This window comes from Macaca mulatta, chromosome 16, assembly GCF_049350105.2.
Source record: "Macaca mulatta isolate MMU2019108-1 chromosome 16, T2T-MMU8v2.0, whole genome shotgun sequence".
NCBI classification, from domain to species: domain Eukaryota; kingdom Metazoa; phylum Chordata; class Mammalia; order Primates; family Cercopithecidae; genus Macaca; species Macaca mulatta.
Genome location: NC_133421.1, coordinates 62,944,438 through 63,163,416, shown reverse-complemented (window position 1 = coordinate 63,163,416; position 218,979 = coordinate 62,944,438). Strand labels below are relative to the sequence as shown.

The 218,979-nt window shown below is 51.2% G+C and overlaps 9 protein-coding genes, 5 long non-coding RNA genes, 2 other non-coding genes and 4 pseudogenes across 69 annotated transcripts; 13 read left to right on the top strand and 7 right to left on the bottom strand.

Moving 5' to 3' along the window:
• Positions 1 to 13,849: 13,849 nt before the first annotated feature.
• LOC100427644 (small ribosomal subunit protein uS10 pseudogene) lies at positions 13,850 to 14,208 on the bottom strand (annotated as a pseudogene).
• A 1,593-nt stretch (positions 14,209 to 15,801) lies between these two features.
• RPL23 (ribosomal protein L23) lies at positions 15,802 to 19,419 on the top strand. The gene is given in 5 exon segments (NM_001266209.1): positions 15,802 to 15,844; positions 16,439 to 16,522; positions 16,820 to 16,948; positions 19,027 to 19,140; positions 19,283 to 19,419. Coding segments are annotated over 5 exon segments (423 nt in total). The 5' UTR covers positions 15,802 to 15,831; the 3' UTR covers positions 19,366 to 19,419.
• On the top strand, positions 16,554 to 16,688 carry LOC114673304 (small nucleolar RNA SNORA21). The gene has a single exon (XR_003724023.1). It is a non-coding gene; the product is annotated as a small nucleolar RNA SNORA21 (small nucleolar RNA).
• Positions 19,420 to 27,989: 8,570 nt separating the features above from the next.
• On the top strand, positions 27,990 to 35,084 carry SPMAP1 (sperm microtubule associated protein 1). Its single transcript, NM_001193729.1, has 3 exons — positions 27,990 to 28,196; positions 32,741 to 32,840; positions 34,927 to 35,084. The coding sequence occupies exons 1-3, from the start codon at positions 27,990 to 27,992 to the stop codon at positions 35,082 to 35,084; spliced, it is 465 nt and encodes a 154-aa protein (NP_001180658.1).
• Positions 35,085 to 41,159: 6,075 nt separating this feature from the next.
• On the top strand, positions 41,160 to 75,051 carry CWC25 (CWC25 spliceosome associated protein homolog). Its single transcript, XM_028836432.2, has 10 exons — positions 41,160 to 41,345; positions 45,570 to 45,742; positions 59,942 to 60,178; positions 62,600 to 62,669; positions 65,395 to 65,522; positions 66,220 to 66,283; positions 68,248 to 68,459; positions 68,832 to 68,930; positions 73,320 to 73,481; positions 74,000 to 75,051. Exons 1-10 carry the CDS (start codon positions 41,328 to 41,330, stop codon positions 74,112 to 74,114), a joined length of 1,278 nt encoding a protein of 425 aa, XP_028692265.1. The 5' UTR covers positions 41,160 to 41,327; the 3' UTR covers positions 74,115 to 75,051.
• A 1,232-nt stretch (positions 75,052 to 76,283) lies between these two features.
• PIP4K2B (phosphatidylinositol-5-phosphate 4-kinase type 2 beta) lies at positions 76,284 to 120,161 on the top strand. 38 transcript variants are annotated; one of them, XR_013406683.1, is made up of 15 exons: positions 76,661 to 76,955; positions 91,815 to 91,912; positions 94,373 to 94,469; positions 98,999 to 99,151; positions 100,064 to 100,210; positions 101,226 to 101,264; positions 101,794 to 101,907; positions 108,947 to 109,058; positions 109,688 to 109,791; positions 110,452 to 111,975; positions 112,520 to 112,634; positions 116,060 to 116,155; positions 117,789 to 117,904; positions 118,010 to 118,084; positions 119,368 to 120,161. XR_013406683.1 is itself a non-coding variant. In XM_077971507.1 (11 exons), the coding sequence occupies exons 3-11, from the start codon at positions 91,848 to 91,850 to the stop codon at positions 110,530 to 110,532; spliced, it is 1,059 nt and encodes a 352-aa protein (XP_077827633.1). In that variant the 5' UTR covers positions 76,284 to 76,446; positions 88,743 to 88,859; positions 91,815 to 91,847; the 3' UTR covers positions 110,533 to 114,511. The 38 variants fall into 38 exon arrangements, 6 of the variants coding, with proteins under 6 accessions (XP_077827633.1, XP_077827632.1, XP_014974989.1 ...); XR_013406688.1 differs by lacking the exon at positions 117,789 to 117,904 and adding an exon at positions 88,743 to 88,859 and having other exon boundaries at positions 76,720 to 76,955; positions 108,947 to 109,205; XR_013406682.1 differs by having other exon boundaries at positions 117,789 to 118,084.
• On the bottom strand, positions 115,944 to 128,061 carry PSMB3 (proteasome 20S subunit beta 3). 3 transcript variants are annotated; one of them, NM_001257817.1, is given in 6 exon segments: positions 115,963 to 116,053; positions 117,615 to 117,709; positions 119,556 to 119,733; positions 124,200 to 124,307; positions 127,479 to 127,663; positions 127,984 to 128,061. In NM_001257817.1, coding segments are annotated over 6 exon segments (618 nt in total). In that variant the 5' UTR covers positions 127,987 to 128,061; the 3' UTR covers positions 115,963 to 116,004.
• LOC114673271 (U6 spliceosomal RNA) lies at positions 124,862 to 124,957 on the top strand (annotated as a pseudogene).
• Positions 128,062 to 128,947: 886 nt separating the features above from the next.
• TRNAN-GUU (transfer RNA asparagine (anticodon GUU)) lies at positions 128,948 to 129,021 on the top strand. Its single transcript has one exon. It is a non-coding gene; the product is annotated as a tRNA-Asn (tRNA).
• Positions 129,022 to 129,331: 310 nt separating this feature from the next.
• On the bottom strand, positions 129,332 to 131,255 carry LOC106994032 (uncharacterized; annotated as a pseudogene). Its single transcript, XR_001440428.3, has one exon. The product of XR_001440428.3 is annotated as an uncharacterized LOC106994032 (transcript).
• PCGF2 (polycomb group ring finger 2) lies at positions 130,959 to 146,489 on the top strand. 8 transcript variants are annotated; one of them, XM_077968539.1, is made up of 12 exons: positions 130,988 to 132,078; positions 132,446 to 132,558; positions 139,963 to 140,114; positions 140,720 to 140,816; positions 141,152 to 141,207; positions 141,291 to 141,341; positions 141,548 to 141,656; positions 141,812 to 141,866; positions 141,959 to 142,054; positions 144,239 to 144,319; positions 144,796 to 144,904; positions 145,105 to 146,489. In XM_077968539.1, the coding sequence occupies exons 1-12, from the start codon at positions 132,061 to 132,063 to the stop codon at positions 145,299 to 145,301; spliced, it is 1,134 nt and encodes a 377-aa protein (XP_077824665.1). In that variant the 5' UTR covers positions 130,988 to 132,060; the 3' UTR covers positions 145,302 to 146,489.
• On the top strand, positions 135,219 to 137,677 carry LOC144335659 (uncharacterized). Its single transcript, XR_013406707.1, has 4 exons — positions 135,219 to 135,690; positions 135,821 to 136,128; positions 136,521 to 137,373; positions 137,523 to 137,677. It is a non-coding gene; the product is annotated as an uncharacterized LOC144335659 (long non-coding RNA).
• LOC144335655 (uncharacterized) lies at positions 141,357 to 145,605 on the bottom strand. Its single transcript, XR_013406703.1, has 2 exons — positions 145,477 to 145,605; positions 141,357 to 141,836 (listed from the first exon to the last, which is right to left on the bottom strand). It is a non-coding gene; the product is annotated as an uncharacterized LOC144335655 (long non-coding RNA).
• Positions 146,490 to 146,697: 208 nt separating the features above from the next.
• On the bottom strand, positions 146,698 to 150,247 carry CISD3 (CDGSH iron sulfur domain 3). Its single transcript, XM_015119508.3, has 4 exons — positions 149,990 to 150,247; positions 149,610 to 149,645; positions 148,947 to 149,066; positions 146,698 to 147,116 (listed from the first exon to the last, which is right to left on the bottom strand). Exons 1-4 carry the CDS (start codon positions 150,035 to 150,037, stop codon positions 146,937 to 146,939), a joined length of 384 nt encoding a protein of 127 aa, XP_014974994.2. The 5' UTR covers positions 150,038 to 150,247; the 3' UTR covers positions 146,698 to 146,936.
• Positions 148,471 to 148,589, top strand: LOC114673242 (5S ribosomal RNA; annotated as a pseudogene).
• A 2,611-nt stretch (positions 150,248 to 152,858) lies between the features above and the next one.
• On the bottom strand, positions 152,859 to 175,353 carry MLLT6 (MLLT6, PHD finger containing). 7 transcript variants are annotated; one of them, XM_015119470.3, is made up of 21 exons: positions 174,781 to 175,353; positions 173,494 to 173,573; positions 172,983 to 173,037; positions 172,651 to 172,760; positions 171,243 to 171,346; positions 170,942 to 171,035; positions 168,565 to 168,741; positions 168,162 to 168,221; positions 167,791 to 167,889; positions 164,762 to 164,978; positions 163,630 to 164,244; positions 163,002 to 163,183; positions 162,662 to 162,770; positions 161,093 to 161,159; positions 160,781 to 160,926; positions 160,105 to 160,302; positions 159,927 to 160,015; positions 158,451 to 158,800; positions 157,906 to 157,996; positions 155,401 to 155,757; positions 153,194 to 154,821 (listed from the first exon to the last, which is right to left on the bottom strand). In XM_015119470.3, exons 1-21 carry the CDS (start codon positions 174,887 to 174,889, stop codon positions 154,780 to 154,782), a joined length of 3,351 nt encoding a protein of 1,116 aa, XP_014974956.1. In that variant the 5' UTR covers positions 174,890 to 175,353; the 3' UTR covers positions 153,194 to 154,779.
• On the top strand, positions 164,865 to 166,455 carry LOC144335653 (uncharacterized). Its single transcript, XR_013406701.1, has 2 exons — positions 164,865 to 165,000; positions 165,322 to 166,455. It is a non-coding gene; the product is annotated as an uncharacterized LOC144335653 (long non-coding RNA).
• LOC144335660 (uncharacterized) lies at positions 174,337 to 205,642 on the top strand. The gene is made up of 3 exons (XR_013406708.1): positions 174,337 to 174,469; positions 196,512 to 196,655; positions 204,448 to 205,642. It is a non-coding gene; the product is annotated as an uncharacterized LOC144335660 (long non-coding RNA).
• LOC144335677 (uncharacterized) lies at positions 175,779 to 179,392 on the bottom strand. Its single transcript, XR_013406726.1, has 2 exons — positions 178,758 to 179,392; positions 175,779 to 177,883 (listed from the first exon to the last, which is right to left on the bottom strand). It is a non-coding gene; the product is annotated as an uncharacterized LOC144335677 (long non-coding RNA).
• A 1,857-nt stretch (positions 205,643 to 207,499) lies between the features above and the next one.
• Positions 207,500 to 208,918, top strand: EPOP (elongin BC and polycomb repressive complex 2 associated protein). Its single transcript, NM_001193705.1, is given in 1 exon segment — positions 207,500 to 208,918. A coding segment is annotated over 1 exon segment (1,140 nt). The 3' UTR covers positions 208,640 to 208,918.
• The last annotated feature ends 10,061 nt before the right edge of the window (positions 208,919 to 218,979 follow it).

Genomic DNA, 218,979 nt, shown 5'->3' with positions numbered 1-218,979 from the left:
AGCACTTTGGGAGGCCGAGGTGGATGGATCACCTGAGGTCAGGAGTTCCAGACCAGTTTGGCCAACATGGTGAAACCACATCTCTACTAAAAATACAAAAAATTAGCCGGTCGTGTTTGCGGGTGCCTGTAATCCTAACTATTCTGGAGGCTGAGGCAGGAGAATTGCTTGAACCCAGGAGGCAGAGGTTGCAGTGAGCCAAGATCACACCACTGCACTCCAGCGTGGGCAACAGGAGCAAAACTTCGTCTTGGAAAAAAAAAGAAAAGAAAAGAGAAAAATCCCACTGAAAAAGGGGCAATTCAGGGGAAAAAAAGAGTTTTTTTTTTTTTTTTTTTTGAGACGGAGTCTCGCTCTGTCGCCCAGCCCAGGCTGGAGTGCAGTGGCGCGATCTCGGCTCACTGCAAGCTCCGCCTCCCGGGTTCACGCCATTCTCCTGCCTCAGCCTCCCGAGTAGCTGGGACTACAGGCGCCCACAACCACGCCCGGCTAATTTTTTGTATTTTTAGTAGAGACGGGGTTTCACCGTGGTCTCGATCTCCTGACCTTGTGATCCGCCTGCCTCAGCCTCCCAAAGTGCTGGGATTACAGGCGTGAGCCACCGCGCCCGGCCAAGAGTTTATTTTTAAAATTCTTAAAAGAAAGTAACAAAGTACAGCCCCCTGTCCTCACAGGCATGATGTCCCAGTATTGGGGTGAACATGTTTCATTTAAGGAGACTAATTAATATTTAAGAGTATGCATTTGGTGGCCGGGCACAGTGGCTGACGCCTGTAATCTCAGCACTTTGGGAGGCCAAGGCAGGCAGATCACGAGGTCAGGAGATCGAGACCATCCTGGCTAACACAGTGAAACCCCTTCTCTACTACAAATACAAAAAATTAGCCTGGCGTGGTGGCAGGTGCCTGTAGTCCCAGCTACTCGGGAGGCTGAGGCAGGAGAATGGTGTGAATCCGGGGGGCAGAGCTTGCAGTGAGTGGAGATTGTGCCACTGCACTCCAGTCTGGGCAACAGAGCGAGACTCCGTCTCAAAAAAAAAAAAAAAAAGAGTATGTGTTTGGGGATACAGCTAATTCTGGAGTTTAGGGAAGAGGCCAGGGCTAGAAATATAATTCTGGGAGTTCTCAGTTTATAGATGATAATTGATGAAGGATGTAGTTAATCTCAGACATATGCTGGATTCAGTTCACACTGGCTTGCAAGAAACAATGGTTAAATTTTCCAGAATTTTTTTTTTTTTTTTTTTTTGAGATGGAGTCTCTCTGTCAGGCTGGAGTGCAGTGGCACGATCTCAGCTCACTGCAACCTCCACCTCCTGGGTTCAAGCGATTCTCCTGCCTCAACCTCCCAAGTAGCTGGGACTACAGGCGCCTGTCACCACGCCCATCTAATTTTTTTTTTTTTTTTAGTAGACACTGGGGTTTCACTATGTTGGCCAGGCTGGTCTGGAACTACTGACCTCGTGATCGGCCCGTCTCGGCCTCCCATAGTGCTGGGATTACGGGCGTGAGCCACCGCGCCCAGCCCAGAATTATTTAAGCCAGTTGACTTTCTTTAGGTAGCTGGAAATGGTCAAGTGGGTGTATTTGCAACAGTCACCCCGGCAAACGCTACACACATCAGGTCTCCCCCAAAGTCGGTTGCTAGCCATTCACCAGCACACCACTACATCTGACTGATTCTGTTTTCTCCAAAAAGGAAGAGGCGCTGGGCACTGTGGCTCACGCCTGTAATCCCAGCACTTTTGGAGGCTGAGGCAGGCGGATCACGAGGCCAAGAAATCAAGATCAACCTGGCTAACACGGTGAAACCCCGTCTCTACTAAAAATACAAAAAATTAGCTGGGCGTGGTGGCGGGTGCCTGCAGTCCCAGCTACCCAGGAGGTTGAGGCAGAAGAATTACGTGAACCCGGGAGGCGGAGCTTGCAGTCAGCCCAGATCACGCCACTGCACTCCAGCCTGGGCAACAGAGCGAGACACCCTCTCAAAAAAAAAAAAAAAAAAAAGGAAGAAGCAAGCTCTTCATCTGACAGCAAGAGGAGAAAGAAGGTGTGGAAGGTTTAAGATGGGAGAGAGTGGCCGGGCGCGGTGGCTCAAGCCTGTAATCCCAGCACTTTGGGAGGCCGAGGCGGGTGGATCACGAGGTCAGGAGATCGAGACTATCCTGGCTAACATGGTGAAACCCCGTCTCTACTAAAAATACAAAAAACTAGCCGGGCGTGGTGGCGGGCGCCTGTAGTTCCAGCTACTTGGGAGGCTGAGGCGGGAGAATGGCGTGAACCCGGGAGGCGGAGCTTGCAGTGAGCCGAGATCACCACTGCACTCCAGCCTGGGAGACACAGCGAGACTCCGTCTCAAAAAAAAAAAAAAAAAAAAAAAAAAAAAAAAAAAAGATGGGACAGAGTGTGTAAAATAGTCATTTTGGAGCATGAGAAAGCAGACATATTTGGGCAATAGTGAAGGAATGCCAGAGAGAAAGCATGTTTTACATTGGTGGAGTGGCGCAAACTTGTGCACCTTTTTTCTTCGGCACCATTCAGCTGCTTGCGTGCAGGTTTGGTGGAATCCCATCGGTGAGTTTAATTAGGTTGTAGTTTGGTGATTACGACCAGGGCTTATCATGAACCAGGCACTGTGCCGACTACTTTGGAGAAAGCAAAAAAAGAATGCAATGTGATCCCTACCCTCAAAAAATGCACAATCTTGGCCGGGTGTGGTGGCTCACGCCTGTACTCCCAGCACTTTGGGAGGCGGAGGCGGGCGGATCTCGAGGTCAGGAGTTTGAGACCAGCCTGACCAACATGGTGACACCCCCTTCTCTACTAAAAATACAAAAATTAGCCTGGCGTGGCGGCGCACGGCTATAATCACAGCTACTGGCTAAGGCAGGAGAATTGCTTGAACTTGGGATGTAGGGGTTGCAGTGAGCCAAGATCACGCCACTGCACTCCAGCCTGGGCGACAGAGTGAGACTCCGTCTCGAAAAATAAATAAATAAATAAATATTAAAATAAAAGAATTCCCAGATGCCAGAGGTAAAAAAAGGCTGTAGTGGAAAAAAAAAAAAAAAAAAGGCTGTAATGATGGAAAAGAGGGATCCCACTGCACATCCGTACAAGACCCTCAAGCCAGAATCAGAGAGGACTTAGACTTCTCTTTTCTCTCCCACCACTTTATTTGGGTCCAGATCGCTTTATCATAGACACCAAACTATTGTGAATCACTGGAGGCAATGTCTCGTCAGTAAACTCTACTTTTAAGGTGTAATCTTCTTATTTCCAATAGAGGGGGTATAGCTCAGGGGCAGAGCATTTGACTGCAGATCAAGAGGTCCCCGGTTCAAATCCGGGTGCCCCCTCGCAGCTAGCATTTTAAGACAGCAGCAGGCAAGCAAGATAAAACTATTTGAACATTCTGTGGTGGAAACTGGGAAAATAATAAACTGGATATTACCGCAGTATCTCCTTCATAGACTTCACGTTCTGCAACATATATCAACATACAAACAGGTAACATATGAGAATGTGGTATCTGTAACCTTGGAGTGTTCTCTGAATCCCTGGTAGTTGAAGTGTGATATGGGGAACCCTAGGTTCCCTTAAGGCCCTTTCTGTGGGGAAGGAAGGATTTTTTTTTTTTTGAGATAGTCTCACTCTGTCGCCCAGGCTGGAATGCAATGGCCTGATCTCAGCTCACTACAACCTCTGCCTCCCAGATTCAAGCGATTCTCCTGCCTCAGCCTCCCGAGTAGCTGGGATTACAGGCATGCGGCACCTCGCTCGGCTAATTTTTGTATTTTTTGTAGAAACAGGGTTTCTCCATGTTGGTCAGGCCGATCTCGAACCCCTGACCTCAGGTGATCCACCTGTCTCGGCCTCCCAAAGTGCTGAGATTACAGGCGTGAGCCACCGCGCCCAGCCAGAATGAATATTTTCTTGGTAATATTAATGAGACCCTTTCTGTGCAGAGGAAATAATTATTTATTTATTTATTTATTTATTTATTTATTTATTTATTTTGAGACAGAGTCTTGCTCTGTTGCCCAGGCTGGAGTGCAATGGTGCAATCTTGGCTCACTGCAAGCTCTACCTCCTGGGTTCACGCCATTCTCCTGCCTCAGCCTCTCGAGTAGATGGGACTACAGGCGCCCGCCACCACACCCGGCTAATTTTTTGTATTTTTAGTAGAGACGCGGTTTCACCGTGTTAGCCAGGATGGTCTCAATCTCCCGACCTCGTGATCCACTTGCCTCGGCTTCCCAAAGTGCTGGGATTACAGACTTGAGCCACCGCGACCGGCCACAAGAATTATTTTAATAATTATGATATTATTTTTGTCTTACTCTTGCTCTTTCATGAGAATACAGTGGAGCTTTCCAGAGATTAAATGTGTGAAATCACAACAGATTAGTGTAAAAACATGAAAAACCAGTTATTTCATCAAGCCAGGTATTAAAGGGATTTCAAAAAAAAAAAAAAAAAAGTAAAGCAAAGCCACCCTTCTCACTAAATTATTTTTGTTTGGAAAAATATAGTTTATTTATTTATTTATTTATTTATTTTATTTTATTTTATTTTATTTTTCGAGACAGGGCCTCTGTTGCCCAGGCTGGAGTGCAGTGGTGCAATCATGGCTCACTGTAGTCTCAACCTCTTAGGCTGAAGTGATCCTCCTGCCTCAGCCTCCTGTGTAGTTAGGACCACAGGCACACGCCACTACACTTGGCTAATTTGTTGATATTTTGTAGAAATAGGGTCTCACTTTGTTGTCCAGGCTGATCTCAAACTCCTGAGGACAAGTGATCCTTCCACTGGGAATACAGGCCTGAGCCACTAAACTTGACCTATTCCTCATTCTTTTTTTTTTTTTTTTTTTTTTTTTGAGACGGAGTCTCGCTCTGTCGCCCAGGCTGGAATGCAGTGGCCGGATCTCAGCTCACTGCAAGCTCTGCCTCCTGGGTCTACGCCATTCTCCTGCCTCAGCCTCCCGAGTAGCTGGGACTACAAGCGCCCGCCACCTTGCCCGGCTAGTTTTTTGTATTTTTTAGTAGAGACGGGGTTTCACCGGGTTAGCCAGGATGGTCTCGATCTGCTGACTTCGTGATCCGCCCGTCTCGGCCTCCCAAAGTGCTGGGATTACAGGCTTGAGCCACCGCGCCCGGCCAACCTATTCCTCATTCTAAAATGTTATTTCCTTTAGCAAAAAATGGGTTTATTGTTATCTTACATGAAGTAATAAACGTGTAAACATCTCTTAACTTTAATTTATAACATGGTAAAATCTCATCAGATATAACCTATATAAACAAAAACTCCTTGAGGTATTTAATAATTAAGAGTGTAAAGGAGGCCGGGCAAGGGGGCTCACGCCTGTAATCCCAGCACTTTGGGAGGCCAAGGTGGGCTGATCACCTGAGGTCGGGAGTTTGAGACCAGCCTGACCAACATGGAGAAACCTCATCTCTAACAAAAATACAAAATTAGCCGAGCGAGGTGCCGCATGTCTGTAATCCCAGCTACTTGGGAGGCTGAGGCAGGAGAAGAGCTTGAACCCGGGAGGCGGAGGTTGCATTGAGCTGAGATCACACCATTGCACTCCAGCCTGGGCAACAAGAACAAAACTCCGTCTCAAAAAAAAAAAAAAAAAGGGCCGGGCACAGTGGCTTACACCTGTAATCCCAGCACTTTGGGAGGCCGAGGCGGGTGGATCACCTGAGGTCAGGAGATTGAGACCATCCTGGCCAACATGGTGAAACCTCGTCTGTACTAACAATATAAAAAAAATTAGCCAGGCGTGGTAGTGGGCACCTGTAATCCCAGCTACTCAGGAGGCTGAGGCACGAGAATTGCTTGAACCCAGGAGATGGAGGTTGCAGTGAGCCAACATGGTCCCACTGCACTCCAGCCTGGTGACAGAATGAGACTCTGTCTCAAAAAAAAAAAAAAAAAAAAAAAAAGAATGTAAAGGGGTCTGAAATGAAAATATTTGAGAACCACGGTTCCTAGTAAAGAAGTGGCAGCCGGGCGCGGTGGCTCACACCTGTAATCCCAGCACTTTGGGAGGCCGAGGCGGGCGGATCACAAGGTCAGGAGATCGAGACCTTCCTGGCTAACACGGTGAAACCCTGTCTCTAACTAAAAATACAAAAACATAGCCAGGCGTGGTGGCAGGCGCCTGTAGTTCCAGCTACTCAGGAAGCTGAGGCAGGAGAATGGTGTGAGCCCAGGAAGTGGAGCTTGCAGTGAACCGAGATCAGTGCCACTGCACTCCAGCCTGGGTGACGAGTTAGACTCCATCTCAAAAAAAAAAAAAAAAAAAAAAGAGGTGGCTCAGGGTGGCCCGGTGCGGTGTCTCACGCCTGTGATCACAGCACTTTGGGAGGCCGAGGCGGGTGGATCACAAGGTCAGGAGATCGAGACCATCCTGGCCAACATGGTGCAACCCCGTCTCTACCAAAAATACAAAAATTAGCTGGGCATGGTGGCTCGTGCCTGTAATCCCAGGTACGCAACAGCCTGAGGCAGGAGAACCGCTTGAACCAGGGAGTTGGAGTTTGCAGTGAGCCGAGATGGTGCCACTGTGCTCCAACCTGACGACAGAGCAAGATGCCATCTCAAAAAAAAAAAAAAGAAGGCCGGGCGCGGTGGCTCAAGCCTGTAATCCCAGCACTTTGGGAGGCCGAGGTGGGCGGATCACAAGGTCAGGAGATCGAGACCACAGTGAAACCCCGTCTCTACTAAAAATACAAAAAATTAGCCGGGCGCGGTGGCGGGCGCCTGTAGTCCTAGCTACTCAGGAGGCTGAGGCAGGAGAATGGCGTGAACCCAGGAGGCGGAGCTCGCAGTGAGCCGAGATCGCGCCACTGCACTCCAGCCTGGGCAACAGCGTGAGACTCCGTCTCAAAAAAAAAAAAAAAAAAAAAAGAAGTGGCTCAGGGAATAAACTGCTGGGGTTGTGAAATGGCTCAGAGAAGAAATATCTGAGCACAGTTTTAAAAACAGGTTGGACAGGCACGGTGGCTCACACCTGTAATCCCAGCACTTTGGGAGGCTGAGGCAGATGGATCACTTGAGTCAGGAGTTCGAGACTAGCCTGACCAACATGATGAAATTCCCATCTCGGCCGGGCGCGGTGGCTCAAGCCTGTAATCCCAGCACTTTGGGAGGCCGAGATGGGCGGATCACGAGGTCAGGAGATCGAGACCATCCTGGCTAACCCGGTGAAACCCCGTCTCTAGTAAAAAATACAAAAAAAATAGCCGGGCGAGGTGGCGGGTGCCTGTAGTCCCAGCTACTCGGGAGGCTGAGGCAGGAGAATGGCGTAAACCCGGGAGGCGGAGCTTGCAGTGAGCCGAGATCAGGCCACTGCACTCCAGTCTCGGCGACAGAGCAAGACTCCGTCTCAAAAAAAAAAAAAAAAAAGAAATCCCCATCTCTACTAAAAATACAAAAAAAAAAAAAAAATTAGCTGGCCACAGTGGTGTACATCTGTAATCCCAGCTACTTGGGAGGCTGAAGCAGGAGAATCACTTTGAACCCTGGAGGCGGAGGTTGCAGTGTTGCAGTGAGCCGACATGGTGCCATTACACTCTGGCCTGAGCAACAAGAGCGAAACTCTGTCTCAAAGTAAATAAATAAATAACACATAATGGCTAAGGCAGGTGAGTGCATAAATACAAGAAAGTGTGAATCTCCCGCCGGGCGCGGTGGCTCACGCCTGTAATCCCAGCACTTTGGGAGGCCGAGACGGGCGGATCACGAGGTCAGGAGATCGAGACCATCCTGGCTAACACGGTGAAACCCCGTCTCTACTAAAAAATACAAAAAACTAGCCGGGCGAGGTGGCAGGCGCCTATAGTCCCAGCTACTCGGGAGGCTGAGGCAGGAGAATGGCGTGAACCCGGGAGGCGGAGCTTGCAGTGAGCTGAGATCCGGCCACCGCACTCCAGCCTGGGTGACAGAGCGAGACTCCGTCTCAAAAAAAAAAAAAAAAGAAAGTGTGAATCTAAGCCATATGTCCAGAAATCCTAAGTGGTTTGGTGTTTCTGGTGTGTGAAATATAAGAGGCAAGGTGGCAGAAGATGGAGCCAGGGAAGAGGTAGGCCATATCAAGTGACTTTGATGCTGTGCTAAACAACTTGGACTTTATTCTGTAAGTACTAGAGGGTCAGCACATGTTTTTTGTTTGTTAGTTTGTTTTTTGTTTTGTTTTGTTTTATTTTTGAGACGGAGTCTCACTCTATGCCCAGGCTGGAGTGCAGTGGGACAAGCTCAGCTCACTGCAACCTCTGCCTCCTGGGTTCAAGCAATTTTCCTGCTCAGCCTCCTGAATAGCTGGGATCACAGGTGCGTGCCATCACCCCTGGATAATTTTTGTATTTTTATTAGAGACAGTTTCACCATGTTGACCAGGCTGGTCTTGAACTCCTGACCTCAGGTAATCTGCCTGCCTCAGTCTCCCAAAGTGCTGGGATTACAGGCATGAGCCACCATGCCTGCCCGGCACATGATTTTAAGCAGTGGGAAATTATGGCCTGACCATATAGAGGCTGATGCAATAGCTTTGAACCAAAGGCAGAACTTAGAAGGCATGGGCAGAAAAATTTAGGAAACAGAGTCAAGTTGATGGACCTGGCCGGGCGCGGTGGCTCAAGCCTGTAATCCCAGCACTTTGGGAGGCCGAGACGGGCGGATCACAAGGTCAGGAGATCGAGACCATCCTGGCTAACCCGGTGAAACCCCGTCTCTACTAAAAAAAAAAAAAATACAAAAAACTAGCCGGGCAAGGTGGCGGGCGCCTATAGTCCCAGCTACTCGGGAGGCTGAGGCAGGAGAATGGCGTAAACCCGGGAGGCGGAGCTTGCAGTGAGCTGAGATCCGGCCACTGCACTCCAGCCTGGGCGACAGAGCAAGACTCCATCTCAAAAAAAAAAAAAAAGTTGATGGACCTTGGTGACTGGATCTAGGATCCTGGGAGAAGAGAATGAATTGTGTCCCATTTTCTTGTTGAGACAGTGGTGGTAGTTCCAACCAAGAACACTGTTCCTCCTATAACCATAGCCTTCTCCATCTTGGTTGACAGCAATGATATCTTCCAATTGCTCAGGCCTGAAGCCTTGGAGACATTTTGATTTCTATCTTTCATACCTCACATTTTATTGTCGCTACCTCCGAAACACATCCAGAATCTGACCACACATCACCTCAGCTCCTACCATTCTAGTGCAAACCACCATCATTTCTCCCATGGTTACTGCAATAGCTTCCTAATGGCTCTTCTTACTTCCATCCCTGTGTTCTCTCCCACAGTCTAGTCTCAACAACTCAACCACAGTGATCCTTCTGACACATTAGTCAAATCATGTCCTTCCTCTGCTTAAAATCAAACAATGGTTCCTTATTTCACTCAGCCAATGCCAAAGTCCACAGTGGTTTCATTCCATTACTTCCTTTTTTTGAAACAGAGCTCTTGCTCTGTCACCTAGGCTGGAGTGCAATGGTATGATCTTGGCTCACTGCAACCTCCACCTCCCAGGTTCACACGATTCTCCCACCTCAACCCACTGAGTAGCTGGGATTACAGGCACCTGCCGTCATGCATGCTAATTTTTGTATTTTTGTAGAGACAGGGTTTCACCATGTTGGCCAGGCTGGTCTTGAACTCCTGACCTCAGGTGATCACCCGCCTTGGCCTCCCAAAGTGCTGGGATTACAGGTGTGAGGCACCTTTCTATTACTTCTGACTGCATTTCTTACTACTTTGCTCTTCACTCGTCCTGTCCAATCACATCTGGCTTCCTTGCTGGTATTCATTCGGTTCAGGCACACCCCTGCCTTAGGGTTTCTTATTGGAAAATGACACAAAGTTTCCCTCTGTAGCCTAGGTTGGAGTGCAGTGTGGTAATCACGGCTCACTGCAGTCCTCAACTCCTGGGTTTAAGCGATTCTCCTGCCTCAGATTCACATGCTACCAGCTTATGTTATTTTATTTTATTTTGAGACAGAGTCTCACTCTGTTGCCCAGGCTGGAGTGCAGTGGCGCCATCTGGGCTCACTGCAACCTCTGCCTCCCGGGTTCAAATGGGATTCTCCTGCCTCAGATTCCTGGGTACTTGGGATTACAAGTACCCACCACCATGCCCAGCTAATTTTTGTATTTTTAATAGAGATGGAGTTTCACCATGATGGGCAGGCTGGTCTCAAACTTCTGACCTCAGATGATCTGTCTGCCTCAGTCTCCCAAATTGCTGGGATTATAGGCATGAGCCGCTGTGCCCAGTGCCACCAGCTAATTTTTAAATGTTTTGTAGAGATGGACTCTCCCTGTGTTGCTCAGGTGGGTCTCAGACTCCTGGACTCAAGGGATCCTCCTGCTTCAACCTCCCAAAGTGTTGGGATTACAGATGTGAGCCACTATGCCTGGTTTCATGTCAATATCTTTAATGAGGCCTACACTGACCATCCTCTCTCTCTCTTTCTCTCTCTCTCTCTCTCTCTCTGTCTTTCTGTGTGTGTATTTATTTATTTATTTATTTATTTATTTATTTATTTATTTTGAGATGGAGTTTCACTCTTTATTGCCTAGGCTGGAGTGCAATGGCATGATCTTGGCCCACCACAAACCCTTCTCCCCGGCTTCAAGCCATTCTCCTGCCTCAGCCTCCCAAGTAGCTGGGATTATAGGAATGTGCCACCATGCCCAGCTAATTTTTGTATTTTTAGTAGAGATAGGGTTTTGCCATGTTGACCAGGCTGGTCTCGATCTCCTGACCTCAGTTTATCCGCCCGCCTTGGCCTCCCGAAGTGCTGGGATTACAGGCATGAGCCACAGCGGCCGGCTGTATTTGTTGTATATAGAAAAATGGGGTCTCTCTGTGTTGTCCAGACTGGAGTGCAGTGGCTATTCACAGGTGTGATCAGGCCAGGCACAGTGGCTCATGCCTGTAATCCCAGCACTTTGGGAGGCTGTGATGGGAGGGTCCCTTGAGTTCGAGAGGTTGAGGCTGAAATCAGCCAGTCTGAAGTCTGGGCAACAGAGTGAGACCCTATCTAAAAAATAAAAATAGGCCGGGCGCGGTGGCTCACGCCTGTAATCCCAGCACTTTGGGAGGCCGAGGCGGGCGGATCACAAGGTCAGGAGATCGAGACCATGGTGAAACCCCGTCTCTACTAAAAATACAAAAAAAATGAGCCGGGCGCAGTGGCGGGCGCCTGTAGTCCCAGCTACTCGGGAAGCTGGGGCAGGAGAATGGCGTGAACCCAGGAGGCGGAGCTTGCAGTGAGCCAGGATCGCGCCACTGCACTCCAGCTTGGGCGACAGAGCAAGACTCCGTCTCAAAAAAAATAAATAAATAACAAATAAAAAATAAAAATAAAAAAGGTGTGATCCTAGCTCTCTGAAGCCTCCAACTCATGGCCTCAAGTGTTCCTCCTCCACTGAAGCCTCCAACTCCTTCTCTCTCTCTCCTTCTTTCTTTTTTTCTTTTCTTTCTTTCTTTTTTTTTTTTTTTTTAGTGATGGGGTCTCACTTTTTCACCCAGGCTGGAGTGCAGTGGTGGGATCTTGGCTCACTGCAACCTCTGCCTTCCAGGCTCAAGAGATCCTCCCACCTCAGCCTCCAGAACAGCTGGGGCTATAGGCATGTGCCACCAAGGCCGGCTAATTTTGGTTGGTTTGTTTTTGTTTTTTGGAGACAGAGTCTTGCTCTGTCGCCCAGGCTGGAGTGTAGAGGCGCAATGCCGGCTCACTGTAACCTCCACCTCCTGGGTTCCAATGATTCTCGTGCCTCAGCCTCCCGAGTAGCTGGGGACCGCAGGCATGGACCACACCTGGCTAATTTTTTTTTTTTTTTTTTTTTGAGACGGAGTCTTGCTCTGTAGCCCGGGCTGGAGTGCAGTGGCCGGATCTCAGCTCACTGCAAGCTCCGCCTCCCAGGTTCACGCCATTCTCCTGCCTCAGCCTCCCGAGTAGCTGGGACTACAGGTGTCCGCCACCTCGCCCAGCTAGTTTTTTGTATTTTTTAGTAGAGACGAGGTTTCACCGTGTTAGGCAGGATGGTCTCGATCTCCTGACCTCGTGATCCACCCATCTCGGCCTCCCAAAGTGCTGGGATTACAGGCTTGAGCCACCGCACCCGGCCACCTGGCTAATTTTTTGTATTTTTAGTAGAGACAGAGTTTTGCCATGTTGCTTGGGCTGGGTCTTCAGCTCCTGAGCTCAGGCACTCTACCAGCCTCGGCCTCCCAAAGTGCTAGAATTACAGGCATGAGCCACCGTGCCTGGCTAATTTCTGTATTTTTAGTAGAGACAGAGTTTTGCTATTTCGGGCAAGCTGGTCTCGAACTCCTGACCTCAAGTAATACAACCACCTTGGCCTCCCAAAGTGGTGATGGAATTACAGGCGTGAGACACTGCCCCTGGCCCTATTTTTGTTTATCTATTTTTTTGAGACAGAGTTTCAAACTTTCCTGTTGCCCAGGCTGGAGTGCAATGGTGCAGTCTCGGCTCACCACAACCTCTGCCTCCCGGGTTTCAAGAGATTGTCCTGCCTCAGACTCCTGACTAGCTGGAATTACAGGCATGTGCTACCACACCAGGCTAATTTTATATTTTTAGTAGAGATGGGGTTTCTCCAATTTGGTCAGGCTGGTCTCAAACTCCCGACCTCAGGTGATCCGACCGCCTTGGCCTCCCAAAGTTCTGGGATTACAGGCGTGAGCCACTGTGCCCGGTCTTATTTATATATTTTTTGAGATGGACCCTGGCTGTATACCCCAGGCTGGAGTGCAGTAGCAGGACTTCGGCTCACTGCAACCTCCACCTCTTTGGTTCAAACGATTCTCCTGCCTCGGCCTCCTGAGTAGCTGGGATTACAGGCACCTGCCACCACGGCCGGCTAATGTTTGTTTGTTTGCTTGTTTTGCTTTGTTTTGTTTTGTTTTGTTTTTTTGAGACGGAGTCTCACTCTGTCGCCTAGGCTGGAGTGCAGTGGTGAGATCTCGGCTCATTGCAAGCTCCGCCTCCCGGGTTCACGCCATTCTCCTGCCTCAGCCTCCCGAGTAGCTGAGACTAGAGGCGCCCGCCACTACGCCCGTCTAATTTTTTGTATTTTCTGTGGAGAGGGCGGTTCACTGTGATAGCCAGGATGGTCTCGATCTTCTGACCTCATGATCCGCCCGCCTCCGCCTCCCAAAGTGCTGGGATTACAGGCGTAAGCCACTACGCCCGGCTAATGTTTGTATTTTTGTAGAAACCAGGTTTAGCCATTTTGGCCATGTTGGTCTTGAACTCCTGACCTCAGGTGATCTGCCTGCCTTGGCCTCCCAAAGTGTCGGGATAACAGGCGTCAGCCAGCGCGCCTGGCCAATTACCAGCTGATTTATTTATTTATTTTTATTTTTTATTTTTTATTTTTTGAGACGGAGTCTCGCTCTGTCGCCCAGGCTGGAGTGCGGTGGCCGGATCTCAACTCACTGCAAGCTCCGCCTCCCGGGTTTACGCCATTCTCCTGCCTCAGCCTCCCGAGTAGCTGGGGCTACAGGCCCCTGCCACCTCGCCTGGCTAGTTTTTTGTATTTTTTAGTAGAGACGGGGTTTCACCGGGTTAGCCAGGATGGTCTCGATCTCCTGACCTCGTGATCCGCCCGTCTTGGCCTCCCAAAGTGCTGGGATTACAGGCTTGAGCCACCGCGCCCAGCCACTAGCTGATTTATATATATATACCGGCCGTGGAGGTTGCGGTAAGCCAAGACCGCGCCACTGCACTCCAGCCTGGGCAACAAGAGCGAAACTCTGTCTCAAAAGAAAAAAGAAAACAAAAAACCTGGTAGTCAATTTACTAAAATAGTTGACTTAAGCATCTGCAGTGGCGACTTCCACCTCAACTCCTGGCTCAATACTGATGGAAGTAACCTGCTTAACAATCTCAGAAGGACTGTGCAAGTCAAAGAGTCGCTTGCGGATTCTCACGTGGAAACGATCCCATGTCTTAGAACCTTCACCACAAAGAGTTTTTCTTGTAGTGATTCTCAAAGTCTTGGCAGACATTCGAACTGGTCCTTTCACTTTGAGATTCTTTTCCTTTGCTCCTCTGATCAAGTCAGCACACACCTACTCCAGGGATTTTATGGTGCAGCTCGTTAAAGTGACTCGAATTCGTGAACTGCCGCCTCCGCCTCCATGGGTGTTTTTCCGGTATCCTTAAAATCCATGGCTACTGCGCGGCTTCCTGACCCACTGGTTCCTGGGCGAGAGCTAACAGCGGTGAGCCGGGAGCAGGAGCGTAAGGATTGGCGATCCGCAACACCTACGACGGCGTCTTTCTCAAAGAGCTATTTATATATATATTTTTTGAGACGGAGTCTAGCTCTGTCGCCCAGGTTGGAGTGCAGTAGAGCGATCTCGGCTCCCTGCCACCTCCGCCCCCCGGGTTCCAGCGATTCTCCTGCCTCAGCCTCCCGAGTAGCTGTAGCTGGGATTACAGGCGCGTGCCACCACGCCCAGATAATTTTTGTATTTTTAGTAGAGACGGGGTTTCACTGTGTTGGCCAGGCTTGTCTCAATCTCCTGACCTCGTGATCCACCCGCCTCGGCCTCCCAAAGTGCTGGGATTACAAGCGTGAGCCACCAGGCCCGGCCACTATTTGTATTTTACACTTGATCTTGGCCAAAAGGCCAAGAAGCGATACTATTTATATTTTTATAATACTTATCCCCATCTAACATACTACATACTGCAATTATTTATTATATCTTTTGTTTAGTGTCTAATATCCTCCTCCACCTGCACCCCAGCAGAATGTAAGCTCCATAAGGACAACAATATTGATCCATTTTGTTGTCTGATGTAATCCGCTGTACGCCCTGGACAGAACCTGCTACAAAGTAGGAGCTCAGTAAGTATTTGAATGAATGCATCGTGGCACGGGAAGAACCCAGAAGAAAGGGGCGGCTGAAGCTGTGAAAGGAGCAAGTGGCCTGGCGCGGGGGCTCACGCCTGCAATCCCAGCACTTTGAGAGGCCAAGGCGGGCAGATCACTTGAGGTTAGAAATTCGAGACCAGCCTGGCCAACATGGCGAAACCCCATCTCTACTAAAAATACAAAAATTAGCCCAGCGTTGTGGTGGGCGCCTGTGGTCTCAGCTACTCTGAGGCTGAGACAGAGAACTGCTTGAACCCGGGAGACGGAGGTTGCAGCGAGCTGAGAGCGCGCCACTATACTCCAGCCTGGGCAAGAGCGAGACTCCGTCTCAAAAAAAAGAAAAAAAAAACAAAAAACAACTGTGTGTGTGTGTGTGGGGGGGGGGGCGGGTCAATAAACAGAGCAATACTGTATATGTAAAATACAGAATAGTATGGTACCAAGAACACATAGATGGAATGATCTGTAGCACTTCTCAATTGTATTACATTCAACGAAACCGTTTGGAGCTGGTTCTCCCCCCTCCCCCACTGTCTTTGTTTCTTTGGGAACCCCCACACGGCACAAACCGTGTTTTAATTCCTATTCTCTAGTGTGCAGATAAGTGCCTGGCACGTATTAAGTTGTCAAAAGAGGTCGTGAGCAAGTTAACAAATCACTGCTTCCATGTCCCTAACTACTCTTAAGCTCCTGGAGAAGAGATTTCCTATCTCTTGCGCTTCTACTTCAACGCCCACTTCAGAGAGGGCTCAAAGTAACGTCGTGAACTTAATACGCAATAAGGCAGCGCCCAGAGGCGGAAGAGGCAGAGTTTTTAGCTCCGGCCACGTGACGAAGGTGGGCGGGGCGTCAAAGTTCATATCCCAGCGTCCTTTGAATCAACTTCCTTTTTTCTTTTTTCCGGCGTTCAAGATGTCGAAGCGAGGTGAGGTTTTGCTTCTGGAGGATCCTCCACCATCTGTCGTGCAGTGGCTGGCGGATTCGTCAGGAGCGGTGGCCCTAGGCAGCTGGGGCGCTTTGCTCTCCTTCAGGCCGGAGAGGGAGAGCCAGGCCATCGCAAGAGCACTGCCAGGGCCCTCGAAAGTGGCAGTGGGGTGCTGGAGAGTTGACATAGCAGGATCCCGACATGAATATAGTCTGGATCCCGCGAGATCGCTCTGCGAATAGGGCTATCGTATTGGGGTTGAAGTTAGACTGGATTAGGCCCTGGTTTGCGCGACCTCTGCGGTCTTATGCTTTGCAGGAGCAATTGCGTTTTGCGAAAGTTGGAACAAGGGCTGAGTCGTCTAGGTTCCTTAATTTCGATGTCAGAGTGGTAATAGTGAGAAATAGGCTACTTTCCGTGAGAATCGGGTGGCACACGGGGAGGGCATAAGTAAAATCCGAGCGAGCTAATCTATAGCATACCATCTGTCAAAGTATGTGCGGTGAATTACAGTTTAAGAGTATGAGGGGGAACTGCGAACCATGTCTAGATAGTGATCTCTTTATCCTGTTTACCTTCCCTTTATATCCACAGGACGTGGTGGGTCCTCTGGTGCGAAATTCCGGATTTCGTTGGGTCTTCCGGTAGGAGCTGTGATCAATTGTGCTGACAACACAGGTGAGGTCTTTGACTGCAGGTTGCTATACTCCCCCTTTTAAAAGCACTCAATGGGCCTGTGCCTAATGACCTATTGAGCCGTCAAGAAAGGGGAGAGTGAAAACATCGCTTTTGGGTGAAGTGGCAACATGTTGTGTTGTTTGCTTCAATCGGTGGTGTGACAAGGCGTTCTTGAGGACTAACTGCTTGGGCAGTCAGTGGAGGGAGGGACTTTGGAAGTGTTTGGGAAATGTAATACTGATGGAACGGCCTGATGGGCCCTCAACATTTTTCATTTTTATTTACATTGATTTGTAGGAGCCAAAAACCTGTATATCATCTCCGTGAAGGGGATCAAGGGACGGCTGAACAGACTTCCCGCTGCTGGTGTGGGTGACATGGTGATGGCCACAGTCAAGAAAGGCAAACCAGAGCTCAGAAAAAAGGGTGAGTAAACACTGAGCCCACCTTAACACTGATAAGTAGTGGGGGGACTCTTTCCTTTATTGGAAAATGGATCAGTTTTCAAGGCCTCAAGGTTGTTTTCCATTGAGAGGCAATGTGAGATAAGTATCTTAAGTTTTTGTTCATATTATGTTGGAGGGGGGACCATCATCTTGTCATTTCCATACTTTAGATTTATTTATTTATTTATTTTTTGAGATGGGTCTCCCTCTGTCGCTCAGCCCACACTGGAGAGTGCAATGGCACGATCTTGGCTGACTGCAACCTCTGCCTCCTGGGTTCTCAAAAAAAAAAAAAAAAATTAGAAAATGAAAACGAGAAGCTGCTCATTATTTTATTTTTATTTATTTATTTTTGAGATGTAATCTCACTCTGTTGCCCAGGCTGCAGTGCAGTGGCACATATCTTTCTGTTCACTGCAACCTCCACTTCCCAGGCTCAAGTGATTGCCCTGCCTCAGCCTGCCGAGGAGCTGGGATCATAGGTGTGCGCCACCACACCCAGCTAATTGCTCATTACTTAATCTCAGGCTACCCCCTCATAAGTTTTCCTGTCAGCTGTATGATTTAAAGGGGGAGGCCTCAAAATACTTGCAGTTTGTGTCCTGTCCGGCTTTAGAACTTCTGGTATTTGATGCATTTTAACTTCAGCTCTTGCAGTTTTTTCCTGTGCCTGCCTAGTCTGTCTCTACCCTGGGATGTCTTGCTCTTCTAAAGAGTTCATGGCCATCCCTTGAGTTACAAATATGATGTTGATTTGTTAGCCATGTGTTACAGTTACTCCTATTCCTGTATCCACCCCACGATGCTCTCCAGTAGATTTTTAACCTTTGGGTTAGAAATCTTTTTTTGTTTACCATTAATAGCCACTTGAGGGCTTGGTAGCACTGTGCTTGTGATTCAGCAATTGCATGGGCTTTTTCCTCTTCTCAGAACACTTCCTGGGTCTGATTGGTGGCCCAGGGAGCTGTTAGAGAAGAGCAGAGCAAATGGCCATCACTTTGTAGATGAGATGGCAGGAGAGTGGATTGTTGGTCTCAGTCAGTGGTGGGACAGACCAGAGCTCAGAACACTTCAGTTTTAAAACGAGCTGTGAGTATCCAATTCTGTTAATGTCTTTTTTGGTCCTTGTTTCTGCTAAATGAATACATCCCCTCCCCTTGGAACTTAATAAATAACAAGCACAGAAATGTGCAAAAGGGCCAGGTCTATTTGTCTACTTGATGAATTTGTGAGCATTTAATGGTTTATAAGTAGAGGAGGGTCAGTAAGTATTGGCTGCCTCATGTGTGTCCCATTGCTAACTTGGTTAGACTTATCTATTTTTTGTATAGTCTTCCTGTCATTATAAAAATTCTGTGTAAGGACCCCACGCTAGTATCAGTGAAGATTTGAATCCAGGTGTGTCTGACTCTACAATAGTTCTTCACAAGCATTATATTTTACTGTGTAGTGATACTTGATTTTGAAAGTTGGGAAAAGCATCTTTTTCACTTTAGTACAGATGGGTGTAAAAGTTACTTATGACACTGGAAAGTAAAACATTAAAAGTAAAACATAAAGCCTGGTGTTTGGGCCCTGGAATTCCAACTGTTTTCCAGTATAAATCTGAATAGCTTGGTCTCTGCTCATTGCCAGGACTGGGAGCAGTTGGGGGTCCCAGGTCCCATTTCTACATCCCAAGTCAGTGATACTGGGATCTTAATAACCCACCTGTGAGGTGAAGTTGGAAAAGGCATAGGCAAGGATAATTGTCCTCCTGAGAGTTTTACACTTGCGAGAAAATACTGGCAGCTTTGATTTTAAGATGTGAATAGATGGTTGTGGTTCATGCCTATACTCCCAGCACTTTGGGAGTAAAAAAAAAAAATCTGGGCATGGTGGTGAGCACCTGTAGTCCAAGATACTGGAGAGGCTGAGGTGGGAGGATCACCTTAAAGATTGATTGATATTTATACTATCTCAAACACTGACAGTACATTCTGTCTAGCTGGCAACTGCTTTTGTGGTGGCGTTGCGACTTGACAGGTTAATGACTGCTGTCTTTTTCTCTTCTCTCAGTACATCCAGCAGTGGTCATTCGACAACGAAAGTCATACCGTAGAAAAGATGGCGTGTTTCTTTATTTTGAAGATAATGCAGGGGTCATAGTGAACAATAAAGGCGAGATGAAAGGTAGGAACTCAGTCTGGCTTGTTCCTTAGGTCTCTGAGGTTGGGTGGATTGTCTAGAAGTACAGGCCAAGGATCCTCTGTGTTTGATGATGTCTTAACCTGTCCCCCACATGTTTTTTGTTTTGTTTTGTTTTTTAATGCAGGTTCCGCCATTACAGGACCAGTAGCAAAGGAGTGTGCAGACTTGTGGCCCCGGATTGCATCCAATGCTGGCAGCATTGCATGATTCTCCAGTATATTTGTAAAAAATAAAAATTTTAAACCCATTAAAAAGTGTTTGCAGTGCTTGCCTCCCTGTTCACTTCTACGCCTTTTTTTTTTTTTCCCCAGAGTCTCACTCTGTCACCGAGGCTGGAGTGCAGTGGTGAGATCTTGGCTCGCTGCAACCTCCACTTCCAGGGTTCAAGTAATTCTCCTGCCTCAGCCTCCCAAGTAGCTGGGATTACAGGCACCTGCCATCATGCCTGGCTAATTTTTGTATTTTTGGTGGAGATGCGGTTTCACCATGTTAGCCAAACTGGACTCAAACTCCTGATCTCAAGTGATCTGCCCATCCCGGCCTCTACAATCTTTTTGACATGACCTGACCCCTGACCGTTGCTTTTGTGAAATGGAAACACTGCGCTTTTTTTTTTTTTTTTTAAACAATCCTTGCTTTTTTGTGAGTTTGCAGACTTTTGGCATTTTCCAATTGCTGTATTTAATTTTGGCTTCAAAAAGTATTCGGGTTTTGAGTCCCAAAAATAATAGTAGATACCGCTTGATGACTGGCTATACAAGATAGCTTCTCCTGCAGTGAGAAAGGCATTGAAATGACGACGCTGTGGCTCGCGCCTGTAATCCCAACACTTTGGGAGGCCAAAGCAGGCAGATCATGAGGTCATGTATTCGAGACCAGGTTGACCAACATGGTGAAAACTTCTCTACTAAAAATACAAAAGTTAGCTGGGCATTGTGCACACCTGTAATCTCAGCTACTGAGAGAATTGCTGGAACCTGAGAGGTGGAGATTGCAGCGAGTGGAGATCATGCCATTGCACTCTAGCCTGGGTGACAGGGCAAGATTCTGTTCCCCACCCCCCACAAAAAAAAAGGCATTGAAGTTAAGATGGACTGTATAGTTAGATCCTGGACACACAGGGATTTTGAGGATTGATGTTAATGGGAGCCTGTATATGTACATTTTAGCAGTTAACAGGTTTGGAGTAAATTTGTAAAACAACAGTAATTGCCATGTAGGTTTACTGTCATAGTGGAAGATGATTAAGTTGATGGTACGTACAGGTATTTTGTTATGAAAATGTTGTGACAAACAGGATGATTGTGTAATTTATGTTCCAAGCTCTAGTTTGAGAATGGAAGAATGATAAAATTTTGCCAACTGAACAGGCATAAAGCCCTGTTAATAAAGGCACTTGGTCTTAAGGTTAGCATTTGTTTCTAAACTCTGTAAGAGTTGATTTAGGTGATACCCAGTGTCTGGGAAAAATGGATACTCGTTTAGAACAATAATTTGGGGGGAAGTGGACTAACTAGGGTTTTTAGATTGAGGTTTGTGTTCATATATCTGTATCTGCAAATACTCAGCCATAAATGTCTCTGCCTGTAAGTTAGGTATAATACAAGCTCCATTTGGTATCAAAAAGAACTACCCTTAATGTCTTATGACTAGTTTATGGAAGGTACCAGACCTAGAGAGGAGTTGTTCTAACCTGGAGCTTTTGAAAATGTTTCCAGTTCATACCCTAGACCAATTATGTCAGACTGCAGAATAGGACTCAGACACCAGAATTGTGAAGCTCCCAGGAGATTTCAAGGTACACCCAAGATTGAGAACCAGTACCCTGTCTAGACTGAACCAGTCTTGGTTTTAGAAGAATTAAATCTTGGCTGGGCGCGGTAGTTCACGCCTATAATCCCAGCACTTTGGGAGGCTGAGGTGGGTGGATCATCTGAGGTCAGGAGATCGAGACCAGCCTGTCCAACATGTTGAAACCCCATCTCTACTAAATACAAAATTAGCCAGGCGTAGTGGTGCATGCTGTAATCCCAGCTACTTGGGAGGCTGAGGCAGGAGAATCGCTTGAACCCTGGAGGTGGAGGTTGCAGTGAGCCGAGATCCTGCAATTGCACTCCAGCCTGGGCAACAAAGAGCGAAACTCTGTCTTGGGGGAAAGGAAAAAAAAGTATTAAATCTCTAGTTTGAGAAAGTTAGACCATAACATCCCTGAGTATGGTCAATTTCAAGTCAGCTTTAGTGTGACAAGCCCCTAGGCCCACTTTTTATATTTTTATATATTATGGCAATATATGATCCTTATGTATTACCCTTAATCACTGCTATTTTTGAATTTTATCTTTTCTGAGACAGTTTTGCTCTGTCACCAAGGCTGGAGTGCAGTGACACCATCGAAGCTCACTATAACCTTGAACTGCTGGACTCGGAATCCTCCTGCTGTGGCCTTCAAAGGGCTGCAATTACAAGTGTGAGCCACTGCATCCCACCTCATATTTTATGCTTTGGAGATTTTTTTTTTTTTTTTTTTTGAGACGGAGTCTCGCTCTGTTGCCCAGGCTGGAGTGCAGTGGCCGGATCTCTGCTCACTGCAAGCTCCACCTCCCGGGTTTACGCCATTCTCCTGCCTCAGCCTCCTGAGTAGCTGGGACTACAGGCACCCGCCACCTCACCCGGCTAGTTTTTTTGTATTTTTTAGTAGAGACGGGGTTTCACTGTGTTAGCCAGGATGGTCTCGATCTCCTGACCTCGTGATCCACCCGTCTCGGCCTCCCAAAGTGCTGGGATTACAGGCTTGAGCTACCGCGCCCAGCCTGGAGATTTTTTTTGACTTGGATTAAAAGCTTGATATTTACATTTCACTAAATGTTTTCCTTTGTCAGCTGGGCATGGTGGCTCACACCTGTAATCCCAGCACTTTGGAAGGCCGAGATGGGCTGATCACCTGAGATGAGGAGTTCAAGACCAGCCTGGCCAATATGGTGAAATCTCATCTCTACTAAAAATAAAAAATTAGCTGGGCGTGGTGACACATGCCTGTAGTCCCAGTTACTCGGCAGGCTGGGGCAGGAGAATTGCTTGAACCCAAGAGGCAGAGGTTGCAGTGGCGGAGGTTGCAGTGAGCCAGCCAGACTCTGTCTCGCTCCTGGGATCCAAGAGACTCCTGGGTTCTTATTGCCCAAGCTAGAGTGCAGTGGTGCAATCTCAGCTCCCTGCAACCTCCGCCTCCTGGGTCCTAGCGATTCTCCTGCCTCAGCCTCCCAAGTACCTGTGACTACAGGTGCCCACCACCACACTCGGCTAATTTTTGTATCTTTTTTTTAGTGGTTTTTTTTGTTGTTTTTTTTTTTTGAGACGGAGTCTCACTCTGTCGCTGAGATCTCCACTCACTGCAAGCTCCGCCTCTCGGGTTCACGCCCTTCTCCTGCCTCAGCCTCCCAAGTAGCTGGGACTACAGGCGCCTGCCACCGTGCCCGGCTAATTTTTGTATTTTTAGTAGAGACGGGGTTTCACCGTGTTAGCCAGGATGGTCTCGATCTCCTGACCTTGTGATCCGCCCATCTCGGCCTCCCAAAGTGCTGGGATTACAGGCGTGAGCCACCGTGCCCAGACTTTTTTTTAGTGTTTTTTATTTTGAGACCGAGTTTTGCTCTTGTGCCCAGGCTGGAGTGCAGTGGGGCAATCTCAGCTCACTGCAACCTCCGCCTCCTGGGTCCTAGCGATTCTCCTGCCTCAGCCTCCCAAGTAGGTGGAATTACAGGCATGCAACACCACGCCTGGCTAATTGTGTATTTTTAGTAGAGACGGGGTTTCTCCATGTTGATCAGGCTGGTCTCCAACTCCCAACCTCAGGTGTTCCGCCCCGCTCGGCCTTCCAAAGTGCTGGGATTACAGATGTGAGCCATTGCGCCCAGCCAGATTTATATATACTTTTCCTTTGTCATCATTTACCTGCAAGTTCTTTCTAGGTAAAAGTTTTAATAGAATGGATTCAAGATATCAGATCTGATTTATAGGAGCTTGGAACTTGAACAGTAAAACATATACTTTCATAATAAAAAGAGTAGTAAATATAAAAAATAGTAAATTCACTACAAGACCTAGTGGAGCATGCCCATTATCCCAGCTACTCTGGAGGCTGAGATGAGCAATCAAGTCTAGCTACAGGCACACAAAAAATTGGCTGAGTGTGGTGGTGTGCACCTTTAGTCTCAGCTACTCTGGAGGCTGAGGTGGGAGGATCACTTGAGACCAGGAGGTCAAGGCTGCAGTGAGCAATGATCAGACCACTGCACTCCAGCCTGGGCAAGACTGTCTCTATGAAAAAAACAAAACAAGCTGGGCCCAGTGGCTCACACCTGTTACCCCAGCACTTTGGGAGGCCAAGGCGGGCAGATCACGAGGTCAGGAGATCAAGACCATCCTGGCTAACACGGTAAAACCCCATCTCTACTAAAAATACATAAAAAAATTTAGCCGGGCTTGGTGGCAGGCGCCTGTAGTCCCAGCTGCTTGGGAGGCTGAGGCAGGAGAATGGCGTGAATCCAGGAGGGGACCTTGCAGTGAGCCAAGATTGCGCCACTGCACTCCAGCCTGGACGACAGAGCGAGATACTGTCTCAAAAAAAAAAAAAAACACAAAAAACACTCCATCTCGGCCGGGCGCAGAAGCTCACGCCTGTAGTCCCAACAATTTGAGAGGCCAAGGCAGGTGGATCACCTGAGGTCAGGAGTTCCATATCAGCCTGGCCAACATGGTGAAACACCTATCTCTACTAAAAATACAAAAATTAGCTGGGTGTGGTGATGGGTGCCTGTACTCCCAGCTACTCTGGGGGCTGAGGCAGGAGAATCGCTTGAACCTAGGAGGCGGTGGCTGCAGTGAGCCTAGATGGCTCCACTGCACTGCAGCCTGGGCGACAGAGTGAGACTCTGTCTCAGAAATAGATAAAATAATAAAATATATAATTTATATAATTAGCTAGATCCATTGCTGTATGTGGAAACTAAAGGAAAATGAAAAAGAAAATTAGCTGGAGGAAAAATATGGTAATATATCCCCCCACTGTTTTGTTACTTTAAAGGACAGATAAGGCCAGTCCTGGTGGCTCATGGCTGTAATCCTCCCAGCTTGGGAGGCCAAAGTGGGCTGATAACTTGAGCTCAGGAGTTCAAGACCAGTTTGGCCAACATAGCAAAACCCTGTCTCTATAAAAAATATAAAAATTAGCCAGGCCTGGTGGCATGTGCTTGTAATCCCAGCTAATTGGAGGCTGAGGCAGAAGAATCGCTTGAGCCCAGGAGGCAGAGGTTGCAGTGAGTCAAGATCACAACACTGCATGCCAGCCTGGGAAATTGGAGTGAAACCATGTCTTGAGGGGAAAAAAAGAAGCATAAATAATAGCGGATGAAAATAATTGGGATGGGGCCAGGCATGGTGGCTCACCCCTGTAATCTCAGCACTTTGGGAGGCCAAGGCGGGAGGATCACTAGAGGTCAGGATTTTGAGACCAGCCTGGCCAACATGGTGAAACCCTGTTTCTACTAAAAATACAAAAATTACTCACGCCTGTAATCCCAGCACTTTTGGAGACCAAGGCAGGCAAATCACATGAGGTCAGGAGTTCAAGACCAGCCTGGTGAAACCCTGTCTCTAGAAAAAATATAAAAATTAGCTGGGCATGGTGGTGCGCACCTGTAAACCCAGAAGACAGAGGTTGCAGTGAGCCAAGATCACGCCACTGCACTCCAGCCTGGGCAACAGAGCAAGACTCCATCTTAAAATAATAATAAAAAATAATAATAATAATACAAAAATTAATGGCCCGGCGCGGTGGCTCATGCTTGTAATCCCAGCACTTTGGGAGGCTGAGGCAGGCGGATCACCTGAGGTTGGGAGTTCAAGACCAGCCTGACCAACATGGAGAAAGCCCGTCTCTACTAAAAATACAAAATTAGCCAGGCGTGGTGGCACATGCCTGTAATCCCAGCTACTAGGGAGGCTGAGGCAGGAGAATCGCTTGAACCTGGGAGGCGGAAGTTGCAGTGAGCCGAGATGGCACCATTGCACTCCAGCCTGGGCAAGAAGAGTGAAACTCCATCTCAAAAAAATTATATATATATATACAAAAATTAGCTAGGTGGTGGGGCGTGATGGCTCACGCCAGCAATCCCAGCACTTTGGGAGGCGAAGGTGGTGAATCACCTGAGGTCAGGAGTTCAAGACCAGTCTGGCCAATATGGTGAAACCCCAGCTCTACTGAAAATACAAAAATTAGCCAGGTGTGGTGACGTGCGCTTGTAATCCCAGCTACTTAGGAAGCTGAGGCAGGAGAATTGCTGGAACCCAGGAGGCTGCAGTGTGCTGAGATCCCGCCACTGCACTCCAGACTGGGCAACAGAGCGAGACTCCATCTCAAAAAAAAAAAAAAATTAGGCCGGGCGCGGTGGCTCACGCCTGTAATCCCAGCACTTTGGGAGGCCGAGGCGGGCGGATCACAAGGTCAGGAGATCGAGACCACGGTGAAACCCCGTCTCTACTAAAAATACAAAAAAAAAAATTAGCCGGGCGCGGTTGTGGGCGCCTGTAGTCCCAGCTACTCGGGAGGCTGAGGCAGGAGAATGGCGTGAACCCGGGAGGCGGAGCTTGCAATGAGCCGAGATCGCGCCACTGCACTCCAGCCTGGGCGACAGAGCGAGACTCCGTCTCAAAAAAAAAAAAAAAAAAAAAAAAAAAAAAAAAATTAGTCTAGGGTGGTGGCACGGGCATGTAATCTCAGCTATTCAGGAGGCTGACATAGGATAATTGATTGAACCCGGGAGGCAGGGGTTGCAGTGAGCTGAGATCGTGCCACTGCACTCCAGTCTAGGTGACATCTCAAAAAAATATATATATGAAATATATATTTTAATATATAAAATATAATATTTATAAAATATTTTATATTTATTTATTTATTTTTTTATTTTTTTTGAGGCGGAGTCTCGCTCTGTCGCCCAGGCTGGAGTGCTGTGGCCGGATCTCAGCTCACTGCAAGCTCCGCCTCCCGGGTTCCCGCCATTCTCCTGCCTCAGCCTCCCGAGTAGCTGGGACTACAGGCGCCCGCCACCTCGCCCAGCTAGTTTTTTGTATTTTATAGTAGAGACGGGGTTTCACCGTGTTAGCCAGGATGGTCTCGATCTCCTGACCTCGTGATTCGCCTGTCTCGGCCTCCCAAAGTGCTGGGATTACAGGCTTGAGCCACCGCGCCCGGCCAATATTTTATATTTATATTTAAATATATAAACATAAAATAGACCAGGCACAGTGGCCCATGCCTGTAAGCCCAGCACTTTGGGAGGCTGAGGTGAGCTAATAATTTGAGGTCAGGAGTTCGAGACCAGCTTGGCCAACATGGTGAAATCCCATTTCTACTAAAAATACCAAAATTAGCCGGGCTTAGTGGCGGGCGCCTGTAATCTCAGCTACTCAGGAGGCTGAGGCAGAGAATTACTTGAACCCGGGAGGCACAGGTTGCAGTGAGCCAGATTGAGCCACTGCACTCCAACCTGGGCGACAGAGTGAGACTTTGTCTTCAAAATAAATAAATAAAAAGAATAAGTAAATAAATAATGTTAATTCGGGTAGGGCAGGAGAATTGTTAACTGGACTGACTGGAAGTCAGCTAACTGGATTTGGGGAATCTGGTTTTTTTTGTTTTTTTTTTTTTTTTTTTTTTGAGACGGAGTCTCGCTCTGTCGCCAGGCTGGAGTGCAGTGGCGCCATCTCAGCTCACCCCAAGCTCCGCCTCCCGGGTTCACGCCATTCTCCTGCCTCAGCCTCCTGAGTAGCTGGAACTACAGGCGTCCGCCACCACGCCCAGCTAATTTTGTGTAGTTTTAGTAGAGACAGGGTTTCACCGTGTTAGCCAGGATGGTCTCGATCTCCTGACCTCGTGATCTGCCCACCTCGGCCTCCCAAAGTGCTGGGACTACAGGCGTGAGCCGCCGCACCCGGCCTTTTTTTTTTTTTTTTTTTTTTCGGTCTTTTGAGACAGGGTCTCCTCTCATCCAGGCTGGAGTGTGGCACAATCATGGCTCACCGCAGCCTCCACCTCCATGGCTCAGCCTGCAGTGCAGCTGGGTCCACAGGTGTAAGTATTCATTTATTCAGTAGAGATGGGGTTTCGCTGTATTGCCCACGCTGGTCTTAAATTCCTGGGCTCAAGTGATCCGCCCCGCCTCGTTCTCCCAAAATGCTGGGGTTCCTGGCGTGAGCCAACGCTCCCGGCCTAGGGAACCTTTCTTTTTTCTTTTTTTTTGAGACGGAGTCTCGCTCTGTCGCCCGGGCTGGAGTGCAATGGCCGGATCTCAGCTCACTGCAAGCTCCGCCTCGGCCTAGGGAACCTTTCTAAGCTTCAACCTCTAGCTCTGTAAAATGAGAATTGGAAGTAGGTGCGATCTGAACTTTCTGATCAATTCCAGGTACAAGCTTTTCAACAAAACTGAGCTGAGGAAATAGCATGTAATACCGTGGGAAAAGAGAATACTCACCTTAAAGGAAAACTGGGGGAACGGGGCCTAATTGCACACAAACTGCCCACAATCAGTTATCCAGTCTCCTCCGCTTCACTTTCCAACTCCTCTTGCATAGTCAGTCTCTGGTCAACTTCCTCTAGGACCAAGCAAGCAAACTTCCCCCACTGCCTTAAGGACCCACCGGTCAACCCAGGGTGAGTGGAGACAATAGGGTTTGTGTCACAGGGGTCCTTGACATCACGTAACAATGCACAGGGGTGTCCCCACCTAGGGTCCTCATTCCCTCCAGAAAGGCCCTCCAAGGCTACAGTGGTTGGGATGGCATACCTGAGCGAGTGTCGCCTGCGACTGGAGAAAGGCTTTATCTTGGACGGGGTGGCTGTGAGCACCACTGCCCGCGCTTATGGGCGCTCTAGGCCCAAGCTGTGGTCGGCGATTCCGCCCTACAATGCGCAGCAGGACTACCACGCCCGCAGCTACTTCCAGAGCCACGTGGTTCCGCCCGTTTTGCGGAAAACTGATCAGGTATAGGAGCTTCCTGGAAGACCCCACACTCCTCCCTAAATCTTCACTCCAGCGTCCTCACCACAAAGAAGACTCCGCCACTTTCACCTCCTCAGTTTACTTTCTTTTCTTTTTTAAATTTTTATTTATTATTATTATTATTATTTTGAGACGCAGTCTCACTCTGTCGCCCAGGCTGGAGTGTAGTGAGTGGCACCATCTTGGCTCACGGCAACCTCTGCCTCCTGGGTTTAAGCGATTCTCCTACGTCGGGAGTAGCTGGGATTACAGGCACACCACGAAGCCAGACTAATTTTGGTATTTTTGCTAGAGACGGGTTTTCGCCATGTTACCCAGACTGGGATTACACGTTTGAGCCTGTAATTACAGAGTTTCACTCTTGCCCAGGCTGGAGTGCGGTGGTGCGGTCACGGCTCACTGCAGCTTCCACCTCCCAGGGTCAAGCGATCCTCCCACCTCAGCCTCGTGATTAGCCGGGACTACAGGCGCGCGCCACCCCGCCCCGCAAATTTTTTTTTTTTTTTTTTTTTTTTTTTTTTTTTTTTTTTTTTTTGTAGAGAGGGGGTCTCGCCGTGTTACCCAGACTGGTCTTGAACTCCTGGGTTCACGCTATCCTCCCGCCACCGCCTCCCAGTTTTCTTAATGAAGCCGGAGGACTGCAGGAGAGGGAGGACAGGTGTTGAGCGCAAGCTTCCTGAGCTCACAGAATGGCCTTCCAGCCCTGAATTTGAGAATAGACTCATTCCGGGTTTCTGCAAGGCAAGGGGATAGGGCTCAAAGCCAGCTTCTCCCAAACCAGTCGGTCTCTTTGTCCTTTGTGACGTTACAGACCCGCCCTCTAGGGTGACCTCACACCGCAAATTCTCTAAATACGCGAAAATCCGTGTGACCTCAGTGAGCAAGACAAAGGGAATTGATTTGACTTCCAGGGCGAGACGCCTTCCTCCTGTGACATCATAGTGGCAGGGCATGGGGCTTGGTCTCCTGGTTCTTTGGGCGGAAGGGAGGGACACCTCTCAAACCTCTGCGGACCTCAGTTCCTCCCCCTGGCCTTTTCCGTCTAGGTGTAGGCCCTTTCCCAGCAGAGTACTCCTCCGCTAACCTCCCCCAGAACAAAGATTCCGAGACTATTTGCTGATGGTTCAATATTCCCACCCAACATTTCGCTTCCAGTATTTGTGTTTCTACACATCAGTGGTGTGGAGAAGAAAAAGGAGGACTCATGGGGTTATTCTGTGAACAAATCTTGGGGTTTGTGTGTGTGTGTGTGTAGTCCCAAATGTTTGTTTGCATAGGTCTGTGCAGTGCATGTATATGGACACACATGAGTCACACGTGTTGACTCATGTAATTTTTATTTTATTTATTTATTTTTTGAGACGGAGTCTCCCTCTGCCTCCCAGGTTCACGTCATTCTCCCGCCTCAGCCTCCTGTGTAGCTGGGACTACAGGCGCCCGCCACCATGTCCGGCTGATTTTTTGTATTTTTCGTAGAGACCGGGTTTCACCGGGTTAGCCAGGATGGTCTCCATCTCCTGACCTCATGATCCACTCGCCTCGGCCTCCCAAAGTGCTGGGATTTCAGGCGTGAACCACCGCGCCCGGCCCAATTTTTCTTTCTTTCTTTCTTTCTTTTTTTTTTTTTTTTTTGAGACAGGGTCTTGTTCTGTCACCCTGGCTGGAGTGCAGTGGCATAATTTTGGCTTACTGCAACCTCCGCCTTCCGTGTTCAAGCGATCCGTCTACTTCAGCCTCTCGAGTAGCTGGGACTAACAGAGACCGGGTTTCACCATGTTGCCCAGGCTGGTCTTGAACTGCTGAGCTCAAGTGATCTGCCCATCTCAGCCTCCCAAAGTGCTGGGACTACAGGCATGAGCCACCACACTGGCATCAACTGGTAATTTTACGACAGAAGGAACCAGAGTCTGGGGAGGGGAAAAGGAAGAACCTGAGTATTTAAAACCTTGAAAATGATAAGGTATACATATTTTGAAAAAGCTTTCTTTCTTTTTTTTTTTTTTTTTTTTAGACAGAGTCTCACTCTGTCATCCAGGCTGGAGTGGAGTGGCCTGATCTTGGCTCACTGCAATCTTCGCCTCCTAGGTTCAAGCGATTCTCCTGCCTCAGCCTCCCAAGTAGCTGGGATTATAAGCGCCCGCCACCACACCCAGCTGATTTTTTGTATTTTTAGTAGAGACGGGGTTTCACTATGTTGGCCAGGCTGGTCTCGAACTCCTGACCGCAACTGATCCACCTGCCTCAGCCTCCCAAAGTGCTGGGATTACAGGCGTGAGCCACCGCAGCCAGCCGTGGAAAAGCTTTCCAATTTTCTTTTTCGAGACAAAGTGCCACTCTGTCACCCAGGCTGGAAGTGCAGTGGCACAGCTCACTGCAGCCTCGAACTGCTGGGCTTAAGAAATACTCCAGGCCGGGCGCGGTGGCTCACACCTGTAATCCCAGCACTTTGGGAGGCCGAGGCGGGCGGATCACAAGGTCAGGAGATCGAGACCACGGTGAAACCCCGTCTCTACTAAAAATACAAAAAATTAGCCGGGCGCGGTTGTGGGCTCCTGTAGTCCCAGCTACTCGGGAGGCTGAGGCAGGAGAATGGCGTGAACCCGGGAGGCGGAGCTTGCAGTGAGCCGAGATCGCGCCACTGCACTCCAGCCTGGGCGACAGAGCGAGACTCCGTCTCAAAAAAAAAAAAAAAAATACTCCAGTCTCAGCCTTCTGAGTAGGTGGGACTATAGGCGTGTGCCACCATGCCCAGCAGCTAATCTTTTAATTTTTTTTCTTTTTTGAGGCAGAGTCTCACCCTGTCGCCCAGGTTGGAGTGCAGTGGTGTGATCTCGGCTCACTGCAACCTCAGCCTCCCGGGTTCAAGTGATTCTCCTGCCCCAGCCTCCCAAGTAGCTGGGATTACAGGCACCTGCCACGACGCCCAGCTGATTTTTTATAGTTTTAGTAGAGATGGGGTTTCACCATGTTGGCCAGGCTGGTCTCGAACTCCTGACCTTGTGATCTGCCCATCTTGGCCTCCTAAAGTGCTGGGATTACAGGTGTGAGCCACCATACCCAGCCGCAATCTTTTAGTTTTTTTGTTGAGACGGGTCTGGCCATGTTACCTAGGCTGGTCTCAAACTTCTGGGTTCAAGTAATCCTCTTGCCTCAGCCTCCTAAAGTGCTGGGATTATAGGCACAAGCCACTGTGCCCAGCCTTTTTTGTTTGTTTGTTTGTTTTTGAGAGGGAGTCTCACTCTATCTCCCAGGCTGGAGTACAGTGGCACGATCTCAGCTCACTGCAACATCTGTCTCCCGGGTTCAAGTGATTCTCCTGCCTCAGCCTCCTGAGTAGCTGGGATTACAGGCACGCGCCACTACACCTGGCTAATTTTTGTATTTGTAGTAGGGGTTTCGCCATGTTGGCCAGGCTGGTCTCCAACTTTTGACCTCAGGTGATCCTCCTGCCTTGGCTTCCCACAGTGCTGGGACTACAGGTGTTAGCCACCGCTCCCAACCAACCTGTTTAATTTTTAAAAGTATTATTGTCAAAACCACCATTTGTGGTAGGTATTATTTTCATTTAAATAAAGATAACATTTATACAACTTCACTATGCCAGGCCCTTTATCTGACCAAAACCACTTAAGTCTCACAGCAGGCCGGTGCGGTGACTCACTCCTGTAATCCCAGCACTCTGGGAGGCTGAGGCGGGTGGATCACCTGAGTTAAAGAGTTTGAGACCAGCCTGGCCAATTAGCTGGCATGGTGGCACATGTCTGTAATCCTAGCTACTCAGGAGGCTGAGGCAGGAGAATTGTTTGAACCCAGGAGGCGGAGGTTGCAGTGAGCCAAGGTGGCAACACTGCACTCCAGCCTGGGCAACAGAGTGAGACCATGTCTCAAAAAACAAACCTCACAGCAATACTCCTTTTACTGATGGGGAAATTGAGGCCCAGAAAAGCTGTGTAATTGGCCCAAGTTCACAAAGCCTGTTAATGATTAAGCTGGAGTTAGAACCCAGCCTGTCTGGCAGCAGAGACTGAGCCTTCAGCTGTCAAGTTCAACTGCCCTGAGAGGCAATAGGTTCTTCTTCTTTTTTTCTTTTTTTGAGACAGAGTTTGGCTCTTGTTGCCCAGGCTGGAGTGCAACGGCAAGATCTCGGCTCACTGCAACTTCTGCCTCCGGGGTTCAAGCAATTCTACGGTCTCAGCCTCCTGAGCAGCTGGGATTACAGACGCCTGCTACCATGCCCAGCTGATTTTTTGTATTTTTAGTAGAGATGGGGTTTCGCCATGTTGGCAAGGCTAGTCTTGAACTCCTGGCCTCAGGTAATCCACCCACCTTGGCCTTCCAAAGTGCTGGGATTACAGGCCTGAGCCACTGCGCCTGGCCTGGTTCTTAAATATATTTAGTCTGTCTGCCCCAGTTACCTAAGGCTCTGACCTCTTCCCTCTCCCCACAGCAAACCCCAGGGCAGATTGCACCGTGCCCCCCTCAGCATTGTGGCTGACAGTCTTCTGTATTCTCTTCCCCACTTTCAGGATCATGGCGGTACAGGAAGGGATGGCTGGATTGTAGACTATATCCACATCTTCGGGCAAGGACAGAGATACCTCAACAGGAGAAATTGGGCAGGGACAGGCAAGTGCTGCCTCCATTTCCAGCCTCATCATGGTTCCTGGGCCATAGCGAGGCCTGGTTGAGGGGAAGAGGCTAAGGGACTGCATCCTTCCAGGTTTTCTTCACATACACGAACATATGGTGCCACAGTGCTCCCTAATATTAGTTAATAAGCCCCAGTACTGTATGTCAGGCCCCATTTTTTCTTTTTTTTTTTTTGAGATATGGTCTCAGTCTGTCACCCAAACTGGATTGCATGAAATGCAGTAGCACGGATGGGTGTGGTGGCTCATGCCTGTAATCCCAGCACTTTGGGAGGCCGAGGCGGGTGGATCACTTGAGGTCAGGAGTTCCAAACCAGCCTGGCCAACCTGGTTAAACCCTGTCTCTACTAAAAATACAAAAAGACAATTAGCCGGGCGTGGTGGCTCGCGCCTGGAATCCCAGCTACTTGGGAGGCTAAGGCAGGAGAATTGCTTGAACCCAGGAGGCGGAGGTTGCAGTGAGCCAAGATCATGCCACTGCACTCCAGCCTGGGCGACACAGCGAGACTCCATTTAAAAAAAAAAGAAATGCAGTAGCACAATTACTACTGACTGCAGTCTTGACCTCCTGGGCTTGAGCAATCCTCCCACCTCAGCCTCCTGAGCAGCTGCGCCCACAGGTGTGCACCACCACACTCAGTTAATTTTTTATTTTTTGTAGAGATAGAGTCTCCCTATGTGGCCCAGGCTGGTCTTGAACTCCTAGGCTCAAGTGATCCTCTGGCCTCAGCCTTCTAAAGTGCTGGCATTACAGACATGAGCCATTTGTTAGGCACTTTTCACCGTCACACTAACCCCACAGCACAGGTAGGGAAACAAGTTTCTTTAGTTAAAGTAATTTGGCAAGAGGGCTGAGCTGGAATTAATATTCTGCTCTTCCTGGGCCTGGTACAGTGGCTCATGATCATGCCTGTAATCCCAGCACTTAGGGAGGCTGAGGCAGGCAGATCACGAGGTCAAGAGTTCAAGACCAGCCTGGCCAACATAGTGAAACCCCGTCTCTATTAAAAATACAAAAAATTAGCCAGGCATGTTGGCGGGCACCTATAATCCCAGCTACTCAAGAGGCTGACGCAGGATAATCTCTTGAATGCAGGAGGCAGAGGTTGCAGTGATCCAAGATTGCATCATTGCACTCCAGCCTAGGCGACAATGCAAGACTCCATCTCAAAAACAAATGAACAAAAAGATTCCGCTCTTCCCAACTCTGAAGCCCCTGTTCCCCTCACTGCTGCATCCTGCTCATTTTCCAGGCCCAAGTTAACAACAATGGGAAAGAGTTGAGAGATATTTTTCTTTTTTTTGAGACCGAGTTTTGCTCTGTTGCCCAGGCTGGAGTGCAGTGGCACGATCTTGGCTCACTGCAAGCTCTGCCTCTTGGGTTCACACCATTCTCCTGCCTCAGCCTCCCAGGTAGCTGGGACTACAGGCGCCTGCCACCACGCCTGGCTAATTTTTTGTATTTTTAGTACAGATGGGTTTTCACCATGTTAGCCAGGATGGTCTCGAGCTCCTGACCTCAGGATCCACCCGCCTCGGCCTCCTAAAGTGCTGGGATTACAGGCATGAGCCACCGCGCCCGGCCGGGATATTTTTCTAACAGGGTAAACCCTCCTCCCAGCCCAGCTCCACCATCGTGGGTCACTTCTCTAGTCACATGATACTTTGTGCCATTTGGCCCAATTGATCTTGATCTCATCCATTTTTTCCACATGGGTCAGAGGCAAGGGTGAGAGTTTTCTCATTTCTTGTGGGAGAAAAGCAAGCTTTGCCAATCCCAGAATTTCTGGCCCTTCCTGTCCCAGCACAAACCATTTACAGTTTTCCTGCAATTATTCCTGGTGTGGGGTTTGATTTCTAGGAAGCCTTCTGTCCCTCAGCCTCACCAGCCCTTGGCTTTTCAGCCCAGAGGCTCAGGGAATTTGAGGATTGCATGTTCAGCTGTGGGCATGGGGAATGCAAGTGACTATGCCTGGTTGGCATCCCATACCACACCCAGGGGAATGGGGAAGCCAAGAGGTGGGCTGAATGCAGGCTCAGGCCTCTCTCTCCTTGCCCCCAAGGGCATTCTCTCCAGCAGGTGACTGGGCACGACCACTACAATGCTGATCTGAAACCAATCTATGGGTTCAATGGAAGGTTTGGCTACCGCCGGAACACTCCAGCCCTCCGTCGGAGCACGTCCGTCTTTGGAGAGGTCACCCACTTCCCTCTGTTCTAACAGCATCTTTTCCCTTCCTAGCCATCGACCTGAATTTCTAAGACAAATGTTTAGATGAACTCTTAATGTTATTTTACGTTAAAAAATTTAATTTGTGTCTCCACGTGTGCTGTTTCTTCCCTGAGATTAGAGGAATGAGCCAGTTCTGCCCTTGGCTTCTCTTCCCCCTGGAGAGGAGGTGAGAGGAGAAAGGGCTTCTCAGGCCTACACCCTTGCACTCCATACCAACGAGTGCCAGGTTTGAAAGGAGGGGCTTCAGTTCTCCCCTACCAGTGGGACAAGAAGGAGCCACACTACTCAACCTCAATAAAGCACTTCCCCAGCTGTCAGCAGAGCCCCAGGTCAGAGCTGGCTATTGTTTCCATCAAGAACAGAGCAAAGGCTAAGCTCCTTGGCTTACGCCTGTAATGCCAGCACTCTGGGAGGCCAAGATGGGAGGATTGCTTGAGCTCAGGCAAGTGGATCACTTGAGACCAGCCTGGGCAACATGATGAAACAGTGTCTTTACTAAACATATACGTGTGTGTGTGTGTGTGTATGTTTATCTACATATATGTGTATAGATATGCATATATAGAGAGAGAGAGAGAGAGAAGGAGAGAGAGAGACTCATTCTGTTAGCCCAGGCTGGAGTGCAGTGGTGTGATCTCAGCTCACTGCAACCTCTGCCTCCAGGGATTCAAGCAATTCTCCTGACTCAGCCTCCCTAGTAGCTAGAATTACAAGTGCCTGCCACCACTCCCAGCTAGTTATTTCATATTTAGTGGGGGCGCGGTTTCACAGTTTTGGTCAGGCTAGTCTCGAACTCCTGACCTCACCTCGGCCTCCCTGAGTGCTGGGATTACAGGCGTGAGCCACCCTCCTGGCCCAGGATGTCATTTTTCAAGTGTTCCCTTTCAATTTATTGGTGGCCAATGGAAAAGCCAAACCAGATGATGGATAATTAAGAAGGTGGGGCTTTAGAACACAAAACTTGCCAGAACTCATGTGGGTGGAACTTGATTGTATTGAGTCACTATAAGTGGACAGGGAAGGAACCTGTAATGAACAGAGGGGGTATGGCTCAGGGGTAGAGCATTTGACTGCAGATCAAGAGGTCCCCGGCCCGAATCCGGGTGCCCCCTTCCGTGATGTTTTCTCACTACCATTCCACTTAACAGCAAATACCGTCAGCCACAGTATCACCAGAAAAGATGAAGGAACTTTCAACTTGATCTTGTGCTAAAACTGTTCCTCCCACATTCCAGCTCACCTTTAGGACAAAAAGCCTCTCTAGGATCTCATTTGTTTTCAATTAAGATCAAGTCCCTGAGGCCGGGCGCGGTGGCTCAAGCCTGTAATCCGTCTTGGGAGGCCGAGACGGGCGGATCACGAGGTCAGGAGATCGAGACCATCCTGGCTAACACGGTGAAACCCCGTCTCTACTAAAAAAAAATACAAAAAACTAGCCGGGCGAGGTGGCGGGCGCCTGTAGTCCCAGCTACTCGGGAGGCTGAGGCAGGAGAATGGCGTAAACCCGGGAGGCGGAGCTTGCAGTGAGCCGAGATCGCGCCACTGCACTCCAGCCTGGGTGACAGAGCCAGACACCGTCTCAAAAAAAAAAAAAAAAAAAAAAAAAAGATCAAGTCCCTGAGGAGATTCTAAATCTATGAGTGAGTCTGAGAGCTGTGAACACAATTTGCTAATTGGATGGGTGTCGGAGTATAGATGGAAATGTATGTATTTTTGAAAACTTAGTACATGCCAAGCTGCCTCGAATTAAAACATGAAAGAAGGGCCAGGGCCTGGCGCGGTGGCTCACGCCTATAATCCCAGCGCTTTGGGAAGCTGAGGCGGGCAAATCACAGGTCAGGAGTTTGAGAGCAGCCTGGCCAACATGGTGAAACCTCCATCTCTACTAAAAATACAAAAAATTAGCTGGGTGTGGTGGTGCGCACCTGTAATCCCAGCTACTTGGGAGGCTGAGGCAGGAGAATCGCTTGAACCTGGGAGGCTGTGGTTGCAGTTAGCCGAGACCGCACCACAGCACTCCAGCCTGAGCAACAGAGCGAGACTCCGTCTAAAAAAAAAAGTTCGAGACAGCCTAACCAATATGGTGAAACCCTGTCTCTACTAAAGATACAAAAAATTAGCCGGGCGTGGTGGCGCACGCCTGTAATCCCAGCTACTTGAGAGGCTGAGGCAGGAGGATTGCTTGAACCTGGGAGGCGAGGTTGCAGTGAGCTGAGATCGTGCCGTTTCACTCCAGCCTGGGCGACCGAGCCAGACTCCATCTCAAAAAATAAAAAAAATAAAAGAAAAAGAGAGAGAAAGAAAGAAAAGAAGGAAGGCCAGGCGCAGTGGCTCACGCCTGTAATCCAAGCACTTTGGGAGGCAGAGGCGGGCGGATTACGAGGTCAGGAGATCGAGACCATCCTGGCTAACATGGTGAAACCCCATCTTTACTAAAAATACAAAAAAATTAGCCAAGTGTGGTGGCGGGCACCTGTAGTCCCAGCTACTCGGGAGGTTGAGGCAGGAGAATGGCGTGAACACAGGAGGTGGAGCTTGCAGTGAGCCGAGATTGCGCCACTGCACTCGAGCCTGGGCGACAGAGCAAGACTCCGTCTCAAAAAAAAAGAAAAGAAGGAAAAAAGGAAGGAAGGAAAGCAAGAAAGAAAGAGCAAGAAAAGAAGGAAAGAAGGAAGGAAAGAGAGGGAAAAGGAGAGAAAGAAGGAAGGACAGAAAAAGAAAAGAAGGAAAGGAGGAAGGAAAGAAAGAAGGAAGAAAGAAAGAAGGGAGGAAAGAAAGAAGGAGGGAAGAAAGAAAGAAGAAGGAAAGGAGGAAGGAAAGAAGAGATAAAGCAGGAAAAAAGAAGGAAGGAAAGAAAAGAAAAAGAGAGAAGGAAACAAAGAAGGAAGGAAAGAAAGACAAAGAAAGACAAGGAAGGAAGGAAAGACACAGAGTAAAGGAGGCTGGGCGCTGTGGCTCACACCTGTAATACCAGCACTTTTGGAGGCCGAGGCGGGCGGATCATGAGGTCAGGAGATGGAGACCCTCCTGGCTAACACGGTGAAACCCTACCTCTACTAAAAATACAAAAAAATTAGCCAGGCGTGGTGGCGGGCGCTTGTAGTCCCAGCTACTAGGGAGGCTGAGGCAGGAGAATGGGGTGAACCCGGGAGCTGGAGCTTGCAGTGAGCCGAGATTGTGCCACTGCACTCCAGCCTGGGCGACAGAGCGAGACTCCGTCTGGAAAAAAAAAAAAAAAAAGAAAGAGAAAAGGAAAGCGGAGGTTGCAGTGAGCCAAGCTCACGCCATTGTACTCCCAGTGAGGCTGTGTCTCAAAAAAAAAAAAAAAAAAGAGAGAGAAGGAAGGAAGGAAGGAAGGAAGAGAAGGTAGGAAAAAGAAAAGAAGGAAGGAAGGAAAGAAAGAAAGAGGAAGGAAGGAAGGAAGGGAGGGAAGGAGGGAGGGAGGGAGGGAAGAAAGGGCTGACTGCGGTGGCTCACACATGTAATCCCAGCACTTTGAGAGGACAAGGCGGGTGGATCACCTGAGGTCAGGAGCTGGAGACCAGCTTGGCCAACATGGTGAAACCTGTCTCTACTAAAAATACGAAAATTAGCCGGGCATGGTGGCATGCACCTGTAATTCCGGCTACTTGGGAGGCTGAGGCACCAGAATCGCTTGAATCTGGGAGGCGGAGGTTGTGTTAGCCGAGATTGCACCACTGAACTCCAGCCTGGGCAAAAAGAGTGAGACTCTCTCTCTTAAAAAAAAAAAAAAGAAAGAAAGAAAAAGAATTGCTTATTGCTTAAATGTAAGGGGCACATGTCACATTCTGGGTGGTGTACTTCAGCTTTACACTTTACATCTTTTTTTTTTTTTTGAGAGAGAAGGTCTCACTCTGTCACCCAGGCTGCAGTGTAGTAGCACGATCACGGCGCACTGCAGCCTGAAACTCATGGATTCAAGCAATCCTCCTGCCTCAGCCTCCCCAGCAACTGGGACTACAGGCATGTGCCACTACGCCTGGGTAATGTTGTTGTTGTTGTTGTTTTTTTTTTTTTTTTTTTTTTGCCATGGAGTCTCGCTCTGTCGCCCAGGCTGGAGTGCAGTGGCCGGATCTCAGTTCACTGCAAGCTCCACCTCCCGGGTTTTACGCCATTCTCCTGCCTCAGCCTCCCCAGTAGCTGGGACTACAGGCACTCGCCACCTTGCCTGGCTAGTTTTTTGTATTTTTTAGTAGAGACGGGGTTTCACCGGGTTAGCCAGGATGGTCTTGATCTCCTGACCCTGTGATCCGCCCATCTCAGCCTCCCAAAGTGCTGGGATTACAGGCTTGAGCCACCGCGCCCGGCATGTTTTTGTTTTTTTAAACATAAGTAGAGAGGAGGGCTTGCTATATTGCTCAGGCTGGTCTCCAACTCTTGGGCTCAAGTGATTCTCCCACCTTAGCCCCTGAAAGTGCTGGGACTACAAGTGTGAGCACCATGCCCAGCTTTACATCTTGCGTCTGTCTGTCCCAAGTGTGGAATGGGTACTGCAGACATTTGCAATTTAACTGGAGATAGACAAAAACACCGAATCACAGAGTGAAAAAATTATTCCCTTTCCTATCCTCAGTAACTTAAGAAAAAAGTCGTTTAAAATTTTTTTTTTAAAGAGATGGAGTCGGCCGGGCGCGGTGGCTCAAGCCTGTAATCCCAGCACTTTGGGAGGCCAAGACGGGCGGATCACGAGGTCAGGAGATCGAGAGACGATCCCGGCTAACACGGTGAAACCCCGTCTCTACTAAAAAATACAAAAAAAACTAGCCGGGCGAGGTGGCGGGCGCCTGTAGTCCCAGCTACTCGGGAGGCTGAGGCAGGAGAACGGCGTAAACCCGGGAGGCGGAGCTTGCAGTGAGCTGAGATCCGGCCACTGCACTCCAGCCTGGGTGACAGAGCAAGACTCCGTCTCAAAAAAAAAAAAAAAAAAAAAGAGATGGAGTCTCACTCTGTCACCCAGGCTGAACTACAGTGGCACAATCACGGCTCACTGTAGCTTCCATCTCCTGGACTCAAGTGATCCTCCTGCCTCAACCTTCCAAGTAGCTGGGATTATAGGTCTGTGCCACCATGCCCAGCACTATACACTATTTGAATAAAAAAGAGGGAGATTGGCCAGGCGCGGTAGCTCACGCCTGTAATCCTAGCACTTTGTATTTAGAAGATTTTAGAAATGTTAGAGAGCTGGCACCAAATAAGAATTCCTCCTGTCAGGCACGGTGGCGGCTCCAGCCTGTAATCCCAGCTCCTCTGGAGCCTGAAGTGGGAGCATCACTTGACTCCAGGAATCAAGATCAGCTTAACCGATATATTTAGACCCTGACCAACATAGAGACCCATTTCAAGAAAAATAAAATGTATCTAGTGTTTAATAATGTCATATTTAGGCTGGGTGCGGTGGCTCACGCCTGTAATCCCAGCACTTTTGGAGGCCAAGGCGGGCGGATCATGAGGTCAGGAGATTGAGACCATCTTGGCCGACATGGTGAAACCCCATCTCTACAAAAAAAACATAAAAAATTAGCGCATGTGGTGGCGCGTGCCTGTAATCCCAGCTACTTGGGAGGCTGAGCCAGGGGAATCGCTTGAATCTGGGAGGTAGAGGTTGCAGTGAGCTGAGATCGTGCCTGACATAAGGGGATTTGCTGTGAGTCAAGGTCTGAGGAAAGCGCCAGTTCGCAAAGCCATTTTGGAAAACTGGAGTGTGGGGGTGTGTGCAGGGTGAGGGGAGGAGGCGTACTCTGGTCCACGCTACGTCTAGCAGCGAGTTATGTGGAGCTTTTGAGCCGGATGCCCTGGTGCGCTGCCATGGCAACACAGCCGCGTGCAGAGGCCCACGGCAACCCATCACTGAACAGAGCTGTGGCGTTTCAACGGAGAGTTTGGGACATCAGACAAAGTGGCAACCAGAAGCAGCCAAAATGAGACCTCGACGGCAGAGGTCTCCACAGCGAAGCCTGGAACTCTGCGAAATCTGCACGCGACGCCACAGTCACACAGCGCGACAGAGCCCTGTACGTCATCGTTCCGCGACGCCGACGCGGTGAGATGACGCCCTCCCGGAAGTGGCCTGTAGGTCGGTATGTGAAACTGGCAGTCGACGGCTCCTGGGACAAGAGCCTGCGAGGTAGCCCCTGGACTATTTTTCTACGTATTCTCTTGATCCTGCCGAAGTCTTCCAGATCCGCGTAGTGAGGAATCGTCTCCACCATCATGGGGGGCGGAGACCTGGTGAGTGGAGGGAGGCCTGGGCGGGGGAGGACTGAGGCCGGGACGGAAATTGGCAGGGGGTGGGGGGTAGGGGTAGAGGAAGGAGTGGATAACCATAGCAACTCAGCTTTGCTTTCGCGGGGAGGGGGCCGTTGCCCTGAAGAGGGGATGGATCTTTAGGGCAATGGAGGGATGGGACTGAGGTTTGGGAAAGTCCGAGGTGTGTCGCGAACTGTGACAGGTGGTGTTTGTGTGTTTGTTGACTGCAGCCCTGCCGGCTGTAAATTCTGGGAATACCAGGGAGGGGGCGGATGGAGCCAAGGCTAGGAAAGGAGGTAGATATTGAGGACGTGTCACTACGCTTTGTTTTGTATATCTTGTCTTGCCACACAGCTGTCTTCCTTGGGTGGGAGTTCAGAGTCATGTCCTGGACTGAAGTAGGGGTGGTTTGTGCCCCATTCACCCTACCCTTAGCCATGCCCTGGGGTCCTTTTTTTTTAAAAAACGGAGTTTCTTGTTGCCCAGGCTGGAGTGCAGTGGCGCGATCTCGGCTCACTGCAACCTTCCCCTCTTGGATTCAAGCGAGTCTCCTGCCTCAGCGTCCCGAGTAGCTGGGATTACAGGCATGCTCCGCCACACCGGGCTAATTTTGTATTTTTAGTGGAGACAGGGTTTCTCCATGTTGGTCAGGCTGGTCTCGATCTCCTGACCTCTAGTGATCCACCCACCTTGGCCTCCCAAAGTGCTGGGGTTACAGGCGTGAGCCACTGTGCTGGGCCCTGGGGTCCTTTTTAAGCCTGAAGGGATCTTCCTGTCTATCTTTCTGACTTCCACAACTCCTTCAATGCTGGGTTCTGATGTGTAGTGGCTGAGCTTGCTTTTTAAATTCATACCACTTAATACAAGTTATATGGCAATGTCTCTTACACTGAAACGTTCATTTGTAAAGGGCTAAGGCCCCAAATAGGGTAAATGTACCTACAAGAGCATGGTGCAAGGTTGGGAAAATGCCAGCCTCCTGAAAGTGGAACTAATTGAACCAGCAAGTAGATCAGCTTAGCGGCCTGCCCAGTAAACCTGTTAGTTTGTCATGTGTTCTCAATCACAGTGAGTGCCAGGACTCCATCCAGTTTGATCCAATTTAGTGTATTCTTCAGGTAACTGCATTTAAGGACAGGAAAGCTCTAATCTAGGGTTTCTCGACGTTAGCCCTCTTGACAGTTTGGCCTAGATAATTCTTTGGGGGGGTGTGGTAGTGGTGGTAGTTGGGCTCTCCTGTGCATTGTAGAATGTTTAGCAGCATCCCTGGCCTCTAGCCACTCGACTGGAGTCTGTCCACTAACACCTGCCTCCACCAGTTTTGACAGCCAAAAATGACTCTAGAAGTTTTTGTCCTTGAGAAGCAAAATAATCTATACTTGAGGCAGGGAGGACAAGATGGGAAGGGTTAGAGGGAGAAAGAGGCAGGGAGTGAGGGAGGAAGGACGGAAGGATGGATGGATGGTCGGACCAACTGACGGACCGATACACAACCGACCAACTCAATGACCTGACAAAGGGGAGAGGCAGGACAAGGAGGGGAAGAGAAAAGGAAGAAAAGGGAACTCTCATCGACTGAACATTTTCCACATGCCAAGTACCTTGTGGACATGATCTTATTTTCTTAACTGGTCTCCTGGTCTCAATCCTGGCCCTCTCCAGTCGATTCTTTTTTTTTTTAAGATGGAGTCTTGGCCAGGTGCGGTGGCTCATGCCTATAATCCCAGCACTTTGGGAGGCTGAGGCGGGTGGGTCACGAGGTCAGGAGTTCAAGACCAGCCTGGCCAAGATGGTGAAACCCCGTCTCTACTAAAAATACAAAAATTAGCTGGGAGTGGTGGCGGGTGCCTGTAATCCGAGCTACTTGGGAGGCTGAGGCAGGAGAATCGCTTGAACCCAGGAGGTGGAGGTTGTAGTGAGCCGAGATTGTACCACTGCACCTCTAGCCTGGGTGACAGAGTAAGACTCCGTTTAAAAAAAAAAAAAAAGTTAAAAAAAAGATGGAGTCACACTGGGCGCGGTGGCTCACGGCTGTAATCCCAGCACTTTAGGAGGCCTAGGTGGGCGGATCCTGAGGTCAGGAAATCAAGACCATCCTGGCCAACATGGTGAAACCCCATCTCTAGTAAAAATACAAAAATTGGCCGGGCAGGGTGTCTCACGCCCATAATCCCAGCACTTTGGGAGGCCGAGGCAAGTGGATTACGAGGTCACGAGATTGAGACCATCCTGGCTAACACGGTGAAACCTGTCTCTACTAAAAACACACAAAAAATTAGCCGGTCATGGTGGCGTATGCCTGTAGTCCCAGCTACTCAGGAGGCTGAGGTAGGAGAATGGCGTGAACCTGGGAGTTGGAGCTTGCAGTGAGCTGAGAGTGTGCCTCTGCACTCTAGCCTAGGTGACAGAGCGAGACTCCATCTAAAAAAAAAAAAAAAAAAAAAATTGGCCAGACATGCGGTGCATGCCTGTAATCCCTTTACATGGCTTATAAGGCCCTTATTCTGCTCCTTTTGCTCCTTTCTCACTTGGCTTCTTCTTGTGTCCCTGCCCCATCAGCTTGCCACATCTCCAGCCACACTGAATTATTCCTGCTATGTTCTTTCTCACCACTGGGACTGCATTTGTCTGTACTGTTCCTCTCTGGAAATCTGCCCCCCTCATCTCCCTTTCACATGTCACCAGGCTAGTTTATAATTGTCCTTAGATATTACTTACTCTGGGAAACTTTTCATTATTGGGAAAGTGCACCAAAGCAGTATCTGATGGGGAGGAGAGAGAGAAGTGTTCTTTGAGGGTGAATGGGGAGATCAGAATCAAGGAGAGATTCCTGGGAAGGAAAGTTGGAAGAGATTCTGGGTGGGTTGTAAACCATGCAAGTTTAGGGCAGGTGAAGTAGACCAAGGTAAGGTAGGTTGAGTTCCTAAGAATGAATGTCCATGCCAGGCATGGTAGCTCACGCCTGTAATCTCAGCACTTTGGGAGGCTGAAGCAGGCAGATCACCTGAGGTCGACAGTTTGAGACCAGCCTGACCCACATGGAGAAACCCTATCTCTACTAAAAATACAAAATTAGCCGAGCATGGTGGCTCATGCCTGTAATCAGCTACTCAGGAGGCTGAGGCAGATAATCACTTGAACCCAGGAGGCAGAGGTTGCCATGACCTGAGATCCTGCCATTGTACTCTAGCCTAGGCAATAAGAGCGAAACTCTGTCTCAAGAAAAAAAAAAAAGACTGGGCACGGTGGCTCACTCCTGTAATCCCAGCAGTTTGGGAGGCCAAGGCAGGCAGATCATGAGGTCAGGCGTTTTGAGACCAGCCTAGCCAATATGGTGAAATCCCATCTCTACTAAAAAATACAAAAATTACTCAGGCATGGTGGCATACCTATAGTCCCAGCTACTCGGGAGGCTGAGGCAAGAGAATCACTGGAACCCGGGAGGTGGAGGGTGTAGTCAGCCGAGATCACTGCACTCCAGCCTGGGTGACAGAGCAAGACTAAAAGAATGAATATCCAGTGTCAGAAGTGCATGAGTTCTGTTCTCTTTCAAAATATGTGCCTTCCTGCTCATTACTGCATTCCTCCTGTCTTGTCATCACCAGCTCCAATTTAGGTATGGCTAGTGGAAGGATGACTTGTATGCTTTTAAGGTTAAAACTGTCTGAAGGGAACTCAGGAAAGACCTGTTCTATCCTGAAGCTTTCTTGTTGTTGTTGTTCTTGTTGTTTTGAGACAGAGTCTTGCTCTGTCGCCTAGGCTGTAGTACAGCGGCGCAATCTCGGCCCACTGCAACCTCCGCCTCCTGGTTCAGTGATTCTCCTGCCTCAGCCTCCTGAATAGCTGGGACTACATGCACACGTGCCACCACGCCCAGCTAATTTTTGTATTTCCAGTAGAGACGTTTCATCATTTTGGCCAGGCTGGTCTAAAACTCCTGATCTCAAGTGATCTGCCCGCCTCCGCTTCCCAAAGTGCTGGGATTACAGGTGTGAGCCACTGCGCCCGACCTGTCCTGAAGCTTTATACACTTGAACAACCTCCCCTTCCCCTCTAGATGTGTGAGAGATTATTGGAAGAAAACCTTGTCATTGTTGAAGACATCTTGCCTGCCTTGGGTATGGAAGGGTGGGTGAGGCAGGGCTAGTTACACCCGCCACTCAGTCACCCCTGGAGTTATTCTCACCTTCTTTTTATTTATCACAGAATCTGAAGAAGAGCTGGCACCCGCAGACCCTCCGGAATGTGGAGAAAGTGTGGAAGGCCGAGCAGAAGCATGAGGCTGAGCGGAAGAAGATTGAGGAGCTTCAGCGGGAGCTGCGAGAAGAGAGGGCCCGGGAAGAGATGCAGCGTTATGCCGAGGATGTTGGGGCCGTCAAGTAAGTGAGGAGCTGGGGGTGTCCTAGTGTGTAGGGAATTGCAGAGCTGTCCTGAGACGCATCATCCAGTTGTATAATAGCTGAGTGCTTAAGGGCATGGGTTTTAAAGCCGGACTAACCTGGATTCTAAGGTTGGCTTTGCATGTAGTAGCCGTGGAACTGTGATCAAATTTGAGAGACTTGGTTACTTCAGTAGGACCAGGGAGTGATAATACCCAACGCCTTCTTTTTTTTTTTTTTTTTTTTTTTTTTGAGACGGAGTCTCACTCTACTGCCCAGGCTGGAGTGCAGTGGCCGGATCTCAGCTCACTGCAAGCTCCGCCTCCCGGGTTCACGCCATTCTCCTGCCTCAGCCTCCCGAGTAGTTGGGACTACAGGCGCCTGCCACCGCGCCCGGCTAGTTTTTTGTATTTTTTTAGTAGAGACGGGGTTTCACCGTGTTAGCCAGGATGGTCTCGATCTCCTGACCTCGTGATCTGCCCGTCTCGGCCTCCCAAAGTGCTGGGATTACAGGCTTGAGCCACCGCGCCCGGCCCCAACGCCTTCTTAAGGTTTGTTGGGAGTCAAATGAGGTAACACGTAAGGACTTGCTGTAAGCTGAGCTCACGGTAGATGGCCGATAACAGTGATGAGGGATGGTTGCTCTACCCTGCTGCTCAGTATGTGTTGAGGCCGCAGTCCTGCCTTTGTTAATGTAGTTCAGGCTTGCTTGGGGGTGGCGGGACAGGGGGCAGGGAGTGAGGTCCCATGAGAGAAGGTGGATGGTATGCTTGTCAGTGAAAGCCGAGTGATTATGGCCAATCCCACTAGATTTTACCCTGCTTCAATTTCCTGTTGTATAATATAGGGTAGGAGTAGCAGATAATAACTACCCCATCCATCTCATAAAAGGAGATGGGAGTAAATATGTTTGAGAAAATAAAAAGCATACATTATGCAGTGTATTAAATCAGAATAAAATAAAATAACAGATAGACTAAAATTGAAGACCAGGTGTGGTGGTTCATGCCCATGATCACTGCATTTTGGGAGGCTGAGAAATCACTTGAGCCCAGGAGTTTGAGACCAGTCTGGGTAATGTAGTGAGACTCCATCTCTGTTTAAAAATATATAGGCTGGGTGTGGCAGCTTATGCCTATAATCCCAGCACTTTGGGAGACTGAGGCATGCTGATCACTTGAGGCCAGGAGTTCCAGACCAGTCTGTAGTAGGAACCCATCTCTACAAAAAAGTAGAAAATAGCCAGGTGCGGTGGCTCACACCTGTCATCCCAGCACTTTGGGAGGCCGAGGCGGGCAGATCACTTGAGGTCAGGAGTTTGAGACCAGCCTGACCACCAACATGGTGAAACCCTGTCTCTATTAAAATAAAAAAATTAGCTGGGTGTGGTGGTGCACACCTGTAATCCCAGCTACTCAGGAGGCTGAGGCAGGAGAATTGCTCGAACCTAGGAGGCAAAAGTTTCAGTGAGCCGAGATCATGCTACTGCACTCCAGCCTAGGCGATAGAGTGAGAGTGCATCTCAAAAAAATGAACAAACAAAAAAAATACAAGCTGGGTGCAGTGGCTCACGCCTGTAATCCTAGCACTTTGGGAGGCCGAGGTGGGCGGATCACCTGAGGTCAGGAGTTGGAGACCAGCCTGGCCAACACGGTGAAACTCCATCTCTACTAAAAAAAAAAAAAAAAAATTACCTGGGTGTGGTAGCATGCATCTGTAGTCCTAGCTACTCAGGAAGCTAAGGCAAGAGAATCGCTGGAACCTGGAAGGTGTAGGTTGCAGGTTGCAGAGAGCTGAGATTGCGCCAGTGCACTCCAGCCTGGCGACAGAGCGAGACTCCGTCTCAAAAAAAAAAAAAAAAAGGCCGGGCGCGGTGGCTCAAGCCTGTAATCCCAGCACTTTGGGAGGCCGAGATGGGCGGATCACGAGGTCAGGAGATCGAGACCATCCTGGCTAACACGGTGAAACCCCATCTCTACTAAGAAATACAAAAAATAGCCGGGCGAGGTGGCAGCACCTGTAGTCCCAGCTACTCGGGAGGCTGAGGCCAGAGAATGGCGTGAACCCGGGAGGCGGAGCTTGCAGTGAGCTGAGATCCCGCCACTGCACTCCAGCGTGGGCTACAGAGCGAGACTCCGTCTCAAAAAAAAAAAAAAAAACAAAAAAAACAAACCAAGAACAAACAAACAAAAAAAAACCCAAAACTTAGCCAGGCATGGTGGCACATGCCTGTAATCCCAGCTACTTGGGAGGCTGAGGCAGGAGAATCACTTGAACTCGGGAGTTGGAAGTTGCAGTGAGCTGAGATCACGCCACTGCACTCCAGCCTGGGTGACAGAGTAAGACTTCGTCTCAATAAAAAAAAAAAAAATAAAAAATAGAAAATAAAAGAAAGAGAGAGAAGGGAGGGAGGGAGGAAGGAAGGAAGGAAGGAAGGAAAAGTTAGCTGGGCATGGTAGCATGTGCCTGTAGTCCCAGCTACTTGGGAGGCTGAAGTAGGAGGATTGCTTGAGCCCAGGAGTTCGAAGCTACAGTGAGTTATGATTTTGCCACTGACTTTGGCCTGGGTAACAGAGTGAGACTCTGCGTCTAAGTAAATAAATAAATAAATAAATAAATAAGTAAAAATTGATTTTAGACTGAATACCCATTAGTCATATGCTGAGGTACTATCCAAAGGTAAAAATTGTTTTGAAATTTTTATTCACCAAAGCATTACACATCATGTGCTCAGTTTATCAGAAATTTGGGCTTTTGTGGAGTCTGATTAATGAGGTCAGAGTATAGATGCACAAGTGGGCCGGGCGCGGTGGCTCAAGCCTGTAATCCCAGCACTTTGGGAGGCCGAGACGGGCGGATCACGAGGTCAGGAGTTCGAGACCATCCTGGCTAACACGGTGAAACCCCGTCTCTCTTTTTTTTTTTTTTTTTTTTTTGAGACGGAGTCTCGCTGTGTCGCCCAGGCTGGAGTGCAGTGGCCGGATCTCGGCTCACTGCAAGCTCTGCCTCCCGGGTTTTTTTTTTTTTTTTTTTTTTTTTTTTTTTTTTTTGAGGCGGAGTCTCGCTCTGTCGCCCAGGCTGGAGTGCAGTGGCGCGATCTCGGCTCACTGCAAGCTCCGCCTCCCGGGTTCCCGCCATTCTCCTGCCTCAGCCTCCCGAGTAGCTGGGACTACAGGCGCCGCCACCACGCCCGGCTAATTTTTTTGTATTTTTAGTGGAGACGGGGTTTCATTGTGTTAGCCAGGATGGTCTCGATCTCCTGACCTCGTGATCCGCCCGTCTCGGCCTCCCAAAGTGCTGGGATTACAGGCTTGAGCCACCGCGCCCGGCCACGCCTCCCGGGTTTTTATGCCATTCTCCTGCCTCAGCCTCCCGAGCAGCCAGGACTACAGGCGCCCGCCACCTCGCCCGGCTAGTTTTTTTTTTTTGTATTTTTTTAGTAGAGACGGGGTTTCACTGTGTTAGCCAGGATGGTCTCGAACTCCTGACCTCGTGATCCACCCGTCTCGGCCTCCCAAAGTGCTGGGATTACAGGCTTGAGCCACCGCGCCCGGCTGAAACCCCGTCTCTACTAAAAAATACAAAAAACTAGCCGGGCGAGGTGGCGGGCGCCTGTAGTCCCGGCTACTCGGGAGGCTGAGGCAGGAGAATGGCGTAAAAACCCGGGAGGCAGAGCTTGCAGTGAGCTGAGATCCGGCCACTGCACTCCAGCCTGGGCGACACAGCGAGACTCCGTCTCAAAAAAAAAAAAAAAAAAAAAAAAAAAAAAGATGCACAAGTGTAGAGAAAGGAGTCAGCATTGTTGCAGACTCATGCCTGCTTGTGTGTTGTGAATGGGGAATGATTTTGTATGCTTTGTTTTGTTTTGTTTTGTTTTGCCCTACCACATGTCCTACAATATTGTAAAACACTAAGATCAGCATTTGGTTCCCTCCGCCCCCCCCTCTTTTTGGTCTTTACTGCTGATGTATTTAGATGACTTGAGTATTCATCTGTTTGTTTGTATAGTTCTTTACATGGTGTCATGCTTTTAATTTATCCTATAAAATGCCACTAAAAAACTCTTTACTATTTAACAGTTCATTTCTGTGGTTCGGATCATGTTTTCTGTTTGTAATGAATCTCTCTTAGAACAAAGAAGACCTTTAATAGACATATTATTAGGGCTCACCAAGTCACGCTTTGCAACAGTGTTTCTTTAGTATTTACTGATAATATTGGAAAATTGCATTTCCCAGACACCAGTCTATGCTGGTGTTTTCAACCCTTGCACTTTAGAAGGAGCTTGGAAGGGCCGGGAACGGTGTCTCACACCTGTAATCCCAGCACTTTGGGAGGCCGAGGTGGGCGGATCACCCGAAGTCGGGAGTTTGAGACCAGCCTTACCAACATGGTGAAACCCCGTCTCTACTAAAAAAAATACAGAATTAGCCCGGAGTGGTGGTGCACACCTGTAGTCCCAGCTACTCAGGAGGCTAAGGCAGGAGAATCGCTTGAACCCGGAAAGCAGAGTTTGCGGTGAGCTGAGATTGCACCACTGCACTCCAGTCTGGGCAGTAAGAACAAGACTCCATCACACACACACACCAAAAAAAAAAAGAAAAAAAAGAAAGTTAGATGGGAGCAAGTCGCACCCGAGCAAATTTCCTCTGAAGAGAAGGGAGTGTGGGAGGCAAAGGCATATATGTGTTTTATTTATTTATTTATTATTTATTATTGTTATTATTTTATTTTATTTATTTTGAGATGACGTCTTGCTTTGTATCCCAAGCTAAAGTGCAGTGGTGCGCGATCTCGGCTCACTGCAACCTCTGCCTCCCGAGTTCAAGCAATTCTTCTGCCTCAGCCTCCCGAGTAGCTGGGATTACAGGCATGCACCACTATGCCTGGCTAATTTTTGTATTTTTAATAGAGACAGGGTTTCACCATGTTGGCCAGGCTGGTCTCGAACTCCTGACCTTGTGATCCTCCTGCCTCGGCCTCCCAAAGTGCTAGGATTATAGGCATGAGCCACCGCGCCTGGCCTTATTATTAATTAATTAATTAATTTATTGAGACAGGGTCTTGGTCTGTCACCCTGGCTGGAGTGCAGTGGCACTATCACAGCTCACTACAGCCTTGACCTCCTGGGCTCAAGCCATCCTCCCACCTCAGCCTCACCTGGCCTTTTTTAGTTTTTTAAGACAGAGTCCAGCTGGGCATGGTGATTTATGCCTGTAATCCCAGCACTTGGGAGGCAAGGCCGGTGGATTGCTTGAGGTCAGGAGTTCAAGACCAACTTGGCCAACATGGTGAAACCCTGTCTCTACTAAAAATACAAAAACTTAGCCAAGTGTGGTGGTGTGTGTTTGTAGTCCCAGCTACTTGGGAGGCTGAGGCGGGAGAATCGCTTGAACCTGGGACGTGGAGGTTGCAGTGAGCCGAGGTTGTGCCACTGCACTCCAGCCTGGGTGACGGAGCAAGACTCTGTCTCAAAAAAAAAAAGAAAGAAAGACGAGATCTGGCTCTGTCGCCCAGGCTGGAGTACAGTTGTGTGATCTTGGCTCACTGCAACCTCCACCTCCTGGTCTGAAGTCATCCTCCCACCTCAGCCTCCCAAGTAGCTGGGACCACAGGCACACACCACCATACCTGGCTAATTTTTGTATTTTTTGTAGAGACAGGGTTTTACCATGTTATCGAGGCTGGTCTTGAACTCCTGAGCTCAAACCATCTCCCATCTTGGCCTCCCAAAGTGCTGGGATTATAGGCGTGAGCCACCATGTAGACAGAGGGTCTCACTATGTTGCCCAGACTGGTCTTGACCTCCTGAGCTCAAGTGATCCTCCTGCCTGGGCCTTCCAAAGTGCTGAGATTACAGACGTGAGTCACCACACCCAGCTAATATACGGGTGTTTTATTTGTTTGTTTTGTTTGTTTTTTGAGATGGGGTCTCCCTCTGTCACCCAGGCTGGAGTCCAGTGGCACGATCTCGACTTACTGCAACCTCTGTCTCCCAGGTTCAAGCGATTCTTCTGCCTCAGGCTCCTGAGTAGCAGCTGGGATTACATCTGTGCGCCACCACACCCGGCTAATTTTTTTTTCTTTTTCTTTTTCTTTTTTTTGAGACGGAGTCTCGCTCTGTCACCCAGGCTGGAGTGCAGTGGTGTGATCTCGGCTCACTGCAAGCTCCGCCTCCTGGGTTCATGCCATTCTCCCGCCTCAGCCTCCTGAGTAACTGGGACTACAGGCGCCTGCCACCATGGCCGGCTAATTTTTTGTATTTTTAGTAGAGACTGGGTTTCACCGTGTTAGCCAGGATGGTTTCGGTCTCCTGACCTCGTGATCCGCCCACCTCGGCCTCCCAAAGTGCTGGGATTACAGGCGTGAGCCACCGAGCCCAGCCATGCCCGGCTAATTTTTGTATTTTTAGTAGAGACAGGGTTTCACTATATTGGCCAAGCTGGTCTTGAACTCCTGATCTTGTGATCTGCCCGCCTTGGCCTCCCAAAGTGCTGGGATTACAGACGTGAGCTGCCATGCCCAGCCAATATACACGTTTTAAAAGCTCCCTGGGTGATTCTTATGTTCAGCTTCAATTGAGAACTTGTTCTATATCCTTAATGACAGCAACAACAAAGATGCATAGATCATTTTGCTTTTAGAAGCTTTGCCTCCACTATGTCCTCATTTAAAAACTCAGTAATGATGAGAGATAGCAGTTACTAGCTCCACTTTATTTGTGTATGTATTTATTTTTTGAGATATTTATTTTTTGAGAGTTGTACTCTGTCACCCAGGCTGGAGTACAGTGATGTGATCATGGCTCACTGCACCCTTGACCCGAGCTCAAGGGATCCTCCCACCTTAGCCTCCTGAGTAGCTGGGACTACCGGTGTGTACCACCACACCTGGCTAATTTTTTATTTTTTTGTAGAGATGAGGTCTTTTTATTTTGCCCAGGCTGGTCTCAATCTCCTGGACTCAAATGATCCTCCTGCTTTGGCCTCTCAAACTGCTGAGATTATAGGTGTAGACATGAGCCACTGTACCCACCCTATTTTTTATTTCTTTTGAGATGGGGTCTTGCTTTGTTGCCCAGGCTAGTGTGTAGTGGTACAATCATAGTTCACTACAGGCTTAACCCTTGGGCTTAAGTGATCCTCTTGCCTCAGCCTCCAGAGTAGCTGGGACTACACGCATTTTTTGTAGAGGTGGAGTCTTGCTATGTTGCCAACACTATAGCTCCATTTTAGAGATGAGGATACAGAAGTGCACAGAAGGAACTAGCCCAGAGTTATCCAGAGGCCAAATCCTGTGGCTCTGGATCTCAGCTATGCGATGTGTTCTCTCATGAGAGGGCGTGAGTGGGCCTGATATTAGTTGAGTCCTTTTAAAACTAGATGGAGGCGGCCGGGCGCGGTGGCTCAAGCCTGTAATCCCAGCACTTTGGGAGGCCGAGGCGGGCGGATCACAAGGTCAGGAGATCGAGACCACAGTGAAACCCCGTCTCTACTAAAAATACAAAAAATTAGCCGGGCGCGGTGGCGGGCGCCTGTAGTCCCAGCTACTCAAGAGGCTGAGGCAGGAGAATGGCGGGAACCCGCGAGGCGGAGCTTGCAGTGAGCCGAGATCGCGCCACTGCACTCCAGCCTGGGCAACAGCATGAGACTCCGTCTGAAAAAAAAAAAAAAAAAAAAAAAACTAGATAGAGGCTAGGGGCAGTGGCTCACGCCTTTAATCCCAGCATTTTGGGAGGCTGAGGTGGGTGGATCACTTGAGGTCTGGAGTTTGAGACCAGCCTGGCCAACATGGCGAAACCCCATCTTTACTGAAAATAATGAAAATTATTGCTGGGTGCGGTGGCTCACGCCTGTAATCCCAGCACTTTGGAAGGCCGAGGTGGGCGGATCACAAGGTCAGGAGTTTGAGACCAGCCTGACCAACATGGTGAAACCCTGTCTCAACTAAAAATACAAAAATTAGCCGGGCTTGATGGTGCACAGCTGTAATTCCAGCTACTCAGGAGGCTGAGGCAGGAGAATCGCTTGAACCTGTGAGGTGGAGGTTGCAGTGAGCTGAGATCATGCCATTGCACTCTAGCCTGGGCAACAGAAAAAAACAAACAAAAAAAGAGTAGATAGGGCCTGGCGCGGTGGCTCACACCTGTAATCCCAGCACTTTGGGAGGCCGAGACGGGCGGATCACAAGGTCAGGAGATCGAGACCATCCTGGCTAACACGGTGAAACCCCGTCTCTACTAAAAGTACAAAAAAAACTAGCCGGGCGAGGTGGCGGGCGCCTGTAGTCCCAGCTACTCGGGAGGCTGAGGTTGGAGAATGGCGTAAACCCAGGAGGCGGAGCTTGTAGTGAGCCGAGTTCGCGCCACTGCACCCCAGCCTGGGTGACAGAGCAAAGACTCCGTCTCAAAAAAAAAAAAAAAAAAAAAAAAGAAACCCTGTCTCTACTAAAAAATACGAAAAACTAGCTGTGCAAGGTGGCGGGTGCCTGTAGTCCCAGCTACTCGGGAGGCTGAGGCAGGAGAATTGTGTAAACCCGGGAGGCGGAGCTTACAGTGAACTGCGGAGCTTGCAGTGAACTGAGATCCGGCCACTGCACTCCAGGCTGGGCGACAGAGCAAGACTCCATCTCAAAAAAAAAAAAAAAAAAAAGAGTAGATAGATCCATACAGTTACTATTTTTCTTTTTTTTTGAGATGAAGTCTCCCTCTGTTGCCCAGGCTGGAGTGCAGTGGTGCGATCTGGGCTCACTACAATCTCCGCCTCCCGTGTTCACACCATTCTCCTGCCTCAGCCTCCCAAGTAGCTGGGACTACAGGCGCCCGCCACCACGCCTGGCTAGTTTTTTGTATTTTTTTTTTTTTTTTTTTTTTTTTTTTTTTGAGACGGAGTCTCACGCTGTTGCCCAGGCTGGAGTGCAGTGGCCCGATCTCGGCTCACTGCAAGCTCCGCCTCCTGGGTTCACGCCATTCTCCTGCCTCAGCCTCCTGAGTAGCTAGGACTACAGGCGCCCGCCACCGCGCCCGGCTAATTTTTTGTATTTTTAGTAGAGACGGGGTTTCACTGTGGTCTCGATCTCCTGACCTTGTGATCCGCCCGCCTCGGCCTCCCAAAGTGCTGGGATTACAGGCTTGAGCCACCGCGCCCGGCCGTTTTTTATATTTTTAGTAGAGATGGTGTTTCACCGTGTTAGCCAGGATGGTCTCGCTCTCCTGACCTCGTGATCCACCCGCCTCGGCCTCCCAAAGTACTGGGATTACAGGTGTGAGCCACCGCGCCCGGCCACAGTTACCATTTTATAGCAGTTTCCATCTTCATTCTTTTTTTTTTTGAAATGGAGTCTGGCTGTATCACCCAGGCTGGAGTGCAGAGGTGTGATCTTGGCTCACTGTAACCTCTCCCTCCTGGGTTCAAGCGATTCTCCTGCCTCAGCCTACTGACTAGCTGGGATTACAGGCGTGCACCACCATATTGGGCTAATTTTCATATTTTTGTAGAGACAGTTTTGCCTTTTGGCCAGGCTGGTCTCGAATTCCTGACCTCAAGCCTGCCTTGGCCTCCCAAAGTGTAGGGATTACAGGCGTGAGCCACCGCGCCTGGCCCCATCTTCATTGTTCCCGTCCATTTGTATTTGATCCTGTTGTGTTTCCCCTGGAAATCTGTTGCTCCTTTGACCACAGGTTCCTGGTCCTCCTGACTTTATACACGATTCCTTCTTTTTCCTTAATTTTTTTTTTTTTTGAAACAGTCTTACTCTGTCGTCCAGGCTAGAATGGAATGGCACGATCTCGGTTCACTGCAACCTCCAGCTCCCCGGCTCAAGCGATTCTCCTGCCTCAGCATCCCAAGTAGTTGGGACTATAGGCATGTGCCCACCACCACCGGCTAAATTTTGTATTTTTAGTAGAGACGAGGTTTCACGATACTGGCCAGGCTGTTCTCGAATTCTTGACCTTGGGTGATCTGCCTGCCTTGGCCTCCCAAAGTGCTATGATTACAGGCGTGAGCCATGGCACCTGGCTGGTTTTATTTTTGTTATTTATTTTATTTTGTTCTTTTTTTTTTTAAGACACAGGGTCTCACTCTGTCACCCAGGCTGGAATACAGTGGTGCGATCATGGCTCACTGCAGCCTTGAACTCCTGGGCTCAAAAATCCTCCTGCCTCAGCCTCCCAAGTAGCTGGGACTACATTGAAAAAATAAAAAATCAGGGAGGCATGGTGGTGCATCCCTGTAGTCCAACAATCTCCATTTTTGGAGACAACAGTGGTGCGATCTCGGCTCACTGTAACCTCTGCCTCCTGGGTTTAAGCAATCCTCCTGCCTCAGCCTCCTGAGTAGCTGGGACTACAGGTGCGCGCCACCAGGCCCAGCTAATTTTTGTATTTTTAGTAGGGACAAGGTTTCATCATGTTGGCCTGGATGGCCTCAATCTCTTGACCTCGTGGTCTGCCCGTCTTGGCCTCCCAAAGTGCTGGGATTATAGGTGTGAGTCACCGTGCCCGGCCTAATTTTTTTGTATTTTTAGTAGAGATGGCATTTCACCATGTTGGCCAGGTTGGTCTCAAACTCCTGACCTGAAGTGATCTGCCCACTTAGGCCTCCCAAAGTGCTGGGATTGGCCGGGCGCGGTGGCTCAAGCCTGTAATCCCAGCACTTTGGGAGGCCGAGACGGGCGGATCACAAGGTCAGGAGATCGAGACCATCCTGGCTAACACGGTGAAACTCTGTCTCTACTAAAAAATAGAAAAAAACTAGCCGGGCGAGGTGGCGGGCGCCTGTAGTCCCAGCTACTGGGGAGGCTGAGGCAGGAGAATGGCGGGAACCCGGGAGGCGGAGCTTGCAGTGAGCTGAGATCCGGCCACTGCACTCCAGCCTGGGCGACAGAGCGAGACTCCGTCTCAAAAAAAAACAAAACAACAAAAAAAACAAAGTGCTGGGATTACAGATGTGAGCCGCTGTGCCTGGCCCCATGATCAATTCTGTTTTTTTTTTTTTTTTTTTGAGACCGAGTCTCGTACTGTCACCCGGGTTGGAGTACAATGGTGGGATCTCAGCACACTGCAACCTCTGCTTCTCAGGTTCAAGCGATTCTTCTCCCTCAGCCTCCCGAGTAGCTTGGACTACAGGCATGTACCACCATGCCTGGCTAGTTTTTTGTATTTTTAGTAGAGACAGGATTTCACCGTGTTAGCCAGGCTGATCTCAATCTCCTGACCCCATGATCAGCCTGTCTTGGCCTCCCAAAGTGCTAGAATTACAGGTGTGAGCCACTGTGCCCAGCTGATCAATTCTTAATTATAGACTACAGTGTTTCTCAGACTCATTTTTTTAATATGAAAAAAAAATTCTAAAGCGTCTTGGGGCTGTGTGCGGTTGCTCATGCCTGTAATCCCAGCACTTTGGGAGGCCAAGGCGGGCAGATCATGAGATCAGGAGATCGAGACCAGCCTGGCCAACGTGGTAAAACCCCATCTACTAAAAGTATGAAAAATTAGCCAGTCTTGGTGGCATATGCCTATAGTCCCAGCTACTCAGGAGGCTGAGGCAGGAGAATCACTTGAACCCGGGAGGCAGAGGTTGCAGTGAGCCAAGATTGCACCACTGTACTCCAGCCTGGGCAACAGAGTGAGACTTCATCTGGGAAAAAAAAGAAAAAGAGTCATGGCTGTCCAGTGTTGGTTTAAATTATTCTTACTAAAAATGTCCAAGCATGCAGCTAGGAAAACATTCTTTATGCTCACAGTTGTTACATAGCCTCAAAAACAAGTATACACATTTAAAAGGTCATATTCAGGCTGGGCACGGTGCCTCACCACTAATCCCAGCACTTTGGGAGGCTGAGGCAGGAGGATCACTAGAGGCCAGTAGTTTGAGACCAGCCTGGGCAACATGGCAAGTCCCATCTCTATAAGCATTGAAAAAATTGGCCGGGCGCGGTGGCTCAAGCCTGTAATCCTAGTACTTTGGGAGGCCGAGACGGGCGGATCACGAGGTCAGGAGATCGAGACCATCCTGGCTCACATGGTGAAACCCCATCTCTACTAAAAAAATACAAAAAACTAGCCGGGCGAGGTGGTGGGCGCCTGTAGTCCCAGCTACTCGGGAGGCTGAGGCAGGAGAATGGCGTAAACCCAGGAGGCGGAGCTTGCAGTGAGCTGAGATCTGGCCACAGCACTCCAGCCTGGGTGACAGAGCAAGACTCCGTCTCAAAAAAAAAAAAAAAAAAAGAAAAAAGAAAAAATCAGGGAGGCATGGTGGTGCATCCCTGTAGTCCCAGCTACTTGGGAGGCTGAGGCAGGAGGATTTTTGAGCCCAGGAGTTCAAGGCTTCAGTGAGCCATGATCGCACCACTGCATTCCAGCCTGGGTGACAGAGTGAGACCCTGTGTCTTTAAAAAAAAAAAAAAAAAAAATGGCCGGGCGCGGTGGCTCAAGCCTGTAATCCCAGCACTTTGGGAGGCCGAGACGGGCGAATCACGAGGTCAGGAGATAGAGACCATCCTGGCTAACATGGTGAAACCCCATCTCTACTAAAAAATACAAAAAACTACCCGGGCGAGGTGGCGGGCGCCTGTAGTCCCAGCTGCTTGGGAGGCTGAGGCAGGAGAATGGCGTAAACCCGGGAGGTGGAGCTTGCAGTGAGCTGAGATCCAGCCACTGCACTCCAGCCTGGGTGACAGAGCGAGACTCCGTCTCAAAAAAAATAAATAAAAAATTAAAAAAGCACAAAAAAGTCATATTCAAAAAACATTTAATTTCAGGTTATAGATAATACTGTCGATGAAACTACTTTTCTGCTTGCAGTGTGAATGTAGTGTTGGCTGCTTCCATGCATGCTCTTATGAATGTAGCCTACCTTTACTGTCTGTGGTATGAGGGTTCCACTTTCTCACCACTTTTTCTCCCAGAACCCCAGGGAAATGTTTGTGTGGCATGATGCTGTGACTTAATTTGGCCCCTAGATGGCGAGATCAGGGTTTATTCACTTGTGAATCCCAGATAGTTACCTAATGATTCATGTATTCAGTGTTTGGCTCTTTTGGCTTGAAAGTGTCACTTACTCAGTTACCTCTGATTTTTTCCCATCATGCCCTCGAATGTGTAGTGTTACCGCTGGTGTCTGAGTGCCCGCGAGCACCAAGATGCACAATCAATGCAACTGCGTATGTGGTCACTGAAATTGTTCTTGATGGTAAGATGGTGGTGTAGAATGTGCTTGTTCAATGTTTTAGGTCATCTTGGAAATGAAAGCAAAATATAAAGACCTTGTAAAGGACACTTGAGGAGCTCTGAGCCAAGATCCACGCCCCATGTTGAGGAACACTGGTTTTCCTTATAAATTGCTTTATGTGTGTGAATATTCTCTCTCTATTCACTCGTAAGCCTCATGAGGACAGGCACCATTTATTTATTTATTTGAGACAAGGTCTGGCTCCGTCACCCAGGCAGGAGTGCAGTGGCGTCATCTTACTGCAACCTCTGCCTCCCAGGTTCAAGTGATTTTCCTGCCTCACCCCTCCGAATAGATGGGATTACAGGCACCCACCACCATGCCTGGCTAATGTTTTGTATTTTTAGTAGAGACCGGGTTTTGTTATGTTGGCCAGGCTAGTGTCGAACTCCTGACCTCAAGTGATCCGCCCGCTTCAGCCTCCCAAAGTGGTGGGATTACAGGCATGAGCCACAGAACGCGACCCATACTATTTCTTTTTTTTTTTTTTTTTTTTGAGACGGAGTCTCGTTCTGTCACCGAGGCTGGAGTGCAGTGGCGTGATCTCGGCTCACTGCACGCTCCGCCTCCCAGATTCACGCCATTCTCCTACCTCAGCCTCCTGAGTAGCCGGGACTACAAGGCGCCTGCCACCACGCCTGGGTAATTTTTTTGTATTTTTTAGTAGAGACAGGGTTTCACCGTGTTAGCCAGGATAGTCTCGATCTCCTGACCTCGTGATCTGCCCGCCTCTGCCTCCCAAAGTGCTGGGATTACAGGCGTGAACCACGGCACCCGGCCCTCAACCCACACTATTTCTTGATGCCGGCCACTGCCAGGGTGCTGTGTTTATTGCATGGTAGGTGCCAGTAGAATGAATTCTCTGATCAGCTGTGGTTCTCTCTCCCTTGTGTTCAGGTTTTATGTGTAGGTTTGCAGAAGTCTGCTTTTTAAAGAAATTCTGTTTCTTTTTCTTCCCTTGAACCAGGAAAAAAGAAGAAAAGTTGGACTGGATGTACCAGGGTCCTGGTGGGATGGTGAACCGTGATGAGTACCTGCTGGGGCGCCCCATTGACAAATATGTTTTTGAGAAGATGGAGGAGAAGGAGGCAGGCTGCTCTTCTGAAACAGGACTCCTCCCAGGCTCTATCTTTGCCCCATCAGGTGCCAATTCCCTTCTTGACATGGCCAGCAAGATCCGGGAGGACCCACTGTTCATCATCAGGTACTAATGGGGGGCTGGGAAGGGGGTTTGTTGCAGATGCTTTGAGACCCTGCTAAGGCCATTGATTCTCTTGCTTTACAGTTTTCCCTTTGCTTTTATCTGCCATATAAATGATTTGTTTCCATTTGGGCTTCCTGATGCTGGGAAGGAGGCTCTAGTAAGTGTGCCTGCCTGACCTAGGCCATATGCAAAGATACTGGCCAATGCACCAGCCCAGCTTTATTCATTTACCTTTGGCTCTTAAACAAAAATAGGAGTCAGAAACAAGGTGAAAAAGGTTGTCACCTTCTTAGAAGCTTGGGAATATGTGTAGTGCTGGCCAAGTGGGTGAACAGGCCTTCTTACCCACATTTCTTTTTTCAGGTGGTGAGGGGAAGGGAAGAAGAACCCTTCAAAAAGAAACTTGCAAATCTTACTTGAAACCCTAGTATGTAATATTAGAGTTGCAGTTTGGGTGCTAAATGAAGATAGACTGTGCATATTATTATTTATTTTATTTTAGTTTGCATTTTAATTCCAGTATATAAGATTCAACGTTTAAATATGTTTATTTTTTATTTACAGTTTTTTTTTTTTCTTTTCTTTTTTTTTTTTTTTTTTTGAGACAGAGTCTCGCTCTGTTGCCCAGCCTGGAGTATAGTGGCGCGACCTCAGCTCACTGCAACCTCCACCTCCTGGGTTCAAGCAATTCTACCTGCCTCAGCCTCCCAAATAGTTGGGATTACAGGTGCCCACCACCACGTCCGGCTAATTTTTGTATTTTTATTAGAAATGGGGTTTTGCCATGTTGGCCAGGCTGGTCTCCAACTCCTGACTTCAGGTCATCCGCCCACCTCGGCCTCCCTAAGTGCTGGGATTACAGGCATGAGCCACCATGTCTGGCCTAGTTACAGTTTTTCTTTTGCAAATTATCTTTAAAGTTATTTATCTTAACCATATCCTGGAATAAAACAAAAGAAAAAATAGTTATTTATCAAAGATATTGTATAGGTTGCAAATATTTTGTCCCATTTTTTTAGTGTCTTAGTTTATCGTGGTAAAATATACGTAACATAGAATGTCCCATTTTAACCATTTTCATATGTACAGTTCAGTGTATTAAATACATTCACAGTGTTGCTGGGCGCGGTGGCTTATGCCTGTAATCCCAGCACTTTGGGAGGCCGAGGCGGTGGATCACAAGGTCAGGAGATTGAGACCATCCTGGCTAACATGGTGAAACCCCGTCTCTACTAAAAATACAAAAAATTAGCCGGGCGTGGTGGTGGGCGCCTGTAGTCCCAGCTACTCGAGAGGCTGAGGCAGGAGAATGGTGTGAACTCGGGAGGCGGAGCTTGCAGTGAGCTGAGATTGCACCACTGCACTCCAGCCTGGGCAACAGAGCAAGACTCTGTCTCAAAATAAATAAATAAATACATTCACAGTGTTGGGCAACCATCACCACAGCCTGTCTCCAGAACTCTTTCGCCATTCTGAATTGAAATTCTATACCTATCAAAAACAACTCACAGCTGGGTACAGTGGATCACACCTGTAATCCCAGCACTTAGCGAGGCTGAGATGGATGGATTGCTTGAGCCCAAGAAATTGAGATCAGCCTGAGCAACATGGTGAAACCCCATCTCTATAAGAAATACAAAAATTAGCTGGGCATGGTGGTGGGTGCCTATAGTCCCAGCTACTTGGGAAGCTGATGTGGCAATATCACTTGAGCCCAGGCGATCAAGGCTGCAGTGAGCTGTGATCATGCCAGTGTACTGCAGCCTGGACGACTGAGCATGACTCTTTTTTTTTTTTTTTTTTTTTGAGACAATCTCTTATATTTGGGGGAGATTTTTGGCTTTGACACCATCATGTAGTTTTTTATTTATTTATTTTTTTTGAGACAGGGTCTCACTCTGTCACCCAGACTGGAGTGCAATGGCACAATCTCAGCTCACTGCAACCTCTGCCTCCTGGGTTTAAGTTATTCTCCCACCTCAGCCTCCCGAGTAGCCAGGACTGTAGGTGTGTGCTACCACACCTGGCTAATTTTTGTGGGCTTTTTTTTGTTAGAGACGAGGTTTCACCATGTTGGCGAGGCTGATCTTGAACTTCTGACCTCAAGTGATCTGCCTGCCTCAGCCTCCCAGAGTGTTGGGATTACAGGTGTGAGATGAGCCACTGCACCCAGCCCCATCATCATGTAGATTTTTTTTTTTTTTTTTTTAGAGACAAGAGTCTTGCTCTATCGCCCAGGCTGGAGTGCAGTGGCACGATCTTGGCTCACTGCAATCTCCGCCTCCCAGGTTCAAGCGATTCTCCTCCCACAGTCTCCCAAGTAGCTGGGATTACAGGTGTGCACACCACCACACCCAGGTCATACTCCATAGAATTTGGAGAAAAGAAATAGTCATGAATTTTATAATTATCTCTATTTAGGAAGAAGGAGGAGGAGAAAAAACGAGAGGTATTAAATAATCCAGTGAAAATGAAGAAAATCAAAGAATTGGTAAGTAGTGTATCAGATAAGCACCAAGAGCATCTTTTAGCCATATAACGTGAGAACCTCTCTCCATTTACTCTCAACTTACCGGGGGAAAACAGAATGGCCTCTAAAACTTTTGTCTTTTAGAGACCATCTCGTGGCTATTTTATGTAATCTTTTTCTTTTTTTGAGACGGAGTTTCAATCTTGTTGCCCAAGCTGGAGTGCAATGGTGCGATCTCGGCTCACCGCAACCTCCATCTCCTGGGTTCAAGTGATTTTCCTGCCTCAGCCTCCCTAGTAGCTGGGGTTACAGGCATGTGCCACCACGCCCGGCTTATTTTGTATTTTTTTTTTTTTTTTTTTTTGAGACGGAGTCTCGCTCTGTCGCCCAGGCTGGAGTGCAGTGGCGCAATCTCGGCTCACTGCAAGCTCCGCCTCCCGGGTTCACGCCATTCTCCTGCCTCAGGATCCCGAGTAGCTGGGACTACAGGCGCCCGCCCCTGCGCCCGGCTAATTTTTTCTATTTTTAGTAGAGACGGGGTTTCACCATGGTCTCGATCTCCTGACCTTGTGATCCGCCCACCTCGGCCTCCCAAAGTGCTGGGATTACAGGCGTGAGCCACCACGCCCGGCCAATATTTTGTATTTTTAGTAGAGATGGGGTTTCTTCATATTGGTGAGGCTGGTTATTTTATGTAATCTTAATTTGTTAAGCTTAATTAAACTTGATTTTGGTTGAAAGTCTTTTGGGTGGGAGAATGCACCATGTGATGTCATTTTTCCAGAAAAAGAGTGTGGGCTAAGCGTGTGGAAAGCATTACCATTCGGTGTGTTCAGGAGGTCTGAGGATGCCCTTGGTCATGGTATAAAGCTTCCAGGGGCTGGGCGTGGGTGGATCACCCGAGGTCGGGAGTTCAAGACCAGCCTGACCAACATGGAGAAACCCAGTCTCTACTAAAAATACAAAATTAGCCGGGGTGGTGGTGCATGCCTGTAATCCCAGCTAAGGGGAGGCTAAGGCAGGAGAATCGCTTGAACCTAGGAGATGGAGGTTGCAGTGAGCTAAGATCGTGTCATTGCACTCCAGCCTGGGCAACAAGAGCGAAACTCTGTCTCAAAAAAAAAAAAAAAAAGGCTGGCCGGGCGCGGTGGCTCAAGCCTGTAATCCCAGCACTTTGGGAGGCCGAGACGGGCGGATCACGAGGTCAGGAGATCGAGACCATCCTGGCTAACACGGTGAAACCCCGTCTCTACTAAAAAATACAAAAAACTAGCCGGGCGCGGTGGCGGGCGCCTGTAGTCCCAACTACTCGGGAGGCTGAGGCAGGAGAATGGCGTGAACCCGGGAGGCGGAGCTTGCAGTGAGCTGAGATCCGGCCACTGCACTCCAGCCTGGGCGGCAGAGCGAGACTCCGTCTCAAAAAAAAAAAAAAAAAAAAAAGGCTTCTAGGGCCCACTTATTCACATGACATATTATGTAATTGTGTCTTGGATCAGTTGGTAAGGAAAATTAAAGCTTGACCTTGCAGTTCCTGACTGCTTTCAATGGAATGGGAATTCCTTTGACACAGAATGGAAACTCCTAGGCAGTGGTTTTGGTGACTGTTTAAAAACACAAATTCTTAGTCTCACCTACCAGATACCAGTTCAGTAGTTGGGGTTGTTAGTGCACAGCCTGGGTGAAGACCCTTCCCCTGGTGTGTTGACAGGGAACCCCCATAATGTCCTGGACTTCTGTAGACCCAGAGGCATGGAGTCAGGCAGTTTGTGCATGAGCCACACCCCTCAAAGGAGACTGACTGGGGTCTCAGTAATCTTTTTTTTTTTTTTTTTGGAGGTGGAGTCTCACTCTGTTGCCCAGGCTGGAGTGCAGTGGCGTGATCTCAGCTGACTGCAAGCTCCGCCTCCTGGGTTCACACCATTCTCCTGCCTCAGCCCCCCGAGTAGCTGGGACTACAGGTGCCTGCCACCACGCCCAGCTAATTTTTTGTGTTTTTAGTAGTGACGGTGTTTTACTGTGTTAGCCAGGATGGTCTCGATCTCCTGACCTCGTGATCTGCCCACCTCGGCCTCCCAAAGTGCTGGGATTACGGGTGTGAGCCACCGTGCCTGGGCTTTTTTTTTTTTTTTTCTTTTAATGAGATGGAGTCTCACTCTGTCACCCAGGCTGCTAGAGTGCAGCAGTGCGATCTCGGCTCACTGCAACCTCTGCCTCCTGGGTTCAAGTGATTCTTCTGCCTCAGCTTCCTGAGTAACTGGGACTACAAGCACACATCACCACACCCTGCTAATTTTTGTATTTTTAGTAGAGATGGGGTTTCACCATATTGGCCAGGCTGATCTTGAACTTCTGACCTTGTGATCCTCCCGCCTCAGCCTCCCAAAGTACTGGGATTACAGGAGTGAGCCACCATGCCCAGCCAGTAATCTTTTTTTTTTTTTTTTGAGACACAGTTTCACTCTGTCGCCCAGGCTGGAGTGCAGTGGCACAATCTCGGCCCACTACAACCTCTGCCTCCCGGTTCAGGTGTTTCTTGTACCTCAGCCTCCCAAGTAGCTGCCATTACAGGTGCCCAGCTAATTTTTGTATTTTTAGTAGAGATGGGGTTTTGCCATGTTGGCAAGGCTGGTCTCCAACTCCGGATCTCAAGTGATGATCTGCTCGACTTGGCCTCCCAAAGTGCTGGAATTACAGGCACTAGCTGGTCTCAGTAATCTTGTGTGTTTGTGTTCTCGGCATTTTCCAGTTGCAAATGAGTCTGGAAAAAAAGGAGAAGAAGAAAAAGAAGGAGAAGAAAAAGAAGCACAAGAAACATAAGCACAGAAGCTCGAGTAGTGATCGTTCCAGCAGTGAGGATGAGCACAGTGCAGGGAGGTGAGCATGTGGCGACTGGCCTCCCTTCTCGTTGATTCACTTGCTCATTCACTCATTCATTCCACAGACATGAACACCTGCCCTGTGCTGGGAGCTGCCAGGTACTGGGCATTCCGTAATGAATACTTGAACATGGGCCCTGTGCCCACAGAGCTTGCCATCTAATGCTAGAGTTCCCTGGAGATGCTAAATGTGAGTGGGTATCTCGGCCATGCTGCTGGAGAGAGACCCTTAATGGAGCTGACTTTAGCCTAGTAGGTCTTAGGTAGGTCAGACATCCTGGGGGTGACTGTTTCATCTCAGCTTAGGATTCCTTCAAGACTGAAGTGGGCTTTATATATGTTATTTTTAATGGACGGTGGCCCATGTGGTCCCATTCTGCGTGTCTTCCCGTGGGAGCAGTCAGCTCCGCCGCTGCTGAGTCACTATTCATCCCCGGAATAGCAGCATGAAGTGAGAGGAGAATGTCTTCAGGCGTTGGGGCTTAGAAGCGAGGCCCACACTTTTTCACAGGAAAATTTGACTGTGCTGATGCATCTTTCGGCATAAACAGTTCAAATAGAGAAACGTACTGCCAGGTAACAGCTGGGAGGCGGAAAGGTCACATTGGAAGCAAGAAGCATGGTTCAGCATAAGATACTTAAATTGGACCTATATGTATTTTCTTTTTCAATGACTGTGTATTTTAATCTCTTAGATCTCAGAAGAGGATGGCAAATTCCTCCCCTGTTTTGTCCAAAGTCCCTGGATATGGCTTACAGGTAGGGATGTGGGCTCCTTGAAAGGAGTGACTATAGGACTGTGGGATATGCCACTTGGACAATGTGGATAGCAGGGAGGTGGGCAGTGAAGCCTGGGCTGCTGGGAAACAGGTCCCTTCTTATCCCTGAGCATCTTCTTGTGGCTGACGACCCTCTGAGCAGAGAGACTAAACCACCAATGGGGCATTGAGGCATTCTACCCATCCCTCTACAAATAATTTACATGAAATGCACATATTTTAAGTGTATAGGTGGTTTTTTTTTTTTTTTTTTTAGACAGAATCTCGCTTGTCACTCAGGCTGGAGTACAGTGGCGTGATCTTGGCTCACTGCAACCTCTGCCTCCTGGGTTCAAGCTATTCTCCTGCCTTAGCCTCCCAAGTAGCTGGGATTACAGACGCCCACCACCATGCCCAGCTAATTTTTGTATTTTTAGTAGAGTCAGGGTTTTGCCTGTTGGCCAGGATGGTCTTGAACTCCTGACCTCAGGTGATCCTCCCGCCTTGGTCTCCCAAAGTGCTGGGATTACAGGCGTGAGCCAGTGTGCCTCGCCTAAGTGTATAGGTTGATGATTTTTGACAAACATAAATCGGCTGTTTTTTTTTTTTTTTGAGTAGCAGCGCATCATTATTTTGCCCAGGCTGGTCTCAAACTCCTGAGCTTAAGCAATCTTCTGAGTAGCTGGAAGGGCAAGCTCAAGGCACCTGGCTTGCCTTCTGTATTTCTGTATTTTTGTGTTTTTTTTGAGATGGAGTTTCACTCTTCTTGCCCAGGCTAGAGTGTGATGGCACGATCTCAGCTCACTGCAACCTCGACCTCCTGGGTTCAAGCGATTTTCCTGCCTCAGCCTCCCGAGTCGCTGGGATTACAGGCATGTGCCACCACACCCAGCTGATTTTGTATTTTTAGTAGAGACGGGGTTTCTCCATGTCGCCCAGGCTGGAGTGCAGTGGCGCAATCTCAGCTCATTGCAACATCTGCCTCCTGGGTTCAAGCGATTGTCCTGAGTAGCTGGGATTACAGGTGCCCGCCACGATGCCTGGCTAATTTTTGTATTTTTAGTAGAGATGGGGTTTCTCCATGTTGGTCAGGCTGGTCTCGAACTCCTGGCTTCAAGCTATCTGCCCGCGTCAGCCTCCCAAAGTTCTGGGATCACAGGCGTGAGCCACTGTGCCCGGCCTCGTATTTCTGTATTTTTAACCTTAGGTCCTGTCCTCCATGCTTCTGCGTCTTGCTCTTCCTTAACCTATAGTGAAGACCCAAGCCAGGTATATTCTTTTCTTTTTTTTTTTGAGAGGGAGTCTCGCTCTGTCGCCCAGGCTGGACCTACCATACCCAACTAATTTTTAAATATTTTGTAGAGACAGGGTCTCACTAGTTGCTCTGAGTGGTGTCAAACTCTTGATCTCAGGCAGTCCTCCTGCCTCCATCTCCCAAAGTGTTGGGATTAAAGGTGTGAACGACTGCACCTGGCTGACTGAAGGAGATTCTTTTAGGGGATTCTGCAGATAACTAAGTTTATACAGTTCTCTGTGATAATTCTATGTGATGATATTGGTGTGCCCAATGAGCTCCTTATGTAACATCTCCTGTTTCACTGCCTTTTCTTTTTTTCTTTTGAGACGGAGTCTTGCTCTGTCGCCCAGGCTGGAGTGCAGTGGCGCGATCTTGACTCACTGCAACCTATGCCTCCCGGGTTTAAGCAATTCTCTTGCCTCAGCCTCCCGAGTAGCTGGGATTACAAGTGCCTACAACCAGGCCCAGCTAATTTTTGTATTTTTAGTAGAGATGGGGTTTCATCATGTTGGCCAGGCTGGTCTCAAACTCCTGACCTCAGGTGATCCACCCGCCTAGGCCTCCCAAAGTGCTGGGATTACAGACGTGAGCCACCGTGCCCGGCTGCATTTTCTCCTGAATCGCTGGATTTTCCAGGTGAATAATTTCTCTTTTCCTTAATGACGTAGGTCAGGAACTCTGACCGCAACCAGGGTCTTCAGGGTCCTCTAACAGCCGAGCAAAAGAGAGGGCATGGGATGAAGAACCATTCCAGATCCAGAAGCTCCTCCTACTCACCCCCCAGACATGCAAGCAAGAAGAGTACCAGGGAAGCAGGGTCCCGGGACAGGAGGTCTCGATCCCCGGGCAGAAGGTCATGGTCCCCAAGGCCCAGCAAACCGTGAGTGTGGGATTCACTGGGAAATAACCTGTGACTGTGGGGGCATGGTCCCTGCAGGCATTTGCTTTTGCTTTTGGAGATGTCCATCCATCGACTTTCCCAAATGTCTTTGCTTTGGTATTTCCTTTACATCATTTTTTTTCCACCTCTATGTAAAGCTCAGGCATCCAAAGCTACGTATCTGTAGGTGTATACTGTGCTTTGGGAGCTCTGGGTGAGTCTGACATCAAACCCTATACCTTTATTTTTCTCATACTTGTGCCCTCTGCTTAGATTATACCTCTAAGACCATTAGCTCATCTTGCATTGTTTGAGAGATTCAATGTAAGCCCCTGGATTAAAAAGGCTTTTTCCTCTCTGTGTCTGTTACAGGCACAACTCTAAGGTGAACAGGAGAGAGACAGGCCAAACTAGGAGCCCATCACCTAAAAAAGAGGTCTACCAAAGGCGACATGCTCCCGGATATACCAGGTGAGTCAGGAGCCTAGTTGATTAACTTCACATTCTGCAGGCCTGAATCTAGAAGGGGCCCAAACCAGGGCAAATGGATAATCCATCATTACCTTTTCGACAAACCAACTTTTATTTATCTTGTCAGCCTGTAAGGGTCTGCGTCCCCTACCTCTAGCCATGTGAGGCACATTGAAAGGGCAAGGTAAGGCTGGGCATGGTGGCTCATGCTTGTAATCCCAGCAGTTTGGGAGGCTGAGGTGGGTGGATCACCTGAGGTCAGGAGTTAGAGATCATCCTGACCAACATGGTGAAACCCCGTCTCTACTAAAAATATAAAATTAGTTGGTCATGGTGGCGCATGCCTGTAATCCCAGCTATTTGGGAGGCTGAGACAGGAGAATTGCTTGAACCCAGGTATCGGAGGTTACAGTGAGTCGAGATCGCACCACTGCACACCAGCCCAGGCGACAGTGCGAGACTTCATCTCCAAAAAAAAGAAAAAAAAAAAATCTCGGCCGGGCGCGGTGGCTCAAGCCTGTAATCCCAGCACTTTGGGAGGCCGAGACGGGCGGATCACGAGGTCAGGAGATCGAGACCATCCTGGCTAACACGGTGAAACCCCGTCTCTACTAAAAAGTACAAAAAACTAGCCGGGCGAGGTGGCGAGCGCCTGTAGTCCCAGCTACTCGGGAGGCTGAGCCAGGAGAATGGCATAAACCCGGGAGGCGGAGCTTGCAGTGAGCAGAGATCCGGCCACCGCACTCCAGCCTGGGTGACAGAGCAAGACTCCGTCTCAAAAAAAAAAAAAAAAAATCTCTTTACAAAAACCAAGCCAGACACAGTGGTCCATGCTTGTAATCCCAGCGCTTTGGGAGGCTAAGGCAAGGAGGATCATTTAAGGTCAAGGGATTAAGGTTGCAGTGAGCTATGATCAAGCCACTGCAGTTTTGCTTGGGTGACAGAGCAAGACCCTGTCTCTTAAATTACAAAAAAAAAACCCCTCAATTATTCTTGCTGGGTGTGGTGGCTCATACCTGTAATCCCAGCAGTTTGAGAGGCCAAGGCAGGAGGATCACTTGAGGCCAGGAGTTCCAGACCAGTCTGAGCACATAATAAGACACTATCTCTAAAAAAATTATTTTAAAAACATTAAAAAAAAACAAAAGCTAGTAGTTCTTTGCTCTGCCTGACCCCACTTTCAGTCATGCTACCCAAAGGCAACTACTTTCAGCTTTTTCAGTAGTTTCTTTTCATACTATGTATTCCTAAAAATACAAATATGTTGCTGCCTCTTCATCCATCAATTTTAGATACTAGATATTTTCTTTTTTCTTTCTTCTTTTTTTTTTTGAGACAGCATCTCGCTCTGTCTCTCAGGCTGGAGCGCAGTGCCACAATCTTGGCTCACTACAACTTCTGCCTCCTGGGTTCAAGTGATTCTTCTGTCCCAGCCTCCCTAGTAGCTGGGACTACAGGCACACGATGCCATGCCCAGCTATTTTTTTGTTTTTTTTTTTTGAGATGGAGTTTCACTCTTGTTGCTGAGGCTGGACTGCAATGACCGAATCTCGGCTTACCACATCCTCTGCCTCCTGGGCCCAAGTGATTCTCTCGCCTCAGCCTCCCAAGTAGCTGGGATTACAGCATGCGCCACCACGCCCAGCTAAGTTTTGTATTTTTAGTAGAGACGGGCTTTCTCTATGTTGGTCAGGCTGATCTCGAACTCCCAACCTCAGGTGATCTGCCTGCCTTGGCCTCCCAGAGTGCCACCGTGCCCAGCCTTTTTTTTTGAGATCGAGTCTCGCTCTATTGCCCAGGCTGCTGTGCAGTGGCATGATCTTGGCTCACTGCAACATCTGCCTCCTGGGTTCCAGCAATTCTCCTGCCTCAGCTTCTTGAGTAGCTGGGACTACAGGCACATGCCACCATGCCCAGCTAATTTTTGTATTTTTTAGTAGAGATGAGGTTTCACCATATTGGTCAGGCTGGTCTTGAACTCTTGACATCAGGTGATCTGCCCGCTGCGGCCTCCCGAAGTGTTGGGATTACAGGCATGAGCCACAGCACCTGACCCTAATTTTTGTATTTTTAGTTTATATGGGGTTTCAATGTGTTGCTCAGGCTGGTCTCGAACTCCTGAGCTCAGGCAATCCACCTGCCTTGGCCTCCCAAAGTGTTAGGATTACAGGTGTGAGCCACCGCACCTGGCCAGATCTTAGATATATTCTTACTGTTTTATTCTTTTATTTTATTTTTTTGAGACGGAGTGTCACTCTGTTGCCCAGGCTGGAGTGCAGTGGTGCGATCTTGGCTCACTGCAAGCTCCACCTCCCAGGTTCACGCCATTCTCCTGCCCCAGCCTCCCGAGTAGCTGGGACTACAGGTGCCCGCCACCACGCCCAGCTAATTTTTTGTATTTTTAGTAGAGACAGGGGTTTCACTGTGTTAGCCAGGATGGTCTTGATCTCCTGACCTCATGATCTACCTGCCTTGGCCTCCCAAAGTGCTAGGATTACAGGCGTGAGCCAATGTGCCCAGCCCAGATATTTTCTTACTGGTATAGTAAATAATCTCTTAGTGTAAATGAGCTTTCATACACTCCTTGTCCCATGTTTCTTCTATCCCTATCTTTTCAGTATGGTTATATCAGAATTTTTGGTTCAATTAGTATGTGGATTCATACTTGTATGATATATAAATATTGTTTACTGATACTTTTCATTCCTAAGCCAAGCAGAATATAGAGGTTACATTTCCTTTCTTGTATGATGTGTGTATTTTTTCCTAGTGTCAGTATTTGCTTCCTACAATCTAAACCATGTCTTTGAGTTCTAGGAAATTTTCTTGTATTATTTCTTTGATAACTTCTTTATTCTCCCTACAAAGTCTCACTGTGTTGCCTAGGTTGGAGTGCATTGGGGCGATCATGGCTCACTGCAGCCTCAAACTCCTGGGTTCAACTGATCCCCCTACCTCAGCCTTCCAATTAGTTGGGGGTACAAGGGTATGCCACCACGCCCAGCTAATTAAAAATAAATTTTTTTTTTTTTTTTAGCAGAGATGGGAGGTCTCACTTTGTTACCTAGGCTGGTCTCAAACTCTTGGACTCAAGCAATCCTCCTGCCTAAGCCTCCCAAAGTGGTGGGATTACGGGCTAGAGCCACTATGCCTGGCAGTCGTTTTCGTTTTTTTTTTAAAGTCTCCTACTCTCATTTGAATGCTCTAATATCTTTCATTTATTATCTCTGAAGCAGATTTATTTATTTATTTATTATTATTATTTTTTTTTGAGATGGAGTCTCGCTCTGTCGCCCAGGCTGGAGTGCAGTGGTGCAATCTCGGCTCACTGCAACCTCCGCCTCCTGGGTTCACGCCATTCTGCCTCAGCCTCCCCAGTAGCTGGGACTATAGGCGCTCGCCACTATGCCCAGTTTTTGTAATTTTTTGTATTCTTTAGTAGAGACAGGGTGTCACTGTGTTAGCCAGGATGGTCTCGATCTCCTGACCTCGTAATCCATCCGCCTCAGCCTCCCAAAGTGCTGGGATTACAGGCGTGAGCCACCGCGCCCGGCCTCTGAAGCAGATTTTTAATAGTAAATTGTTTTTTGTTTGGAGGGTTTTTTTTTTTTTTTTTTTTTTTGAGACAGAGTCTCGCTCTGTTGCCCAGGCTGGAGTGCAGTGGTGCGATCTTGGCTCACTGCAACCTCTGCCTCCAAGGTTCGAGTGATTCTCCTGCCTCAGCCTCCCAAGTAGCTGGGATTACAGGTACACACCACCACACCTGGCTTATTTTTGTAATTTTAGTAGAAACAGGGTTTCCCCACATTGGCCAGGCTGGTCTCGAACTCCTGACATCAGGTGATCTGCCTGCCTCGGCCTCCCAAAGTGCTGGGATTACAGGCGTGAGCCTCTAGGCCTGGCCCTATTTATTATTTTCTGAGGCTAAGTTATTCTTCAACTTCTGGCTTCTAGCTTAGTCCTAAAGTAATGTACTCACAGGCTGTGTCATGAATTTCTAGTCTCCAATGGGTAGTTAGATGGTAGATGTTAACATTTACATGGATAACCTAGACTTCTGTTCTTTGGTAAATTGTTGAGCAAACCATTGGGATATAATTACTACAGGTTTAGGTTCCTGATGAGTTCCCAATTTATTTCATATTTCATATTTCATAATAATCACTCTAGAGATTACTGAGTGAGATTATGGAATACTTTACTAAAAGCCTTTGAAATTTGGATGAAACCTCCTGACCAGGATGTTAGAAGGAAACTCAGGCTGGCCTTGCACTTGGAGAGAGCAGTGAACTGGAGAGCTTGGGGTGCTACCTGGCTTCTGTGCTTCTTGTGCTACTTCTGTGTTTTTTGCTGGGAGAGACCTGATCGGATGGTTTCTGTGCTCAACAGAAAACTCTCCGCAGAGGAATTAGAGCGAAAACGGCAAGAGATGATGGAAAACGCCAAATGGCGGGAGGAGGAGAGACTGAACATCCTCAAGAGGCACGCTAAAGATGAGGAACGGGAGCAGAGGCTAGAGAAGCTGGACTCCCGGGATGGGAAGTTCATCCAGTGAGTGCATCTTCTTCCTGCCGGGGGCTTTCATGGGGAAGGTCTTAAGATGGCAGGCTGGCAGGTGGTTCACGTTCCAGTGTTTCTGTGTTTGCACATGGAGCCCAGCCTTGTGCAACGAGGCTGCTAGTTACAGGCATTGTAACCTTGGCTGCTACTCCTCGTTTCTGACCACACAGTGGGATGTTTTTCATTTGAGGGGAGGAAAAGTGAATTTGGTATTTTCTAAATCATTGAAATTCCTTGACCTTCCTTTTAAATAAGAATTCATGGCCCAGGAAGCCTTTTTCCAATGAGGCTTTGACTTATTTTGCAAAACAGATACATTTTCCCTCATGGACACTGGTTTAAAAACATTTGGTTCCAGGTGGAGTCACTCAAGTTATCTATGGGGGCTTAAAAGAGGTTGTGGTTTTACAGCTGCTCTATGGCTAACAACCCATTTCCTCTGAAACTGCCAGAATAGTTGACCGATTGAAAATGTTTTTGACTTCCATTTGCCTGTCTTCTCTTCCTAGCCGCATGAAGCTGGAGAGTGCATCTACTTCCTCCCTGGAGGATCGGGTGAAGCGGAATATCTACTCTCTACAGAGAACTTCGCTAGCTCTGGAGAAGAACTTTATGAAAAGATGAAAACTGTCCCCTCTCTTACTGGTTTTCCTGCATTTTCCAGGGAAGCTGCTGACCCCTTAATTCTCTTTATAAGAGTTCGAATGACTTCTTTCACAGATATCAAACCACCACTGTTCAAAGTGACCCTGCTCCATCCAGTCCTGGAACAGCTCACTTCCTTTGTGAGCTAGTGTAACTTGCTTTGTGGGACACTCAGTAACTTTGGGTTTTGACTCTTGAATGGGTGGGCACGGGACCATCTTGGTGGGAGTGCTTGTGCCGCTCTGGAAGGCCGTTCCCTGGGGTTGTGATGTTTATCATGCCACTTCCTTCTTACCTGTGCCAACAGACCTATTTCACTGCCTCAGTGTACACCAGACCCTTCAGAAACCTCTCTGGTGTCACCCAGATAGATTATGCTTACGAGACAAATTCATGTTTACTTGATTCAGAAGATGATGTTGCCGGGCGCGGTGGCTCACGCCTGTAATCCCAGCACTTTGGGAGGCCAAGGCAGGTGGATCACGAGGTCAGGAGATCGAGACCATCCTGGCTAACATGGTGAAAACCCATCTCTACTAAAAATACAAAAAACTAGCCAGACATGGTGGTGGACGCCTGTAGTACCAGCTACTCGGGAGGCTGAGGCAGGAGAATGGCGTGAACCCGGGAGGCGGAGCTTGCAGTGAGCCGAGATCGCACCACTGCACTCCAGCCTGGGCAACAGAGCGAGACTTCATCTCAAAAAAAATAAAAAATTAAAAAAAAAAAGATAATGTGACAGAATGATGTCAGGTTAGGTCAAAGCCAAGGGAGTGACAGAATCTGGAAAATCAAACAATACAAACAGCCCTAAATGAACTGTTAACTATTTGATCTTTGGATGTAAAAGTGTAATGTGTATATGTACAAATGTATAATTCTTACATGCTTTTAAAAAAGGTTGGCTTTGTGAAAATACCTTGTTTGGTCAGTGACTTTACTAGGTAATAGAACCGCATTGAACCTTGATGGCAAGGAATAAAATAAGGCAGGCCAGCTCGTTTTTCTCTGAATCTGGCTGATTTAGGAGGAGCCTGGGTTTATCGACAGGATCTGGAGTATCTTCTTTTCCACTGCTTGCAGTCTCCAATGTAGGCAGTGTAAAGGTATAGTAAAATGATTTTAGGAGTCAGAACCAAATTGCCAATATGCTCCATGGCTCCTAAAGGAAAATAAAATGGAAGCTTTTAATTTCACGGCTTCATTTCTTACTGTGTAAGAAATGAAGATTACAATTACAGATTTTCAGGAGTTGTTTGCTAGTCTCTTTCAGTCAGGTACTAAAAAAACAAAAAAAACCCTCAAGGGGCCCTCTTCTATCTTTACTCCTTTTCCCTTCTCTATTCTTTCACCAGAAGCCCTCATTTGACCAATGAACTCCTAGGCCCTCTTGACCCGCACATTAGCAGGGCGATTTCCTTGTTCTGCTGATTCCTAATTCTGCTTAAAATGTATTTGGATTTCTGTTTTTCAACACTTACGATGCCAGGCACTGTAATGCTTGAAACCCGATCTTTCCCTAGAGAATGTAACGTAAGTTTTTTCATTTAATCACTTCATCATGCTTCCTTATGCCGGGGTTAATTATGTTTATTTTATTAATTGGTAATAAAGGCCACATTTATTTTTGTAACTGTTTAAAGAGCGACCACCTGTGGAGTACCATATTTACGAATTTCCATACAGAAAGAACAACGTTGACCTGTGATTTGTGTCGAATATATGGAGATCCCTCATCTGAGAATTATGTAACAAAGCGTGGGGCAGTTTAGTCAAAGATTTTACGAAATGAGCCAGAGTAAGACGATTAGTGGGATAGGTGTCCGAAGGTGCTGGCGGCCTCTGAGCTCTGACCCTTTGCGGGGAGACCAGGCAGCAGGTGGGTGGGCGCGGGGCCCATTCATAAAAACCAATGTTCCCGGCCTGCTTCTCATTGGCCCTGGGGGAAAGGGGCGTGCCCCGCGGGTGGAGCGCGCCCGGGACCCAGCGGAGTGGGTAGATCCACGCTTGGGTGGAGCGAGGGGGCGTTCCTTGGCTTTCCAGGCTGGACTTCCTCTTCCCCTGGCTGCGTCCCTCCTCTCCCCCGGGGTGGGCATGGTACGTCCCGCCCTCCTCGCATTCCCGCCCCTCCTTCCCTTCCGGAGCGGTGGCGTCGCCGCCATCTTGGCATTCGGGTTGAGGGAAAGAGCCAAACCCTGGCGTTGGGGGGCCCAGGCGGGGAGCCCCTCCCGCGATCCACAGCTACGCCTGCCCAGCCCTCCTCCTCTTCCCGCTCCGGTGCGGGGCCCCGAGGCGTTCGGAGGCCAGGCGGGTTTGTGTCAGGCCCGGGGAGGAGGGGCGGGCGGGGCGGCCGCTGCCTCCCCGGGACGGGCCGTACCACGCGAGTGGGGAGGACGGGGCCAGGGGACTGCAGGGCTGCTGCACCGCCTGGGGGCGGGGTGCGGAGCGGGCCGGCCGGCTCCCCGGGGCGGGGCGGGAGGGCGGGGCGTGGGGCGGACGGAACCACCGGGGCGGGGTGGGGAGGTAACGGGACGGGCGCGACCATGGTGCGGTAAGGGAGCGGGGGTGGGGATCGGTCCGGGGGAGGCCTGAGGCCGCTGGCTTGTGCGCTGTCTCCACCGCCCCCCTTTCGCCGCCGCCGCCGCCGCCGCCGCCCCGGGCATGTCGTCTAACTGCACCAGCACCACGGCGGTGGCGGTGGCGCCGCTCAGCGCCAGCAAGACCAAGACCAAGAAGAAGCATTTCGTGTGCCAGAAAGTGAAGCTATTCCGGGCCAGCGAGCCGATCCTCAGCGTCCTGATGTGGGGGGTGAACCACACGGTAACCAGCTCCTGCGCGCCCCTCTGAGCGCGGCCCCGCGCGCTCCCACGCCCCCCGCAGCCCTGGGCCTTTGCCCCGCAGGCCCTGCCGGTGACGCTTGCCACCCCTCGCCAAGCCACTTGCACGCCCACCCCACCCTTGCACGCCGTTCGGCCCCGTGTACACTCCCCGCACTCCACGCGAGGCCTGGTGTCTCTGTAGTCTGCCGTCGCCACCTCCCCTTCCCTCCAGCCCTTCTGGCTTTCTGCGTGTGGCGTGCTCGCTTGGGGCAGCCCTGGAGCGCAAAGGCAAGGCCTGGGTGCAGTGGAGTCGCTTTCATCCCTGCACCTTCTCCTCTTACTCCCTCACCCTATTTGTTGCATGTATATTTCCTCTTGTTCCTTATAGCCGGCTGCCAGCTTTGTCAAGTAGCAGTGGTCTGCCCAAATAGTCCTCTCTTTCTGATCGTTTGTTGTGGCTGCTCAAATTTTCCTATCCTCCAGGCCTCCTTACCCTTGAATGTAGAACTCCACCCTGGGTTTCCTTTTTTTTTTCTCTTGAACAAGATGTATTAACTGGAGAAGCTTAGGCTTCCTTGAAGCAGACACTTTACCCAGGTGTCTCCGGGTTAGGGAGAAGAGAGAATGGCTATTAACCATTTGAGAGAAGAGGATGCCTGGTTATAAGGAGGGACTATTCATAGTAGAAATAATATGACTTCCCATAGTTTTTGAAGGTGATCATTTCAAAGATGTTGACTTATCTGTTGTGTGGATGCAAGGGTGTGATGATGCATAGTGATTATGGCCCTAGATAGGAGAGATCGGTCCCCTGGGTCCTTAGGGTGCTTTGAGATTGTTCAACAGCCCCTGCCAGGAAGTTGGATGCTGACGGTGTTTGAGCTGGAAGACTGTTTATGTGGTGTTTGTTCAGGGTCTTTCTTCTCCCTTTTCCAACCACTTGCTCTTTGCCTTCTGACCATTTCTTTATGAATCCCCACACTAGGAATGAGCAAAGGAAGTCAAAGGACCCGAAACACCAACTTCACTAACTAGAATTTTGGAATAAGGAGGATCAAGCTTGGGTTTCCTGTGGATTTCAGTTCTTTAGGTTCACTTGTGAGTGCTTGAAATTGCCCACAAGACCAAGCGATGACAAAGAGGGCCAGCAAGACTTTACATTGCTTTGGCAGAGGGGCTGAAGGTGCCTTTGGGTGGAGATGGATGAACCGTAATCTGAGCTAGGGTTTTAGATCTTGACCTGTCATTTAGAAAAGTGCACGTGTAAATTGAGGTCTCTGTGGTTTCTTGGTCTTGGGCAGGTTACTGTTTTCACTGTCATCACTGGTGTTAGTGAGGGTCCTGCCAGGATAGGGAGTACCAGTGGTATAATGCCCAGACCTCTAGGAGCTGCTTCGGGCCAACAATCCAGCCCAGTTTGTGACTCGGTCTTCCTGCTGCCCCAGGGGTTATCTGACAGCATTTCTAGGGAAACTGGGTGATCAGAATATGAACCCCATGTCCCTTTCTGGAAGTCACTCCTTGATTTTGTTCTGCATCCTGCTTCTCACTCTACCAGGCCTCTCTCTGCCAGTTCTGTTTCTCACAGAAAGCAACCCGTCTGTAGAGAACTGGTAGAGGCCTGAGAGTCAGGTGTATTACAGCTAGCCACAAGGAACTTCGGGTCCCTCATTTTACACATGAAGAAAAGGAGGCCTCGGGTGGAGGATTAGCTTGCCTGTGGTCACAGCAAGAGATGCCACTCATTGTCTAGCACCATGGGACTGTATCAGCCAAGGGTGGTGCCTGAGTGGCTGGTCTTGTTTTCTTTGCCTCCTGTTGCTTTTTCTCTCTCTCAGCCAAGTCTCAGGATAGATGGGAAGTTATAGTCTGGTTAGAGAAGGTGAGTGTATGCTCTGGGTTATGTGCCTATGCATGTCAGGTCCTGGGAGTGTGTGTGATGCATGGTGTTCCGATAGGCAGGCATGAGTCTGTCCAGATGTGGGTATGAAGCTTCTCAATAGCTGATGATTAGGTATCTGTGAGTCCTACTCTCTTGGACAAAGTGGTCATCTTTTTTCTTTGCTAACTTTAAGTTGAAAGTTTGTTTGAGGGGCTAGTTGGAAGGGCATTGACTTTAAGCAAGATCTGTGCAGCTGGACATAATGAACAGGCATCTCATGGGAACTTCCCACCACTGCCCTGGACAGGCTACGCTTCAGAGGCCAGTTAGTCCTAAGTTTTACTGCTTCATCCTGGTCTGCAGTAAGGTCTAGTACTTCAGTGTCCCCATTTGGAAACTGGAGACATCTGCCTAGAAGAAGAGTGTATAATCTTGCGCTTGTCTAAGGGATCAGGGCCACATTGCCGTCGGTGGACTGCTGCACTTTTTTGGAGATTTCCCCCCTTCAAAAAAAGCCTACTTTGTAACATTTTGTCATCTGAGATTTCAGATACTGCCTTTTCTTTTTTTTTTTTTTTTTTTTTTTGAGACGGAGTCTCGCTCTGTCGCCCAGGCTGGAGTGCAGTGGCCGGATCTCAGCTCACTGCAAGCTCCGCCTCCCGGGTTCACGCCATTCTCCTGCCTCAGCCTCCCGAGTAGCTGGGACTACAGGCGCCCGCCACCTCGCCCGGCTAGTTTTTTGTATTTTTTTAGTAGAGACGGGGTTTCACCGTGTTAGCCAGGATGGTCTCGATCTCCCGACCTCGTGATCCGCCCGTCTCGGCCTCCCAAAGTGCTGGGATTACAGGCTTGAGTCACCGCGCCGGCGATACTGCCTTTTCTTTAGTTTCTCACCTGTTTAGGCATGCTAGTAGTCTGTGGCTAATGGTGTATCAGATAGGAACGATGGATATGTCTTTACAGCAAAAGTTAGTTACCCTTTCATGAGGTGATTGGTTTACTTCTAGGTGGAAAAAGAGAGGACTTTGAACTTGGTGTTATCACAGAAGCTGCTCTCATGGACGAGAGCCCGTGGATTTTGTGGAGGAAGAATGTGTAGGAAACAAGGAGAAAAGTCAGAAGACTTTGCACCTGTCAGGGAAGAACTAGTGAAGAGCGAAAACCAGTGTTTTAGTGGATGAAATACAGTTCCAAGGGTTTGGAATTAGGGAAGAGATGGCCTCAGAGAGGAGCATGGAGACTATGGGAGGTAGACCTGGCTTGATACTTGTTGGCCATTTTAAGAACCAGGTATGTGTGAAACCTTACCATGGGGATCAGAGGAGCAGGAGCAGTTGATGGTAACTCTGTATTTAACCATTTGAGGAACTGTCAAACTGTTCTCTAAAGTGGCTGTACCATTTTACATGTCTACCAGCAGTGTATAAGAGTTCCGGTATCTCTGCATCCTTGTCAACACTTGTTACTGTCTTTTTAAAGACATTAAAGTCATTCTGTTGGGTGTGAATTGGTATCACATTGTGATTTCTTTTTTTTTTTTTTTCCGAGACAGAGAGTCTCACTCTGTCGCCCAGGCTGGAGTGCAGTAGTGTGATCTCGGCTCACTGCAACCTCCGCCTCCTGGGTTCAAGCAATTCTCCTGCTTCAGCTTCCTCAGTAGCTGGGATTACAGGCACCTGCCACCACGCCCGGCTAATTTTTGTATTTTAGTAGAGATGAGGTTTCACCATGTTGGCCAGGCTAGTCTCAAACTCCTGACCTCAGGTGATCCACCTGCCTCAGCCTCCCGAAGTGCTGGGATTACAGGCATGAGTCACTGCACCCAGCCTCATTGTGACTTTGATTGGCATTTCTGTGATAGCTAATGATGTTGAGCATCTTTTCATGTACTTATTGGCCATTTATACATATTCTTTTTTTTTTTTTTTTTTTTTGAGACGGAGTCTCGCTGTGTCTCCCAGGCTGGAGTGCAGTGGCGTGATCTCGGCTCACTGCAAGCTCCGCCTCCCGGGTTCACGCCATTCTCCCGCCTCAGCCTCCCAAGTAGCTGAGACTACAGGCGCCCGCCACCACGCCCGGCTAGTTTTTTGTATTTTTAGTAGAGACGGGGTTTCACCATGTTAGCCAGGATAGTCTCGATCTCCTGACCTCGTGATCCACCCGCCTCGGCCTCCCAAAGTGCTGGGATTACAGGCTTGAGCCACCGCGCCCGGCCTACATATTCTTTTCTTTGTTTTTTTCCTTGAGACAGTCTTGCTCTGTCACCCAGGCTGGAGTGCCACGATCTCGGTTCACTGTAACCTCCACCTCCTGGGTTCAAGTGATTCTCCTGCCTCAGCCTCCTGAGTACCTGGGATTACAGGTACCCGCCACCACGCCCCGCTAACTTGTGTATTCTTAGCAGATACGGGGTTTCACCATGTTGGCCAGGCTGGTCTCAAACTACTGACCTCAGGTGATCCACCTGCCTTGGCTTCCCGGAGTGCTGGGATTACAGGCGTGCGCCTGGCCTGTACATTTTCTTTTTGTTGTTGTTGTAGAGACAGGGTCTCACTTTGTTGTCCAGGCTGGTCCTGAACTCCTGGCCTCAAGTGGTCCTCCTGCCTTGGCCTCCAAAAGGACTGGGATTGCAGGCATGAGCCACCATCCCCAGCCTTCACTGGTATCTTTTCTTTGGAGATTGTCTATTAAATTCTTTGCCCATTTACAAAAATCTTTTTGCCCATTATTAAATTGGGTTGTCTTCTTATTATTGCGTTATAAGAATTCTTTTTATATTCTAGATACAGGTCCCTTATCATATATATGATTTGCAAATATTTTATCCCATTCATTGAGTTGTCTTTTTCATTTTTCTTTTTTTTTTTTTGAGATAGAGTTTTTGCTCTGTCGCCCTGGCTGAAGTGCAGTGGCACAATCTTGGCTCACTGCAGCCTCGGCCTCCCAGCTTCAAGCAATTCTCCTGCCACATTCTTCTGAGTAGCTGGGATTGCAGGGACCCGCCACCACACCAGGCTAATTTTTGTATTTTTAGTAGAGATGGGGTTTTGCCGTGTTGGCCAGACTGGTCTCGAACTCCTGGCCTCAAGCAATCCCCCCGCCTCGGCCTCCCAAAGTGGTGGGATTACAGGCATGAGCCACTGCACCTGACCTGCCTTTTTCATTTTTCTTATGGTATCTTTTGAAGTTCAAGTTTTTACCTTTAATAAAGTCCAATTTATCTGTTTTTTTGTTGTGTGTGCTTTTGGTGTTATATCTAAGAAGACGTTGCCTAACCCAAGGTCATGAAGATTTACTCGTTTGTTTTGTTCTCAAACTTCTGGCCTCAAGTAGTCCTCCCAACTAGAGTTTCAGCTCTTTCTTTCTTTTTTTATTTTATTTTATTTTATTGTGGTCAGAACATTTAACATGAGATCTACTCTCATAACAAAATTTTAGGTGTACATTTATGTTATTGATGACCATGGGAACAGTGTCATAGCGCAGCTCTCTAGAGCGTATTCATCTCGCTTGACTGAAACTTTATGCCTACTGATTAACTCCCCATCTCCCCGTGCCCCCAGCCCCTGGCAACCACCATTCCACTCTTTGTTTCTGTGAATTTGACTGTTTTGAAACCTGATATAAGGAGAATCATGCAATATATGTCTTTCTGCAACTAGCTGATCTCACTTAGCGTAATGTCCTCAAGGTTCGTCCATGTTGCATATTGCAGAATTTCCTTCTTTTATTAAGGCTGAATAGTATTCTGTTGTATATGTGTACCACATTTTCTTTATCATCTGCTGATGGATTTGTTTTCACATCTTAGCTCTTGTGAATAGTGCTGGAGTATGTATAGTTTTAGCTCTTACGTTTAAGTCTGTAATCCATTTTGAGTTCACTTTTGGGTATGGTGTGAGGGACAGATTTATTCTTTAGTCTGCTCAATTTCTCTCCTACATTCCACCCCAGTTCTGTTCTGTCCATACATTTTCTTTCTTTTTTTTGAGGCAGAGTCTTGCACTCTCGCCCAGGCTGAAGTGCAGTGGCACAATCATGGCTCAGTGAAGCCTCTGCCTCCCCAGGCTCAGGTGATTCTCCTGCCTTAGCCACCCGAGTAGCTGGGACTACAGGCACATGCCACCTCACCTGACTAATTTTTGTATTTTTTGAAGAGTCGGGGTTTTGCCATGTTGCCCAGGCTGGTGGCTGGTCTTGAACTCCTGGGCTTAAGCGATTTGCCTGCCTCGGTCTTCCAAAGTGCTAGGATTACAGGCATGAGCCACCGACCTCCTTTACCTGTCTTTTTCTCTTGCCCTACTGCTTTATAGATCTTCAGAGGGGACTGGCGTGGTGGCGCATGCCTGTAATCCTAGCACTTTGGGAGGCCAAGGCAGGTAGATCACCTGAGGTCAGGAGTTCAAGACCAGCCTTGCCAACATGGTGAAACCCTGTCTCTACTAAAAATACAAAAATTAGCCGGGCATGGTGGCGCATGTCTGTAATCCCAGCTACTTGGGAGGCTGAGGCAGGAAAATTGCTTGAACCCGGGAGATGGAGGTTGCAGTGAGCCAAGATCGCGCCATTGCACTCCAGCCTGGGTGACAAGAGCAAAAGTCCATCTCAAAAAAAAAAAATAATAATTCTTCGGAGAAGGCAGGGAGCAGTGGCTTATGCCTGTGATCCCAGCACTTTGGGAGGCCGAGTAGGGTGGATCACTTGAGATCAGGAGTTTGACACCAGCCTGGCCAACATGGCAAAACCCTGTCTCTACTAAAAATACAAAAATTTGCCAGGTGTGGTGGCGTGCACCTGTAATCTCAGCTACCCAAGAGGCTGAGGCAGGAGAATGGCTTGAACCCAGGAGACGGAGGTTGCAGTGAGCAGAGATTGTGCCATTGCACTCCAGCCTGGGCAACAGAGCGAGACTCCTTTTCAAAAAAAAATCTTTAGAGAACGTTCCTGCTCAGGCCTTTGAATGAAGTTTCTTTTAGCAGGCCTTCCCACCTCACAGGGAACAGTGGGACTCAAATAGCGGGAGAAGGAGAAAGCAAGATATGGAAAGGAGGAGTAAACACGGGTAGATTTATTGGCTCCTGTGGCCCTCTCTTTCTCTCTGGAGTCGCAGTTCTTGCTTTGGACCTCCTCGGGCCTGTGAGTGTATTTCTACCATGTCATGTTTTCTTTTTTTTTTTTTTTTTTTTTTTTGAGACAGAGTCTTGCTCTGTTGCCCAGGCTGGGGTGCAGTGGCCGGATCTCAGCTCACTGCAAGCTCCGCCTCCCGGGTTTACGCCATTCTCCTGCCTCAGCCTCCCGAGTAGCTGGGACTACAGGCGCTCGCCACCTCGCCCGGCTAGTTTTTTGTATTTTTTAGTAGAGACGGGGTTTCACCGTGTTAGCCAGGATGGTCTCCATCTCCTGACCTCGTGATCCGCCCGTCTCGGCCTCCCAAAGTGCTGGGATTCACAGGCTTGAGCCACCGCGCCCGGCCGCATGTCGTGTGTTCTGATAGTGGCAGGTAAGAAGTGATTGCTGGTGGTGGCCAGCCCACTGCTGAACCGACAACAGAGGACTGGAACACGTCAGGAAACCTGCATGCCTAGTCCAGGCCTCCTGGGTAACAATTCCTATGAAGGTCACACAGGGAAGTGGAGGCTTCTGGACGCAGAAGTTCACCAGACTAGAACTAGCTGCTGAATTTTCATCTCCATGTTGCATATTGCAGAATTTTCTTCTTTTTTTAAAGGCTGAATAGTATTCTGTTATATACGTACAACAGAATCATATCTGGCACTTTGGGAGACTGAGGTGGGTGGGTTGCTTGAGCTCAGGGCTTTGAAACCAGCCTGGGCAACATGGTGAAACCTTGTCACTACTAGAAATACAAAAAATTAGCTGGGTATGGTGGCACACCTGTAGTCCCATCTACTCGGGAGGCTGAGATGGGAGAATCACCTGAGCTCAGGAAGTTGAGGCTGCAGTGAGCTGAGATCGCACTACTGCCCTCCAGTCTGTCTTATGGAAGTGAGATGCTGTCTCAATCAGTCAGTCAGTCAGTCAATAAAGGAATGTTCATCTCCAGTAGATCAGCATAAAGTGAACTCATTGCTGCCGGGCGCGATGGCTCAAGCCTGTAATCCCAGCACTTTGGGAGGCCGAGACGGGCGGATCACGAGGTCAGGAGATCGAGACCATCCTGGCTAATACGGTGAAACCCCGTCTCTACTAAAAATACAAAAAACTAGCCGGGCGAGGTGGCGGGTGCCTGTGGTCCCAGCTACTCGGGAGGCTGAGGCAGGAGAATGGCGTGAACCCGGGAGGCGGAGCTTGCAGTGAGCTGAGATCCGGCCACTGCACTCCAGCCCAGGCGACAGAGCCAGACTCCGTCTCAAAAAAAAAAAAAAAAAAAAAAAAAAAAAAGTGAACTCATTGCTCTTTTTTTTTTTTTTTAAGACAGAGTCTTGCTCTGTTGCCTAGGCTGGAATGCAGTGGTGCGAACTCAACTCATTGCAAGCTCTGCCTCATAGGTTCACGCCATTCTCCTACCTCAGCCTCTCCAGTAGCTGGGACTACAGGCGCCCGCCATCACGCCTGGCTAAATTTTTTTGTATTTTTTATAGTAGAGATGGGGTTTCACTGTGTTAGCCATGATGGTCTCTATCTCCTGACTTCATGATCCGCCTGCTTCGGCCTCCCAAAGTGCTGGGATTACAGGCATGAGCCACTGCACCTGGCCAACTCATTGCTCTTGAATTGTTTCTCACTGAGCTTGGTTAGCCCTCTCATCATTTATGCTGATGGCTCATGGAATTAATCATGTGGATATTCCAAAAACCACTTAAGTGACCTGAGATACAACAGACTTACCCTTCGTATTAAGTTGTATTTAGCATGATATGTGAGTGAGTTGGCATTCCACAAGTGCGCTTCTCCTGGAGGGGAAAGAGTCTGGCCCAGCGTGCTAGAGATAGAAAAGGAAAGGCACATCCTTCTAAAACATTGCTTTAGGAGCTTCTGTGCTTCAAAACCTTTGGTACTACACTCCCTTTTATTTACCAGATAAAGTTTATTCTTCTCTCTCTGGCATTTAAGACTCTCTACAGTCTGGTCCTAGCTTCAGTAGCTCACCTTAACCTAGCGCATCCTCCAGACCATGCGCCTTATGGCACAGGCACACCAGTCTTGCCGTTTTCTTTTCTTCATTTATCCCACTGTTAGCCATCCTTCAGTTCTCAACTCCCTCCTTTTTCCTATCCACACATTCCTCCAAACAACTACTATATGCCAGTCATTGTGCCGGGGACACACAAATGGGTAAGATAGAGTCTCTTCCTTCAAGGGACTCACAGACTCGTTGAGAAACCAGACATGTAGACAAGTAATTACTTAAGTACACATAATATTTAGAACATAAAGATACACAGAGGCGGAAGTAGGTAATTCAACCTGGGTGAGATAAAAAAGCTCTCCCAGAGGAAGTGTCATTTAGCCAGCTCTTGGATGAACCTCTTAGCTTTGTTCCTTCTTCTGTTCCTACTGCCTGTTTTATTGTCTGTCACCTGAACTATTGTAATGGCCCCATAAATGGTCTTGCTGCTGCTTTCCTTTCTCTTTTCCAATCCGTACTTTATTTTTACCCCAGAATTACCTTTCGGTATCACTCATCTGATTGTGTGACTTCCCAGACTTAAACCAGAGAGTGTCCCATTGCCTTTATAGTGAAGTCCAGATTTATCATACTGTGGACAAACTTAAGTTCAAACCCAGACTCTGCCCCTTATTACTAGTATGCTTTGGAGCAATGATTTTTTTTCACTGAGCTTTTCATATCCTGTAAGGTGGGCATCACACTCTCCTTGCAGTGGTATGGATAGAGACAAGGAAGGGAAAATTCTACCTTAGGCAAGGTAGCTAGCCATAGAAAGGATTACACAGCCTAGCATAAAGAGCCCAGGTTTTGGCACCAGACAGGCCTGGGATCAAATCCTGACTGCACATACTATCTGTGTGACTTTCAGAAAGGTACCCTTTTCTCTGAACCTCTTTTGCAAAGTCAAATTAGTAATACTTTATGTGACTGTTAAGTATTACAAGTAATAGAATAGAATATATATGATTTATGTGTGATATATAATGAGGTAAAGCACTGGCCACTTACAGGCATTCAATAAATAGAAGCATCTATTCTATTTATTATAGAATAATAAATATTTATTAATGTGCTAGACTGATTACCTGTCTTTCTGTATTACCTCCCTCCACTCATTATTTCCGTCCTATGATGCTGCCTTCTGTCTCTGGAACCGTCCCTGCAGACGCACTCACCATTTCTAAAATGGGCAGTATACTTTCACAGCTCAGGCTTGATTCTGACTTCCTACGGCCTGGGATTTCCTTCCTTTCATTTTTGGGAGAACTTTCATCCTAGGCTTTACTCAAGTGTGTTTCTCTGTAGCTTCCTCTAGCAACCATCCCCCTCTCCCATGCAGAATCAATACTTACTTTTTTTTTTTTTTTTTTTTTTTTTGAGACAGAGTCTTGTTCTGTCACCCAGGCTGGAGTGCAGTGGCACAATCTCAGCTCATTTCAACCTCTGCCTCCTGGATTCAAGCAATCCTGCCTCACCTTCGTGAGTAGCTGGGACTACAGGCACACGCCACCATGCCCAACTAATTTTTATATTTTTAGTAGAGACTGGGTTTTACCATATTGGCCAGGCTGGGCTTGAACTCCTGGCCTCAGGTAATCTACCTGCCTTGGCCTCCCAAAGTGCTGGGATTATAGGCGTGAGCCACCACGCCCAGCTCTGGAGATGTCTTTTTGTTTTTGTATTCCCAGCTCCTAGCATATAGTAAGGCCCTTGATACACTGAGTAGAAGTAAATTGAATAGAAATTTGGCAGTCTGGCTGGGTGAGGTGGCTCACGCCTGTAATCCCAGCACTTTAGGAGACCAAGGCAGGTGGATCACCTGAGGTTGGGAGTTCAAGACCAGCCTGACCAACATGGAGAAACCCCATCTCTACTAAAAATACAAAATTAGCTGGGCGTGGTGGTGGCACATGCCTTATAATCCTAGCTACTCAGGAGGCTGAGGCAGGAAAGTTGATTGAACGCGGGAGGCGGAGGTTGCAGTGAATGCGCCATCGCACTCTAGCCTGGGCAACAAGAGCAAAGCTCTATCTCAGAAAAAAAAAAAAAAGGCCGGGCGCGGTGGCTCAAGCCTGTAATCCCAGCCCTTTGGGAGGCCGAGACGGGCGGATCACGAGGTCAGAAGATCGAGACCATCCTGGCTAACCTGGTGAAACCCCATCTCTACTAAAAAATACAAAAAACTAGCCAGGCGAGGTGGCGGGCGCCTGTAGTCCCAACTGCACAGGAGGCTGAGGCAGGAGAATGGCGTAAACCCGGGAGGCGGAGCTTGCAGTGAGCTGAGATCCGACCACTGCACTCCAGCCTGGGCAACAGAGCGAGACTCCGTCTCAAAAAAAAAAAAAAAAAAATTGGCAGTCTGAGCCAGATTAGGAAAGACCTTGAATGCCAGGCTAAGCAGTTAAAACTTTACCCTGAGGTTGATGATGAGCCGTGGAAGATTTCTAAGCAGGAGTGTAACATGATCTTGTAGATTTTTCCAATGTCAAGTGCTCTTGGTGCAATACCAGGAGAGGCATTAGGTGCCTTGTTTCTGGCCTGCTGTGTGAGGACTGGGAGCCTGACCCTCTGACCATGCTGGCCTCATCCTTCTCTGAGCCTCTGCTGTTCTTGATGTCTGTAACCCTGGATTCTCACTTAATTGTATACTGCTTTGACTTTGAGTGGTGTCAGGGGATTTTCTCATCTCTCTGATGAGATTATAAGCCTCCTGTTTCTTTTGCGTGTACAACACTTTCTCCCCTTGTGTTCTCCTTCTCCCACACACCTAACAGAATGAAGCACATAGTAGATATTTCAATAGGAACTGTTCAACTGAAATGGAAAAGAACATAATAATATGGCTAATTCCTACAGTGAATCATCTACGTGTGGCCTAGTAGAAATGAGGGGTAAGTCTCCCCTAGTTGAGATATGGATTGTTCACCAATATTAGCTGAGTTAAAAATTTCCTAGGCTGAGCCAGGCACGGTGGCTTGCGTCTGTAATCCCAGCACTTTGGGAGGCTGAGGCGGGCAGATCACGAAGTCAGGAGTTTGAGACCAGCCTGACCGACATGGTGAAACCCCATCTCTACTAAAAAGACAAAAATTAGCAGGGTGTGGTGACATGTGCCTGTAATCCCAGCTACTCAGGAGACTGAGGCAGGAGAATCACTTTAACCCACGAGGCAGAGGTTGCAGTGAGCCGAGATTCTGTCACTGCACTCCAGCCTGGGCAACAGAGCGAGACTCGGTCTCAAAAAAAAAAAAAAAAAAAAAAAAAAAAAATTCCTAGACCAGGCACAGTGGCTCATGCTTGTAATCCCAGCACTTTGGGAGGCCAAGGCAGGTAGATTACTTGAGGTCAGGGATTCGAGACCAGCCTGGCTAACGTGTCTCTACTAAAAATATAAAAGTTAGCCAGGCATGGTGGCACCTGCTTGTAATCCCAGTTGCTTGGGAGGCTGAGGCAGGAGGATCGCTTGAGCCCTGTGGCAGAGGTTGCAGTGAGTCAAGATCGCACCTCTGCACTGCAGTCTGGGCAACAGAGTGAGACTGTGTCTCGGAAGGAAAAAAAAAGAACATTTCCTGCTATTGGGATATATAATCAACAATAGAGATGAAGTGAGAACAAGACTTAGAGAATTAATGAATAGAACATTCCTGAATAGTTCCTGTTAGAATAACTTATCTTGGCTAACAGGCAATTGATTCCTCTCAAGCTAGTGTTTTAGTCTCTTTTAGTTCCCCCAGTGTCATGTCCTGGCCTTGGCAGCAAGTCTGGATCTTAGACTAACCTAGAATCAATTTGTAGCAGGCACTTTAACTTTTTGCTCTACAAGCATACTCTGAGCCAATGGCATGTTCTTTCTGTCATGGAGGTATGAGCCAGAAAAGGCAGAACTGCGTAAGAGCCTTGAACCTTTTTTTTTTTTTTGAGACGGAGTCTCGCTCTGTCACCCAGGCTGGAGTGCAGTGGCACAATCTGGGCTCACTGCAAGCTCCGCCTCCTGGGTTCACGCCATTCTCCTGCCTCAGCCTCCCAAGTAGCTGGGACTACAGGCACCCGCCACCACACCTGGCTAATTTTTTGTATTTTTAGTAGAGACAGGGTTTCACCATGTTTGCCAGGATTATCTCGATCTCCTGACCTCATGATCCGCCCACCTCGACCTCCCAAAGCGTTGGGATTACAGGCGTGAGCCACCGTGCCCAGCCGAGCACTGAACTCTTTGTCTCTGTTTTCCCTTTAAGTCTCAGAGCCAGGCTTGGTATGCCAGGAAAAAGGAAATGGGCAGCCACCACGAATTGTTTTTGTTGGCAGAAAAACAAGGAAGTGGAATGGTTTCCTCTAGGCATAGATTTAACAATCACATTCTCTTGTGAGCACCCCCTGGAATGGGAACTGGCATGACTCTTTGGGATTTTTTTGGCTATTGAGAGGATTTAGCCAATGAAGGGTATCACAGAGCTGGATACTGGAAATTTAAAAATCAACTTTATTAAGGAATAATTTATGTGTAATAAGTGTGAGTATTTTAAGTATACAATTTGATGAATTTCAGCAAATATATATGCTCATGTAACCATCACCCCAAACAACATATAAAACATTTCTGTCACCGTAGAATCATACTTTTCATGTCCCTTTACACTCAGCAACCCTTGCCCTCTGGCCAGGCAACTCATCTCATTTCTTTCATTATAGATGCCTGTTGTAGAATTTCATATAAATGGGATCATACAGGATACACTCTTGTGTCTATGTCAGTTTTTGCCAGCAGTTTACTGAGTCTCTGCTCCACTGCCAACTTATAAACCACCCCTCCCCCAGCACCCCTCTCCAAACGCATGCATTCCTATGGCTTCCTTCATTTCTCCTTGAGTAAATTGGGTTTTTTCCCAACGCTAGGAAGGTATGGTTCCCTAGCCCAGTTACTGCGTTAACTTGAACTTCCTCCATTCTCTGACATTTCTAAATAAAAAACGTTTGGAACATAAAAGGGGCAGCCAATTAAATGCCATTTCCCCCATTTATGCTCCTGGAGGAGTTCTGGTGACTCTAGGTTATCCCCTCACTGCCACCTGGGGCCTCATTGAGATAATAGGATTTGCAAGGAAAGTGTCTGGGAGACACAAGGCTGTGCCCCCTCCCCCCAGTCCATTAAGTCGGGACTAAGGTTTCCTCTGTAAATCCTGAATGCATTAGTGGCAACTGGGTTGAGGGTCAAATGTCAGATACTTTGCTGTGATGGGAGAGGACATCTGTGGTTAATTAGACCACTAATTGGCTAAACTCGATGTGGGGAAGGGCAGGATCTGCCCTCATCTCTGCACCAATGGAAAACCAGCTGTCTGTCCAGGATCCAGCTCCCTGAAGGGATGAAAGACAGAAGGTTTGTTTGCAGTAGAGGAAAGGCATCCTGCCCCATCTGCCCCAGTTTAGTGTATGGCAGGACTTGACACAGGAACTGGCCTCACTTTATTTTATTTTCTCTTTTGAGACATGATCTCACTCGTGCCCAGGCTAGAGCGCAGTGCAGTGGCGCAGTCATAGCTCACTGCAACCTCAAACTCCTGGCCTCAAGCAGTCCTCCCACCTCAGCCTCCTGAGTAGCTAGGACAAGAGGTGTACACCACTATGCCTGGCTAATGTGTTTAATTTTTTTTTTTTTTTGAGACAAAGTCTCACTCTTGTTACCCAGGCAGTGGTGTGATCTCAGTGTGCTTTTGTTTCAAAAAAACAAAAAGAGAGGGAAACTTGTACATGCTTTAAGCGAGATTGTGACATCCACATTGTAGCTTAGTGTCTCCGAGGCATGTGGCCTCCTGACTGAGAGCCTTAACGTTCTCCTTGCTTTTCAGATCAATGAGCTGAGCAATGTTCCTGTTCCTGTCATGCTAATGCCAGATGACTTCAAAGCCTACAGCAAGATCAAGGTGGACAATCATCTCTTCAATAAGTAAGTCGTCTACTGAGTGGACTCAGGTTTGTGGCAGTCCTTTCCCTCAAGTCAGAGGTTTCTGAAGCCTTGTGCATGGCGGGAGCCAAGGCAGCACCTGGCAGGGTGTGACAGCAGCACCTGGATCTCAGAGCTGACAAACTGGCCAGGAAACTGCATTCGCTATGTGCCTCTCATCCTAGTATTGTCATCATCTCATTCGTTTATCAGCCTACCTCTGGTGTCCCTTGGGGCACGTGGCTGGGCCTAGGGTGATTCATCTAGAGCCAGCTCAGGTGGGAGTGAGCTGCTCTGGAGCTGAGGTATCCAGTGTGAGGCTGTAGCAGTGGCCCCATCTTGATCTTAGTCTGAGGCAGGAGGTTGCCAGGCATGTTCCTGGCCTGGGATGCCGCCAGGCTCTTTTCTGTTTGGCTGGTGTATGAGCCACAGGCGGAGCATGGGGCTTGAGGGCACGCTACCCAGAGTAGCACTTCCCATTTTTGTGTGTTGTTACTTCTTGGATTAGCACCAGTGTCTGAAGGTTGTCTCAGATATTGTTGGAAACACTAGCGGCCGCCTCACCTGGCACAGTTTTGGGCCTGCTTTAAGCCCTTTGGGGCCTGGATTTTCCATCCCTCTGTGGACCACCCCAGGACTATTTGCTGCTCACACTTTCTCCTTTCTGCATGTGAATCCTGGTTCTATTCTTCATTGTCTCACAGTCCCCACCACTTCACTAGCTGGGTTCTGTCACCCCACCATTCCCAGACTGTTAGTCCAGAAGAGAAGATTGACTTGAGAACGTCCCTTAGTGACCTCCCTCTGCCATAGTAAGTAATACCATCTTGTTCTAGAAGCTGTCTGTCTCCATAGCTGCCACTTGTTAAGTGGCCACCTAAGGAGGGAGAGGCAGCCCTCAACTCAAGAGGCCAGAAAGAAGGTTGTTCTGACCCAGAGGTCAGGGCTCTGGAAGTGGGCATTGCACGACTACCCACTTCAGGGTCCATGGCCTCTGGTAAGGTGCTACCTCCTTGATATCTTGGCCTAAAGCAGAGAACCCAATCTCTTATTTTCTTCTATTGTATTCCTTTTTGTCCTTCCAACAACTGTGTGTGTGTGTTTTTTTTTTTGGTTGTTGTTTTTGAGACAGAGTTTTGCTCTTGTTGCCCAGGCTGGAGTGCAGTGGCGCGATCTCGGCTCACTGCAACCTCTGTCTCCTGGGTTCAAGTGATTCTCTTGCCTCAGGCTCCCGAGTAGCTGGAATTACAGGCAGCCGCCACCACGCCCGGCTAATTTTTTTGTATTTTTAGTAGAGATGGGGTTTCACCATGTTGGCCAGGCTGGTCTCAAACTCCTGACCTCAATCAGGGTGATCCACCTGCCTCGGCCTCCTAAAGTGCTGGGATTACAGGCGTGAGCCACTGCGCCTAGCCCTGTGTGTGCTATGCTATTTATCAGATTCTAGTATTGTTTACTAGAAGATAGGGTAGATAAGGCAGATAGGCCACTTCCTTTCCAAGAAGACATTCCTTTTGATTTCCTTAAAGCCTGTCATCCTGGAGTAGTCAGAGGGACATATTTCTGAAAGGGGGTCCCTAAACAGGATAGCTGTTGTAAAGATGGAGGATTGGTAGGAGTCATCATTTCAAGGTGATGTTCTGTCCTCCTGGGAGTCTGTGTTGATGAGGGAGTGGGAGGGTGGAGATTGGTGCCAGCAGCCAGCAGACAGGGCTCTGTGGTCCCACTCAATTGACTGAGGACCTCTTTAAGTCAGGCACTCTTTTCCTGTGTCCCAGTGGAAGCCCAGGGCAGGGCTTCCTATATGTAACCATCTTCAGGATGCTTCCACAGGAGTATGGCCAGAGGAGAGGGGCCCTCTGATGAGAGAGGTTTTTCCCTGTAGCATTCAGGCTGATTTCACCTCACAGCAGATGCTCACATGCAGCTTCCCACTGTAGTGAGCACAGTGCTTGTGAGGTGGAGCCTCCACTCAGGCTCATGGCCCAGCGGGTGAGAGTTTTTTCTTTAATGTATGTTTTATTGAAGGGCAGCAAACACATAGAAAAGTGCACAAATCTCAGATATACTGCTGGATTAATTTTACAAAGTGAACACAAGATGTAAAGGTTTTAAACTTTTACATGCTCAGAATCACCTGGAGTGTTTGTTTCTTGACTCAACTCCAGAATTCCTAAGAGCCTGGAAACCTACGTGTTAAGTATGGCAGATGTTCAGATCCAGGCAATCTGTGGACCACACTTTGAGGAGTTCTGAAGTCAGAATATAGATGAGGCTGGGTGTGCTGGCTCATGCCTGTAATCCCAGCACTTTGGGAGGCTGAGGTGGGAAGATTGCTTGAAACCAGGAGTTCGAGACCAGTCTGGGCAACACAGCAAGACTCTGTCTCTATTACAAAAAATAATAATAGAATTAAGATGAGCAAGGGGCAGTTCACAAAGACATGTCTCTGCTTTTCCCTAGGGAGAACCTGCCCAGCCGCTTTAAGTTTAAGGAGTATTGCCCCATGGTGTTCCGAAACCTTCGGGAGAGGTTTGGGATTGATGATCAGGATTACCAGGTATGGAGGCTCCTGGCAACATCAGAGTATTAGGGAATGGAATGGGGTCAGGAAGCCACAGGACACGTAGATAATCAAAACGTGTTAGCTGTTTTTGTGCTGTGTCTCTGTGTCATGCCTTGCTCCAGCCCAGGTGGTCTCTCCCCCAGCGGTGGGGGGCCCCTTGGAGCGCGAGGGCCTTAGACATGCTTCTGAGGATGCTGCACACACTCAGGTCCCTCTCCCTCGGAGGGAGAGCAGCAGGAGGGAGAGGGGTCTGCGGAAGCGCCTTCATTTTAGTCTGACATTCCCAGTCTAGGCTGAAGAACCCTTCTCATTCATAGTTTCGCTTCAAAGACAGAATTGGGTGGGACATGGTGGCTCATGCCTGTAATCCCAGCACTTTGGGAGGTCAAGGCAGGTAGGTCACCTGAGGTCAAGAGTTTGAGACCAGCCTGGCCAACATGGTGAAACCCTGTCACTACTAAAAAATACAAAATTAGACGGGTGTGGTGATATGCGCCTATAGTCCCAGCTACTCGGAAGGCTGAGGCAGGAGAATTGCTTGAACCTGGGAGGTGGAGGTTGCAGCGAGCCGAGATCATGCCATTGCACTCCAGCCTAGGCGACAAAAGTGAAACTCAGTCTCAAAAAAAAAGAGAATTATTGTCAGTGAGAGATGAGGCCTCTTAAAGCAGATAAAACAGATTAGAAAACGAAGACTTCAAGGATAGTGAACCTCTTGCCAGGTATGAGTGTCACCTCCTAAACTTATGCCCTATCCTGGTGGTGGGAGGGAGGATTGGGCTTCTAGGCAACTGTCCCCTTCAAGGGGTGACAGTGTTGTAGAGGCTATTGACCTCTTGGGAGGAATCAATCCCAGTGTCAGGGACATTAGAATCTGACTCATAGTCCATGGTTTCTGTCACTTCTCCTCTTAGCATGTCTCCTTGGATCTTCTTCCCTGGCAGACAGCCTTGTGGTGAAGGTGGGCGAATTTTCCACTTCACCTTTATAGCTGTAAGAAATGTAACTGACTTTGGCCAGGCACGGTGACTCACGCCTGTAATCCCAGCACGTTGGGAGGCCGAGTCAGGCGGATCACGAGGTCAGGATATCGAGACCATCCTGGCTAACATGGTGAAACCCTGTCTCTACTGAAAATACCAAAAAATAAGCTGGGCGTGGTGGCGGACACCTGTAGTCCCAGCTACTTGGGAGGCTGAGGCGGAAGAATGGCGTGAACCCAGGAGGCGGAGCTTGTAGTGAGCCGAGATTGCACCACTGCACTCCAGTCTGGGTGACAGAGCAAGACTCTGCCTCAAAAAAAAAAAAAAGAAATGTAGCTGACTTTTTGTTGTTGTTGTTTTTTTTTTTTTTGAGATGGAGTTTCACTCTTGTCGCCCAAACTGGAATGGAATGGCACGATCTCGGCTAACTGCAACCTCCGCCTCCTGGGTTCAAGCGATTTTCCTGCCTCAGCCTCCCAAGTAGGTGGGATTATAGGTGTCTGCCACCATGCCTGGCTAATTTTTTGCTTTTTTTTTTTTTTTTTTAAGTAGAGATGGGGTTTCACTATATTGGCCAGGCTGGTCTCGAACTCCTGACTTCGTGATCTGCCCACCTCAGCCTCCCAAAGTGCTGAGATTACAGGCGTGAGCCAGCACCCCTGGCCTGACATATAGCTGACTTTCATTCATCTATGGGGAAAACTCTTTTCCCCATAGCACAGTGAAACCTAGAATGGATGCCCCTTTTCTAACACTGTAGTTCTTCCCACCCCACCCCTTTCACAGAGTAGTTCACAGCAGCAGAATGGACCTTGGGTTAGAGTCTCCTCCCCTCTCTCCTCCTCTCTGGAGGGCTTGCGTGCAAAGAAAAGTATCTTGAAGAAGAGGGCGAGGGTTTGTGAGAGGAGGACGAGATGGCTGGGGCTTGAATGCCCAGGAATGCCCACACCTGAGAGGTACTGGGAGGTTCCTACAGCCCCCTGTTAGGATTGAACCCTGAACTCAATCATGACTTGACTGGGGATGGAGGTTTTCGGGAAACTTCTTGCCGCTGTTGCAACCCCAAGTTGCTCAGACATCTTCCCTCCATTGTTCGTTGGTGAGGGGTTCCAAGTGAGGGGTTCCTTCGCCTCCCATGGGCTGTCTAACCACATCCTCTCAGTGTCTGCATTTTGCTGCTAACAGCCTTGTGGGTGCATGCCCGTGCTCAAGACTGAAATGAGAGCAGGGAGGATGGTGCTCAGGGAGGGGACCCTATGTTCTTGGACTGCCAGCCACTTAGAGAGTCAGGAGATGCTGCCTCTACCTCCCAGCTAGGCTTGCAGCCTATAAGTCTTATGGGAGAAAGGCCAGGCTGGGAGGAAGAGGGACCCAGTCACAGAGTCTACTCAACATTTCTGTAACGGGAACACTCTATTTTTTGGGGTGCTATTTTAGCACCTTTGCTGAGGAACTCCCCAAGCTGCTTACCACCTCTGACTTTAGTTTTCCCCATGAAGGTGGTCCTCACTCCTCCGCCAGGGTTTTCCAAGGAGGTATTGGGGGAAAGTAAAGAGTAGGATCCTGGCCGGGCGCGGTGGCTCAAGCCTGTAATCCCAGCACTTTGGGAGGCCGAGATGGGTGGATCACGAGGTCAGGAGATCGAGACCATGCTGGCTAACACGGTGAAACCCCGTCTCTACTAAAAAATACAAAAAATTAGCCGGGCGAGGTGGCAGGCGCCTGTAGTCCCAGCTACTCGGGAGGCTGAGGCAGGAGACTGGCGTGAACCCAGGAGGCGGAGCTTGCAGTGAGCCGAGATCCGGCCACTGCAGTCCAGCCTGGGCGACAGAGCAAGACTCCGTCTCAAAAAAAAAAAAAAAAAAAAAAAGAGTAGGATCCTGATCAGCCAGGCATGGTGGTGCATGCCTATAGTCCCAGCTTCTCAGGAGGCCAAGGCTGAAGGATCCCTTGAGCCCAGGAGTTCAAGGCTGCAGTGAGCTATGATTGCACCACTACACTCCAGTTTGGGTGACAGCAAAATACCATCTTTAAAAAAAAAAAGGGCTGGGCGTGGTAGCTCACACCTGTAATCCTAGCACTTTGGGAGGCTGAGGAAGGATTGCTTGAGCTCAGGAGTTCTAGACCAGCCTGGGCAACATGGCAAAACCCCATCTCTACAAAAACTACAAAAATAAGCCAGGCGGCCAGGCGCGGTGACTCAAGCCTGTAATCCCAGCACTTTGGGAGGCCAAGACGGGCGGATCACAAGGTCAGGAGATCGAGACCATCCTGGCTAACCCGGTGAAACCCCGTCTCTACTAAAAAATACAAAAAACTAGCCAGGCAAGGTGGCGGGCGCCTATAGTCCCAGCTACTCGGGAGGCTGAGGCAGGAGAATGGCGTAAACCCGGTAGGCGGAGCTTGCAGTGAGCTGAGATCCGGCCACTGCACTCCAGCCTGGGCGACAGAGCGAGACTCCATCTCAAAAAAAATAAAAAATAAAAATAAAAGATAAGCCAGGCATGGTGGTGCACACCTGTAGTCCCAGCTATTGGTAGGCTGAGGCGGGAGGATCACTTGAGCCCAGGAGATAGAGGCTGTGGCGAGCTGAGATCTCACCACTGTACTCCAGCTTGGGTGACAAAGTGAGACTCTGTCTCTACAAAAATGATAATAATAACAGGATCCTCATTGAGAGATGGGGAAAGGACTTGGAGAGGAGACATTTCTGTGACATGATCCCTATGTATGTTTTCTTGGGAACAGGGACATTTGGGATCTCCCCTCAGCCTTGCCTCCCTATCCCTTTGGTTGACTCACACCTTCCCACACCCTCCCTCTTAAGGCTTCTGCTGTTCTCTGATCCTAATGGGAATAGGGCCTTGAGGAGGAGCAAGGATACAACCAGGAAAGCTCCCCAAAACTGCCTCCCAGCCCTGCATATACAAGCAGGAGGTTGAGGCAAGGGGAAAGGTGTCAGGCTCGGAGATGAGGATCAGCTGTCTGCTTTGGGGAAGATTTTTCAGCACTAGGGTAGATCCACGGACAAGAGACGAATGGGCATTGCTGCTTTGTGCTAGACCCCTTGAAGACAGTATTTCCTAAGCTTCGTCTTTGCCACCCCCGAGAGACTGGGAGAATCAGCTCAGTTTGCGTCTTTGTGTTCTCGATGAGGAGATGCAGGGGTAGAGAAGTTAAATGTCTCACCCAAGGTCGTAGTGCATGTGAGAATCCAGATTAGACTCAGCCCCCTCCATCAGAGGCAGAATTTTAGTAGGATAGCTCTCTGGGATCAGGACAGAAACTTTCACAGTCAGTCCTCTTCCCATCCTAGACTGGAATGAAGGGCACGTGGTAAGGAACAATTCTTGTCACTTTGGAGGAAGACTTAGGGAGGGATGTGAACACTCTGTGAGAAAAGGGGCGGGTAAACTCCCATCTGGGAGTCCCTCTATCTCGGTGTTGTTGGCACTCAAGCAGTCCAGCCCCTGAGGGAAGACTCAGCGAAAGAATTCTGTTCTCCTGGCAAGCCCAGCCTGCTTTTGTTTCGATTATCAGAATTCAGTGACGCGCAGCGCCCCCATCAACAGTGACAGCCAGGGCCGGTGTGGCACGCGTTTCCTCACCACCTACGACCGGCGCTTTGTCATCAAGACTGTGTCCAGCGAGGACGTGGCGGAGATGCACAACATCTTAAAGAAATACCACCAGGTATGGTGAGTCCCAAGCCTGGGCTGCAGAGGATGGGTTGGAAGAGGGAGAAGAGAGCCCCGGGGGAGCTTCTTAGGGAGTGGTTGGTCCTCTCTGGTAATGGCAACTGCTTCTGATCACCAAGCAGTGGGACTCTCCTGCAACCGTATTTCTGTGAGCTGAAATGCCTAATTTAAAAAGGGAAGAAGGAGCCGTGAAGGCTCATTGCCAACTGAGCCCCAGCTGGAAAGTGTTCACGCTCTGGCATCCACCCCGTTTCTTCTGAAAGAGGCCCCCTCGGCTCGGCAGGCTTGTTTCCTTTCCTGTCCCATCTCTCCACTCATCTGGAACCTGTCCACGAGGAAGGCAGGGAGTCCCGTGGCACCATCTGTGTGTCTGTCCTCAGCCTGCTTGGGTCTTCATTTCTGGGGCACCTGAGAAGGGCTGAAGGGAACTTCTGGTCTTTCGGGAGTTACGGCAGAAACCCTGGGGCATGGCGTGGATAAGAGCTTTGGATATGGAGCCGTTCTCTTCTCCCAGATGGCTGGATCCCTGGCGGGCCTTGTCTCTTCCGTGTGGCTTTCCCATCAGGCTGGCAGAAGAGATGCAAGGTGTGGATCAGGGATTTTCCTGTGGTAGAATCCTATTTTAAACAAAATCTTAGGTGAGATACTAATAATATGAACCCACAGGGGCTCTGAGCCACCTGCTCAGATTGCCTTTCCCTCTGACATGCCAACAGGAGGCTGGAGGTGGCTGTTGCCTGTTTTAAGCCTGAGAAACCCCTATTGCTTCATAGAACCCAGCTGGAGAACTACTGGTCTAGAGGTTGGAATTCCAGGGAGCCAGGGAGCATTTTAGTCTGGGGTGAGCCCCATCCATCCCTGGCACTGCCTGTTCCTTAGTGTTTTCTCTTCTTCCTTTCTATTCTAGTTCATAGTGGAGTGTCATGGCAACACCCTTTTGCCACAGTTCCTGGGCATGTACCGCCTGACCGTGGATGGTGTGGAAACCTACATGGTGGTTACCAGGAACGTGTTCAGCCATCGGCTCACTGTGCATCGCAAGTATGACCTCAAGGTAAAGGGCTCTGTGTTTGCTGGAGCTGTGCCTCCCTGCTGTCTGAGCTCCGGAGGGGCCCCTACTCCAACTTCCATGTAATTGGGAAAGCTGGAAGCCTATGTGTTGGCATGGACAGGGAACTCTGGAGTGGATATGCCTGATTCTTGTGGACCAAAGGCTGTTTGAAGTCCAGGTGACAGTAACAGGAGATTATTTAAAATAAGCCCTACATGTGCCATATTTATGCAACAGTTGACGTTCCTGTCTGTGGAATGTGCACAGCGAGGGAGGCCGTGCTGATGCACGCACTTTAGCATCCATCAGACCCCCATGGACTGCCAGCACAAGTGCATCTCTAGACGCTGAGAAGGACACACTTGTGGCTGTGAACTAGGGTGCTCCGTATTCTTGAACCTGGCTTCTGACTTCTGTCAACTTATGGCGCCATCCCTTTCCTCTGTGCTGCAGCTGCACTGGTTTCCTCTGCGTTCCTGCAGTGCCTGTGCTCCTCTTCCCAGGATTTCACATCTGCTGTCTGGAATAGTCTCCTCTCTGTCCACCTCCTCCTTCCCCGACCTAATTGCTTCCTCCTTACCCTTCTGAGCTCAGCCCAAATACTACTTCCAGGAAGTGGGTACGCCCTGGCCACTGTCCCTCCGCAGGCCAGGCCCCTGTGGTATGTGCTTTCAGAGTGTACTGTCTCCCCCCTGTACCACTGAGCACCGTGGTAGTGAATGAGCCAATGACCGGTGGAACCACTGCTGAATATCTGTCTCCCCTGTTAGAAGGAAAGTGGCTTAAAGGCAGGGACTGAGCTTCTCCAGTGCAGTCCTCTTTGCTGAGCACGTAACAAGTATATTGCACGTAGAGCTCTATAAGTGGGCTTGACACAGGAAATGAACAAGGTGCTGCCTCCTGGCCCCTCTAGGACTCTAACCAGCCTACTTGAGTTCACCTGCTGGCTCTCCCATGTTTGCTCATGCAGTCGACTTTGCCTCAGCTGGACTTCCCCTGATGGCTCTTATCCTTTCAGGGTTCTACGGTTGCCAGAGAAGCGAGCGACAAGGAGAAGGTATGCTGGTGCTGAGCAGGAATGGAAGGGTTACTCAGAGTCAGAAACAACTCCTGTCAGCCATCCTGTCCCTCGCCTACCCCAGCCCCTAGCCAAGCTCCCAGACATACCATCTGTCAATATGAAATGCCCTGTGTCACGAATCACCTGCCTGTCCTTATGCTAGGCCTAGACCTTGGTCTGTGGTCTTTTACCTCTGCCCTCACTAGGTTCTTCATAGTCCTGCTGGGATGGCAGACATTTCCATCTCATAGTCTAGCCTGAGTCAGTTACTGGCTGCCTGAGCCCTGAGCTGGTCCATGCTCAACAGGAAAGAGTCCTTTAGTCGTTCCTCATCTTTCATGTATTTGCCCTCCCCGCCTGCCCAAAGCCTGGGACTAGAGGCTCCTGCACTGTTGATTTAACAGGTTGAGTGTCAGTACACTGAAAACCTTTCCGCTTTCTGTATAGTTGCTCCCAGCAGAACAGTTGGGTGTCCCTGGGGTGAATGAATCAGGCTTACCCAGCCTAACTGCTGTTGCTCACCTAGGCCAAGGACTTGCCAACATTCAAAGACAATGACTTCCTCAATGAAGGGCAGAAGCTGCACGTGGGAGAGGAGAGTAAAAAGAACTTCCTGGAGAAACTGAAGCGGGACGTTGAGGTACTTACTAACCTTCATTTTCACCTGCAGGGCTCCTTCTTACCTAGAGTAGGAGCCTCTTAAACCTTAAGAAGAATGGAATTCACTACTTTCTAGGAGTATAGACAAAAGGAAGGCTGGTGATTTGAGCAGTGTGGGCACTTATGGGCACCTAAAGCAAGTGCAAATGATCATTCCACCTGACGGAGCATAGTTGGTGCCAGTAGTACCTTTGCAATTTAGTTTAGAATGCTTTTCCCTTTTCACTAATTCATTCCAACACCTTTTCCAAACTCCCTTCTGCTGTTGTCCCTACAATGGAGAGGGCATCTGGCCATCAGAGCTGTAGGAACCCAGCTATTAAGATCCTGTAACCCCAACATTTTGGGAGGCTGAGGTGGGAGGATCACTTTAGCTCAGCAATTCAGTACCAGCCTAGACAACATAGCAAGACCTCATCTCTACTAAAAATTAAAACATTTAGCCAGGCGCAGGGGCACACACCTGTAGTCCCAGCTACTTGGGAGGCTGAGGCGAAAGGATTGCTTGAGCCTGGGAGATGAGGCTGCAGTGAGCTGTGGTCTCACCACTACACACCAGCCTGGGCAACAGAGCGAGACATTGTCTCAAAACAAAAACCAAAAAAGTTGGCTAAGCATGGCGGCTTATGCTTGTAATCCCAGCACCTTGGAAGGATGAGGCGGAAGGATCACTGGAACCTAGCAGATCAAGGCAGCATGAACCGTGATCGTGCCACTGCACTCCAGCCTGGGTGACAGAGCAAGACCCTATCTCAAAAAAACAAAAATCCACCAACCAGGTTCTTCTCTGGCTCTGGCTCTGATTCTCCACTTATCGAGCAAACTTCTGTTTGTAGTCCGGGGAGGACAGGTGCTAAATAGGGAGAATGTTACCTGGACCACTTGATAACTCAGTGTCTTCATCTCTTTCGATAAATTGAGAGGCTGCTCTTTAAAACTAAACCCTACAAACAAACGGGAAAAAAAAGTTTTTTGTTTTTTTTTAATTGTGGTAAAATACATATAATAATAGGTGTATTTTTTTGGTGGGGGAGGAGATTTTCACTCTGTCCCCAGGTTGGAGTGAAGTGGCATGATCTCGGCTCACTGCAACCTCCACCTCCTGGGTTCAAGTGATTCTCCTGCCTCAGCCTCCCAAGTAGCTGGGACTATAGGTGCATGTTAGCCATTTTGAAGTATGTAGTTGAGTGGCTTGAAGTACATTCACATTGTTATGCAACCAGCACTACCATTCATCTCTGAACTTTTATCTTCCCCAGCTGAAACGCTATACCCATTAAACACTAATTCCCAATTCCCTCTCCCTAATCCCTGGCAATCAGTATTCTAGTTTCTGCCCCTGTGAAGTTGACTACTCTAAGAACTTCACATAAGAGGAAGCAAACAGGCCGGGCATGGTGGCTCACGCCTGTAATCCCAGCACTTTGGGAGGCCGAGGCGGGCGGATCACGAGGTCAGGAGATCCAGACCATCCTGGCGAACATGGTGAAACCCCGTCTCTACTAAAAATACAAAAAAATTAGCTGGGCGTGGTGGCAGGTGCCTGTAGTCCCAGCTACTCGGGAGGCTGAGGCAGGAGAATGGCGTGAACCCGGGAGGCGGAGCTTGCAGTGAGCCCAGATTGCACCACTGCACTCCAGCCTGGGCGACAGAACAAGACTCCGTCTCAAAAACAAAAAAAGGAAGCTGAACAAGGTGGCTCACGCCTATAATCCCAGCAGTTTGGGAGGCTGAGGTAGGCGGACCTCCTGAGGTCAGGAGTTTGAGATCAGCCTGACCAATGTGGAGAAACTCGCTCATCTACTAAAAATACAAAATTAGCCGGGTGTGGTGGTGCATGCCTGCAGTCCCAGCTACTTGGGAGGCTGAGGCAGGAGAATCACTTGAACCCAGGAGGTGGAGGTTGCGGTGAGCCGAGATCACGCCATTGCACCCCAGCTTGGGCAACATGTTATGAATGAAACTCTGTCTCAAAAATAAAAAAAAAAAAAGGAAGCAAACAGCTGTTGTCCTTTTGTGACTCTCTTATTTCACTTAGCATAATGTGTTCAAGGTTCATCCATATTGTATCATGTGTCAGAATTTTTTTTTTATTTATTAATTATTTATTTGTTTGTTTTGAGACAGAGTCTTGCTCTGTCGCCAGACTGGAGTGCAGTGGTGCGATCTCAGCTCACTGCAACCTCTGCCTCCCGGGTTCAAGCAATTCTCCTGCCTCCGCCTCCTGAGTAGCTGGGACTTCAGGCGTGTGCCACCATGCCCAGCTAATTTTTGTTATTTTTTTAGTAGAGACGGGGTTTCACTATGTTGACCAGGATGGTCTCGATCTCCTGACCTTCTGATCTACCCGCCTCAGCCTCCCAAAGTGCTGGGATTACAGGCGTGAGCCACCACACCCGGCCAGAATTTCTTTCTTTTTATAGCTGAATAAGGCTGAGCATGGTGGCTCACACCTGTAATCCCAGCAACTCAGGAGGCTGAGGCAGAAGGATTGCTGAGGCCAGAAGTTGGAGACCTGGCCTATTTACTGAGATCCTGTCTCTGCAAAAACTTGAAAACTAGCTGGGTGTGGTGACATGTGCCTGTAGTCCTAGTTATTCAGGAGGCTGGGTGGCAGGATCCCTTGTGCTAGGAGTTCATGGTTGTGGTGAGCTATGATCATGCCACTGCACATCAGCCTGAACTAGAGGGTAAGACCCTGTCTCTTTAAAACAAACAAACAAAAGCTGGGCATGGTGGCTCACGCCTGTAATCCCAGCACTTTGGGAGGCCAAGGCGGGCGGATCACGAGGTCAGGAGATTAAGACCATCCTGGCTAATATGGTGAAACCCAGTATCTACTAAAAATACAAAAACAAAATTAGGCAGACATGGTGGTGGGCACCTGTAGTCCCAGCTACTCTGGAGGCTGAGGCGGGAGAATGGCATGAACCCAGGAGACGGGGCTTGCAGTGAGCCAAGATGTGCACCACTGCACTCCAGCCTGGGCGACAGAATGAGACCTCATCTCCACACACACACACACACACACACACACACACACCTGATTAATATTCCATTGTTTGAATGTATTACATTTTGTTTATTCATCAGTTAATGGACCCTTGTTATATCAGTTGGGGTTCTCCAGAGAAACAAAACCTATAGAATGTTTTGTAAATCTCTTTATACCAAGAGATTTATTTTTTATTTTATTTATTTATTTATTTATTTATTTTTGAGACAGAGTCTCGCTGTGTTACCCAGACTGGAGTGCAGTGGCGCGATCTTGGCTCACTGCAAGCTCCACCTCCTGGGTTCACGCCATTCTTCTGCCTCAGCCTCCCGAGTAGCTGGGACTACAGGTGCCCACCACCATGCCTGGCTAGTTTTTTTTTTTTGTATTTTTAGTAGAGACCGGGTTTCACCATGTTAACCAGGATGGTCTTGATCTCCTGACCTCGTGATCTGCCGCCTCGGCCTCCCAAAGCTCTGGGATTACAGGCGTGAGCCACCACGCCTGGCCCCAAGAGATTTATTTTAAGGAATTGGTTCATGGGATTATGGAGACCAATGAGATCTGCAGTCAGCAAGCCGGAGGCCCAGGAGAGCTGGTGGTGTGGTTTTACTCTACAGGCCATCAAGCGGCCAAGAAGAGGTTCCCTGTTCCTCACAGGAGGGTCACCCTTTTTCTTCTCTTCAAGCCTTCTGCTGATTGAATGATGCCCATCCAAACTGGGGAGGGCCGTCTGCTTTACTCAGTCTACCAGTTCAATGCTCATTTCACCCAGAAACCATCACAGACGCACTCAGAATAATGCTTGACCAAGTGTCTGGGCACTCAGGCCCAGTCCAGCTGGCATATACAATTAGCCACCACACTTAGGTTGCTTCCACCTTGTGGCTGTTGGGAATAATGCTACTGTGAACATGCTTCGTTTTGCTAGGAAGCGTTTCCTTAGTCACCCCTAACTATGTTCTTTCCTTATTCTGTCTTTCATCATCTGACATTATTTGTCCTGAGTCTTTCTCCTTCTCCCTTTTCTACCTCCCCCTACTGTCGTTCTAAGAAGAATTTAATGCAGTTTACTCAGTGCATTTATTTTCAATGCATATTGCTTTATAAATGTTCTCAGGTGGGTGGAGGGCATGGTGCATGGACCCTCTTTTTCCTGGGACCCCAACCACTTCTCCCTGGGCCTTGAGAAGGCTTTATCTAGAAGTGTTCAGAGTGGTGTCCCTCCTGCCCTTCCTCTTTCAAGGACATCCTGCTGGGCTCCCATCTTTAGGGCTCCTTGTGCTTTAAGTTGTGTTCTGGGCCTGTGCATAGAGCCACTCTGCTTCCATGATGATTCTCCTCCTAGTTCTCTGTTAGGGCCTAACACGGTGGTCAGTCTCCTAGTGACCACTGTGTGATGGTGACTGCACTCTTGCGTCATTATTAGCTAAACTGGAATGCCAGCTGGCCATTTCCATCCTGTATCATTCCACACTTTGTCTGGAAATCCTAGATAGAAGACTTGAACCACCACCCTACTCACAGCACCCATTATACAGATGAGAAAACTGAGGCTTGGCAAGGGGAGTCACATGATGCTAGGGGAGGGCCCCAGAACTTTCCCCTGCACCACACAGCCTCTTTCGACCTTTGGGGAATGGGTTGAGAATATTGGTTGGTTCTGGCTGCCATTCTTGTGTGGTTTTTTGTTCCCTCCCTTTTTTTTCTATTTTTACCTGGGCTGATAAAGAAGTCGATGACATTGTTTTTTCAGACTTTGTCTCTGAGGCCAGTTAGAAGTATATTTTACCTTGCAACCCAATGGATACAACTGAAACACTGTCTACCTTTATTTTCTATCTTGTATTCTGCTATTTTCTATTCTATTTTATTATACAGTAGTCCCCCCTTATCAGCAGGGGACATGTTCCAAGATCCCCAGTGGATGCCTGAAGCCACAGATAGTACTGAGCCCCATATATACGGTGCATGAATTTTTTTTCCTTCTTCACAGTTTCATGGATAGAAGATTTGTTCTTACAGGAGATCTTAGCAACCTCAGCATGGAATTTATTTTGTTTTTAAGTCAAGAGCTTTCACCTTTTCACTTAAAGCTGGCCAGGTGCAGTGGCTCACACCTGTAATCCCAGCACTTTGGGAGGCCGAGGCAGGTGGATCACTTGAGATCAGGAGCTTGAGACCAGCCTGGCCAACATGATGAAACTGTGTCGCTACTAAAAATACAAAAATTAGCCAAGTGTGGTGGTGATACACGCCTGTAGTCCCAGCTACTCGGGAGGCTGAGGCAGGAGAATCACTTGAACCTGGGAGGTGGAGCTTGCAATGAGCCGAGATTGCACCAGTGTACTCTAGCCTGGGTGACAGAGCAAGACTTTGTCTCAAAAAAAGAGAGCACTTTATGGCTTCTCTTTGGCATATCTGAATTGCCAACATCACTACTCTTGCTTTTTGGGGTCATAATGAAGTCAAATATGGGTTACTTGAATACAAGCACTGTGATACAACTATAGTGAACTGATAACCAAGATAGCTACTGACAGCTACTGAAAGACTAATGGGACGTTAGTGTGTACAGTGTGGAGACACTGGACAAAGGGATAATCTGCATCCTGGTCAGCACTGAACAGAACATAGCAAGATTTTATCACACTACTGAGAATGGTGCACTATTTAAAAACTTATGAATTATCGCTGGAATTTTCCATTTAATATTTTTGGACTGTGGTTGACACAGGTAACTGAAACCATTGTGGATAAGGGTGGACTACTGTATTTAATTTAAAGAAATCCTAGTTCCAGCCCACTACATTGGGTTTAAGAGTCATAATGGGTTGAAATTTGTGATCTGAAATATATTGCTGTGTTGTATCCATCTCTCCAACCTCTTCCATATCATTTCATTATTTCTTTCCTCAAACTTGGCCATGGCCTCTTTTTTTTTTTTTTTAGTAAGAGACAGGGTCTCACTCTGTTCCCCAGGTTTGAGTGCAGTAGCGCCATCGTAGCTTACTGCAGCCTCAAATATCTGGAAGCAAGCGATCCCACTTCAGCCTCCCAAGTAGGTAGGACCACAGGTGTGCACTGCCATGCCAAGCTAATTTTTTTTTGTTTTTTGTTTTATTTGAGACGGAGTATCGCTCTGTCCCCCAGGCTGGAGTGCAGTGACGCGATCTTGGCTCACAGCAAGCTCCGCTTGCCAGGTTCACGCCATTCTCCTGCCTCAGCCTCCCGAGTAGCTGGGACTACAGGCACCTGCCACCACGCCCAGCTAATTTTTTGTATTTTTAGTAGAGACGGGGTTTCACTGTGTTAGCCAGGGTGGTCTCGATCTCCTGACCTCGTGATCCACCCACCTCGGCCTCCCAAAGTGCTGGGATTACAGACGTGAGCCACCACACCCGGCCACACCCAGCTAATTTTAAAAGTTTTTTGTAGAGATGGGGTCTCACCACATTGCTGAGGCTGGTCTCAAACTCCTGGCCTCAAGTGATCCTCCCTAATTGGCCTCCCAAAGTGCTGGGATTGTAGGCGTGAGCCACCGTGCCCAGCCACCATGGCCTCTCTTGATCCCAACCCGTCATGGGCTGTTCCCTCTTCCTGCAGTGCTCGTTCCGTCTTTAACCTGCAGCACTTGCCTCACTGACTCCTCTTCATCCTTAAGCCTTGGCCTCAACTCCTTTCTTCAGGGAGGGTCTTGCTCACCCCTCACTGTAAACTCCCACAGCTCCTTGACTTTTTTTTTTTTTTTTAAGACAGTCTCGCTCTGTTACCCAGCTAAAGTGCAGTGGTGTGATCGCAACCCACTGCAGCCTCGACCTCCTGCCTTTCCCCTGCTGAATGACTGTCTTCCCCACTAGACTTAGAGAGCTCACTGAGGGCAGGTGCTCTGATGCCTTTCTCTCTGTTAAATTTCAGAACTCTGTAGAATTGAGTTGAATGCCTTTTCCGCCTTTCTGGATGTCACTGGGATGTCCTGTGTAACGTCTTCTTCCTTCCATCTTTCCGTCCTTGGCCTTCCTAGTTCTTGGCACAGCTGAAGATCATGGACTACAGCCTGCTGGTGGGCATCCATGACGTGGACCGGGCAGAGCAGGAAGAGATGGAGGTGGAGGAGCGGGCAGAGGATGAGGAGTGTGAGAATGATGGGGTGGGCGGCAACCTACTCTGCTCCTATGGCACACCTCCTGACAGCCCTGGCAACCTCCTCAGCTTTCCTCGGTTCTTTGGTCCTGGGGAATTCGACCCCTCTGTTGATGTCTATGCCATGAAAAGCCATGAAAGTAAGTCAGAGCCTGTGCCTGCCCTGCATAGCCCTGCCCTCATCCTAACCCCTCAGCTCATTGTTTAGATCCTTCTAGGGACATCTGGGCCTCCACCTCATTCATTGCTGCCTTTGACCTCTTTCTGCCTCCAGACTCCCCTCCAGGGTCGCCACCTGAACCTGGGGCCCTGGGGCTCCTTCTCTGCCAGGCTTTCCTATACTTCCCTTCTTGTCCTGGCTGACTGAGGGATGGTTCTGCTCTGGTTCATGGGATGAACCAAACTTTATTTACACTGTCCTGTCATCCCCTCAGAGTGACTGTGAAGATCCAATAAGATAAGAGCTATGAAAGCTGGAAAGGACTCCACTGGTCCTTTTCTCAGCCCCAACATGATAAGGATGGAGCTGAGCCTTGTGTCTGAGGGTTGTAGTAGTGCCCAGCTGCTTTCTGCCCTTCTCCTGCCCCGTCTTCCTCCTTCCCTGCTCTCCATGTCCCTCCAGGTTCCCCCAAGAAGGAGGTGTATTTCATGGCCATCATTGATATCCTCACGCCATACGACACGAAGAAGAAAGCTGCACATGCTGCCAAAACGGTGAAACACGGGGTGAGTCCTCTCCATCTTCATCCAGGGCCCCCCTGAGTCAGTGTGTCTGTGTTCACCTTCAGACCCCAGGGAGGGCAGTCTCAGGCCTCTTGCTCCAAGGAACACACTCCTGTCTCCTTCTTCCCAGGAGAGTGGACTGGAAGAGCAGCCTGCCTGCCTTGCCATGTTCCCTGTCTTCACCTACCCACTCCCTGCCAGGCTGGGCCCAATTTGTTTATCCCCCAGTTCTCTAGCCCTTGGGGCCAAGCCCGCCAGTGTTTTTCCTTAGGGCCTGCTGGGCCTATTGTGCATCTTGTTGAAGGGCCAGTAATAGCTTTGTTTCCGTGACCATAGTGTTCCCCACAGGCCTGTTTCCCTGTGGGCCTGAAGCCCTGTTCTCCATGTAGTGACCCCCATAGAGATCCAGAGCCTCTCTGCCACCTCCCCACTGCCTTTCTCCTACTTCGGTACAGGCCTGGGGTTATAAATCACAGGAGCGGGGCCAAGACAGTTCAGGACTGGTGGGCCACTTCCTGAGGTAGTCTGCTCGGTCTTGGTGGGGCCGGGGGTGGTATTCAGCTCTGATACTAAGAGGCTTCTGAATACCCTGGCTCCTCCCAGGTGCAGCCTCCTGATTGGGGCACAGGAACTCAACCTGAATCAGCCTCTTGTGTATTACAGGCAGGGGCCGAGATCTCGACTGTGAATCCTGAGCAGTACTCCAAACGCTTCAACGAGTTTATGTCCAACATCCTGACGTAGTTATCTTCTACTTTCAGCCAGAGCCAGAGAGCTGGATATGCGGTCGGGGATCGGGAGTTAGGGAGAAGGGTGTATTTGGGCTAGATGGGAGGGTGGGAGCAGAGTCGGGTTTGGGAGGGCTTTAGCAATGAGACTGCAGCCTGTGACACCGAGAGAGACTTTAGCTGAAGAGGAGGGGGATGTGCTGTGTGTGCACCTGCTCACAGGGTATAACCCCACCTTCTGCTTACCCTTGATTTTTGCCCCCCATTTGACACCCAGGTTAAAAAGGGGTTCCCTTTTTGTTACCTTATAACCTTTTAAGATACCTTGGGGCTAGAGATGACTTTGTGAGTTTATTTGGGTTTTGTTTCTGAAATTTCATTGCTCCAGGTTTGCTATTTATAATCATATATTTCATCACCCTACCCACCCTCCCCATCCTTGCTGAGCTCTCAGTTCCCTTCAGTTAAAGAGACACCCAGTAGACCCAGGACAAGGGTCCTTTCAGAGCCAAGTGCTCTGATGCCAGGTTGGAGAGGTCAGACACCTCGCCCTGCTGCATTTGCTCTTGTCTGGATTAACTTTGTAATTTTATGGAGTATTGTGCACAACTTCCTCCACCTTTCCCTTGGATTCAAGTGAAATGTTGCATTATTCCTCCATCCTGTCCGGAACATACCAGGTCAGCACCAGACATCTCGGATCAGAATCAGAGATCTCAGAGGGGAATGAGTTCATCCTCATGGGATGGTGAGGGGCAGGAAAGCGGCTGGGCTCTCGGACACCTGGTTCTCAGAGAACCCTGTGATGATCACCCAAGCCCCAGGCTCTCTTAGCCCCTGGAGTTCAGAAGTCCTCTCTGTAAAGCCTGCCTCCCACTAGGTCAAGAGGAACTAGAGTACCTTTGGATTTATCAGGACCCTCATATTTAAATGGTTATTTCCCTTTGGGAAAACCTCGGAAACTGATATATCAAATGAGGTCCTGTGCCCTCGTTCTATTTCCTTCCTTCTGACCTCCTCCCAGGCACTCTCACTTCTAGCCGAGCTCTTAGCTCTGGGCGAATCTCCAAGCACCTGGAGTGCTCTTTTGCAGAGACACCTCCTTAAGCCAGGAGATCTGGCTCCCTGTGCCTGGAGAGTTACAGCCAGCAAGGTACCCCCATCTTAGAGTGTGGCGTCCAGACGTGAGGTGGCTTCCTAGTTACATGAGGATGTGATCCAGGAAATCCAGTTTGGGAGCTCGATGTGGGTTTTGACCTGGCCCCGCCTTGGGGCTGTTTTTTCTTGTTGCCCCGCTCTAGACTTTTAGCAGATCTGTGGCCCACAGGCTTTTTTGGAAGGAGTGGCTTCTTGCAGGTGTTCCACCTGCATTCGGAGCCTGCCACCCGGGCCCTCAGAACTGAGCCACGGACTGCTCTGGCCAGGAGAGGAACAGCCCTGTTGCTCTGCATTGGGGGAGGTACATTCCTGCATCTTCTCACCCCCTCAACCAGGAACTGGGAATTTGGGATGAGATATGGTCAAACTTGTAGATAACCCCAAAGATGTGAAGATCGCTTGTGAAACCATTTTGAATGAATAAATTGGTTTCCTGTGACTCCTTCCAAACCTGGCCAAGCTCAGCTTCCGAAGCAGGAACGAGCACTGTCTCTGTGCCTGACTCAGCATACAGGTCAGGGAAGAATGGAGATGGCATTCTTGGACTTCAGTGGGGCTGCTGGATTGGATGGGAAACCATTCTGGAAGAGGCAGATGGGGGTCAAACCACTGCCCTGGCCCCAGGAAGGGGCCATAGGTAGGTCTGAACAACTGCCGCAAGACCGCTACATGACTTAGGGAACTTGAAACCAACTGGCTCATGGAGAAAACAAATTTGACTTAGGAAAGGATTATGTAGGAATAATGTTTGGGCTTGATTTCCCCGTGTCATAATGAAGAATGCAAGTTTGGATCTGCTCCTCGTCAGGCCCAGCATCTCTGAAGCTTGGAAAACTGTCTTCCAGCAGTCTCCATGGCCTTGGGCTCCCACCGGCTTCTCTGCGTTTGGTCTGCTGATCATGTTGCCATAATGTGTTTGGAAAGTGTAACACATTCTTAGCGGTTAAAGACGACTACCAGGTATCTAACTTGTTTAACATTGAGTGTGTGTGTGTGTGTGTGTGTGTGTGTGTGTTGTATATTGTTTACAGTTTGAGAGGTAGCATTCTGTTTCAAATGCTTTTTGTTTTTCTGACAGTATTGTTGACTGGGTCACAACATTTTGAGCTGTGGTATGGTGGATTTTCAGTTTTTTTTTTTTAAAGGTCATTCGCTGTGCTATCTTCAAAACCTTGAGTTTGGCCCCTAATGTTTGGCATTCTGATGTTTAAAAGCTATTTATCTTGCTTTATACAAGTTTCCTTTCTCTTCTTTTCATTATGATACGCTATTTGGTCTGCAGTTTGAATGTAGAGAAAGTGGACTGATTCCCCAAGCACTGTCTGCCCCTACTCTTTCCTTCTTGGGTCCCGCCATTCTTTTACTGGGCAGCCGAAGGCATCGGAGGGCAAGTGACTACCCTCAGCCTCACTCCCTGGGGCCATGAATAAAAGCTCAACAGTCTCATGGCATCTCCGAATAATGTTGGGTCTCCCAAGAAGAAAGGTGTAAGAATAAGGACATGGCTGATTGGGCAAGGCCAGGATAGGGCTAAGGCCAGGATTCCTGGCTGGCATCCAGTCACCCCTTCTCCCGTCCTTCTCCCTCTTCCACATGTCCACAGCCGAGACACTGTAGTCTCCCAGCCACAGTGACGAGTGCCCTGGAAACTCCACTGACCTCTAGATGAAGGTCCCTGGCCCTGGTTCCTGTTAATTAACCACTGGGTATTTGTGTCCCCCAGCACAGACTCCTTTTCTGTGCCCTGCGGCTTGGGGTCACGGGGCTTGCCAGGAAGCCACAGTGGAGGGGCGCAGACTGAAGCAGTGCTCCACCTCTCCTTGTTTCTCTAGCTCAGGGGTTGCTGGTCTGTGGCAGGCGCCACGAGTGGCCCCTGTGGCTGTTCTCAGTGGCAGTCTCCTAAGTTCCCAACCACAGGCAGCTCTTTGTCCTCTCTCCCTACTTCACTCTTACTCTTGCCTGTACTTTCGGCCTCAAATGGGCCTGCTGGTAGCGCTCAGGGTGAGGCTAGACTCCTGCCCTGCCTTTCCTGTCTTCATGGTCTGCCAGGGCATGCCTTGGGGAGGTGGATCAAAGATAGGACTTTTCTCAGTAGCCAGTCCTACCTCCCAGTTGTCTTTTTACCAGTTAAGGGTGGGAGAGAAAACGGCAGCACCCCAGCATGTGAGTTACTCAGGTGTTGGGGGCCAGAAGGGACAGTGTGTTTAAACAACCTTCAGAGCTCTGGCCTTAAACCTGTGGCCCCCCCCACCAAGTCTAGGAGCCTCATCTCTTTCTGGCAGTCATGCGGGCAGGGGGTCCTGAAAGGGAAAACCCATTCAGACAACTGTTCCCCAATCTACCAGCCATCTGCAGGGGCAGTGACGCGGCCTCTCCCTCCTCTAGAATGTGCCGCTTATGAAGAGTGCCCCACGGGGAAGAGGAGACTCAGCTGTCCTTCAGTAGCTTGTGCCAGTATCCCAGGGCAGAAGTTTCCAGAGGAGCCTCTTGCCCTTGCTCAGAGCCACTTTGTGAGGCGGTGGGAGCCAACACCCTTGGGGGAGGGGCAGTGCTGCTCAGCACACCCCAGCATCAGGTCAGATCATTGAAATTAAAAAATGTGAATGAAGTTCATATCTACCTTTTGGGGAAACAGGACAAACCACCACCCCACCAAGTGTGTGACTTCTCCATATCCCATTGCAGTTTCCATTTTTTAAATAGGAATTTTCAATCCCCCGTGCTTGTCTAACGTCCGCTTTAAACAGTTCGAGACCCTGTTACTGTTTGAAAATGCATGCATGTTACAATGAATCTCCAACCTGAGGAAAAAAATAAAACTCAAAAAGCTTTGTGTAGATCTGTTATGTGTGAGTCCTTGGGAAATGAACCTTTTTTTTTCTTTCCAGAATTAAAAAGTTTTGGTCCTAGCTTTAGAGGCAGCTTCGGCTAAATCAATGTATGGCTTGAGTTTGGAGAAACAATATGGTCAATGACATCCCGCTTTCAGATGCAATTAATAAGCAGTGGTTAAAAGCACAGCACCACTGGCTGGGTGTGGTGGCTCATACCCAGTACTTGGGGAGGTCACAGCAGGAGGATCGCTTGAGCCCAGGAGTTCAGGACCAGTCTGGTAACATAGTGAGATCCCATCTCTACAAAACAAGAATTAGCTGGATATGATGGCACATGTCTATAGTCCCAGCTACTCTGGAGGCTGAGGTGGGAAGATCACTTGAGCTTGGGAGGTTGAGGCTGCAGTGAGCCATGATTGCACCACAGCACTCCAACCCGGGCAATAACGAGACTCTTAAGGAAAAAACAAAACACCACAGCACCAGGGCCAATCCGCCTGTTAGCTGTTACCACCATGCACGTGGAAGAATGGACAAACCACCCCCTCCTCCAGTGTGTAGAGCGAACTCTGGCTAGGAGCCACTCACCTGACATAACTTTGAACATGTCACCTCTGTGCACATCATCTACTCCATCTGGGCACTTAACTTAAAACCTAGCGGTTCTCAAAGTGCGGTCTTGGACCAGCAGTGTCATTAGCACCTGGCAGTCAGAAATGCAAATTCTTAGGTTCCAACCCAGATCTCCTGAATCAAACGTTTAATGAGCCCTCCAGGTGATTCCGATGGGGGCTAACGTTTGGGAACCACTCTGCTATGCAAACATGAGGCCATCTATGTACTACAGGTTGCAAGCTGGAATCGTTTGGGGGAATTTTGGAATAGACAGGTGCCCTGGCCCCTAAAAGGCCAATTAAATCAGAATCTCAAGGGGTGGGATCAAGGTATGTGTTTTAGGAGTTCCACAGGTGACTAATGTGCTGGCCAGGTTAAGAAACACTAGACTACTTATGGATACTTGGCCAAATATCTACCTGAAGCAATAAAAGATCTAAGGGTTTTCCCATAGAGTTTGAAAAGGATTCTAAGCTCTGGAGTCAACGGAACATGAGTTTATGTCCTTGCTTTACCACGTATTAAAGTAGACTTGGGTAAGTTATTTAACTGTCCTTCTTCTCCAAACAAGGATAATCTCAACTACCTTGAGTCATGATGATGAATAAATTCTAGACCATGTAAAGCACTTGTGTGGGGCCTAGCACAGGGAGCATGCAGCAAGTGACATGTGGATTGTCCCCACTGGCACGCACCCGTGGAGTAGAGCGTGAGCCAGAAAGCAAGCCGAGGGCCAGGCCACACACACCAAGTGGCTGGCTGTAGCTGCCCAGCTAGGGCAGAGATCTGCGGAAAGGCATCAAAGACAAAGAAGCAGGAGTGAAAGACAGGCTATTTTATTTCAAAAAAAAAAAAAAAAAAAGTGGGCTCTGGGAACAGGGTTAGTCCATTCGGGCCTTCAGTGTCCTGGTGGTGATTTTGTCCTTCTCGCTGCAGAGGAAGAAAATCACAAGAAAACAACATCTCTACCCATCTGGACCGTGACTGGGACTAGCTCTCCTGGCCCTCAGCACCGAGCCCTCAAGCCCTGGGGTAAGGGAGCAGAACAAATGGCTGCCCGCTGCCTCTAGGTGTGACTATCCTGCTCTAGTTCATTCCTGCTGGCTCATCTCCTCTGCCTGTGGTGAGGAAGGAGGGACAGGAACAGAGACCTGGGCAGACTTTCCACAGGTGGAACCACCTCGAGGAGGCTTTCCCAGAAAATGATTCTGGGAAAGGGCGACTTCACAGCTCTCCAAAGAAGGGAAGGAGCTTGGCTGGATGCGGTGGCTCATGCCTGTAATCCTAGCACTTTGGGAGGCCAAGGTGGGTGGATCACGAGGTCAGGAGTTCAATACCAGCCTGACCAGCATGGTGAAACCCCATCTCTACTAAAAATACAGAAAGTGGGCGTGGTGGCATGTGCCTGTAATCCCAGCTACTCAGGAAGCTGAGGCAGGAGAATCGCTTGAACCCAGGAGGCGGAGGTTGCAGTGAGCCAAGATAGCACCAGTGCACTCCAGCCTGGGTGACAGAGCGAGACTCATCTCAAAAAAAAAAAAAAAAAAAAGAAGAAGGGAGGGAGCTCCTCCAAGCCTAGAGAACAAGCCACTTAGGAAGGAGAAGGTGTGGTTTCACCCCAAAGAACATTAAAAAACCTTCGGTGGTAAATTCTGTTTTTTGGGTTTTTTTGAGACAGAGTCTCACTCTGTTGCTGGAGTGCAATGGCGCTAACTTGGCTCACTGCAACCTCCGCCTCCCAGGTTTAAGCAATTCTGCCTCAGCCTCCTGAGTAGCTAGGATTACAGGCGCACACATGATGCCCAGCTAATTTTTGTATTTTAGTAGAGACCATGTTAGCCAGGCTGGTCTCGAACTCCTGACCTTGTGATCCGCCTGCCTCAGCCTCCCAAAGTGCTGGGATTACAGGCATGAGCCACCGCGCCCGGCCAAATACTGTTTCATGGTAATTAAGCAGGCTATCCCCCGAAAGGGTCCAAATGCTTATCCTGCAATGTAGGAAAGTGGTTGGAAGGACACCTCCTATTCTATCCAATCAGGTTCCTGGTGATGTCTCCAAACAAGAGGACAAGGGGGATGGCACTTAGGGAGCTGGCTGGGGCTTGGAAATTGGTCCCTAGAGCCCAGAACATCATATAGATCTGGGCTGGAGAGAGGATGCAAGCCACCTAAAATTTCAATCCATTTGTAGTAGCTTTGCTGTGGCTCACCCCAACACAGATCCCTGAGACTTTGGGGACATTGTTAAGGAAGAAATGTCTCTTGAGAGCACGGGTCACAGAACCTCAGCTGACAGAGGCCAGAGGAAGCTGGGTAGGCTGCCAGCTACCAGCCATAGGTAGGCATGGACTTTTGCTCATCCAGGACAGCCAAAAGCACCTTTCTTATCTCATACCTGACCAGGGGGCTGGGAAAATGGGGTGTATGCTTGTGGAGAGGGGAGAGGCAGGGTGTCTGCAGAGCGTCTAGACTTCTCCCAGCCCATACTCACATGATGTGGACAATAACTCCCATGCCTGACACTGCATCCCGGTCCACAGCATTCAGCATGGCTTGGGAGATGGTTTCAAACAGGTGTTCTGGATCCTGCCAACAGAGTGGGACCCCTTGAGACCACAGCCTCTGGCTCTGATTTGGTTTTGTCCCTTAACTCTCTTTTTTCTAGGCTCAAGGTTCCCAGCTCTGGCCTCAAGACATGCCTGAAGTAAGGGATGATTCCCAGGATGTGGGAAGCCCCCCTCAGCTCCTTCCTTGGAAGGAAGCAGAATTATGTAAAGGAAAGTGAAAGAGACGTCAAGCCCTGAATTTCTTTTACTAATCAGCAGTGTGACATTGGGCAAATAGCACGTCCCTTCACTGAGCCTCAGTTTCTTCTCTGTAAAATAGGGAGAAGAATCCCTATTTGGTTCCCATGTGCTTTAGCAGCTGTCTGATGGGCTCTGATCCTGGATATCTTAACAGGTACCTCAAAACCCAACCTGTCTCCAACCACAAACCCACTTTCCCCAAACCTGTTCCTTCTACATTCTGTCTTGGCTAGCCTAGCTGGAGAATCCAGCCATCCTCTGTCTCTACCTCCTTCACTTCTGTTTTAAGTGACTAAGTCCCCTTGACAGCTGCCTTCCTGCCTCCCCACTGCCACTGTCTTTGCTCAGGGCCTCAGTGCCTCCTGCAGGCGATAACAGCCTGTCATGTCCACCTAAAGGCACCTGATTCCCTAGGTTCCTTACGGCAGAGGACAGAGTTCAAACTCCTTGGCATGGCATTCAAGGCCCTTTGAGGTCTCATCTCAGTCTCCAGCATCGTTTCGCACCATGTTTAACCCACACTTCAGCCAGGTTCAGCTCTCTCCAGTCACTGAGCATACCTGGCCATTCCTGTACCTTTGCACAGGCTGTTCCTTCTGCTACCAGACTCTCTTCTTTCCTCTTCTTCCCAACAAACTGCAGTTTAATGGTATTTGGGTGTGTCTTGCTTCACTGGACTGCAGTGGGCCCTTGAAAGCAGACTGTACCTGCTTTCCCCAATGCCCAGGAGAACTGACACTCAATAATGACAGCCGACCCTCGCTGTCGAGCACTATAATCTCTTCTCATTTGTTTTTTTGCTCGCTTCGGCAGGACATATACTCATTTGTTTTCCTCAGCACCACTGTGGGTTTTTTTTTTTGTTTTTTTTTTTGAGATGGAGTTTAGCTCTTGTTGCCCAGGATGCAGTGCTATGGCACGATCTTGGCTCACTGTAACCTCTGCCTCCCAGGCTCAAGCGATTCTCCTCAGCCTCCTGAGTAGCTGGGATTACAGGCGTGCACCACCATGCCCGGCTAATTTGACATTTTTTTTTTAGTAGAGACAGTTTCTCCATGTTGGTCAGGCTGGTCTTGAACTCCCGACCTCAGGTGATCTGCTTGCCTCAGCCTCCCAAAATACTGTGATTACAGGTGTGAGCCACCGCCCCTGGCCTCCTCAGCACCACTTCTAAGGTAGACTTTCTTATCCCCATTTTACAGTCAAAGTAGTGGAGGCAGAGAAGTAAACTGGCTTCTCCAAGAACAATAACTAACGTGGTGGGTGGATCCAAGTTTCCAACCCAGACAACCTGGTTCCAAAGCCCATTCTGTTGAGCCGCCTCTAACCCTACACTGAGTTAAATGTTTGCTCAACGAATGGATGCGGGAACCCTGTAAACCCAATGTAAGGAATTCTTACTGCTGTGGCAAATATCTAACTGTGGTTTCCCAACAGAAGACGCTCTCCTTTGGAGCCAGTCAGCCCTGGCAGATGGAATTTCTGGATACCCTTCCAAGGAGCAGCAGCTGCGGCTTTCCCACCTGCACCATTTCCCCCATTACCTGCCACATAAACACATTTTTTTCCTAATGACCAAGGGTGGGTACCTCAGAGCCCAGTCCCACTCCATGCCACCAACATACCATGTTGGGCTCCCAGAGGGACTCGCACATTCCGTACATTTGTTCGGCGCAGGTGCCACTGACCACAAAGTCATCAGTCACCATGGGGCAGCCGATGAGGTCTAGAGAGCAAATGAAGGGCTTGAAGGTCTTCGGGTCCAATCCGGCAATGACTGGCTCAGTGTAGTAGGGGCCAAACCTGTGGGGGCCAGCATCAGAGAGAGAAACCAGAACTCAGGAATGCTCACTTTCATGTTCAAGCCTATTCAGACAAGGCCCCGGCCTAGACCCAGACCCAAAGGGAAACGGAGGACCTGTTTAGGAAGATGACCTTTCCCCGAGGCCAGCCCCCTCTCGCTTCTCCTGCCAGCTAGCAATGTTCTAAGACTTCTTCACTTTCTCTTCTTCAACACTGACCTTTCTGTCCTCCTCATCTCTGACCCTCTTGTCCTCCTTTCTTTCAGAATTGTTCTTCTAATCCTCCCTCTCTTCACCCAAGGTCCTACCATCACTCAGTCCTCTATGTGTATGTTTATACCTCTACTCCTTTAGAGAAAAGATTGGAGGCAGTTTATATGAAAAACACTGAAAAATAAAACTAAACCATTAAAACATAATACAAGATAACTCAGACTGAACACAAAGTTTTGTTTTGAGCCCCCTCACAGGCAAGGCACAGAGGGATACTCAGTGGCTGGGTTACTCTCATTGTCTGTCAAAAGGAAATGGCAGCTCATCAGAAATTTGTTTAGACACTGATCTTTAAGAAAAATCAGTCTTTTTTTTTTTTTTTTTTTTTTTTTTTTGAGACAGAGTCTCGCTCTGTCGCCCAAGCTGGAGTGCAGTGGCCGGATCTCAGCTCACTGCAAGCTCCGCCGCCCGAGTTTACACCATTCTCCTGCCTCAGCCTCCCGAGTAGCTGGGACTACAGGCGCCTGCCACCTCGCCCGGCTAGTTTTTTTGTATTTTTTTTAGTAGAGACGGGGTTTCACCGTGTTAGCCAGGATGGTCTTGATCTCCTGACCTCGTGATCCGCCCGTCTCGGCCTCCCAAAGTGCTGGGATTACAGGCTTGAGCCACCGCGCCCGGCCGAAAAATCAGTCTTAGGGATCTTTATGTACAGATGATGGTCCCTGACTTATGATGGTTCAACTTAAAATTTTTCAACTTTATGATGGTTCCAAAGTAATAGGCATTTAGCGGAAACTATGCTTTGAAATTTGATCTTTTCCCAGGCTAGCAATATGTGGTACCAAACCCACTCCTAATGCTGGACAGTGGCAATGAGCGGCAGCTCCCAGTCAGCCACACAATCACGAGAGGAAACAACAGATAATTTACACTGTTCTGCTGTGAGCAATTTTTGGATATAGTGTTTTGTGTTTTTGCATCCTATGTCTACAAAATACCCATTTCAAATTACAATATTTTAAACTTACAACATGTTATAAGGTAAGGAGTGTCTGTATAAAATACCAAATAACAAATGGCCAATATCCTCAATAGAGTCAGTAAAGAGATATTATCCATATGTCTTATTGGATCACAGTCATTTCTTTCTTTTTTTTTTTTTTTTGAGACAGAGTCTTGCTCTGTTGCCCAGGCTGGAGTGCAGTGGCATGATCCTGGCTCACTGCAAGCTCTGCCTCGTGGGTTCAAGCCATTCTCCTGCCTCAGCCTCCCAAGTAGCTGGGACTACAGGTACCCGCCACCATGCCCAGCTAATGTTTTGTATTTTTAGTAGAGATGGGGTTTCACCATGTTAGCCAGCATGGTCTCGATCTCCTGGCCTCATGATCCACCTGCCTCGGCCTCCCAAAGTGCTGGGATTACAGGCGTGAGCCACTGCACCCAGCCTGGATCACAGTCATTTCTAAGGGCATGATCTTCAGTTATAGCTCTAAATAGAAACACACACACACACACACACACACACACACACACACACACACACAGTTTGAGATTACAGGCATAAGCCACCATGAAAATAACTTTTTTAGGCCAGGCACGATGGCTCACGTTTGTAATCTCAGCACTTAGGGAGGAGGCCAAGGCTGGAGGATTGCTTGAGCCTAGGCATTCAAGACCAACCTAGACAACAAAGTGAGACCCCTGTCTCTACAAAAAAATTTAAAAATTAGCCAGGTGTGGTGGCATGCACCTATGGTCCCAGCTACTCGGGAGGCTGAGGCAGGAGGATTGCTTGCGCCCAGGAGGCAAAGGTTGCAGTGAGCCATGATCGCACCATTGCATTCCAGTCTGGGCAAAAGAGTGAGACTCTGTCTCAAAAAAATAATAATAAAAAATAAAAATAATAAATGACTTACTCTTATTGAAAAGAATAAAAATACATTAGGTTACCTGAAAAATTTTGGATTTTTAGCTACTATTGCCGGGAGCTTCCTCTATGAGCCCATCTGAAATCAGTGATTTTTCTGGCAGGACAGGCTGAGGCACTGATCTGCAAACCTGAGCAATGTCCAGACTCCTTTTAAAATCTGGACCCTAGAAATACCGTCTACGCACCTCTGAAACACTGCAGGAAAAGTTACTTCAGATGGTAACTTGGCATCAGCATAATAGAAAGTTCAAACACAGGCCCTGAACTGTTATAGTATTTGATTTTAAGGTTCTTACCCAGATAATCCCAGATATTATTAACTTTTTTTTTCGTTGGCTGGGCGCAGTGGCTCATGCTTGTAATCCTAGCACTTTGGGAAGCCAAGGCAGGTGGATCACCTGAGGTCACGAGTTCGAGACCAGCCTGGCCAACATGATGAAACTCCGTCTCTACTAAAAATAAAAAAATTAGCCAGGTGCGGTGGCAGGCACCTGTAATCCCAGCTACTCGGGAGCCTGAGGCAGGTTGCTCACCACAATCTCTACCTCCCAGGTTCAAGCAATTCTCCTGCCTCAGTTTCCTGAGTAGCTGGGATTACCGGCGTATTGCCACTATGCTCAGCTAATTTTTGTATTTTTATTGGAGACAGGGTTTCACCATGTTGGTCAGCCTGGTTTCTTAATTCCTGACCTCAGGTGATACACCCATCTCGGCCTCCCAAAGTGCTGGAATTATAGGCGTGAGCCACCACGCCCGGCCTATTTTTTATTTCTTTTGAGACTAAGTCTCACTCTGTCACCAAGGCTGGAGTGCAGTGGCATGATCTTGGCTCACTACAACCTCTACCTCCCAGGTTCAACAATTCTCATGCCTCAGCTTCCCCTGTGGCTGGGATTACAGGCATGCACCACCACACCCAGCTAATTTTTGTATTTTTAGTAGAGATGAGGTTTCACCATGTTGACCAGGCTGGTCTCGAACTCCTGACCTCAAGTGATCCACCTTCCTTGGCCTCCCAAAGTACTAGGATTACAGGCATGAGCCACTGCGCCCAGCAAGCCATTTCCAAATATGAGTTAATTGCTACAACTTTATAAGACTTTTTGCTGGGCGCGGTGGCGCGGTGGCTCATACTTGTAATCCCAGCACTTTGGGAGGCCGAGGTGGTAGATTAGTTGAGGTCAGGAATTCAAGACCAGCCTGACCAGCATGATGAAACCCCGTCTCTACTAAAAAAAAAAAAAAAAAAAAAAAAAAAGCCAGGTGTGATGGCACATGCCCGTAATCCCAGCTATTCAGGAGGCTGAGGCAGGAAGATCACTTGGACCCAGGAGGTGGAGATTGCAGTGAACCATGACTGCGCACCAGGGTGACAAAGCAAGACTCCATCTCGAAAAAAAAAAAAAGAAGTGACAAGTCCTTTCAGTTTTGAAAACTAAAGAGTATTTTTACAAATTGCAAAAATTACTTCAAAATAAAAAGTTAAAAGGAAAAAAAAAAAAAAAAAAGAGCTTGGGCTGGGTGTGGTGGTTCACACCTATAATCCCAGGACTTTGGGAGGCCAAGGCAGGTGGATCACCTGAGGTCAGGAGTTTGAAACCAGCCTGACCCACATGGTGAAACCCCATCTCTACTGAAAATACAAAAATCGTCTGGGTGTGGTGATGTGGACCTGTAGTCCCAGCTACATGGAAGGCTGAGGCAGAAGAATTGATTGAACCCGGGAGGTGGAGGTTGCAGTGAGCCGAGATCGTGCCACTGCACTCCAGCCTGGGCGACAGAGCAAGACTCCGTCTCAAAAAAAAAAAAAAGAAAAACAGAGCTCAACTTGTATTCTGGCCACCCAGGTTTGCCCAGAGGTAGAAAGCACCCACAGGGTCTCCGTTCAATTCCATCCCAGATTTCTGCACTGAATTCTACAGTTAGGCCCCTTGTTTCTCACCATAAAGCCCTCAAAAAGAACTGACGAAAATGAACACCCCATTCCTAGGCTCCCTGCTATTCCCGAGAAGCCAGTGCTGACAGAATAGCTCTAGAGTAAGGGTGGCTCCTGCTGGGAGACCCCAGAACAGTCTAACAGTGGGACTAATTCTTTTGCCTAGATGCAAACTTATCTGCTATGTGCATTCCTTGCCTTCTTCCAATGTAAGTATTTTCTTTCCTATTTGGTTGTCAGGCCCAAAGAAAACACACCCATAAAATAAGAATATTATCCTGCAAATAAGAGATGGAAAAACAAGGAGAATCCCCTTCCTCAGCACCTACTCCGTACTACATTCAAAGGTTGTCTGCATTCCCTCAGTGCTAGCTACACTTGCACTCACCGTTTCTCATACAAGAGATTGGCCACCATGCTCATGAGGGTATAAGGTTTGATCTGCCGACCTTCCTTCAACTCATACAGGTTCAGCCGGAACTTGAGGCGCTGGGCACTGAGGTAGGAGAAAAGTGAGTTAGTAAGTCATTATTGAATATCCCCAAGTGTCTACCCTGTTGAGGTCAGGGGCACATAAGGAGACACCTCATCTCAGTCCCTGCCCAGGGAAAACTGCAGTCTTACATGTGTTAGGAAGTAGCAACTGGTGCTCACTTTGGCAGCACATATACATATACATATACACATACACATATACACATACATACATACACATATATACACACACACACACACACACACACACACACACACACACACACATATATATATATTTTTTTGAGATGGAGTCTCGCTCTGTTGCCCAGGCTAGAGTGCAGTGGCAGGATCTGGGCTCACGGCAACCTCCGCCTCCTGGGTTCACGCCATTCTCCTGCCTCAGCCTCCCAGGTAGCTGGGACTACAGGTGCCCGCCACCACGCCAGCTAATTTTTTTGCACTTTTAGTAGAGATGGGGTTTCACTGTGTTAGCCAGGATGGTCTCGAACTCCTGACCTCATGATCTGCCTGCCTCGGCCTCCCAAAGTGCTGGGATTACGGGCGCGAGCCACTGCACCTGGCCTGGAAGCACATATATTAAAACTGGAAAAATACAGAGAAGATTAGCAGAAGGATGACATGCAGATTTGTGAAGCATTCCATATAAAAAGTTTTAGGCTGGGCGCAGTGGGTCACACCTGTAATCCCAGCACTTTGGGAGATTGAGGCGGGTGGATCGCTTGAGCTCAGGAGTTCAAGCCAAGCCTGGGCAACGTAGTGAAATCTTGTCTCTTACAAAAAATACAAAAATTAGCTAGGCATGGTGGCGCACACCTTAGTCCCAGCCACTTGGGAGGGTGAGGTGGAAGGATCACTTGAGCCCTGGAGTTAGAGGTTGCAGTGAGTTAAGTTTATGTCACCAGTCTGGGTGACCAAAAAAAAAAAGAAAAGAAGAGCAGCACCAACTGCTGTGCTATGTGCTAACAGACCTGAAAGGTGCCTTAGAAAAAGGCCACTTGGCAGCCGGGCGCAGTGGTTCATGCCTGTAATCCCAGCACTTTGGGAGGCCGAGGTGGGCGGATCACGAGGTTAGGAGATTGACACCATCCTGGCTAACACGGTGAAACCCTGTCTCTACTAAAAATACAAAAAATTAGCTGGCCGTGGTGGCGGGCCCCTGTAGTCCCAGCTACTTGGGAGGCTGAGGCAGAGTGGCGTGAACCCAGGAGGAGGAGTTTACAGTGAGCTGAGATTGCGCCACTGCACTCCAGCCTGGGCGACAGAGCGAGATTCCCGTCTCCAAAAAGAAAAAGGCCACTTGGCAGCTTTGGTGAAAAAAGGAAAAAAGGTCACAGCTTGCCAGTTCCATTTCAGAGTCCCAGGATAGGCCCCTGCATAGAGCAGACCAATGCCACACCTGCTGGAGGCAAAGCAGTGTCTCAGGACACCAGAGCAAAGAGCCTTAGAAATGACTTGAGATTCATCTTCCAGGTAGGGAAACCGAGGCCTAGTGAAATGGGCAGTTATTGCCCACAAACAAGCAAACGCGGTGAGAAAAGCCCTCTGAAGAAAAGGAAATGGTGTGAGAACAGCAGTGACTGGAGAGGGGAAGGCTCACAGGAGACTTCACACTGACAGGAACCCCAGGATGTCATTCTCTGACTCTACCAGGATAGGAAAAAAGGGCTGCGAGATCTCAGTGTTATGTTCTTGAGACTCAGGGAGTTTTAAGAGAAATGAGAACATTTTCTTTTTTAATTGCCTTCTTTTTATTTCTGAGACAGAATCTCACTCTGTTGCCCAGGCTAGAGTGCAGTGGCACAATCTCAGCTCACTGCAACCTCCGTCTCTCAGGTTCAAGCAATTCTCCAGCCTTAGCCTCCCGAGGAGCTGGGATTACAGGTGATCACAACCACGCCCAGTTAATTTCTGTATTTTTAGTAGAGACAGGGTTTCACCATGTTGGCCAGGCTGGTCTGGAACTCCTCAAGATATCCGCCCACCTCCCAAAGTGTTGGTATTACAGGTGTGAGCCACCGCGCCTGGCCAAAATGAGAACATTTTCTGACAGGCATCCACCCACACTTGTGAGCTAGTCTCTCCACCTTCTAGGAAACAAATCCAGGACCTGCCGCTCCTCAGGCCACCAGTACCCTGCAGCACCTGCCCCCTGTGACCACATATTCCCTCCTGAAAGCCTATCGCCATTCTTTTCCTCTCTTCTTATTATCTGGTTTCTCTTGTCGCCTCACTGCTAAATGTAAGGTTCAGCTCTTAAACTGCTACTCATTATTTCCCTCTCTACAGACTTTGTCTCTCCAGAATCTGCTCCCATAGATTTGGCACATTGCCAATGCTTCCCCAACCCTGAGATGTAATATCAAAACCCCAACTGTTTGTAAGATGTTTCTGTTGGGCTTGCCTTGTCCCCTCAAAATTGGTGTCAAAATCAAAGTCAGGCCAGGTGCGGTAGCTCATGCCTGTAATCTCAGCACTTTGGGAGGCTGAGGCAGGTGGATCACTTGAGGTCAGGAGTTCCATACCAGCCTGGCCAACATGGTGAAACCCTGTCTCTACTAAAAATACAAAAATTAGCCAGGCATGGTGGTGCGTGCCTGTAGTCCCAGCTACTCAGGAGGCTGAGGCACAAAAATCGCTTGAGCCTGGGAGGTGGAGGTTGCAGTGAGCCAAGATCACGCCGCTGAGCTCCAGCCTGGGTGACAAAGCAAGTCCCTGTCTCAAAAAAAAAAAAAAAAAAAAAAAAAGAAAGAGAAAAAAGGGAGGGACACGTTTCTGGAGACAGTCTCGCTCTTTAGGGACTGAGCGCTGACTTCGGCCTTAGAGAGACTCGCGTGGGAATCTTGGCTGACACTCATTGACTTTGCTTCTTGGGCAAGACACTCTCTGAGACCCTCAGTTTCCTCATCTGCAAAATGGGATGGCAACATGGAATCCTCAGGGAGAGGATTAAGTAAGTCCATGAATGTGAGGTGTTTTCCACAGAGCCTGGCACAGCGGAAATGCGGGTAAAAGTTGGTTAGGATACATCTCTGTATCGCTATGGTGTGCGGCAAAGTCTCAAACTCACTGGTGGTGTGTGGTAGATGACTGACACCTTGGCCGGTCAAGACGCCAGGGGAGGATGGTCCAAGAAGAGACCTGGGTGTGGGCAGGGACCCTTGAAACTTACACTGTCTGGACGTCAGTGGCGAGCCCGGCCAGACCGATGTACAGCCGGTCACCCATTGGAAAGATCTTCTGGAAGTCCGTGGTCACCATCTGGGCCTGGATCCCGAAGCGCCTGTCTGCAGCGATGGCCACACAGTTCTTCCCCTTCATGGCCATGACGGCCCCTCCGTTATAGGACATAATAGACTAGGACAGACAGAGCGAAGGGGTCAGCGCGGGGGTTCAAACGCTGCGACAGCCCCCGGCCCAGCTCCTGATGCGGAGGCTCCTGTACGCCCGTTCTCCATTCCGGAGGCGCCTGAACCCCTGGTTCTCCAGCTGGGATGAGCACTGTGTGGCGGCGATGAGCCGCACTCACCCTCTTGGTCCTCACCGGGGTCCGCTCCCCTCGAACTGAAACCGTTTCCTTCCATCGACCCTTGGCCCTTTTCGTCCCCAAGCCTCTCCCGACCCCCTCCGCTTCTCAATCCTTCCCTGTGCTCCTTTGCTTTAACTCCCCATCTCACCATGATTGCGGTGTACTAGGACCCCTCGATCGCCGGAGCAATTCCAGTAAACCGGGTCTAGCCTTCACTGCGCAACCGCTCTCGCTGCTGTCTCTTTATTGGCTGATAGGCGGACTCTTCCTGGACATCTGGGCTTTCTATTGGTCCCGCATCCCTGTCGGTCACCAGTACAGGTAGTTTGGTTGCAAAGTCAAAACGGAGGCGGGAAAAGCGGAAGTGAAAAGTCACTGTGGGTGCGGAAGAGGCTTGCAACACGGTGCATAGTGGGATCTCGGCGGACCTGACTCGGGACTGGGGGCGGAGCCTGCGCGCACGTGGGCTGGTGAAACTGGGTTTAGGGGGCTGCGGCCCCAGCTGAAGGGGCACCGTGACGCTTATCACCGTGATGTATGAGTTCGTCCTATTAGTCGTGCTAGCTTATTTATTCACTCCAGAAATCCTTACGTTTACTGTGTACCAGGCACTTGCCTAGGCTCTGAATAGTCACTGGCCCACAACAGTGCCTGGTATATACGAGGCGCCCATTAAATGTAAATTTAATGATGCAGGTGGGAAGTGGAAGGCGTCGCGGGTAGGCGTCGTGGGTATTCTGCGGCTGCAGGGGTTCAGCTGCGAAGGGGAGTTTGGAAGCCCAAGGCTGTTCTGATTTGGGGGACTTCCTGCGCGCCGACTTCACGTATCTTCAATCTCAGGTCACCCTAAAAAAGGATGTTCCGGGCCTCTCCACGTTTGAGGTAGAACCTGAGGACAGCCAGTCGACCTCTCGCCAAGCCAATGGAGGAAGGGGGTGCACGTCCCGCGTCCTCTCCTCCCAAGCCCTTTCGTCCTCCTCCCCCATCAGGATCCTTCCCTTTCTCCCCCGGGTTCCACTTATTTCGCCCGATGGCGGCATCTCTTACGGCGTCTGCACCGTCCAGGCTCGCTCCCATTGACTCGACTCACCACCACGCCAGCAATCGTCGCGGTCTCTGTGGCGCAATCGGTTAGCGCGTTCGGCTGTTAACCGAAAGGTTGGTGGTTCGAGCCCACCCAGGGACGCGGTGGGTTTTTTTTTTTTGTCTTTTGGGTTTTGTTCCTCCCGCCCCCCGTAAGATAAAAACCTAAGCCTTTTACTCAAAAGCCAAATTTTGCATAGAAATGGCAGCAGCAATACTTTTTCTAGGAGAATCACTGTTCTTGAAAATTCTTTGCTGCTCAGTCAATAATGGGATAATTTATCCAGCACTTCCCTCCACACCCCCCACCCCGCCTCCAAGCTGGATGGCAGGAAACCTAAAGACAGAGGTTTTTGTTTCACTGTGCAAGGAACATGTTTCAGGATGCATTTTTTCGTAGGATTAGGCATGAATTTACAGTGGAGGTTCGACAGTTTTTTATTGTCTGCCTCAGTCGATATTACAATCTCCAAATACTACATTTGGAAGGGAAGGGAATGAGAGAGAGACACGCAGAGAAACAGGTATGAAGAGAAACAAAGATGAGAAAGGGAGAACATTGTTGTGATACAAGGAAAGAAGGGACATGACAGACAACTAGGCAGGGTGAGTGCGGAAGACCCCAAGACAGAGAGAGGGACAATAGACACATTTAAAGTGAGAAGCATCAGAAAAAAAAGGAAAACAATACATTTTTTTCCCCCTAGAACTACACAGAGAAGTTGGGGAGGAGGATGTGGAAAGAGAAGCAGAAACTGACCAAGGACCTTGTTTGGGGGAGATAAAAGGTATAAAGGACACAGAGGTAAAGACGTTCCGGAAAGCATTAGAGGAGCCGCCCTCTCCTGTCTCGTCACCATTTTTAAAGGGATCTGAGCCTCGCAATAGCTCTTGGTATATGCTGGAGATAATTGCCTAGATTTCCCGCGTTCCTGTCCTCTGCGAGCCTCTAGCCTGTGACAGACACTGTGACTCTTCTGATGCACTTGTCAGCTAGAGGACCGCGTGAGATGCAAACACAAAATCAAGGGGCGCCTAATGTTTGCCGAGGCGCATTCCTGGGCGCGGCGGGAGCCTCGACCTTTGTGGAGGAGAATGTGCAAAGTACTCTTAAGCAGTTCTCATAGACACTTGGTCTCTGCAGATTCGGCTCAAAGGAGGCCTCTTGTGGAAGCCCACCCAAGTACTCACTCACCCTTAGCGCTCACATCAGAAGCGGTGGGCGCTAAAGGGACAGGCTGTGTGTCCCTCAGGGTTTGCACCCACCGGCCTGTGAGCACCCCGCGCAAAAGCCAGGCTCTTGTGCCTTGAGTCCCCAGTTCCTAGCGCAGCATTTGACACTGGCACATGACAGGTGCTTCTCTGTCGGCTAGCAGTAGAACAAAAGACTAGAAAACTCTTCCGATGTGGGAGGAGCTGGTCAGAAGGTTCTCCTGAGAAACCAGAAAGGCCAGGAATGTGGGGACTACTCATCAAGGACGCAAAAGATGAAAATGGAGTTTTAATGGGTAATGGGGTCTTAGCACACTCCTCTAGCGGTTCTCTCCTGTCCGGCGCTTAACAACCGAGGAATAAGTGGATGGACCCCGGTGGTCCCTCGGGAAGCCCTCCAGGATTCATGGGCCGCAGAGGAACGCCAACCTCCTTCCCACTGGCTGATAATGCCCCGAGGGGCAGCCCCTAGGTGTCCGTTTGGTTGGTGGGTGGGATCCAGATCTCCGCAAAGGCCCTGTTACGGGTTTCTCTTGTTCGGGGTCTTGTAGCCAGAGAGGGGCGGCTGCCTGGGAGTCCCTGCCGCGCTCCCCTTCCGGCAGAGCGAGTGGATGCGCGTTTTCCCTGGCAGAGTCCAGGACGCCGGCGACACATTTGCCCTGGGAACAGTGGGCGGGTCCCCTTTCCTCCGGGGCCGGTGAACTCGCCTCTTCGCCTGCAGGCTTGGGAGGAGGTGACCGGATCTTCCCTTGGCCCTTCTCCCGCCGGTTCTCGGACCACTCCCTCTGGAAGGAAGTCTCTCCGCCCTTCCTCTTCCTCCCCGCCCCCGTCCCGCTGTTGTGGCTGCAGGCTCAAGCTGGGGTCACTCGGCGGCCAGAGGGCGAAAGCATTCAGCCGGGGCCCCCAGTTTCGGGGCTGCCTTGGCTGCGAGCAGCGAGGCAAGGAGAGGCAGGCGCTCCAAAACTGGGCGAAGATTCCTTTCCCAATTTCTAACTCGAGCCTCCCACCGTCAGTGCGCTTAATGGCGCTACCGGCCGGATGGATAATCAAGCTCTCTGGAGGGACAGACGCGGCCGCCATCCCTAATAAATCGTGAATAACGAATGAGCGAATCGACTGTCCTCATGAGGCCCGCGGGCGTCCAGTAACGCAGTATCGATTCGCTTCCCCGGCGCCGGCCTCACCGCTCCTCCCGGCGTTTCCAAGCCTCCCTCCTCGTTTTCTCCCTCCAGCCGGAGCCACTGAGGACCGGAGCCCCAGCACCAGGTGGAGCCGGGGCGCCGGTGGGAGTCGAGCCCAGCCGTCTTGGCGCTTGCCCGACTCTCCCGCCCGCGCCGAGGGAGGCGCACAGGCAGCGCGCAGCGCAGGGCGCGAGCGAAAAATGCGGGAATCGGCGCCAGGCAGGAGAAAAGGCGCGGGCCCACCTTCCAGCCTGGCGCCTCGTTTCCTAGTCCAGTGTGGCCTCTCGCTTTCGGCCGGATTGTGTCCCAGGCCCGGAGCCTGAGTTACCGTCCTCAGCAGGCCTCCATTCTTCTCTGCCCGAGCACGCCGGGGGCGCAGCCTCCGCCAGAGCGACCCGAGCCCCCGGCGGCGAGACCCCTCACCCGGCCTCACTCCGCACCTCCACTCCCCTCTCGCGATTGCTCCCTGCCAGGCGCCCAGGCTGGATCCTGGTGCGCCGCTTTTCGGGGCCAGCGCCCCTGCCGCCGAGGGGGCAAAGAGAGCGGGGAGGACACGCTCCCCCTCCCAGATGCAGTTATTAATTTTAAGGCAGTGTCACTTGGAGTGAATGAAAATCGCTCGGACGCGTGGCTGAAGCGTCGCGTCCTCCGCCGGAGCCCCGCGCCCTTTGCCCTAGGCCGGGACGTGGGGGACCGCGGGCCACCTTTCAGCCCAGTCCCCATTTCACCATTTTCCAGGCGCCCCAGCTATGGGTGGGCATCACAGGGTCAGTGGGGGGAACCCATATTTTGAGGGGAGGGGGATGACTGCGGAAGGTAACAGAAGAGAATCCATCCTCCGGGGTCGGGGGGGCCGCGTGGGAAGGGAGGGGTCTCGTCCTGGCTGGGGGCCCGGCACCCGGTGGCTGGGAGCGGCCGCGCCAGCCTCCCCCTCCTCTTCCCCTCTCTGCCAGCATCCTGAAGGAATGAGGTCACGTGGGTGAGTGGTGGGCGGGACCTACTCTTGTCTGGAGGAAAAAAGCCATTTTGTCTCCCCCCTAACACTCCGGTCCCTCCCCTCCCCCCTCGGTCCCCTCCCCTCCCCTCTCTCCCTCCCACCCCAAGCCGCTTTCACAAACTCCTTTCTTACCGTAGGTTTCTCCCCTCCCGCCGCCCGGGCGAGCGACACGGCTGCGGCCCCCCTCCCCTCCCTTCCCTCCCTCCCTCCCATCCCCCCCTCCCCGAGACCCACCGGACCCCGAACCCAGGTAAGTGGAGCAGACTCCCCCTTCCTTTCCCTCTCCTGGCCTGTAACCCTCTGGGGATTGGAATGGGGGGCCGGCGGTTCTTTGCAAGCCCGGGTGGGAGGGGGAGGCTCTGAGCCGATCCTGCCCTCGCACCCCCCGCTCCTCGTCAGCCCCTAGCCCAGCTTGCCCCGTCCGCCTTTCTTTCTCCCTTTTTTCTGTCCCTTTTTCCCTTTCCTCTCTTCCAAGATGGCCGAAACGGGCTCCCCCTCTTAACGATTTGGCATCTCCCTCGACCACCACCTCTTTGTGCAGCAGCCCCCGGGCAGACCCTGTTCCGAGGTAGCAAGGGGGAAGGTCCGGGGCAGCCGGGAGGGCTTGCGGGCTGCGCGCTGGGTTGGGTCGCCGCTCCCCACGAGCCAAAACCGCCCCTTGCTCTGCCCTATCTGCCCCCTTTTCCGTCTGGGCAGGGGACCCTCTCCCATGGGCACTGGGGCGTTGTGGACGCGCAGGGACTTGGGGCCGGCAGAAGGGGATGTGCTTTGGGGCGGCCGCGAGGCCGGGGGAGGGCGCCCTTCCCCGCCCGGGCCCGGGTCCTCTCGGGCACCTCCCCCAGCCGGTCCCCGCTCCCCGTCCCGGCGCCGGCGCCCCGCCCCCTCCCTGAACCACCTCAGCAAAGCCTCCCTCCCGAACACCCCTCCCGCGGCCCCGCGGAAAGTTTGGCTCTAGGGAAGGTGGGAGCGGCTACCCGGTAACTGGGGTTCCTGATCCTTGGACATGGGCCCCTGGGGAAGCCCGGGCAGAGGGGGTAGAATGGGGATGGAGGGAAATTTATCGCAATATTTCCCATCGCCATCGGAAGCAGGGGGGTCCGCTAAACTGGCCCCCATTCCCCTGGGACGCCCAGCCACCCCACCCTCCGCACGCCTTCCTGCTGCTAGCTCTGAGGGCGTGGGACCCCCGGGCAAGCAGACACCCACTGCCTGTCTCCACGGTGGGCCCGGGCATGTCCCTCGCCCTCCCCCACTGCCCCTCTGCCCGTAATCGCTCCGGTTGGCTTGAGGTGGGAGGAGGCGACCTGGAGGCGGGTTAATTTGCCAGTGAATATTGTGGAAGTGTTACCCAGCGCTTCCCAAGATCTTTGTCCCTCAGTGTCCCCCACGCTTCCTCAGGCTCCCCAGAGCTCTCTGTGTCGAGGGGAGGGCTGTCTCCTGGTTGTCCCCTCCCCGCTCTGTTCTGATGCCTCTTCCTCTGGGACCCCTGGCAGTTTCTGTTCCTGAAACTCTTTAATTTCTCTCCTCCCTCCCCCTCCACTCTGGTCCAAGGTGTTATTACTTGGAGCATAAAGCCAGCCCTGTTGCAGCTTTTTGGTGGGAAGGTTTTCCCACGAGCTCCTCTGGTTGGGGGTTGGGGGATTGAGGCTTTAGAACTGTCTTTGGAATGAAGCAGGAAACCGACCCCAGGATCCAGACCGTGTGTAGCTGGGTAGGGTTCAAGTTGAAGTCTTGGGGGTTGGGCAGGAAGGGGGACTCTGCTGCCCCTGGCCTTGCCTGGGAGATCTTGGTTGATGGAGCTGTTGTCATGGGAATGGAGAGAGCCGGAACAGGAAGAGGGTACAGCTTTGTGCAGGTCAGATGCCCACTGAAGCCCTTCAGCCTCTGGTCCCCAGAGCTGACATTGGAAGCTGAACTGCCTTTGTTACTGGAAGACTTACATTATAATTTACCCTGGGTGGACCGGGGCGTACAAAAGGTTAGTGTGTGTTTGCAGAGTCTGGTTCCAGGCAGGGATGTTAGGCTGTGTGCTTCTAGGTTGGGGGTGGATGTGGATGGCTCCTGCATCTAGTGAGGATGGGCCTGGCTCTGGTCTGGCTGTGATTGTGTGTGTATGTGTGTGTGTCGGGGGTGGGGGTCGTGTCATGTCTATCTGGCCTTGTGTGTATTGAGTGTGAGAGGTGGAGGGGGGTGTGTCTGGCTGTATGTGTGTGTATCTGGCAATGTGTATATTTTGGGGTTTTGCCTGTTTGATCTTAGGGAGTTGAGAGGAGAGGGAGGAAGGGCGGGTTGAGTAAGCCCAGCTTCAGGAGGCCCTTTTCAATGCATGGTGGGGACAGGGAAGCAGATCTTTGTGTCATTGTCAAGGATTGGGGAAAGTTGGGAGGTTCACAGTGTCCCTAGGCAGACCCTCACGGCCCCAAACACAAATACAAGGGGCTTGCGCAGTTGGACCGATGAAGCTGGGAGAGAAACAGAGTCAGAAAACCCGGGGTCTGAGTCTTGATGCTGTACTCTGGCTGGCTGGCTTGTGCTTCTCTGCAGCCTCTGTTTCCCCATGTGTACCATGGAAGTGGGGTAAGGTGATTAACGGGTGCCTCTTCTTCCTGCCTCAAGGCAGGAGTCCATGCTGATAGTCATGTTTGGGCCAGACTGACTCCCTCCTAGATGGCGGCCCACTGAGTGGTCTTCCCGCCACTCCAGGGAGCTGCCCTTCTTCCCTCCCACCTGCTGGGATGAAGCCAGGCATTACTGCTTTAGAGGAGTGAGGAGCCTGGCCAGGTGCCAGGATGTTAAAAGCACTGGGGTGGGAGTCAGGCACTTTCTTGTCGCAGGACTGTCACTGCTTTGCTTTGTGACCTTTGACAAGTCACATCTGAGTGTGCTCATCTGTAAAATGAAAGGATTGAACAGGTGCTTCTTTTTTTTTTTTTTTTTTTTTTTGAGATGGAGTCTCACTCTGTCACCCAGCCTGGAGTGCAATGGCATGATCTCCACTCACTGCAACCTCCACCTCCCAGGTTCAAGCAATTATCTGGCTCATCCTCCTGAGTAGCTGGGATTACAGGCACCTGCCACCATGCTCAGCTAATTTTTGTATTTTTCGTTTGTTTGTTTGTTTGAGACAGAGTCTCGCTCTGTTGCCCAGGCTGTAGTGCAGTGGCGCGGTCTCGGCTCACTGCAACCTCCGCCTCCTGGGTTCAAGCGATTCTCCTGCCTCAGCCTCCCGAGTAGCTGGGACTACAGGCGTGTGCCACCACACCCAACTAATGTTTTGTATTTTTAGTAGAGACGGGGTTTCACCATGTTAGCCAGGATGGTCTCAATCTCCTGACCTCATGATCCACCCGCCTGGGCCTCCCAAAGTGTTGGGATTACAGGCGTGAGCCACTGTGCCCGGCCTAGTTTTTGTATTTAGTAGAGATGGGGTTTCACCATCTTTGCCAGCCTGGTCTTGAACTCCTGACCTCATGATCCAGCCACCTTGGCCTCCCAAAGTGTTGAGATTACAGGTGTGAGCCACCGCGCCCAGCCAAACAAGGTGCTTTCTAAGAGCCCTTTCACCTCTGCAGTTCTAGACATCTGGATGTGACCTTGAGTGACTTTTCCTAAGACCTGGAGACATTCTAGTGAGGGAGTGGGGCTGATTTCATTTGAAGGCAGGCAGAGCAGAGAGAGCTATGGCATCGGAGAAGCACAGGGGCCTTGGCTGGGAGACCCACTGTTTCCACAGGGGACCATGAAGAAGTGAGAGAGGCCTAAATTGCAGGGTGGATTCCAGAAAGACACTGGTTAAAATGGAGAGATGGATCTGGGTGCGGTGGCTCATGCCTGTAATCCCAGCAGTTTGTGAGGCCAAGGCAGGCAGATCACTTGAGGCCAGGAGTTGGAGGCCAGCCTGGCCAACATGGTGAAACCCTGTCTCTACTAAAAATAAAAAAATAAGCCAGGTGTGGTGGTGGGAGCCTGTATTCCCAGGTACTTGGGAGGTTGAGGCAGGAGAATCGCTTCAATCCAGGAGGCAGTGGTTGCAGTGAGCCGAGATCTCACCACTGCCCTCCAGCCTGGGAGACAGAGCGAGACTCCGTCTCAAAAAAAAAGAGAGAGGGAGAGATGGTGGTGTTTTCTTAGCAGAGGTCTTTAAGGATTGGGAAAGACAAGTGCCAGGCTTGAATGGCAAGGAGGGGTCGGGGTTGGATGCTGGGTGCTGAGCAGGCTCCTTTCTTGCCACAGTAGCAATAGCCAGACCCAAGGCCTCAGGGCCCAGAACGAGGGCCGCCTAAGGGTCACACACACCCTTGCAAAGACAATGGCAGAAGATACTGAAGGGCGTGGCTTCTGCTTGGGGAAAAGTGGTGTTAGAGGTGGAGACACTGCTCAAGTCCAGGGAGAGGGTGGACACACAGTTGGGACTGACCTGTTAAAGCCCCTGAGCTCTGCAGAGGCCACTTCCAAAGGCGCTTGGCCTCCCCTTTCTGTTTCTTGGGATCTGTGTCTCCCACTCTTTCTCCCTCAAGTTCTTCCCATCTCCCAGCCTCTTCCTCAAAGTAATGACAGCTGGATTTCCAGCCACCCATCACCCCTTTTCCCTCACCTTCCCACAGCACACCAGCCAGTGCAGCGGGGGAGGAACTGGGTGTCAGGAATTCGGGGCCTGGGGCCTCCTGGGGTGGGGAGATGGGGAGAGGGTGCTCTAGGGAGACAGAGCTCCTGTTTACATTGCTCTTGGCACCTGCTGGCAGGGACCTGCAGGTAACCATGGCAATCAGGTGAGGAGCCAATCAGTGCTTCTCCCCACCCCCAGCCCCAGAGGTAACAGTCAGAACCTGTGGGGATGGAGTGGGGGGAGCAGGGAGTGTAGCAAGGGGCTTATTTTCTTAAACTGGAGAAGGAGCAGTGTTTCATTCAGTCAGCAGCGCCTTGGGCCTCGGTCTAGAAAGGGTCCTGAGGAATAGGCTGGGGCTGAATTCTCAGAAATGCTCAGGGAAATGATTGGGTGAGGGGCACAGCCATTCGCAGTGTGGGGCTCCTGGCTGTGGGGTCCTTAAGAGCAAGTGTCAGCCGGGTGTGTTGGCTCACACCTGTAATCCCAACACTTTGGGAGGCGAGACAGGCGGATCACTTGAAGCCAGGAGTTCAAGACCAGGCTAACCGACATGGCGAAACCCCATCTCTGTTTATAAAAAAATATATATATATACAAAAATTAGCCAGGTGTGGTGGCATGCGCCTGTAATTCCAGAAGGCGGAGGCATGAGAATCACTTGAACCCGGGAAGTGAAGGCTGCAGTGAGCCAAGATCACACCACTGTACTTCAGCCTGGGCAACGGAGCAAGACTGTCTCAAAAAAAAAAAAAAAAAAAAAAAGAGCAAGTGTCTGTTCTGAAAATACAGCGAGTGTGTGAATGAGGTGGCTTGGGCGGTGTGAAGTGTGCGGAGCCTATGTGTTTACGAGTATGTGTGTGTACGCGTGCACATGTATATGAGGGTGAACGGGAGAAAGATGAGGGCATGCGACAGAGACCCCAGGCGTTATCAGAGCTCAGCATCAGCATGTTTGTTGGTGGCTCTGCACACACACATAGATGCATCTGGACACACACATGACCGACAGGCAGGCACAGGAAGTACCTTTCTTTGGAGGCCCAGATGGCACGTACACATGATGGATATTACACACGCACAGAGAGACAGCCACTTGGATTGTTCTCTCCTCTGGATGGTTGTAATAATATTTGGGCATCTTGCCAGGGACAGGGTTACTATGGAAACGACCAAACAGTGGAGTAGCCAGCAGCTTTCTGCGTAATTGCAAAGGGGGGACCCATGCAGGGAGGGCTGGCCGAGGCCACTCTGTGTGGGGTGGGAACCCCTCTCCCTTCTCAGATCCCTGGGGCCGCATCCTCTCTGCCGTGTCTCTGGGCTTGCTGTGGGACTGGCTTGTTCCCCTCTGTCTGCCCTGTAACCTGGTGTCTCTCCCACGTGTGGCCTTTGTGTCTCTGCATCTCTTTCTGTCTCTGGCCAGGTTCCCTGAGCCTCTGTTGGCTGGCTGGGTCCTGGCCAGACTCATCCTGGGGTCTCTATAGAAACTGCTGATCCCGGCTGTGAATTTCTTGTCCTAGAAAACTCAGTGTGGTGGCTTTAGAAATCTTTCTGGAAAGGAGAGAAGGGTGTGCGTATGTTGTAAAGGAGCTGTTGGGGCTTGGCCTCTTCCCAAGCCCCACCCTTGGGCTTTTACTCTGGGAAAGAGGAGGGAGGGGCTGTCCCTTCCAGGTGCAGGTTTGGTTTGATTTCTTTACCAAGAAGGAAGCACAGTGGCCAATCCAGAGCTGGACTTTTCACCTCTCCGGACCCTGCCTGGGCCTGGCTGGTGTCGGGCAGGCGGTCTGGGCACAGAGCACTTTCTGCCCAGCTTTGGCAGGCATCTGTGAGAGCCTGTGGTTTGTCACTGGACAGCCTGTGAACAGGTGGCAGAGGCGTCACCAGGGCAGGAGACAGCGGGAGAGTAACAGTGACCATGTGGGGGGAATTCCTGCAGTGTGCATGAAAGGGAGGTTCCTGGACCCTGTGTGCTTGTGTCCATCAGGGGCACTGGGAGGGATTCCTGTGGCAGGGGTATAGCCTTTTTGCCTAAACTCTTTGAGTCCAGGGCTAGGGCTGGAGCTGTGCATTCCCAGCTTCAGGCATGTAAGGACCCTCTCTGTTCCCTGCCTGAGTCCCAGGCCTGGAAGCCAAATGGTCAGCGTATGGTGGATTTTCTGGGAGCAGCCTATATTTGGCAGACTTTAGAGGAGGGAGGTGCTCCAAAGCCTAGGCTGGATGCGGAGCCAGAAGCACAAGGGATGGCTGTGGCCTTCTAACTTAGGGCAGCCTGTGCCATGGTGCTTCCAGGGAAGCCTTCTTGGAGGAGGAGTGAATGGATGGAGTAGATAGGAGGCTGGGATCAAGTCTGAGGCCCTGCACCTGGGTGGAGGGGTTGAGGGAGTGAGGATAACTTATTTTTCCCTTCTGTTCCTTGAAGTTTCAGGCCAGTGGCTGATTTATCTGAGTTTCCTCCTAGTTCCTAGGATGCTTTAAATGTGGACCATGTGAGTGAATACGGATTGGGATTGGGGAGTTTTGTTTTTGTTTTTATTTTTTTAGACAGAGTCTCGCTCTGTCGCCCAGGCTTGAGTGCAGTGGCATAATCACCGCTCACTGCAGCCTCAACCACTCAGGCTCAAGGGATCATGTGAGGCAGGAGGATCCTCCTGCTGTGGCCTCCCAAAATGCTGGGATTACAGACATGAGCCACTGCACCCGGCCTGGGATAGGAGAGAGTTTAAAAAGCCCTCTTCTCTTCCATTTTCCTGCCTTTTTTTTTTTTTTTGGAAACGGAGTCTCGCTCTGTCGCCCAGGCTGGAGTGCTGTGGCTCAATCTCGGCTCACTGCAAGCTCAGCCTCCCGAATAGCTGGGACTACAAGCGCCCGCCAGCACCCCCGGCTAATTTTCTGTATTTTTAGTAGAGACGAGGTTTCACCGTGTTAACCAGGATGGTCTTGATCTCCTGACCTCGTGATCCGCCCGCCTCGGCCTCCCAAAGTGCTGGGATTACAGGTGTGAGCCACCATGCCCGGCCAACTCTGGGTTTCTGATTCCACTTTGTTTCCCAGGGCAACGCTCCCCAGTCCCCCCACCCCCGACCCCGGAATCATGCATCGGACTACACGGATCAAAATCACAGAGCTGAACCCCCACCTCATGTGTGCCCTCTGCGGGGGGTACTTCATTGACGCCACCACTATCGTGGAGTGCCTGCATTCCTGTGAGTTGGGGGGAGGGGAGCTGCTCAGGGTGGGCAGCCTCTGTGCCCAGATTGGGGTGGGCATGGCCTGAGGAAGGTAGCACACAAACCCTTGCCCTGAAGAGCCAACGTGCCCACGTGTCTGCTGGGAATCCTCAAGTCACAGAGGGCCTACCTTGCAGGGGCAACTGGGTGCGGGGCATCGGCCCAGAAGTTCATTTCAAGGACTTGCATCTGAAATCTTAGCTCTTTCTTGAAATGACTGAAATTGTATGCCCTGAAGATGCAGACACCCCTTGTTTGTACTGTGGGCTTGGCAGCAAGGGGGTGAGACCCAGGGGCATCTTGAACAGGCTGGCTTTTGTCCTCCACTCCATTGGGGAGCTTGGGACTGAGGGCTGACCTGCGTTGTACGTGACACTGGCCTGTCTCACACAAGATCCAGCTTCCCTCAACAATGCACAGGGACAGGTGCCACACGTGCAAAACACACATCGCCACGTTGGGCCTCGGAGCAGGGACAGGGTGGAGATGAAGGGATATCTGAGTCTGAGCAGAGGGCGGGGAGGCTGGTCCTGGGATTGGAAGGCAACTCTAACTCTCCTCCCTCTCTCCACACCCCCAAGTCTGCAAAACCTGCATCGTGCGCTACCTGGAGACCAACAAATACTGCCCCATGTGTGATGTGCAGGTCCATAAAACCCGGCCGCTGCTGAGCATCAGGTAGGCTTGGCACCGCACTCCTGCCCCCGCCATCCTCTGGGTCAGCCTCCCCCATCCCTCCCGCACTCCGTGCTTCCTTCAGCCAAGGCGGCAGGTGTGGGAGAAGCACGGCGTGTGGACTTGGGCTACTCCCCTCCCTTGGGGTTGCATTTGGCTCGTCATAGGCTGAGGCATACTAGAGGGTCAAAGACCAGACCCACAGGGATCCCAATGCCTGGGCACTGGGTCTCAGAAAGGGAGTGGGTAGAGAGGTCCCATGACTGGGAGAGCAGGGTGAGGTCAGAGCAGTTCTCTGGAGAGCTCATTGCTGATACACCCTGTCCATTTTTCCCCAGGTCTGACAAAACCCTTCAAGACATTGTCTACAAATTGGTCCCTGGGCTTTTTAAAGGTATCTGCACACCATTCCTCCTCCTGCCCACCGACCCCATTTCCCAACCCATGGCCCTGTCCTCATCCGCTCCCTTCTTCCAGATGAGATGAAACGGCGGCGGGATTTCTATGCAGCGTACCCCCTGACAGAGGGTGAGTGTGCTCGCATCTGTTTGTGTGTGCATGGGCGTGCCTGGGACCATGTAGGTGTGTAGTGTTACCAGTCACCCTCTGACCTCCTCGGCGCACACCTCCCCAGAAGGTGGCCCGGCTCACCTGGCTGAGTTCATGATCCCTGGGTCCTTGGCGGGCTCCCTTCTTCCATCCTCCACCAACCCAAGAGCTCTCTCCTTCTGCAGTCCCCAACGGCTCCAACGAGGACCGCGGCGAGGTCTTGGAGCAGGAGAAGGGGGCTCTGAGCGATGATGAGATTGTCAGCCTCTCCATCGAATTCTACGAAGGTGCCAGGCAAGTCCGGCCCAAGCTGGCCCCTTCTGGGCTCCTAGGTTGAGTCACCCCTTCTCCCACCCAGGGCCCTCTGGATGTGTCCATCGAGGGACCATCCTCCTGGGTCTCCTGGTTCTTCCTGGGTCTTCCTAGCTTCGTTCTTTCTCCATCCCCAGGGACCGGGACGAGAAGAAGGGCCCCCTGGAGAATGGGGATGGGGACAAAGAGAAAGTGAGTGCTGGGGCCTGCCCAGGACTGGAATGTGGGCTGGGAGGGAGTGGCCTGGGGTGGATCCCCTACCATGGGTGCCTGTGCCCCAACAGACAGGGGTGCGCTTCCTGCGATGCCCAGCAGCCATGACCGTCATGCATCTCGCCAAGTTTCTCCGCAACAAGATGGATGTGCCCAGCAAGTACAAGGTGGGTCCCTGGGCCTTTCAAATAATGAGTGTCTGTATATGGGTGTGTCAGACAGTCTGTGCACACCAGCCATTGGTCAGGGCTGGCTAGGTGTCACCCAAGGCTTTCGTGGTTAACTGAACCCATGTGTTAATAGAAGGGTGGTTGAAACCAAGATTAGGGGGCAGTCTGGGGGTGTTGAAGTAAGTGTGCAGTAGTGCATGGGACCAAGATGGTGTGTATGTGTGCATGTTGCACACTTGGAACTGTGGCAGAGATGAGTGCAAAAACGCAGGGCCTCCTCTGGGGCTGGTTGGCTGTGGGAAGACTAGTCTGAAATTCCAGCAGAGCTCCGGGACATGACTTTTCAAGCTTGAATGTATATGTGTCCTCTGGAGATCTTGTTAAAATGCAGATTCTGATTTAGTAGATTCTTTTTTTTTTTTTTTTTTTTTTGAGATGGACTCTTGCTCTGTCACCAGGCTAGAGTGCAGTGGAGCGATCTCGGCTCACTGCAACCTCCGCCTCCCGGGTTCAAGTGATTCTCTTGCCTCAGCCTCCCAAGTAGGTGGGATTACAGGTGCCTGCCACCGCACCTGGCTAGTTTTTGTAGTTTTAGTAGAGACGGGGTTTCACCATGTTGGTCAGGCTGGTCTTGAACTCCTGACCTCGTGATTCACCCCACTTGGCCTCCCAAAGTAGTGGGATTACAGGCGTGAGCCATGGCACCCGGCCAGATTCCATATTTCTAACAAGCTCCTAGCTACTGAAGGTCCACAGATCACACTCTAGGACAGTGGATCCTAAACTGTTGCCTGTTAAATCTCACGAGTTAACTCACAACTTACCAGTTAAGTCAGAATTTCTGGGGGTAAGATGCAAGCATTGATTTTTTGTTTTTGCTTCTTTTTTTCTTTTCCCTCTGTCACCCAGGCTGGAGTGCAGTGGCATCATCTCGGCTCACTGCAACCTCCGCCTCCTGGTTTAAAGTGATTCTTGTGCCTCAGCCTCCCAAGTAGCTGGGACTACAGGTACATGCCACCACACCTGGCTAATTTTTGTATTTTTAGTATAGACAGGGTTTCACCATGTTGGCCAGTCTGGTCTCCAACTCCTGGCCTCAAGTGACCCACCCACTTCAGCCTCCCCAAAGCTCTGGGATTACAGGTGTGAGCCACTGCACCTAGCCAGGCATTGGTGTTTTTTTGTTGTTTTCTTTTTTTTGAGACAGAGTCTTGCTCTTGTTGCCCAGGCTGTTGGCAGGATCTTGGCTCACCGCAACCTCTGACCCCCCCAGGTTCAAGCTATTCTCCCGCCTCAGCCTCCCGAGTAGCTGGGATACAGGCATATGGCACCATACCCAGCTAATTCTGTATTTTTAGTAGAGACTGGGTTTCTCCATGTTGGTCAGGCTGGTCTTGAACTCCCGACCTCAGGTGATCCGCCCGCCTCGGCCTCCCAAAGCTCTGGGATTACAGGTGTGAGCCACCACACCTGGCCTAGGCATTGGTGTTTTTTGTTGTTGTTGTTGTTTTTTGAGACAAGACGGAATCTTGCTCTGTCACCCAGGCTGGGGTGCAGTGGAGCAATCTCGGCTCACTGCAAGCTCCACCTCCCGGGTTCACGCCATTCTCCTGCCTCAGCCTCGGGAGTAGCTGGGACTACAGGCGCCCGCCACCGCGCCCGGCTAATTCTTTGTATTTTTAGTAGAGACGGGGTTTCACCATGTTAGCCAGGATGGTCTCGATCTTCTGACCTCGTGATCCGCCCGCCTTGGCCTCCCAAAGTGCTGGGATTACAGGCCTGAGCCACCGCGCCCAGCCGGCATTGGTGTTTTTTAAAGCTCCCTGGGTGATTCCATTTTGCAGCTGGGGGTGAGAGCCAGAGTTCCAGGAGATCCCCCTGAGCCTTTCGGCTCCTCTGGGAGACCTGCCAGAGATAGGAGATCCAGACAGCTGTGTGCATGGTGGGACTGGGGGCTGCTAACAATAGGGGAATCTTCTCTGGACCCCTTCCTGCCTGGTGGTCAGGAGTTATGTTGGAACAACTCTGACAGGGAAGTCAAATCCACAGTGAAACCCCAGAGAAATGAGGGACCATCTGCAAATCCACCCTTCCCATTGCCCCGCCTCCCAGTCCCCGACATTCGCAGCCTGGAGCCCCAAGCTAGCCAGGGTCATGGTGTCTTCCGCTTCCCTCCCCCAGGTGGAGGTTCTGTACGAGGACGAGCCACTGAAGGAATACTACACCCTCATGGACATCGCCTACATCTACCCCTGGCGGCGGGTGAGCCAGCGGGTGGGGCAGGCAGGGAGCAGACTCCCGCGGGGTCTGGCATTGGTCTGTGGCCACATGGGTCACCCTTCTCTTATCAGAGACAGTCCATCCCTTGTCCCATGAGCTGTGTGTCCAGGGTGGCTTGCTACAGCAGGTCAGCCTCTGGGCCATCTCTTGCGGATGACTTTCCACTCAGGAGACAAGGCTCCTTGGGCAGATGGCATTCCCCGATTTGGGGGCAGAAATAGGTGCTGGCAGCTGCCGTGTTTGCCTCCCTCTCTCCTCTCTGACAGAGTCTCTGCTTAGACCTTTTGCCTCTCTGGGTCTTCGTGTGCCCTGTATCCTTGTCTCTCTCCTCTCCAAGACCCCATCCCATCCTTTTTTTCGTGTTTGCACATTGTGGGTTAAAGCTGGTGGCCCTCTAGTTGGCCTCTCTCTCCTGATACCTTCCCCTTCCCTGTCTCTCTCGTCCCCTCTCCCCGCAGAACGGGCCCCTTCCTCTCAAGTACCGTGTCCAGCCAGCCTGCAAGCGGCTCACCCTAGCCACGGTGCCCGCCCCCTCCGAGGGCACCAACACCAGCGGGGCATCCGAGTGTGAGTCAGTCAGCGACAAGGCTCCCAGCCCTGCCACCCTGCCAGCCACCTCCTCCTCCCTGCCCAGCCCAGCCACCCCATCCCATGGCTCTCCCAGCTCCCATGGGCCTCCAGCCACCCACCCTACCTCCCCCACTCCCCCTTCGACAGCCAGTGGGGCCACCACAGCTGCCAACGGGGGTACCTCGAACTGCCTGCAGACACCATCCTCCACCAGCAGAGGGCGCAAGATGACTGTCAACGGCGCTCCCGTGCCCCCCTTAACTTGAGGCCAGGGACCCTCTCCCTTCTTCCAGCCAAGCCTCTCCACTCCTTCCACTTTTTCTGGGCCCTTTTTTCCACCTCTTCTACTTTCCCCAGCTCTTCCCACCTTGGGGGTGGGGGGCGGGTTTTATAAATAAATCTATATATATATGTACATAGGAAAAACCAAATATACATACTTATTTTCTATGGACCAACCAGATTAATTTAAATGCCACAGGAAACAAACTTTATGTGTGTGTGTGTATGTGTGGAAAATGGTGTTCATTTTTGGGGGGTCTTGTGTAATTTGCTCTTTTGGGGGGTACCTGGAGATGAACTGGATGGGCCGCTGGAGGCTCAGTGAAGCTCTGCACGGTCCTCACTGTTTCCCAAGGCAGATGGTGTGTTGGGACCCCTTCAGCCCCAAAGCTTTAGGCACGATTCCAACTGGCTGCATATAGGAGTCGGTTAGAATTGTTTCTTTCCCCGTTTCTCTCCCCATCTTGGCTGCTGTCCTGCCTCTGACCAGTGGCTGCCCCCCGCATTGTTGAATGTCCAGAAATTGCTAAGAACAGTGCCTTTTACAAATGCAGTTTATCCCTGGTTCTGAGGAGCAAGTGCGGGGTGGAGGTGGCACCTGCATCACCTCCTCCTCTTGCAGTGGAAACTTTGTGCAAAGAATACATAGTTCTGCCTCTTTTTTTTTTTTTTTCCTGTGTGTGTGGCCTTTGCATCATTTATCTTGTGGAAAAGAAGATTCAGGCCTTGAGAGGTCTCAGCCCTTGGAATTCCACTGTGGCTTTAGCATTGTGAAGCACTGCAACCCCACCGACCCTACCCTCACCTGGGAACCCTCACTAGCAGGACTGGTGGTGGAGTCTCACCTGGGGCCTAGAGTGGAAGTTGGGGTGGGTTCACCTCACACAAGCACAGACCCCAGACTTTGCCAAAGGCAGACAGCCTTCCAGTTGCCCCTCCACCCCCAGCTGAGGCCCGGTCACCTGGTCAGGACAGAGCAACTGCATCTAAAAGCACAAGACAGAAACCTGTAAGCTCTGACCCCACCCCCACCCCTTGAGCGGTCAGCAGACCACCTCCTTAGGGACAGACCCTGGCAGGTCCCTGCCCACCGAGATTTCCTCATGCGTGCATCGATCTGGGAGGATACGGGAGTCGAGACTCAAGATTCCATCACAGCCTAGGTGTGTGGGGTTGGGAGTCCCCTGATGGGCTTGTCTGTATTTGCACCTTGTCCTGTGTCTGAGGTCCTGTGACTGTACCCTCCTCTGCCCTGGGACATCTGTATCTCTTGGCTTTGTAATAAATGCTGCATACTTTCTGGAGCCTGTAGTTCTTTGGGGTAGAGGGAAGAAGGGAAGGGTGCCTCTCATCTCTGGGTTCAGCCTGATTTGGGGACCCCATACTTAATGAATATGAACTGCCCTCTCCTGTGGCAACTGGTCAGGAGCCCCCAGCCCACAGACAGATTGAAATCTGGAGTAGCAGGCAGCACGTGGGCCTCATAGCAATGACTACAAGACCACCAGTCTAGTTGGGCGGCTTGTTTTTGCCATCTTCCCCATCAGCAAACATTGAACCAGGGCCCACTCCCGCCTGCCCCAGACTGGAGACTTTTAGGTTATAGGGAATAATTCTTCCTTCATGAGCCAGCTGTGGGTACCAGAACTCTTTCTTAGGCTCAGCACCTGTTTCCTTTCCCACAGAAGGGGGTGCCTGTCAGAGGCCGGGAGCCAAGGCCACCTGTGGCTGGACAGCAGCAGCCCCCTCAGAGTGGGGAGCCCACTTCTGCCTTCTGCACGCGCTCACTCCTGTGGGTGCCATCGCAGTACGGGGGCCTCTGAGTGGCCTTGCAGGTACAGAGTGCCACCGTGCGGGTCTCTTGGGCCTTGAACTTGAGGGGAGATAGGCCAGTGCGTTGGAAGAAGTGGGAGCCGTCACAGAAGGGCTGGTGGGGGAAAGACGGGAGTCAAAGACCTGACCCCACCTGCTGGGATGGGGCGGAGCAGGGCACACCGCAGGAGCTCAGGGGGAGTGCAGCACAGTGGTTAGGGTGCAGGCTCCAGCGTGAGACTGCCGGGGCTCACCGAGTGACCTCTCTAATCTGTAATGTGGGGGTGATAAGAGTAGAGTTGTATGAGGAAATAAAATAATGATATGGTATGCTTTGCCTATAGTGTCTGGTAAGTATTTACAGCGGCTTTATAGCATTAGTCTCTGGGACACCCAGAGAGCCAGGACACTAATAGATGTGTGTGTGTGTGTGTGAGAATGGCTCTGAGTCTCCACTGGATCATGAAATTCATTTCCTTCCCATGTTCCTGGGTTAAAACTTCTTTGGGCTGGAGAGTACCCTGTGGTAGCAATTTTGTTTGGCTCTAGGGAATAACTGGACATGTGACAGGGAGTGAAGGTTACCGGGAGGAGGGGATGCCCATCGCAAACTGGCTGACTGGCACAGAAGTGTACTCCCCATCCCAGAAGCTGCTCGAGCAGAGACTGGTAATGGAAACAGGCCCAGAGAGGTGACATGCCTTGTTAGTTGAAGGCAGAACTGGTGCCAAGGCTTTTTTTTTTTTTTTTTTTTTTTGACAGGGTCTCACTCTGTTGCCCAGGCTGGAGTGCAGTGATCCAAACACGGCTCACTGTAGCCTCAACTTCCTGGGCTCAAGTGGTCCTCCTTCCTCAGCCTCCATTATGGCTGGGAACACAGGCCCAACTCCATGCTAGTTTTTGGTAGGGGTAGAGGCATTTGTAGAAGCGGGGTCTCAACTTTGTTGCCCAGACTGTTCTTGAACTTCTGGGCTCAAAAGATCCTCCTGCCTTGGCCTCCCAAAGTGCTGGGATTACAGGTGAGCCACCTCGCCTGTGAACCAAGGCCTCTTGACATTGGAGTTAGGGTGGGATGGAAGAGAGGTGAAAGAAGCGTGCAAATAGAAACCAGCAACTTGTCTTAGAGGGCTTGAGGTGTGTGGACCTAAGTGGGACTCAGGGACCCTGGGCTGCTGACACCATGCCACACAGCTTGAAGGAACACCAGTCAGAGCTCTGCTCAGGAAGGAAAGGGGCCAGGGAGGCAAACAATATGGGCAGGTTCCTGCTGGGATGAAAGGTTCCTGGGCAGAAGGGGAAGCAGGTGGGGCAGGCAGCGAAGCTGAGAAGACAGCAAACTGTGGCAGGCAGCCAGGACGTCCCATAAACTAAGAAGGAAGAGTTTTCTGGAAGAAGAGTGGAGAGCGGCACGGGGGAAGGCTGGGAGGCTTTGGAGGCAGGAGAGCCTGAGCAGAATCTCTTCCCAATGTGTCTATGGCCATACCACCCTGAACGTGCCCAATCTCATCTGATCTCGGAAGCTAAGCAGGGTCAGGCCTGGTTAGTACTTGGATGGAAGACCACCAGGAAATACCAGGTGCTGTAGGCTTTCGGGGTTCAAGGCCTGGGAATCTATGGCCCAGGTGCTTCCTGGAAGGAGACAGGGAAGGGCCAGGTGAGCTTCGTCATGCAGTGCACCTCTGAGAAGCAAACAGCTCCAGAAGAGGCCACTGGAAGCCTGGCCACATCAGACTGGCTGCGTGACTGAGTTTCTGTCTCTCTGGCTTCATTGCAAGAGATAGATGCAGTGAGCTTAAGCTTGCTGGTGGCACTGGCCTTTTGTCCCCAAATCCCCTTGGTGTCCCTCAGGTATGTATGGGAAGACTAAAATCATCTGGGTGGGAACTCACTGGAGACACCAGGCTGTTCCCAGAGGTATCAGTAGGAAGGCAGGTAGGGGTCTCACCTGCTTCTTGCTGCGGCCACACACACACCACCTGTAGGTTTTCCCTGCCACCAGCTCCACCTTGATGGGGGTCTTCAGGGCCACCACAGACCTGGCTGGGGTTCTAGGGAACCACCGGGCCTGTGGCCAGGGAAGATGAGGGGCTCAGGGTTAGCTCAAGCCCTGGAAGCACCTTCCTGCCTGCGACCTTTCCCAGTTTCCCACTGGCCTGTGTGTGTGGCAGGTTTCCTCTACAAGAGGCTGATCTGATGCCACCCAACAAGACCGTTTCCCAGGACACCATAAGGACCGTGAGCTTTGGATGGTGAAGAGATTTCAAAGCCATGCAGGCGCTCAGGTTTCACGGTCCAGCTGCCTTCCCTCAAAGGCTGGCTCCCACCTGGGTGTTAGGGAGGGCGGGCCGGGATCCTTCCAGCCTGTGGCAGGGCCACCCACACCGGGCTTGGTTCATTAGGTGCTGCTGTCCTCAGAACTGAAGACTGGCGCCCTGCCCAGTGCCCTCTGGTCTGCCCCACCTCCCTGAGAGCCACAGGCTAACTCCAGGTGCCGGGAGTCTGGGGAAATAGGGCTGTACCCTCCTAGCTCCATACCCTGTCTCTGCCTTTTAGATCTCTGTGCCTGGGGGTCTTGTGTGAGGACGCGGGGGAGGATGGGGGGACTTACCAGCCAGGAGGAGATGTCCCGCCGCGGGTTCAGGTCCTGCAAAGTACGCAAGCATGGCAAGCATCACAAGATAGTGATTGGGAAACGGAAAAAAAAAATCAGTGGAAAGGGAAGGACATGGGAGGCCATCTGGGAAGGAGGAGGTGACAGGGTTGAAGGGGCGAGGGAGGAATGAGAGGGTAAGAAAAAGGTCGCAAGAGAAGGTGTTGGCTGGGGAGGAACTGGCGCTAGGGAAAAGCCTGTGAGCTGAGGCAAGCCAGACACCGGCGGGGCGGGCCGGGGGCTCCGGGATGCTCGGTCGGGGCCGGGGCTGGAGTGGGGGCTGGCAGGGACCCAGGTGGGGTTCGGGGCGGGGGCCGGGGCGGGGCTGGGGTGCTCACCCAGGCGCCGTGCGCCGCCGGCCGCAAGATCGCCCCCACGCAGCGCATGGCCGCCTTCCGCGCCGCGCCTGTGCCCCCGCCCGCGCCGGCTCCGCCCCCGCCCCCGCCGGGTCACCTCCCCGCCCCCTCGGTCCCCGGCCCGCCAGGCCCCGGAAGACGCCGCAGCGTTCTGCGAGGGCTAAGGCCAGGGGCCGACGGGGTCCGGAAGCCTGGCCGCGGGGCCCGCCCAGCGGCCTCCTCGGCGCGCCGGGCGTGAGCGGTCGGCCCTGGCGCCCCCTGCCGGGCGGGTCTGGCAGCGGAACGCCCCGCGCACAGCCTCAGCGCCTGGGGCACCCGCGAGGGCACGGGACCTTCCCAGGATTCGCTGTTGCTGGCCGAGCCTCAGCCGCGCTTCTGGGAGCGAGTAGCGGGCGTCGCGTCACCTCGGGACGGGTCAGGGTCCCGACGGCCGGTGCCCACGGATTGATGCACCCTGCGGGCTGGGCCCGGGTGTGCTGAGCATTCGCGTCTGTGCGCGCTCTGCCGCTGAGTGCCGACAGAAGGGCCGCAGCCCACGCCCTCCTACCCTCCCGCAGTTGGCACCCACCTCCTGTCCCTTTCCATAAAGCCAGACCACGCACGGACTCTTCGGATTTTTTTTTTTTTTTTTTTTTGCAAAACATTCTTTTATTAAAAGAACAAGTGCTGTTTACGAACTGCCCTTCGTACAAATAACATCCGTTATACAAAGATACAAGATCCGGGTTATGCACAATTCCAGGCTTGGAGGTGGCAGGGGGCATCGCCTTTGGGCTGAGGATATCAAGGTTTTAGAAAGAATGAAAAAGGAGCCCCTGGGTTTGCAATCTGTGGCTTCCCCTCCCTGCTCCCTAGGAAGGGTCTGCTACATGGAAACAGGCTGGGATAGAAAGGGGGCGGGATGGGAGCAGGGGTGGGGTCTCCAGTCCCACCACCCCAGTCCCAAGTTGAGCTGGAGAAAGTGAACAAAGGGGAATGAAGGCACCCCTCAGTTCCCAACTTTTCAGTAGGTCAAGACAAAGTGGTCGGGAGCTAGACACACTCTCAATCTGGGTCGCCATGGCAGGAGAGAGCCAAGGCTACTTGCCCACCTTCCTCAGAATTCCCAGTTGAAGTTACCTCAATCCCTCTAGGCACCTCTCCCCAGGAAAATAAGTTGAGATAAAGGAGAACTGGGTGCAAGCTGCCCACCCCTAACTGGCCCACTGCACACCAAGGAAGATCCTAGAAGGTGGCAGGGGAAGCCTGTGCCTTTGAAAACCTGTCTTCATTTCCAATTTGGGAAAGAGAAGCGTGGAGGTTACCCTTTCTCAGAGCTGGCCCCTAGCTTGTGCTCCTCTCATTTCTCTAGACCCTTCCTGAGAGTCTGGGGTGAGCACCTCCCTAGAACTCAGTATGGGGGGAATGGGCAGGGGTCCCCTCATCAGCCTCAAGGTCAGGACACCTTGAGGCAGCGCAGACCCAGGAGCCTGAGGGGGAAAAAGCCCCACAAATAGGAAAAACGAACCAAGACAATCCTTAAAGTGTCATTGTCCATGGAGAGGATCCACTAGCTCTGAGCTAAGACAGTCAGTGCCACATAGACACCCTCCCACCCCAGGCACAGCCCTGCACTCACACTGTGTGTCACACACACAGGGACAGCAAGCCAGCCAGCCATGTGGAGACCATGCCCTGGGAACCAAGGGCCAGGAGGCCACAGTCCTGAGGGCTGGTCCTGGCCCTGTCACTGAGCCCCTTCTAGGCTTGGAGCTGTCATCTGTGATGGGAGGGGCTGGCTGAAATGACCCCTAAAGACAGGTCCCTTCAGCGCTGGCATGCACCAGTTGTGACCCCACAGCAGGCACTGCCTCCGTATGCACCCCCACTCACACCTCCTCACCAAGGGTGGGAACACCCGACTCCACATGCTCACCCACTCACACCTCCTCACTGAGGGTGGGAACACACGAAGCTCTGCTCTCATGCGTTTCCAAACTCTGCTTCCGCTCTGCAAACCACATCCTTCCCCTCCCCCAGACAAAGAGATCTACAAATCTGGGTCCCTTCCCACCCTCCACCATCCAAATTCACTCTCGTAAAAGGGACTGAGGTTAGGAGAGGGTGAGATCGTTACAGCCATCCCCCTGCATTGGTATTCTGCTCCTCCTGAAGCTTTCCAGACCTTTCCCGTTGAAGCTCCCTGAGAAGAAGGAAATGCCACTACCTCTCTCATGAGAGACAGGGGAAAGAGAAGAGGGCTGCATCAATTCATACCCAGCCTGGGCCCTGTCTTCAAATCTAACCACAGTAGCCCAGTCTGGGGAATGCAAGCGGCTTGGGAGAGTTGGAGAACAGACACTTGGAGATGAGCTGAGGGAGGGAAGAAGTATTGGGCGGGGGTGGGGTATCTTGGTTTCAGTGCACAGAATCACTTGGACCTCTCACTCTTCAACATGGCAGCCTCAGGGTAGATTTACTTCCCTTCCCATCCAGACAGAAGTTAAGTTTCGCTCTAAGTGGGCCAGCCTTGGGCAAGGGTGTGGGTGTGAATGAGCAACTCTTCTAAGAATCTCTGAAGGTTACTTTTTTTTCTTTTTTGAGACAGTCTCTCTGTCGCCCAGGCTGGAGTGCAGTGACACGATCTCAGCTCACTGCAGATTCAGCCTCCCGGGTTCAAGCAATTCTCATGCCTCAGCCTCCCGAGTAGCTGGGATTACAGGTGTGTGCCACCACACCCAGCTAATTTCTTTGTATTTTTAGTAGAGACGGGGTGTCACCATGTTGGCCTGGCCAGGCTAGTCTTGAACTCCTGACCTTAGGTGATCCGCCCGCCTCAGCCTCCCAAAGTGTTGGGATTACAGGCATGAGCCACCAGGCCTGGCCTGAAGGTTACTTTTCTTTTCAGTGGTTTGGGGCAGGGAGTTACACAGCTTAATAGATTAAGATGAATAAAATGCTGAATTCTATCACTTCTAACATATTTAGCATTAATAAAGAGTGAGTATTTCTGAGGTCATCACAACTGCCTCTCCCTCCCCCAAGCCCTTGCAAGTGCCTAAGAAATTGCCTTTGAAGGATTCCCACCCCCTCCATTATCAGCTCCCTAACATCTTACAAAGTCTTATCAACAGGAATATTAATATTATTTTCAGTATCAGAAAAAAAACAGTTGAGCAGCACAGGCAAAAATATATCTGCACTACGTTTCTGTTGTTGCCAAAAATATACACATCTTCTTTTCTTTATTAAAAAAAAAGAAAAAGAAAAAAAAACCCAACAACAAAAACCCAAACAAACACACACAGAAAAATCCACACATGCAAAGAGACTGACAAGGCGGGAGCCTGGCGAAGCTGGAAACCCCTACCCTGGACTCCAACCCCAGTGCAACTGAAACAGGGACACAGGCTTCGCCTTGCCTCTTGCCTCTCTCCTGACCGTCCACTCAGCCTCTGGGCCAACGGCCTGGGCAGGCGGGGACTCTTTGAAGGTAAGAATTGCCCACTCTACCCTGGGGAAATAGCTGGTGGGTAGGGGACAGTTGTTACGTCAGCTTAGTGGCTCCCCTGGTTGGTGGGGGTGGGGTGCAGGAGGCAGGCTGGTTAATTCTGGAAGGGAGGCTTTTGCTAAAAGCAGTGGCATTTCCCTCCACCTTACCCCCTCCCCCAAGCCCTGGGGCTCCCCTTGTGCCAGAGAAGGACGAAGCTATCAGTGGGGTAGGGGCCCTAAGGGGGCCCTGAGACCATGGGGGAGGGAAGGCAGGATATTACCCTGATTCAAAGCCCCGAACCCCCAGTGACTCTCCAATATTGGAGTACTACTCTGGTTTTTGTTAACCACTCATGCCCCCAGAGAGGGAGCAAAGGTGGTGAGGTGGGGAGGGTGCAAATAAGAGCTGGGAGGTCCCCTCTCTGGCGCTGCTTCATCTGACCACTGCGCCTATCCCTACCCTTGGCTGCCCTGGGTCCAGGGGTGAGAGACAGGCAGACAGACACACACACATACACACACATGCACACACACACACACACTCACACACTGAGTCGGGCAGCTCCATCTCCCCACCCTCGGCACTCCTAAGTCCAATAGTGCAAACAAAGGGCGGGGCACCAAGGAAGGCTGGAGCCTCCCCGCACCTGCCCTCTCCTCCCCATCATGGGGCCCCAAGAGGCTGAGGCAGCTGGGACTGAGTGTGATGCTCTCCTGCCCCTTCTCCAGCCCCCGACATCTGTGGGCTTTTACAAGCTCAGCTTGTGCCCCTGCACTTGGGGGAGGGATGGCGAGATAAAGTCCAAGGGGTCCCTTCTGCCATCTGCCCGAGCTGGGAAGAAACTGCAGGTAAAGTGGGTCCAGCCCTTCTTCCATAAAAGATTTCCCCGCAGGGAAAGGCCCATGGCCTCTCCCTCCACTTCTCCCCATTCAAGTGCTGATCCATTTCATGTGACAGGTCCAACCAACCCCCTACTTCTGCCATGGCCCACTCTGCTCTGGGGAGGGGGGGACCTCCAAAATATTTGCTGGGGGTGGAGCTCCTAGGCGGGCTTGCAGCCTGTCCTTCCTCTGAGCCTCACAAAGCGGACAGTGTGGAAAGGGAAGGGGGCCAGATGGAAGGGGCTCCCCTCTCAGTCTCAGTCCTTGGCACCAGGAGCTCCCCACACTCCCTGGACCTCAGCACAGGCTCTGGGTCAGGGCTCTCCAGGGACTGGGCGCAGGCGCCTGCTCCAGGCTAGGACCCCACAGGCCAGGATCTGCTCCCTCCACTTGGGGGGTCAGGAGGGGTGAGGGTGGATTTAGCCTTTTTCCTGGTTGACTGAAGCTCCTTTGTCAGCGGTCTGGAAAGAGAAGGAGGGAGGCCGGGGGTGCGGAAAGTGTCAGGTCCTAACCCCGAGATAAGAACAGCTTCCTGGGCCAAGAAAGCTGCTGTGGGGTGCTGAACCAGGGCCAATGGAAGCCTCTGGACTGGGCTCTGAGGGGTGCACGCCAGGGCCGATGCGCAGGGGTGTGAAACCATCCTGCAGAAGAGCACCGGGCAGCGGAGGCATGTGCCAGCTAAGGCTGTGTGCCCTCAGGAGGGGGAGAGAGGGCCTTTCTGACATTGGCCTACCCAGAGGGTCATCTTTTTCTAATTGGTCTGCTCAGAAACAAAATAGCTTTTTCTAATTGGTCCTACCGGAGGAAGCCTGTTTTCTAATTGGTCCTTTTCCTCTGAGCCCATGCTCAGATTGGATCTCTCTTGGCCCTGCAGGAGGGCACCCATGTGCAAGCAGAGGCCCTGGGGTCTGAGGCAGGGCACTTCGCTGACCTAGGGGTTGCTTCCTTCCTCCTGCTGAGGCACCTGATAAGCCTTCTGACAATCCATCTCTACCCGTCCCTCAGAGGGGAGGCAGAAAGGCCCCGGGCCCCTTACTCACCCCTCCTTTGGGGCCACCGCCACTGCCGTCTGCTCCCGACAGGCTGAGGAAGGGGTTGGTCTGGGCAGTGAGGACTGGAGGTCCGCCTGCTGCTGCCACTGCTGCAGCTGCAGCTGCTGCAGCCATGAGACTTGTGTTGTTGCCAAGCGAGGGAGCCACTAGGGCTCCAGCGGGCAGCAGGGGTGGAGCAGACGCCGTGGGCAGCAGGCCAGGGGTGCCCGCAGACAGCAGCGGGGTGGAGCTTCCTGCCAGCAGGCTGGCCATGGGCAGCTGGGAGCCCCCAGCCATCTGCAGGCGCTGCAGCTCCCGTTTCTGCTGGATCTGCTGGATCATCTGGTAGACAACAGTCTGGTGTTCCTGCAAGGGGGCCAGACTGCTTGTTGGCCAACAGTCCTGGGGGTCTCTAACCTGCTGCCTGCCTGCCCTACCTGGCTGGGCCCCACCCCATCACACTGGAACCAGGAGGCAGGAGGCCTGAGAGACAGTCAAGGTACTGTCTCGAATTTCCCACTTAGCCTCGGTCTCCCCATCTAGACAAGAAAATGGTTGCATGCCATTGGCATTTGTCAGCTGCAGCACTGCCAGCCAACAGCAGGGCATTTACCATCTCTGGCCCTGCCCACAGAATCACCCCTCAGCTCCTAAGACAACCACAGATGCCCCCAAGTTGAAAAACACTAAACTGGGTCAATAGTTTTCTTTTTTTTTTTTTTTTTGAGACGGAGTCTTGCTCTGTCACCCAGGCTGGAGTAGTGGTGCGATATTGGCTCACTGCAACCGCCACCTCCTGGGTTGAAGTGATTCTCCTGCCTCAGCCTCCCAGGTAGCTGGATTACAGGGGCCTGCCACCAGATCTGGCTAATTTTTGTATTTTTAGTAGAGACGGGGTTTTGCCAAAACTACTGACTAGGTCAATAGTTTTCAATTCACTGGACACTGTGGCTCACGCCTGTAATCCCAGCACTTTGGGAGGCTGAGGCTGGTGGATCACTTGAGGTCAGGAGTTTGAGATCAGCCTGGCCAACATGGTGAAACCCCATCTCTACTAAAGATACAAAAATTAGCTGGGCATGGTGGCATGCGCCTGTAATCCCAGCTACTCGGGAGGCTGAGGTGAGAGAATCTCTTGAACCCACGAGGCAGAGGTTGCAGTGAGCCGAGATCATACCATTGCACTCCAGCCTGGGCAACAAGAGTGAAACTCTGTCTCAAAAAAAAACAAAATTTTCGGGCCGGGCGCGGTGGCTCAAGCCTGTAATCCCAGCACTTTGGGAGGCCGAGACGGGCGGATCACGAGGTCAGGAGATCGTGACCATCCTGGCTAACACAGTGAAACCCCGTCTCTACTAAAAAATACAAAAAAACTAGCCGGGCGAGGTGGCGGGCGCCTGTAGTCCCAGCTACTCAGGAGGCTGAGGCAGGAGAATGGCGTAAATCCGGGAGGCGGAGCTTGCAGTGAGCCGAGATCCGGCCACTGCACTCCAGCCTGGGCGACAGAGCGAGACTCCGCCTCAAAAAAAAAAAAAAAAAATTTTCAATTCCCTTTCTCTTTTGTTTTGTTTGCTTCTATCATTTAAGATTCATTTATTTTTGCTTTGAATAGGCAAAGCCTTCTTAATGTCCCAAAAACCAAAATAATATATCAAAGTTTACCTTAAGAACTTACTCCTCCTGCTCCCATCTGGTCCCTACAGGCAGCCAGCTGAACTGGTTTCCTGTCTAATGTTTCTTTATATTAAAATGTTTATTTTTCTTATTTTTTCAACTCCCTGTTTTGTTTTTGAGACAGGGTCTCATTCTGTCACCCACGCTGGAGTATATTGGCGCCATCTCAGCTTACTGCAGCCTCCATCTCCCAGGTTCAAGCGATTCTCCTGCCTCAGCCTCCTGAGTAGCTGGGACTACAGGCGCGTGCCACCACACCCAGTTCATTTTTTGTAGAGATGCAGTTTCGCCAAGTTGCCCAGGCTGATCTCAAACTCCTGAGCTCAAGCGATCTGCCTGCCTCAGTCTCCCGTGCTTGGATTACAGGTGTGAGCCACCACGCCCGGCTGCTTCCCTCATCTTTAAAAAGTAAAACCCCTTTTCTCCAAAGGTAGTTTCAGCTGACCCAACAGGAGACAGACCCAAAGAAGATACTATGGTTGAGGGTGGTGTCACCTGCTCAGCCACTTAGACCCTGGAGTTTCCCCTGAATGTCTTTGGGGCTGGGACTGAAATGCTCAATAACTGAGGACTTGCTGCCCTCCAGAGTCTATCACCAGGATGCGGACCTGGGGCTATTACAGCAGCCCTTTCTCAATGCCCAGGGGACCCTGGGCGTGATCTTATCCCCCTTCCTCCCATGGATGCTCCACAGGGCCCAACCCCAGTCTCACAGGCCCAGCCTGGAGCTTCCCCCACCTCTCTCTGCTCCTGCCCTCTCCTGGCTGGCCCTGATCCTCTGAGATGAGCCCTTCCAGGCAGACCAAGGGGCCCCTGAGGCAGGGAAGGGAGGGGCATTACCGGGGTCAGCTGCGGGGAGGCCAGGAGCTGCTGGAGTTGCTGGAGCTGCTGCTCTTGCTGCTGAAGGAGGTGTCTCTGCTGCTCGGTAAGGCTGAGGTGGGGGTGGAGTGGGGTGGGGGAGCAGACAACACACAGACCATGGGGGAGGGCCAGGGAAACACTCCTGCTCCCACTCCCAAGCCCCCAGACTCCCTCAGACCCAGGGGAAGCAAGGCAGCGATGTGTGATCTTAGAACACGGTGCTCATAGGGTGCAGTGGGAGGGATACAGTTCTGATTTGGAAGAACTGTCCCAGAAGGAAATCCTAGAGTGAAGGAGAGGAAGTCAACAATTCTTTTGTCCCTAGGGAGCTACCGTTCAGAGGACACTCATGTCTAACAGTCTGTGGAGTCCCTAGAGGCCAAGAAGTGAGTAGGATTATATACCCTGTGAGACGAGAGGCCATTTGTCCTTTTAGGGATTGTGGGTGTTTTGGGGAGAATCCCTCCCTTCCCAGAGCCAGCCCCCCACCCTGTTCCCTTTCCCAGGGCTGAGCTCTCCCTCACCTGTTGAGACAGCCTGGCAGCTGCAGCGTGGGGGCCCCGCCAGCCTGGCTCAAGCTTGCGGGGTTGGGGGCAGCAGCCCCATTCAACCCCCCAAGGAGCCCATTGAGGGGCAGGCCCCCACTGCCTGCCAGCCCCCCCAACAGCCCCTCAGCCATGGGCATGGCCCCCAGCCCTGCTGCCCCGGGTGCCCGGCCCAACCCGTTCTGTGGCTGGGGCGGGAGCGGGGCAGGGGCCCCAGGCAGGGCCAGGGGCAGAGTGGCAGGGCTCTGCTGGAGCAGGGGCAGCGGTGGGGGCGTGCTGTGGAAGGACAGCGACGAGCTGCTGCGGCTCGGGCAGCCTGAGTGTGGGTCCTGGGGAGGGAGGGGGAAGGGAGGGGTCAGAGGGCCAGCATGACTTTTCTGGCCCCTGGCCCAGCACCCACCAGCATTCTCAGAGCACAGCAACCCCCACTTCACCCCCAGGCACCCTGGAAGAAGCAAGGTCTGGGAATGAGAGCTAAGAGTCCAAATTGTCTTCACAAATCATGTTTCCTGACTCCTTCCTGAGAGCCCAGCGCCCCTCGTCATCCTCATTTAACAATGGATAATGATGATGGTGGTGACCATCTGGTGAACCAGATCCTGAGCTGAGGGCTTGACCTGTGCTATCTTGCTATTCTCATTTTATGCGTGAAGCCATTGATTCTTGCACAGGTTAAGTAACTCTGCAGGCAAAAGCACTACAGCTGAAGTGAAAGGCTCAGGTTCAAATCCTATGTCCACAATTCAATGGCTTGGGTGACCTTGGGTTCAACCTGTCTTAGTTTACTCACTCATAAGCTGGAGAGTAATAGTAGTACCTATTCCACAGGCTAACTATGAAGACTAAATGAATGCTTTAAAAAATCTCAGCACAGGGCATGACAAAGGGCAAGTGTGCAATTAATGCTGGTTATTATTTTGATTATTATTGCCCAAGTCACACAGTTAACAAATGGCAGAGAGAACAAGAACCCAGTTTGTTGGATTCCAGTAATAACCACAATGCAATAGCAACTGCTATTCCAACCGCCACCAATTACACAGGAATTATTCTGTGTGAGGCGCTATAATAAACCCTTCACAAATACTTCTCAAAGAGGCCTTCCCTAGCCACTTTCTATCCACAGAAGCAGCCCTCCCCCGTTCTCTCTCTCACAGCCCTCAATTTCTCTCCACCCTAACATGTCTCCCAGTTTGTAATTACTCCTTCTTCGCTTGGGGTAGCCTATCTTCAGAAGCAGCACTGTGCCCGTTTTGCTCACTGATTGCTTAGCCAATGCCTGGCACTAAGTGGGCACCTCATAAATATTACTTGATTAAGGGAGGACTGAATGGATCAATCAATTGCTCAGTCAGTCACTTCACTGCCCAGCCTCCAATAGCTGCGGGGAAGAGATGGGACCAGGAGAGCCTTGAGTCTCCCCCTCCTTCCTGCCCCGCTCCTTGTAGCGCCCACCTCAGAAGAAGTGGACAGCGAGTTGTCCAGGCCGAGGCTGCTCTTTCCCGGAGGGCTCTTGCTGGTGCTCAAGGAATCGCTGCTGCCGGCTGTGAGAGGGATGTCACAGGCCGCAGTCAGGGACAGTTCGGACTGCAGGGCAGGAGCCTCTCTCCCAGGCTGGGCGGGATCCCCTCACCTTGGGGAGGCAGGCCATAGGGCCCAGGGACAGGGCCGTTGGCGGCAGGCAGGGCAGCAGGCAGGGCAGGGAAGGGCACAGAGAGCTGCACGTTGAGAATCTGCAGCCGCTCCTTTTTGGCCGTCAGGCTCAGGATCTGCTCTTGCAGCCGCTGGTTCTCCTTCTGCAGCGCGTGCAGCGCCTTCAGCATCTCCACGACTGCGGAGAGAGCGAGGAACCTGAGGGCGGGGCGAGGACGGGCGGAGGCGGGGCCAGGGGGCCGGGGGCGGGGCCTGGAGGGGAGCCAGGGCTCAGCCCTTAAAAAGGAGGCGCCAGCCTAATGAGGGACACAGGTGAGCTCTGAGAAGAGAGGCGGGAGTTGGGGAGCCACAGGTGTGAGGACCTGGGGCAGAGCCTGAGGCTGGGGTCGAGGCCATAGGGGTCAGGAGAGAAGAGCGGAAGTTGCGGTTTGGTAAGGTCGGGGCCCGGAGGCCACAAGCGCCAAAGGCAGGGCGCAGAGGGGCCAGGGCCGGTACTGTGGCCTGGCAGGGATGGGAGGTGAGGCCCAGGGTGGCCGAGAGTCAAGGCTGGGGCGGGGCCTAGGGGCGGAACCTTAAAGAAGCTTGGGGACTTCGGGGAGAAAGATGACTACTGGGGCCCTAGGGCAGGCGTCCCGACCGGCGCCACCCCTCCTCACTGTTGACGCCGGCCTCCCCGTCGCCCTGCTTCTCCAGAAGCTGCTCCATGTTAGTCGTCCCTGGGGCCGCCGGGTCTAACTGGCCGCCCCCACAGGGTGCAGAGGCTGTCTGGTCGAAGAGTGCGGGGAGGCTGCTGATGGGGGACCTGCGGCCAGAAGGAACCTGGGCTCAGTGGATCCGACCACTCCAGGCTCCTCCGGCCCTTCCCCCGTACCCCCCAGGGGTTCCAGCCCGCGCCGGTCTCTCCGCCCCTCTTCCCTCGTGTGTCCCTCCTGCCCCCAGCCCCTCCTCCAGGCCGCCCCTTCCCTCACATGGAAGACAGACTCTCCTGAGGGGAGGTCCCCCGACACCGGAAGCTGCAGTCCTCCAGGTCTGGCTCTTGGAAGAAGGGAAGGCTGGGATCAGCGGGGAGGAGTGGTCGCTGCCTCAGGGTTCCCGCCCCCGAGGTGGATATGGGATTGGGACCTCGCCGCAGATCCCCTTCCCCAGGAATCCCCAACACCAGACTGGCAGTTCAAGGCCAGCGCTGAGGGCCCTGGCTTGGAAACCCTGCCCCTGGGAGGCAAACCCCGGGCATCTGCTCTCTTTTCCTCCTCTGGGCTGAAGGCTCCACTGTCTGGCTTCTTTCAGATCCACCGCCCAATTCCTTTCCTGGGATCTTCAGAATTATAGAAATTTGAGGTCAAGACAGACCTGGATTTAATTTAAACCTGACACCAACTTTTGTGACCTTGGGCTCCTAACCAGCCTCTCTGAAGTGACTGTTACTAAGATTAAAAGAAGGTAATAAATGTGAAGTGTTTACCTGAAGGGTTTAGCTGGCATGTAGCAAGCCCTTAATGACTGCAGCTATTATCATAATTAGCTCTGTATGACTTTTTACATTCATCAGATCCCTAATTAGGAGGCAAAACTCTTCCTTGGGCTACAGAATCCCTGCCGTTCTTAAACGTGGAATCATATTTGTCCCCTTTAAGGCTTACCTGAGTCGGCAGCCTGGCTGTAGTCCCCGCCTCCCAGCCTGACAGGTGGTCTCCCTGCACCAATCAGCTCTCTGGGGCTGGGCTGACTCTCCAGGGAGAGGGCGGGGAGTTTGTGGCCCGCCCCCTTAACTCCTAAATACCCGGAGAGGTTGAGACCTCTATAAGGGCTGATCCCAAGGACACACTCCGATGCCAAGCGGGAGTCACGCTACACCGGTGAAAGCGCTGGGCTTGGAGTCAGGAGAACAGACTCTAAGCTTTGGCTCTGCCATTCCCTGCCTTGAGCAAGTCTTCCATCTCTGTCTTTTTCTTCTGTGAGATGGAGCAGTAACTGCCCTGACCTGCCTTGTCGCTGGGTTCTAACGTGAAAGTGTACCCTGGTTTGCTGTGTGTGGATTTTTTTTTTTTTAAGAGACGGGTTCTCCCTATGTTGCCCAGGCTAGTCTCCTGAGTAGCTGGGATTACAGGCGGGAGCCACCACGCTGGGGTTTTGTTTTGAGCCTGGGCGATAAGAGTTTCCTGATCTCCGCTCACTGCAACCTCCGCCTCCCAGGTTCAAGCAATTCTCCTGCCTCAGCCTCCTGAGTAGCTGGGATTACAGGCACCCACCACCACACCCAGTTAGTTTTTGTATTTTTAGTAGAGACGGGGTTTCACCATGTTGGCCAGGCTGGTCTCGAACTCCTGATCTCAGATGATCCACCCGCCTCAGCCTCCCAAAGTGCTGGGATTACAGGCGTGAGCCACCACACCCGGCCTGTTTGTTTTTGCAGGGAGGGCAATGGCCAGAGGGAGGGGGCAGCCAGAAAGCTCTCCCATTCTTTCTGGGGTCACATGCAGGTGATGGGTGTCAGACCTTTGGGAAGAAAGGGGAGAGGGGGTCAGATATTCACATACCTGTGTGGCTGCTCTCAGCTTGGGCGAGGAGGGGGTTAACGGCACCCATGGGGGTTCCAAAGATGTGGGTAGAAGGGAGGCTAAAGGTAGAGCCAGCCAGAGAAAACACCTAAGGGAGGGAGGTAGAATCCCCTGGCAGTTATTCTTGGATCTAGGGCACAACTGTGTGTACCGGGGTGCACGGGGCCGGGTGTGCTGGGGAGCAGAGGGGACCAGAGCCCGGAGGGAGGTCTGGTGGCAACTCAGCCCAGTTGCTCCAATTCCCACAGAAGGCTAGGGTCCTCTGTCAGTCTGTCCCCAACCTGCCCAGAGAAGGAGGAGCCCGGGAGTCAGGTCTCACCTGAGTGGTGGAGATAGAAGCAGAGGAGGAGGGGAGGGTGCTGGTGAATGGGGAGCGGCTGAGGCGGGGCAGGGCCGAGGTCCCTGGGGGCCCCAGGAGGCTGGAGGAGAGAGGGGTGCTGCAGACGGCCCGTAGCATCCCGCCACTGTGGGAGATGGGGTCCTTATTACTGGTGTAGATGCCTGCAGGCACAAGGAGGACAGAGGGAAGCACACGGTTACCCTCCACCCCAGACTCCTGCTCAGCCAGGGCTGTGACAGCCCCTCCCCAGCTCCAGTGCTCCCTGATTCTGGCTACACATCCAGTCTAACCCTCTTGCTGCAAAGATGTCACTTCTTGCCTTGGTGACATCTGCTTGCTGTGCCTGCTTGTTAAACTGCCTTGCCCAGGGCTAGGGAATTCCTAGCTTTTATAATCTCCCTCCCAAAACTTGGTAAAACCTTCTGACAATCTGCCCCCAGTCCTTTCCACTCCAGGCATGCAGAGGGGGATGTCCTGAAGGTGACTGTCTGTGCTCTGTCTTTTGGAGGAGTATCCATCCCATTTCCTTCTAAGTGCATGTGTAAGCTCTGTTCCTCACTAGACTGGCTGGGCCCTGAAATGCCCTCTGTCCCCAGGGGTCACTAACCTGCCCCTAGTAAGGGGGACTCCAGGCTCAGGCTGGGCAAGCTCCCAGAAGGCCCAAAGTTTCGGGAGGCCAGACCTCCCAGGCCAGAGCTGACCAGGGAGCCTCCAGAGAAGGGTGAGGCAGCAGTGGCGGTAAAGCCAGCCAGCTGGGCACTGGGCAAGGATGGGGCAGCTGGGCCCCCAGTGCCCTCCTTGTTCCGACTGCCCTTGGGACGGCCTGGCCCGTGGCGGCTCCTCTTGCTGGCTTTGTGCTTCTTCTCCTTCAGGCCTGTCTCAGGGGTCTCATCAGCAGGCACAGGGGTGGCACTCAGTGAGGGCATCCGCTTGTGGGTGCCTGCCGAGGCCCCAGACCCCGTGACGTGGGGAGATTTATAGTCCCCAGGGGAGGGCGCCCGGGCCCGGCCTGAGCTGGAGGTGGTGGTGGAGAAGCGCATGATGGGCCCAAAGCCAGAGAAGACCACCTTCTGCTCAAAAAGGTCAGCCTTGGGGGGCTCGGGGGCTGAGGGAGAAGGAGGGGCTGAAGGGGCGGGGGCTGTGGGCTTGGAGTACTTGTCCTCCTCTGGCTGCTCCAGCTTGGGGAATGCAGAGAAGTCAGGGGAGCTCTGCAGGGACGAGACTGTGCACAGAGGGAAAATGGTTACAGCTGGACCCCAGATCCCTGCACTCCCTCCCACTCCCACGTGTACTGGAGGGAGAGAGCTCTGGTCCAGGAATGGGGACGCCTGGTTTCCTGTCTCAGCTCTGCTACTGTCTGTGTCCTGGGATAAGTACCCCCGACCCCTCCAGCTTTCCCACCTGTACTAAAATGGAGAGTAACTCGCACCCTACTGGCCTCACCAGATGACTGTAGCGATTATAGGAGATAATGTTTACGGGGTGCTTGAAAAATTGTACCTTGCAGCACAAATGTAGGGGATAAGGAATACTGTTATGGGTTGGTGGAGGAGGAGAGTTCTGGCTCAAGAAGGAAGGGTTTAGGGGCAGGGTTGGAGAGGAGGGGATTCCCCATCTTTATCCTGAACCGATGTAGAAGTAAATGAGATGCACAACCAATAAGCAAAGTCCCTCGCCAGAAAAGCTCAGGATGAAAGGCTGTCCCTGCTCCCAGCTTCCTCCCGGATGCTCACACTCACCTGCAGGCTGGAAGGGCCCCCCAGAGGAGGAGGAAGAGGAGGAGGAAGAGGAGGAGGCAGAGGTAAAACTGCTCACACCTTTCCCACTGCTCAGTTTCTTCCCCTTATGACTCAGGCTATGGCTGGAAGACTTTTTCCCCTTTGAGTCCCTGCTGCTCTCAGAGGTCTCCTGCGTGCTGGCCTCATGGTGGGAGGAAGAGGAAGCTGAGGAGGAGACCTGAAGGAGAGGAGAGAGGAAGGTTCGACACCGGCTGCCTGGGCCTGTGCTGATCCTGATGTGGGAGTGAAGCAGGGGGGCACAGGACCTCGCTCAACTGGGAGAGCCCACAGCTAGTTTCATGAAGGACTTCCGGGCAGGGAGTGGCTGGGAGCCCCTAGGCAGGGATATGAGGAGGCAGCTGTGGCACTCCTGGGTGTGAGGCAGAGGGGAATTCACTGAACCCAAGAAGGCGTCTGTCTTTCACCTTAGGCAGGGAAGATGGAAGCTGAGGGGGAGATGAAAACAGTCCCAGAGTCTGAAGAGATTTACTCATTGGTCCATTCATTCACTGAATACTTAGGGCGCCTAAGGCAGCTGGACCTATGCTGGAAGTGGCGAGGCAGAGAAGAGGACCCACAGGAGAATGGACTTCTCTGGTGCCATCCTGGAGCCCTCCAGCTACTACTCCAAACTTCAGCCCCCTGGCTTTCCACCCATTCTCTAACCACCCCATGCTCTTCCTAGACAACCTGAGATTGCACACACTAAGCGTCTGCCAGGAGAGCCTATCCTTACTCTTCCTGGGAAATTTCTCATCCTTTAAAATCCAGCTTAGAAGTCCCTCTTCCCTGAAGCCTCCCTAAATACCTCAGGTGGAACAAGGCACTCTGTCCCCTTATTTCCAGAGAACTGGGCACACATGACCACATGTCAACAGCTGCTACTCTGCACTGAAATGTTCTGTCCTGTGTCTGAGGCACCAGAAACCAAGGAGAGTGGCAGGGTGGTGGTTGAAGGAGCGTGGGCTCTAAGTCGGGCAGAGCAGGGTATGAGCCTGGCAGGCTCTGCCCTTTACTGCTATGTTTTTTTTTCTTATTTTTATTTTTTGAGATAGAGTTTCACTCTTATTGCCCAGGATGGAGTGCAATGGTGCGATCTTGGCTCACTGCAACCTTCAATCACCTCCCGGGTTCAAGTGATTTTCCTGCCTCAGCCTCCCAAATAGCTGGGATTACAGGCACCGGCCACCACACCCTGCTAATTTTTTGTATTTTTAGTAGAGGCAGGGTTTCACCATGTTGGCCAGGCTGGTCTCGAACTCCTGACCTCAGGAGATCCACCTGCCTCAGACTCCCAAAGTGCTGGGACTACAGGCATGAGCCACTGCACCTGACCTCTCCGCCATGTTATACTGTGCAAAGTCTCAACCTTAATGAGTATCAGTGTCCTTACGGGGAGCACTATGCATATGTGGTGAGTTGGAAGCAGCATGATGCCAGATACATCATATGGGGTCAATAAATGATGAGACTTCCGATGGCAGCAGGTGAAGAGCCCAAGCCTTCGAGCCAGACTGCGTTGGAATCTCAGCTCTACCACTTTACTAGCTGTGTGCTTTTAGGCAAATTACTTAACCTCTCTGTGCCCCATTGTCTTCATATATTATATTAAATGGGGTTGGTAAATTTCCAACCTAATTGGATTGAGTATTAAATGGACTAATCTCCATATGCCCTTCCATCTCCTGGTTCCAGAACACAGCCTGGCATGCCGTGAGTTCATTCGTGCTTCAGGCTGCTGCCAGGGACGGCCCTTTTCCTCCTGGTAGCGACCAGGTATTCAGTCAATTGTGCTGAACAGATAAATGCTGAATGGAGGCTGGACCGGAAACAAGAGCCACCCTGCCCTGCCCCTCCCAGGCAGAGTCCTGGTCTCTGTCTTCCTCTTTGTTCTTTTCAACAGCTGGAGTTCTGAAGGGAGCCAGATGTGGTTCTGAGAGCAAGGGAAGAGAGGGGCGGGGGGGGGGGGGGGAAGGGTAGCTGAAGTGCTGGGTCGAGTGGAGGGGGATGGGCGGAGTTCTCTGTTATGTCCAAGGGACATCCAGTTACTGGAGAAACTCCCAGATCCCTGGCCATTTCTTGCCACCTGCCTGCAGGGCCCTGGAAAGGTCAGAGGGCATGAATGACAAGCTCTCCAGGTGAGCCCTGGGAAGCAGGGAAGGGAGAAGTTTACTGGGGCAGTTGCCACAGCAACATCATCCTGGAAACCTGATACCTGAGCCTCCTGCTAAGGTGCCCAGAGCTCTGCCAACCGTCTGAGGTAGGGTGGAGGTGAATGGGCAATAATGGTGACAGGAGGGAGCAATTTCTCCAGCTCCCCGCACCCTCCTGGGTTCTCCTCCCATGGGGAAGGCAGGTTGTAGGGAGCAGGGAGGGCTGTTCCAGCTTGGATTAGTAATTCCCTGGCCTAGGGTAGGGCCTGCCTATGGCTCATCCAGATGCTGCCCATTTCTGGAGACAGGCCTGATATACCATGCCCTGCTGGAAATGGGGGGGATGAGTGGGAGTTTGGGGGTACTGTCCAGGGGCCTGCCCCCCATGACACGTTGGTCAGAACTTTCAGCCCCTCCAACCTGCACGGAGTGGGATTTGGGTTGGGTGACAAGCTTTGGGTGTCCTCCTGATGGGGTGTAGGGGATGTCCTCTACTCATCTCTGGGGATATGGGCCCTAGAACTTGGAGAGCAGGCCTGAGTGCCATCCCCCACTCTCTGCAGACAAGAGCCCAGGGCTGAGGCCCTCTGGACAGAGGCAGATGGGAACATCTGGCATCCAGCACCCCAAACCCCCAATCCCATGGTTGGTCAGTGATTGGTGGCCCCTTCTAGGCTGGAAGAGAGTAGAGGGTGTGGGGTGGGAGGGGAGTGGCATTAACTTGAAGCTATGGGGAGGGTACCCAAGTCCCTGGCTCACCAACCTCTCGCCCCTCGCCTCCCTCCCTCTGCCACCCCAGACCCACGCGCCATCCCTCCTGAACGTGGGCAGCAGTACCTTGTCAGCAGTGGGGACCACGGGCGGGGTGAGGATGCTGGGGGGCGATTCAGGCCGCTTCTTGTGCTTCTGCTTAAGGCGTTCTTTGTCCTTTCGACTCTGGAGAGGAAGAGGTGACTAGATACTGTGCCGGGGGGGCTGTCTGGGCGAGGATAAACGTGACATGTGGGTATGGGGAGCTGACACCCTCTCAGGATGGGGTTTTGTGGGCATCATCTCTCCCTGAGGAGGGCAGGATAATGGGCTGGGAAGGATCAACTCAGGCAAGTTCCTATGAGAGCCAACAGCCCTTCCCCCGGCCCCGCCTGCTAAAAATAGCCTGTCCCATTATCACGCCAGTGCCACAGAGCACCACGCGCGTGAACACACACCTGCAAGGGTGTCCACCTGGGACACAGCTGCACAGACGGACAGGAGCAGGGCACGCTGTGCTATGTGGTGCGAGGGAACGCAGGCATTAGCACTTACACACTAGGCGGCACATGGCTGGACTGCGGAGACATGTGCAACGTGCAGAGCCATGTGTCTGGGGCTTGGGGGACACTGTGATGTCATGGGGAGGACCCAGAGGAACCACTAATACAGCCACAGGGAAGCCAAGTTCCCACGTCACCCCCGTTTCACTTCAGCCCCCTCCTGCCTTCAGTGGCCTCAGAGGAAGGAAGAAGGCAGGGCCAAGACCTTAAGGGCACCTCATGATGGCTTCTTGAGCCATGTTTGTGAGTCTCTGAGTCCCCATGTGGGAGTGACGACAGGCGAGGGAGGGGCTTCTACCTTCTTCTGGCCCCTCTCGTGGTGGGTGGGGTGCTTCTCCTGCTGCGTGGATGGTGAGGCTGACCGGCTTCTCCTCCCAGAGATGAAACCACTGCCACCTCCCCCCATGCTGCCGCCGCTGCCGCCTCCTCCTCCAGTGCCTCCTCCGCCTCCCCCGCTGCTGTGCCGGGATGTCTTCTGGGGGAGAGATTTGAGAGAAATTGCAAACCCTCCTTTCACAGGCTTAGGGAACACTTCCAGAAGGTTAGAGGATCCTGATCCTGGGGGTCAGTCCCATGTGCCCCGTCTGTCACTAAGAGGACCTCATGCCCTCTATGATGCTCAGCAGAAGGGCGTTCCCCAGCCTGAAAACCCTAGAGCATCCCAGCTGGCTCGTCTGATGTCAAGAGTCAACCACTGAGGCCCGGGTCTTTCACTCTCTCCATGGTGCCCTCTTGGCTGACTGAGCCACGGCACGTTTCTACCTCCTTCCCTGGAGCAGAGGGTGTGCAGGGGACCCTCATGGGGAGCCAGTGCTCCCCTGCACTCCACGTCCGATCCCCCCTCTAGACACTTGGCTCAGCTATCACCCCCTTCTCCTTTTTCCTGGCCCCTCCCCTCCACCAAACACAGTGGTTGCTCCTGTCCCAAAGGATATGCTGCCCTTAACTTGAAGAAAGCGGGGAAGTAAACATCAACACAACCCAAACAACCCTCATGCTGCCTCTCCTCCCAGCCAGGGCCTGCCTCCCCCATTCCCTTCACTACAGACCCAGCCTGACGGCTTCACCCTCCCCGGGCTTGTAGCTGCTCCCTCTAAGGTCACCAACTACCTCCCAACTGCCAAGCCCAAGGGTTAATTTCAGGCCTTGTCTGACCTGGCAGCTCCCCAGTGTTGGACATAGCTCCTACCTGCAGAGCCCCATACCCTGCAAGGCCCCCTCTTTCGTGGCCCACCTGATCTATCCTTGTGGACACCCTGGGATTATAGCCCCAGCCTTATAAGCCTGGAGCTGCCACTACACCCTGCCCAGGAGTCTGACATCCACCAAATCTAAATGTCTCTACATGGCGCCTCCTGCAAACCAAACCAAGCTCATTTCCTTGTCCTAAGTTATCATCAAACCCTGAAACCAAGGTGACCATGTAACTTATGATCCAAACCTGGACACTTTGAAAAATGAAACAGGGGAACTATTAATAATTACACCAGGGCAACAGGTATAAACTGGGACTGTCTGGGGCAAATTAGGACATGTGTTCCCCCTACAGAAGCCAGCTGCACCCCTTGTTCATGGTACCCCCAGGTATTCAAGCTCCATTTACTCAGTGTCTAGAGCCTAGATCCTAAATGTCACCCCCAACTCCTACTTCTCAGCCACTCCCACGATTAGGCAAGTCTCCCTAGAAATGGTTCTAGCATCCAGCCTCACCCCTCCATCCCCCTTCTCACAGCTGTCTCCCGGCCACCAGCCTCAGCCCTTCTGATCCAGCCTCACAGCGGCTGCCAGGGTAATCTTCCTAAAAAACAAATCTGATCATGTTACTCTCCCGCTTACAGGCCTGACAAGCCTGTGGCTAGGGGGTAGATCCAAGCTGCAGCCAACTGCTCCGGAACACCTCACGGCTTCTGGGACACACAAGTCTCTCCACAAACACAGAGTAGCACCCTTTCCAGCCTCCCCCTGGGCCCCAGGCCTGAAGCCTGGGGCAGAGACAAGCCCAGCTCTGGCCCTGCTTTCTCACCTCATCTCCTGCCTCTTCCCCACCAAACACCCCATTCTCCTGCCGCTCACCCATGCCCTTCCTCCTCTCAGGACTTTGTCCACACTAGTCCCTCTGCCTGGGACTCGTTTCTCTGTTTGGCAGGCTCCCGAGAGTTTTCAAATTAGGCTGCCCGTTCTAAATCCCATCTACCAGCTGCAAGATAAGTTATATAACCTCAGTGAGCCTTAGTTTACTCATCTGTAAAATGGGGAAAATATAGTACACCTAGTTCTTAGGGTGGGTGGGAGGACCATGCAAAATAACACACAGCAAGAACTTTGTCCTAAGGCGGAGGCATAGTAAATGCTGCCTCCCACACAAATGTTGGCTCTTATTTTGATTTCCACCTCCACTCAGCTTAAATGCTACCTCTTCCTTAAAGCCTCCTAGACTCCGACAGGCAGAGTCTGAGCTTTGTCTTTTGGGACAGACTGCTTGGTCCAGCTCTGATCCACACACTTGAAGCTATACTTTATTCTTCATCTAATGAAGAGCTCCTCTTGGGCAGGGACTGGGTTCTTTCCCTCTCTGTCCTCCTAGCACCAGGTACTGGCCTGGCCCAAAGCCCATGCCCTCTAACCATCTAACCACAGCTGACTGACCCTCTCATGCACTGGCCGCGGGGACTCACCATCTTGCTGAAGTGGTATTTGCAGTAGCCACAGTACTTGACGTTGTCCACCTCCAGCACTTCTTCCTCACACAGCAAGCCTGCCATTTGGGCACTAACCAGAGAGGGCAGCCTGAGACGGCTGAGGCCACATATCAGATGAGCCACCTTCCTCCCACCCTCCTGGCCCCCTGCTGAGGTGAAGCCAAGACCATCCAAAGAAAGCATTGCCACCACCATCAAAAAGACAGCAGCTAGAATGAGCCTGATCAGTGGCCATCCAGAACAACCCCGGGGGCGGGGGGTGGGACGGGGGTCTCACCAGGTGACGTGGAAAGCTTGTCGACATCCATGGCGGTTACAGGTCATGCAGGCTCCTGAGGCCGCCTTGCTCTCCCGGCCCTGCTCCTCACAGATGTAACAGGTCTGCAGGACACAGCACAATCGTCTCCTCCTCCAGGGAGCCCCTGTCCTACTGATGGTCCTTAGGCCACCCCTTTCATTCCATTTGCTCTCCACAGTCTTAGATCAGTGCTATCCCACAGAACTGTCTGCAGTGATGAAAACGCTCTATGGTCTACGCTGTCCAAGACAAATGCCACCAGTCACATGGGCTATTAGCACTTGAACTATGGCTAGTGTGACTGAGGAACTAGATTCTAAATTGTATTTAATTCTTGTTTATTTTCATTGATTTATTTATTTGAGACAAGAGTCTCCCTCTGTCGCCCAGGCTGGAGTGCAGTGGCACGATCTCAGCTCATTGCAACCTCTTCCGCCTCCTGGGTTCAAGGGATTCTCCTGCCTCAACCTCCCGAGTAGCTGGGACTGCAGGTGCCCACCACCATGCCCAGCTAATTTTTGTATTTTTCTAGAGATGGGGTCTCATCATATTGGCCAGGCTTGTCTCAAACTCCTGACCTCAGATGATCCACACCCCTCAGCCTCCCAAAGTGCTGGGATTACAGGTATGAGCCACCATACCCGGCCTGCATTTAATTTTGATTAATTTATGTAGCCATGTATGGCCAACGGCTACTATGCTGGGTAGCACAGTCCTGGGATGGTGAGCTCTGAAAGGCCAAGGCCTGTGTCTGTCTTGCTCACTGGGGAGCTTATGCCCACCTCTGCGCTTCTGCGCAGGCCTTCTTCTGCCTGGAACCTAGGGCCCTCACCCTCCTGGAAGCTGGCTCCTTCTCATGCCCCAGGTCTCAGCCTAAATGTCTCCTTCCTTTACCATCTGGTCTAAAGTAAGCCCCCACCAGGTCTTTATTTTAATGTCTTATTTTCTTCACAGCACTTATCACAAATTGCATTTACTTTGTCTTTTTACTGATATTTATGGTCTTTGCATACAAGAACTTGCATTCCATTGAGCGGGTAGCACACCTGTCTTGATCAGCACAGAACAGCATGTTCCAGCTACCTTGCACCAGGTCTGGCGCATAGTAGGCACTTAATAAAATGTGTCCAGCAAAGGAATGAATGAAGTACCTGCGAAGGTCTACCCTCTGGCAGAACTACTGCAGAGGAGCCTACTATTTCACCTGAGTGCCAGAGCACGAGTGTGTCTGTCAACAGAAGGGTGGTTCACTGGTAGGTACCTACCCACCTCCCAAGTTCCCTTTCAGTGCTGGTCGGACAGAATCAAATTACACTGGATGAAGAGAGCGTTGGAGGAACCCATGGATAGGAGGGAACTGGTAGGGGACACAGCGGGGGTTGCCGACCTTGTTGAAGCGATCATGAGGCACGTACTGCAGCACGATGGGCTCCATGGTGAGCACGTTGGCAAATTGCACCTCGGGGATGTAGAGGGCACACACCACGTGTGCCCAGCCTGGGGCAGTGTGGAGGTGGCCTCAGCTGCAGATGGCAAGCTGGAGACTCCACCCCTCATGACCCCACGCTGCAGACCATTCCCTCCTCCACAGCCTTCCCATCAGATTCCAGCGCCAGCCAGGGAAAGAAAACCCGGCCTCCACCCCAACCCAGTCCACTCCCGCCTTCCCAGACCCTGCTCAGGGGGCCTTGCTGACCTCAGCAGATGAGCCCTCCTCACCTCCATTATCAGTCCTCTTCAATGCCCCGTCTTTGTGTGGGCACAGCTCACACCTCTGCCAATGCAAGGGTGCACAGGGGTTGGGGGATCTGCTGAGCTGGGCCCTCTCTGAACACATTCAAGGGGTCCCAGGCTGAAATGCTAAGCTCTAGCGGGGGATGGATGGGGCTACAGTGGAAACAGGATTGGCCGTGAGTTGGTAACTGTTGAAGATGAGGAAGGGAACATGAGATTCATTATAGTTTTTCCTCTACTTTCATATGAGTAGGAAACTTCCCATAATAAAAAAGTTCAAACAGACAAAAACCAAAGCCCCATGCCTGAGATGGGGCAGAGGGAGGGATGAGCGTGAGGCAGAGGAGGGGTTGGAGGTAGGTGTGCAGGAAACAGGAAGTCTGTGTGACAGAGCTAAGTCCCACCCCAGCCTGGCCTCAGAGTCCCCTAGCTCAACCAGAGACGCTCAGGTGTGTGGGAGGGGCCGGGGAGTGGAGCGGGGCAGTCTGGAACTCACCACCCTGGCTGCTCGCTCCTGAGATTCACATTTCCGGCAGAACCAGGGTCCCGTTGGCACCTGAACGATGCCATAGCAAGCTGAGGGGGGGGGAGGACAGTCGCTGAGCAAAGCTGTCAGCCAGTGGCTTTTTCCCAGGGTAACTGGGGGAAGGCGGTGACTCCAAAGAACTAGAGCCAGTTCCAGTAATGGGGGCTGCTCCCCAGTCTGGGGGTCACTCACTTAACAGCAGGACTGCCCAACCGCACAACACCAGCCTTCAACCACACAATCTAGCACTCCAAACAGGACGGGAAGTCTGAGTCTTTGACCTTAAACTTCTAGAAGATCCTCCCCCCACGCCCTTTCTGGACTTGTTTCCCAGCTCCTTCCCCGGACCAGCCATCAGCATCAGGAACAGAGAAAACCAGAGGGGACAACAGTCACGACCGTCAAACACGTTTTGTTGTTGTGGGCGGGGGGATTTCTTAAAGGGCCAGTGAGGGACGAGGCGGAGAAGTAGGGGGTCTAGGGACCTCATCTTCTACTTCTAAGTATCACAGAGTCAGGTTAAAAGTCAAGGCCGAGGGCAGGTGCGGTGCTGGGAACCCAGAGGAGCGTGGCGGGAAGAGCCCCGGGCCACAGCATTCAGGGATGTCCCAGGAAGGGGGGGCCCGGCTGCCTGTGCCAGGCAGGCGGGAGATGCCAGCCTGCGCCCTCGGCAAGATTCCTCAAGGAGTTAACTCCCGAACCATGTGCTGCTGGGGGAAACTCCAAGCCTCCCTCTTCTCGATTCCGGCCCCCTGCACAACCTCTCTCCTGTCGTTAGCTCTTCCCCGGCGGATTTTCGGAGTCCCTTCTCCCCTGGGACCCTTCTCTTCCCTTTCCAAGTCCGCTCCTCCCATTATCCGGAAGCGAGGGGGGATGACGCCCCCCCTTGACCTCTTCCTCCGGGAGCCGGGACCAAAATAACCCGGCGGGAGGGGACACCTCGCAGGTAAACATTCCCCGGGCAGCCCCGACACCGGCGGGGTGGGGCGCGGGGAGTTCACTCATTGCTCCCTAGACTCTCCCCAAACTCCCTCAACTTGGGGTGGGGGGCGCGGAACTGGAACAATAGGCAAGAAAACAATGCCTGACCCGGTCTTCCAGGACCGGGCGGGGGGAGCCCCCCCACGCCTCCCTTCCCTTCAGGTGGGGTGGGGGAGGGGCACGCGAGCCCCGGGAGGTCTCCGGAGGGCGCGGCCGGGGGCGCCCCACGCACGCCGCCCCCAGGGTCCCGCCGCCCCCCGCGGGCCACCCCCATACCTTGGTGGACGGCCACGCTGCACGCGTGCCCATCGCAGTAGACCAGCGGGTTCTCGGCCCAGCCCCTCTCGTCCGAACATACGCAGCAGCCTCCTACCATCTCCTTCATACTCCCATGAGCTCCCTCCGGGGCTGGGGCGGGGGGCCGGCCGGCGGGGGTCGGGGGTCAGGGGGGAGGGAGGGAGCGGGGGGCCGCGCGCCTCCTCGCCCCCTCCTCCTCTTCCTCCGCCGCCGCCGCTTCTTTTCTTTGCCTCCTCCTTCCTCCTCCTCCGCGTCCTCCTCCTCCTCCTCCTCGCTCGCTCTGTCTGGCCGCCCCCCCCGCCGTGCTCTCGCCCTCATGCCCCGACGGGCCCCCCCCACAACAATGAGACTCGCACGCCGGGCTCGCCCCCTCCGCGCCGCTCGCCGGGCTCCTAAGGCCGCCCCGCCGCCGCGCAGCCCGGGCCCGGCGGGGGAGGCGCCGAGTGGCACATCGCGGGCGCCCGCCCGCCCCGCGCCGCCCCGCGCCACCCGCTCACGCGCCGCCCCCCCGGCCCCCCTGCCCGGCCGCGGCAGCCATGGCCGCGCGCCTCCGCTCGCTCGCTCCCGGCCCGCCCGCCGCCAGCCGCCGGGTAAAGTCTTAGGTTCAGGGAACAAAGCCTGGCTTGGTAGGGAGCTTTTCGCTCGTTCGCTCCGTGCTGCTTTGCCTGCTTTATTTTTCGTCTTAGGGCTCTGGGTCGTCGCTCCCTAGCCCTCCCTCTGCCCGCCCTCCCGTCTCGGGCCCCGGGTCCCCGAGTCTCCAGCCCCCTCCGCCAAGTCTTCGTCTCTGGGTGGGTTCTTCAGCCCCAGGGAAACTTGGGGGTGGAGACCGGGGGAAGGGGCGCTAGGAGGAATGGGAGCGACGCGGGCCGTTCGCCCCCGCCCCACCCCGTGTCTGGGGGTCTTTTTGGATGGCCGCCCTCGGGCCCTTTTTCCGGAGGCCACTCTGGAGGGTAGACGCTGTCACACGCAGACACTAATTCATTCAACAGATATTTATTAAACGCTCGTTGCCAGTCGCTGGGATCAAGTAGAGAGCAAAACATATTCCTGCCCTCGGGGAGCTTCCTGTCGGTTCACAGCCACACACGCACGCACAGGGACTCGGAGCCCCAGAGACACACACCGAGGCACCGCACAGACACGAGCTAACTCCCAGCTTCAGTCACACCACTGACCCTCCCAGAGACACGAACCTCCGCTCCAGCCCCGCGCGCGCGCTTAGAGACCCACGAGAGTTAGAGACCCGCAACCACGAGGTGCTCACGAACACCAGTTACACTTGACCTCTAGGCACGCGCACAGACACACAGCGTAACTCATACGCAGCACTCCAGAGGACTAAAGTCCCTGCAGTTGGGTCTGGGAGAGAAGTGAGGGGCGTCGGCCCAAACGCTTCTTCCCAAGACCTGTGTGGGCAAGAGGGGGGTGAGATCTGACCCCCCAAAAACTTCCTAAAGGGGGGCGACGCTCTTGGGACTAAAGGTCACCCGCCCCCCACAGCGGGAGTTCGGGTGGCGTAGGGGAGAAGGCAGCCCTGGGGGCTTCAACGACACTTCAAAGACCTCGAGGCCGGGAACGCTTCCTGCGGGGGAGGGGCAAACAGAGAGGAGAAGGGAAGACGGGCCGGGGGACTGGCGGTGGAGGAGGTCGCCCCCCCTTCGGTGCACTGCCCCCTGGCAGACTCTTCCGCCGGGTCCGCCTCCTTTTCACCAGCACCTGTTCAACCGGAACATCAAGGGCCTGGGGCCCGCCGCGGCCCCCCGTCGGCTCTTTAGTACCTTTCATCCGGGAAGGGAGGTGAATCCCCGCCCAGGAGGGGGGAGTAGGGCGGGGAAGAACTTGTCCTTGACCTGGTCTTTGGCGTGAGGGATTTACTCCCTTAATTCCGGAGAGGCGGGATTGTGGGGAGGTCGGGGAAGCTGAGTTCTGGGCTGCAGCCCCTCACCTCCCCGCGCTCCGGTGGACACAGGGAATCTCGGAGGGCTGCCGGGACGAAGAGGCTACATCTACACAGGGCGGTGTAGGGGAAGCCGGTCTCTTTGACCTCCGTGCCTGGGAGTAGGGGCTGAGAGCCAGATTATTGCGATGGCCGGGATCCCGGCGAGGACTGCCGCGCTCCGGTTCCTTGGTCAAATTTGTAAATTTCGCTAACACGAAAAGTTAAACAAGACACAGAGGAGAAACTGCACTTAGGGGTTTCTAACGAATTACCTTTACTAGCAAGAATAAAACTGCAAGAATGTTAAACTTAAAAATGTCAGTCTTAAATCATGCACGAGTTTCAGAATATTTGAATATTTGCTTTTGGGACCCACCGCTGCCAAGGTGGCCGCAGTTTCGGGTTTCGCCGGACGGGGGTTACTAAAAGGTGCCTACGCCCTAGGGGTGGACGACCTGGAGACGGGGACTGGGAAGCCTTTGTCTCAGGTCACCCCGCGCCGGGTTTGTCGCCTAAGTTTATGGGTTGGACGGGAGACAACACTTGTAAGTTTAGCGTTTTAGGAACATTGTTTCGTTTAATCCTACCCACACCCTTTTAGGGTGGGTGTTCATATCTCCCATTTTGTGAATGGAGCAACTGAGGTTTCGACGGGAAGAAGTGACTCGCCCAAAGTCACTCAGCCTGAAATTGGCAGAGTCGGGACTTGAACCCATTATGTGCCCCGCTACGACAGGGGTTCCGCCACCACGCGTTGGTCGAGAGCGGGTGCGGAGCTGGGATGTCCGAGCCTCCTCTACCGGCCCATCCGCAAATGCTCCCTGCTAGTTCTGGAGAAACCCGGTGCCCCGCGGGCTGGGCTGGATTCGTGGCGAGTACCCAGGGTCGAGCTGTCAAGTTCAATCTCAAGCTTCCATCATTTATTTTCCTGAGCGCCCACTATGTGCCGATCCGCAAAAAACAAGCAAGAGCAGGAACCCGCCAACAAGTGGTTCAAGTTCACCGCGCTCTCCCCGGACTAACTGAGCACTGCTTTGGGGTGTCACGCAGACCCTGGCGGTGGGACTTTCGGCGAGTGACTTCCCCTTTCCGAAATCCGGCTTGTCCCTCTGTAAATGGGGCGTTAGTACCCCTGGACAGGGGCTGTACCGAACACCGAACGAAAATCCTTTTGTAAGGCGTGAAGGCACACAGTAGGTGCTCAATCCCTGCTCGTGCCCTCTCCGCCGCCCTATGCGTGCCGGGGCCGCGCGCTCCCGCCCCTGCTTCCCGCCTCCCGCATCTTCTCCCGTCTCGCGCGTCCCGCGGCGAAGGGACTGGGGCAGAGACGACCAAACAGAAAATTATTTCCGCCCGCTCGCCCCGCCCCGCCCGTCCCCGGAGCCAGAAGGGGATTGTGGGGCCGCCGCGGCCGCCGCCGGAGCCGAGCGGGGCGGAAGCGCGCGTCGCGCTGCTGCTCGGGCCCGACCGCGCCGGCCCGCACCTCCCGGCCCGGAGCTGCGGGCTGCGGTCGGGGCGGTCCCGGGGCCCGAGGCGGCTGCCGCGGGGCAAGTTTCCGCGAAGCCTGGCTCGCCGGTTCCGGGAATCAAGCGGGGGAGGCTGGAGGATGTTGAGGTTTCGTTTCTGCCAGCCGACCGGGCGCTTGGTTTCACAGGTGCCAGGGGTCGGGGGTACGACCTCTCCCTCTGGGCCATTAGACAGACCCGGGCGCGGGGAAGAGGCTGCGCCAACGCCCGAGGGTTTGCGTTTCCTTCGCGTCTGGTTTGCACACCATTTTCTCCCCTAAAACCAAAGCTTCTGACCTTGGGGGTGTTCGAAGAGGTTAAGTCACTTTCCCCCAGGTAGTCCAGCCAGCTAAAGGCTTCAGGTGGGAGGGCCTCCTGCCCGAGCGGGGACCCACTAGAGTCAGGCAGACCTAAGTTCGAGTCCCAACCCTGCCACTTTCTTGCTTTGACCATGGATTAGTAGTGACTTATCTGCGACCCTCAGTTTCCCCATCGCAGACTGTAGTACCAACCTCAGGGCTGATATGAGCAGTGACGATGTCAAGTGCCCGGCACAAAGAAGGGTGATTTCCCCATTAAAGGGTATGACTCGGAGGCGATCTATCCAGTAGGCCTGGGTGGCTTAGGAGGATGGGTGTACAGTTTGTTTCCTAAGTCACCCTGTGCGAGATGGAGGGAGGCTCAGTTTCAGGAGGAACTGGTGGGAGTGAGGGGATTTCCCTGACATTAGGAAGTCAGCAGTCATGATTATTGTAAATAGTGACTCTGCATATGTGGGAGTTTGGGCTTTTCAGGTCTTTCTACAGGAAGAACACAGTGCTTAATACCAAATCTTGCCCTCTGCCATTAGCTAGCAGCCTCAGTTTGCCAATCGCTAAAATGGTGATAGTTGGATTCCCCCCCACCCCTGCCTTACCCCAGTCTACAGGATTTTGGTAACTCCACCTGGCCAAGGTCCTAGCAAGTGCTTCAAGAGCTGTGAGTGAGCCCAGGCAGTTCCCTGACCATGTTAGAGCATCAGGGACCTCCTTTAGGGAGATAGGATGGGTAGGAAGGGAACAAGTTCGTGGGATGAGGTAGTATCTACCCAAACCTTTTCCAGAGCTGCATGAACCCTAGTCCCAGCCCTGCCCCTAACCAGCAGTGTGACCTTGGACAAAGCAGTCACCCTCTCTGGTATTTGGTCAGGTGACCAGATCTTGAAAGTCCCCTTTGTGGTAACATTCTATAAGTTGATGACTCTGCTCCTGGGGAAATTTCCAGGGTAAGCGATGACACATGACTAGCACATTTGCCCTGCTATGTTCCACTTTACCAGTTCCTCTTACAGCCTAATCTTTTTTTTTTTTTTTTTTTTTTTTTTTTTTTGAGACAGAGTCTTGCTCTGGCACCCAGGCTGGAGTGCAGTGATGTGATCTCGGCCCACTGCAACCTCCACCTTCTGGGTTCAAGAGATTCTTCTGCCTCAGCCTCCCGAGTAGCTGGGACCACAGGCTCGTGCCACCACGCCTGGCTAATTTTTTGTATTTTTAGTACAGACGGGGTTTCACCGTGTTAGCCAGGATAGTCTCCATCTCCTGACCTCGTGATCCCTCTGCTTCAGCCTCCCAAAGTGCTGGGATTACAGGTGTGAGCCACCATGCCCGGCCTTACAGCCTAATCTTCATCCCTCCTCTTATAGTTACCATCAGGACAGAAGTTGAAAAAGTTTAATTATTTGGTCTTTCAGCAGAAACTCACTGAATCATTATGGGCTGGCCATGGGAGATACACAGATAGTACCTGGGGATGATAGACATAAGAAAGTATTAACAGATACATGGAGACACATGGGAGGTACACAGATAGCTAGTGAGGGTGATAGACATAGGGAATTATTAACTTCAGGGTGAAAAGGGCTATGACAGTGCTATGAATGGTGCTGATACTGCAGGGAGGAAGTAGCTGAGTTTATGGGGTCAGGGAAGGCCTGAACTGGGACTAAGTGGGTGAGGGAGAGTTTGCAGGCAGTTAAGGGGCAGAAGAGCATTCCAGGCAAGGGGAACAGCATGTTCAAAGGCGCAGAGGTGGCCAGGCGTGGTGGCTAACGCCTGTAATCCCAGCACTTTGGGAGGGTGAGGCGGGTGGATCACGAGGTGAAGAGTTCAAGACCAGCCTGGCCAAGATGGTGAAACCCCGTCTCTACTAAAAATACAAAAATTAGCTGGGCATGGTGACAGGCACCTGTAATCCCAGCTACTGAGAAGGCTGAGGCAGAGAATTGCTTGAAAACTGGAGGCAAAGGTTGTAGTGAGCCAAGATCGTGCCGCTGCACTCCCTGGATGACAAGAGTGAAACTCTGTCTCAAGAAAAAAATAATAATTAGCAGGGCATGGTGGCGCATGCCTGTAATTCCAGCTACTCGAGAGGCTGAGGCAGGAGAATTGCTTGAACCCAGGAGGCGGAGGTTGCAGTGAGCCAAGATTGCGCCATTGCACTCTAGCCTGGGCGACAGAGCAAGACTCCATCTCAAACACACAAACAAACAAACAAACAAAAAAGGTAGGATGTTAAGAAGGATGTTCAGATGAACCCCATCCACCAAATCCATCCCCTAGGCTGTACCTCTGGGAGTCCCCCCCTCAGTCTTGCCTGGTGCAGTCTAAGGTATTTGGTGGATGGGGTCCGTCTGTGCACTGAACAATAGAACCCAGGAGCAGGGTGGGTAGATGGAGCTGGTAACAAACTGCTTTGGATGTGCTGACGTTGGGTGCCTATGGCACAAGAGGTGGTGATGCCCAGTAGGCAGTTGACTATTTGTGTCTGGGTCAGCAGAGAGGGTGAGAGGGAGAGCCGGATGTCCTGAGCAGCAGGAGAGTTTATGTTATAGAAGTCAAGGACATTTAAGGAGGAAGCAATGCTAGGGTCACATGCCATTGAGAGGTCGAGGGAGGGAAGGGTTCTACAAGGAGGAGGTCCCTGGTGACCTTAGCCTGGAAGGTTCCAGGCACTGGTGGTGGTGGAGGCTGACTGCAGTGGGTCAAACATGAATTGGGAGGCGAGAAGGGAGGAAATCATGGATTGGGAGGAAAGGGAGGAAATAGTGGAGAATAGCACTAGGGGGATGGGAGGATCAGGAGGCAAGGAACTTGGAGGCAAGGCTGGACACCCATGATGTAGATGATGACAGTAGCAACAATAACAGCAACAGCTCCCCATTCGGTGAGAGTTTATTATGTGCCAAGCAATGTGCTAAGCATGTAATATACTCCCTGCAACAAGACTGAGATAGGTTCTATTCTTGTTGCCATTTTACAGAGCTACTCGGACTCTAGTCCCAGCCCTACCCCTAACCAGCAGCGTGACCTTGGGCAAAGCAGTCACCCTCTCTGGTGTTTGGTCAGGTGACCAGATCTTGAAAGTCCCCTTGGTGTTAACATTCTGTAGGTTGATGACTGTGCTCCTGTGGAAATTTCTAGGGCGAGGAAAGAGCAGTGGGTGCAAAAGTAGGATTTGCACCTCACTTTTTTTTTTTTTTTGAGACAGAGTTTCACTCTTGTTGCCCAGGCTGCAGTGCAATGGCATGATCTCAGCTCACTGCAACCTCCACCTCCCAGGTTCAAGCGATTCTCCTGCCTCAACTTCCTGAGTAGCTGGGATTACAGGCATGTGCCACCACGCCTGGCTAATTTTGTATTTTTAGTAGAGATGGGGTTTCTCCATGTTGGTCAGACTGTTCTCAAACTCCCGACCTCAGGTGATCCGCCTGCCTTGGCCTCCCAAAGTGCATGAGCCACCATGCCCAGCCCTGGCTAATTTTTTTTTTTTTTTTTTTTTTTTTTTTTTTTTTAGTAGAAATGGGGTTTCACCATGTTGGCCATGCTGGTCTTCAACTCCTGACTCCGTGATCTGCCCACCTTGGCCTCCCAAAGTGCTGGGATTACAGGCATAAACCACCACGCCTTGCCTGGGCTGATCTTGACTCAGCTCAGGCAATCCTCCTGCCTCAGCCTCCCAAAGTGCTAGGATTACAGGTGTAAGCCACCGTGCCCAGCTGGCACCCTGCTTTTAACTAGGTGTCCAAGGCTCTAAATTATCAATCAGGGAGGTGTTCTGGGGCTAATTGAGAACTCATGTTTCCCTGTTCCCCAAGACTCTATCTGTGTGACACTACTGTTAATTCACTGTCATCTGTGTAATCAGTTACCATTTGCTGACCCCATCTGTGTGCCAGATAATGGGCCAGGCACTGATACTGCAGGAAGGATAAGAGCAGTTGTGGTCCTGCAGGTGCTTGGGGTTGAGGGGAAGGCTGCCAGACAGACAGTACAATATGCCTTATATCTGGGGATGGACCACCGCAGAGGGAGTCCACCATGTTTAGAGGGTACAAGTATTTGGTGGGGGAGGAAGGGAAGATGAGAGAAGACAGGAGGAAGGGGATCAGGACACCTCACACATGGCCCAGGCTTGATCCCACGAGGATGAGGTCACATGGAAGATGCTGAGCAGATGCACATTGGTGACTTTTGCTGTGGCCACAGAAGAGTAGGCAGTTAGAGGGGTTAGAATGAAAGATGGAGCCACTTTTGAAGTTACTGCAAGTGCTAGAAGGGAAGCTCTGTAGGGCACTGATTTTTATGTGTTGTGTTTGAGCATCGGGATCAGTGTCTGGCACAGAGTAGGTGCTCAGCTAACACTTATTGAATGAATGAATGCTCGAACCTCTCTGGGAGTGTCCGTGGGATTGGAGAAGGGGGAGTTTTAGAGGGTGAAATCAAGGGAAGGGGATAATTGACAATTGGCAGTCATAGAGTAAGAGGATGACTACCAGGTTTCTGCCTGAAGCTGGAATCCTGAGGAAGGGAGGAAGAGCAGGGCTGGCAAAGGGCTGATGAGTTCAGTTTGGGGCTTGCTGAGCCTGAGGTCCAGTGGACTGTCCCAGAAGGGGGTTGAGTGTAGGTATCATATTAAAAATTAGAAACTGCTTCTGAAGCCTATGTCATATATCCTGTGTCTACCTCTTCTGCCATATTCTTGATACTCTGAAAAAAATTCAGAGGTGTCTTTGAGCATTGTCAGCAATAGATGGTAACTGAAGCCCTGGAGCAGGTGAGATCATGATGGGAGGCTGTGCAGGTGCAGAGCGGAAAGCAGAAGGCCAGGCCCAGCGGCCCAGGGAATGCCAGCACTGAAGAGGGAGAGGAACCGGGCTGGGAGCATGAGAAGGAGTATCCAGACATGGAGGGAGAGTCTGAAACTCTCCCTCCATCACTGGATACAAGCAAATGGGGTCCTAGGAACCTGAGAGAAGACAGAAAGAAGAGAGGGAGTGGCCAGGCGCGGTGGCTCAAGCCTGTAATCCCAGCACTTTGGGAGGCCGAGACAGGCGGATCACGAGGTCAGGAGATCGAGACCATCCTGGCTAATACGGTGAAACCCCGTCTTTACTAAAAAATACAAAAAACTAGCCGGGCGAAGTGGCGGGTGCCTGTAGTCCCAGCTACTCGGGAGGCTGAGGCAGGAGAATGGCGTGAACCCGAGAGGAGGAGCTTGCAGTGAGCTGAGATCCGGCCACTGCACTCCAGCCTGGGTGACAGAGCAAGACTCCGTCTCAAAAAGAAAAAAAAAAAAAAAAAAGAAGAGAGGGAGTGTCCCTGTAAGGCAGGTGTCTCAAAGAGGGGTGACTGATCCAGCATGGTGAAGGGGAATATAACCCATCCTTCCTAGGGGCTGGGCTGGGAGGACAGCAGGGGAGATGGATGCAAGGTCAGAGGAAGGGTGGCATGAGTTCTTTTTAGGGGGAACAGTCTCAGGTGTGATAGCTTTCATGGACAAGATGAGGTGCTCTGCCGTGCCAGAGAGAAGGGCGGAAGCAAAGGATGTGGACAGATTGGCGTGTGTGTGTGTGTGTGTGTGTATGTGTGAGATGAGTGTGTGTGTGTGTGTGTGTACAGGATTTTTCTGCTTGATAGACTGTTATTTTCTCTTTAAAAACTTTTTTTTTTTTTCCGAGACGGAGTCTCGCTCTGTCGCCCAGGCTGGAGTGCGGTGATGAGATCTCAGCTCTCTGCAACCTCTGCCTCCCAGGTTCAAGTGATCCTCCTGCCTCAGCTTCCTGAGTAACTGGGACTACAGGCACCTGCCACCATGTCTGGCTAATTTTTGTATTTTTAGTTGAGACAGGGTTTCACCATATTGGCCAGGCTGGTCTCCTGACCTTGTGATCTGCCGGCCTCGGCCTCCGAAAGTGCTGGGATTACAGGCGTGAGCCACCCACCGTGCCCAGCCCTAAAAAAATTTTTTAAGGTCAAGCATGGTGGTTCATACCTGTAATCTCAGTTCTTTTGGAGGCCAAGGCAGGTGGATCACTTGAGGCCAGGAGTTCGAGACCAGCCTGGCCAACATGGTGAAACCCTCTACTTGTCTCTACTAAAAAATACAAAAATTAGCTGGGTGTGGTGGTGCACCTCTGTAATCCCAGATACTTGGGAGGCTAAGGCACAAGAATTGCTTGAACTTGGGAGGCGGAAGTTGTAGTGAGCTGAGATCGTGCCACTGCACTCCAGCCTAGGCAACAGAGCAATACTCTGTCTTTTTTTAGGCCAGGTACTTTGAGAGCACAAGGCAGGAGGAATCACTTGAGCCCAGGAGTTTGAGACCAGCCTGGGCAACATGATGAGACCCTGTCTCTACAAAAAATTTAAAAATTAGCTGGGCATGGTGGTGGGTACTTGTAGTCCCAGCTACTTGGGAGGCTGAGGTGGGGGGATCTCTTGAACCTGGGAGGTCAAGTCTGCAGTGAGTCATGATCCTACTGCTGCACTCCAGCCTGGGTGACAGGGTGAGACCCTGTCTTAAAAAAATATTTAGTTCCCTATTTTTAAAATCAACTTTATTAGGCTGGACTCGGTGGCTCACGCCTGTAATCCCAGCACTTTGGGAGGCCAAGGTGGGTGAATCACCTGAGGTCAGGAGTTCGGGACCAGCCTGACCAATATGACGAAACTCCGTGTCTACTAAAAATATAAAAATTAGCCGGGTATGGTGGCGTGCACCTGTAATCCCAGCTACTCGGGAGGCTGAGGCAGGAGAGTCGTTTGAACCCGGGAGGCAGAGGTTGCAGTGAACCAAGATCACACCATCGCACTCCAGCCTGGGTAACAAGAGTGAAATTCTGTCTCAAAATAAAATAAAATAAAATAAACTTTATTATGGTATAATTTACATATAATAAAATGCACACATTTTCAATGTACAGGTGATAACGTTTGACCAGTGTATACAGCTGTGCAACCACCACCCCCTAGAGATATAGAACATTTCCATCTCTTTGGAAAGTTTCTTCCTATCCCATTGCAATCAGTCCCTTGGCCCCAGACAGCACTGATCTGATTTCTATCACTGTAGGTCACAGTAGGTAAGTGTCACTGCTTCTAGAACCTCCTAAGAGGTTCTCTTTTGTGCTCAGCTTCCCCCGCTCAGCACTGTGTTTTTCTCTGAGACAGAAAGCAAAGTCATTGCTGAGATGGGGGCTTTGGTGGAGGGCAGGAGAAGGAGCCATACCACCCGGCTGTAGGATAGAGGGGCCAGAGGGCATTGGGAACAGCAAGCAAACAGTGTCCTCTGACTGTGGGCTGCAACGAAAGCAGAGAAAGCAGCGGTGTGGATTTAGAATCAGGTATGGGGCAGTGCTCAGAGAACTGAGGACTCCAGGGTGCAGCAGGCCTTGGTAAGCCTGGACTTAGAGGGGGACAGAGGCCTTCAGGATGCTAGCAGAAGTTGGGATTCAAAATCCTGGAGTTGCGCCTGACTCCTCCTACTCTCCAGCAGCTTCCTGGCCATCTCTGCTGTGCAAATGTCTCTGGATCCTTTCCCCCTGTTCCCTGACGCTGGTCCAGGCCCTCAGTGCCTTGAGCCTGACCCTGTGCTTTTGCAGCCAAGCCTTGGCTGGGATCCATGTCTCCTCCCCCGTGTGGAGACTCTTTATCCTGATCTGCACTCTCTCCCTCTCCTGCCTCTTCCTGGCAGCCTCCACATGGGCTCAGGCCATCACCCTCTGTGTCTCCCAGATCCCTCTGCTCTGCTTCATAAGTCAGGAGACCAAGGACAGCCTGCACGTGTGCAGCACACTTAGCTCTCTGGTTCCTCCTCACCCTGCTGGAATTGCTCTGCCGCAGTTCACCAGGAACCACCTGTCCTGGGCATTTGCTGGAGGTTGTGGCTGTCCGGTGTCCCCCTCCCTAGGTCAGGGGAGTGCCCCATTGGGTGATCTGTCCTGGAACCCTGGGTCTACCCTTGTTTCCCCCCTCCCATCCTACACCCACCACTTCATCCACAGCCTTTTCCTTCTCAACTGATGGCAATTCCATCTTTCTTTCTTTTTTTTTTTTTTTTTTTTTTTTTTTTTTTTTTTTTTTGAGACGGAGTCTCGCTCTGTCCCCCAGACTGGAGTGCAGTGGCCGGATCTCAGCTCACAGCAAGCTCCGCCTCCCGGGTTTACGCTATTCTCCTGCCTCAGCCTCCCGAGTAGCTGGGACTACAGGCGCCAGCCACCTCGCCCGGCTAGTTTTTTGTATTTTTTAGTAGAGACGGGGTTTCACCGTGTTAGCCAGGATGGTCTCGATCTCCTGACCTCGTGATCCGCCCGTCTCGGCCTCCCAAAGTGCTGGGATTACAGGCTTGAGCCACCGCGCCCGGCCGGCAATTCCATCTTTCTTATTGTTCAGGCTGAAAACCTTAGAATCATTCCTGACTCCTCTCCCACATCCATTCTGTCAGCAAATCCTGTCTGCTCTACCTTCAAAATATGTGCAGAATGTGATGACTTGCCACCATCTCCCCCGTCATTTTCTCCCCTGGATTACTGTAGTCACCTCCTAACTGGTCTCCCTGCCTCCATCCTTGGCCCTGCCATTTATTCCCTACACAGTGGCCAGAGTGATCCTATTAAGCTGTAAGATGATCAGGTCACCTCTGGGCTCAGAGTCCCCCAGGTGTTCTCATGGTATTCAAAAGGAAGCCTGAGGTCTAGGCACTGTGGCTCACGCCTGTAATCCCAGCAGTTTGGGAGGTCGAGGCAGGCAGATCACTTGAGGTCAGGAGTTCGAGACTAGCCTGGGCAACACGATGAAACCCTGTCTCTATTAAAAATATTAAAAAATTAGCTGGGCGTGGTAGCACACACCTATAATCCCAGCTACTCGGGAGGCTGAGGCAGGAGGATCCCTTGAACCTCAGAGATAGAGGTTGCAATGGCCCAAGATCATACCACTGCCCTCTAACCTGGGCAACAGAGCGAGACTCTGCCAAAAACCAAAAACCAAAGAGAAGCCCAAGTCCTTCCAGGGGACTACAGGGTCCTATGCAACCTACTGTCCCAATCCCTCCAGCCTCTTCTCCATTCCATCCCAACCCCCATCCTCTGGTTACCAGCTTCCTTGCTGCTTCCTGGCATGCTCCTCCCTTCTCGATTAGGCTTTTCTGGACCATCCTATTTATTTACTAATTTTTAGTGAATTAATTTTTTTGAGACAGGGTCTTACTCTGTCACCCACACTTGAGTGCAGTGGCACAGTCTCGGCTCACTGCAGCCTTGACCTCCCTGGGCTGAGGTGATCCTTCCAGCTCAGCCCCCTGAGTAGTTGGGACTACGGGCATGCGCCACCATGCCAGGCTAATTTTTGCATTTTTTGTAGAGACGGGGTTCACCATATTGCCCAGCTGGTCTTGAACTCCTGGGCTCAAACGATCTACCCACGTCAGCCTCCCAAAGTGCTGGGATTACAGGTGTGAGCCACCAAGTCCTACAGGACCACCTGATTTAAAACTGCACCCTGGGCGGGGCGCAGTGGCTCATCCCTGTAATCCCAGCACTTTGGGAGGCTGAGGTGGGCGGATCACCTGAGGTCAGGAGTTTAAGACCAGCCTGGCCAACATGGTGAAACCCCGTCTCTACTAACAATACAAAGAAATTAGCTGGGCGTGGTGGCAGGCACCTGTAATCCCAACTACTTGGGAGGCTGGGGCAGGAGAATCTCTTGAACTCGGGAGGCGGAGGTTTCAGTGAGCCAAGGTCACGCCATTGCACTCCAGCCTGGGCAACAAGAGAGCAAAACTCCGTCTCAAAAGAAAAAACAAACCAAAAAACTGCACCCTGTTCCCCTGCTGCCCCCATACTCCCCATCTTCCTTATACTTTCCCTTTGTCCTTCAGCTTTTACATTAGTTCCACATTTGTGTCTGTGGGTTGTTGCCATTCTTTCCCCTCGGGTGTGAGTGCCATGAAGACAGGGATGTTTGTGGATTTCGCTGCTGTATTCCAGGGCCTAGAACTGTGCCTGGCGCATTCTAGGTTCTCAGTAAATATTCACAGAAAGAACTGAAGGAAGGAATTCTGAGCCTCCATCTTCAAGCCCTGGGCAGCCAAGATGTGGACATATGGCCCAAGCTGTGCCAATCTGATGCCCTCCTGATCTGTTCTGAGGAGCAAGTAGCCAGAGGCTAGCAGGGGTCACTCTCTGTGGCTACACTGGTAGCACCCAGTGGGTGCTGTTTCCTGTGCTTATTCCGGGCTGAGAGACAATCGTATTATACTTTCTGCTTCTTGGCCCACAGGGCTCTGACTCCAAGTGAGTCCTCTTGTTTCTCTGTTTTTGCTGAGGAGCTGGAGTCTCCTAAGGCTTCAGAATCACTAAGGTCAGTAGCTCCTCAAACACTGTCCTGCCTACCCTGTGCATGGCATTTGGTCCCCATGACCATCCTCCTCTGAATACTCCCTTTCCCTTGCCCTCGAGTCTCACTCTTCCTTTCCCAGCCACCTTCACGAGGGTCCTTTTGCCCTGCCCCTCCCACGGGGCCCATTTCTGGATCCGCTTGGCTTCCCCTGGAAGAGTTTATCCATGTCTGTGGCTTTAACCTTGACTTGTGTGCCTGTGACCTGGTCCTCACCTCTCCAGTCCCAGGCCTCCTTTTCCAGATCTCCCCTGGCCACTCCCTGAGTCCAAAACTAAGCTCCGCATCTCCCCACCCCAGACCCGCCCTTCCTCTTCTAGGTCCCGCCTCAGCTACTAGCCTCCACTTTCTCCAGAGACAAAGACATGGGGGCCTTCTCAGCTCTGTCTTCTTCACTCCTTCTCTGAATCAGCCAGTCAGTCCCACAGCATCTACCTGGTCAATGCGTCCTAACGCCAAAGCGTTCCCATTTGCCCTGAGCACAGCCTTGTGCAGCCTGAAGCATCTTGGTTGCAGTCCTCCGCCCTGCCTCCCAAGGGATCTATCAATCCCCTGTCTTCCTGGTCACTGCCTCCTCCACGCACCTCCTGGAAACCAATCTCTGGGCCAAACTCCTGCTAGGCCTTGAATGTGCAGGTCTCAGCACCCCCACCCGCCGTCCGAGGGGGAGCCCATACCCTCAGGCCCCAGAGACAGACTTGAACCCAGTGAGCAGACACTTCAACCACCCCCGACTTCAGTCTCCAGCCCACTTCAGTCAAAAGAGACAGAGGCAGAGCTCTCAGTTCACACTTACCCTGGAACACTCACAGAAGGCAGGCCTCATCAGAATGAATGGAAGAGTGTCCTTGCTTTGAATAAAATGCCAATGAGGGATAACTTAAGCTAATTATCAAGTCATGCCGGAAGCCAAATTACAGACATTGTCATGTTATAAACACCATTTCCCTAGAGAGCGGTTTGGAGACATCTGGGAAGCCTGGAGCCCGAGCTCATTACCTTCCCCCCAAGTTGCTCTGTCTCCCTGTGTCCCACCCGAGATGTGAGGGAAGTCTCTGCTTCTGCCAGGGCTTCTGGTTTCCCTCCCACACACAGCCAGTTGTTTGCAGATGCTGCTGATTCTTCTTCAAAAACTTGTCCGTTCCTGTGGCCACTGCCATCCTTTAGGTCTTAACCATCTCTTGCTGCTTTCTGGGGCGAGTGACTGAACGAGGCAGAACCTCTGTTTTCCTCATCTGTAAAATAGGAGTTTTCTTCTATTCATTTATTTTTTTTAAGAGACAGAGTCTCACTCTGTCGCCCAGGGTGGAGTGCGGTGGCACAATCTCAGCTCACTGCGAACCTCCACCTCCCAGGTTTAAGAGATTCTCCTGCCTCAGCCTCCCGAGTAGCTAGGACTACAGGTGCATGCCACCATGCCCAGCTGATTTTTGGATTTTTGGTAGAGATGAGGTTTCACCATGTTGGCCAGGCTGGTCTCGAACTCCTGACCTCAAGTGATCCACCCGCCTCAGCCTCTCAAAGTGCTGGGATTATAGGCGTGAGCCACCCTGCCCAGCCAAAAAATGCAATTTATTGATAGAGGGATTGGCTGTCGCCAAGGGGAACAACTGATCAATATTATATCACTAACAGTGAAGCTCAGGCATCAGGGACACCCCGAGGGAACACAATATGTTGGAGGAAGCTTCACCCACAAAGTGTTTTTGTCAGCATAGTCAACCTGAAGCTAATCAAGCCTGGAGATCTAATTTCCAGTTTACAGAAAATACGGGATAAACAACACCACGAGGAAGCAATCAGAGAAATCTAGAAGGTGGGACATGATGTCTGTAATTTACTTAAAATACTTTAGCAGTTCACCCAGTCAATGGCAAAGGGGGAAAAAGTTATTCTAGATTTAAATGAGACTTAAGAGACAGCGAGGGCCGGGCGCGGTGGCTCAAGCCTGTAATCCCAGCACTTTGGGAGGCCGAGACGGGCGGATCACAAGGTCAGGAGATCGAGACCATCCTGGCTAACATGGTGAAACCCCGTCTCTACTAAAAATACAAAAAACTAGCCGGGCGAGGTGGCGGGCGCCTGTAGTCCCAGCTACTCCGGAGGCTGAGGCAGGAGAATGGCGTGAACCCGGGAGGCGGAGCTTGCAGTGAGCTGAGACCCGGCCACTGCACTCCAGCCTGGGCGACAGAGCAAGACTCCGTCTCAAAAAAAAAAAAAAAAAAGAGACAGCGAAAAGCAGTGCAGGCTATATTTAGATTTTGGTTGGGGCTGGGCACAGTGGTTCATGCCTGTAATCCCAGCACTTTTGGAGACCCAGGCAGGAGAATTGCTTGAGCCCAGGAGTTCAAGACAAGCCTGGGCAACATAGCAAGACCCTATCTCTACCAAAATAAATAAATAAATAAATAAGATATACCTAATGTAAATGATGAGTTAATGGGTGCAGCACACCAACACGACATATGTAACAAACCTGCACATTGTGCACATGTACCCTAGAACTTAAAGTATAATTAAAAAATAAAAAATAAATAAATAAATTAGTTGGGTATGGTGGCACACATCTGTGATCCCAGCTACTCAGGAGGCTGAGGCCTGGAGGTTGAGGTTGCTGTGAACTCTGATTGTGCCAGAAACCTGGGCGACAAAGCAAGACCCAGTCCCAATAAATAAATAAATAAATAAAGACCTTGGTTGGAACAAATCAAATACAAAAAAAGCATTTTGGAGGACAAGTTGGTAAATTTGAATATGGGCTACATATTAGATGATATCAAGGAATGGGTAATTTTCTGAGGTATGATCTTTTTTTTATATATATATATATATTTTTCTTTTCTTTTTTTAGAGTGAGTCTCGCTATGCTGCCCAGGCTGGAGTGCAGTGGAGAGATCTTGGCTCACTGCAGCCTCCGCTTCCCGCGTTCAAGCTATTCTCCCGCCTCGGCCTCCTGAGTAGCTGGGATTACAGGCGTGCCACTATGCCTGGCTAGTTTTTGTATTTTTAGTAGAGACAGGGTTTCACCATGTTGGCCAGGCTATTCTCGAACTCTTGGCCTCAGGTGATCCCCCCACCTCGGCCTTCCAAAGTACTCGGATTATAGGTGTGGCCACTGCACCCAGCCTATGATCATAATATTGTAATAAGAAAACTTCCTGAAGTATTTAAGGGTAAACTTCCATGAAAACTTCAAATCACTTTTAGCAAATGTTGGCTGTCAGCAATGGCTCATGCCTGTAATCCCAGCGCTTTGGGAGGCTGAGGTGGGAGGATTGCTTGAGGCCCAGTGTTTGAGATTGCAGTGAGCTATGATCATGCCACTGTACTCTAGCCTAGAAGACAGATGGAGACTCTGTCTCTTAAAAAAAAAAAAAAAAGTATTTGGTGGCTGGGCGCGGTGGCTCGCACCTGTAATCCCAGCACTTTGGGAGGCTGAGGCGGGTGGATCACGAGATCAGGAGATCGAGACCATCCTGGCTAACACAGTGAAACTCTGTCTCTACTAAAAATACAGAAAAAAAAATAAAACAAAACCCAGGTGTGGTGGCGGGGCCTGTAGTCCCAGCTACTCAGGAGGCTGAGGCAGGAGAATGGCATGAACCTGGAAGGCGGAGCTTACTGTGCGCCACTGCACTCCAGCCTGGGCGACAAAGCGAGTCTCTGTCTCAAAAAAAAAAAAAAAGTATTTGATTGTCAACTCTGTGCCAATCGCTAAGCTACTGCAAAATTCAATGTGGTCCCTGTCCCCATGAAACAGAGTGGCAGAGGAGAGGGAGGAGAGGTAGATAATCAGATACACTAATAGATGAATAGTCATTAGCAGATGGAAATCTTACCTTCTTTGGTTTTTTTGAGACGGAGTCTTGCTCTGTTGCCCAAGTTGGAGTACAATAGCACCATCTCAGCTCACTGCAACCTCCGTCTCTTGGATTCAAGTGATAGTGATTCTCCTGCCTCCGCCTCCTGAGTAGCTGAGACTACAGGCATGTGCCACCACACCCAGCTAATTTTTGTATTTTTAGTAGAGACCAGGTTTCACTGTGTTGGCCAAGCTGGTCTCGAACTCCTGACTTCAGGTGATCTGCCCGCCTTGGCCTCCCAAAGTGCTGGGGTTACAGGCGTGAGCCACCGCACCTGGCCAATGGAAATCTCTGAAGGAAATATTCACAGCTCTTGAAGTGGGGATACTGTGGAAACTGACCTGGGCATCATCTGGAAGGGCAAAGAGAGGTTTTCTCAGAGGAAGGGATGACTCAGTGGAGCTCTGAGTAGGAGCAGGCATTGGCCAGGAGAAGCAATGTGGGGGGAAAGTTTACAGTCTGAAGGAACAGCAAGTGCTTAGGGAGAGAGAGGAAGGAGCTTATTGCTTTAGGCCTAAAGAAGACATGAGTGGCTGAAGGAAGAGGCGAGGGAACTGTCCCCTTCCCCAAGAAGACCTGTGTGTGGGGTTGCTAGAGTTAAGTAACACTACCTATGAGCCTAATTAAGAGTTCAGTCTTGGCCGGGCGCGGTGGCTCAAGCCTGTAATCCCAGCACTTTGGGAGGCCGAGACGGGCGGATCACAAGGTCAGGAGATCGAGACCATCCTGGCTAACATGGTGAAACCCCGTCTCTACTAAAAATACAAAAAAATTAGCCGGGCGAGGTGGGGGGCGCCTGTAGTCCCAGCTACTCGGGAGGCTGAGGCAGGAGAATGGCGTAAACCCGGGAGGCGGAGCTGGCAGTGAGCCGAGATAGTGCCACTGCACTCCAGCCTGGGCGACAGAGCGAGACTCCGTCTCAAAAAAAAAAAAAAAAAAAAAAAAGAGTTTAGTCTTTTAGGCTGGGCATGATGGCTCACGCCTGTAATCCCAGCACCTTGGGAGGCCAAGGTGGGCAGATCACTTGAAGTCAGGAGTTTGAGACCAGCCTGGCCAACATAGTGAAACCTCTTCTCTACTAAAAATGCAAAAATTAACTGGGCGTGGTGGCTCACAACTGTAATCCCAGTTACTCAGGAGGCTGAGGCAGGAGAATCATTTGAATCCGGGAAACAGAGGTTGCAGTGAGCCGAGATTGTGCCACTGCACTCCAGCCTGGGCAACAGAGTGAGACACCATCTCAAAAAAAAAAAAAAAAAAAGTTTAGTCTTTCTCTGGAAAGCAGTAGGAAACCATTAACAAATTTTTGTTTTTTTGTAGGGATGGATCGCAGACTCCTGGGCTCAAGCAATCCTCCCACCTTGGCCTCTCAAGTAGCTGGGACCACAGTTGCTCACCACCTGGCCCAAGACCAGACTGGGCAACATGGCGAGACCCTGACTCTACAAAAACTTTTTTTTAAATTTTTTTTGAGACAAGAGTTTGCCCTTGTTGCACAGGCTGGAATGCAATAACGTGATCTTGGCTCACAGCAACCTCTGCTCCCAGGTTTAAGCGATTCTCCTGCCTCAGCCTCTCGAGTAGCTGGGATTATAGGGACCTGCCACCACGCCTGGCTAATTTTGTATTTTTAATGGAGACGGGGTTTCTCCATGTTGGTCAGGCTGGTCTCGAACTCCCGACTTCAGTTAATCTGCCCGCCTCGGCCTCCCAGAGTGTTGGGATTACAGGCGTGAGCCACCGGGCCCGGCCCCACAAAAACTTTTAAAAATTAGCTGGGTGTGGTGGCACATACCTGTAGTCCTAGCTACTTGGGAGGCTGAGGTGGGAGGATCACTTGAGCCCAGGAAGTTGAGGCTACAGTGAGCTGTGATCATGCCACTGCACTCCAGCCTGGGTGAAGGTGAGACGCTGTCTCAAAAAAAAAAAAAAGAAAAAAAAAAGGAAAGAAAAAAGAAAAAGATAAAAGGTTTTGAGTAGGGGCGTAACAGTCAGATTTGTGGCTTTGGAAAGATGACTGTGGGGTGCAATGATGAGGCTTGCGGAGGCATTGACTTGGAGGGCCAGAGGTGTCGGGATGAGGCCTGGGTTTCTGGCTGTGGAAGTGAATGGATGGGGGAGCCACACCTCAGGATAGGTTTCCTGGCAAGAGGGGGTGGAGTGGGTGCTGATGGTTTGGGATGGCTGAGTCTGAGGGGCTTTTGAAATGTCTGAGGTGGACTGAGAGTGCAGTGTGGTATCTGGGCCAGACCTGAGAGGGGAGGGCCAGGCTGAACCCCAGGGCTCTGATGCTGACTGCAAAGTGAGCAGGGAAGAGTGTCCAGAGAGAGAAGAGAGTTCTGGACAAACTCTTGAGGAGCCCCGACACTTTGGGCTGAAAAGGGGAGAGTGAGCCTGCACTGAAGAGCAAGAGGGAGCAGCCCCCGAGGCAGGAGGACAGCAAGGGAGCTCGGTGCCCAGAAGGAAGGGGACTGGGATTGTCTCGGAGGAGGAAGTGGCCAGCCAAGCGGCCTGCCCCGAGAGGTCAGGGAGGCTGACAAGTGCCTGCCAGTTTCGATGAGATGGAGGCCACCGAGACCACAGCAGGAGCTATTCCGGTGGCGGGCGAGGGTGGAAGCAGATGGAAGCGGGTTGGGGAGCAAGTGGGAAGTGAGAAAAGGAAGACTACATGCGTAGACAGCTCTTGGGGGAGCTTGGCTGTGAAGGGAAGAAAGGGATAGGGCTGTAGCCTCTGGGGTCAAGGAAGATTTAGCTTTTTAATGGGAGAGACCTCCTGATGGGGAGAGTGATTGGCTGTGCAAGGGAGCCAAGATGACTCTAGGAAGGTGGATGAGAAAGGCCAAGGCCAGGGCACCCCACTACTTAACAGGGGGGCAGTACGCTGATGGCTGGAAGTTGGCAGCACGTGGGGCAGGCACTTGCTTGCCTTGGTTCCTTGCTCATACTCCTCTGCAGGTGGAATTCTCTCTTCTCTGCTGCCTCCTTTGTTTTTTTTTTTTTTCTTTTTCTTTTTGTTGAGATGGAGTCTCTCATTCTGTCACCCAGGCTGGAGTGCAGTGGTGCAATCTCGGCTCACCACAACCCCCATCTCCCAGGTTCAAAGTGATTCTCCTGCCTCAGCCTCCTGAGTAGCTGGGACTACAGGCATGCACCACCACACATGGCTAATTTTTTTTTTTTTTTTGAAATGGAGTCTTGCTCTGTCGCCCAGGCTGGAGTGCAGTGACTCAATCTTGACTCACTGCAAGCTCCGCCTCCCGGGTTCACGCCATTCTCCTGCCTCAGCCTCCTGAGTAGCTGGGACTACAGGCGCCCCGCTAATTTTTTGTGTTTTTAGTAGAGACGGGGTTTCACCGTGTTAGCCAGGATGGTCTTGATCTCCTGACCTCGTGATTCGCCTGCCTCAGCCTCCCAAAGTGCTGGGATTACAGGCGTGAACCACTGTGCCCAGCCTACACATGGCTAATTTTTGTAGTTTTAGTAAAGATGATGTTTCACCATGTGGGCCAGGCTGGTCTCAGGTGATCTGAGGTAACCTCAGGTGATCCATCTGCCTCGGCCTCCCAAAGTGCTGGGATTATAGGTGTGAGCCACCATGCCCAGCCCTGCCTCCTTTGTATACTCCTGTTCAGCCTGTAGACCTAGGAGGAAGATTACGTTCTCTGAAAAGACATCCTTCCTCTTCCTCTAGGGTCATCTTCCTCTAAGATTCCAGGACCACGATCATCCCTCTATTGCTACTTCTTAGATCAGCTTGTAATGTCTTATCTCCCCCACCAGACTGTGTCTCCAGCATCTCTGAGTCCACAGGACCTGGCCTGGGGCTTGCTACATGGTAGGTGCTCAGTAACTGCGGGGTAAATAAATGAATGCATTAACTATGGTCACATGGAGGAAGTACTGCAGGAGGAGGCAAGTCTGGAATAATTCCTGGGTGAATGTGGAGAGGGATGGGACAAGGGAAGAACGGAGGGGAAAGGGAAAAGGCAGTCTGAGCTACTGCCAAAGGCACTTACATTGATCATGAACTTCTATGCACCAAGTATTAATATGTGAGTTTCTCATTTAAAAAATTTTTTTTTTTTTTTCCCCAAGACAGTCTTGCTTTGTCACCCATGCTGGAGTGCAATGGCGTGATCTCGGCTCACTGCAAGCTCCACCTCTCGGGTTCACGCCATTCGCCTGCCTCAGCCTCCCGAGTAGCTGGGACTACAGGCACCCACCATCAGGCCTGGCTAATTTTTTGTATTTTTAGTAGAGACGGGGTTTCACTGTGTTAGCCAGGATGGTCTCGATCTCCTGACTTCATGATCCGCCCACCTCGGCCTGGGATCTGGGATTACAGGCGTGAGCCACCGCGCCCGGCCTACTGTTTTAGTATAAATAAATATGTTCTGTGTATTTTGTCCTAATTTTTTTTTTTTTTTTGAGACCGAATTTTTCTCTGTTTCCCTGCCTGGAGTGCAGTGGTGCGATTGCAGCTCACCGCAACTTCCGCCTTGTGGGTTCAAGTGATTCTCTTGCCTCTCAGCCTCCCTTACAAGAGCCTCCTCTCTTGTAAGCTGAGATTTCAGGCACCCGCCACCACACCTAGCTAATTTTTGTATTTTTAGTAGAGACGGGGTTTCATCATGTCGGCCAGGCTGGTCTCAAACTGCTGGACTCAAGTGATCACCTGCCTTCGCCTCCCAAAGTGCTGAGATTACAGGTGTGAGCCAGCACGCCCAACCCTGTGCTAAATTTGACAATCCTATACATAATAGGTCCTTAATAAATATTGTTCACTAAATGTTGTTTGGTTAAACCTCACCGTGGGGAATGCAGTCAGTAAATTCCAGACTATGGGAAGTCTGGAAGACAATCATAGTATCTCCAATGACTAAATTGCAAAGAGGGGGAAAAAAAAAGAGAGAGAGAGATAAAGGGGGAATTTATAGATCAAAAGAGAGACATATTAACCATTTGAAATCCTTCCTTGGCTCCTAATTCAAATAAACTAAAAATTGTAAAGAAAAAATATTATAAGATAATTAGAAATTTGAACACTGACTGGCTATTTGATGAAGTTAAAGTGTGATTGTTAATTCTTTTTTTTTTTTTTTTTTTTTTTTTTTTTTTTTTTTGAGACGGAGTCTCGCTCTGTCGCCCAGGCTGGAGTGCAGTGGCGCGATCTCGGCTCACTGCAAGCTCCGCCTCCCGGGTTCACGCCATTCTCCTGCCTCAGCCTCCCGAGTAGCTGGGACTACAGGTGCCCACAACCGCGCCCGGCTAATTTTTTTTTTGTATTTTTAGTAGAGACGGGGTTTCACCGTGGTCTCGATCTCCTGACCTTGTGATCCGCCCGCCTCGGCCTCCCAAAGTGCTGGGATTACAGGCGTGAGCCACCGCGCCCGGCCGATTGTTAATTCTTTTTTTTTTTTTTTTTGACATGGAATTCCACTCTGTCACCCAGGCTGGAGTGCAGTGGTGTGATCTCAGCTCATTGCACCCTCTGCCTTCCAGGTTCAAGCAATTCTCCCGTCTCATTCTCCTGAGTTTCCAGGACTACAGGCACGTGCCACCACACCTGGCTAATTTTTTTTTTTTATTTTTAGTAGAGACAGGCGTTCACCATATTGGTCAGGCTGGTCTCGAACTCCTGACCTTGGGTTATCCACCCATCTCGGCCTTCCAAAGTGCTGGGATTATAGGCACAAGCCACCATGCCTGGCCAATTGTTAATTCTTTTTAGGTTTGATAATAATGTTGGGTTTATGTTTACTTTTAAAGGGTCCTTATAGAAATATGTATTGAAATATTTAGGAATGAAATTATGTGATGTCTTGGATTTGCCTAAAAATAACATGGGGTTTGTTCTAGGTTGGGCACAGTGGTTCACGCCTATAATCCCAACAGTTTGGGAGGCCTAGGAGGGAGGATTGTTTGAACCCAGGAGTTTGAGACCAGCCTGGGCAACATAGTGAAACCCTATATCTACAAAAAATACAAAAATTAGCTGTGCGTGATGGCACACGTCTGTAGTCCCAGCTACTTGGGTAGCTGAGGCATGAGAATTGCTTGAACCCAGAAGGCAGAGGTTGCAGTGAGCCGAGATTGCATCACTGCACTCCAGCCTGGGCAACAGAGCAAGACCTGTCTCAGAAAAACAAAACAAAGCAAAACAAAATAATATGGGGTTTGTTCTATATCTTATAATTTTATATCTTTTTTTTTTTTTTTAGACAGAGTCTTGCTCTGTTGCCCAGGCTGGAGTGCAGCAGTGTCATCTCGGCTCACTGCAATCTCCGCCTCACAGGTTCAAGCAATTCTCCCACCTCAGCCTCCCGAGTAGCTGGGACTACAGGCATACACCACCACGCTTGGCTTTTTTTTTTTTTTTTTGTATTTTTAGTAGAGGCGGGGTTTCACCATGTTGGCCAGGCTGGTCTTGAACTCCTGACCTCAAGTGATCCACCTGCCTTGGCTTCCCAAAGTGCTGGAATTATAGGCATGAGCAACTGCGCAGCTTTTTTTTTTTTTTTTTTTTTTTTTTTTTTTTTTAGACCGGTGTCTTGTTCTGTCACCCAGACTGGAGTGCAGTAGCACGATCTCAGTTCGTTACAATCTCTGCCTACCAGGTTCAAGTCATTCTCCCACCTCAGCCTTCCAAGTAGCTGGAATTACAGGCATGAGCCACCACACCCAGCTAATTTTTTTGTATTTTTAGTAGACATGGGGTTTCACCATGTTGGCCAGGCTGGTCTCGAACTCCTGACCTCAAGTGATCCACCTGCTTCGGCCTCCCAAAGTGCTGGGATTGATTACAGGCATGAGCCACCATGCCTGGCCATTGTTCTATCTTAATTGTGGTGGTAACATGGGCAACAAAGGAATACTTTGGCAAAACCATTTGAACTGTACACTTTGAACTATTTGAACTGTACACTTAAAATGTGCATTTTATTACATAAATCATACCTAAATAAAATTGTGTTGTTGTTTTTTGAGACAGGGTCTCGCTCTGTCACCCAGGCTGGAGTGCAGTGGTGATTGCAGGTCACTGCAGCCTGAACCTCCCAGGCTCAAAGGATCCTTCCACCTCAGTTGCCTGAGTAGCTGGGACTAGCTAATTTATGTGTTGTAGTTGTTTGTTTTGGTAGAGATGGGGTTTCGCCGTGTTGCCCAGGCTGGTCTCAAACTCCTGGCTCTAACGATCTGCCAGCCTCGGCCTCCCAAAATGCTGGCATTATAGGCGTGAGCCATCATATTGGCCAACTTGATTTTTTTTTTTTTTTAAGTGAGGAAGTGGGTGGGTAAGAATGAAACAAAATTGACTAGAGTTGGTAAGTGTTGAAGCTGGATATTGGGTACTCAGAGGTTAATTATATTTATTTACTTTTGTGTAGGTTTGAAATTTTCCATCATATAATACCTTTTTAATTGCATGAGGAAAGATGCTAGTCTTGTTCTACAAATAAGGAAACTAAAGCTTCCTGAGGTTAAGAAATTGCCCCAAAGTCACAAAGCTAGTAAAATGATGAGTCTGGAATGTGAAGGGACCCATCTGAGTCCAGAACTTAAACTATTAACCCTGGATGCAAATTCCCAGAGGAGGCAGAGGAACATGCGGTTTATGCTAGGGGGTGATGCAGACCTGCTGACTTAGGGAATTCTGGGAGCAAGAAAGGTTAAAATGATGGTGGCCGGGTGTAGCAGGGTAGAGAAATGGCTTCCCTCCTGGATTCATTGTTTCCGGGTAGCCTCGTGGTTACCAGAGTGAACTCAGGACCCAACTACTTGGGTTTGGGTTCTGGCTCTGCCACTTGCTAGCAGTGTAACTTGGGCAAGTCACTTCTCTCCCTCAATGTCCCAATTTATATCATGGATTTTTAATTAATTTATTTTTTGAGACAGAGTCTTGTTCTGTTACTCAGGATGGAGTACAGTCTCACAATCTTGGCTCACCGCAACCTCTGCCTCCCGGATTCAAGCGATTCTTGTGTCTCAGCCTCCAGAGAATCTGGGCAGCTGGGATTACAGGCGTGCACCACCACGCCCAGCTAATTTATTTATTTATTTATTTATTTATTTATTTACAGACGGAGTCTCCATTTATTTATTTATTTATTTACAGACGGAGTCTCACTCTGTCGCCAGACTGGAGTGCAGTGGCACAATCTTGGCTTACTGCAACCTCCCCCTACTGGGTTCAAGCGATTCTCCTGCCTCAGCCTCCCGAGTAGCTGGGATTACAGACTCCTGCCACCATGCCCAGCTAATTTTTGTATTTTTAGTAGAGACGGGGTTTCAGCATGTTGGCCAGATGGTCTTGATCTCTTGATCTTGTGATCTGCCTGCCTTGGCCTTCCAAAGTGCTGAGATTACAGGTGTGAGCCACTGCATCCGGCCTATTTTTAAATTTTTTTAGTAGAGATGGGGTTTCGCCATGATGGCCACTCTGGTCTCGAACTCCTGACCTCAGGTGATCCGCCCAACTCAGCCTCCTACAGTGCTGGGATTACAGGCGTAAGCCACTGTGCCCAGCCTATATCATGGATATTAATAGGAATGTAAAATGGTATAGCCCGTTTGGAAAACAGCTTTGCAGTTTTTAGGGTTTTTGTTTGTTTGTTTTTTGACACAGGGTCTCACTCTGTCACCCAGGCACAGAGTGGCGTGAATGTGGCTCACTGCAGCCTTGACCTGCTGGCTCAAGCAATCCCCCAACCTCAGCCTCCTGAGTAGCTGAGACTACAGGCACATGCCACCACTCCCGGCTAATTTTTGTATTTTGTAGAGATAGGATTTTGCCATGTTGCCCAGGCTGGTCTTAAACTCCTGGCCTCAAGCCATCAGCCTGCCTTGGCCTTCCAAAGTGCTGGGACTACAGGTGTGAGCTACCATGCCCAACCTTGGCAGCTTTTAAGAGTTAAACACAGCTGGGCATGGTGACTTATGCCTGTAATCCCAGCACTTTGTGAGGCTAAGGCAGGAGGATCCCTTGAGCTGAGGGGTTTGAGACCAGCTTGGGGAATATAGCCAGATCTTGTCTCACAAAAAAAATTTAAGAAGAAATTAGCTGGGCATGGTGGCTCAGGCCTGTGGTCTCAGCCACACTGGAGGCTGAGGCAGGAGGATCTCTTGAGCCCAGGAGGTCAAGGCTGCAGTGAGCCATGATTGTGCCACTGCACTCCAGCCTGAGTGAGACAGTGAGACCCCATCTCCAAAAAAAAAAAAAAAGTTAACCATAAATGTAGAATATGACCCAGCAGTTCCACCCTTAAATGTCTACTTAGGAGAAATAAAAATGTATATTCACAAAATAATTGTATAGCAAATGTTCATAACAGCATTATAGATGATAGCCAAAAAGTGAAAACCACCCAAATGTGATTGGATAAACAAAATGTGGCATATCCCTACAACGGACTACTACTCAGCAATAAAAAGGAACAGGCTGGGTGCAGTGGCTCATCCCTGTAATCCCAGCACTTTGGGAGGCCAAGGTGGGCGAATCACCTGAGGTTGGAAGTTCGAGACCAGCCTGACCAACATGGAGAAACCCCGTCTCTACTAAAACTACAAAATTTGCCGGGCGTGGTGGCAGGTGCCTGTAATCCCAGGTACCAGGGCGGTTGAGGCAGGAGAATCACTTGAGCCCAGGCGGCGGAGGTTGCAGTAAACTGAGATTGCGCCATTGCACTCCAGCCTGGGCAACAAGAGCGAAACTCTGTCTCAAAAGAAAAAAAAAAAAAAAAAAAAAGGAACAGACTACCAATACATGCTACAACACAGGTAAACCTCAAAAACATTATGCTTTTGTGACGCCAGATGCAAAAGACCACATACTGCAAGATTCCATTTATATAAAATATCCAAAAAAGGGAACTCTGTGGAGACAGAGAGTAGATTAGTCACCCAGGGCTGGGGATGGGAAGGGAGAGCTACAAGTGGGGAGGAGGAGTCTTTTTTTTTTTTTTTTTTTCCTGAGACGGAGTCTTGCTCTATCGCCCAGGTTGGAGTGCAGTGGTGCAATCTCCACTCACTGCAAACTCTGCCTCCCAGGTTCACGCCATTCTCCTGCCTCAGCCTCCTGAGTAGCTGGGACTACAGGCGCCCGCCACCACGCCCCGCTAATTTTCTGTATTTCTAGTAGAGACAGGATTTCACCGTGTTAGCCAGGATGGTCTCAATCACCTGACCTCGTGATCTGACCTCCTCGGCCTCCCAAAGTGCTAGGATTACAGGCGTGAGTCACCGGGCCCAGCCGGGAGGAGGAGTCTTATAAGCAATGTTCTAAAACTGGATTATGGGGCTGGGCACGGTGGCTCATGCCTATAATTCCAGCACTTTGGGAGGCTGAGGTGGGCAGATCACCTGAGGTCAGGAGTTCGAGACCAGCCTGGCCAACAGGGTGAAATCCTGTCTCTACTGAAAATACAAAAATTAGCCGGGCGTGGTAGCATCCGCCTGTAATCCCAGTTACTTGGGAGGCTGAGGCACGAGAATCACTTGAATCTGAGAGGCAGAGGTTGCAGCGAGCTGAGATAGAGCACTCCAGCCTGGGCAACAGAGTGAGACCCCGTCTCAAAAAAAAAAAAAAAATTAGCTGGGCGTGGTGGTGGGTGCCTGTAGCCCCAGCTACTTGGGAGGTTGAGGCAGGACAATTGCTGGAATCCGGGAGGTGAAGGCTGCAGTGAGCTGAGATTGTGCCACTGCACTCCAGCCTGGAAGACAAAGTGAAACTCTGTCTCAAAGAAAACCCCAAAACTGGATTATGATGATGGTTGCATAACTGTAAATTTACTAAAAATCATTGAATTGGACACTCAAAATGGGTTATGTGTGGTATGTTCATTTTTAAAAATACTGTCAGCTGGGCGCGGTGGCTCACACCTGTAATCCCACCACTTTGGGAGGCCGAGGTGGGCAGATCATGAGGTCAAGAGATCAAGACCATCCTGGCCAACGTGGTGAAACCCCATCTCTACTAAAAATACAAAAATTAGCTGGGCGTGGTTGCGCGCGCCTGTTCTCCCAGTTTCTCGGGAGGCTGAGACAGGAGAATTGCTTGAACCCCGGGAGGCAGAGGTTACAGTGAGCGGAGATCGCGCCACTGCACTCCAGTCTGGGTGACAAAGCAAGACGCTGTTTTAAAAAAAAAAAAAAAAAAGTCGGCCGGGCGTGGTGGCTCATGCCTGTAATCCCTGCACTTTGGGAGGCCGAGGCGGGTGGATCACAAGGTCAGGAGTTCGAGACCAGCCTGGCACACATGGTGAAACCCCGTCTCTACTAAAAAAAAAAAAAATACAAAAAAAAAAAAAGTCTATTTCATAGGCCGTTATGGGGATTAAGTGAGCATGCAGTAAGTACTACAGAAGTTTCTATGGGGTTGGACGCCTGGGGTGCAGTTCCCCAAAAAGGGCAACCCGGCAGGCCTCCTGCTCCCAAATCCTTGAACACAGTCCTTACTGCCCCAGGTGAGACCCAGATGGGCCAAGGAAAGGGAAGTGCTGGCTTCTGGATCCAGAGGTGCCCTTTCTAGCCCTCACTCTGGAGGTGTTAGATGGGACCCGGCATCCAGCCTTGTCCCTCTTTTTCTCCTATAGGAGAGATTCCTGAGAAGGGTGTTGCCTCTCTCGTTGCAGGCTGAGGATGGGGTCGAGAGTCCTCTACTGGAGGCAATGGTAATTGCAGCAGCTGGGCCTGCCGACGTGAGTTCTGGTGACTGCTCACATCATGTTTCAACCCTCCCAACAATGTGAGGAAGCCACTGTTGTCTCCTTTTCACTGATAAGGACATTGAGTGTCTAGATGACCTGCCCAGGGTTGCACAGCGCCACCCTGCCCCATCCAGGCCATCAAGGGTGGTTTGATGATCTCCTTTCAGCTGGTCCTTTCAGCTGGAGAGGCACTCACAGTATTCTACCGTTTGTAGAGTGATTCCATCCCTGGGTCCATATTCTGGGGTGCCTGATGAGGGCAAGGGGAAGTAGGGAAAGTGGAGGCAGAGAGAAGGACTCACAATCGTAATGACCCCTCAATAAAGCCCCCAAACTCACATGGTTCGGAAGGGGGAGCTGGCAGCTTTTGGAGGCAGAGAAAGAAGAGGTCATTGATCTGCACTGTTATGTAATATTCACTCATTTATTCATACTGATCATTTTCTCGGGCATTCTCTCCTTGTGTCGACACTGTGCTAGGCACAGGAGTGCAAGCAGGAACTGCTGTTTGGGATGAGTCCTCAGCACTGTCCTGCAGAAGAGACAGCCATGAAGATCATCCTTCCAGAACTTTCCTTGTGTATGTGTGCGTGTGTGCGTGTGTGTAGAGGTGGGCTTTTCGAGCAGTTATGAGCCTTGGAGTCTAGACCCAGCTCAGCTTCATGACTTGGCAGGACCCCAGGATCCCCCCTCATGACAACTGCCCTGGAGAGCTCTTCTGCAGGAGATGTTAGAGGGTGAGTGTTTTGGGCAATGGAACACCACACCTCCTCCTTCCTCAAACCCTCGCCCCATCTAGGGACTTTACCTCTGGAGTCTGCAGGTGGGGGAGGCAGACCCTCCTTACCCCTGTCCTTCCAGATGTTATTTGATGACACATAGGGAAACTACACCTCTGTTGTCACCTCTAGAAGGGCCCAGAGGCAAGCTGCATCATTTGTCCCCTTTCTGAAACCCTTTCTTGTCCTGGCCCCAGAATAAGATATTTCTATCTGGAGCCACCCCCAGCATTCTTCCACACTTTTACCCCAAGCTATCATACCAATTCTTGTATTTCCATAGATAGGAAATGGCAGTATTCCAATAACCTGATTTTTCTCAAGAGAGAAATATCCCTGGGAATCATTTATTCACTCACTTGCTCATTCATTCATTCACACATATTGATTGAGCACCTATTATATCTTGGCCATTGTTCTAGGCAGTGGGGATGCACCACCAATCAAGATGAAGTTCTCATCAACTCATTTCCAGACTAATGGGAGAGACAGACACTAAAGAATAAATCCATTTACAGACTTTTATGTAACAGTAAGCTATGCAGAAACTAAAGAAGGTTAAGGGGATAGAACAGGGTGGGCGTGTGTGCTGCAGAATTTGTACTGGAAATTCACTTTTTCTTTTCTTTCTTTTTTTTTTTTGAGACGGAGTCTCGCTCTGTCGCCCAGGCTGGAGTGCAGTGGCGCGATCTCGGCTCACTGCAAGCTCCGCCTCCCGGGTTCACGCCATTCTCCTGCCTCAGCCTCCCGAGTAGCTGGGACTACAGGCGCCCACAACCGCGCCCGGCTAATTTTTTGTATTTTTAGTAGAGACGGGGTTTCACCGTGGTCTCGATCTCCTGACCTTGTGATCCGCCCGCCTCGGCCTCCCAAAGTGCTGGGATTACAGGCGTGAGCCACCGCGCCCGGCCGAAATTCACTTTTTCTTTATTTTCCTTGGGGGATATGAGAGTGAGGGTCTGTGCGTGCCCTCCTGTGGCCTCTTCAACCTGTTTGGCAGATCAAGCCTCAGAGCGGAGCATCCTGGGATTGGGGGTCAGGGGTTGCAGAGCCAGCACTCTGAATTTAGTTGAGGCGGAGTATTTAGATACTGCATCAGAGAAATGGAAATAGGTACTGAGACAGCCTATTTATCGGCTTCCATGGGTGTAATAACACTCCCACCCTTCCAAATTTATTTTTTTCTTTGTTCATCTTGCATATAACTACTGAGTTCTTAACTACTTATACATTACAGCATTTTTTGAGCCTGCTGTGTGCCACGTACTGTTTTAAGGGCCATTCACGGCCCGCTAGAATCCCTGCTGTGCAAAGCTTGTAAACAACCATTGCCTCATTTCATCTTTCCCCTAAACATTATTTCTGATATTCATCTACGTTGATTCACATAGCTCTTTTAGTCCCAAGAGGGCAGATATGAAGCGTCCCATTTTACAGATGCAAAACCCAGACTGCTCGGGAAAAAACAAGTTGCTTTCCGACGACGAAATCCCAGGACGCCACTGGGCCACGTGCGGCGGCGCATCTGGCCCCTAGCGATCCCACCCGCGCACGCTCCCTCCCGCGCTCCCTCCCAGCCGCCGCCGCGCCGGGTCCACGTGTGTGTGTCTGTGTGCGGAATGGGGACGGGGGCGGCGCCGCCGGAGGGGTGGGGTCCGGGCTAACGTCACGGGCGGTGCGGCCCAATCAGCGGCGGGCTCGCGGCCCCGGCGCTGGTATTGGGGCAGCGAGGGGGCAGTTCTCTATAACGCGGTCTCCGGGAGCCAGCGGGGAAGAAAGAAACCGAGCAGGCGGAAGGCGCCCTCCCCGCCGCCTGGGCCCGGGCACCGGGTGCCGGGCCCGGGGTCCTTCCCGCCTCCCGCGGCCGCAGGCCGCTTTGTTTCCCCTGCCTCTGCGCTTCGGGCGACTCGAGAGGGTCTCCCGCCGGGGCTGCGAAGGGGACGCGGCGGCAGAAGGGCGGCCGACCCCGCTGGGACTCACAGGGACCCAGGAGTCCGGCTGCCGGGAGGGCCGCGTGAGGAGAGCGAAGAGGGAGCCCGAGCTCTGCGGCCCTGGGTAGCGGGCCGGGGGCGCCCGTGAGCAGAGACCTCCCCGTCGACGGGGGGCGATGTTCCCCTCGCCCGTGGGCTCTTCGGGCAGCCAGGGCATCCCGCCGCTGGGACCTGGACCCCCTCAGTGGGCACCCCTCAGGCTGCTCCATGGAGACCCTCTGCCCCGCACCCCGCCTGGCAGTGCCGGCGTCCCCGCGAGGGTCGCCCTGCTCTCCCACGCCCCGGAAGCCGTGTCGGGGGACCCAGGAATTCTCTCCGCTGTGCCTGCGTGCCCTCGCCTTCTGCGCCCTTGCCAAGCCCCGGGCGTCCTCTCTGGGCCCGGGGCCTGGGGAGCTGGCGGCGCGGTCTCCCGTGCTGCGGGGCCCTCACGCCCCCCTGCGCCCTGGCGGCTGGGCCCCGGATGGCCTGAAGCACCTCTGGGCACCGACCGGGCGGCCCAGCGTTCCTAACACCGCGTCCAGCGAGGATGCGGACGTTGCAGCGTGCCCCCGCCGCGGAGAAGAGGAAGAGGGCGGAGGCGGTTTCCCGCACTTCGGCGTTCGCTCCTGTGCACCTCCGGGCCGCTGCCCAGCGCCCCCGCGCCCTCGGGAATCTACGACCGGCTTCGCCTCGGCCCTGCCTCTCCCGGCCCCGGGTCTCGAGCCTCAGCGTGGCCCAGCCGCCAGCCCGCCTCATGAGCCCAGTTCCCAACCTCCGTCGCCACCTGCGGGCCTCTCCACCGATCCCGCGGGTCCCGGGGCGGCGCCGGGGCCATTCCTGCCCGGCCAGCCTGCCGAAGTCGATGGAAACCCCCAGCCGGCCGCCCCCGAGGCTCCAGCGGCCAGCCCCTCGACGGCCAGCCCGGCTCCGGCCGCACCTGGAGATCTCCGCCAGGAACATTTCGATCGTCTGATCCGCCGATCGAAACTTTGGTGTTACGCGAAGGGCTTCGCCTTGGATACCCCGAGTTTGCGCCGGGGGCCAGAGCGGCCGCCTGCGAAAGGGTCGGCTCGGGGAGCCGCCAAGAAACGCCGGCGGCCGGCGCCCCCTGCGCGCACCGCGCAGCCCCGCCGCCCTGCACCGACGCTCCCCACCACGAGCACCTTCAGCCTCCTCAACTGCTTCCCCTGCCCCCCGGCCCTGGTGGTCGGGGAAGACGGAGACCTAAAGCCGGCATCCTCGCTTCGCCTCCAGGGAGACTCTAAGCCCCCGCCCGCCCACCCGCTGTGGAGGTGGCAGATGGGGGGTCCCGCTGTCCCTGAGCCCCCTGGCCTCAAATTCTGGGGGATCAACATGGATGAAAGCTGACCGTGGGACTTCTGCCAAAGGGGAAAAGTTGGGACCATGGCCAAACCGCGGGCTTGAGGAGAGAGCCCCGTTTCTCACATTTGTCCCCTTCCTTTACATTTTAGGAGCTGTGGGCAGAGGAACCTAAATGACAGTGATCTTCAAGCACCTAAGTGTTCGGGGTGACAGTCCCTCCCCCTCATCCTTTGCAAAGAAACCCAGGGCTGGAGTCGGGAGAAGGCTTAAGCAAGAAAGGCTGATGACATAGATTCCAATCCCTGCCCCCTTCCATCTCGGACCGTTGGAGGCAGGGCCTGCACCCCAGTGGGAGCAAAGGAGGCCACCGCTCAAAGACAGCCCCCACCCCCCCAAAAAAAGAGGAGAGAGACCTCGGTGATGGACAAAACGGTTGTTACTGTGTTTGTGGGCGAGCCTGGGGTGCGGGGGCTGCGGTGGGGGTGGGGAGATGATTGGCAGCTCCCTGGGGGCATCCCCCACCCCCACTGTCCAGGCCTTTAACCCTTTGCTCCCCTCAGGCCTTCCCTAACGCTCCAAGCACCGTTGGAGCCTTCAATGGGTGAGGGAGCTTGGGTAAGAGGTAGATCACCCCCTTCCTGTCCCCTTTCTAGGCCCCCTCAAGTGCAGGTGACCCCTAATTGGTGAGATCTTCAGTCTCAGCCGCCGACCTTTCCCTTTTGTCCAGTTTTGGAGTTCCCATCTTTTTCCCTGTTTGCTTTCCGAGTGTAAGGTCTGGCCGGTGAGAAAGATTCCCCCCAACCTTGATTAATCAGCCCTCTCCCCCAACTTACTTTCCTTAGGACGGGTAGGGCTGAGGGACCTCCTCTCCAGAAAAGTGCTTACTTTGCCTGGGGAAGGGGCAAGACACTGTCCCAGGGAAAGTAATAGAAGGTGGAAGAAATCAATAAAATCAGACCAAACAAGTCGCCTTTCGAGGGCCTCCACCGATTTATGGATGAGAGGAGGTGGAGGTGGAAGGCAGGCCCGAGTCCATTCTTGGACACCCAAACTCAGCCCCCTTAAAGAGTGGAAACAAAACAAGCTGCACTTTGCAGAGGTGGTAAATGAAAGGACTCTTGGCCTAACTGCAAGAGTCCCCTGGGGTTTGAAAGGACAAAGTTTGAGTCTGGATGGGATCTGCGCTGAGGTACCTTAAGCTTCCCCCGCAACATGTCCCAGCCTCAGGCATTGCGGGAGTTGTCAGAGATCTGATGGATCCGAAGGGGGCAGGGCCGGGGATTAGGTTTGGGGTCAGAGGTTCTGTTTTCCAGGGGAGGGGTGAGATAGGCCTGGATCACGCCCTCTGCCATACCCTCCAGCTAGGAGGATCTTGAGTCAGAGAGGGTTGGAAGCGTTTTCTCCTCCACCCAGGTGAGGTCAGGGGAGGTTAGGTCTTAGGCAGATGGCAAGTTGAGGTGTGAAGGGAAGCTGGGGCTTTTAAATCTGCCGAACAACTGAGGGACCCAGTGCCCCTTCTGCCCCGCACTAGTGAATAGCGCCCCCTCTTCCCCCCGAAAACGAGGTGAGAGAGGAACAGTTCCCACGCTGGGGAAGGACTTGTCTCCTTTTCTGTGAAAATGCTTTGTAAAAAGTTGTTACTGTTTGCATAGAGCAGATTCTTGAGAAAAACTGTTTTGGACCATAAAAGTTTTGTTTGTTTTAAAAACTGTCTCCTTTCATTTTTCTTTCCCTGGGGGTGAGGGTGGGGGTGGGGTGGGTGGGCGTGGGGTGGGCACTTCTCTCTTTTTCCTTAACATCTGGCCTCTGTGAACCCTGCTGACCTCCCCTCCCCCTCCAGCTGTGTTGTGGGAGGAGGAAGGAGGGGTGGGCGAGTGCCTTCCACCCTGTGCTTCGGGGGTCTCCATCTTATTTTGCCCCCCAAAGAATGGAGAACGGGAAGAAGGCAGACACGAGGGGTGGGGAGAGAATCGCCGTGAAGAGGGGAGCTGTTAGGAGAAGTCTGGAAAGCAGACTCCCTGGTTTTCAAAGGCCCCTTGGTTTTAGTAATGCGCTCTGGGTCAGTGTGGGCCCCACCCGCCTGCCTGGAGCCGGGCACGGGACGATGGCGTGAGCTCAGGGTGAAGGAGGAAGGGCTGGTGGGCATGAAATACTCTTTTTGGACTTTCCTCCTCCGGGGCAGGGGGAGATGCTGTCAATTTAGCTTCTTTCATCCCTGCACCACCTGCCCCCACCCTTACTCCCCTACCCCCACCTTTACTCCCCCACCTCCACCCTGCAAGTGAAAGGGTTACCACTGGACCTGGAAGGGGGCGGGGCAGCGAGTTAAAAAACACGCCTTTTAGCCAAATAAGATTTAATTCTAGTTATTTTACAGAATAGGGAACTACATTAGTTCCCAGGGCTGCCATAACGAATCACAACAAACTTGGTGGCTTAAAAGACAGATATTTAAGCCTCCGGGTGTGGTGGCTCACGTCTGTAATCCCAGCATTTTGGGAGGCCAAGGCGGGCAGATCACAAGGTCAGGAGATCGAGACAATCCTGGCCAACATGGTGAAACCCCGTCTCTACTAAAAATACAAAAATTAGCTGGGCATGGTGGCTCGTGCCTGTAACACCAGCTACTCCGGAGGCTGAGGCAGGAGAATCGCTTGAACCCGGGAGTCGGAGGTTGCAGTGAGCTGAGATCATACCACTGCACTCCAGCCTGGCAACAGAGTGAGACTCCACCTCAGAAAACAACAACAACAACAAACCCAGATATTTCTTCTCTTCCATTTACTGGGGCCAGAGGTCCAAAACCAAGGCGTTGCAGGGCTAAACTCCCTCCCGAGGCTCTCGGGAAGGGCCCCCTCCATGCCTCTTCCAGCTTCTGTGGCCCCACGTGTTCCTTGGCTTGTGGCTGCAGAGTTCCCATTCTCCCACTGTATGGCCCTCCCTTCTCCTGTCACGAGGATACTTGTCATTGGCTTTAGGGCCCACCAGACAATCCAGGATGATCTTGTCTTGACATCTTTAATTAAGCTACGTTTACAGAGACCCTTTTTCCAAATGAAGTCATATTCATAGGCTCTAGGGGAGTGGGGCTGGGGATTAGGACCTGGACACATCTTTCTGGGTTCCACCATTCAGCCCACCCCAGAAACTGAGTCCCAGAAAATAAAGAAACTTGCCTAGACTTTTTGGGGGAAGCAAACAGGTACTGGGTGTTTGGGGTTGGAACAGGAAACAGCGCACTTCCAAGCGGGGGCCACAGTAGGAGCAGCCTGGGGAAAGGGGAATCCCTGGCTTTCCCCAGGCTCTGAGCTCCTGGGGATCTGGGACTCCCTCTCCCATGCCAATACACTGGAGCCCAAGAGGGTCTGAGGAAGTCTGCTCTCCCTCCCAGGTGTCCTCAGCCGCTGCTTCTACCCCTCCCCTCTTCCAGTCCCGTGTCCTCTAGGGCTGGTGGCCACCGCCTTGGTTTGTCAGGGATGTGGTTGTCACAGTCTTATTTCTGTCTGGGTCTCTAAGCCCTTACAGCGTCACATGTTTTCCTTCTGTCTCAAAGGGTCTCAGACGGTCTCCTCTCCGTGTGCCTTGGGGTCTCCGCCCTCCTCTTCAGTGTCTGGCCGGATCCCAAGAGTAAGCACTCGCTCACCTCCCCCTAGCCCAGCCCTGTTTACCGTCTCCTCCCTCCTCCCGCAAGCATCAGCCGCCTCTAGCCCCTCTGCCTGTCACCTCTTAGACCTTTGCAGCCTAACTTCTGCCCCTGAAACCGCTTTTGCCAAGGTCAGCCAGGACAGCCCCCAACCTCAAATTCAACAGTTGCCTCCCCGCCACCACTCCTGGACTTCTCCTAGACAGCCTGTGACACTGCTGGACACTCACAAGCGTCTCTCTCCCCAAAGGTCCCGCCTCTGTCTTCTTCCATCTCCTCCTCCTTTTGCCCCCCCCTCCCCGAAGCTTTAAAAAGACCGAGTCCAACGAAGTCCGGTGGCGCCTGTCCTCCTCCCCATCTCCCCGTAGGATTCTGTTTTCCTCCCCCAGGTCATCAGCTTGCACCTATATGGGTAAATGACTCCCACTTGACTGTCCCTGCCTCCTCTCCCTCCAGCACCCCTCCTGAGCCTTGGTCCCACATCTCCACAGGGACAATGGCAACTCATATGCCCCTGTCAAAGACCAAGCTCCTGGTCCCTGCCCACAGCTCCCTGCCCACAGCTCCCTGCCCACAGCAGTCTCCCTGGTCAAGTCCACATTCTGGTTACAGCTCCCCTGGACTCAGCACCTTGAATTCTCAGCTGGGTCCTCCCATTTGACCCACAGCTATCTATTTCCAAGCCTTCCCCTGCTTCTCCCCTCCCAAGGATCTCTTGTGTCTGTGATCTCCACTCCATCATGGTGCGGTGTCCCCTACCTCTAGGCTGGACTATGACAGTAGCCACCTAACTATTAATAGTTTCTGGATGTCTGGTTTTTCTCTGATCCCCTCAGATCAGTTTACCTTCTTACTCCGTGGGTCCCCTGATTGTATTAAATGCAGCCTCCTTGGTCTGTCATTTGGAGCCCTCTGTGATTTGGCCTTAACCCCCCGCGCGCCACCCCCCGCTTCCTCATCCAACTTGGTTCCCATTACTTCGCTATATTATACCAGTGGAGATATACCTGGTCTACCAGGCTAGAATGCACTTCCTTCCCCAGCACGCCCAGCACACCCCTCCCTGCTTTCTTTACCTTCGTTCTTCAAAGCAACATGTCATCTCTCCCATGTCTTTTTTTATTCCCCCAGTTAGATGTGCTCCATGACACCTCTAGACCCTCTTCACTCTTCTGTGTCTGGTAGGAAGGGACCGTGGAGTGTGGAGGGCGAGTGCAGTTTTGGGGCCAGACACTCCTGATCCCCTGTCTCTATCGAGAACCTGGGTCAGGGAACTCCAGGCAGAACCTTCCTGACCTAAGCTTTCATTTTATTGCCTTGGTCTTAACTGAGAGTCATTGACATGTAACAACTACTTCAAAAAAATCACTCCTGCAATTGTAAAAACTTCCTGAGAAGGCTGGCAAGGTGGCTTGTGTCTGTAATCCCAGCACTTTGGGAGGCCAAGGCGGGGAGAATCATTTGAGCCCAGGAGTTTGAGCCAGCCTGGGCAACATAGGGAGACCCTGATGCTACCAAAAACAAACAAAAACAAAAAACAAGCTGGGTGTGGTGGCATGCACCTGTGGTCCCAACTCCTCTGGAGGCTGAAGTGGGACAATTGCTCAGCCACTTCAGGGAGATCAAGGCTGCAGTGAGCTGTGACCACTCCACTGCACTCCAGCCTGGGTGACAACAGGAGACCCTGTCTCAAAAACAAAAACAAAGAACACTTCCTAGGAAGACACTGTCCAATGTGCCAAGCTCCCCTATGCTGTGTTCATATTTTCTCTAAGATAAACAGCTAGGGTATTGATGACAAAGTTATAATTATTTGTGATTTTTCTTATGTCCTTCTACAGTCATCTTGTATCTCTTGCTTCATTTTTTAAGGTCCTGGATCAGTACCTTGCACCCAGCAGGCACCTAATGAATACTTGTCCAATGCATTTCACCCCACCTCCGTTCCTCCTGACCCCTCCACCCTTGTCCAAAGCATTTTTAAAAAGCCTTAAATGACTGCACAGCAGCTTGGCGAGTCGCCCTTGGCCAGCATGCAGTTCCAGAGCTTGTCCACTAGATGCTGCTGTCCGCTAGCACCAGAAAGAGGACGGCAAGCCAGAGAAGGGTGGCTGGGGAAGGGATTCGTTCTCCCAAGCCAAGGAGTGAGAGCCCTGTGCTAGAGCCTGAGGGGATTGACGTGCAAGACGTGGTCTCTGCACACAAGGAACTGAAGCAGGTGTCAGGTGTTTTGCAGGCATTATTTTACTTTCATAACAATAGATAAGTATTATTTGTTTAGCAGATGAGGAAATGGGACTCAGAGAGGTTAATTAACTTGCCTGAGGTCACACAGCCAATGGAGGAGCAAAGTGGCTCTGGTCTGTTTGACTGAGTTTCCTGCTGAGTGGTTATCATAGCAAGCACTATAATGGCATTTCCTTGGAACCAGGCCTTGCTAAATTATGCTTAGCTGCTCATGTAATCCTCAGGACACAATATGAGGTAGATACTTTTATTTATTTATTTATTTATTTATTTATTTATTTATTTATTTATTTATTTATTTTTGAGACAGAGTCTTACTCTGTCGCTCAGGCTGGAATGCAGTGGTGCAATCTTGGCTCACTGCGACCTCCACCTTCTGGGTTCAAGTGATTCTCGTGCCTCAACCTCCCGAGTAGCTGGGACTACAGGCGTGGGCCACCATGCCTGGCTAATTTTTGTATTTTTTAGTAGAGATGGGGTTTCACTATGTTGGCCAGGCTGGTCTTGAACTCCCGACCTCAAATGATCCACCCACCTTGGCCTCCCAATGTGCTGGGATTACAGGCGTGAGCCACCGCGCCCACCTGTGGTACTATTAGTCCCATTTTGCAGATGAGAAAACTGAGGTTCACAGAGGTTAAGCCCATACAGCTACAGAATTGTGTCCTTTGAGTTTGTGCTCTAAATGACCACACTGCTGCCATGTTTCACCACCCAGCAGCAACCGGTTATGGGGTGGGAGTAGCCCCCATCAATATATAGAGGTCCCAGAGCTCTGTTCCAGAGACACAAAGACACAGAGCCCGCCCCCAAGGTCCCTAGAGTGGTATGGGGAAAGCAGGACATGCAGTCCCATCCTTAGGGTGTGGACTCTCCACAGATGTGCTTGAACGACTCGAGCTGAATGTTGAGCGTTTTACCCTCTCTGGGTCTCAGTGTCATCATCTAAAATCAGGGGACTCTGTAACAGAAAGTGCCTCTCAGATGCAGACTTGCCAACCATGATGATTTTTTTTTTTTTTTTTGAAACAGGTTCTGACTCTGCCGCCCAGGCTGGAGTACAGTGGCTGGATCTCAGCTCACTGCAAGCTCCGCCTCCCAGGTTCACGCCATTCTCCTGCCTCAGCCTCCCGCGTAGCTGGGACTACAGGCGCCCGCCACCTCGCCCGGCTAGTTTTTTGTATTTTTTAGGAGAGACAAGGTTTCACCGTGTCAGCCAGGATGGTCTCGATCTCCTGACCTCGTGATCCGCTCGTCTCGGCCTCCCAAAGTGCTGGGATTACAGGCTTGAGCCACCGCGCCCGGCCTAATTTTTGTATTTTTAGAGGAGGCGGGGTTTAACCCTGTTAGCCAGGCTGGTCTCGAACTCCTGACCTTGTGATCGATCCACCTCAGCCTCCCAAAGAGCTGGGATTACAGGTGTGAGCCACCGTGCCCGGCCAATTTTTTTTTTTTTTTTTTGAGATGGAATCTCGCTCTGTCACCCAGCCTGGAGTGCAGTGGCACGATCTCGGCTCACTGCAACCTCCACCTCCCAGGCTCAAGCGATTCTCCTGCCTCAGCCTCCTGAGAAGCTGGGACTATAGGCGTGCACCACCATGCCTGGCTATTTTTTTTTTTTTTTTTTTGCTATTTTTTTAGTAGAGACAGGGTTTTGCCATGTTGGCCAGACTGGTTTAGAACTCCTGACCTCAAGTGATCCTCCCGCCTCAGCCTCCCAAAGTGCTGGGATTACAGGCATGAGCTCTGTTTATTTTTTGTAGAGATGGGGGTCTCATTATGTTGCTCAGGCTGATCTTGAACTTCTGATCTCAAGGGATCCTCCTGACTCAGCCTCCCAAAGTGCTGGGATTATAGGCATGAGCCACTGTACCCAGCTTCCATGATGATTTATTACAAAATCAGAGCACTTAAACAAATAGAGGGCCGGGCGCGGTGGCTCACGCCTGTAATCCCAGCACTTTGGGAGGCCGAGGCGGGCGGATCACAAGGTCAGGAGATCGAGACCACGGTGAAACCCCGTCTCTACTAAAAATACAAAAAATTAGCCGGGCGCGGTGGCGGGCGCCTGTAGTCCCAGCTACTCAGGAGGCTGAGGCAGGAGAATGGCGTAAACCCAGGAGGCGGAGCTTGCAGTGAGCCGAGATCGCGCCACTGCACTCCAGCCTGGGCGACAGAGCGAGACTCCGTCTCAAAAAAAAAAAAAAAAAAAAAAATAGAGGTGAAGTTACCTACTCTAAAATGCACCAAAATTTCAGCTCGATGATCATTACACATGTACATTACCTGTGTGATCACCACCCAGACCTAGATAAGCAACACTTCCAGCCTTTGGGAGGCTGTGTGGGGCCTGCTCCCAGTTAACCTCCCGAACCGGAGATGACCACCATGCCGGCCTCTGTCACCCAAGATCCGTTCGGCTTGTTTTTGACGCTATAAGAATGGAAGGTACGTTTTTGGGTCTGGCTTCTTTTGTTCAACATTATGCATATGGGATTCATTCATGCTGTTGCATGAAGCTGTAGTTAACTCATTTTATCACCGTGTATAGTATTTGATTGAATGAATATTCTGCAATGTATATGTTTTCCTGTTGATGGATGTTTGGGCTGTTTCCAGATTTTAGTTTTATGTATAAAGCTGTGTGTTACAGTTTTTGTTGTTGTTGTTTGTTTGTTTGTTTGTTTGAGACGGAGTCTCGCTCTGTTGCGCAGGCTGGAGTGCAGTGGCGTGATCTCAGCTCATTGCAACTTCTTTTTTTTTTTTTTTTTTGGAGACGGAGTCTCGCTCTGTCGCCCAGGCTGGAGTGCAGTGGCGCGATCTCGGCTCACTGCAAGCTCCGCCTCCCGGGTTCACGCCATTCTCCTGCCTCAGCCTCCCAAGTAGCTGAGACTATAGACGCCCGCCACCTTGCCCGGCTAGTTTTTTGTATTTTTTAGTAGAGACGGGGTTTCACCGTGTTAGCCAGGATGGTCTCGATCTCCTGACCTCATGATCCGCCCGTCTCGGCCTCCCAAAGTGCTGGGATTACAGGCTTGAGCCACCGCGCCCGGCCTTGCTCATTGCAACTTCTGCCTCCCGGGTTCATGCTATTCTCCTGCCTCAGCCTCCCGAGTAGCTGGAATTACAGGTGTGAGCCACCAAGTCTGGCTAATTTTTGTATTTTTGGTAGAGACGGGATTTTGCCATGCTGACCAGGCTGGTCTCGAACTCCTGACCTCCGGTGATCCACCTGCTTTGGCCTCTCAAAGTGCTGGGATTATAGGCGTGAGGTTCTGTGCCCGGCCTTTGTGTCACAGTTTTAAAGGAGATGAGAAAGGAGCCAACATTTCTCTTTTTTTTTTTTTGAGACAGAGTCTCGCTCTGTTGCCCAGGCTGGAATGCAGTGGTGCAGTCTCGGCTCACTGCAAGCTCTGCCTCCCGGGTTCATGCCATTCTCCTGCCTCAACCTCCCAAGTAGCTGGGACTACAGGCACCCACCACCACGCCTGGCTAATTTTTTGTATTTTCGGTACAGACAGGGTTTCACCGTGTTAGCCAGGATGGTCTTGGTCTCCTGACCTCACGATCCACCCGCCTCGGCCTCCCAAAGTGCTGGGATCACAGGCGTGAGCCACCACGCCCAGCTGGAGCTAACATTTCTCAAGCATTAAGTGTTAACGGTGTCCAACAATGGGCTAAGGACTTGGAGATAAGAAATGACTAAAACCTCATATTGCTCTCCCTAAGCTCACCACCTAGCAGGAGAGAGAGGTAAGTGAGCAAGCAGGACAAGACAGGCATAGAGGTGGAGACTGGTGAGGTTGAGGGAACAGTGGAGCATGGGGGAAGAGCACCAGGGCGTCAGAGAGGGCTTCTCAGAGAAGGAGCTCTCTGAATTGAGTCTTAAATGATATAGGAATCCCTGAAGTGAAGACCCAGAGGCACTGGGGCAGAGCACATACAAAAGTGCCAAGGTTTGAGTGGCTGGAGCACAGGGTACATGTGACAAGAGATGAAGCAGACCAAGGTCAGATCACAAAAGGTCTTAAATGTTCAGGTAAGGAGTTGATCCTGAAGACAAGAGGGAGCCCCTGAAGGGTGACCCAATCAGACTGTGACAGAAGAAAAGAGGGCTCAGGACCAGGCAGGGTGAATACTCACATTTCATGATTCATGGGAGGCTGGTGTGGAGTGCTTGGGGGAGGGCAGAGACAGGGAGGCAGGGGTGGAGGCTGTGAGAATCCATTTGGGGTCAGCGGGGAGAAGGAGAGGACAGTCTTGGTGAGGGGGGGGCCTTTACAAGGTAGACTCACCAGCTTTAGTGACAGATTGGATGTGGGGTGAGGCAGAGGAGGAGTGTGGCTTGAGTCCCAGATTTGGCCCTGGTGCCTGTGTGGGTTTGTGGCTGAGAGAGGCCTGGGCTGGAGGTAGGGAGGCTTTAGGGCATCAGACAGGATTGGATGGGAATGGCCAGGGCTTGTGTGTGAGGTGAGAAAAGGGCCAAGAACAGAGT

Excerpts from the sequence above, each read along its gene's own strand:
- SPMAP1 (NM_001193729.1), top strand. The coding sequence starts at position 27,990 with ATGGCATACCTGAGCGAGTGTCGCCTGCGACTGGAGAAAGGCTTTATC. Across the intron at positions 28,197-32,740 it reads TTTTGCGGAAAACTGATCAG|GATCATGGCGGTACAGGAAG; the intron begins GTATAGGAGCTT and ends CCCCACTTTCAG. Across the intron at positions 32,841-34,926 it reads GAGAAATTGGGCAGGGACAG|GGCATTCTCTCCAGCAGGTG; the intron begins GCAAGTGCTGCC and ends CTTGCCCCCAAG.
- CWC25 (XM_028836432.2), top strand. Across the intron at positions 62,670-65,394 it reads TGAAGAAAATCAAAGAATTG|TTGCAAATGAGTCTGGAAAA; the intron begins GTAAGTAGTGTA and ends GGCATTTTCCAG. Across the intron at positions 68,460-68,831 it reads TCCCCAAGGCCCAGCAAACC|GCACAACTCTAAGGTGAACA; the intron begins GTGAGTGTGGGA and ends TGTCTGTTACAG.
- PIP4K2B (XM_015119503.3), top strand. The coding sequence starts at position 76,797 with ATGTCGTCTAACTGCACCAGCACCACGGCGGTGGCGGTGGCGCCGCTC. Across the intron at positions 99,152-100,063 it reads TCTTAAAGAAATACCACCAG|TTCATAGTGGAGTGTCATGG; the intron begins GTATGGTGAGTC and ends TTTCTATTCTAG. Across the intron at positions 101,908-108,946 it reads AACTGAAGCGGGACGTTGAG|TTCTTGGCACAGCTGAAGAT; the intron begins GTACTTACTAAC and ends TGGCCTTCCTAG.
- PCGF2 (XM_077968538.1), top strand. Across the intron at positions 141,208-141,290 it reads GGTCCCTGGGCTTTTTAAAG|ATGAGATGAAACGGCGGCGG; the intron begins GTATCTGCACAC and ends CCCTTCTTCCAG. Across the intron at positions 141,657-141,811 it reads GAATTCTACGAAGGTGCCAG|GGACCGGGACGAGAAGAAGG; the intron begins GCAAGTCCGGCC and ends CTCCATCCCCAG.
- CISD3 (XM_015119508.3), bottom strand. The coding sequence starts at position 150,037 with ATGCGCTGCGTGGGGGCGATCTTGCGGCCGGCGGCGCACGGCGCCTGG. Across the intron at positions 149,067-149,609 it reads GGGACATCTCCTCCTGGCTG|GCCCGGTGGTTCCCTAGAAC; the intron begins GTAAGTCCCCCC and ends CCCTGGCCACAG. Across the intron at positions 147,117-148,946 it reads GTGGCCGCAGCAAGAAGCAG|CCCTTCTGTGACGGCTCCCA; the intron begins GTGAGACCCCTA and ends TTCCCCCACCAG.
- MLLT6 (XM_015119470.3), bottom strand. The coding sequence starts at position 174,889 with ATGAAGGAGATGGTAGGAGGCTGCTGCGTATGTTCGGACGAGAGGGGC. Across the intron at positions 168,742-170,941 it reads AATACCACTTCAGCAAGATG|AAGACATCCCGGCACAGCAG; the intron begins GTGAGTCCCCGC and ends TCTCTCCCCCAG. Across the intron at positions 154,822-155,400 it reads GCGGTGGCCCCAAAGGAGGG|ACCGCTGACAAAGGAGCTTC; the intron begins GTGAGTAAGGGG and ends TTCTCTTTCCAG.